The sequence below is a fragment of the Carassius auratus genome, chromosome 40 (genome assembly GCF_003368295.1).
Source record: "Carassius auratus strain Wakin chromosome 40, ASM336829v1, whole genome shotgun sequence".
Taxonomy (NCBI): domain Eukaryota; kingdom Metazoa; phylum Chordata; class Actinopteri; order Cypriniformes; family Cyprinidae; genus Carassius; species Carassius auratus.
In genome coordinates, this window is record NC_039282.1 from 8544138 (window position 1) to 8832495 (window position 288358).

General features: G+C 37.5%; 11 protein-coding genes, 1 long non-coding RNA gene and 2 pseudogenes across 19 annotated transcripts; 6 read left to right on the forward strand and 8 right to left on the reverse strand.

Moving 5' to 3' along the window:
- Positions 1-914: 914 nt before the first annotated feature.
- Positions 915-28193, reverse strand: LOC113058486 (U6 small nuclear RNA (adenine-(43)-N(6))-methyltransferase-like; annotated as a pseudogene).
- LOC113058487 (uncharacterized) lies at positions 17121-21136 on the reverse strand. Its single transcript, XR_003277979.1, has 6 exons — positions 21090-21136; positions 20199-20260; positions 19821-19869; positions 18927-19021; positions 18550-18635; positions 17121-17739 (listed from the first exon to the last, which is right to left on the reverse strand). It is a non-coding gene; the product is annotated as an uncharacterized LOC113058487 (long non-coding RNA).
- Positions 28194-28844: 651 nt separating the features above from the next.
- On the reverse strand, positions 28845-63902 carry LOC113058489 (lissencephaly-1 homolog A-like). 2 transcript variants are annotated; one of them, XM_026226432.1, is made up of 11 exons: positions 63747-63902; positions 55959-56200; positions 46638-46722; positions 44865-44939; positions 44450-44656; positions 41306-41474; positions 38849-38951; positions 35286-35514; positions 33524-33625; positions 33259-33415; positions 28845-31637 (listed from the first exon to the last, which is right to left on the reverse strand). In XM_026226432.1, the coding sequence occupies exons 2-11, from the start codon at positions 55988-55990 to the stop codon at positions 31564-31566; spliced, it is 1233 nt and encodes a 410-aa protein (XP_026082217.1). In that variant the 5' UTR covers positions 55991-56200; positions 63747-63902; the 3' UTR covers positions 28845-31563. The 2 variants fall into 2 exon arrangements, with proteins under 2 accessions (XP_026082217.1, XP_026082219.1); XM_026226434.1 differs by lacking the exon at positions 63747-63902 and adding an exon at positions 63561-63623.
- A 462-nt stretch (positions 63903-64364) lies between these two features.
- LOC113058488 (clustered mitochondria protein homolog) lies at positions 64365-84161 on the reverse strand. 2 transcript variants are annotated; one of them, XM_026226430.1, is made up of 26 exons: positions 83799-84161; positions 78993-79177; positions 78736-78907; positions 77603-77746; positions 77387-77514; positions 77155-77309; positions 76114-76239; positions 75521-75668; positions 75340-75432; positions 74559-75253; positions 73116-73558; positions 72235-72336; positions 72052-72140; positions 71723-71875; positions 71521-71583; positions 70672-70916; positions 70510-70594; positions 70268-70421; positions 70057-70196; positions 69240-69320; positions 69008-69133; positions 68689-68810; positions 68512-68605; positions 68148-68282; positions 67984-68057; positions 64365-67341 (listed from the first exon to the last, which is right to left on the reverse strand). In XM_026226430.1, the coding sequence occupies exons 1-26, from the start codon at positions 83926-83928 to the stop codon at positions 67215-67217; spliced, it is 4209 nt and encodes a 1402-aa protein (XP_026082215.1). In that variant the 5' UTR covers positions 83929-84161; the 3' UTR covers positions 64365-67214. The 2 variants fall into 2 exon arrangements, with proteins under 2 accessions (XP_026082215.1, XP_026082216.1); XM_026226431.1 differs by lacking the exon at positions 83799-84161 and adding an exon at positions 82400-82523.
- A 1441-nt stretch (positions 84162-85602) lies between these two features.
- On the reverse strand, positions 85603-99283 carry LOC113058490 (coiled-coil domain-containing protein 92-like). The gene is made up of 4 exons (XM_026226435.1): positions 98705-99283; positions 96600-96732; positions 95454-95501; positions 85603-89824 (listed from the first exon to the last, which is right to left on the reverse strand). Exons 1-4 carry the CDS (start codon positions 98714-98716, stop codon positions 89139-89141), a joined length of 879 nt encoding a protein of 292 aa, XP_026082220.1. The 5' UTR covers positions 98717-99283; the 3' UTR covers positions 85603-89138.
- A 1301-nt stretch (positions 99284-100584) lies between these two features.
- LOC113058491 (TLC domain-containing protein 2-like) lies at positions 100585-116006 on the reverse strand. Its single transcript, XM_026226436.1, has 4 exons — positions 115430-116006; positions 115031-115113; positions 113344-113426; positions 100585-103203 (listed from the first exon to the last, which is right to left on the reverse strand). The coding sequence occupies exons 1-4, from the start codon at positions 115606-115608 to the stop codon at positions 102814-102816; spliced, it is 735 nt and encodes a 244-aa protein (XP_026082221.1). The 5' UTR covers positions 115609-116006; the 3' UTR covers positions 100585-102813.
- A 1574-nt stretch (positions 116007-117580) lies between these two features.
- LOC113058493 (apoptosis-inducing factor 3-like) lies at positions 117581-120644 on the forward strand (annotated as a pseudogene).
- A 385-nt stretch (positions 120645-121029) lies between these two features.
- pak4 (p21 protein (Cdc42/Rac)-activated kinase 4) lies at positions 121030-136972 on the forward strand. 2 transcript variants are annotated; one of them, XM_026226437.1, is made up of 10 exons: positions 121030-121233; positions 126497-126718; positions 126920-127134; positions 127229-127673; positions 129333-129773; positions 130051-130184; positions 131367-131493; positions 132889-133014; positions 133527-133661; positions 133784-136972. In XM_026226437.1, the coding sequence occupies exons 2-10, from the start codon at positions 126518-126520 to the stop codon at positions 133937-133939; spliced, it is 1980 nt and encodes a 659-aa protein (XP_026082222.1). In that variant the 5' UTR covers positions 121030-121233; positions 126497-126517; the 3' UTR covers positions 133940-136972. The 2 variants fall into 2 exon arrangements, with proteins under 2 accessions (XP_026082222.1, XP_026082224.1); XM_026226439.1 differs by lacking the exon at positions 121030-121233 and adding an exon at positions 125316-126106 and having other exon boundaries at positions 133784-133939.
- Positions 136973-137701: 729 nt separating this feature from the next.
- On the forward strand, positions 137702-142359 carry LOC113058497 (sushi domain-containing protein 6). The gene is made up of 5 exons (XM_026226445.1): positions 137702-137909; positions 139445-139552; positions 139895-140092; positions 140654-140795; positions 141318-142359. The coding sequence occupies exons 2-5, from the start codon at positions 139459-139461 to the stop codon at positions 141643-141645; spliced, it is 762 nt and encodes a 253-aa protein (XP_026082230.1). The 5' UTR covers positions 137702-137909; positions 139445-139458; the 3' UTR covers positions 141646-142359.
- A 1145-nt stretch (positions 142360-143504) lies between these two features.
- On the reverse strand, positions 143505-156078 carry LOC113058496 (hypoxia-inducible factor 1-alpha-like). 3 transcript variants are annotated; one of them, XM_026226443.1, is made up of 15 exons: positions 155870-156078; positions 151426-151616; positions 150847-150995; positions 150022-150106; positions 149784-149896; positions 148879-149066; positions 148071-148177; positions 147707-147854; positions 147291-147511; positions 146531-146667; positions 146352-146447; positions 146126-146256; positions 145225-145336; positions 145004-145121; positions 143505-144913 (listed from the first exon to the last, which is right to left on the reverse strand). In XM_026226443.1, exons 1-15 carry the CDS (start codon positions 155890-155892, stop codon positions 144834-144836), a joined length of 1899 nt encoding a protein of 632 aa, XP_026082228.1. In that variant the 5' UTR covers positions 155893-156078; the 3' UTR covers positions 143505-144833. The 3 variants fall into 3 exon arrangements, with proteins under 3 accessions (XP_026082228.1, XP_026082227.1, XP_026082229.1); XM_026226442.1 differs by having other exon boundaries at positions 150847-150998; XM_026226444.1 differs by lacking the exon at positions 155870-156078 and adding an exon at positions 151786-151936 and having other exon boundaries at positions 150847-150998.
- Positions 156079-158759: 2681 nt separating this feature from the next.
- LOC113058494 (protein NPAT-like) lies at positions 158760-167017 on the forward strand. Of its 2 annotated transcripts, none has more exons than XM_026226440.1 (17): positions 158760-158965; positions 159252-159403; positions 159499-159559; positions 159648-159726; positions 159827-159867; positions 160223-160435; positions 160524-160599; positions 160704-160827; positions 160929-161020; positions 161113-161194; positions 161276-161372; positions 161483-161593; positions 162170-163453; positions 163553-163662; positions 163782-163872; positions 164739-166006; positions 166443-167017. In XM_026226440.1, the coding sequence occupies exons 1-17, from the start codon at positions 158929-158931 to the stop codon at positions 166521-166523; spliced, it is 3999 nt and encodes a 1332-aa protein (XP_026082225.1). In that variant the 5' UTR covers positions 158760-158928; the 3' UTR covers positions 166524-167017. The 2 variants fall into 2 exon arrangements, with proteins under 2 accessions (XP_026082225.1, XP_026082226.1); XM_026226441.1 differs by having other exon boundaries at positions 159252-159370.
- Positions 167018-173758: 6741 nt separating this feature from the next.
- LOC113058498 (serine/threonine-protein kinase TAO1-like) lies at positions 173759-199506 on the reverse strand. The gene is made up of 20 exons (XM_026226447.1): positions 198877-199506; positions 186493-186731; positions 186315-186386; positions 185838-185939; positions 185672-185717; positions 185430-185526; positions 185197-185310; positions 184914-185005; positions 184732-184825; positions 184561-184642; positions 183560-183727; positions 183185-183400; positions 182329-182460; positions 181945-182181; positions 181684-181812; positions 181395-181598; positions 180239-180478; positions 179717-179929; positions 179456-179638; positions 173759-178986 (listed from the first exon to the last, which is right to left on the reverse strand). Exons 2-20 carry the CDS (start codon positions 186622-186624, stop codon positions 178468-178470), a joined length of 3072 nt encoding a protein of 1023 aa, XP_026082232.1. The 5' UTR covers positions 186625-186731; positions 198877-199506; the 3' UTR covers positions 173759-178467.
- Positions 199507-201866: 2360 nt separating this feature from the next.
- Positions 201867-215899, forward strand: LOC113058499 (pre-rRNA-processing protein TSR1 homolog). The gene is made up of 15 exons (XM_026226448.1): positions 201867-202035; positions 202457-202560; positions 202652-202880; positions 203724-203858; positions 207345-207793; positions 208402-208552; positions 208777-208970; positions 210135-210346; positions 213471-213630; positions 213764-213874; positions 214062-214194; positions 214433-214549; positions 214646-214786; positions 214906-214980; positions 215627-215899. Exons 1-15 carry the CDS (start codon positions 201918-201920, stop codon positions 215803-215805), a joined length of 2508 nt encoding a protein of 835 aa, XP_026082233.1. The 5' UTR covers positions 201867-201917; the 3' UTR covers positions 215806-215899.
- Positions 215900-227795: 11896 nt separating this feature from the next.
- On the forward strand, positions 227796-240735 carry LOC113058500 (hypermethylated in cancer 1 protein-like). Of its 2 annotated transcripts, none has more exons than XM_026226450.1 (2): positions 227796-227990; positions 234776-240735. In XM_026226450.1, exon 2 carries the CDS (start codon positions 234793-234795, stop codon positions 236986-236988), a length of 2196 nt encoding a protein of 731 aa, XP_026082235.1. In that variant the 5' UTR covers positions 227796-227990; positions 234776-234792; the 3' UTR covers positions 236989-240735. The 2 variants fall into 2 exon arrangements, with proteins under 2 accessions (XP_026082235.1, XP_026082234.1); XM_026226449.1 differs by lacking the exon at positions 227796-227990 and adding an exon at positions 229679-229876.
- The last annotated feature ends 47623 nt before the right edge of the window (positions 240736-288358 follow it).

Consider the following 288358-nt stretch of genomic DNA (forward strand, 5'->3'; position numbering starts at 1 on the left):
TAAAAGCAGGAAACTATTGCATCTTACGGAAAATTGGGTTTGGGTTAGTTAAATTCAAAATCAAATGTTACTATTAACTGATCCCAGACAGCAATATAGTGTTGGCCCAGAGCCGGCCCACATCTGCCCCGAGTGAAATCCATTCAGGCCAGATCTGGGCCGACACTGCTTGCTGCCTGGGATATAAATAGTTTAACGTGGATTTTCTAACTACATATTACAGATTTCAGTTTGAACAATTTATTCACGCATGTTTAATTTTTAGTAACATTTTTGACCTCATTATGTCAAAACCACATCTTCCGGTGAATCAAATTCAAACATTTTTCAATAATTCATCAACAGATATGTCACTACTTCCATTTTATTGTGACCTTAAGAACATTGTCATAATATTATTATAAAAAGTTTGGACACACCTTCTCATTCAAAGAGTTTTCTTTATTTTCATGACTATGAAAATTGTAGATTCACACTGAAGGCATCAAAACTATGAATTAACACATGTGGAATAATATTTGGAATTATATACATAACAAAAAAGTGTGAAACAACTGAAAATATATCATATTCTAGGTTCTTCAAAGTAGCCACCTTTTGCTTTGATTACTGCTTTGCACACTCTTGGCTTTCTCTTGATGAGCTTCAAGAGGTAGTCACCTGAAATGGTCTTCCAACAGTCTTGAAGGAGTTCCCCGAGAGATACTTAGCACTTGTTGGCCCTTTTGCCTTCTGTCTGCGGTCCAGCTCACCCCTAAACCATCTCGATTGGGTTCAGGTCCGGTGACTGTGGAGGCCAGGTCATCTGGCGTAGCACCCCATCACTCTCCTTCTTGGTCAAATAGCCCTTGATGCCTTCAGTGTGATTCTACAATCTTCATAGTCATGAAAATAAAGAAAACTCTTTAAATGAGAAGGTGTGTCCAAACTTTTGGTCTGTACTGTACATATAACATGGTAAATAAAATTAATTACTGTGCATTTAACCACAGTAACGAAAACACTAACAAAATGTTTTTAAATATTTTATTACAAACTTAATAAAAGCTCTGATCGCAACATCAATCAGTGGTTAATAAAACATCTGCGAATCTGGAGTTTAGGTTAATTTGTAGCTTCACAGCACTGGACAGTGGTAAGTGTTGAATCTGTGTTGAGGTCGGGTGGAAAGCTTAACGCTTGTGTGGTGTTAGGTAGGTTTGGCTACCTGTCGAAAGAGAGAGTTCTTCAAACAAGTGCAGAGCTGGTTCATCAGATCTTTATTCTGCCCTTCCACCCAATGCATCTCCACCACCACATCGTTCTCTTCTTCCTTCACGTTCACCAGGCACTTACTGTCTCTGGGTGATGAGGATCAGCAACAGCCGCATCCTTTGGTTCGGTGGGTGAATTCACTGGGATGTTGGCACCTTTCTCTGGGTCTTGCTGCTCATCACTCTCTCTGCTGCCCTCTGCTGTGGGTTCCTCTGCTGCAGGTGTTGGAGCGTCTGTGTCGGGGACAGATGGAGCAAAGGCATCTGTGCTACAGGTGGAGGTTGGCTGTGCTCTAGGGAGCTCTCGGAGATGTCGTCCCTGTTCTCATCTGTTCTGCTGCGCATGGATCCAGGTGTTCTCCACTGCTGTCAGGAAGAGGCTGAGCTCCGCTTCTCCACAAGGAACACGCTTATGAAGTACCTGAAGATGAGAAGTTTAATGCTGAACATTTGTATCAGCCACTGTCCCTACAGCAAGGTGCTTTGGAACAGATTGTCTGCTAAATAACATTAAAATAACAACAATAATACTAATAATAATAACAATTGTTATTTATATTATTATTAATAATTATTATTATTTTATTATTAATAATAATCATTATTATTTTATTAGCAATAATAATTATTATTATTTTATTACTAATAATAATAATCATTATTTTATTATTATTAATAATAATAATTACTGTGTTATTATTAATAATATAATAATTATTGCATAACTAACAAAATATTTTTATTTTGTTATTTATTATTAATAATAATAATAATAATAATAATAACCTAAAATAATAATAGTAACAATCTGTTATTATCATTAATGATAGTTATATTATCATTATTACTATTAATGTTAATAATAACAATAATAATCTATTCTAATAATAATTTATTTTTATTATTATTATTTATCTATTTATTATTATTATCGTCATATCTTTTTTTTAACACCACTTAATAAAAATAAATGGAAATCAACACTGATGTCTGAAAATATCCATCTTCTCTATTTTCCTCTTTCTGTTTACCTTCAGTTCTGTGAGGATCTTCTCCAGCCAGGCAGACACACTCTCTGTGGGGCTGCTGTTGGTGCAGAAGATGCTGGGTGTCTGAGCCTGGAGCTCTGCCACGGTGGGCTTCAGTACAGTGAAGGTGAGGGGCTTATGGGCTTTCTCCAGCTTAACGCCTCTTACAGGGATGAGACTGAGAGAAATTTAGATGGAAATCAGTTTTTGTTAGTTAACTTTAGAGTGTTTGCATGTCAGTTTACACATTAGAGATAAAAAAAAAAAAAGTGTAATTTTACCTAAAGAATAGATGCAACCTCACATACCAATGTCACGGAGGGACGTCTGTTACAGAACAACGAGGTCAACTTAATTCAGGAATCTTAATGTTTTAGTAAATGTGGCCAATAGATGGCAGCAAAACACAGAGGGAATACATAAAGCTAAATATAAAAAGATCACTCAAAATCTTAACAATTCTTGGTTTATAAATAATACTAAAATAAAGCTGGTTTATATAGTTCTTTGTTGAACTTGTAATTACTCATGATTAATGTTAATGTTGAAAATATTACATAACAAAAATGAAGTGCAGATTTTTTTAAAAAAATTAAGCAAATTGGCTTCCACATTAAAAATAGCTAGGTTCCATTCTCTATGAATATTTCTGCTTCATTTGCCATTTTAATATGTTACCATTACCATAGCATTTTTGTTGCTAAAGAAAAATGCAGTGAATAAGTGTCAACAACAAAACTGCCCATATAAACTGATAATGAGTCTTAGGACCTGAAGATTAATTTATGATGTAATATAATCAATAAATCATGTCCTACTGAGACACAGCAGTCATTTTTGACTCTTTCAGCTCTCCTCGTAGCAGATTCATGAGCATTGCTTCAGTCACATGTCTCTCTGCTCCTCTAACAGAGCATCTGTTGTTAGAGCAGATAAATGGACAGCATGACTCATCACAAGCCATCAGTACTGAAAAACACACCACACCCATCATCTATTCTGCTCTCATTTATCAGACACACGTCTCATATGTATTCCTCCTGTGGGACATCACGGGCGGCTTTCAGACTGACCGACAGTGTCATGGTCTTCGGTGACCGCTAATCATAATATGAGACATGGCACACAGTTAATCTGGCATCCAACACCGGATCTGACTCTATCCAACAACACCCCATTGCTTCTGTCCCATCGGAATTAGCAACACATTTAGCATACAATAAACCACACATCTTTCTTATGTAAGATTAACTACATTAAGCTAATTGGATTTCTTGCCAGATTTTAAGATTTAACATTAAGGCGGTTCCCTATGCAGTCCAGCATCCTTCTACAACACAAGGGGGCGCTATTTCCTGACTATAACTTGTCAAATTCTACCAAGCATGACAAAACCACATCCCAGTAATCTATGAACAAAAGCAGACCAAAAATTGTAATAAATATATTAAAGCACACACTGGCCACAGTAATTCACTCTAATGACTAAATACCGCAATGAATCTAAATATGATCAGACTAGCAGCATCTAGTGTTTTGTCTCTGATGTACTAAGCGTGATATTTTACACATTGTCAAAAAGTGCAAAAAAATGGCTCAGAGCATCCCTACCCGTCTGTGACGAGCACATAATGGATGAAAACAGACGGACACGCGCATCGATCCACATGCTCCCTCTTAATTAATTTCTATCAGTCTTAATCCGAGCAATGCACTTCTTTTATCCTCTCTTCACGGTGAATTATAACCCTTTCCACTCAGTCCATTATTTATCCACCACACATTTGCTCTTAAGCAGGTTGAGTAGATCCTATGTGAAATGGCTTCCGCTCTCAACACCGAGCCTCTTGATGTGTCTGGAGTGGATTCGCTCTTAAACATGCAGAAAACGAAAAAATCATGGGCCTTGGGATTTGAACTGCACCGAGACTGAGCTGAAAGGTCATTAATCAATTATTGAACACAAGCAGATGAGTGCCACAATGATCAGTGGTTATCCACTGACGCTGACAACTTGCCTCATTCTGTCCCACTTTATACTTCCTTTTATTGCTTCTTCCTGCCTGGTGACCTTTGACCTCTCAGCTTCTGCAACCCCCCTTTCAACTGTAAATTCATTGCTTCAACAGCCTCATATCCTAGGCACACTTTCAGCACAGCAGGGTGCTTTTCAAACCCTACCTTTTGTGTCAGAGTCTTCGCTGTACCCCCTATGTCTCGTGCAATACACTTCACGTCTGGATTGAAGATCTAACTGTCAAAAAGACTGATCTGGCTTCTGTGCGCTCTGCTAATGGAGCTCAGCTGGCTTCAGAGAAGAAGAATGGACACAAGAAGTGGAAAAACTGAGATTGCACGAATGGGAGAGAGCGAATAAAGCACAGGACTCTGCAGGTGCCATCCAGATCTAGACTTGTCCGTATTGCTCCAGAGATCTGCTGTATGCTGGCTGATAATGGAGCGGCTCGCAGACAGATATGTAGGCCAATCTTTCTGCTCGAGTGCCTGTGAGGAAAAAGGCACCTGGGACTTGGGGAATTCTCCTGAAAGACCATAACAAATCATTCTGCCGCCCCCTTTTCCATTCCCTTCACCTCTTTTCCCTTCTGAAGTGCGTGACTATGTAGCACAGTCACCCTGTCTGGGCAACTGTTGCTAAGAAGGAGCTGCACTGTGCCTTAGGAAGCAGGTCAAGTGTATCTGATGGAATGGGCTAAAGATGCATTATTAAAAAGAGGGCTGAGTCCAGTGAATATTCAGCAGGTGTTGCTTTCCCACACACAAATGCATCAAACAGACTGGGTGCATGAGGCAAACACTCTCCTCGGACTATAAATGAATGCAGGAAGTACTCATAGCTTACAGGCACAGGTACGTCATCATAGAAACTCCAAGCCAGGGCCCAGCGCATGGTCCGACCTTGACAGAACTCGGTGTGTGTTACTGTGGGTACCTGTGAAAGAACAAAAGATGATGAGGATCTAATTAATGGTGATTCAAACACAATATAGGCAGTGAATCATACTAAAACTGCCAAGAGAAGTCTGGGTTATATGAAAGATATTAGAAATGAAAAAAAAAAATCATATTTTGCACAGAGAAAAAAATCATTTTTAGGACTGCATTGTCACATTTTCATGACAATGAAGCACATTTCCCTCCCAAATTTACATTACTGTAAAGCGAAGCAACTTTACTGTCATTTCTATAATACTATCTGTCCAGACACAATGACTTTTTAATAATGTAAATCTTTATTAGCAATTACGTTTTATTTGCATAATTTATTTACAACAGGCATAATTCAGTACAACAAATACTACCATGATATATATCTACAATTGTTCTTTACAATTAGGATTGCACAATATCAGTTTCATATCAGTTATCTGTTGATGTTATAGATTTTTTTTCAATTTATCAGTATTATGGGTATTGGATATTTAAATGGTCATAATAATTTCACATATTTTTAGATCATATTTTAGATTACATTTGCAGTAATTTAATGCTTACTTATAATTAAAAAAATTAAAAACAACTTTAAAAACCCATTAATTTCAATGCAATTTAAATGTGCAAATATTTAATGAAATATTTTCCAAAATGAACTTACATTTTCATACTGTATAATGTAGTGATGGCTAAATTTACTGGTGATATTTAAAATTGAAAAATAGTAAATTTTAGTAAAAAAGTATAGAATTTTTACCACTCGGGTTTGACCTTTGCAAGCAGAGGACATTTAAACAACAGATAAAGGCAGAGAAAAAGGAGAGGGGAAAGTTAGAGGGCAAACGAGAATGAGAGAAAGAACCTCATTAGCATATTCATTACAGCCACAGTGGCGAGAGGAGGAAGCGACCCCGTCTGCTGGACGCTGGCCAGGAGAACAATGACTCTAATGAGGGGTGACGGGACTCTGACACCTTCAGATGAATCAAACCACACATCAGGCCTGAGCCGAGCAGAGCAGACTGACACCAGACTAATAACCTGTGAGCTGATATCACAGCGTTCTGACTGTACAGAAACAGACGGAGGTGATCGAGAGGGGCTAGAGGGGTGACGCTGGAGCTAATGATGCCTAATGGACTAATGAAATCTACTCCATTAGCGCTCCCTGTCGTGTTATGTTTTTAGGCCATGCTAGTGAAACTCATTAAGATCAATTAACCTGAAGTCTTGAGGAAACGCCCACTCATTTATCTATTAAGATCTGAGAGACAAAACACACAAACACACACACACACACACACACGTGCGCAGTGGTCCAAGCAAAACTCACCCCTTGTTTCTGCAGCTCATCTTTCAGAGGTGCCATGCTACACTTCTTTCCAAGCATGCAACTGTACCACCTGTTAAAAAAAAGAGCAGAAAAAAGAGCTTGTGAAACCACAAGCCTGGTAACCTGATCCATGAGAGCACATCAAATAAACTGCAGGAAGTAGAGCCGTGTGTTGAATATGGGCTCACTGTGGGGGAACGGTCAGTTGGGCTACTCTTTATCTTTTTTAAGATAATGCTCAATGTTTCATTAAAAACCCCACCTTGACAGGGAGCTTTGAAGCTGCACATGAGACAGAAAAAGATGAGGCTTCATCAGCCAGTGCCCACAGAGAGGAAGAGGATAACAAGGTTTATGCATAAATGATTTGTGCTCACCTCTTAATTTTCTCGTTTTTTTTTAGTTTCTAAAATGACAGAATCTTGCTTTTAATCACTGAGGAATATCATAAAGGTCAGGCTGAAGCATGTTCACAACCCATTTTATCTCCAAAATGTGACATATTTATGAGTCAAACAGGAAATTTTATAAATAAATGTAGGGCAAGACTTGTTTTTATTCACAGACTGGTTTGTGTATAGCCTGACGCAAACACTAATTTGTTCATTATGGAGGACAGACAGAACCCATTGTTAATGAGGATTTGAGAGCAGAATGTATTGGTTGAAGGTCAAGTGCACTTTTAAGAGCATTTTGATGTATCCCAATGGTAACATTTCTTTTTCAAATCCATCAATTGCTATTAAACTTGTATTTTAATACTAATTCAGTATTGATGCACTGTAACATTATTATTAACCTTTGTATTATATTACTTCTGATTTTAAACAAAAAAATATTTTAGCAACATTAAAAAATGACTGTATTACATAAAACAGTAGCCAATTCCTAAATAGGTATTTAAATATTAATTTGCTTTTAAAATTACATTATTTATAATCCAAAAACAGCATTTAAAAAAAAATATTATTATGCATGCACTTATTACATTTGAGACTAATTTGAATATTTGCAATAAAAAATTGTCACACTGCAGGATTTAAATGTAAATTTGTGAGTAACATATTAAATGATGCTTAAATTGTATGTTTGGCCTTATGTCATTGCAAAGTTAAAAACAGAGGCAGAGCAAGTTATAACTACATTTGTTCTTCAGAAAATAACCAAATCAATCAAGCACAATTACAATTCTGACTCCATGGTGACTTTAAAGGGGTCATAGGATGTGATTTCAAGTTTTCCTTTCTCTTTGAAGTGTTACAAGATCTGTAAAGTTGGAAAGACTAAGTCTCAAATCCAAAGAGGCTCGTCCACCCCTCCTAAAACGTCTCGTTTAAGTATGCCCCCACATGTGTACGTCACTATGTGGGAAGATTTGCATAACGACACCCAAATGTTCACGCAAAGAAAGAAGGTGTAACCTTTTTATTCTTGTTGTTGTCGCCGACGTCATGTTGTAGAGATGCTGTTTCATTGCAAAAGCAAAATTACTTTGTTTGGGCTTCCAAAAGAGGACACAACTAGAAAACAATGGTTAAGTTGTATTTACAACACTGTTCCAGAACAGTTAAACCCAAATATTCAGATGTGTGCAACACATTTTCCTGGGAGAGTAGGCTACAATGCCGGCTGTTTTGACTAACAGTCTGTAAGTACGTTTACATATGTAAAGGATTTGACACTGATGATTAAAACGTGAGTTTTGAGCAGTGTAGAGTAGTGGTTTTCAACCTGTGGTCTGCGGTGGTATTGCAGGTGGGCTGCTAATTATTTTCTGTTCATTTCCAGTCCATTCATAAGTCTATGTTACATCTTTACTATAGTGATAATTTTGACTTATGTCTGTTCTAGAGACGTTACAACTTTTTGATAAAGCTCTAATTGTTTTTTTGGAAATATGTTTCAAATTAATACTGAATGCATTTATGAATGTAAAAGCATATCGGTGTGTCACAATCGCAAAATTGATCAAAAAAATCGTGATAGGTTTTTTTCTTTTTCATATCGCACAGCCCTAGTTCATTCAATGAATACAGTTGACAAATCTAGTTTCTGAGTACTAAGTTATTAACCCAACAATAGGTATTCCGCCATGATTCCAGTTCGAGGCGATCGTATATGTTCCATACAAAGTGCATTGAATGATTTTTTTTAACCACATAAACATTTCATTACACCAAATATACAAAATAATGTTCTTTTTAGCAACATCATAGGAACCCTTTAACAACTAACAGACAGAGATGATGTGTAGACTCTCTGCTGTAGAGTGACTTTTGTTGGGCGGTGATTTGGGATTATCATAGGGGTTATCAATCTACCATGAGAACGAGGGAGTGTGGGACGAGAGAGGGACTGCATATGGAGCCTAAGGGGCCTGACAATCGTTTAATTTTGTGTAATGAAATATTAAAGAGCCCTAATATCCACACATGTTCTCTGAAGTAGAGCGGAGGAAGGCTGTGTGGCACCCCGGCACACTCGTCTAATAACGGGGTACTCCAGTATCTATCAGGCTTTGGAAAGGGGTGTTTATTCATTCACTTTAGTTATCAGGCCCCAAGGAGGAAGTAGTAACAATTACAATTTCAATAGCACAGATTGTTTGGCAAAATCACAGTTGTATTTAGTATATAAGTGAGACTGGAGGAAGACTGGCAGTAATTACATATCTGAGGGGCTGGAGAGGAAGAAGCATCTCAGAGGGCCAATCAAAATGCCTGGCTGACTCTATGGACACCTGCCGACACACACACACACACACACACACACACTGATTTTACGACAGTCTGCTTGCGTAGTCTGGACCCATGAGAGAGGGAGCTGGTAACACAGCGAGATGGAAGAGTGCCCAGCTTCCCCCACAGACACCAGTCAATTCTCAACACAAGCAGAAGACACATAAAAACACTCAGAGGTTTAAAACTACATCTGATATGACATCCAAACAGTGAAAATTGAAAGATCCCTTTCAACTTTACAACTTGTCGATCAACTTTTCTATGCACACATACACACATGGTCAGGTTCCTCTTGGGGTTCAGCTCATGACATGGTTAATCAGGCCTAATGTTGGTTGCTCTGCCGCTTCACTCCAGCGCTCCACTGACAGTACTGACACGGGGGGGGGTGGGGCTTGCCGTCTGCCCCAGTCACACACACAGCTGCTCCCGTTGAGCGGCCCGGATAATGCCTCAAATAATTATTTACTTAGCCTGTCAATTAATTACACAAACTCTGTATGACAGATCCATCCCAGCATCCATCTGTCCTGCCCCTTTCATCAGCATGGCCTCTTCCCCTCTTTAGCTCTGTCAGTAGAAAACATCTCCTCGGCAGACCTGGACACAAGCGGCTGTTTACTCCCTTATTATTACATTCCTCACAGCTCCTTAGGTGTGGACACTGGTGCCAAACTGATATATCATTCACTTTTTGCCAACTTTGAGAGTTTCGCCATCAACCGATAACCGATACTCAACCGATAACATTCAGCTACATCAAACCATCTACAAATATTCCATGTAATATTATATTAATTATACTATACTATACTGTATTATATTACATTATTAATTAATTGATGTGTGTATGTGTGTATATACCACTCTGCTTTCAAAGTATCGGTTATTGAACAACTAGTTGGTTAGTGGTTGTTAACTAGTGGTTGTTAACTAGTTGCATACAAATTTATGAAAACAGTTTAAATGAACTATACATGAATATGCATAAATAAATTTTGGGTTGGTCCTTAATGCAATTTTGTGTGTGTATGTGAGAGACCTAAGCCTCTTCTTTAGGCGCAGACTGTCATGGATGATCCTTTTGACAAACTCCAGCTCTCCACCCTCAGCCATGATCTCAATAACCCCCCCCCAGTGTTGATGGAACTGGGTGGAGGTCTGCGGGAGTTCCTCAAATTCACCCCCTGACAGAGGAGACAGAAAAGAGGGGAAGAAGCTGAAGAAAGAACGGATAACAACTATTGTCATATGCACAAAGAGAAAGATACTGCTAGAAAACAGCCTGGGGGTTTTACAGCTCTTGTTTGGAGCATCTGTTCAAACACTGGAGGTGAATTCACCTTTGCTTCTAACTGGTTGGCAAAGAAAGGAGGATTGCACATGCAGAAATCATAGACAATGGACTCTTCCTTTAGCGCATCCATCAGCAGAGTCTTCTGTGGCACCTTTACCACAGTAACACACATTTATGCGTTTAAGTAGGTTAAAGTACATATACAATTGTAAAGCTCTATCTCTGCACACACACACACCACCTACCTTTAATGAGCTCTGCCAGGTGGTTTTGCTCAACGTTCTACTTTGCATAACTAAAGCAGATGTCATCCACTTCTGTGGCGAGGAAGAACCAGCCATTCATAGTGGCTCCCAGCAAGGGGTGAATACAGGAAGCACCAGTACCTGCACAAAGCCAAAACCCTTCACTTCACAAGCTTAAATACATATGAAATATGATCTGCCTCCAAGTCTTTACCTAAACACAGGCCTCATGTAGTGACAATACTTCAGATCAACAGTGCGGTTAAAATGAATCATGAATACTTTATGATGTTACTGTGTCAATTTCAGATATTTTGTATCTAAACTGAGCACAGAATTAATGATCAGAGTCTAGTTAACATGGAGAAAAACTGACCTTGTAATATGATTAAATTTAAATGTAAAATGAAAGCTCCAACATATATTTTAGATTTTGGCTATGAAATTAGAAGAATGTGTGTATTTCACAGGGCCATAGAAATATCACTAAACTAAACGAACTGAATACCTGAAATACCTGTTCTAATTACATATCAAATAAATAAAAACAAAACTCACTACAAGTGTGTATGCCATTCCAAAGATTTATGCTATATTTTTGCTATTTTCACAACACATAATATATGTGAGTAAAAAAAATTGTATTTTAATTCTAAATGCAATTGTTAATCAAACATTATTTTATCACCAAATGTTAGAACTCTTGAGTAAGTATTAGTATGATAATAGTGCAAGCAACTGCCTGACAGAGTGACACATGACTATAATGCAGTTAGACTGAGGCAGGACAGCTCTGGCCATCCATTATCCAGTCAGACAGCCTTAAAATGGACTGAGATTTAGCAGAACTGAACAAAGATGATCCCCATAAGGTCTGAATAAAAGAGATTTAGAGCTATTCATCATGTGTGTGACACTAACACCGCTAATCTCATCCTAGAGCTGGCAAAGGTCACGAATCTGAAGTCTAACCCGATCAGAAGAGCCACAACTATATCACACACACAATCGGATGCAACAGCTACAGACGAGCATCTGAAAGTGTATGCATGATCACCAGTGCAGAGGAAACAAACACACAACTTTTCCCAAGACTTTTCTGGTTTTAATATACAAACTGTCAAAAAGAATGAACTTAAAAATCAGAAAAGTCTAGGGGAAAAGTCAGAATCAGGGAACAGAACTAATGGTTTAAAAAAAAAGAACACACACATATGTAAAAAAAAAAAAAAAAAAAAATATATATATATATATATATATATATATATATTATTCTATTGTTCTAATATATACAAACATACAATTATTAAAATATAATACAAATTAAATAAAATATTGAATGAATTCAAACTATATAATATTTACATCTTCGACAATTTTGACCGAACCCTACTGATAAAATCTGTAAACATGGACAGTTGTTTAGGTTCTTAGAGAGAGACAGGACAGAGATTCTGGTTGAGGATGGCCATGATGTGATGGTTTGGAGTGGGATATTTTAATCCAGAGGATCTGGTGGCATGTGACTGCCAGCATTGTGTCTGTGTGTTTGTGTGTGTGTGTGTGTGTGTGAACCAACAAGCAGCCTTGCCAAACCCTGTACCACCAGCATGAGGGAACGCAAATAGCTTTAACAGGATAACACCACTTAGTATGAGCCAGTATACCGATGTCGATGCCCCTCTGCTGGTTGCCCTGCCCCCCCAGTCAGGTCCTCCACCCAGTGGATGTAGTTAAGGCAGAACGGCACGATGGGGATGAGCCGTTCCAGGGGGATCTCGATGGCTAGGCCAAAATCCTCTTTCAGCAGGGTGCATGTGAGAGCCCGAACAGCCTCGGGGTCCTTAAAGTTGAGCCTGTTGGAGGGATGAGGTTTAGTGGGGGGGTAATAGACAGAAAAACATAGAAAGGAATCAGCTAATAGCCATCTTTAAAAACACACCACATACACTCTCCTCAATTCATTAGTGCCCATCATAAAAACATCCATGCCGAAAAACACAATGAAGCAGCAGCTGTCACTGGTATGCATTTGCAAAAATGCTTTAATGGAAAAATGCTTTCATAATCCCCTTCCCTTTTCTCTCAAAATCCTTACTGTAGATCTTAAAGCATTCAGCCACAGTAATGTCACATTTCTGTGGTTCTAAGAGAGAGGAAGGTGAGGCAGGTGTAATCAGGGTTCCTTTGTACGTTCACACCTCTATAGATGTAATTAAACGCTCCATGCTGCAGATCATGTCTGGCACCTCCGAAAGGAAGCAAGATGTGCATTTAAGCCATACGGATAGGATGCTGTGGAACGGAGACATGGTGTGTGAAATGCTATTTTGCAGAGCTTTTAAAAACACCTGCACCCCACCTTAAGCATAAGAGCTTGTCACAAAAGGGCTGTGCAACTTTAAGGACAGAACGTGCTCTTTAAGTAATGGCTGTACTGGGTTGAAAGGATGTTCTACAGCCTAATGATTGTGATATTACATTTGAGGTGTTGATATGTTAAGGAGGGAAAATGCAAGACAATGTGCAAGAAAAAGAAAAAAAAAGAAAAACCAGCAAATCTGTCATGAAAATAACATTTTGTATGATAGTAGGCCAGAGGGAGTCTAGTTATTTATAACAGTCTAGTTATAAAATGGTTAGACCCTGGTCAAGAAGCAGAGCAGAGGAGTGGTTTTCCATATTGTGCAATATGATGCTTCAGACAATAAGATTTTGTGTTTTCTGCTGTAGATTGAGATTCTGTGATATAGCAGTCAGGTCTGAAGTTAAACTAACCTAAAACTACTGACAGGTTAATAGCACTGATGACAACTGTGGCTATAAAATCACCAAGCATTATAATCCTATAAAAGTGTACAATTACAATGCAAAAACATATACAATGGTGCGCATACCAGATTATGAAAATACACAGAATATTTAAAGATTTGAAAAAAATAAGAAAACAATATTTTATAAAAATATTTTTCAAGTATACGCTGCTGTTCAAGAGTCTTTATTTGATTAAAAATACAGTAAAAAGATATTTTGAGATATTATTACAATTAAAAACATTTATTCCTTTCATGGTAAAGCTTAATTTTCAGCAGAAAATGAATCATGGTCCTTCAGAAATCAATCTAATGTGCGGATATAATTATTAATGTTAAAAGCAGTTGTGCTGCCAAATATTTTGTGGAAAGCATTATACAACCTTTTTTTCATGATTTTTTGATCAATAGAAAGTTCACATCACAAATTCTCCACAAATGTGGCTTGTTTGGGGTGAAAAAAAAAGCCACTTCTCAAGAAAGGCCATGAGTCCTCACGATTCTGAGGCATATGAGACTAAAATTGAATTCTTTGGCCTCCAAATGATGTGTTTGGCGGAAATCTAAACCAGCTCACCATCCAAATAATAAAGTACGGAGGTGCTAATATCCCGTTATGGGGGTGTTTCTCTGCAGCAGCGACTGGAACACTTATCAGGATAGAGGGAAAAATGGATTAGGCTAAATATAATCTAGGATCATTTAGGCTACAAATGGGTCAATTAGTATTCATCAGACCTCTTTGGAAATAAGAAAGAACATCAGTGGACAACAACTCAAACAACATAGTCTCTTTTCTTTATTCTAACACAAATAAGAACACAACACGAGAGAAAATATTTCTGCAAAAGCCGTCCATGTGTAAAATCCAACACACCTCTATCTTTATAATTTATTAATACATTAGCCCTAATTAATCCAGTGTTCTAATCCATCCTATTAATTTTGAAAATGTGACCTTGGGAATTAAATATGAATATGGATGTCAATGAAGGATTCCATGGTTACCGCTTAACAGGATTACCTTCGATAATAAAGCACAATTGCCAATGTTGAATAAAACAAATCTCTGTAAAGAATCAGGTACACGTGTGTAAATGATCATGTGTGACTGTGGCTGACTTTGTATGCGTCGGGTCATAATCAGTCTGTAGAGGATGAGGCCGCGAGAGCCGTTACCCTGTCCTTCTATTTTTAGCCTTGAATCTGTCGGCTCACAGGACGAAGACCAAGTGCTGCAGCCCAGCCGTCTCCACAGTAACCGCTTCAGTACATGTGAGCGGCTCACCCGCCCCGCAGAGCAGTGTGTGTGTGTGTGTGTGTGTGTGTGAGAAGACGGTGATGCTGACGTGAGGTGGGTGTGAACTGTATATGGGTAGATTAGAGCAGGGATGAGAAAATCAGAAACTGCAACCCTCTGACTCAAGGACATGAACAGGACCGAACAACTCCAAACTGAGAAAAAAAAGTGCTTTATGCTGCAAAAGGAAGTTTCAGAGTTGCCGTTTGATGTGCAAATTATGTGAAATCTGAATCTTAAAGCAAAAGCACTGCTCTAACCAATCAGACTAACACAACGACACAGCAAGGGTCTACCCATCAGCACCATCAACATCACTGCAAGGTCACCTCTAGAGCTCCGTTTAGCCATTTTTAATCCCCGAACTCAAAACGCTTCCAAACCCAACCACTAGCAAACAAAGCATGGATGCTGAACATGCTCCACAGCTTTTTATTGTGTTCTGTGAGAACAAAAAATGTAGCGGTGCAGTTTTAATAAGATAACAGAGAGCCAAGTAGTCTCGTGAGTACTGATGTTCAACCAACTGTCAGGTTTTCTTTGGTTTTGTCAGCACGTCAAATCTCTAGTCGACCAGGATCTCGTTTCAACTCAACACTGCAGTAAACACGAGCCCGGCGAATAATCTGAGGACCTTCTCCACTGAGATGTGAAATTAGGAGAAGGAGAAGGTTTCAGAAATTTTTAAAGCAGAAACAAACTGAAATTGGGGAAATTACAGTTACATCATTTACAATAAACGGTCATCATTTACTTTTACCCTCATGTCATTCCAAACCTGTATGACTTCCTTTCTTCTGTGGAAAACAGAAGAAGATATTTTGAATAACATTCAAGCTTTGAATTCTATTCTTTACAAGGAAAATGAATGGTGACCAGAGACTGTCCAGCACCCAAAAAAACATAAAAGCACCATAAAAGCATTATAGATGTGTTCCAACTTGTACTTGCACTGTATTCCAAGTTTTATGAAGCAATACAATACATTTGTGTGATGAACAGACTGAAATAAGTTATTTGCAATTTAGCTTAAAGGGATAGTTTATCCAAAACTGGAAACCTGTATACACTTCTTTCTTCTGCAGAACACACAAGATGTTTCAAAGAATGTTGATAACCAAACAGTTTCAGTTCCCATTGGAATTTTTGTCTATACTATGGAAGTCAATGGGAACCAGAATGATTTAGTTGCTAACGTTCTTCAAAATATCTTGTGTTCCAGAGAAGTTATACAGGTTAAGTTTGACAGGGAGGTTATTTTTGTATTATTATTTTTGGGTGAACTAATGATCACAAATTACATATTTGACTGTTCTATGCCTTTAAGACAAGCTGATGGCTAATGCTGTCATGTGTCACAAACTGACACCCCAACTAGGGGAGTGAGGGTTTAAAATCAGGATTAGTCCTGTAGCAAGCAGCAGAGAGGATGAGTGATGTGAGATGCCCCCCACCATGCCCCCGCATCTCATTTGTAAGTGAGCTGAGGCTGAACCCCACAATTATGGCTGACATTTCAGAGAAGGACCCTCACCCAGGAGTCAGGACAGCCCTCCGCTGCATCAATAATGAATCAATTCACTGTCTGCCAGGCTGCAGAGATTACTGCTACTTTTACAGCAGCTGCACACAAATCATTTACAGGCTTCTTTCACTTCCAATTGAAAGATATAGTTTGCACCAAAAATATTCTGTCTTGTTTTATTCGACATCATGTCATTTTAAACCAAAGTATTTAAGTATTAAGTATTCTGAATCCATACTATAGTTTGTATGAGGATGAAAGTGAAGTTTAAGTTGTTAGTCAATTACTTCTTCAATGATGTTGCTATCAAACCAAATATCAGACAAGAAGGACAACACACACTATTTAAGATCTACATTTGAAGTGAAGACTAAAATCAGAATTCAAATTAAAAAGAACTAAAATGTTGGTCTGTTCACTCAAAAAAATAAATCGTTGGTCTAACTTAATATAATTATGACACCTATTTCCACACATTTGAATGGTGTTGTCTCAACTTAATTTAGGCAAATGGAACCCAAGAGCAAAATTCATTTTGAACCAACAAGATCAAATCATTTTCATTTTAATCATATTATCGTATTTATCTATAAACTATTTAATCTTGTTGAGCCAATTAATCTTAATCACTTAATTTAGAAAACCAGAAATATTGTGTCAACTACAATCGTTAAGTTAATTGTACAACTTTATTTACATCAAACAAATGTTTAATTGTTGACATGTCTATCAAAATGTAATTTACTGCACAAATAAAATGTTCTCAAAGTGAATGTCAAAAGTTTCTCTTTATTCTTATTTCAAGGCAAATTTTCAGGTAAAAAAATACAAAAAAATATCATCCAAGATGAACAACATTATATTTCAATGTATATGCACAGCTAATACCTTCTTGAGTCAAGATTTATTCTTTTGAGAATACACATGTAAGGTAACTTACTCCAACATCTTGTTTTTAAGGGCTGGTACCTTTAGTGAAAGTTTTTGTCCATCCAAGATAAAGAACACTTTCTGGATGACCTCAAATGTAGCCTTGAGTTCTTGTGGGTAGCTGAGGTTCAAGGCGTAAGTAAGTCCAAACAGCATGGCCACTGCTATACGTTCTTCAAAGAGCAGAGAACCTCGGTCCCTTCGATCAGGATACCAACGTCCACAGGTTTATCCCCTGGTTGGTGTATATGAATTGGACGATGTAGATCCCCATTACCATCTGCTCTATGGCTTCTTTAGAATTCATCCAGTCGCAATCCTGGGCAAGACAAATAAAATGTGGTAAAATTGGACTACTGTAAAATAAAAATGAATAAGAACAATTAATAAGAACAAATAATCAAACTACAAGCAACATTACAAATAAATACAATAGATCAAAGATTCAAATAAAATAAACAGTGCCTTTCAGTTTTTTTCAGTTATCTAACAGTAGTTTTTTTTTAGTGAAAGGTGAAAGTGACATTCAGCCAAGTATGGTGACCCATACTCAGAATTTGTGCTCTGCATTTAACCCATCCGAAATGCACACACACAGAGCAGTGAACAAACACACACACACACACACACTGTGAGCACACACCCGGAGCAGTGGGCAGTCATTTATGCTGCGGCGCACGGGGAGCAGTTGGGGGTTCGATGCCTTGCTCAAGGGCACCTAAGTCGTGGTATTGAAGGTGGAGAGAGAGCTGTTCATGCATTCCCCCCACCCACAATTCCTGCCGGCCCGAGACTAGAACTCACAACCCTTCGATTGGGAGTCCGACTCTCTAACCATTAGGCCACGACTTCCCCTTAGGTACAGAAAATGGATAATCAAATATAAAACACTGCATATTATCTTTACTGAATAAATTAAAGATTAATCATTAATGAAGTAACATCAGCTATTCAGTCAAGAGCAGTTAGTAATTTCTTTGTCATTTCTTGTGTGATTTAACATTAAAAACACAGGCAGTGAGAATAGTTTTTTTGACGATCCAGTACATACTGTTACACATACAATGTCTTTCTCTTTTAATAAAACTTCACTTAAGACATAACAGACTATGTTTGCTAGGATACTCACCAAGACAGTCATGTTGATATAATTTTTGTACGAATTTGGCCTCTGAAGCACAAGACTTGAAAGAGAACTCAGTATTTGCACGTTTTCTGAAAAAAAAAAAAACATGTGGGCGCTTTGGATGAGCACACTCACAAATCATCTCACAGTTCTCTTTTGCGTCTTGCTCTTGAATGTTTAATTTAGCAAGGCTTAAATGAGTTTTGTTTACACAAAGATAGCAACAGCGTTCATGACTAGACGTTAGAGCAGCATACGGCACTCGCATCGTCATTAGAGGTGGACTGCGGTTCAAGTGCGTGCCGAACCATAAGTAGAGAATGGTACGGTTAGATTTTAATGTAAACATAAAAGTGAAGAAGAGAAAAGCAGTTGCTTACATTGTACTCCTTGAACAGCTGTAGATGGTCCTCCTTTAAGTATACACACAGTGCTTTTTGAGGATGCATTCTCTTTCCATGTCTACGCTGTTGTTCTGTAAAAAAAAAAAAAACACAAAAACATTGATTATTTGACAATATCATATCGATAACCAAGTATAACAGGACATACAATCTATATGAAAGTTCAACTAATAATAAAAATTCTATCATTAATTACTCACCCTCGTGTCATGCTCGAAGACATTCGTTCATCTTTGGATCACAAATAATTTTTTTTTTTTATGAATTCTGAAAGTTTTCTGTCCCTCCATAAACAGCTATGCAACTGAGACTTTGATACTTCAAAAAGTACATAAAGAGATCATAAAACGAATCCATATAAATTGAGCGGTTTAGTCACATTTCTCTGAAGACTCGCTTTATATTATGAACAGATTTAGATTTGCAATTTATTCACATATAAACATTCATCAACTCGCACATCAGTTGTGGTGAACGGAATCATAAGCATGTTTGTTTGTCATGCGAGAACCAATGAGGTTCATTCTCGTTACACAGCACGTCTGAGCTTCTGTTTTTGGGCATCAATCAGGTTCAGTTGACCTTCCGTTGATGTTTGCTGATCAATGTTTTTATGCAAGTAAAAACATAAATTAAATCTGATCATCATACTTTCGAACATCGAACTTATTAAAACATCAAATTCTCAGTTGTGTCGCTGTTCATGAAAGGACAGAAATCTTTCAGAAATCATAAAAAAGATCTTCATTTGTGTTCCAAAGATGAACGAAAGTCTTCCGGATTTGGGACGACATGAGGGTAAGTAATTAATGACATCATTTTCATTTTTGGCTGAACTAACCCTTTAAGAACATCACTAATACAGCTTACCACATGAAAAAGTTTACTAAAACCCATGCTGTTTATTGCTCTTGTAAACCTGTAAAATAAAAATAAAAATATAAAAATCATTTTTACATAAATTTGCAGTGTTCTCATCTTTACCTGAACAGAGAAATCTCCTACAGATTGCTCAGCAGCAGTCGCCTGAATGAAATGGCTAATTTCATAACTGAAACAATATAGTAAAATAACTATCAAATTGTATGAAATCAGAAAATTACATTATCCATTCATATGTTGGTTATGAAAACATTAGGTATTTCCAAGCACACACTAATAAAACACTTTAAACTTTCCTTTATTTTATTACAGTAATAATGAGCCATTTTTTTAAACCCATTTAAGAACATACTTAATACAACTTACCATGTGAAAAAGTGGACTATAACCCAAGTATAGGATACCATTTAATGAGCTCTTGCAAAAACCTGTAAAATAAAACAATGTTTACATAAATGTGCAGTGTACTTGTATTTACCTGTACAGATGTTTCACCTATTACATGCTCAGCAACAGTAAAACTATAATATATACAAACACAAAACAATTCTGAAGAAAACGGGCGATCCTGCTCTACCGACGAAACCGAGGCTGATTTTCCCATGCAATATGCATTATAACTGAAATCAATATAAAATGTAAATGCTGCCCGGAAGGGAAGTTTCGATCATTATATTTCATACAAACAAATATCAAATTGTCTTTAAATCATTCTCATTCAATTACAGCAACTGTAACAATAATACAACGTATTACAACGCGTGCACCCTAATCCTGTGCGATCATAGTCAAACGACACATGCCTAGTACGCATGTGCTCTATACTGTATTCCACGCCGCCTGGCTGCTTGTTGATTAACATCAAGCATATAATTGTATTGATATCATTGTTTGTTAATTCGTTTTTACATTAATTCGCAGTCTTCTCGTCTTTACTTGTACAGAAGCATCACTTAACAGTACGCTCAACAACAGTAGCCCGAGTACGTTAACTGAAACAATCTAGTAAAATAACGCTTGCAACGGGAATTAGAACTAAGCAACTACCGCATTAATGTTAAATTATGTACATACATGCAGGTGTTTATATCGATTTACTATGTTTTTATCGAGTATGAACATGTGACTAATAGAGTAATTCAAATAATCCAATAAGCTGTCAAATATCCGCTTAATGTTGAATTCTGACTGATTTAAATAGTTTTACTCTCTATCAGCACAATGCAGACAAAGAAAATAAAGGATTTTTGAACTTACCAATTCTACAGCATTCCACCATAGACTGGACTCCACCAGACCACCACATAATGGCGCCCGCGATAACTGACGAGGTCACGTGGATTTCTTGTCATCAGCGCATGCGCAAAAGTAGTAGTTTGACTTGAATCATTATTTTTTGTTGTTTCGACACAAATGAATTGAGCTCTTTTAAGGTTGTATGGATTTAGTTCAGACTGATTTAAAATAATTGTGTACATCCCTTAAACTGATTAATTTTATTTGTTTCAAAATGTTCTATTTATTTTTATCGAACAACACCCAGATTTCATTTTTTTGAGTGTTCATTGGACAAAGTTTTCGAATAGCTTCAGAAAAGAGCACCAGTCATATTGACCCATTTATATTTAAATCTATATGAAGAATTTTTAAAAATGGAAAAAAACAAAAAACAAAACACTACTATTGAGAAGTTTGGGGTCAGTAGTATTGATTTAAGGAAAACTGTTTCAAAAGATTTCTATTTCAAATAAATGCTGTTCTTCCAAACTTTCTATTAATCAAGGAATACTCAAAAAATAAATAAAAATAATGACAGAATTTAAATTTTAGGGTTTCACAATGTCCTACTTTATTTTATACTACATTTTTTTTTTTTTTTCATGCTTTCTAGTTTTGTCCAGGTCATCCATGAGCCAGTGATGGACGCCGTCTCTCTGGTTCATGCCTTCTAATCCCATCTCTCTCTGCACCCCAAATCTTTCCTCTCCTTTCATATCTTCCTCCTCCAGTGGCAGCAGAGGGAAAATGATGGGGTAGAGGATTCCTTGTCGTACCCACATCCCTCTCAGTAAGTGTCTCTTCCAGATTAACCCTATCCTCAAAACTGTGGCATGAGAGACTTGGGAAAGAAATGGAAAGAAGCTTATCTTACAGCACGGAAATGTCTGGAATGACGAAAAGTAGAAGCTAATTATAATTCATATATATAAAAGACTTAATATTTCAGCAAATCCCACGTCTTAACTTGCAGGACTTACTGGTGAAGTTTTGGTTAAATACCAGATCAGATAGGTTTTAGACAAATCTCTAACCGTAATGCAGGAAAAAGAGAAAGAGACGGAATATGATACTAATATACCACTATTTCTGCAATTCTGTGCACATTATGCAAACTGACTAAACTTTCATTTAGTTCACCAAAAATACTATATCCAACAATGTAATGTGTTTGATTTTACCTTCAACGTGATGAATCAGTCAGATATAAAATCTCATTAAGTATATATTAAGGATATATTATATTCTACACCATGTTATATTACATGATATATCTACAAAAAGTATATTTCAAGCGAGATATCTTTTTTGTTGTTGTTGTTGTTTTTATTTATAATAACTGAATGACACCTATTTTTTTAAAGTAACTTAAGTAAATTTAGTAATCACAACTTTATAAGGTACAGTATGAAAAACGGATATTAATTTTAATGTCTGCAAAATATTGCATTTACAGTTTATAGTGTTTTTAATGTTTTTAATTAAGATGAACTTTAAGTGAATGTAATCTAAATGTAAAATATGGTGTATAAACACGCACAATTAAATGTCTTTAAAAATATTATCTGGATGCACCTTCTAAATTAAATATGTAAAGTGATGCAATTTTTAAAGGTTTGAACAACGCATTCGATTTCACATTATTTTTAATATTAGTTTCTATTAGTATGCCATATACAGTGCTTTACTGTGCAGAATTGAGTAAGCTAGTACAGCTTTCAGAGCATAATCAGACAGAGAGAGTGAGCAAGAGAGTGTATGTGTGAATGAGAGAAAGAGAGAGATGAGGAGCATGTGGTCTGGGACGGTTTTGAATGGTAAGTGTGCTGTAACGTAAACACCAGCTGCAGATGACAGAAAGATTTACAGTTTATATATATATATATATATATATATATATAAATGCAAATATGTGTCAAAATCACTACTGCTGTAGAATTCATTTAAAATAAAACATTGGTTTCCTCCAGTTGACACTTGAGATCACACAAAAACAGAGCCATAAACAACTCCAGACATCTGTCCTGAACTCGGCTCACCTGACTAAAATATAGTGCAGATGATATCTCCAAATGATTCCTAAAAGACAGAATCCAGTGCAGAAGTCCTGAATGAAACAATTCTTTAGGAATCAATGCCAAGAGATATATGAATGTAAAACAGTACATTTTATTTAAATGTAACTTAGCAAAGGCTCTTCCACAAAAAGAAAAAAGAAAAAAAAAACTGAAGAGGGGGCAGGGTGAGCATTAACTCATTATCATTTAAAGAGACATGCACCGAAACAGGTCGTTTCTGAACAGGGAAAAAGAGTGTTAACATGACCATTCAGGAATTTTACCAAAGTATGTTACAGATATTTTATGAAGACTCATACCAACTTGTGGGAAATGAGCATCCAATGTCCCTTTCAACAGAAAGTCTTTAGTTTTGTGCATTTAAAGTTCTTGAAACTTAATATCAAAATTAGCAATGTACTGACAAAGTATACATTTTTTAAATAATAATGAAAAAAAAATGTCTAAAATAATTTTTATTTAATGTAGGAATCACAACATTATAATGTTATTGTAAAAATAGCTAAATTAGCAATGAATAAACAAAACAAAATCAAATTTAAAATAAAAAAACCATAAATGTTAGTGGTTTTTTAATTATTATTATTATTTTTAGGAATTATATTAACTAAATAATTTTTGTAATTTAACTAAATCATTATTGTAATCAGTCAAATTAGGCACATTTAAATATCCAATATCAGATCATATATAATATCCAGTATAGAATAATAAAACAATAAACTATGATCTGTAACCAAAAATCATTCATATGGCAACAGATTTAAAGAGAGATTCACTCTATATGTGCACTTGCAAAAGGACAAAGCACAGATTTGTAGACCAGAAGAAGAAACAATGCTAACAGTTTGTTGTGGACAGGCTGGCCAGTCCTGCTAATTAAACCACAGAGGCGAACAGCTCCAGGGGTGGTGAATAGAATTTTCAAAACCATCATTAGAAATCAAAGGGTGAGGAAACACGGAACTCTTTTCAAGTCACATCTTCAAAAAGAGGCTCCATGGCCAGACCTGACAGCACACCGGAGAGAAAAGCCAGCAGAAAGATGGGCACACTAACTGAGCCTCTCCAGGTGCACAGACGTCAATACAGTCTGGGGCTGTGAACACATGACTCTATAGCCCAGATCTCTTTTGTTCTTCTGCTTCTCGGAAGCACACATTTCTCTCTCTCTCTCTGTGTCACGCTATAATGACTTCTCCTGCTGAGGAAATGTGACGTGACCAGACAGGACCAGCGCTGTGGGCGAGGGAAAACAGGCCAACTGCAGTTCTCCTTGTGTTATTATATGCAACAATACAAAAAACAATATAACACAACCCAAATAAACCACCACAGAGCCTCATGTCTCATTCAAAGCCAGAAAACGTAAAAGACTTTAAGAAATTATAAAAGTATTACAGAATAAAATCAAGGAGAAATCGCTCTCTAAAGTATATACTGTTTTTAATATATTAGCTTTTTCCATATTTTAGATATTTATTCAATTAAGTTTGTATTGTTTGAAAACATTTTATAAGATATTATGAAAAATAAATTCTATTTAAACTCTTCTGCAGCAATGTGGTGTATGTTACATATAAATGTTAATTTAAACATTAAATATGTTTTTTAGTTAAATTGATAACATACACTACCATTCAAATGTTCAGTGCTCTGCAAGTTTTTTTTGTTGTTGTAAGAAATGAATTTTATTCAGCAAGGACACGTGTAAAGATATTTATAACCTATATATATATATATATATATATAATATATTGTTATTTTGAACTTTGTTCATCCAAGAATCCTGAAAAAAAATGTACCATGGTTTAAAAAAAAAAAAAGTTAATCGAAAATTTAATTGATTTAAACATTGATAATAACAACATGTTTCTTAAGCACCAAATCAGCATATTAGAATGATTTCTGAAGGATCATGTGACATTGAAGACTGGAGAAATGAGGCTGACAATTGACTTCCACAGTATAGAAAAAATACTATGGAAGTCAATGGCTACCATCAAATGCTTCGATACAAACATTCATCAGAATATCTAGTTTTATCAGTTTTATATCATCCACCTTGATCTCCAGATGCAGACATCTCCCCTATTGAGGAAACCCCTATTGGTCAGCCACTATTCAATGTCCTTTCTCAGTTCCACGATGATCAAAAGTCAACGATCAGTCACAATCCTCTAAAACACAGTCACCGTACTCCCACACACACCGCCTGACATATTTCATATTTCTGTGTCCCAATTACAAGCTCCTGCCCTTCAGCCCTCAAACACTTGAGGCTTTCGTCCACTCCAGGATGCTTTTGTTCCCCTTTCCACCTGCCACTCTAGCTCTGTAGTGCACATCCGCAGTGCTTTCCCATAGATATGGGCAGGAAACAGCCCAGTATTGAAAAGGAGCATCCGAGATTCCTGCTTCCTCTCATGCATGCATAATCACAGCAGTCGTTCTTTCAGCTGTCAAAATGAGTCCAAAACAATCTGTAAAATAACGATGGAGGCTGAGTCAGTGGAAACTTTTGTGCATGATACAAACCCCTAGGCTTGGCTAAGACTGTGGAGAGTTTTCAGAGACCTGGGCTGGGGCAAAAACGAAAGAATACCCAAGAGATCTAAAACACTGCCCTCTGGCACCTCAAGCGTTAAACTCCCAGAGGCTGAGATCTTTGCTCCAGTCAAGACTTCACTGAGCTGAACATCGGCTGTTTCTTTAAACTGAAGCCCTGTAGGCACAGTGGCTGATTTGCATGCACTACCTCTGAAACCGTTGGGATGTTTCGATCAGTAGAGAGAGTATCGCACACCTCTTGGCAAGGTCAACAGTAACGGTGCACAACCAAGTGGGACGGACTGGAAATATAGAGACTTGGCAAAAAAACACGCAAGATGTTCAGCCTCAGACATGACTTTAGGGCGTTTGTTCAAGATGATTCCCATTAGACCGAAAACTAATCTTGCAAGTGGGGCTAAAAAAATAGAAAGAAAGATGATAAGGAGGGGGAGGGGGACAGGCAATTTTCCCAGAAAGGAGTGCTGCTTGTCAAGTTCATTTTCTGACAACAGCATGAGCTCCGTCCCTCCCCTGGAGCTCTGGATACACTGCTGTGTATCGACAGGCGCAGCAGGAAGCTCATCCAATCATAGCAGCCGCTTCAATGGGACAGACCTAAAATACTGCGCCAATGTGATTATTGATCCGCAAATAACTCATCTCCCTTTACAAAGCCACAGCGGAAGTCTGCTGACTGACTCCTATAAGACTACATGCAACCTAACAGACATCACATACCAGTTTGTGGGCATTAAATATGATCTAAAATTTATATTAATTAATTTCTTAGTGACAGAATGCCTGTTTGTGGGAGATAAAGTGTGATTTTAAACAAAGATGATGTTTGTAATGTTATTAATATTAACATATTTTCTTCTATGCCGGTTTAAAGTCATAGTAGGAAAAAAAAATAAGTAGGGTGGGAAAATAACACAAAATAACATAAATGTGGTAAACCTTTACTTTTGGCAAATGTGTATGACAAAATATATATATATATATTTCTCTGAAGAAATTAACAGTTTTACTCAGCAATAATGCATTAAACTCAAAAGTGACAGTAAAGACATTTAAATGTTAGAAAATATGTTTTTCTTTTCGAACTTACTATTCCTCAAAGAATCCGGAAAAAAAATGTTTCAAGCTTTCCACAAAAATGTTATGCAGCACAACTGCTTTCAACATTTATAATAATAAGAAATGTTTCTCGAGCAGCAAATTAGCATTTTAGAAGGATTTCTGAAGGAGCATGCCATGTGACACTGAAGGAATAATGCTGAAAATTCAGCTTTGACATCACAGAAATAAATGTAAAATAAATACAAATAAAAGCAGACTTTTTAAATTGTGATAATATTTCACACTATTACTGTTTTTGATCAGATAGTTGCAGTCTCAGTGACTTATTTGTACGAGTGATTGTTTGGTCAGAGATCTGTAAATTATTTTCATGTTGTGCTAAAGGGCAAATATGTGCAAATCACAGACAAAAAAAATAAAATAAAAAATAGCGTCATTTGAAACAGATCAGTCTCTTTTCTCCACAATGATAGAACAGAAAAACACTTTATGTTTTATGTCATAATTCCTCTAGCAAGTCATATGACACTTTAAAAAATGCTAATAAACAAACAAGAGGACTTACGTCACTCTGCCGGTCAGTGTGGTCTGTACGTGCTTCTGGAACTCTGCATATTTAGAGGCCAGATACACAAAGTCTGGAGGTTTATCCTTAGAACGGTTTCGAGGATGCATGGATTTATTCAGCGCCATTCTTTCTGCAACCAGACAGATTGACATAACACTACAAACAGCAATCAAAACAAAGTTAATAAACCCTTTCAAAGGCCCCAAATTAAAATCCTATGATTATTTATTCACCATCACATTGTTCCGAACATGTATAAGCATTTTCAAATAGTGATATTAGGCTCACCATGGAGCAGTCACCATTCACACAACAACACGATGCTATTAAAGTCAGCATAACATAATTAGACAGTAACTTAAGTCATAAGGAATTGGAGTAAATGAAGACAGAAGTTTGATTTTTGGGTGATTTGTTGCTTTAAGTCTTGTTTTCCATGTGAATGAATTAAAGTGCGACACAGACTGTGTATATTTCAAGAGGAAACATACTGTCTGTGTCTAACGTAACAAATGATCTAAAAACAAGTGTTCATGGCTAATTCTCTTGAGGTATGCTAAGAGAGTAAGAAGACAAACAGCTAACCGATTCACCAGACAGCACTCTGTAAACATGCATCTGTAACGAGCATAGACAGTAAAAGAAACGAGTAGCACACGCGACATTCTACCGTTTTGATAGATCGGAAGAATAGAAAATATCGATGAAAGAAAACTTCGGTAGTTTCTTAGTGTTCAGCAATCTCAGCTGTCATTGGCAAATCACGTTGTTTCAACGTTTGCGTTTCCTCCAGGATTCCACTTTAGTCACAATTCTTCGGCACACACATATGGCGTCATGGAATCGGTTTATATATTTAATGTTAGACATTATATATATATATATATAAATGTTATATATATATATATATATAAATAACATTTTTGTATATGTCATTTTTAATAAATTTTTTCCCCCATGGATGGTTTTTATACTGTTGATTATTGTTCTTTTATATTTGCGTATTTATAAATAAAGAAATAAAAATAACTAACACAGCAACGTGTTACAGAAAAACTATTTCCTATTGTACGATTTACGGTCTAATTATAGTAAGGTATTAAAACTTTATATTCCACATACAAATATTACATCCACAAACTAAAATTGCTAATGAGACCTATATTTCACCTCTTGTATTTAGTTTAAAACTACTTAGAACTTTACTGCATTATATTTTTAGATTTTCTCACATTTTTTGTTTTATTTACGTTAGTAATTTTATGTATTTATTTAATGGCCAACCAATTTTTAGATCGTATAATTATCAACATTTGTTTCTAGACTTGAAAATGGAACTATATGTTTGAATAAATGGTAATAGTTCTTCTTTCCTGTTCTGTAACCTATAAGCCAAACTTTGAAGTGCAATATCTGAAGTGCTGAATGTAATAAACTGGAAACCATTGTCACTTCTCGGTTTGATTTTTTTTTCTTTAATTCTGCTGCAAACAATAACATCCAGATATATTGTTAACAATTGGCTGTGAACAGTGATATCATAAAAAGCAAAGAGTCCCATTCAAGCTGTGAAGTCTGAAGCCTCCAATCTATTCACAAAGTAATAGCTGATGATAGACCTGTGGCTGGAGGATGGAGCTACGAACAGGACCCTCTCAAGTCTGTCTGTACATGAACCCATCCAGTGTGTGCAGCAGTGGGATTGCTTGGGACCTGCGAATGGCAAACTGTCTCTCTGGACACATAAAAACAGGACATCATCATTGTCGAAGGTCTTGAGGAAAGCCAATCATAAGGGAGCAGCACTGCTTATGGGGATGATAATAAACTCTGGACAATGTAAATACATGATTAGATAACAAATGATGGAATTCAGCAATGTTTTTGGTTTAGATGTACAGCGTCAGTACTTGTGAATCTATTTCTGTGCTGTTTAACACAGTCCGGTAGAACCAATGTCAATCGTCTCCACGAGCATCAAAATCAAGAAACTTAAAGAGGTATCATTGGTGCTTTTCTTGTGATGGGTAATTCTCCCTTGGCTTGCTCAGTCTGCCACAATCCCATAGCGAAATAAAGTCATCTTCTTCTTACAAGCACACACAGATCAGCCTCTAAAACCACGTACGGAGCGGCCCACATCTAGCATGCCAGCAGACCTATCTGGTAGGATGTCTAGCTTCATTAACCAATCATGGCGCAGCATTTTAAAGTATATATTTTCAAAACATGTCACTTTGACATGGATGGTCAGACATCAAATGCGGCCAATGGTTCCCCACCAGACAGCTCAATACTCAGAACGGTTACATGCAGCAGTGCTACGTGAACAGGTACAGATCTCAGACTAGTCACTATCAGATTTTCAGCAGCAGTAGGTACATCCAGTACACACACACAACAGGAAATCGCTTGATAATAGCATGGTTAAGCAGTGAATTCTTTATTATATAATTGCATTGGAATGAAAAGGCTAATTAAAATTATATCGGTTTATGCATTTTGAAGTCTTACATCATATAAACCTTCAGTCCGATGTGACCAAAGATAGAACAATAGCAGGGATGTGCAATTTAACAGAATTTCATTTGTCTTCGCACAAAGACAAAAGGCATATTTTCTCCTTAAAAGAAATGGAATGGTCCATGTTTAAGGTTTTATCAAATCATTTCCCATTGTGTATTTATTTGTACATTTATTAAGAGCAATAGCAGAGAATGTGCCACTCGCCATACTATAGTAATGGCTTGAGCACCTGTGGTTATTTTAGGGATATTCAGCTATGGTGCAGTTTGAAGATCCCTTTACAATTGGAGTCACCATTAAGGCTCTCCACAGAGAGAACAGGCATATCATTATAGTTTTCTAGCTCCACAACTCGCTGGTTTATTATAAGACTGAGCTTCCTACAGTATTGAGTGTAGATTTAATCATAAGCTCTTCATTCCATTTTTTTTTACCATGGAAATCTCTGCACCCATTCTTTCAGGACAGATTTTTGCACATCCCCCTGATGAGAGGAAACTTTGAGCCCTTGTCATGCTTTGCACCATAGGTCCAAACTGAAGGTTGAAATTTCTGCATCAAATGTCTTTTGTGTACTCAAATCTCAGTGCAACTGCTATAGGGGCAACAAGATCATTAAACAACAAAGGAATAATCAGTATGTCTACATTAGAATGTGACTTTAACAACAAACGTCAAGGGCCAAATCAAGTGCTTCGTAGAGGCAATGGTTATGGTGCTTGTAAGTTTGAAGTGCTCCTAAATGACACTCAACTGACCACTGAGGTCAAAATCAAAAGCTTAACTAAAGCGATCTCTGATACAGGGCAAAAAAGAAAAATAAATACTCTTGCCGCCCACTATTCAGCATGGCTTTTTGGATGCAGGAGTTTCATACAAATTCACTCCTATAATTAAGCACAATTCTCTCTTACAGTGGAAAGTCATGTCTCTGGGATTGTATTTCTCAGTAGGACGTGTCATGACAAGCGTACAAAGATTTATTCCCAAAGTTTTCCATACAAAAACACATGAAACTTTCTTAGATGCAACCATTAAATGTTATCTAAATCCACAAGAAGAGAATGGTAAGTACACTCCAGAAGTGATGTAAAAAAGCTACAGAATAACTCGGATAACAAGCCCCATAGACGATCAGATCAACTCTCCACCTCAGCATTATAGGTTGGTTCTGTAGCCTTTGCCCCTTGAAAGGTCTCCAAGCTAGGCACAAACAGACTAAGACAGTGGAAGAAAACAAAACTAAATAAAATAAAAAAAATAGACAAAATAAATCAGATACTGTCATTAAATTATCAGTTTAGTGCCCTACATTTAACCCAGTCAGCTTCTGCCTTCAGTAGGTCAGGCTGAGTGAAAGATCAGCCCGTGTTAAACCTATGGTACTTCTAGACAACATTATGTAAATTTACAGTATACAGTTTTGGATTCACCATGCAAGAATACTTTTTTTTTTTTTCATTTAATAGCTCGATCTACATCCAGAATAATTTACATAAAAGGACACATTATTGAACTGGAGTTCAGTGGGTGATAACCGTGGTGATCGAGTGCATCCAGAAGAGCAGGAGGAAGCTGAGGGGGAAGTGGAATGGGTCCGGGGGGTGGAGGGGAGCAGGATGTGTTGTGAAGGGTCCTGCGGGTATGATCAGCGACACTCCCACACTTTTACTGTTTGATCTACACTCCCGGTGATGACGTATGGAGCCGACTTGTGGAAATCTGTGGAGAGATTAGAGACATTGTTCTTTAGGAACACAGACTTGAGCTCAACAATTAACAATTATATTGAGATTAGTGATCAACCAATATGCATATTTTTGATGCCGTGTATTGAGGCCATGTCATTCTTAGCACTGTCAAAATAAAGGTCCTGCTTCCACATCCAATGGAAGAGGAGGGAAATATCTTGTTTGAAAATCCCAACTGTCCCAGTTCCATTTGGCGATGCGTATGCCACAGCAATTACACATTTCAACTTTTAAAACAAACATAAAACACTTCAAACAGCAGGATTCACAGGCTCAACCACTGTCAAGAGACCTGAAGCCTCAAACAAACACTCAGTTCTCTACTCAAACCAAAACCATTGTTTCAGATCAATAGTCTGGAGGACGAGTGCTGTGTACTGAAGTGCTTTTAAAAGCAAGTTTGAAGCTTCACGGGAGCCTGCAGGGGAGCTGGTTGAATAACATCAAGTATCTCTAGAGAGCTTCAGTGCCTTGATTCACTGAAAAAATCTGGACTCAGGCAGTTGAAAGACTGGAGGGTTCAGGGTCCTCTCTGAATATGCTGCCAACGGCTGACAGGACTGCCTTTTGTAGAGTAACAAACTCAATCTCAACCTGAGAAATCACTCTTTGGGGAAATGAGGATGCACTGTACACTTCTAAAAGGCATCTTTACCATTCCAACTAGGGCTGGGCGATAGTAAAAATCTGCGATTTTATTTAATTTAATTCGATTTCCGATTTTTTTCAGATTTTCCCCCCTACTTAAGGAAAGCAATACGTACAAACAGCAGACAACTTAAAGCAAATTTTGCTTTTATTTAATCAAAAGTAGGGCTGCTCCGATCACAATCGGCCGATCATTAATGCGCATCTCGTCAGTAAAGCCGGTTTTCTAATCAGCAGTAAATTCCCTCAGATATGCGTGATTTCACATAGAGCAGCTGTTACTACACAAAGCCATTTGTTAACTGAGAAGATGGGCAAATAAACGCTGAAAATGAAGTGGATTTGCGCATCTTCTCAGTAATGGCTCCTTGTATTAACAGCTGCTCGATGTGAAATCACGCACCTGAGGGAATTTACCGCTGATTAGAAAACCGGCTTTACTGATGGATGCGCATTAACGATCGGCCGATCGTGATCGGAGCAGCCCTAATCAAAAGCAAGACAAATGTAACTCCCATTTTCATATTCGGCTGGTGCTGCTGCTTTTGACTGCGATGGGCTTAAGGCAGCGTGGGGTCTCTTGTTCCACGTCTGTCACAGCAAACACATACCAGTTCTAAACAACAGATGATTTTATTCCTTTCTAGGGAACAAACTTCCAACTCTCACCGGTAGCCATGTTGTCGCTTGCCGTTTCGTGTGTGCTATGATGTTGTTGTTTTCGCTTGCCATACTGCCATGTGAAACTAACGCTACGGAAGCTCCAGGGAGCCAAAAATGCACCATTACACAAAAACTCAATTTACTTATTTTTTAAATCTCCTGTAACAAAAAATTTGAATTCATTCAATCGATTTTTCGCCCAGGCCTACTTCCAACTGATAAGCATTTCAAACAACAACAGAAACCAGTGAGAGAAGATGAGTGTTTATACGACCGCTTACCCAGAGAGGTAACAAAATGTTCATGGGCACTCAAGGTCTTCATGCAGCGCTTGTTTTTGTAGTCCCAGATCCTCAAAGTCTTGTCATCGGCACAGCTCACAATGAACTTTCCTCCAGGGTGCACAAGAACCCCACGCACCCAATTATCATGGCCAACCTGAAGGAGAATTTTTTTTGTTTCAGATTTGGACAAAAGCATAAAGCTTCTCAAATAGTCACATCACACACTTCAGAGAATCACAGTCATTTTACAAGACAGACTCACCAGTGTCATAAGGCACATGCCAGTGCTCACATCCCACATCTTGATAGTCTTGTCTCTGGAACCAGACAACAGGAAAGGACCAGGTTTCCCGCTCTTCTTGGTCTGGCAGAGAAAAACCATGAAAAAATATTAAGCACTTGAACCTTCTACATTCTAGTTATATTTACCGGTAATGTCCATTTGAAAGCTGTTTTTGTGTCAGATATTATTAAAGCAGCTTCCACAATGCTGATTTATGACATCAGCAAGTGTGTATAGATAAATATTTACAGTTTTTTCCTAGAAGGAAAATGCAATTGTGTCTGGATAAGTCTTTAACCCACAACAAGGTTACAGAAACGGCTTTATTAAGAATGATGCACTGCAAACAGCATCATTAGAGGTGGCTGAGAGTCTAGCAGAGGCACATATATCAGACATCCAGTCATAACACTTTGAATACCACACCTTAGTACTGAGAGCCATTACACATCTCATGCAGTCAATGAAAAGGCGGATGTAACAGGAGCAGAGGTGTTTGGGGTGATAATGCATTTAGATAGCTCTGGAAAGAATGGATGGTCATTACATTCAAGGCCTTATCCATTATTCTGCCTCCATAAAAGGCCAATTCTGCTTGAGAGGGAGTGCTAACAGACACATTAAAAACAAAATTGCTCTTGCCGAGATGCTGGCGTGCTCAGACAAGTGTGTTCATGCACACTTATACCTTTAGACAGCTGTAATGACATACAATGTTTTGTAATTAACATCCGTGACAGTGTTACTGGTGTCAAGAGATTGCTTTAATTCCACCTGAACAGGTTTGACAAGATCAAAGATGGCCGACTAAATATGTTCACTTTTTAAAATTGAGAAGAAAGTTTCTTCTACATAACAATAGTAATTACTTTGAGGGTTAAAGGCTGTATTCAACATGCTGTGAAGGCTAATGGTTCATCAGATAAAGATGCAATTGGACACAGTTGATCATAAGACCAGCAAAAATATCCAAATGGTACGTTCTTCACCTTAGGCCATCAAGTGCTAATACCACCTATGTCATTTAACAGCCTATTTCAAACCATAGTACATTACAAATTTAGATTAAAAATCAAAGAACAGATTAAAATGTGTTTAAAGGGCACAGCAAAGTAAATGCAAGCTTTTTTAAATGCAAGGTTAAAAGAAGTGGAAAAATGTCTGGTTGACCTGTAATAGCATCTGAGAACTAGTTTCTTAAAGCCTCTGTGTAGACTTCTTTTAGATTTTTAGATTTAACCTGGTTATTTTACTGTATTGAATTCGTGCATATTACATGTTACTATTACTTATTACAAGTGGTGAACGAATTACACATCACAAATACAGAGTAAAAGTACAAACTTAAATATGATTTTAATTTACAATAATTAAATTTAAATTAATATTAAATGTATGCATTTAGCAGGCGCTTTTATCCAAAGCGACTTACAGTGCATTCAGGCTATCAATTTTTACCTATTGTGTGTTCCTGGGGAATCGAACCCCAAACCTTGCGCTTGATAGCACAATGCTCTACCAATTGAGCTATAGGAACACAATCAATACTAAAATTCAGCATTAAGGTACAGTTTTGTGGAGAAAAAAGATCCATTGTATATTGGCAAGAGTGTAACAGGTTCATTGTAAATAATCGGCTTATTTAGAAATCACTGTTTAAGCAGTTTCAGAAAGCATAAAAAAATATTGAACGGCATAAATATTTGCCATTATAAATACTTTTTTCACTCTGTGCTCTCACCTCTGAGCCAGTCGCCTCTAAGATGGTGGGATGGGCACTTTCAGGGGCCCAAGAAATGCACTCCACAACATGCTCATGCTCACGCAGCTCCGCCTTGCATTCTTTTGTGGCCACCACCCAAACGCGCACCGTCTGGTCATTAGAACTACTGGCGATCAGGGTCCCGTCTTGGTTGGGCCGCACCATGCGCACCCACTCTCTGTGGCCGGTGAATGTTTTGACACAGTACCTGTTTAGCAATGCCAATAAAAACAGATTTAACCAGATTTATCATTTTCAAGAATATTTCTATTATAAAATATAGTGCTGTCAATCGATACACTTTTTCTACTAATCAAATCACAAATTTTTTTCTGAAATTAATCTTGATTAATCCCATCTAACATTAAAGGTCCCCTTCTTCGTGATTCCATGTTTTAAACTTTAGTTAGTGTGTAATTTTGTTGTTAGAGTATAAATAATATCTGTAAAATGCTAAAGCTCAAAGTTCAATGCCAAGAGAGATATTTGATTTAACAGAATTCGCCTACAAAAAACGACCCGTTTGGACTACAGCCTTCTAGTTCCTGCAGTAATAACGTCACTAAAACAGTTTTTTTGACTAACCACCGCCCACATGAATTCACAAACAGGGGGCGTGGCCTTGTTGCGCTCCGACGGAGAGGAAGGAAGAGCTGTTTGTGTTTGTCGCCATGTTGTTGAAACGCTGTTTTTTTTCATCTCGGAGTCCAATCATCTTTGTTTGGGCTTCCCAGGAACGCTGAACTTTGAGATTAATGGTTACAATTTATGTTTAACTCGGTTCCCGAAAATTATAATGCACAAATAAAACTATGTGCAGCTCATTTTGCTGAGGACAGCTTGCTGAGGACAACTTTCTCAATCTCAATCAGTTTAATGCTGGATTTGCACAAAGATTGTTCTTGAAAGATGGAGCAGTTCCCTCTTTGTCTGGAGAAGGCGTTGTTTATGGACCACAACCGGTAAGTGTATTTTATTATTTAAGTTGGTGCGTTTAACAGTTTCTGTAACTTATTACACAAAGGGCAACGCTGTTTAGCTTTGTTAACTAGATGTTAGGGCTGTGCAAAAAAACAAATGCGGTTTTCATGTGCATCTCGTCAGTAAAAAATGCTCCTCCTGGGACTATAAATACATCTCCAGCACGTGCGTTCTAGCCCAATCACGTTACCAGGAGGGCAGCCTGCTCTCAGCTGCTGTCGAATCACAGCACAGGAACCGCTGGCACAATCAGAACCCGTTACGTATTTCTGATGGAGGGACTTTATAGAACAAGGAAGTCATCAGCCTGTTTTTAAAACCGTGAAAACAGCAGTATACAGATAGGTGAATTGTGTGAAAAATACTGTTTTTTTTTCACGTGAAACATGAACATGTTATATTGCACATTGTAAACACAATCAAAGCTACAAAAAAGCGCATAAAACGGGACCTTTAAAGTTTTTAAACATAATTTTACATTGCAATAATTTCATATTCAACCTTCAAATTAAGGTAGAAACATAAAAACAGAGTTTATTTAATATTTGTTTAACAGCATCTTTTTCCTTACGACTGAAGGCAAGTATCACGATATCAATACTGCTGATGTCTCTAGGAAGAAGTTTTTTTTCCCCTAATATTTAATCTGTTAAACGGTTCAACGTTACACTATAACAGAGCTATCAATTTTAACATCTATATCACTTTAAGCTTTCACATAAACACATTATAATAAATATTATGTTTACTTGTGCCCTTTAGCAAGTAGGAATTATACAGAAATGTATTAAGTTAATCGAACACTAATTGTAAATTAAATATAGATTAATCCTTAAAGCTACAAAAGTTACTGATTTCAACTTTTTTCTTTTATTCTTTGATTAATAGAAATCACAGCAGCTGTGTTATTAGATTTTTTTCTGCTGTTACTTTAAGAGCTGCTGCTGCTGAACATGATGCGGATGTGGCATTATTTTCCTTTTCTGACCCACTTCAGGTCTTAAAGGGCCCGTTCACACTTCATGCTTTTTCTCTGATCAAATAACTATGAGATTGCTCAAATCACTTCAGGAAGTGGTCTGGGATGCATTCCAAACAAAACTGGACAAATGTAAATGCATCTGGTTATTGAAACCACATATGTAAATTTTACTCCCCCCAAAATGTTAAAATAATAAATGTGTGAGAGCATGTTATATGCTGTATGACATGTTAAGGCCCTGAAAGTACTTCAAACGAAATCGAGAACCAACTGAAATGTCGTCATTTCGAAAATCCGGCCGAAACTAAGTTCATTTTGGCAGTTCGCACCAGCTCACCAAAGCAAACTTTTGGGGGGAGTTGGTTTTGGTTTGGTTTTTCCCTAAACACCTTTGAGCTACCATTGGTCCGTGGCCTGGCAATTATGCAGTCATTGGGTGTTTTCTGGAACCCCACCTTCTTTGACATGCGATTTATCCCCCCGGTTCTTTTCTCATTCTACGGAGGTCAGACAGGAGAGTACATCTCAGCGACTATCTTGTTGGCTGTGTATGGTCTAATCTTGATTGTTTCATGTTTATAACCCCGCCTTCCAGCAGTGCAGGAGGTATCGGAATGTTAGAAAACCGTATACCGTCACTTACGCTTTTCATACTTTTTGTCCTCAAACAAAAAATAACTTTGTTTGCAGTATATCGGGGCCTTTATAGTCAGATAAGACAGTGCTGATGCAACACGAATCTCCACAGGTATTTCTCTTTAAGCTGAAGTGCAAAACTGCAGCAAATGAAACTGAAGTTAAGTTGTAGATGCTCAATACATGATCATCTTCATTAAAAGTAGACATGTAGTCTATTTCTCTATGACACTGCATGCTCGTATTTTATTTTGCACTTTAATATGAAATGATACAGGCTAAAAGCATGCCACCACTGCATTTGTGCGTGCAACTGAAGAGTACAGTATAACGGCTGACAGGACAGGCAAATGAGCTTTTATTGGCATATGGCCTGACAACATTTAATCTCTGTTGCTCTACTGAAGCTCCCTCGTCACCAGTGTCGTTTCTGCACTTGTTTGACTAACGCCTGACACTGAGGTGAAGTAGGAGCGCACATTTGAAAGTCTCCCATTTGATATGGGGAAATAAAGACGGGCTGTGTCTAAATAAATGCAATTATTGGCAAGAAAAAAAAGGAGACAGAAGCAGCAGTTGTGAGTGGGGTGGCCAACCCTAGCTCCACCATGGTGTTTTTGCATTAAATATTTTTAATGTGTTAAACTGAAAAAAATTATTGTGAATGTGAATGCCCTATTTGATTACACCATGAAAAAATGCTGGAGGGGAGAATTTCACTTTGTTACTTGTTCAACATTTACACAGGTGCTTTTCAGCTGAAGAAACTCAACAATACAATAACTGTATTGTTGGACAGTTTTGTTGTAGTAAGCTATGGTTAGGGGTACATTAAAATCCCCAAGATTTGTTTTGCTAGCCCAGGACTTTATCCAATAAGTACATTAAGAAATTTCAAATTAAAAGGATGAATCCTGCATACAGCATTTGCTAAATGACTTACCCAGTGGCCACCTCCCACATTTTAATGGTTTTATCCCTTGAGGCAGAAACTATGTGATCTCCATTGGGCATAATAGCTACAGATGAAACATTATGGTCATGCCCTGAAAAAAAATAAAGAAAAAAAATTAAGGATAAAATATTCCAGACTGTCCTGAAATAGTCATCCAAACAAGAACCAACAATGTCGGAGAAGTATACACTGAATTCATTTTCAGATTCAGCACATAATATACATATTTCTACCACACAAATCATGCACATTAGGATCTGACATTGAGTGGTTAAGCTTTAAAACATATTGAACAATTTAATGGAGAATAAGAAGCAGCTAATTTGCCTTGGGCAGCTTTGTTCTCACAGAGCGCGGCAAAAGAGATGAGCTAATTACATAGAACATTTTTAAGCTCTTGAATAGATGATGAAACTCAGTAGTCTAGAAAATGCAGTCTTAAATATGGGAGGAGAACCACAAAATGTTATCTCGTTTCAAAGAGGATAATTAAACTGCGGTCCAAATCTCCTAATCTTCCGTTAAAGCAGCCGACCCACGAAGCGAGACAGCGAGAGAGAGAGAGAGAGAGAGAGAGAGAGAGAGAGAGAGAGAGCAGAAGGGGGACTTGCAAACAGAAGGAAGGGGGGTCCCTTTGCCACCTCTTCGAATCTGTGCTAGAACGGTCTACTCTAGTCTCAGGGAAATATGCCAGCTTTAGTGATGGGTGTAAATTATGAGCATTTGGCACACGGCCACAACCCTCAGGATTTACACATTTTTTATATGGATTATAAATGACTTGAGGAAAACTCTGAGAACACCTCATTTTTGTCATGACACATGAAAATTGTACTTTCCAGATTTATATACTAATGATAATAGGTGAGCGCCAGCCAACCAATGGGACTGCCATTTGCACATTAGTTTCCCCCACTACCAGAAAAACCAATAGTGTAATTTTGACAGGAAAATACAAGGAATATTGTTTACATGTCAATTCTGCATGGTATGTAAAACTCTCTTGCTCTCGCTCTGCATGTGAGAAACACAGCGCTCTCAGCAAAGCGACGGCAAGTCTTGCACCTTCACACTAGAATTTACGGTACATCAAATACATGTACGCTGCACATCCATTGAGATGAACTGAAAAAATAGCACAGATTGCTTGACTGAGAGTGAAACTCTGAAGCGCTCAGTCAGCATGTATGGCGAGTGCAAATATATCTGTGCTAAACTTAAACTTAGCCTCCAACTCATACACTGGCGAGTAAAATCTAAGAATTTATTAGCCAATGGCTAACGTCAGACATCATTTAGACACCCAGAGTGAAGATTAAGTCACATAAGTGAGTGATTTAATCGCATTGTAGAGGGTTGATCATTACTTTTAACCAACCAACTGAAGCATTCCTGAATCATTGCAAAAGCACATGAGTGTATTTTGATGCATGGTGCAAATGCAGATCACTCAGCTTAAAACCTGTGGTGATATCTGACCCACACTGAAACGGGGGGGTTTCATGACACTTACAGTGTTAACCATCCATCTAACACAGGGGAAGCTATGTTAACATAATACAGAACCTGTAAGACAAAATGCAAGTTCACTTGCGTAATCTCCCATTAGAAATGCCTGACACATTTCCAAAGCTATTAAAATTAGCCAAGCAGCTAGGATTTTAAGCATGGGCACATCCTAAGAAACACATTCTGAGAGCAAGTACAGGATCTCACTTTCATAGAGTGGGGATTTTTTTTATATATATATATAAAATGCTCTAAAAATACATTTTAATTTTAGGAAAAATGTAATACATTATTACAGTGTATTAAATATAAATTTTATAAATTTTAATGAATCTCTATTTCTGGCCTTCTCAGTTGGGTAAAATTCTATAACAGTGAATTGGAGATTGTTTTGAGTTATTAGCTTAAATGGCAAAAGAAAAACACCAAGATGTTGTTTTCACAACTTTCAAAAAGAGGAAGAAAATAGAGAAACCGATAACAGCAGTCAGAAGAGTGAACCATGTCAAATTTACCATCACTCCTACGGCTGATGCATTAGATAAAGCCTTACAGCAGCTATCTTTTTGAAATTTGATTCAAAGGTAACATAATACAAAGTACAGTTTTATAAATGTACAATATATATATATATTTTCATTTAAATATAAAAAAACCTTTAGGATTTAAAACACACAACAGTCTGTGAAAAGGGTCCATGGATTATATTGTATCCATAGATATAAAATATTATAATGATTATAAAAAGAGAAATGAGAAAATGGGTTAAAGGATGCCTTCTAATACAGGAAGAATCTCTCTTATGGATTTTTGGCAGCCGGGCATATTAATGAGCTGCATTCAACACCTGCCTCCTGACACTCGATTCCCCCCTGAGACGCCCCTCCGCTCCTAACAGCTCCTAGAACCAATGACAACATGTGACATCATGCTCACCGTGCATGGTCCTGATACACTCAAAGCCCTGGAAGTCCCAGAGCTTAATGGTCATGTCCGCTGAACAGGAGGCTAGAAGCTTTCCAGTATGGTCAAAGGAAATGTCCTGCACCGAGTCTGTGTGGCCCTTGAGGGTCCGCTCAAAGTCACCCGTTTCATAGTCCCATACCTGGATCAGACACAAAAAAACATAAGTTTTAGCCCAAGTTGAGAATCTTTTCAATAAAAAAAGCAATTAACTTGTTTGGCAGCTTGTTATGATAAGATAAAGCATAAAAGGCAGGTCTGGGCTTGTAGCTGCTATTATATATTCAGTGAAACATCCATCACAAAGCCAGATTTTAAACACCACCTAAGACGTCAGTCTGCCCTCTGGATATAATCTGAACATTTCATTCAGAATATATTTGACATGTTTTCCCTAAAATTCATCATTTTCTTTACCATTAAAGAATTTTTTTGAAACGAGTTGAATGTTATCTGCTTGTTCATCTGGATGCAGCAGTATGATAAACAGCCTCAGGGCTTAATGTGAAGATCGGGTTTCAGCAGTTTCAAGGTGGCAGACACACAGGGATAAGCGCTGTCTGCTGCACAGGGGGCCGGTGAAAGAAGCCCTTCCACCTGCTTATCTGTCTCCAGCTTCCAAAAAGGGAGACAGAACACAAGTCATGTTCTGATAGAAAATATGCACATGAAAAGCCTGATGTGGCACACCTGGGTTAGTCATGCAAGTAAGCTTTAACAATGTAGCTGAGACTGCAATACTATTACCTGGAGTGTATACTACTTATATCTGCCCTTATTGATCTGTAAGTATGTGCCTGATCATCAACTTACCTTTACAACACAAATCAAAACAAATTAAATAAATGGAGAATTGTAGAACCACAACACAATTGCACAATTTGTAAGATATTTGAAGCAATATATCCCAAAACCACTAGGCAAGTGTTACATATTTTGTCCAGCTGATTACTAACAAAATCTCTAATGTTTTCAACTACTTGTAAATCATGAGAAAATTCCCATTCTAAACAGTGACACGGGGCAGTGCAGTCACCTGTCAATGACGTTAGCTACGCCTTTACTGACGTAGAAACCACATGACAACCGTGTCTTGGACAAACGCAGAAGTAGTGTCTAGCGTCCAGAAAACCACTACCTTGCTTCAAGCAGTTCCTTATTTACTTCTTGCACGTATTATGGTGGATTGTGTTACTTATTTATGGAACATAATTACGGTTTACCGTCTGCTGCTGGTTCTGTCTACAAGGACAGCTCCCGTAAACGTAAGCATACGGGCCAACCAAACGACCCAAGAAGAGTTTGGGACAAGAGGAGAGAAAGAGCGAGGATCAATACCGGTGTTGCATTTTCTAGATGGAGAAAGCTTCGCGACAAACTTAAACTAGAAAGAGATGCCGATCTCGCTTGTGTTGTACTCGACAGATGAGTTGTTTTGATTCGTACCTTTACAGAAAACATACTATTATAACGATCAATAAGATTAGTATTATGGAGCATACATGCCAAACGCGGGGCATCACGTCTCTAGACCTGCAAGAGGACGCGTCTGATCCATAGTCTGATTGCGTCTTTGCATTGACTTTGTATGTAATCTACTTGCGCAAATCGTTGAACTCACATTTGCTATATTTGCCCAATTATGGTGTTTGAATGTACACAAGTGTACATATTAGTTTAACAAGTGGAAATCGTTTTCATATCATCTGACTAAACAGTAATCAATTAATTTGATAACTTACTGAAGGCAACAAATCCCATCATTCCACACTCCTTCTTAGCGTCATCAAACTACTTTATTGTTATTGTTTTGGTTGTGTGCCCTCTAGTAGCAGGTCCTACAACCTGTACTTTTAACTGAATAGATAAACAAGCAAAATTTGCCAATAACCAACATGGTCCGCTATATCACGTATCCTTGAAAATCAGTTATTTTTTTTTTTAAACAGTCTGAACCAAGAGTGTATATAAAACCAGGCTTCAAAAGCAAGGGAAAGAAAAAAAAAATAAGAGCATGCTAAAAATCTGCAAAAAACTGCATAAACCGAATGGGCTTATTTTAGACTAGAGTGTTGACACTTCAGACAAATTGTGGAGATGAAAGATTTTCCTTTTTTTTTAGCACACGTCATATGTTCATGCGCATGTATAAAATATCAGTCTGAGAAAAAAAAAACAAAAAAAAACATACTTGTGCATGACACTGAACAGCAAACCATTTGGCTGATTCAACAACAAGGCTAAGCAGAAGGAGAACTGTCTTGTCAAGTGGCTGTCAAACTGCTGATTAACATAAAAAGAAGAAAATGTTTAAGCTAAAAAGAAAGAAAAAAGGTCTACACTGAATTACACTGAACAGAAGTGAGAAAAAAAAAGCATCTGGCTACACAGCTTCAGGCGTCCTGACAATTATAGCTATGAATATGTGGATGGAGAGAATTGTGCAGAATATATTTGGACCAGTTCTAGATGTCTGGTTGAGGGCTGCCCATGTTAAGACTGGGAGGGCTGGGTATTTTAGGGAAGGGGTTAAAAGCATAGAGTACAAAACTAGGGCACAGGAGGAGGGGGCACAGACTCAGGTTGGTGTCCGGAGCTGCCGGCACAACATGAATCACTTGAAAATCTAGGGTTTGGGAAAATAAAAAAAAAACCTCTGTAGACCTGATTCCAAGTAAAATACAACATAAAGGGGGTAACCTTGGATATACTATACCTCTGAATTGTTTGGCTGATCTAAATAATAAAAAAGCTTTCCTCTTGACTTTAAAAACAGCCAAAAACCCCTTAATAGGTTTACCATGGGAATGTCACACTTCTTGTGCAAACTTGTGTATTTTGTGTGCCTCAAGAGCCCCTCTATGATCAAAACAGCAAAAAGAGACAAAAAGCAAAAAGACAGTGGCAGCCTGCAGTCAAATTTACAGCTTATTTAAAGCAAGACACTAATTATATAAGCCAGCGAGGAAGGTCAGCCTAAATTTGATTGTCCATTTTCATACTGTAAATCACAATTTGATCACACTGAGTTAACAGAAACATGAGATCAGTTTTAGAGGGTATGAGATATACACCATGCAGACAAAGTGCTTGATAAGAGAGGAGAGAAGACCTCACCTTTATTGTTGCATCCTCTGAGGCAGAGACTATGACGCTGAAAACAGGATGGAAAATGACTCTGGTGACAGGACTCCTGTGGCCGCTCAGGGCATATCTCTCAGGAGGACGGGGAATCCATTCCTTGGGGTCTCGCTTCTGTCCAATTGGCCCACCAATATTAATCTCCTCTTTTGCCTCATTCAGTTTTGATTCTAATTCCATCACCTAGCATAAGACATCATGCGTATGACACATCATTAACACACATCAAATAAAACGAGTGAAAATGACATTTTTGGATTACAGTTCCAGTCGTTGAAATGCAGCATTTCTAAACCCTAAATTTTGGCATTTCAGACCATGAATAGTCAATGAGACAAGGCTGCCCCAATGGTTTTTAATAGGATTTGCATTAAATATGAAATGCACAAACCTTTTTCTGTAATCTGATGACAGAGGTCCATTTCTTTTCCAAAAGACCTGCATACTTTTTATCCAATTCTTCATTCTGGTGACAGAAGATGACAAAAGCATTACACCTTAACACCCGCAACACACAGCTTAAAAAAAAAAAAAAATCCCCCAAAACATCAAGAATTACATATGCCTAGAAGGCATACACCTATCACCCCGGTGGCAACTGTAAATTCCCTCTAAATCCCTTCACATGGGTTAATCTCCACCAGACAAGAGAGATTACCAAGATTACAATTACATAAACTCCGCACTGTGAAAAATCAACTTTAGGGTGCCTGGCACTAACAACAACTTTTATTTAGTTCTCAAAATGGGAGAAAAATGCTAATTCGCCAATTCAAAAACATTAAGCATCAAAAGCCGATAATAACTACAGTACTACCAATTTTTTTTTTGTTAACATGACAAATATCTTATGTTTTATATGAATAAATAATAATTATAAATACAAATAAATGTATAATAAATTAATACAATATAATAACAATATTACAATAACAGTAATTAAAATGCATTTATTAGAAATATTGAGATTCAGAAGTATTTTCTCTGTCTCTCTCTCTCTCTCATACACACACGCACACACACACACACACACACGCATTGCTTTCAGCCTAATTCCAAGGTATGAAAATCCAACAAGACTACACCCTCGCATTTCCAAACCCTGACGGAAGACCTTTCTATGGTTGTGTTTTTAAATATGCAAGCTCACAGTCTCATCCCGAAAGCAATATGAAGGGTGTGTTTTCTGAAAGAAGTGTATACGTGGTTTTCACTAGACTGGTCTCCAACCATCAAAAATGCAAAAGCTTAACACAGCTCCCAGGTCTACGGTAATGAAAAAAAGGATGTGGCAGACAAAGAGAATAAGAGGAGAGAGGCTCTTCTGGAGTAATATCAGAGATGTCCAGCAGAACAGGTGCTGTCTGTGTGATGAGAAGTGGAGTGAGAGAGGTCATGACATACGTCTCTGAAGGAGAGGGGCATTTAAAGCCTCTACAGAGGATTGATCCACCATCTGCTTGGACCCTCCGGTATGTGTGTTAGCCAATGGCTAAATACCAGTCCCATTAGCCGTGCCAGCCTCTGGACTGCAGTCTGACAGTCCATCAGTTCTCTCCAGCCCTCAAAGCACCAGATTTCAACTACAGTTATGCCTAAAGTCACAAACCTGCCCCCTCTCAGAACATTTTAACAGCAGGAAGGATCAAAGAAGAAATCTCTTCTGCTAAATAAAGCTGTGTTAATATCATTCGGTTTAATTAAAGAGAGCTTTTAGCACTTCACCACCTCTCTGTCCACATATCGGATCAATAATTCATGCTCGCACTTCCCTGTACAAAGGAAATAAACAGTTTATATTCTGTCCAACCAGGACTGTTTTCAAACAAGATCTTCTGCATTTGCAGAGATCTCTCACATTTCCAGACGGCATATTACGGCAAGGGATTTTCTGCTGAATTGGAGTAATTCTCCTAGTCTACCCTGTGATAATGGAGAGACACAATTTAGTTTGTCCCTTTATCAATGTGAACCATCACTGAGACAACAGGGAGTGCCAGGCTTTACATCTGCCACACATCATAATTATCTCTGCACTCCTTAATTCAGCACGTGTGCCGTCAGTCACAACCTCACACAGAGGCGCCAATTAAATGGGGAATACTTCAAATTAAGAAATACTGGTTTGACTGGGGTATAAATGGAGGGGGGTTCCCACACTCACCACGTCTAATTCCGCCTCCTTTTTGAAAACTGAATATGCCTCTTCATATCCGTTGGAACGAAGGTAATCAGCTATCGCTCGGTTTCTGAAAAACAAAGAAAAGCCTAATTAGTTCTCTTGATAACCAGGCTTTATGATTGTGGATTAAGAAAAGAGCTGTTGTAAGAGCTTTTGACAAAACTGAAAGAACATGCGTGTCTTTAACACATATCCAGACACTGGTACACTGGAATTTCACTCTAGTAGACAAAAAACAGCTCCTCGTGGAAAACTGCTTAAGCATACATGGAGACTATTAAAGCCTGACAGACTATAAAAAAAAAAACTGATATGCAAATTTACAAAGCAAATTTCTGTACTGGCCCAAAGAGGTGCCATAAAAAAAAAAAAAAAAAAATAAATAAATAAAGTCCATGGTAATCATTAGTGTACAAGTATTTTAGATATATCTACTAGTAAAGGATGAGAATTTGTAATGCATTATGTACCAATAATAATAATAATAATAATAATAATAATATTAAGTATTAGACAAGTATATGTATTTTAAAGAAAGATAGTAGTAATAATAAGAGTAATAATACACATTAATACTCATTACATTAATAACAATAACACCACCACCACCACCACTCCATGGCTTTACTTCCATGTCAATGACAGAAGCAAAGTCTTGCCATTTAAAAAAAAAAAAAAAGCATGCTAGGGAAAACAAATCTTTTAAAAGCAAAAATAAAATGTGCGCACATTCAAAAAGAACAATTTTACAAATGCTTTCTGCTTAAATAGGAATGTGTCAGTTCTTTGAAAGAAGCCTCCACCTCTGTTTTCAACACATTTCGAGCTGCTGAGGAGTCAGCAAGACTGTGGTGAGCGGAAGATATTCATTGATAGTGAAGACAAAGAAGGCTGTCAGAGACGCCACTCTGCTGTCCAAACTCTTCCTGGCATTGTGATGGCAGAAGGATCCACAGCCGCGAGGAAACAAGGAGCCCAATATGGAAATGCTGTTTCAGCGAGACAGCCGCATTGTTCAAATACACTCTTAAATCAAGATCAAAATCAAGATCGATACAAAGAATTAAAATATCTATAGACCAGACAACAAAGAGTCTAACAGCACACACAGGGAGAGGAAAAACTCTGGGTGTGGCATGGGTAGAGATAAATGATATGATTATATATACAGTGTGTGTTTGGTGGATGGGCCAGTTCACTAAAGAGCAGACAATAAAGTGACCAAGCTCTGGCACCATATCTACTGCAGCCTGTGACAGTGAGGGTGTTCTGTTCAGAGTCAAGGTCAGCATGTGGTTATCTCTCATGTGACAGGCGACAGGAATGAACTACACACTGCTTCATGCTGGAGGGAACATATGTGTGTGACTCTACTCTGCTTTGAGAGGGACATGCTCGACAGATACCTTCCTAAAGATACAGCTCAATAACAACGCTTCTTTGTGAGTCCAACAGAGCGGTTCAGCAAAACAACAATCTGATGATTATGACAATGCATTTCCTGGAAATACACTAAATTAGCATTCTGTGTGCATACTGTATACAGGACTCGGTCACATTTGTTTGACCATGAGAAGCAAAGCCACATTTTGCTATTTCACTGCTGTTAACAATAAACGTAGATGACAACAGTTCAAAATCTTTAAATGCATTCAGTAATAACCAAAAATCAGAGTAATTAATTATTTTTTCTAATAAATCTGTCTTTTGTATTTGTCTATTCAACTGGACATCAATGGGGTCCAATGGAGTTTGGTTCCAAACTTTTTTCAAAATATCTACTTTTGTGATTTACAAAATAAACTACACAGGTTTGGAATGGCATGAGGGGAAGAAATAAAAGGCATCGGGTAATTTTTGGTTGACTATCCTTTTAAATGAAATGCCCAACAACAAATATTGTATGAAAATTTATAATTTAAAATCAGAATTATCACACTCCATCTGGCTGTCATGCATTGAGAGAAGTCTTTGAAAGTTTAAAATGACTTGCTGTTACAACAAGCCTTTTTGCAGAACAGAAACTCATAATTCATAATTTACAGACAAGAATATAACCATGAAATGTAAGTTATGTGCTGCAGAAAAGCTCATTAAACAGCAAATACAATCTGTCAAAAAACAAGCAGCCCACATGAAACTGTGCTTATGAGCTTCTTTGAAGCATTTAATAAAATGCTTGAATAAAACAGCGAGATTACCAACTTCAAAGACAAGTGACCACTACATTTAACTGTAGTCTGTATATGACAATAGTGACTTAAATCTCAGGGCAGAAACCAGAGTTTTTGAATCTACCTTCAGATTATCATCAAGAGGGTGTTCCAGTGATTCATCCTAGGTGATTTGTTGACAAAGACCAAAGATCAGTGTTGGCACAAGCAAGCAGTGTCTCCTAAAAATAACAAATTACCTTCAATGAGTTCCCATTATGAGGTAAAGTGCCATGACATTTAGACCCTCAGATGCATCTGCCCCAATGCTAGTCCTCACACACCTGCACACCCACTGCTGGATGCATCATCCAAAATCCAGCCACAATTACTATTTTTTGCGATACTGCTAGCTGCAGTCACAATCAAAAAAAAAAAGAAAAAGTAAAAATAAACAAATAAAACAAACAAATGAGTGCTCATAGCTTTGGACTGGTTTCCATGGAAACTATGGAGCAGGCAGGAAGTGAAGCAGAACTGAACCTGAGTGGGAAGAGATGCTGAAAACAAGGAACAAAAGAAATGCTTCTTTAAGGAAGAGCTTCCTCAAACTAACCAGAGACGGTCTCAAAATCAGAAGAGCTGCCGCTCTAGACAGCATTTTTGGGCAACATGGGAACATCTGAATGTAAAAACACAGTGAGCGGGAGTCTGATGATACGCTGGAAATATGTATTTGCACCATGAAATCAAACAACCTGGTAACATTTTGTTTATTAAAAGTAGATGTAAACCCATTACTCTGAGAAAAAGAGTCTTCATAATATCTTCATAAAACCTGCCAGGTACATAAGGCCATAAGATTTTCATAATGCAGAAAATGTGGACCGAATTAAGGAATTCTGTCATTAAAATGACATTTACTGTATAACGTAGAATGTCGAGGAATTTGGCAAAATGTAGATGAACCAATCAAAAATAAGCCAGAAACTTTCATTCACAGACTAGTGTGTATAAATAAATATTAAACAGCAAAATGAATGTGATCTTAATATGAAGTTTGCATGCGTCTCATCTACACGTACAATTGACTTCAAGGAAATCCACTTATCCCAACAACTGTATAAAGATTTTCATTAATTTAACAATATCAGCTAGTTTTAATAAGGTAATAGTACGGAAAAATAATTTAGGTTTATTAAAAAAAATGAGATGAAGACCAGCCTTCCTTCAAATAGTTTTTGAACCTAAACAACTGCAGCTCATTTCTCTCTACAATATAAACAAGCCACTGACGGCAGCACATTTCACTGGTTCCTTTACTTCATACTGAGTTAAAATGTGATCAGGGCTGATTTTCATGCCATCATGGCCAGTTTCTTTGATGTTAGGAAGGAAAATACAAATGCTTTGTTGTCAGCTTTTAAAAACTCGGAGTCATTGCAAGATTTCCTCTATGAAACCAATTTCGCTTATGATATAGATGATTTTGTTACAGACCTGAAAAAGTTGACCTGTTTAATCAGGGCCTTGCATTATTTGCATCTACTTGAGTTTCATGTGAATATGATAAAGAAAATGCTGTCTGCTCTGCTTGTGGGCAGACATTAGCAAATATTGATAGTGGGTATGTGTTAAATGTAGACACAGTTTCATCTACACATACTCAAGCATGCATGACACTCGTGGTGTTAACAGCATCTGCAAACTTCACAAGGACACTCAACAAGAACTTCATCTTAAGATGCTCTGAAAGTTCACTTCAAAGACATTTCACCATTTCATTTGACAAAACTACCATCAGTTACACTCTGAAACAAAAGGTCTTTAATACAACCCACCAGAATAAAAGGATTGACAAAAATATATTGTACAATAGAATGTATTTACAATAGAAATAACTATTTCTATTTACAATAGAAATAACGAATACATGGTTATTAAAACATCTTATAATAATAACAATTTTTCACCCATGTTGTAATTTAAACTGCGAATCTTAAATTGTTTTAAACTGAATATTTACTAATTTAAACTGAAAACAATTTAGGAAAAATAATATTGAATCTGAGAAAAATTAAATGGGTTTCATAACATCTAATAGCTAATCAAAAATTAGATTTTTAATTACAGTATGATTCATGACCACATGACTGAATCTGCAGCTGAAGAGCATGTCAAACTAAATCTAAAGCAGGATGGTGGCAGTGTGTGTGCGATATGTGCACAGGAGAGTGGCTGCAGGAGAAGAGGTGAGGAGCATTACCTCATTCTTTCTGGAGGAGACTCATCTCGCTCTAACATCATTTCCGCTAAGTGCTTGCTTCCGGATCCACATCACCACTGCCAGCCAGACAGCATCCCGCACCCCTCCCACCTCGACTCCACAAACCCTGCGCATCTCTTCTCAGTAAACAAACACTGTCTTATCAGACTGTGATGAGCCCCTGTGGGTATATCTTGTCTGAATGCCTCTGGCGTGTGGATTTGCTTTACTTATTATCCAGCTGCCATCATGAATCAGAACATGGCATCACAGGACTGCAGAATGAGTCCCTCTGCATGCTTTTGGAGATGGTAACCTTTGTAAAAACAGAGAAAGGAGTGATATTTCCTGCAGCTAGCCTGTACATAAAAAAACAACACGGTCAATAGAAAGAGGCTTTCATCAAAGCCAGCACTCTCTCTTTGCGGCTCTATCCAGGGATTCTACAGGAAAGCTGATTATTCTCTGACAAAAGGCACCTGAGCAGAGGTTACTGCAGTTCTGCTTAGTAAGCGCACACGATGTGTTCTCTGAGCATCCAAGTGGACTTTACACTAGTTTCCAGTAAGAACCAGTTAGACAAACCTTTTCACTCAATGTCTAAACAGAACAAATGAGTTCTCAAAACTGATGACTCTAAAACTAGTGAACCCATTGAAATAATGCAGGAACCACAGCATATCTAGCACTCTGACCTTATCAGTTCTCAAAAAGCCTCATTATTTCATCCGCACTACAGCACACTGTATAGGTCAAACAACGAATATAATATGAAAGGGAACGTTCTAAATTAAAAAGAGAGCATAAGCACATGCTAAAGCACTCAGAACACCTTGACTGTCTATTCTGAAAAACATTCAATGCTAAACAGTTCGCTACACCCTGAAAAATTTGACACTACAGAAAGAAAGCCACCCAGATAGTTAAGTGAAGCATACAGATCTTATTTTAGTGATATGATGAATGTAGCTTAATTGCAAAAGCTCTGTGTTATGGCAGTTCAGAGATGGCAGACCTTGAGTTCGTGTGTGTAAAGGGCACATGCAATTGGATGTGCGTGTGTGTGCACAGCACGGGAGTGTTGAGCCAGCTGTCTCACGTACACACGCGTAGCCCCTTTGACAGAAGCGTTAATGAGATTTGGGCTGATCCTCAGAGGCCACACCCCTTAAGACGACTAGCAGAGCGTGTTCTTAGACCTAATGCCATGTTTTTGTTTACAGTCATCTAAATAAGGTCCTGAGCCACGGCACAATCTCATGTATACACAAGCACACACACACACACACAACAAGCAGGCAGAAGCAAAGGGATTTCCACTCTTTTGAGGGGAAGTTTTAGATTACACATTCACATTCCCTTGCCGGTATGAAGGAGTGACAGCTGGCACAGTAATCTCTGACTGCATGTGGCACTAATGCATGTAAAGCTTTGCTCAGCTCCTCCTCAGGAACCGCTTAAGCATAAACAACTACACAACCACAAAATTACCATTTAAATGCCACCTAATGATTGAAACTTTGTCAAATTTCTGGCATTTCAATTACCCTATTTCAGCCCTCCACAATAACAGAATAAATCTCAGGCTGAAGTCTAGACTGATTCTTGGGATGCTGAGGTAGCATCCAAGTCAAAGGATTGAGGCCCCTAAAAGCAGCAGAAGGGCCGTCACCTCCTCTATGTGCCAGTGTGCAGATTAAATCCATACTGCTGATGGGATTCCTGCTGACTGGCTGGCGGCAGCTCCATCAGAGCTCACCAGGGGCTGGCAAAGCAGCTACGTTTTAGAATGAGGCAGAGCGGTGGTCTCCAGAGCCCAGGCCTGCACACACCTGCCACACCTACAGCACAACGCTAAACAACAGCTGTCATGATGAAAGGTCCGAAGACATTAACTAGGGCTGCACGTTCTCAAGTTTTTCATTAACCGTTAACCGAGGCCCTTAGCGGTTAATACTCGGTTAACCATAGTGTGCCATAGTAACCATAACCATAGTAATTTCCGGACATTGGCCGAAAAAAAAATGGAATGTCCGACAAAATTTAATCTCTCCGGTCAAATTGTCCTATTAAAACTGCCTAATAATGCCGCCCATTAACACAATCTGAATTTGAGAATAAGCCTAAAATGTATAAGGCAAAAGGTAACAAGCAGACTCCGCGGCCGCCTCGCTAAGGCTATGACTATGATTATGTTTGACACGTACAATATTTGAAAATCGATAATTATTTATTTAAATTACATTTATATCTGAATTTATGTCAACCTATAGACTTTCAAATATCAAAATGTCATGAATTAATATGTATTTTTGTACAAAATGACATATAAACATATTTTCCTATTATACTTTGCCTGGAAACGCTTCCAACAAGGCGTCGGTTCTATTTCTAGCATGCACGCGTCGAGCCGCGCCTGAGCCGCGGGTCTCACGCAGGCAGTCGGCAAGCTCTAACCTGTTAACATGGGAACCGAATTAAAAACAGACAAGCCACGCAGCTGAGATGCTTTCGCCACGCATCCAGTGTGTCCTGACCGGCCTAATGATGCCCGGGTGTTGGCTGTTGAGATTACAACAACGAGGTTGTACTTGAAGTATATCTAAGCACTGTATTGCAATACTTGCATTTTGCCCCGTCACTCGTATTAGCCCGCTTCATATTAGAAAAATGACTTCTTCTTGTGGACATTACAAATGTCTGGGAGCGCTCTGGCGGTCTCTGGTGGTGCAAAAATGTATTACAACTAAATTCAATGCACGCTATTGACGTCACTTCACCGAGCAAAATGTTTCACTCGGTTACACAATTTTTAACGGTTAATCGGTTAACCGGTTAACCATGGACACCCCTAACATTAACAGTTATTAACAGAGCAGAATGATATTTACAAATATGAAATTTCACACACACACACTCATATATTTTTATGTATAAGTAGGTGTTTTTTTAAATTGCTTAAAACCCAGCAAAACTGAATATATTATTTCAATAACAGCAACAGCTCAACCTTTTTTGATAGATTGCAGTGCTAAGGAGATTTTGAAGTTGCGGTCCAAGTGAAGAATGAGCATTATTTAGACATCAGCTATGTGTAGATAATGCATTTTTTAATTAACTTGCAAATACAATAAAATCCCAAAGCCAAAGAAGGTAAGATCAATAACAAGATACAAGCCCTACAATCACATTTAGACAGCCCATAGCAAGCTGAGAGCACATTTTTGAGAGTCAACAGCAATAAGAAATCCCCTATATAGGAAGAAATCCCTGACCTGACCTATGAGCTCACACTAGGTACGTTTACATGGACACTTTTTGCTTCAATCTGAATCAACTCATTCTGATTGCCGAATCGGAACAGTGTTTACATGAACGCTAAATAAAGTGATCAGGTTGATATGCATGTTTATATGTCACAGGCTTCTGATCGGATTTACTCTTTTGATATGCGCACACTGCATGAACATACATAGCTTCCCGCTGTTGTCGAACACTGGTTTAAAAAGCACACTTGCTATTTATCTACTTTGGGTTCTAATAAGACAACAACCAGCACATAAACTGTTGTGCTGTGCTGCTTACTTTATAAACAAAAAAAAAAAATCATCTGTGGATGATAGTCTTAAACAAGGACTGGTGGGACATTGTGCTGCTCCACTTCACAGACACTGAGTGAAAGGGGTGTTTTATAATAACGGGACACTCATTTATGACACTTTATTTACCAGGAAGAACAGCTCGTTCTGTGTAATATGCTGTGTGTTTATTTTTTCACCAAACCCTCGCAGGCTTCAATCTGCCATGCTTTCAGTGCATAAACACAATGTGCTCTTGTATGAGTGACTCTATTATGCCTTTTGTAACTATATATAGCCTTTGTAAGATGTTGTGCAACCTGTGACCAAGATAAACATCACCAGGGATCCTGACACAGTTTTTTTATTTTTATAAATGAAACATTACTCTGTGATGAAGGTTAGTTACATTGGGTTAGTTACATTAACCCCCCCCCCCCCCCCCCCAAAAAAAAAAAAAATTAAATAAATGAAAAATAGCCAGGCAAGTAAATTTTAAAGTACATGAATAAATAAAATACAAAGAGCGGGCCAAGGAGAACAAAACCTCTTTGCATGCCCCAGAAAAGATTTTGAAAGGGTTCAAGTATCATTTCTGTATGACCAGCAGTTGAGCTCTATGCACTGAGAAAAGCCTAAGTAACTCAAACACTACAGATTCCATTCATGTGCTCTGTATGAAATCTGCCAAAGAGGAAAATAAACTGTTGAGGCAGGCAGTCAGCTTGTCACTGCCTCCAATTTTTCTCTATTGTCCTAATGAATCCAGTAGAAATGCATCAAGACGCCCCGTGGTATTCTACCAGTATTCACTAAAACTGCCCAGCATTTGCTTCCAGTCTAGCAGGACTATTCACATTCATGTTAGTGAATCTATTTGGAGTGGGAAGTTCACTTCCTTTCAACAGAACCAACAGTCATTTTTCAAGTAACATTCAACTTTCTAACAGAAAATTCACAAAACAAAGCATTTATAAATCAAGTGCAAGGATTTCATTTAATGCGAACTCAAAAACCTTGCACAGTGGCTACAAACTCTTTCGAGCCCATTGCAATGACATCTATCCTGATGGGACACAAAAGGGTTGTTTTATGTCCAGGCTTTGTCTAGACCTCTTACAGACATTGCCCAGTGATCTTTTCAGCTGTCAAACTCCCTGATAAATCCATACTGTATACTTCACTGCGGTCATAGGTTTACTAAAGTATGAACCCTCTTAAAATAAGATTATCATTATGTCTTTTAAACATACATATACATTCTATTGTTTGCCTTACACAGTGCTGCATGGATTTGTGAACTTACAGCTCCTCACGTTGTCTCTGTGACAGCACCATAGTGACGGGACGGGACGGGGCAGGGATGGGGATCAGGTGTAGCGTGTGCAGCAACTGCTATCTCCTTGGCAGGAGATCAGAGATAGGACACCGGGTCCGGCTTGCCGGGTGGTCAGCAGCTCACCCCAAACACTTCTTCTTAAAGACTGTCTCCAGGAACACCACACATTGACAGCCTGCAGGCATCTACCAGCCAGACAGTCCCTGCATCTGTGGAGGAAAAAAACACATTCGTCATTTTCAATAACAGACCTCCTGGAAACTAAACACAGTGCAGACGAGTAGTGGTCACACAGGCTTAAGACAAGTGTAAATATGCAACTGACCCCGTTCCTCTGAAGGTAGCTTTGGGGGCTAACACACATTTCATCAGGTGCTCCATCTGCTCTATTTCCCCCAGCACACATCTCATTCTAGCCTGTATTAAGTCCTCTCTTTCGGCTGCCATTTGGAGCGCTTTGTTACAGACTCCTGCTGCCCCTGTCGGGAGCTCTGAACACGTGTAAAAGGGACCGGTGACCCAGATTTTAGCATCAACCTACTTCTGTGCTCCAGTGAGATACACAGTTTGACAGCAACAAGCAGAACTCCAAATTTCTCTCTGCTATAAGAAAGATCACTATATAGTCGGGATGGCAAAAGTACTGATACTTTACAAAAATATTATAAAGGCTGGAGAGAGAGAGGACATGCACACACTACAAGCCAGAAGTTCACAACTGCTGGTCATCCCTGCCAACATGGCTGGGTATCGTCCACTACCTGATACATGATGCATATCTCACAGTACGATTAATGTAATGATTTATTAAAGTGTAAAAGTTCATTTTCTTTAAATTAAAAGTATAAACAGATTTTGCAAGGGGTGGGCGATACTCAGACTCGTAGGACTTGTATTTTAGCTAGAAACTAATATGACATGTTAAAAACCCATTCACTTCAGAGGATCCAGTGTGAGCAAGTTAAGTACAGCTGAATTTCTCCCTATCTGTTCAGATGAAGAAACAAATACATCTACATCTTGGATGGAATGAGGGTGAGTACATTTTCAGCAAGTTTTCATTTTTGGGTGAACACGTCCTGCACCTTCCAGTTTAAATGCAGTCAGATGTTATTCAAATGACAGTATCAAAAAGAAAAACAAAAAACAACCACAGAGTTTACTTCATTAATAACTTTGTAAATGTGAAATTTTAATTAAGAATTACTTCAAAAGGTACATGCCGTTATTCTCACTTAATTTAATACTTAGCTTAATATTTATATTTAAATAAATAAAGGTGTTTAAAAAGTATATTAGTTGCTATTACATGTTGTTTGAAATCATTATCAAGTATCAGTAAATTAACTGACACTGATACAAATTACTAAAAATGTTGGTATTGAGATGACCATAGTGGGTTTATGATACAGCATTACTCTACTCGCTGTTAAGGAAATAACATTGTGGAATTAAGAATATCATCCTGGAAAAAAAACTGCCTGACTATTAAACAACTAATCCAGCCTTTAGAATCTGTGCTCTCTGAGACGTGTGAGGGGAAACATTATATACCTCTAATGCTGCGTTCACACTAGGGATGGTATCGTTAAGGTTTTAACGGTATTACTACTCTTACTGATACTGCTTAACGGTCTGGTACTTTAACATTATTCTTATTGGTACTCTGGGTTGTGTTAGGCAAATGAATACTTTGCATTTCTCTGTCAGCACATAATGCACTTTTGAAAGATGCTTTGACGGATTGCTTGTGTTTCCGCCCTTACATGAAAAATGTTGTTGCACTTATGACAACCAGCGTTGTCTGCTTCAACTCTAGTGAAGTATAACCACACTTTGGAACGTTTTACTGTCTGCGGCATCGTCACTCTTTGTATTAAGCAGGAGTTTTCATATTGTTAGGGGCCATTCACAAATCGCGTCTAAAAACGCGTGGAAAACGCTAGGCACGCCGCTTTCTGATTTTTTTTTTGCCCCAAAGCCTTCAGGCACTTGCGCTCCTGAGGAGTCTGCCGTTGTTTAGCAACCATGACCTGTTCTCTCCATGAAGACGTGGAAATTTCAGCAATGGATAAATGGATTTGCAGTAGGGCTGGGCGATATATCTAACGATATGATCATGCGCATCTAATCAGTAAAGCTGCTTCCCTGATCACTGCTAAAATCGCCATCACCTGCTTATAATTGGAGTGGCATTTAATATACAGAGCCGTAGATCGCTGACAAGCTACGCCATATCGCGTTCAATATCGAAGGTGATTCATCCGCGATATTGAACGCGATATGGCGTAGCTTGTCAGCGATCTACGAAAATGTGGAAAAGTCCTGGATGCTCGATAAACATCAGCCATCTTGCAAACAGACAACCGCCTAGCACTTGCCCCTCCCACAAGAAGTGGATTTCGCTCTAGACGTGCGAATGCATTCAAAATGTTAAAGCTGCAAACTAGACGCAGTAGATAAGAATTTGACGCTCTATTCACGTTTGGTGTGAACACAGAATTATAGAGACCTGCATCTTGTTATAGGGGTCTATAGCACTACTCATGAAGAACAAGAGGTAAGCATACCGCATTCCTCAACCGAGCTCTGAACACTCCACATATTTACCCACACATAAATACAACAGGTTCAGCGCTGAGCCACAGGACAAGGAGACTAAAAAACAATGGTTAAGTGAGTTAACATGCTTTCAAAGCAAATATTATTAAGAAGAATCAAAGAACAATCTTTATCAGCAATTGTTTATCTGTAAATTGCCAGATCATGAGCACCACTTGAACTATGAACAACTAGAGAGGATCTGATATGCTGACAGGCCTGTAAGTGTTGGGCGATCTGCTCATTAGTCATATCATCCTATCATCAGCCTGTGAGATCACTGATACACAATATCATGCTAATTCGCTTAATTATTTACAGGGTAAGGCTAAAAGCAGCCTAATGTTAGAATCTCATGTCATAAAATAGTTTAATGACTGAATTTGTATTTAACATGATAATTTAACAAAAACTTTGTAAGTTACTAATTATAATGCTTACATTTCCTCAGTTATTAAAACATTTACATTATCAAAAAGAACATGGCTTCAGTCTATCACAAGTTTATGCACTATAAAAAACACTCCTGTTATAATCAGTGAAGCTATCTACACGGTATGATGATTAAATCTCTTTTAATTAAATTGCATGTACATTTGCACTTTGTTGTTAATGAGGAAAGAATTTGCGAGAGAGCAGAATTCAGTCCGCGAACAACAAAACTCCAGTGTTTCAGCAATGACTCATGACTGAACGCCTCTGATAGGCAATTGTATTCATAAATTCAATGGAACACTGTAAAAACGCAGAAAAAGATATATGATTGAACAAATAGGCCTTATTAATTAGATAGTAATGACGGGGCGCATGACTAAATTAAATTAAATCCCCAAAAAATGCAATTGTCATGCGTATCTTGTCAGGTAAGCAAGGTTCTGCTATCAGTAGTAAATCTCCATCCAAAAGGCAGAGAGCGCTTTTAGGCGGAAACTCCAAATACAACGCACAGAAGAAATCCAGAAATCCATATAGCTGAATAAACTAGATTTAACTGCTTTCATTGATTCAACATCACTAATAAACACAGGACTATGAAAATATATGGTTTATCTGAGTTCTTCTTACTATAATTTTTATTATAAATAAAGTATACAATACTGCAAAGGTCATCTATATAACCTGTTATGACTGCATAGAATACTACGAAATATGGGTACATTATTCTGTGTAGGAAGCCACATCATCTCACAGAAGGATTTATTTAAAACACATAATCGCAGAATAATTTCATAATCGCATTATGAAGAAGGATTTGCGTACCTTGTCAGTGAACTATGTAGTAGTAGCTGTCAGTGTAGTAGGCTAAATGCTGCACGTGATGTAGATTTACTACTAATCACAAAACCGGCTTTACTGACAAGATGCGCGTGACAATAACATTTGATTAATCTTGCAGACCTAATAGTATTATTAGCCTGATAATAATAATCGTCTTGCTATCATCAAAGAAATCAGCCACAGGCGATATCTCTGACTACCATCCATACACGATAATATCGTCTATTGGCACAACCCTACAGGCCTGTAATTACAATGGTTTAGATAATCACTGAAAAATACAGAGAAGCAGAATTTAAATGACCATGTCATGACATCCTCAGTAGTAGGGCTGCAAGATATATCTAAATTATCGAAATATCGCAAATGTAAATATTGCGATATGCATTTTGCAACGGCGTGCGATATCTGAATCATTTTAATATGCTACTTAAATCAAAATGTTGCAAAAGGTCAAAGTTTTAGTTTGCCGCATATAGCAGAGAATTGCTTGATGTTACACAGCATATCTTCAGTTCTGCCACACACGTGCAAATGCCCACCCACCCACACACACACACACACACACACCCACACACACACACACACGAGTTGATTCATCTTTCGCATCTCCTGCGAGTCTATGGTTTGAACAGACACATACACACCATATTAATTTTGACAGGCATTTTTGATCTAGTCTTAATCTTTATCTTGAGACGAAAATTCGTAATAGCCTTAGTCACATTTGAGTCATAGGTTTAGCCTAGTTTTGGTCGACAAAAAGTCATTGCATTTTTGTCAACTTTTAGTCATTACTTTTAGTCATTATTATTTTAGTCAAACTGCAGTTAACTATTTATTTTTATAGCGATTTTATATGTAGTTTTCAAACAAAAATAGTAACTGGATGTGTATCATTATACTGGATCCAGATTTAAAGGCACAGCAGGCTATAAATATGTGCTGCTGAATGTGTCACTAATGTTAACCAAACAAAAAAAAAAAAACAGCTATAACAAAGAATAATTATTTTACAGTTAATTCACACAGTGAACAAAAAGCAGTGTTATTTTACACTTAATTACTACATTTCTGTACCTGAATACTACAGTTTATTTTATCTATGCGTGTAAATTGTGTATTTGTTCTTTATACTGTTTTTGGTACCGTGACAACACTATTGCACAGACCTACTCCGTAGGCTTGCCAATCCCAGCAGCGTTACATGTGATGTGCACTGGACCTCTTTTCCCCTTTAAACTGAATGTTTTAACAGCAAGGGCAGCAGGAGACAATGCCAGGAATGTGAATGATATGCAAAGAGCAAGAAGAGCTCTTTATCCTCCATCTCATTCCTTCTTTGCTTTTGACGGTTTTATTGAAATGGGACCTATAACGACAGTAATGTAGCTCTTTCAGTCTTTGCCATGCAAAACATTAACAGCTGCTGAGGGAATCCAATTCAAGCAGTCCCAATTTACCAGTACCACCATATTTGTTGCTTCAAGTTACAATTTAATATGAGTGTGCTATGGGACTTCAACACTAACTGGAAACTTTGAAAATTAGATTAGGGTCAAAAAAGCGAGTTCAGGCCACAAAGAGCGTAATGAGCTCTTGCAATTATATAGCTTTCGTATATATACCGTTTTGTACCAATCTGAGCTGTAACATATAATCCTGGCCATTTCAGCATGTAAACAGGTTGAATCAAAATCAATGACAAGATGTTATTGATCCACCATCTTGAAATCTACATTTTAACACATCAAACATCAGAGCTTTTAGTTGCCATGGTGAAAGCATTACTGATCCCCATTGGCACTGAAACGCATTATGACCTCTTCTTTGCAGACGCACATCCAGTGAGCAAACCAAACTCGCCACACCACCTCCATCCCAGTCATCACAAACTGCCTGTTGGAACTCCACAAACACACAATTATCCTGCGTTATTCTGCCAAATGTTTGAAGGGCAACCGTCTGTGTGCAGCTGAACCACACAACGGAGACAAAAACAGTCCAGTAGTGATTATCCATTAATGCTATAAAAAGACCAACGCTGAGCACTAACAAGAGCATGTGATTAAGACAAAGAATGAAACAAAGAAATCCAGCATCATCTGCTGTATTCTGGTCTTCACTGTTTGGTTATCAGTATAAAGATAATGAGAGATATTCAACAAAGACCTAGACTATATAACTGAACAGAATGTTGATTCTTTAGTTTTAAGACAGATGGCAAAAGGAAACATCCTTCTTTGTGGAATTGTACAAGCTGGTAAAGACAGTCGGCCAATGTAACTTGAACTAAAAATCACTTTTCTCATTGCCTTGAAGGAATTGCCATGATTACCATCGCACTACATTAGAAAGATTTCTAAAGTGACTGCTGAAAATTCAACTATAACAATACAGGAATAAAGTACATTTTAAAAATATATTCAAATAGAAAGCTGGTATTTTATCCTGCATCATCATCATCTTTACTGTTTTATGATCAAACAAATGCAGACTTTATGAGAATTAAGGGATCTTTACACAGCTGACTGCTCTATGCCTGCTCAAAATGCTGCATTAAAGCCAGACTAAATTATGCCTGCTCAGACACACCTCAGCTCCCAGTGACAAAGTATGCAGTTGTCATTGGTGTGCGAACCCATTTAAGCCACCTCCAAGCAGCATTACACAGTCTGTGTAAAGACATGCCACTTTGGATGCACTTCTGTGCCATCTTTGCAATGTAAATTTGGCATAAGAAACTTTAATGTTACCAGTATTATGCTGTTCAGTGAATCCAATCCACAACATGCTTGCAATCATCAGCAACCATCCATGAAGCCTGTCAAACTAGAGAGGGAGTGTACAGCAAACTTGGCACAATCTCTTAAAACAATAACGATTAGAGAACGTCCAAAGCACACAAGGTTCCACATTTATTCAAAGCATTCACACCTTGATAAGCAACATGCACACGCTTGCCTTTTCAAAATGTTTACATTTGCATGCAAGATGCTGTTAGTTATGCAGTGAGCAGTCATTACATTAATTGCTTGCCTACATCGTTGGGCTGGAAAGAAGCCCACATTTACTGCAATGAAAGTACACATCATGACAGATCGTCACAGAGTCCAAATCTTCAGGTCGTCCCTTATGACATCATGTTTTATATACAAACGAGCTTAATAACTGTCAAAAACCTCTGTTATGTTTCATAACCTTGAACTAAACGAACAAATATGCTGTCCAGGTCGAGCCATCATCGTTTTTTGAGAAACAAAGTTGACTATTTTGAAGCTCGTTTGAATACTAAACAGATAACTAGTTATCGATTTTATCTAACTCCAAATATGTTGTCTAGGTAGAAAGTTCACTAGGTTTTGAAACACAGCCATCATTAACCTTATTCTCAACCGGTATGCAGCCAAAACGACCATAGGAATGATTTAATTTTCTGTATTTACCCAAAAGGAATTGCACACGGCAAGGTCAACCTTAAATATAACATGTACATAAGATTAAATAGAGGTATGTGTTGACACGGGCGTTAGCCAACTGTTGCTAGCTTAACATGACATTCATGAAACGACGTGTTGAGTCGCCGACAACATAAGGTTAACGTTACACCACTAACGAACCGCAAAAACTACAGACAGCAGCTGGATCATCATTTCGTGTATAGATTGATAACGTTCACAGAATACACACCCGTGGTGCTGTTGGCATATTCACGACTAAAGGAGAAAAAAACAAGCTGAAGTATTTCTCCAACGGCCGCGTCCGCCATTTTGAGACACGGAGAAACGGAGGCGCAAAAATTACAGCTACAACACTTCGACCGGCGATTTTTATCTAACACAACCGAAAAAAGAGACATACATGAGCTGTTCTTACCCTACAGATTCAGGACTGAATGTTATTCCTCAGAAGACGCTGGTAAGGAACTAAATTAGTGTTATTTTCGAGTTGAAAAGGGGGGCTGAAGTCTCAGGGTCTGCCTCCTTGCAGCGCCGCATTCGCTTCTACGGCACGTGAACGCGCATGGGCTGACTTCAGCAAGCGGAGGCGCGCACGCCCTTCAATCGCGCACCCTCCTTTCAAATACTGTGGGCGTTTCTTCAATAAATATTCACTTAGTATAATATAACTACAAAAACGGACCGTGAAAAATAATTTCTCAGACGAGGCACATCAATGACTTTAATCTGGGTACAAACACATAGCGTGACCTCTGTTTGTGAGAGTCTCAGCTAGAGTCACAGCGATGCTCATGCCAGGTGCACAAACCAGTTTACATTTTTCAGGCCTGGAGTGTAACTTTTTATTCACCCGAAGCAAAATACTTCTGTCTATTGGTTGTTATAGTCTTCATCAAGTTTATACACATAACTTAAAACTACTGTTCCTCTAAAACTTTAGATAATTAGTACATCTGTTTACTCTTTGAAAACAAAGTGTAAATGTTCTTTTAAGACACAGAATAGACAATATTTTAATTAATGTAATCACATGTTGTTTTCTAGTTTCTTTATTCATTTTAATAAAAAAGGATACTCTGACCAAAAATAATTAGACTGTTTAGAAGAATTTACATTAAGGTACCACTCATTAAAGAAACCAAAACAAGACACACAAATGGCATGACAAATATTTCGTGTCCAAAACCGGATAATCACAAAAAATAAAAATAAAGTAGTAAGAAAGAAAGAAATCTACAGATATACAAAGTGATATGTTTGTTCAACACCAGATGACATTGAGACTAACACTGTATATTGCTGTTTGTATATATTAGAGCAAATGTAACATTGTGCTGCAGACTCAGGGTAAAGGGTGTCTTAATTGTGATATTTAAATTACGAGTGTCTAAATGGGCAAAATTATTTTAAATGTCCAATCGCTTTTCTTTTTCCGTTATTGGTCCAAAAAAAAAGATTTTTTACACAGAAACATTCCCATTGGTGATTAAACTGTAATCTGAAGAATAGTAGGAAGACATTCAAGACACTTCAAATTAAACATTATAATCCAAAAAGAAAAATGAACAAAAATAACTATTTTATTTCTGTCTTTGCGGTCAACAAAACCCAAACCTTTCTAAAAAAAATTAAAAATACTACACATCTAGATTACATCAAATTGGTTTGTCATGCAAGTTATTGAAATATTGAACTGACATGTTCCTTTGCTACATAACATGAACACATCACAGATTTAGTGAACATTATTAATTATGAAAATGACATTATGTGGTAAAATTTTGTTTGTTCACTATGAGATGTGCAACTATGAAAGCTTGAATATCTTCATTCAAGATCATATTTAACATGCTTAACGGCAGATTGGTTGTAATTTTTAATATACCAAAGCCCGGGAGAAACCTAATGTTTAGTGCCTGGCTCAAGGACAAACTAGAGACAGGATTTCTCTCATTAACCCTTCAGTTCAAAGGTCACGCTTACTTGACACTGAACTTGTGATGCATCTGTTATTTAACCACTAAGCTAACACCAGCATATTAGGGATATTCCTAACAAGTTACTATGACTATGACCTGTTGGTAAATACTTAAGAAGATCCTATTGAACTCCATTTTCATTGTTTTGTTTTGATTCAAACCCAGTTCACATTTTCGAACGCAATACATTAAAAATCGACTTTATGTCCATTTTCAATGTGTTAATATATTGACTACAGCACACCCATGTGGCACCTAAGAGTACTGAAGTAGCTATTCAAGGACTTCGGTTCAACATCCAAGCTTTCTCATTGCAAAATCCATCAAGAAATTATTAAGCAGATATGAAAGAAATACAGTTGCCCAATCTTATGACTTATATAAGCATAAATAGGCACAAATCTCACACATAATTACTAAATATAAATATCACTTACCAGTAACATCAATTTTCCCCCACCAATTTTCATAGATAAACCAATTTTTAAAAATGTTTGTTTTTGTATAGGGAAACACAGCCAGGCTAGCAGTTTTGTTGCATCCATGAGCATAATCCAAGGTGCACTTAGTTCCAGCATATTGCTTCGTACAGTTTGAGCACAACATTTGCAGGACACACACAAAGCACGTACACAAGCAAACAAACACATCATCCTTGATCTTTTTTTTTTTGGTAAGTTACAGCAAAGCAGCCCATCTTATTTCTCTTTTGAGGGTCCTATATGAGTCCATACAAAAACCCGGCACTGGAAAGTGCAAAAAATACAGCTAGAGAAGAACAAATCACGAGTCTCACGAGTTCCTGAACCTTGTGCTAAAATATTCTGGAGAAAATACCGATCAGATCTTGAAAACCACAATATTAGTAGCACATTTTCACCATCATCATCCTAACAGGTTGCAAGAGTCCATCTGTTATTGATGATGATGTGTAAAAATATCATCATGATATTGTTCTGTTGGAGCAGCTTTAGAGGAATCCTCTGAATGCGTTTCTGCGCTAGTATGGACAACCATAAAGAGACATACATACATAAACGCACGCAAACACACTTTTAAAGTGAAAAAGAGTTAACAACAGTCGAATTCAAATCAGTATTTCAATCAAAATGAATCAAGTGCATGTCTAACCCCAATGACAAAGCTTTACACAGCGTCCCAATGTATTTCTATAAAACGGACATGGCTTAAATTAACTTTTACATGAAAGATCAAATGGCTTCTCATGTTCTTTCACAAAAAGATTCCTTGTTTTACAGATACCACCGATCTAAAATGATTGGTTGAGAACTCGCATCTGTAAAGTTGCATCATAACGGTTTTGTCTAAAGGCAGCAGCCATTGCGAGCACAGAAAAAAACGTATGGGACACAATACTAACATCAGGTCCTGAGACTAGACCTTTAGATTCTTGTATGTCTATCTCTGTTGAACGGTGAACATCTCTCTTCTGGTGCGCAGTGTAGAAATCACCTGAGTTTCGGACATCGAGCTGTGTTTTTAGGATCTCTCGACACACGTGGGTTGGTTTAGGACGGATTGTGGTTATCTTGGGCTCAGATTAGAAGAAAAGAGATGGGATGATGGATGGATAAGGCTCTGGCATAAAATGTCATGGTCATCCTTGGTCATCTCCAGCCTCGTCTGTGCAAACTCACATTCTATCTGCTTCTTCTGGTAGTCCTCGAGGAGGCGTGTCGTTGAATTGCACATGTAAAACTGCTTTTATTCTCTTTATAGCTACAAACTACACTCTGTACATTTTTCTGTACTGTCCCCTGTTCCTGGTTCTCCCCTCCCTATTATATTCAAAGTGAATTGGTTCGATTAGACAGCTCAGTTCTCAGGTCCACAGGTTCAAACAGATGGCTGCTGCATCGTGTCCTCCTGCATGGATGGAGTTGTTAATCATCCACAGGCAGCTTGTCATCCAGCTCTAACTGAGCAGCCTGCTGTTCCTCCATTTTCCCAGAATTCTGCATCAGCTGCCGTCTCTGCACCTCAGCCTTTAGATTCTCCAGGTCCTTTTGGCTGTGTGAAGAATCAATAGCGTGAATTTAGTTTTTCACAAGCCGAATTAAATCATAATTATTATATATACACATACATACATACATACATACATACATACACACACAAACACCTATTTATATCTATATATAGATCGATATATTAATTATTTCACTCACTCGCATAAAGTTGTCAAATTATAAGAATTACTTAGAAAATATTTGTTAACCAGGCGGAAAAAAAAAGATTTAAAGAAATGTTATATATAAATATTTAAATAAAAAATACCACTGCAATATATTTATTAACAAAGTTGGAAAATGTATATATATATATATATATATATATATATATATATTTTTTTTTTTTTTTTTTTTTAAGTAGCTAATTCTTTAGTATGTATACTTCTATTTATTTAGTAGGCAAGGACAAGTTAATTCACATATCGTGTTTTAGTTACACTGGTGAATATTTTGTGTTTACTAAATTTAAATTATAGTTCAAGTTCTAGTTGAAGTTCAAAGGTTTTCTAATAAAATGACATACCATGCCAATCCTGGTAAAATTAAACATTCAGTTAAAGAACTAACATGACAAAATATTTAACCAAAAGACAAAAACTATGACTTTGGCTAAAACCCAACGGTGTAAACGGTTGCCCACCTGAGGGGAATAAAGATGATGCCATTGATGATATTAAGCTGTTCCAGAACACTGGTCATGCTTGGTGCTGTAAACTACAGACACAAACAACAACGTAAGCCATCAACAAACATCCTGGACGAATCATGTGACAACATTTTCAGGACAGCTGAGGAGTGACTGACCTTGAGAGGCATTATGCTAGCGTTGGATCCGTTCTTGTAGATCTCATTCATGGTTCTCTGTAGAGCCACAGCCTGCTGCGTGAGGTACTTCAGATACTCGGAGCTCTCCTTCGTCTTCTCATGAGCTTCACCAACCTTAAACACAAGCACATTGTGTTTGCATTAACACTTATTATAATACTCTTTATTATAAATTTGCATGGTGTTCAAGTCACATGAATTTTCCACACTGAACCAAAGTGTGAAAGTGATGTCATACATCGCTGCACTACTGACAACAGTAACTTAATGTATCATTTAATATTTTAGCAGGTTCAATCAATACTGAATAGCAAATCCGATACAGAAGAATATTTGGTTGTACCTGGTTCTTGTAGATGGTGTAACCCTCCTTCTCATGCTGCAGGGCAGAGCGGAACTCAGCCTTGCTCTCATATACTCTGGCCACCAGGTGATGACTGCAGAAAAACAGAGGTGAATGTTACTTCTTATTTTGACTGCATATGACACCAATGATTAGTGTGTAGTCAGGCATATGTACCTGAGAGCTACTTTCAGGGATCGTGGCCCATGGTATTTGGAGTTGATGGCCAGGGCGTTTTCCAGGAACCGCAGAGACAGGTCAAACTCCATCACACCATGAAGCACCAGGCCAATATTGCTCTACGTCAGACAGAAAGATCACAGTGACAGATTGGCTTTGCTCCACAAACCTCAACTTTAGTGACTAGAGGAATTCCATTTCCTCTCGTCAGCCTTTCAGGGTTTACATCAACGTGACAGTCAGGAATACTCCGATACATCGTGTTCAGTTCATTGCAAAACTAAGGATGAGAATGGGTTCTGCACCAAAGGCTTACATCGAGCAGAGCCATTTCTGGATGGTCCTCCCCACACACCACGAGCAGGAGGTAGCGAGCGCGGTACAGCAGTTTCAGGGCAGTGGACAGCTGGCCATTAGCAAAGCAGTACAGAGCTAAGTGCATCTGTGGAGAAGATTTACAGTTCAAAGAAGTTCATTTAGTATTTTCATTTGTAGTTTATAGTGGAATATTTACTAAGCAGGCAGCAGAAAATGATGTAGATGCTTACATATTCTTGAATAGTGTTGGGGTGTTCAATACCCAGCACTCTCTCACTCATCAGGACAGCCTTCTGCTGATTGCTCAGAGCCTTGAAAAGAGAGGAAAGAATCTTGTGATGAAATAAACGCAAGTATGGAAATTATACAGTGAGGAGAAAAAAAGATGTTGGCTGATTTTCTTTCGCATGCATTTCAAAATAATTAAATGTAGTTTTAAAGTTTTGTGGTAATATGCTTTACTTTGTTAGCAACTAGTATCAATGATATATTTATTTGATCAAAAAAGTCAAATATACATTAAACAGTAATACTGTAAAATATTGTTGTCATTTAAAACAACAGGTTTCTATTTGAATATATTTTAAGAATGTAATTTATTCCTATGAACTGAATTTTCAGCATCTCCAGTCTTCAGTCTCACATGATCCTTCAGACATTATTCTAATATGCTGATTTGCTACTCAAACATTAATTATTATTAATGTTTGTTGAAAACAGTTGTGCTGCTAAATATTTTTGTGGAAGCAGTTTTTAAAAAATTCTTTGAATACAAAGAAAAGAAAACAGCATTTAGAAAAAGGACATTTGAAAAGGAAATAGTTTGTAACATTATAAATGTCTTTACTATCACTTGTAATCAATCAATTTCTGTGCTGTATAAAAATGTATTAATTTCTTGAAAAAAATAAAATAAAAAAAGCTTACTGGCACAATAGCAAATATTCGTCAAACCAATAATTTAACTAAAGCTTAAGGATCAAAAGGTTTTAAAAATAATTAGAAACAAATTTAGTCATTTGTATTCAAACATTTTTTGGGATGTACCTCAGGATGATCACCCATGATGTAGTTGAGTCGGGCCAGAAGGCGCAGACAGGCACAGATCTCCACATGCATGGCTCCATACACATTGTTGAAGAGGTTCAAGGCCTCGTTGATGAGCTCACAGCCCTCCTTTAGGAAGCCTTTGAACAGAGCACACATCAATCAGCCATCATATGTGAAAATTAATTAATAGGGGTGTGTTTTATTGTACCTTGCTGAACCTTGGCCTGCCCACTCTGGAAGAAATGGAAGGCATCAGAGGCTTTGGGGTTGACGTGTTTAACGATGGGGAAGATGTTCAGGATGTCCTCCTCGGTGAAGGCCGGCTTATGGCGGCTGTCGAAGTTGTACTCCTTTATCAAGATCTGCAGGAGAAGCACAAAAGAAAGCCTTGTCACTACAGACCTTACGAAGCACTTCAGTGACGAGTAGCAGGATCGATAAGAGCACTACCTGAACGCCCGTCTTGATTGATATCTCCCTCAACAGGGTGATCTTCTGCAAGCCGTACTTCTCCACTGCCTGGTCCACACTTTCACTGTGATACATAAAAGCATTAGTCCCTGGACACACCAGGTTAAAGAAATGCAGGAGCTTGTTTGAACTGGTTCTCACCATTGTAGACTGAAGTGATAGTAGCTCTGTGCCTCAGAGGTAATGTTCTTCCACAGCTCACTAGGTGTCAGACTGGCCCATGCTGTGTTGTCCCCTCCACCAGGGACCCGGTTACGTCTCTTACGGCTCTTTCTGCGGGACACCAGCTCATCCGCAGCGAGGTGAGCCACGGCCTCGGGGAAAGAGCTCAAGAGGCAGTTCAGGAAGTGGCTCACGGCAGCGGATAAAGCAGAGAGCTCCACACCCTGCAAATCACAAGCACAAACATTAACATTAGTGTCTCTATTAAAACAATAAACAGCTACTAAAAAATAAAAGTAGAAAGGTATTGCCAATGTTTTCTTTTTGGAAATTTCTATCCACCAATCTAAATAATACCATAATAAATAGATGTGGGAATATGGGAATTTCCATAGTAAGGTACTCTTAGTTTGGGTCAGTAAGAAATAAAATAATTTTTTATTCACCAAGGATGCATTAAATTGACCAAAAGCTATAGTAAACATTTATAATGTAATATAATATATATTTTGAAACAAACCTGAAGACTGAAACAAATCCCTATTTATATATAATTTCATAAGAATTCTGTTTTTTTTTTTTACTATAAATAATAATAGTTAAATTAAAAAATATATATATTTTTAATTGTAACAATAGTACACTATATTACAGTGTTTAATTTTGTTTTTTATTTTTTTTGTTGATTAAATGTAGTCTTGGTGCGCATAAGAAGCTTCTTTCAAAAACAACAAAAACAAATCTTACTGACCCTAAACTTTTGATTGATTGATTGATTGTGTGTATGTACCACTGCATTAATGTCAATGTACCACAGTAGTAACTTACCTGAAGATATGTTTTGAAAATATGTTTTGCACATCTGGTGATCAGCTCGCCGATCCCAATTCTCTACATGTACAAACACAACAAATGAAATGCATAGTCTTCATTATAATGTTAATATATATATATATATATATATATATATATATATATATATATATATATATATATATATATTTTTTTTATAAATGGATTCTTTACTTACATAGATATGTTCAAGTTGTGCTTTTGCAGGCATGTTGTCCACAAACTCCAGCACATTTCCAAGATAACGCACATTAATGCCACGCTGATGAAGGGCTTCTGTCATCGTTGCTCCATCCATAGGCAAAGAGCTGTGATCTAAACAGTCTTTTACCTAAATGTAAATATTTATTGAAAAGTTGGTTCTATTATCATATTTTTGTAGACATCGTTTTATAATAGCGATAAACAACAAAGCAGTGCATTAGAATAATTCTACCACAGCCTCTCAAGATTATTACAGTTTCTAATGGTTAATAAACTTATGTGAGAAGGCAGGTGTTGACTCACAAAAGAGGGGATCTGGCAGGACACTAGGAAGGCTGCAGCATCTTTGAGAAGCTGCTTCTGTTTCTGGATGTCATCAGGGAAGCGTACACCTGTAAGCGACAGATGAGGTCATGTGACTTACACTACCTGAATTGTCAAAAAGGCAAATCACAATCCACATACAAAATATAAAATATATCATACCTGGAGAGAAGATATCTGGGTTGAAGCGGATGTCGAACGAGGTATTGCTGATGGAGCCCACAGCTTTACAGGCATTGAGGACCACCTCTCGACTTTTGGGGTCTGTGAAAATGTTCCACAAAATGTCAAAATGTATCCTAGCGAACAACTATAAAATAACCACCAGTACACCACCATAAAAAGTAGAAAGTATAACAAAAAAAAAAAACACAATAAACTAACAATAAAATATAAAAATGATTAATAATAATGATATGGTGTGTGGCTGAGTCAGGGGTTTGCAAACTTAGTCCAGGCAACAGTTACTACTAATGAAAAAGAAAAAGAATACTTGAAATATTAACAATAACAATTATAATAATTATTCTTATTGGTAACTAGTACAAATAAAAAGAAAAATATGAAAATATTTATTTTAAACAAATATTATTTATATTTTATTTTAATATAATGTTATTGATAAAAAAATAACAATTTGTGCTCCATTTAAACTAAGAGAAAGTAAAAATTATGAAGAGAACATTAAATAATTTCAGATTTTTAACTTTAAAAACCCTGGGTTTAACTATTAATTATTATTAAAACCAACAGTCCCCAACCAGTGGAGCCAGATTATCACAAAGCCAATCTAAGAGAGTCAGGTCTCCTTCAATGAGCCTCAGAGAGAACAGGAGCAAACAGCACAGAGGAGAGATGCACTGAAAGAACAGAGAGAGCAAATGAAAAAGACAACAGCAGGACTTCTAACGGAGTTGATGACAGAACTCAGATGGAGCTAAGATAAGAAAAAGCAAAAAAATGAAAAAAGTATGTGTGCATGTCTTTGTCAGCTCTTGCTCTTGTTTTCTCTCATGCTCTTTTCAGTTGCTCACAGGACGTACCAATACCAGATCCATCTTCTGCTGCTAAGGACTCAGCCAGCTCTTTAGCCTGGGCAAGTCCAGGAATATTTTCATCAGCTTCCGTACCCTCCAAGGGACTATCACACCCTCCATTCTGCCTCTCTGCAGCTGAAGGCTCATGAGTACCATTGGTGTTTGTCGTAGGAACCTCAGATTTCAGATCTACTGGGGCTTCCTGGTTTTCAGGAAGATACTTTTCAGACATAGTGGTTGCCTCCAAGTCATCAGGGGTCAGAGTGGATTCAGAGGATGTTGGAGAGGTTGGCATGACGTCAGGAACCTGCTCAGATGCTTCAAGAGCCTGAGGTTTGCTTTCAGACTCCGCATCTGCAGGACTCGTGTCATGCAAGGCTGCGGTCTTGTCTTTGTTGGCTTTCTGCTGCATTAGCTGGAGTGCTGCCGTCTTCATGAAGAGGAGATATCTGAGGCACAAGACAGAAGGATGACAAACTCGCTTTCAGGACGGACAGAGAAGATTAATATAATTGAAGAGAAGTAATAGTTACTACTAATAATAATTAGTAGTAGTAGTGGACCCACTTTATATTAAGTGGCCTTAACTACTATGTACTTTTTAATTAATAATTTAGTACAATGTACTTATTGTGTACATACATGTTTTTACATTGTACTTATATTTAAAAAAAAAACGACATGTAATTACATCTGTATTTAATTTCTGTAATTACATTTATAATTACACCGTTGACCCATACTTTACACCTTAACCCACCCTTAAACTTACCCATACCTCCAACCCTCTCCCTAACCTTACCCCTATCCCACCTCAATAGCAGCAAAAGTGTTTTACAATAAAATATGAACACTGTACTTATTTTTTTATGTAAGTACATAGTAGTTAAGGCCACCTAATATAAAGTGGGACCTTATTGGAAGTAACTAAAAAACATGTAAATTTTTATATATATATATATATATATATATATATATATATATATATATATATATATATATATATATATATATATATATAAATTGTTTATTATTTACATATACATGTTATGTTAATTTGTGTAATAATTACAAATAATAACAATTATGTTAGAATAATAATTAAAATAAATAAATAAATTGTAATAATAAAATTAATAAAAACAATAACAACCTAAAGCTTGTCTTGATTAACTTTTGTCTAGGTAATATTATTATTATTATTATTATTATTATTTATTAATAAAGAAGTAAACATTTAATTATGTAAATAATTATTTTAAATCAATATTATATATATGTAATAATTACAAAAAATACAAATATTAACAATAATTAAAAGTAATACTAATAGCATTATCAATAACAAGAAGTAACAGTAGAAATATTAATAAGTACAAAAGTAAAATATTTATTTTGATTATATGATATATATCGAATGAGATCGTTTACTAAGTAGCAGGAACTCACCTGTGCTCTACAAAGGCCTCAATAAGCTCCTGACGCAAGCAGGCCAGGCGATGGCGATGCTGGCGGGGGAAACCCAGCTTCTGGCTCTCGGGGGCGAGCTCTTCGCCCTCCACCGGCAGGAAATTGAGGTCAGGCGGGAAGGTGCGCAATAGGTCCAGGATGTAATGGCGGCCATCGTTGCCAATGATACCCTTGCACTCCACAGAGGAGCAAAGCTCTACAGCGGTATCTTTCTCATTGAGCACAGAGTGGCGCTGCACCTTCAGCGGGCGGCTGGTCTTCTCCAGAAGCTCCAGATACTTGGGGTGGGAGACTACGGTCTTCCCGAAGTCAATGGAGCCATAGATGACGCTCTGCTCCTGTTCCCGCTCCAAGATGCCAGGAATGATGGACTGTGCTGTTACACGGTAACCTCTGTAGTCCACCACCACCGTGCCCAGGGTGTAGAGCCCCTCCACGTCCACGGCACTGTATGCCCTCACCCCATTCAGGTCGTTGGTGGGGGCAACGTGGGCAGCAGCGTCTCCGCCCAGCTCCCTGTAGTGGTCACGTACATCAAAACCCAAGCTGAAGAAAATGTTGTTCCAGATGAACATCTGCATGCGCGTCTCTTCTCCAGGGTTGATCGCCATTACATTGCCATCGATCACCGCCATTGCGCCACGCGTCGCCGCACCAGCAAAGTCACTATGAACCTAAGTAACAGAAGTGAGTTTGTGAGCTTCACATTGCTGATCAAATGAAACCGTAATTGTTCTGAAGCCAGTGTTGGTATGTTCACCTTGAATACGGCTCTTTCTCGCAGCAGGCGCTCAGGGAGGTTCTTACGAGACAGTTCTCTGGTTGTCTGGAGCTCCTCGTTCCAGTCTCTAGTCTATCACAGAACACAAAGAAACTTTATTAGCACTATTTAAAAAACTAAGTCCACTGAAAATTGAAGAAAGAATGACTTTAGGACATACTTGGCCAGGTATATGCTCTTCGTAACCCAGACGGGAGGTGTAGGCATCCTCTGCTCTCACACAGTCCATGGCATGATCGATCTGTGGTGCAGTCCAGCTGTACACTTGGAAGGGAGTGGCTATTCTCTCAAATGGATGTCTTTGAACCCTGATACAAGATCCACAATAATTATCAATAAAATAAAAAGATACGACAACAGAATTAAGGCCAGAATAAGTCCGTCACACACAAAAATGTAGGCAGTATTTATTTAAATATTTAACAATACGTATTTAAATTAATAAATTATTTTTTATTTAAATAATCTAACTCTAATTTAAAAGCTAAAAACATTAAATTAAGATTTAAACTGAATGCATATTTATATAAATAAATATAATTATTTATTTTTTCCCCCTCAGCTGTTTTTTTTTTTTTTTGGATGAACATACAGTTCTTGAAACATCCGGAATTACAAAATACATTTAAAACATAAATACTCCCAGTTTCTGCTAAAAGCTAATTCTGTTATTATTATTACAAAAAAGTTGGCATACTGCTGCTCCTAGATATTCTTTTATCTAAATATTTTATCTAATTAATAGTGTATTACCTCTTCTTCTGCAGAGCGGTGAAGTTCTTCTTGAAGGCAGCACTAATCTGGCTCAGTAGCTCTACTAGAGAGTGGCTGAGGAAGCTGGGGCTGGCTGGCTTGGGGTTGAAGGTATAAGTAGTTGACCTGCAATGAGTATTTTCATGTTATGACCAACTGCAGAAACAGCTAATATTACATTTCTGTACTATTTTGAGATTTGCTAAACATTACATTTAAGAGCTTTGTTAAATTATTCCTGTTTTTACAATTTAACTTTAAGTGAGCATTTGACTAGTAGTCTAACAGCAAAGGTTATCCAAGTGCAAAAACAGGGGAAAACAGAAGAAGCAATTAAATACACAATAACAAACGGCAAATATTCAATATTGATTGATGATTAAAAAAAATGCTATTTATCAGTTTACCTGTTCTCATGCAAAAATAGCTTACAATGAAATGCCACACTGACCAGTAAGAGTGAAGTATTCTAGAAAGCATTACAGAGTGCAATAGCGGCAGTCCATTTTTTTCAGCGACCATGGTTTTAAACTATTTTTTCCCAATCATTTTTCAGAAAAAGATTTGTAAAAAGTTCAAGAATTGTAAACCATAAACCAAACCATCCAGCTACAGGATTAATCAACATTATAATTGAAAATCAGTCAAATGGTACACAAGGTATTTGCCATTAAGTGATTTTCAAGAAATGATCAAATAAAATCTACTATAAAAAAAAAAAAAAAACTTGCTTTAAATTTATTGCAAATAACAAGAGCATATAGCTAGTGTAGTTTTGTATGAGGAATTTCACTGTTAAACATGATTATTATAGTATTGCATTGAAACAATGAAGACTACCAGCTTCAACCGTATATTAACAACCTAGCTCAGAATAGGGCAGTCTTCAAAGCTTAATAATTTATAATTAAAAATGAATTCCCTACTGAGCAAACTGAACAGGATTTTTACTTCCAGAAATGGTACGCTCTATCACTGACCACCGAATGCCAGCCTGAGGAATCAGAATGAAGTGCTCTCGAGGGCAGTGCAATCACGTACTGATTGAGGTAGAATCCACGGGTGGAGGCAGTGATGCTGACGTGTCGGTCCTCAACAGTCACAACGTACAGATACATGAGGTCTCCGTGCATCTTCCTGTTGCCAGGCGGTGGGTTCCAGCCACTCATGGTCAAGACCTTCAGGCACTGCATTGGCTGCAGACAGAGGACCAGACGAACGTAAACAAAAGCAAGACATCATTAAAGACCCAAAATCTGTAATCTGCCCTCACCTTCCAGTCTTTGTTCTGTGGCTGAAGTGGAACTAAAGGACGCTCTTTACTGCCTGGCAGAATGTGTTCAGGCGGTGTGCAATCAATCTGCTCAAGTTCAGTGCCTTTCTTTTTGCGTTTTCCAGTATCTGCATGTGTAAGAACAAACAGGTCAATTATACTAGTCATCAACCTGCCAGAAACAACTTTAGACCTCTTTATCTTCCGGTCACAGACCTCCAAGGTCTCCATCTGTGAAGACACTGAGGAACGAGAGGGAGTTGCAGTCCACTCCATTATAAGCGTCTGATGGATCCAGGCTCTTCAGAAGGTCTCTGATGTGACGGACGTGAATGCGAGCTTCACGTACTGTGTAGGGCTCTACAGGAAGAAAACAAAAACATTAAATGCTCAGTACCTTCAACGACGTATACTTGAGATTAGGGATGACCATTTTCGATCGTGGTTTAAATGAACGATAAATTAATCGATTAATCATTAACCGTAATACTGCAAAATGCGTAACTGCAGTGGCATATATTCACCAGCCTGACAAGATGTGCAAATGCTACTCAAAACGCCAGCATCCTCACCCAAATAAAAGGGGTTTTTAGTCTAAATAAAAGGCTGGTAGTAGGTTGTAAAATTAATAGATGTGATTATGATTATTTGATGGTTTCATGGTGCCTGTTGTTGTTTTTTCAAACACAGTCCCAATGTTTGCAATTGACATTATAGCCATTCAAAATAAAACCCAAAATGCACGTGGAGCTGTGCCTCGCGCTCAGTGAACCTCATCTACCGCTGCTCACATGAAACATGTTTATGTGAATATTATGACACAAGTTAGAAAAGCTTTCTTTATAAGAGAAATAATTGGCAAGTAGGCAAATGCTACATCGTGATCATGCTTTTGGGTTCATGCCTTTCGAGCCCATACATTTAGATTAAACAATACGTGGCGTTGTGTTTTCGTTTTGCATGTCACGAATCTCTACAAATTTAATAACATTTATTGTTTCTTTACCTTCTCGCTCTCTTGCCATTCACTTTTAATCCCCGTTTTCTATGAAAGCACGTATTTGCCACTGAATTAAAAAAAAAAAAATAGTAATTGCAACTTTTTATCTCGCAATTCACACCCTTTTTCTCAGAATTGCATGATACAAACTAACAATAGATATAAAGTCAGTATTACGAGATATAAACTTGCAATTGCAAGTTACAAAGTCTGTATTACAAGTTTAAATAAACTTGCAATTCTGAGAAAAATATCAGAACTGCAAGATATTAAACATCTTCTTGACAATTGATCAATTGTCTATTACTCGCTGACATCCCGACTTGAGATGGAAGGTGTTGAATTATACCTTCGACCACTTTGAGAAGGGAGGCTTCCTGCAGGCCTTCAATGGACTTGAGCTCGGCAAAGTTATCGAGCACATTCCCGTCGAGCTGCAAGGAGAAGCAGGTGCGGTGGCAGGTGTCCTCACGGTCCATCAGAACTTGGTGGATCTCTTGCACCATCTCTTGTGGTGACACCTGAGCAGGAACCACAGATTTTGTTATGATATTGTGTGACAAATGTCTCTGTGTAATGCAAAGTTAGTGCAAAATCAAGGCTCACCTGAAGGTCAAAGGGTTCAGTTCCTGGTGCTTGGATCTTCACAGTGAAGCCAGTGTCTTGAATTACAATCACTTCCTGTTCGTTAGCATCCTCTGCGTCGGCACTGCCGTCCTGCTTGGAGTCGGCCTCCTCAGCCTGATCGTGACCTGCTACCCCATTCATCACTGCAGTGTCACCACGGTGCCCTGTGGGTAGAAAAAAAAGTTGTGACAATTAATTTTTTTTTTTTTTTTCTTTTTACAAATAAAGATTAATAAAACAATTTCAAACTGGCCAGAGATCTGAGGTCAGACTCACTTGGTCAGTTAATTACTCACAGCAGTTACTGACTGAGCTCAAGAGTAATTTATGGCTGACTTTAAAAAAAGATTCCTGGATCTGAAATGGTTAATTTGAGTAATTTTGTTGAACCCAAAGCACTGATTAATTGGTCTGTACAGTCAAAATTAAACATTCCAATAAAGTGTTGTTAACTAAACATACAAATTTTCAGTAATTTAAAGCTTAAACAAAATATAAATATTAGATGAACAACTTTAGAAAATTAAAAGACAAAAATTGGCAACTGAAATAACTGTTACTGAATTACCATGACTGAAACAAAAACTAAACAGAAATATTAAAAACACCCAACAAATAAAAAAAAACATAAAACTAAAACAAACTCAAATTAAAACTTAAAATATAAAAATAAAAAAGTTTTAGTAATAATTATACTATAACAGTGTATAATTTATTTTTATATATATATAATTTTAAATCATCATAATAATGAGTAAAAGCCCTCTACTCATATACAGACCTCACTAATCACTTATTCGCTTGTCATTTAGCAGATGCTGCTTAGCCTGAAGGAGTTGCTAAAAGGCAAGTGGATTTTTAGAACTAGGTCAGCTTCTGAAGACCTGTGACACTACACACACTGGACACAATACAGCTCCCAGTGCAATGCCAAGCTGCCATGGAGATCTCCACGACAACAGTTTATGTCCTGGGTCTCGGGGGGGGAATCATTCCCGTCAAGCTCTCCGAATGAATGCTGCTAGACCAGAGCTGGTGCAATATCATCTGACTCAATTATATGAGGAGGTCCCATCTGTCTTACTGATTGAGTCACACACACAGATCTGCTGAGGCTGCATGTTTGGCGACACACTGAATTGAATGCAGGCATGTTTTCAGAGGCCACAGCTGTCTCGGCTGTAACTCTCAGCTTAAATACACTGTTTGCTTTAGACAACTGCAACATGCCCTTGGCTCTCCTCAATGTTCACGGCTGTAGCAACAAGCAGCTGGTCTCACACTACAGACACCGAGGACCACAGGGGAGGCAGACCAAATAGATTTCACAACAGAGGCCCCATACAGAATCACTTAAAAGCATGATTTAAGTATTATACACTTAAGCCTAAGAGTAAATGGCATGTAATGCATAACTTGTCATCGTGTAAAAGGAATGTGGAGGTTGAGCTTCCCTTAGGCTCAGTCAGTTACAGCAGCCATCATTAGTTTAAAGTGAAACTGACTGTGTTTCTTCAGACCTGGCGGCACCATATTCTTATCTTATCTTGCTCTAAATTGAATGTTTAAACAGATCTCCCCCAAATCCAATCACGAGCATAAGGTCAGGTGGTGAATGTCTATTGGTTAAATATGGCAGCGGTTATTTACTGCAGGGGTATTCTGTAAATGGTGCACTCAAGTGTACAAGCATTTTGACCAGAAACAAGAACAAAACAAAAATGTATCTGATACATATAAAACATGAGAAAAACTTCAAATATTGTCAGATTTTGTTGGAAGTCTTATATATATATATATATATATATATATATCCTTCTCTTTTTTGGGAATTTAAACAAAGGTCTTAAATGTGTTGTAATTAACTATTATATAGAGATGCACAATAAATATCGCCCGATATTAAATACACATCGAGTCAGTAATGGCAGTTCTGTAATCAGCGCTAAATCTCTACACGTGCATATTTTTGAATCTGAAGGCTGGAGGATCAGATGAAACCAGTTTACATTAGACTATACTGATATGTGAGTCTCCCTATGACACTAAAGCAGAGCATGTTCTAAGACTTTACTCCAACCTTTATCCTTTAAACCCATTGCAGTCTATACAGCGTGTGAACATGGTGTGAATTTAATACACGAGCATGCATCACACATGGCACTGCAGCAGAAGTTCAGAACAGTTTAGAATAAAAATGCAACCCCAACGATTCATTTGCAACCCTATTCAAGTAAATGATTCAGTGTTCAGGACAGAGTTATATTACACTATTACACACTTAACTAGGCGAACTTACTGTTTTCCCTATGATAAAGTGAATTTTATCAATGATAAAAGGCAAGTGCAAAGTCCCATTCTGAAAACAATAATGCTTCAACACTCTGAAAAACGAAGCAAACTTGACCGTTAAACCTTTAGTCATACACAACAAGAGACACCTGCCAAACTTTAACACAACTGAGATCATGGTGGCCTTAAGCTGTGCAAAAGATAAAAAAGTGTTTTTTACACAGAATCATGCAAAAATACACTGTACAGAATAAAGAGTTGTAAATAAAATAAAGATTACTGTAGTATATTTTACAAGAAAACTATTTCAGTTTCTCTATTATAAAAATGTCACGTTTAATTCAATGTTACTTGCTGTTCCTTTGTTTGTAATGAACTGTTAGTAAATTTACTAGCAATTTCAGAGTAAATATTGTTTCTATACCAAGTGAAAGACAGATAAAAACTAGTAAAATTGAGCTGATTTGATCTCATGCAAACCCAATTATTTTATTATATATAAAAGAAAAAGTACTATTATACTTAACAACAGTACTGCTATAGTTGAGTACTATTCATTTCAGTGCAAAACGTTTTTGAATGAGAGCATCCTCAAAAACATCTGAACATAATGAAAAAAGTGGAACGTGAAGCTGAACAAAGCTTGCAGTTTGGCAATAAAAATTACAATATAATTGCTGTGCAAAGCAAAAACGGTCTAACCACCTTTCTAAATAGCCTAATTAAACATTTATTAGGTATGTAATTTAATCATAATGCAAATGCATACAAATCATGACAAACACACAAAGACATCTATTTTCACAGCTCATGAAGAGATTCCATCAGTAAAAATAAGACATCATCTCGAGCATCAAAATCCAACATATTAAAGGCTGTCAGAGAATGATCCATTCCACATAATGCCAGTCAGTCTCTTCCAAGGTCTCCTTACATGTTACATGAAATGCAGCAGCTCGCGAACTGACAGTGCACAAAAACACCCGGCTATATGCTCTAAAACGGATCTAATGACAGCTTGTAGCTCGAAAATGATTCGCAAATTACAGGATCACTCCTACGTGGTAGACAAATTGTGTAATCCCAGCACTTACCAAATAGATCCCTCTATATTTAACTGGTAGCAATAACCTTCTATCGGCATGCATGCACCGTGACTTTCCATGTGTAGCTACTTCCGCTTTCCGGTTGAGGAGCGCAACACTTTTCCTGAATGAAAACAAGAGCGGTGCCCATTGACAAGCGTGCGTTTAAACAAGCCATTCATTGCTACTAGGATATATTTTTAAAGTAAAATATGTAAACATTTCGATATAATAGGCTCTTTTGGACATTTAAACTATTAAATCTAGAGTCAGCTACAGATCAGAGCCTAGTAAAGGCACGCTCTCCCTCTCTCGCTCAATAGTTCCGTCCTTCCTAAAGGTGACCTTCAGTTCATTGGTGCTCGCGAGCGGTTACAGAACATGTGCGTCAGGATCACACACACAACACTTTACACTGTTGATAATGAAAGTTACCCTGTAAATAAACAAATAAAACGTCCCAGTTGATCGCTAACGTTCACGTTTCAGAGCTTTATGTGCTTGTTAAATCATTTGTCCCAGATCTGCACTTGTTTAATTTGCTAGTTTTTGCATTTATTGCATTGCATTTTATCATTCAAACAAAATATTTAAATTGATTGTAGTATTGTTTCATGTCATTGGAAATTAGGCTACAGTCCTAAATGACTATAAAGGCTGAACTGAGACTCATGCCATTTAAAAAAAAAAACTTTTCATTTTATTTTTGTCACTTCTGTGTGTGTATCCATGCAAAATAATCATGCATGAGTAAACAAACATCTGCTTACATTCACCTTTGCTATAGTTTACCATCATATTACTACACATTAATATTAAAATCACACAAAAACATTTGACAGGATTGCTTCAACCACTACAAGATGATTTAATAATATTTATCCAGTAATAACGAATGACTGAAAAAAAAATCAGAAAGAGGAGCCTAATCACACCAATAACATAGCATGGACCTTTATAAATTAGCATTGTATTTATTTGAATTTTAGCTTGATAACCAGCCTTCTTTTAGAAATTAATCTACCAAGAAATACCATGTGAATGGGTTTATCTACTTTATCTACAGCCAAGCAGCACGACAAGATCCAGATCAAGAAAGTGCATTAGGCAAGACATATAAATGAATGGCCTGTACAAGACTGTAAGCTCGCTGAAGGCAGCAACTTCCCTTTCAGACACATAACTTAATGGTGTTTATGGGTGTTCAGCAGACACCCCTGCAGCACTTTGCATGCTTATGTCCTTTCATCCCTACTTCACTTTGACCTCTATCCATCAAGTCATACAGCAGACCTCAACCCTGATTTACTCTAAACTGCAATGGGCTTTTGTTAAAATACATCAGGATCAGTAAGAGCAGTGACTTCTGCATGCTACAGTGTAAATGATTGTAATAAAGCTCTCTTACCGCAGGCACAGGGATCCTTCGAGGCTGTCTTGCTGGTGTCTTTACTGTTTGCTATCTCGACTTCCCGGGGAAGATCAACGGGGTTGCAGTTCGGAACTGATGCTGGGATGTCATCCGTCTTGCTAACCATGATTCGCTTCCCAGAAAACGTTTTGGTTTCAGAGTTGAGCAACCGTCAGTCCGTTGCTGGGGGCTGTGATAAGGGTCTGTTGAATGGCTTTCTCCGTCAGACGGGATGGTATGGCGGTCTGCTTACATGCAAAGATATTACAAAAACAACTCAACTTGCAAAGGACAGTTCTCAGCCTGGCTGTCACACGTGGGGTTTCTCCTCCTCTTGACCTACTTGCCTTTGTGTTTGTCCCACCCACAACGGCTACGGCAACCCGATAGATCCATTTGGAAAAGCGCGTTTTACTGACTCGGTTTAACCCATAGACAGTAAAAGAAGGTTTAACCTAACATTGGATTTTAATATTTGTTCTTTATTTAACACAGTTTATTTAAAATATGTTACGTGAACCAAATTTGAAATTCTTCGCTGTGCATAAAATGATTTCAATAAATATAGTAAGTCCGACTCACTTCTGAAAGTTCTTTCGAGCATTTATTTTCAAAGATCCGGTTTAAAATGATTCGTAATAATTTTTTACAAAAATTTTTACCAATAATTTTATATTTCAAAACTCACTTTAAAATATTTAATTACAGACCTATATATCCTTCAATTGAGTTTGTGGAAGCGGTAATTGCATTTTTATTTATTTTATTTAAATGTTAACCATATTGGGAATGTTGTTGGATGACAAAAATTAGATTTATTTTGTTAATGTTGATTGTAGGTAAATCATTTTTAAATGTATGTGCATGATGATAAAAGCTCTGTGTTTGTATTATTATTTTTTAACCATTGTCCATCAATTCCAATCTAAGAGTCAAAAGACCTGAAAATTTGGTAGAATAAGAGACTTAAATTTTCTGGAAGATCACTGTAAAGATCCATCTTTGTTCATTTGTACATTTTCTCCCAAATTTGATTGGTAAGCCTTGCTTTATTAATTATTTATTCACAGTTTATTTTGCTTTTCATGTTTAAAAAAAAAAAATCAATGTTGTGATTGTGCCATCTGTTCCTGAAATATGGAATATTATAACTTTGATACTAAGTCATATATAGGAACATATTTCTGCATGTTTATTACAAAATAGTAAAAAAAAAAATTAAAGTATATTTTGGTTTGTTGCAACTATTCAGTAATATTGGAAATATATTGTGTCAAAATTTTTTTATAAAACTGTATTAAAAAAAAAAAAACGTAGGTGTAGAATTTACTTGGAAAATAATTCACTCAGAAATTTCTAGTATATTTTACAAATAAATAGAGAAACAGTAAGTGACACTTTGTTAAACATTTTGAAGTACAAACACTAATAGTCTTTTCTTGTGAAACATCTATAATCTTTGTCTTATTTACAACTTTTTTTTTTTACAGTATATGTGTAAAACTCATGAAATTGAGTCATAAACATACCGGTACAGTATTTCCAGTATGTTCTCTGCTATTTAGTTATAAACTTCCTTTTGAGTAAAGGTTTACATATCAGAGTGATTCAATTATTTCCCACTGAAATATTGTATAGGACACACTTGTATGGTTGAGGAAATCAATAACATCAGCAACAATACATTTTTATTCTCTAAATTCAATGATGTTGACATGTTGACTAACAATGAACAAGGACTGACAGTGATTTAATAAACCACTTTAATCAAATATTATAGAGTGAACATATTATAGATTATTTATTGCGACACATTATTGTTGCACAATTGTCTGTGGGTCGTCAGAGATTTGTATTACTGTGTGTATTTCAAAACTTTGCAAATGTTTGTGAAACAGGACACTGGTATTGGCCGAACATGCACATACAGTGTGTGTTAACATTATTGTAGTTTCCAAATGAAAATTTGTTCAAAGCACTTGTCTCATTTCTCTCCTTTAAAAATAAGACAACAGAATAGTGATTTAAAAACCTCTACCACATAACAGTCAGTTTAAGGGAAGACATGTTATTCCATACTTAAGGAAAAAAAGCCAAATAAAATCAACGTAAGACCCTTATTTTTCTCATGGAATGGGGACCACAAAATAACATCAGAAAGAGAAAGAAAAAACAACTTTGCATGTACTGTATCTACGGATAATTGTTTCAAATTCACCACAATGTTCAAAAATGTATGTTGTAAATATGATTATGTAGAAGTCATCTTGTGAGGCAGTATTGCTTATCTCTTTAACATCACAATTATAAAGCACTTAAGAACAATTAAGCATTTCATAAGCAAAAGTATTCCAAGATGAATCATTAAACTGAAAACAGAAATCTATACATTAACTAGTGGATGTGGTTATATTCTAACTCAACATACCTGCATTCTAAATCCACTGATACAATACAAAAACTGGTTATAGGCCTTTTAAATAGCGGCAGGCATATGCGTATACATTTACAAAATAAGGTTTCAGACCCTGAGTGAAGCAAATATCACTTTGTTAGGGCTGTGTCAAATTAGACACAATTTTCAGATGAAAGGGAAACATTTTATGCATTCAGTAACAATGCCTGCGAGGGCTGCTTTTCATATTTGGATTTTTAACAACATTATATTCAATATTCAAAGCAGAATTATCATTTGATCTAATAAAGCAAGAGAAATACCACATATACAATTGTTAGTATCTTTAAAAAAGTTTGTAAATAGGTGCTGCTACTAAATATTTTACTGTCACGTTATTTTGCAAAATTATGTTTCTTGTCACAGGCTAACAATCAGGAATATTGTCTTTAGCCCTGTGGCACTATGGTATAACCTACTTATTAGGCCCCTTATTAAAGGAATAGTTCACTTAAAAAATGAGAAAAGAAAAATCTAGCATTACTTCACTTGCTCACCAAAGGATCCTCTGCAGTGAATGAGTGAAGGACGTTAATTGATGGGCTGGATTCATGTGGATCACTTGTGGATTATTGTGATGTTTGTTTGGACGCTGATTCTGACGGCACCCATTCGCTGCAGAGAATCCTTTGGTGAGAAAGTGATGCAATGCTACATTTTTCCCAATCCATTCTGATGAAGAAACAAACACATCTTCACCTTGGATTGCCTCAGGTTGAGAACAATATCAGCACAGCAAATTTTCATTTTTGAGAGAACTATTCCTTCAAACGTGTCTGTTAGTTATCAAGAAGGGTAATGTTGCCTGTCACTCCCATCCAATCCATTTCCATGGACTGACCCTGTCTTAGTTACACATCAAAGACCAGATTGAAGTCTTGATTTGTACACACACAACTTCTAATCTTGCATATTATGAATTTACAAGCTTAAGCTTTTGCGATCCAAACACTTAATATGTTTGCGATATGTATCACATTGCTATAAGTCATCAAATCACCAAAGCTCCTGGTATATGCACACACACCTGGCCACACAGAATTATAAAACAAACAGCATTCTGATTCTAATGGCACATATGCAAACATGTTATCTGCAACATCAGACCAAAGCATTACAGCATAAGCATCTTAAAACTAATCCGTCCTTTGGGCATCACTGGCTCATTTAATGATGGCAGAACAATGGAGCGTTAACCCTTGAGCCCACTCTCTTCTAATCAACAAACCCACACACACATAAACACACTATACACCAGATAAAGCACTTAAGCAAATGATTCAGGCTGTGTAGATCTCATCTGACTAAACGAGTATTTAGGTGATAAAATCTCCATCGCATCTGGAGGGCTGAAAGAGTGCACTTGTGGTGACACCAGACAGAGAAATATCTGAGATGAGTTATTCCACAACAAGGGCACACAGCTTTAAAACCAGCTGAACAAAGACTGAACAGAAGTAACAAGTTGACAAGGACACTGACTTCAGCCTGTTCTGCACATCCTGAGTCTGCAGCAAGTAAACAGCAGTGTCGTGCTTTCACACTGACAGCACTTTGGCAGCTCGAAAAGTGATTTCTGGGTTACTAAATTGCTTTTTTCTTTAATAAAGTCTAAAATATTTGAAATGGTTATTGGAAGTGTGTAATTGAGTATTATTACTTTAAATGAAGAGGTGACTGCATTTACATCAAATGGTAATTTGCATGAAACCAAAACACCTTTGAAGTGTTTTGAAGTGTTTGAAGATTTACTGAACATAAACAATGCCAGACATCTTTTATAAATAAAAAACATTACTATGTTGTTTTATAAATGCCTATACTGCTAAATATTGCGTCAATAAATATATTTATCCTGCATTTTATACATGTTTTGTGCTGTGTGATCTGGCATGAACATGTTTTGTATCTAGATCTGAACTACATTGCATTTACACCTTAATTTGAATGTGTGTCTAGTGTGATCAGGGTTCCAATCGCATTTACACACACAAAATGCAAATCAGTTCCCTTTTCTAATGGGATCTTGTTGAAAATGCCTAAAAGCCCGAAATTTGAGGCAAATCGATGCTTGAATAGACAATTTCCATTCTTGAATTTTCAAATACACAATCTCAGAGGTGTGCAGATGTCCAAGAGATATTAAGCAGATTAAGTATACGATAAAGAAAATGAATGAAAATGAATTTCTTTCTTTTTTTCCTTTTTTCTTTTTTTTGTTTGTTTTTGTTTTGGTAAATGCATGTTATATAGAGTGAATTTTTCCACTTCATTTTGTCCACTTAAATCCCATCTATCCAAAAATATTTGAGTGCAACACCCACAATTTATAATCCAATCAGCAACCGATAACTAGAACCAAGTCCCGCCCTAAATTCTTTTCTATTTCAATAACCCGTTACACTAGGTTAGCTTATCTGTCCCCTATCTATACCTGTCTCTTGTAGAGTGAAATGTATTTTGACTAGAAATTATATCAGCGACAACAGATATTATAGTATAAAAAGAACAGCAGTTAATGTATGAGAAGCACAAATGTCAGTGTGAATGCTGTAACCTGTTAATATAGCCAGATACAGGACGCATAAAACAGGCCTTATGAAGCACTTCATGTTCGTGTACTGAGGCCGTCAGGGTCATTTTTGATTACAAAAATGCTTTACAGCAACATAAACATGAGTAAATTTGGGTTCAACAAGAACGTAAGCAAAAATCTCTCCTCGGTCTAATGATCACTGCATGTGCAAACTGTAAAAAAAAGCAGACCGTATTGCAAATATAAACATTTCTATACATAATGCAAAGGTTCTCCCAAGGGGCTCAAGGTGCAATTCAGGTTGAAATATCATAAAAACAAGCAGGTTGAACGGTAAAAGAAACGCTCATTCAGAGTTGTTCTCTGTGGTGGATGCAGTGGTCGCAGTGGCTTTAGCTACTGTTGTTGCCAGTCTGCTTACAGAAGCTCCCTGGTCTAGCTCCTCTGACTCCTCCCCCTCCGCCTCCTGCAGGGCATGTCTGTGTGGTGGGCGGAGCCGGGATCTGTGTCTGTAGGGGTAGAAGAAGAGGGCGGGGTCAGGCATGGCCATAGGCTCCTCGGGGCCCATCACCCTCTCGCGGGGCACGCACTCCCTGGCGCGTTCAGTGTGGAAGTTTGAGGAAGGCCGGCTTGAGCTCCGCCGTTTAGGTTTGATGGTGGTCGGGCTACTGGCACTGGCCTGAGGCGAAGGGTGGATGGGAGGCTTGTCCACACCAGACTGGGCCGGCCTCCTGTGCTGCCTCTGCTGATGGAGTTTCTGCTTGGCTGAATGCAGCTGGAAGGACAGGTACGCAGCCACCTCTGTCTGCTTCTGCAGCTCGGTGTTAAGCACAGTGGTCCTGTGGCTGCGGTTTTTTAATTCCTCCAGGAAACGGCGCTCCTTTTCCTTCAGACTGGCGCGGAGAGAACCCACTATGACAGACTTCTGACTCAGCTCCCATCGCAGATCACTCTGGATCTCCTGCTGCTCCTGCAGATGCTCCTCCACCTCCCGACAACGGGCTTCCAACTGCTTCTGTTCCTCCTTCACCTCTGGAAGACATATAGAACAGAATGTGATTCAGTGCGAAACAGTGAGGCAATGAACCACAAACATGGTCTGCTTAAGCACTGTTTATTATACAACTTTCAGAAGGTTGATTTTTACAACCTTCTGAAATGATAGACATGACATGATTGTTTCACGTTCGTCTTGAACAACTTAGAAGCCCCAAGGAAATTTATCAACATCAACAGACAATCTTGAAGACATCTTTAATAAAAGTGTATTATATTGTATCAATAATATATTGTATAAAATATATCACATTGCATATATATATATATATATATATATATATATATATATATATATATATATATATATATATATATATAAATAAATTTAAATAATATTCAAATATCAACATTCTTGTGATCTGTAAATCTTAAATTGAGAAATCAATGTTTTATCCACATTATTGAGTTATCCACATTATCGATTAATCTACAATGTGAAAATGTGCTCTAACTTTAATAACATTGTTGAACTGTAAATCGCTTGCAAAAAAATATATATATTTTTAAAAACTCTTACATTTTTGACCCTGTTTATAGCAACTACAGCTCAAGAAGACACACACTCCGGTCACATACCAGGTCCAATCAGTTACAAGAAGAGTTTTAAACGGAAGAGGTACAATATACCAAGTTATACCCTTGACGTTGCGAGTTGGCTGCCTGCACAAAGAAAAATTCCTACTGCTTCTGGAGGAGTCCACCATGGCGACCATCCCTGGGCGTCCTTGACTGGTACAACACCAGCCAAAAACATCCTAGAGCAGTGGAGACGTTCTGCAATGGGGGCCAACATGCTTTCCTACCTGTTTCCCATGACTTCTTCAGTCACCCTTGATTGTCCTTGTGAACACCACGTCCACTGAGAGTCCGGTATAAAGACAATCCGTGGATATCCCTACCTGTAATGTCCCATTCGCAGATGTCTTCTGCCTGAAGAAAACCTCCAAGTTACCACCCCATCGACCATAGGACTGGGCCATCAACCTGGAACCGGGTAAGTCAGTTCCCCCTTGGATGTCCCCTATACCCTATCCATACCTGAACAGAAGGCTATGGAGGGGTACATAGACGAGGCTTCCACTTCTCCTGCTGCTTCCAGTTTCTACTTCGTGGCAAAAAGGACGGATACTTGCATCCTTACATTGACTACCAGGCACTCAACAAGATCACCATAAAGTTCCAATATCATCTTCCCCCCCAGCTGCTTTGGAGCAACTTTGGGTAGCCTCCGTTTACACCAAGTTGGACCTCCGAAGCACTTACAATCTCATTTGGAAACCTCACCCCTGTGCCTCAGATCATCAAGGATCCCATCAAAGAAATTCTGGACTCCCAACGCTGTGGTGGCCGTTTGGAACATCTGGTTGACTTGGAGAATTATGGCCTAGAGGAAAGATGCTTGGTACCTCGAGATGACATTCTAGAGCCACCTCTTCTCACAGAATTCCATCAATTCCATCCATTCCAGATGTAGTCCAGCTCCTAGAAAATGTGGTAGCCCACCACGACATCAGGGTCCTCGGTCTGCTGGAGCGTACCATGTAGAGGGAAATAATGTCACAGATCAACCAGACTCTCTCACCTCCACTTTCCAGAGCTCCCAATCACCCAAATATTAACCACCTGCACCTGTCAACAATTACAAGGTCATCAGCACACTATTTAAGCAAAGACCTCAGCCTCAGTCAGCGCCTGGCCTTGAACTAGGAAATACTCACTTACCTGGTCTCTGTGCTTACCTGTGAAGATTCCTGGTACTCCTCCATCTGTTCTCAAAGATATCTCCAGTAACTATTTACCTGTAGGTACCAATGTTGAGGTGTGTGCTTGTCCGTCTCTATTGTCTCCATCTGTAAGACAAAGCAGGACTGTTCTATTCATCAATACTCTGCTCATTCGGTTTATGTTTACTATACTCCCCTGTTTTCTCCTGATCTCACCCTGTGTCCAAATAAAGTTGTTTCTGGATTCATATACCCTCTGTTCAGTGTATATTTCCTACCAGTGTAGTGAGTTCAAGCCTTAAGTAGGGGAATCAAACCCACCCTATAATTCACATGTAGACTTTAGCCCATGTTTTACATGCAGCATAAACATAAACCAGAAAAAAGTGAAGACTCAGAAGTCTCATGTATACTCTCCCTTGTGATTTGAAACAGGCATGAATAATATGGAAAAGCCCTCAATCTAAAATCAGATTTAGCTGTAAAACCAAATTCCTAACTAATCTGCGATCCAAAAGGTAAGTGGATGTGTGAGAGGAAAGTAGACAAAAGTCTCTTCTGTGCCCAAGGATTACAGGACTCACTGACCAAATCCAAACCAACTAATCTCAACTCTGGTCTGGCTACTGGCATGGTGTGCCATCTGTTCAGGGACAAGACCTCCCTAAGCATACTTGACTACTGCGCCCTCAAATCATAAAGCAAATGTAAAGTAAATAATTGTATTCTCTTTAGAGAGTCATTTTGGAAAAAGGTTTCTGCTAAATTAATAAATGTAAACCTGCATTATTAACAAATCTTAAGTCACTCTCATATAACTGTAAATTCCATGTATCTGACACTATATACCGTAAATTATGAGTGTGAAAATGTCATATAATTAGTTTGAAGCATGGAAGAGCAGCCGGTGTTTAACATGTAATTTAACTATAATTAAACAAATGAAGGATAAAAAAGGTATTTTCCAGTTGAAAGCGTCTTTGCCCTCACATTAATGTAAAGTCTTTCAGATAAAATGACAGGTTAAGTAGACCAAAAATATGTTATAGGAATCAGTGTCAGATATTGTACACCTGATCCACATGAACCTGATGACCTTTTGCTGTGAACTCAACATCTTTCCCTATTTTTTATTTTTTTTGTCTCGCTTGTGTTTTTGCTTTTTTTTGCAGTATACTAGCACATCTGTTTGTCCAGACTGTCCTGATTTCACAGCCAGCCTATCAGTCCAACTCCACGCATCCAGACTGAGATGAACTCATTATGGGACTACAGAAAATGCTGTGTTATCCGATCCCTAAATCTGATCTCTCCACTTTTCTTTATTGAGTTAACTTTTTGCTGCCTCTGAACCTTTTAATAGAATGTGTAATGAAACTGAGACATCGAAAACAATCAGTTGACAAAGGAATTTGGGCAGATAAGAAGTGATAGACATAAAAAAAGAGAAGTATTAAAGGGTTAGTTCAGCCAAAAATCTAAATGATGTCATTAATGACTCACCCTCATGTCGTTCCAAACCAGTAAGACCTCTGTTTATCTTTGGAACACAGTTTAAGATATTTTAGATTTAGTCCGAGAGCTTTCTGTCCCTTCATTGAAACTGTGTGCTCAGTATACTTTCCATGTCCAGGAAGGTAAGAAAAACATCATCAAAGTAGTCCATGTGACATCAGAGGGTCAGTAAGAATGTCTGATCAGGGTGATAGCTGCCATGGACATTGATGGGGGCTAATCCCCCCAATAATTAGAAATCACTAAACCATTTTCTCAAATATTGCCTAATCGAGAGAGAAAGCGAGAGAGAGAGAGAGAGAGAGAGAGAGAGAAATGGAAGTTGCATGTATTCGCGTCTGTGCGTTTATCTTTTTAGAGGGATTTACTTAAAAACAGCGATTGTATCCTCTCGTCGCTGGAAAATATGATGTAGCGATTCAGTATTTAAACTGTATTTAATAAAAGTTGTGGGGCAGCGATGACAAGTTTTTTTCTCCTGGATGTGTAAGCTGCGCGATTACCTATGTGTGTGTGGGTGTGTGTGTCATTAAGCAGCTCATTAATACAGAATGATATTTAAAGGCAGTCTAATTCACACCAGTATGTGTGTATTGTAAGAGCTAGACGAAGAATGATGATGTGTGACGTCATGGTAGTAGTGTCCCAATCCTTAGGGGAATATTTTCTCCCCTACCCCTTGACCGTCTGTTTCAAGGGACAAGGGGAAGGGGAAGGGGTAGGCGGAGGGGTAGGGGAAGGGGATATAAAGCGTGCATGAAATAGAATCGGGATTGGGCCTAAATCTCCCACTAGAGGAGTCTCTGGAACAATGCAGAGACATAATTCATTCTGTTACATGATTTTAAAATAAACATTGCAGAATTCTCGGAACTTAATCATCATGAAATTAAATACTGGGGTATAATTTATACATAATTTTGTGTGCTATCTGGGTCACGGTATCTGAGAGGACCATGCATGGTCGTTCAAAGCACGTTCAGTACGAGCGCTACACACAGGGCTTTGATATATGGGATAAATATATAAATATTACATAGAAATATATAAAATTATAATTTTTCCTACTTCTCCAGATACAGGCAGGCCAGGTTCCAGAATCAAAACACTAAGGGGGCTTCTGAAATAAGTGAAGGCACTCTATTCTTAATGTACATCTCTTCTGACATATTTTTGCCCTGTCCATTGAGTGTATGGTATAATCACTAAACAGTGTCCCTCATTTTAGTTAATCGCTATCTCCAAAAGTTACGTAATAATCAACGAAGCTCTACACTGTTCAGAGAATTTGTTATTTAAATAGTTTTTAGTTTGTTATAATGAGAGACTCCCGAGCGTGCATCACTGATCAAAACTGTAGCTAGTCTTTTGAGCGGTGAACTGATTCTAACGCAAATGCCTCAGCTTAGCCATTGTGTTCAAGAAATAAACAGAAATGTCAGTGATTGCTCAATGCTACAAAACACGCTGAAAATAGAAACCTTTGAAGCTCTCCAAAGTTTAAACACAAATACACACTGGAGCGTCTGTAAAATATGTTTTGCCAGTATATCCTATTTTTACAGCTTCAACTGTGGTGCTCTTGCTTTCATTTAGTTCACCCTAACACTCCCGTAGAACTGGCCCTGGATACATTTAAATGCAACGGAATATGTAATAATGTAATGTTTTTATGTGTTAACAATTATCAAGATCACAAAAATATCTAAGCCAAAGGTTTCCATAAATCAATAGAAATATTTTCTTTCTTTCCTATTCTCAGTTTTCTTGTGCTATTGCTCTCTGTCTCCTTGCCCAACTTTGTCTCAGCAAAAAAACAAGCTGTAATTGGACACCCCCACTGGGAACATGCAGCAAGAGTAGACGAAAACGCAGGCAGGATCAATTTGTGGGAGGATGAGGCTGCATCAGGCCGGAGGAGAGAGGGATGACCTGCAGAACGGAGAGCAGTCGTCTCCTGCTTGTACATTGTGTGGCATTTTAATGTACGATAGGTTTGCATTTTGGATCAATTATTATCACATTAATAAGACATGGTCATTGAAAACACTATATTTGCATTGGATCTAATCACTAGAATTTAGCTCATTATATGGAATATATGTAACAACAAAAGAAGTGTCTAGTGGATAATTTAATTTATTATTAGTTTGCCAAAGTCTTTCAAACATGATCTAGTAGCAAACATCAATATCTACCTGCACCTAACCTTAATACTAGATGCTGTTGTATTAAGCAGACCTACAGCTATTGTTCTTGTTGCTGTGTACTGAACTGAACACCTGTACTAAAAATACAAAAACTTCTTTCACAAACACATGAAAATAAAACAAGATTTTTTTTTGGACTGCACCAGAGCTCACCTGCTTCCCTCCGACCTGGGGGCTTCATGTTGAGTTCCTGTGTAAGTTCTGAAAGCAACACACAGATACACTGTTATTTCTGAGCCTTTTTTTTTTTTTTTTTTTTTTTTTTTTTTTTTTTTTACAATTTAAAAACAATACATTCCAGAATCATTATAGATCATGTCATAAGTTCTAAATTAGAATTGATTTGATTTGGGTTAGCATTTATATGATTCATTTAATTGTTTAGCACATAAAATGTCCCACCCTACATTTTATATTTCATTTGGACATGGGTCAGATTACGGAGATAAATGCAGTAAAAAGTAAAATAAAGCCAATTCATTTCAATTATACAATATCATTTGCCCTACCATTCTAAAGTTTTTAAGATTTTTTTTTAATTTAGCAATTATGCATTTCAATTGATCAAAACCGACTGTAAACATACTGATAAGGTTGCTAAAATGTTCTTTCAACTAAATGCTTTTCTCTTTAATTTTCTATTCATCACAGAATCCCCAATCCCTCTCCCCAAAAATCACATTAATCAATTACATTTGAAAATATTAAAATAGATGTTTTACAAAATAAAGCTCATTTAAATTGTAATACAGTACCATTTTTACCATAGTTTTAACAATATAAATGTTGAGTATGATTTTAAACACATTTAAAAATCTTACTGACTCCAGATTTTTTAATGGATTTAATGGATGCATGTCAAAGGATTGCAAAAGAAAAACTGATTTCCTGAGAAACTGAGAAAGCTTTAAACTAGCATGATTGGTTGCTCTACAGGGCAAAAGAGCAAAGAGATGAATATGCAGTGTGCTGGTCTTTCTGCGCTAGCTGGCTCAGCACATTTCCAGCGATGTTCAGGTGGAAAGGCCATGTCCTATATTACTGAGAGTGAAAACACAACCCTGCACTGACAGGAAGATATTGACCCATGGTTCTTTCTGTGGAGCCTGTGCAACTAAACAAAGCAACGTAACCCTGCTCTCCTCTGCACTGGATCTGTGCATCTAGGGCATGGCAACACAATTAATTTGCATGCTAACCTTATATTTGGAATGACATTCAATTAGATGTGATTTATGATAATACAACTACTCAAAATCAAATGCAGGTGGCTGTACTGTGAATGGTCATGAGACAAACCTGTACAGCGTTTCTGGAGGGACAGGATCTCCAGATGTAGTCCATGCAGCAGAGACAGCTGCTCCTGTCTAAGGAACACAATGCTCCTCTCCACACTCTCCACCTGCTGCTCCAGCGAGACCCCCTGTGAGCCCTTCACCACACGAAACACAGGAATATTTACAGTAGATTTGTTAGTTGTCTAGGTATTGATTAGCTCCACCCCTTTGTTATCTTGTTAATCTGTGTGTATATGAAGAGTTCAGATGCAAAAGCCTCTAAATGCCATCTGAAATTTTCATCTGAAATTAGGATTTTTATCAGGCTCCTATATTTATGTTCAGTTATTTCACTTTAATAGCCTGGAAAAGGACCTGCACATTGCCATTAAAGTAAAATGACTCAACCTAAACATAGGAGCTTGATAAAAATCCTAATTTAAGATGCAAATTTCAGTTGGCATTTAGAGGCTTTTGCATCTGAACTCTTCATATATACCCTGGTGTTAGCCGTAGTCTTTGCTATGTTGTAGCGTGTTTTCCTTTGCCTTGTTCTCCCTGTGTTCTCTTTCCATTTTTATGCCCTGGATAGGTTACCTCTTGTTTTATTAAACCTCACCCTGCTAGCATTGGGATCCTGCCTTTCCTCTTCCATGCATCAACCTGCTACAGTTTCAGTCAAGTAAAGGTATGAATAAAACAATTAATTAAAGGCTTAATGTTATATTTACCTCAAGACAGTTGACCAATGTTCATAGATTGTTTAAAAAAAAAACACTAGAAAGGAGCTTATTTGCTTAACCTGTTCATTATTCATGAATGCCATCGGTCATGTCGACAAGTTCTTATGAAAAAATACCTTGTGTGAATGATGATAATAATATTGTGATATTTTCTGAGATGGTTATCATATAGTGAAAATATTATACTGTTATAACCACTGCTCTATACATATCATATTTTCACTGTATGAAAACCATCTCAGAAATATCACAATTTCACAGTTTCACGGTATATGGTATCATACAATGTAATTTGATATTGATAAATTTGTAAATATTTCAGGTGCACGTCAGATTTTCTAGGTAAAAATCCATTAGTGGAAAAAAAATTCTGTAAACTATGGGACATTTGGTACATAAATATAATATTACTATTACAATTATGAAAATAATACCTAAAACGTATTACATTCATTTTATACTTATCATCTTTACTAATTATATATAGGCTACTATGTTCACACTCAAATAAAAATACTGTACAGCATACAGTACAAACATTTACATTGCACACAAGGTTAACAAAATGGCAATAAAAGTGGCAAAATGTGACTGAAATTGAAACCGTGATGCAAAGATTCTGCTTTTATTGATGTATTTGTTTGTTTGTTTTGTTTTATTTTACAGTATCTAATAATATATTCCAATAACCCTATTATATTATTCTAGGCACATTTCGATAATACAAAAAGTCACATAAACTGTGGGTTGATGCTAATTTCATTTTATAGGTAACAGTATGACTCAATAGAGAATTTATTTTAATAAATTCTTTAAAATTTAATAATTTTACATCAAAGATAAAAGACAAATGCACTTTAATAAAAAATATATTTTAGAAAAACATTTTTTTTTTTGCATAGTTATATTGACAATTCATTGTTTTGACAGTGACATTGATGCATTCATAATAAATAATATTTTCCACTTAATAAAACCAGTTTTTTTGGTTATTAAACACATTTTAGGTATTTTAGGTCTTTACTATATATATATATATATATATATATATATATATATATATATATATATACTTGCAAATTATATACATTTTATCATTTTCACAATATTCTTTCAAAAAAATTAATGGATAATTTTATTATTTGGTTTTCAACATGATCTTAAGGGATAAAATGTTAAACGAAACTTCTAAACGTTATTGTGCTTACTATAAACACCCACAGATGTGAAACAGAAGTGAAATAGACACGTTGTGTAATATACTACTGCATCACAGTGTAAAACATTTAAATGTAGCTAAGTAAGCTCCTGATTAGTCGCTCTTTCCCATATAACATGGCCATAAAAGCCTTTGATAACACTGCGCATATTGTCCAACACTCACCGTATTTTCCATTCTCGTGGCTTATATTATTGGTATCCAACAGATGATATAAGGTTATAATGAAGAGAATGAACGTGCTCCTTCACTTCCACATCTCTGCCCTTCAAAGAACCGACCCATGAACATATAGGATGACGACATCTTTAAAAAAGATCAATACGCATCTCAAAGGGAGACTTAAAGACGGATCTGCCCCAGAATACCGGGAGAGGTTTTGCGAGAAAGACGAGATTCAATCCTCCGTTCTCTTGGCCAACGTACAGTTGTTGTATCACGCAATGTCACGATCGATTAGTGATCCCGACGTTTAGCAGGCACAAGAGTGCTCGTGCGTCCTGCGTCTGCTGAATGGCATCATCCTCATCATCGCGATGACAGCCGGCAGGAAGCGGCTCCTTTAGTACCAGAGCAATGATGCGACTGCTGAAGAAACATCGATGCTCCGAGGAACTCTCCACTGCACATCCCATTTATAGATCCCATCTCAAACGTGCATCTCAATCGCAGATTCAGCTAAGGTGCCTCATGAATTACAAATAAACCGAGCTGAAGTACAGCTGAATTATAGAACGTTTAGTTCCAGTCCTCGAATTTGATTGGCCGAGCGGCGTTCCAAGAATATTTAATTAGCATATGGACCGTTCTCTGTTTGTATAACTCGAACCAAAAGTATAGGCTATATGTTTTGACTTTATTTATTTTAAGTTGATTTTTTATTTTATTTTTAGATTGTTGTTATGTATTGTATGCATTTTTCTAGCCTTGTACTGTACGTGAGCAATGCGGAGTGAAAGCGAGTATATCTGGAGCAAGGAGTGTTTGATGGTTTGTCTCTTGCCAGAATATCTGGAGTCTCATTTAACTATTTACTATTCCCCTATATAGCAGATGTAGTTAAATCCACTACATGTGAAAGGAGTCATAATCAGGGGCGTTGCACAAGGTCCAGGGCCCTATGCAGTCCTGATGGGATTTTCTGGACCATGACAGTGTATTTTACTTTTTTTTTTTACTTTTGTAAGCCTCCCGGTTTTCATACAAAATATATTAAATTGTGCTCTGAAGACCAACAAAGCTTTTATGGTTTTGGAACGTCATGGAGGTAAGAGATTAATGACAAAATTGTCATTTTTGGGTGGAGTATCCCTTTAAGTCAGGTACTGCCCCAGTGACAACTTTTGTTCCTTTATTTCTGAGAGTGTAGCTAGGAACACAAAGTCATAGGTAGCTTAATGTTATTGGTGATGACAAAATAAAATATTTACATATTATCATTGTTGGACAGAAACGTAAACCGGCCGAAAAGCACTACCATTTTCAGGAAATGTAAAAACACTTAGAAAAACGAACATAAAAATAATAAACACCGCATCAAGAGTTGGTATTGGGTTTGTGTATAATCAGACACTAAATGTGCCTTTATAATATTAACATTTTATGAAAATCAAGCTCAGGTGGAGTAACGAGGTGTTTGACCAGTGAGTGATGGCAAAATTTGTTTTGGTTGTCCTTTGAACGGCCCTTTTTGTAAAAATAACAAACAGACTTAAAGATGACCAATAGCATTAATTTAAAATAATAATAATAATAATGAAATATAATAGAGATAGACATTTTTATAATTTTCAAAGGCACACCTGAAAACCTGTCAGGGCACAATGGTCAGGAAACACTGCTTTAGAGCAAACCTAAATATAGACTAAATTGTACCCCAATTATTGTCTAAAGCATATTATGCGATCTGAAAAAATAAGAATAAACCGTAAAAAACAAAAGTGTAGCTAAGTTGTTTAATGTTATATAAATCATAAAGTATTATCAAATTCTGTTATTCAATATAAAGTATTTTCCCAACTTCTCAAAACAATAACCTCAAATAATGTTAATAACATTTTATTTCACAATATAAAGGTCATATACAAATTACTTTGATATTAATTACAAAACAATTAATCCAAACAAAAATAAAAATGCTATAGACATTTTAGATACAACTGTTTAAAACTTAAAATGATTAGGGTAGTTAAAACAGCAAGGGTAAAAAAAAAAATAAAGTGAGCGAATGGAAAATACCATTTTCCTTTAATTTTGCTCTCCTTGATGTTGGCACATATCTTTTTCCAGCTGTGATTTTTTTATTTTGGCTTTGGAAAACACTGCAACACTATGCTCAAAAACAAAAATCAGATCCACAATCCAACACTTGCTTATCTTTCACCAAACATAGTACAGAATTGCACTCTCAAGTGAAGAACAACCGCATCTTTAAAAAGTCACATTGGTTTTCTCTCAAAAACAAAAATGTATACCCCATATACACTGAGATACCAGTTACCTCACTAAGGAAGCAAATATACAAGCACAGTCTCAATATGAAGCTGCCAACACACCTCAAAAGTTTTGCCATTTCAGTGCACATTTATTTTTCTATTTTTCACTTGCTTGCTAAAAGTTATTTTAATTTCAATGTGAGTAGCTTTTTTTCCCCTTAGTTATTTATCCCTCCTTCAAACTTTAAAAATAAGGCAGGAGTACACCAGATTAAAATGCAATTAAACATCATGAATAAAAAATAGTTTTGTGGCACAAGTCGGTGATGCTACATGTGGTTTCAGAGTGTAAACTTTCCCGCCAGACAGACAAGCCACTAATGCCCAATCAAATTAGAATTAGAATTCAGTCTACAATCTCAATGGCACGGAGTACATAAAGCAGCTAAACAAATAAATGCATTGACTTTAGTACACCTGACCAGGACCTTTCTTTGCCACCAACGAAATCACAACATATTTTTTTCCATCATTCATTTAGTTCTTAAAAGCTACCTTTTTTTTTTGCAATTTGCTTCCAACCATTACAATCAATGACACGAAGTAGTACAAATAAATTACAAAAATTCAAAATTAAACAAAAATAAACAAATTACAAACTTTTATTAAAAAAAAAAAAAAGGTTCATCGTATTTAAATCAAAATTAGTTCTGCTATAATCATCGCCTCTTTTATTAAATAATAGCATAATCGAACATGAGGTCACTGTTGTGTACGTGTGTAGTGCCACCTATAGGCATGATTTGTGCAACGACGATCCTGTCAGATCTCAAACCTCACATGTATTGTTCAGTAATAATGACATGTAACGAGCATGAGTGTTTCAATCCTGATAGCTGTTGTCAAGACTCCAGCATCAAGATACTGATTCTCCACTTAAAGGGTAACAGATCAACTGAGAATAGTGGCATTCATCCACAAGGTAAAACTACAGTCATGTTTAGCAAATCATACCCCAACCTTGTAGAATACAGTACTTCCTGTTCATGGTCACTTCATTAGATATTTCTAGTCAGTACAGAGAATTTAAACTAAAAACAAGCTGTAATGGAATTCCATCAGTTCACCCAAAAATTAAATACCAGTCATCAAATCTATGATACGGCTTCAAAAGACTTCATCTATATAAATTGGGCAACTGTAACATGACTTTTATGATGATGTTAGAACTTGACAGCCCGTGTCGTAATACACTTTCGTTAATTTGTATGAAATAGAGCAGCAAGAACAAAATGTCTCCAGTTGTGTTCCACAGAAGAGCTTTTTCCTTTGCATGAACTGTCCATTTATAAACCGTACAGAATTAGGATGATACTGCTACAAGCTCATGAGGTAGCAGCTGTAGGTGTTAAGAGGCTAGAAAACAGCTTTAGCTTAGCTTTTAATAAATAAACCAAGCTCTCAATCTCAGCATAAGCATATGATTAGATTAAAAGAAGCAGATCAAGTTCATTTGAACTTATTACATTATAACATAAGTATTGAGTCACTGGATATATCATGCATGTGTATTTAAGCATCAAGTTGCATGTATAAACATATGTCATCCATTATTTTAGACATCTGTAAACCTGACCACAGCCATCATAAAAATCTTAACACAGCTTGAGGTCTACGTGAGATTAAGTAAAGTTGACTAGAACTTCGGTCTAGTTGACAATCAGGTGTTGCAGAAATGAAGTCAGTGGGTTGGAAAGGACATTTTCCCAAAGTGTGGGAATGGTGACGATGAGAGCAGATTTGGTTGGAGCTGAGACTAGAGCGAGAGGAGTCAGCTTCCTACATTTCTTTTTCCTTCTCTTTGCTCACCTCCTTCTCACGGCTAGACTTCATGAAGTCACTTCTCATCAGACGGTAAAACAGCACAATGTTCATGGCAGTCATGATGGCCAGACCCACGCTGCCGATGGTGTAGCTGACCAAGGGGATGAGGTCACGATTCAGCACCAGCCAGCGGGTCATCCAGGCCAGGGTGTTGATACGAAACACTACGTAGGTGCCCAGGTTTATCATGCTGTTGACTCGGTAAAATGTACTTTTGGCCAAGCTGGCCATGCGGAGCACTTGCCTCAGGTGCAGAAAGATCGAATTGATCTCCACCAGCAGAGCCACCACTGCAAAACCCACATACCTATAGGTCAACACCGAGATCCCGAAACAGGTGATCACCTGCAAACAAAAGAAATTAAGATGCTTTATTAACAGCAATGCACTAAACATTTGTCATGGAAAAAATGTTCAATTAGTCCATTCCAAAAAAAAAATGTAACATTCAAAATCTAAATATGATTATGTTTAGAACATTTTAAACATTTGATATTTTTTCATTTAAAACTTTTTTTTTTTTTTTTTTATATTCCATTTGTTTCCAGAATTTTTGGTTGCATTTCCACAGCTGCCCATGAATTTTAAGTTCACTACATATATTACATTATGTATCCAACTTATTACAAACATTACCTTCAGAAACAATTATTCATCGTAACATGATTTTTTAAAAGCATTTTTAAAGATGTTGTTTGACATGTTCATTCATCTGTAGGAAGTCGTTAGGTTTAAATGGGCCAATTAAATCATACACAGACTAATGTGCTTAATTCCGGCAGCGACTCTTTCGTCTTCTCAACACTGATCTGCTGGGAGGCAAAAAGAAAACAAATGAGCTTGTGTTCTGGATCATCTGACTACAGGCTGAGGACAGGAATACAAAGACTCCGTTGATTAATCCTAATCGCAACATGACAACAACCAAAGCCATCACCATGAATGACACGAATCCAGATGGAGATCTACAGTTCACACAAACCCTAGTCACGGCTTTGGTCAAGATTACTACCAACAGAGCAATCGCGATTGCGACCTTGATTCTGGAAGTATTTTTCCCTTGAATTGTCTCTATAAGCATTAATAATAATTCTTATAAAGAGTCCTAAACCAAACCAACAAGCTCGGAGAACTACCAGAAAAAAAAGAAAAAAGTTGATTTAAAAGCACATAAGTATGTAAACATTGTGACTGACTATGTGACATATTTGAAAAAGATAAATTAAAAATATAAAAATATTTACATTGGTAAAAAAGTAACTTATGAAAAGTTTTGATTTTTATTTATTTATCAATTTTCATCCAAAAGAAAAATGTAAAACGTTTTTCTACTCTTCCACTAGGTGGCAGTCTATGCCAAACATTTCAAAAACATTGTGAAAAATGTGCATAGATTAATCTGAACTATTAAGTAATCAAAAGCTCCTACTTACACTTATTAATGCAAAACTAATATTGAGCATTTAGATTTCAAATTCATTAAGACATTTTCCTCTTGGTATCTCATTCTCATGAATCCCTAACCAAAAGGCAGTCAAAGATAAATAAAAATCAAAAGCATTTACCAACCATGAGAAACTTACAGTAAGAGCTATTAACTACTAACTACTGTAATTTATACAGTTTTATTAAAGTGTACAATGTACATCATTATCAAAGTGTACATGTACAATGGCAGAACCATTAACTCCTTTGGTAACAGGACATGATTCACTGTCTGCAATGCAACCCTGTTCACATGACAGCCGGCTGGTCCTTGTGGTGAGGAATGTCACAGCAGGAACGCCAGTGGCTCTCTCAGTAGGCAAGTAATGTATAATGGCTTTTAATAGCTTAAAATCCAAACATCTCTTTATAGCAATGTGTGGCATGTATGCGCCATTCATAAAGCAAAGCATGACAGAAGCTGACCATCCATTCAGCTATGTGGACCGTAAACACATCAGAGTTTGCTTTACAGTGTCTAAAAGTGGTCTGCAGTCAGATCACAGACTAGGAATGGTTACAAATGAAAACTGTTGGTTTAGCAGGACTGTTAGCTCGGTGAACAGGATTTATGTCTGTAAATCATATAAAGACGCATGATTACCACATAAGATTTGTGTCCTCTGTCTCATGACTGAGAGGATGTTGACCTTTGGCTAACACTTTGTCTTTGCCTTGGTGAGGTCAACATCTCCACTTACACAACTGTATAAAGCTTTGAACATCACAAACAAACCCGTTATCTTTAGGAGACCCTATCTCTCCTTAAGGGGACAAGAACACCGTAAGGAAGTGATCAAAGCCTGATGAGAATAAGTGGATGAATAGATTTCATTTTACTAAATGAAAGTGAAATGCAAACAAGACCGGTCATCTACACTAAATGAGGTCAACAGGTGCTACACAAGTCAAAGACATCAGAATCAAACGCACAATATTGTACCATTTGTAATATTTGAATGGCAACTGTAATAAAGAGATAAAATGCTCTTCAACTTCCTTCTCGGCCTTGAAAAGAAAATAATCATTGACAGAAAAAGAGCAAAGTCTTCATGTCATATACATCACATAACATGATGCTTTAAGTGAACAGTTGTGTCCCTGCAGCTCCTGGTTGAACATAGCGCTCGCAACGGCACAGTTAGGGTCCATTCTCAGGGAACACACATACTGATTAAATGCATATTTTATTGTAAATGTATAGTACACTTCTATCCAGTAAGGAGGTTTTAAATTGACATTAAAGATTTATAATGCTACAAAAGTTGAAAGCTGCAGTGGGTAACTTTTGACGCTCTAGCGGTTAATAAACAGAACTGCTTGCGTCTTGCGGAAGAACATCGTAGCCGGAACTACTTCGCTCTGTTTATGTCTTTGAAGAATCACAAAGGTACTGGGTTACTCCGCCACGGTATCCCCGAAGCAATCTAAAATAGTCCGAATATAAACACTTATTATAGGTGCACCCTAGTGATTCAGGACAAGCCAAAAACACAGTTTGGAAAATGGATTCATGGTGTACTCGCTTATTATATACATTTTTCTACATTTTGAACACAAACAAAGTTACGGACCGCAGCTCTGATTGGTTGTTTTTTACCGGGAGTGGTCCGTAACTGCAAATGGCAATATGACCACTGGGAGGAGCCAGAGGAGCTTGATTTTTTTCACAGATTATCGGTCTCATATTCTACTGTCAGGACATAATGACAGGTTTAATAAATATGTAAAAAATATTTTTTTTTACAAAAGTTCCCTACAGCACCTTTAAATAAATGCTGTCCATTTAAAATTTATATTCTTTAAAGCAGCCTTTAATAAGTGATATTATAACAGTAGTGCATATAATGGCTTTGTACCTTTACAAGACGCTTAAATGAATATGATAAGAAAATGATCACAAAAGTAGCACAAGATACTTTTACATTTGAAATCAGACTAAACATCTTATAAAGCTGCTTTCAAATCTATACAAAGAAAAAACAATCCACTTCAACGTACTGCTGCAGACACCAACAGAACAATCAACGTGAATATGAATTAGCCAGATTATTCTCGTAATCCATCTGCAGTCACGCGAAATAATCTTATTCACTCACACACACAAAGCCCAATAAAGTTGGCAATCCAAAACGTAGGAGCAATAAAAAAAGCACATGCTGTTCACATCTGAATTTTTTCAACACTATTATGCATAAAAAGTCCTCCTGATGCAATAATAACAACAATCACACAAAAAAAAAAAACAACATGGGAGACATACAAATGGTATTTGGCATGGGGCCAAAAAGGCTCCTCCTGAGGAACTGAATGGGGGGGGGGGGGGGTGAAACAGCAGTACCAGTCTCAAACCAGTTAACCTGGTTACAGGTGAAACTCATTCAGAACGGTTTTCCAGCAGGCCTATTTGATCAGCATGTGAGAAATACTGAAGCTCAGTGAGAAATAGAGAGCAGATGCCAATGGCTTCAGACCAAATGAGGTGATGAAAGAAGAACGGACAAGTGCACTAACAGAGAGGACGCATGCTTTGTTGAAGATAAACATGAACACACACAATTTTTTTTCTCATTTTTACGATGATTTAAGAATAAAAACACCATAAAGTGTACCATCCAAATTGTGCACAATTTACATTACTTATAAAAGACTGTGTTGAAAGAATTTAATTCAGCAAGAATGCATTAAACTGATTGAAAGTAATAGTAAACACATTTATAATATTAACCTAAACCTAATAATTTCCAAAATAATGACTAACCGAACTCAAATTTGTTTGTTCCTCACACAAAGTGATCATATAAATGGTGAGAAAACGTAGAATTGTGTATTTAAGTGTTTATTTTTTTATATAAACAAATACAGTGCAGCGGGTCTGTAAGGCAGATCCTCCAGATTCCAATCCCAGTGTAAGAACAGACACAAACACAGAAAGCAGAGCCACCCATGTAAAGGCATCTGAGAGCGAGGAGGGGCCAGAGGGTGTGTGAGAGAGTGAAACTGGGCTGGGACATGAAGCTGAAGGTGGAGTGGGTATGTGGAAATATAGTCATATGAAATAAAGGTTGAGAGACGTGAACTCAACGGGTGTGGCACAGTTTAACAGATAAAAGATGGATGAATATGTGAGTGTGTGTTTATGAGTCCAGCATTATCATGAATCATTGATGATTTTTAAGATGGGTGAGATGAGGGTTGAGCTGGGACAGTCTTGAACATTCACAGTATTTTCGCAATGAATTTTTCATCGATTAAGCAACATCATGAATATTACAACGATTATAATTTCCTTTTTATTTACCCATTAAGTTTCCCAAAAAAAGGTTGTCGTTAGACTAGTTTGACAATTCTGCTTGGTCCTGTAACTATGAGAGCATTAATTGAAACAATCTTTTCAGATGAACTCTGATTCAGCTGCATCTGAATTTTGTTTTTGTTTTTCCTCCCCGACAAACTGACAAAAAAATTAGCAACACTTCTACACTACTTACTGGAAATAGGTCTATTTAATCTCCACAATCTAAGACGCCAAGTAAAAGCACTAATCTTTTGTGGCCGGATGAAAATGGGTCAATAAATTTATTTAATTAAGTTCTAAAAATAGATACTGTAAATGCAAATGGATAATTGGAATGGAAATAAAGACTATAAAGTGTAGGAGATACTGACATTCTTATACCCATCCCTCTTGTAAATGATAATGATGAGCTTTGTTGAGATGTTTACTCAGTCATAGTCAGGACAAAGTCCACAACCTCACCCTGACATGACATGACCCTGAGGAAGGCAGGATTGGGTCAGTAAAACCCCATAAAACCCTGGTCAAACAATAACAGGACCCAAAAAAATAGACACACAACTGTTTACATTTTTGGGAATGGTATGGGATTTTCTTTTAAAAGGTAAAAAAAAAAAAAAAAACTAGATCGAAAGTTAAGTAAAAAAAGAAATATTGTGAAATATGATTGCAATGCAAAATATTTTTTACTTACACAACCCTCTTCATTGCAAGTAAATCACATATTTGACTAAATCTACATTCTGGCGACTAAATGATGTCTACTATTAGAAAATGGCTAATAAATTCTCAGGTTTTACTCGCCAGTGTGGAGTTGGAGGCTATATAGGCCTATAAGTTTAGCACAGATATATTTTCACTCGCGAACACTCGCACACTGGCTGAGGGCCTCAGAGTTTCACTCTCCGTCAAGCGAACTGTGATTTTTCTCAGTTCATCTCAATGGATGCACAGCGCAACTGTGTTTAATGTAGCCTACCATAAACATTAGTGTGAAGGCGCACATCGCAGTCTCTTTCTTTCTCTCACACACACACACACACACACACACACAGAGAAAGAGAGAGAGAGTGAGTGAACTGACTCGCTACATTTAAACAATATTCTTTGTTGTTTTTTCCTGTCAAATTAATGGCAATCCTATGGAATTCTTCAGCTTTTAAGAACAGCCATGTTTTCATGTAGTGGGTGGAGTTAATGCACAAACCTTCAGAAAATCATTCTAATATGCCGCTTTGGAAACATTTATTACTATCAGTGTTGAAAACAGCTGTACTGCTTAATTTTTTTTTTTGAAAACCGCACAATTCGTTCCGCACAAAATCACGCAAAATCTCCATGGTGGAACGGACTCTGGGTCTATCTGTGTCCTGGATCGGTGAAGGGCACTCTCCAGACACCCGATGATGGCTTTTTTCCAGTCTCCAGTAATTCACCTTGATCCAGAACTGAGACTTTAGGGTCTTTTCATCGTATGGGCAGGAGAAAGACGAGACGACAGAAACTTTCCGTAAAAGTAAGAAAATCAAGGCTCGGTTGTGTACTTCACAGCAGAGTCCATTTTAGGTCTGGTAATCTGTCACCTATGTTGCGAGGAAAACATAAGACGAAGAGCAACGTTCCAACACAAAGTTTAACGAGAGTAATCCAAATAACAGGCACACAGGCAGGGCAACATACTCTTAACATAACAGTGACTGGACAATGAGTGACTGAAAAGGAACAACTTAAAAGATTTTATTCATGTTTTGAGTGGTCCACTTTGGCCTAAATGTCTGCCATTCTTTTTATTTTATATTTAGCTACCTTATAAAGCTTTGTTTTTAAAATAGGAAAATTTGTTTGACTTGTACTGCTCACACAACTTGCAATATAGTAAACCTATCACGACAAAGAATATTCTTGATATATTTTTGCAATATTGCCGACCCCAAATTTATCATTTGAGAGCCATGCATAGCATCATGCATACACACATGGACAACACAGTTTCCATGGCAACCAGACATGTACTATGGCAGTGCTCCAGATCCACTTTGAGGTACTCAGACTCAAGGTATTGAAACGCTCTGAATCAAACAAGAACGTGTGCCTTCAGCCCTAAATCTCAGTAAGGTATACTCCGAACCTGCCACAGCCAAGTGTTTCTAGGTCGGCAGAATTCTTTTCTTTGCTATGATCACTCACATCATGGTGAAATTCACCTAAATCTTCATCATCTACAGTGGAAAAATAAAACAAATCAGATGAAGCTACTTCATACTTCAAGGAAGTTCCATTCAAAAAAATAAACAGGAAGTTCTCAGAATATAAATGGCATGTCTATTTTTTTGGCTGCTGGGGAGACTGAGATCTTATTTACAAGAGAGTTGTTTTCGCCCAGACAGCATGATGTTCTGGAAGATTTGTTGAAGTAAGCACAAATACAGGTCTCTCATGATGTGGGAAGTCTTCATCAGAGAGAGACGGAGAGGCTTTTAGGTCTACAGGTTATAGAGGAAATTTCAAAGGGGTTTGCATTCAACGGGATGTCGTCTATAAGAGTCCTGGAGCATTAAAATGTGGACCAGATGCCTCTGCTTCTGTCTGGAAAATGCTGAATGCATGCTGCAAGAAGAGGAGGGATCCAGCAGCTACAAACACACTACAGGGCTCTGGAGCCAAAAGTGGTTCCCTCGCTCGTACACATTCTTTCCCTTTCATTCCTCCGCTGCCTCTTATTCTCTCCACTTCCCTTCCAACAGAACAGAGCTAGCTATTAACCTCTGACCTACTGTAAATGTATGCACTCTCCATTATCATTTGCTCTGTAACTGAAGCCACTAATGTTGATGAGCAAGCAATTGATTAATAATTTTTTTTAACAATTGTTACAATAAGATTTTACAAGAAATATTTGACAATGAAATTAGTCATTTGTAAAACATCTGCCAGGTAAAGGCATAAGGGCAAAAAATAAAAAATAATAATAATAATAGAAAATAAAACCGAATCAGATAATCAGATTAATTTCAGGTTCATTCTTAGATGTTTACCATATACATCCAAACGTTTTATGGTTTTAGACATCAAAGATGTCTGTCCGAATGCTTTTGGTTGTAATGTTGGTGCTTTAAAAGTCTTAAAACATCAGAAAAGCAAAACTAGTTTGTTGAAACTTCTCTACTATGTAGTTGCAATTATAACTGAATCACCATCCAATAAGCTACATAAAAGTGTAGAGGGACTTCTTACTACAATGGACTTGTTTTCCACTTATGTTACTGACAACTTTATCCAGAGTACAGCTTTTTGAACAAGTCAGGGAAAGCCACAGGTTTTACACAGCAGAGCTGGATTATCAGGTTCAACAGAAAATGCAGAGGGCTGTAATTGAGTTTCCTGGCATGGAACCACTCAACTGCATCACTTTAGCGATGGAGTCAAATCTGTCAGTGAGCAAATACAATCACCTCAGGCTTCTGTGTATAGGTGAACAAACAATCACCCTTGCCAGACACTTGCCAAACCATCAGACTATTCCATTGTTTTGTATTTTTCCACTGATTGCATATCTGCATGCATGGTATGAATGACCACTAATAATGAATGAGACTTGAAAGCTTTAATTAGCAAACTCAATTCTTCTAAACGAATGGGGGATGAGAGACATTTGCTTTCTGAAGCACCATTTCTGAGAGACCAGTTTAAAAGAGGGCTGTGGTTGTCCAAATGCCAAAAATGTTATTGGGTCAGTGTGATGTTTTCCACAGAACCACCTCTGGAAACTCCAGCATTCGCAAAAGTGACAGCCAAGCAGTACTACCCACAAACCATTTTTAAGTTGTCACTTCTTACTATTCTGACATTGGAGAACACAAGTGTTTTTCCACTTCAACTGAATGACTTTTTTTCCGTACACGGACTTCCTCTTCACCTCAAATCAGACTTGATTTTATGTACTCTACCTTTCAAAAGTTTGAGATCAGTAAGGCTTTTTTTATTTTATTTTTTGCCAAGTGTTTTTTTATTTTAAACTGTATATTCAGCAAGATTTTTTTTGAAAGAAATATTTTTATTCAGCAAGATACCTTACTTCATTGATCAAAAGCGACAGTAAAGACATTACAAATATATTAAGCAGCACAACTGTTTTACAATGCTAACAGTAAATGTCTCTTGAGCATCAAATCAACGAATTAAAAAGATTTCTGAAGGACATGTGACACTGAAGACTGGAGTAATGCCAGCTGAAAACCCCGTTTTCACAATTCACAAGTTATTTTGTATTGTAATATTATACAACAGAACTGTTTTTGCTGTATTTTTTATCAAATAAAGATACCATGGAGAGCATATGAGCCTTCTTTCAAAACCATCTTACAGATTTATGAAGTTTTCTAATGGCAGTGTGTATAACTAATTCATTAAATTTGAAGGTAAAACTACACATAGTCTGGATAGGGTGGGGCAAGACGCCCACACTGATCTTGATCACATGATCTAAAGCTCCAATGATCTTTTAATTCCTAAAAAGAAGGCTTTCAACAGACTCCAATTGCCTTTGCAAATATTTCACCTGTAGACATTTTGATTCATGGAAAATAAAACATCATAATGGCATTTTTGGTGTGGCAAGACAGACGTTCAGTCCAACCTGATCCAGCAACAAAAAAGGTCTTTGTTGACAGACTGCATTCCATTCAAACTAAGCACATCTAAAACAACGCTTCTCTTATGATTACAGTTTGGCTCATGATGAACAGAGGGGAAGGATGAAACAGGGTGGAGATGAGGGCGTCTGACAGTTTCTCAAAGTACCATTAATAATCTGACAGCATGTTCCCTTCAGCCACTTCACTGAATGAGATCTCAAGAAAAGAGGGAACAACAGCAACAACAGAACCACAGAATGAAGCTGGCTACTTTACCAAGTGGTGACGCCACAGAACCCCAAAAGAACCAAAGCTCAGAAAACCCACTGGACTCAATGCAAGTGTTTGGACAGAGTCCTTCCTCATCCTTTGCAACACAGCAGGATACACTGGCTGTGATAATTCATGCAAATGACTTCAAAAGGCCTCGCTATAGACTTGTTTGTATTCTGTATCTAATCTATTGAGACTCAGAACCTCTGTCGACTTTATCACCTCACCTTTTTCCAAAAATATATATCGAACCACAAACAAGGCAAAGACAAGGTGGTCAGACAGGTTGGCTATTTGAGCACACTGAAGAGGTGCCGAATCAGGTCTGGGTAGTTTTATTAGATGGATGAGTAATACAGAAACCTCTTCTGGAATGAAGTTACTGTTTACCATTAGATCTACCTTCACAACTAGTCAGTGGCTTTCTTTCCATTGTTATCATTTGTTGTCGTTATTTTATGACGTTATCTTTATGAAAATTAAGCACTATTATCATACAAATTCTCATATCTGTAAGGCAAAAAGCAATGATATATTAATTTAGTTATAAAGGTACTTAGAAATGAAGGTAGTATTTGTTGAACCGTTTGCTTATGATTAAAAATACAAATGAGAATTTGGAGGAAAATTGGTCAATTGTGGAAAAGTGCTTAATTGTCAAGAAAATCTTAATGGTCCTAAAAACAGGCTTTAAATTAGGGCGAATTTCCTGATTTATCCATACAACAGTGAAGCGGATGAGTTTCTTTAAAAATAAATCAGAATTTGTATGTACCATGCTTTGCGTCTACTCACCACAACATGGTGGAAAAGGAGCTCCCATGAATGACTGATCTTCTGGTTGATAACCATATCAAAGAAGTCATATATAAAGTAACCTGAAGCACAGAAATGCATATTAACACTATATTTGTCAAACAATGGACATGAATCATTCAACAGGTTTTTCAAGAAACAGATCCCATGACTACAATTGTGTTGGTAACCAAGATATTTCCAGAGGGCTATTTATATCCACCTCCAAATATGAGGGTCTCCATGGAGACTGCATTTTAGAGCAGATCAACAGCAAATGAAGCTCAATATAGGAGACCTCATTAATGTAAATGTACTGATTAGCATTTTCATTATACACACCCATTTCCCAATTCTATTTGTTTAGCTCACATTACACTGATAGCAGTTTTTATTTTCTAAAACAAGCCTTGACATAGATAGATATTTTACTGAAAAAATAAAATGCTCATTAAGATTTTTTTTTCCCTGTAAGATGAATGCATGAATTCGGTCCTTCATTTTTGTCTATTGAAGCACATTGGAAACAAGTTTACTTCAGACTTTTAAGCAAGAACTTGAAAAGCCACAATTTTAAGAGTTGCTGAGTTACAGACTGGCGGATGTACATGTCAAACCCATGAGCCTTGCAGTGAAGTTTTTATGGACATATATTATGCAGAGATAACATTTTCTGTAAAAAAAAATGCTATAAATTGCAAAAGTATAACAATTTAAAGTAAAGGCCCATTCACAAAGAGACATGTGACTTGGGGGTAGCACACGTGCATGTGACAGATCATAAAGCAAACCATTCATTCTGCTGCTACAGTTAATATTTCTGCCAAATGCACGTGGGTTTCCTCAAAGTATTCAAAATATCTCTGGCATTTTGAATGGGAATTATCTACTTTTTGGTTGAAATAAACATTGCAATCAACTGTGCAACATTTAAGAGCAATGTTAAATGAAAGCACAATACACAAATACAGCTAATAATCCAAGAGGAACAACATGCAGTCAGTTTCTATGATGCTGGATGTTTGCAGTAAGTTTCATGTCACAGTCTTATTGCTGCAATGCTAGGAAAATATATATATTTGCATTAAAGGAATGCATTTTTATATATATATATTTATTCTATTATTTATTCATAGTAGGATCCTTTACCTAAAACTGCAAGTAAATCTGACATTATGATGTTTTCTATTACTTTTTGGAACTGACTGGTAGTAGGTCTCAATGATCTGACTTTATACACCTCAGATCTTTTTTTTAGTGAAAAAGAGCATTAGTTGTTGATCATTTTGTGAATGTTAGTTCTGAGGTGCACGAGCTCAGATCAATAAGGCCTGTAATTAATCAGTTTCAAAACGAAACACACAACTTGTTATTGAAAAGAAAAAGTTGATAAAAAGATTGAATGCACTATTTGGGAATAATAATACATAACGAGAAATTTATAAGGTTTTTTTTTTTTTTTGCGGGAACAACAAGAGTAATAAGGCGGGGATGGAAATTAGCCAAAAGCACAAAAATAAAATATAAAAATCTATCAGTAAAGTCACCTGTCAAGTCTAACCCATTAACATCAAATGACTGAGTAGGACTGTGTACACCTGACAGGGAGGAGTGCTTGGCAACACATGGGCATCCCGCTTTATGAATAGCATCATAACACGCTTTTATAATAAAGCTTTATACTCACCGATTGATACAGATACCAAGGCGTGAGAGAAAACGGAGTGTGTTTCTATCAAATCCTCAGCCATCTGGGGATGCATGCAAAAACTACAAAAGCAGACGTTTTATAATCAGGGAATGGCGTTTAAATTGAAAATGCACCACATGTGTGAAAAATGCTGGGTGTTTAGCACAAACCACAAACGTTCATATCTTCAATTTGCATGAACCCCTGGGGTAAACGTGTGTTGTCTACGTGCATCTTATCAATTACTATGTGTCTGTTAAACTACATCCGTTAAACATGAAGCTGAGAAGATCCTACAGTCTGATAAAATTCTCAAGCACCTGATAAAGGCATCAAACAGACGGTGCATACAGGAACGTATTCCCTATACAGATGTGGGGGAATTCTGACACTCACCAAAGCACAGACCACACTCCAGTTAGGAGGCTGTGTACGAAAGAGGTGGAGATGTTTTTCCATTTCCAAACGTTCCTCTGCGCTGTCTCGGGGATGGGAAGTTTGCCGATTCCATAGTTTACTAATTTGAAAAAGCCTACCGAGGATCCAGTGGTCAAAATCACTGAATTCAACTCCATATTTTAAGCGCGCGCTTCTGTCTCGTTGTCACTACCCGAATCTGTCGCGCGTGTCTAGAGCTACCAGTTACGCGTTTTATCTGTTATTTAATCAAAAAATACATCCCGGTTGTTTGTATTTATTTCATTTTCCCTTTCAGTAATCCAAACATATAAGACTGGGTCGTCTCCGTAGGTAGAGTCCTTGTATATTTCAAAATTGCTCGATTATTCTATCTTTGTTAATTAAACAAAAAAAAAAACTGCTTTTTGTCTCAGTGCTCAGTTTTCTCGGTCCGACGTAAAGCTAAAGAGACAGTGATGGTGGCTCAATCACGAGTGGCAACAAATAAATATTAGCTAATGTGTGTGTTACAAAATCCTGACGCTTGAGTAACTTTTTCGCTTTTTCAATGACCAAACAAGAGAATCCCCGCCCACTCATCGAGAGGCGCGGTTGTAAAAGTTGAACTATGGGAGATGTAGTATCAGTCAGGGATTTCGTAACTTGCATTTTAAGACAGAAAGAAAGAAAGAAAGAAAGAAAGAAAGAAAGAAAGAAAGAAAGAAAGAAAGAAAGAAAGAAAGAAAGAAAGAAAGAAAGAAAGAAAGAATTTTATTTTTGATGTGCCATTGAGCTTCTCCAGCGTCTTCATTATTCCATTAGTCTAAAATAAAATTATTCTACTTACCAGTATTTTACATGACTTTTAATTGTTATTTACAACATAATAATAATAATAATAATAATAATAATAATAATAATAATAATAATAATAATAATTAACACCAGTAGGGTTCCGCTAAAATGTTATGTTTATTTATTGTTCTTCATCTAGAAAATAATTGCAGAAGATATCGGGTTTGCAGCTCGTTCGTGTTACTCAACGAGTAAATATTTAATTAAATAAAAAATGTAAATAATGTTTAAAAATTTATTTTCCACCAAAAAAAAATATGTGATGGACATTGAACTTCTGAATTCGTATGTGATGCATATGTGTTCACAATCACATTTGGAACAGTGGATAAATTACTCAACTGAAAAGTGTTTTAATGGAGTTTAATCTCACGAACGACACCTGGACCCTTTAGGCGTCGAGCGACATCTCGTGGTTTTCTTTATGTAAACTATGTTGTAGCCGTTGCACAATATCTCACTCACACAGCCTATTAAAATATCACAATTTGAATACAGATTCAATGAGTTAAAAGGATTGTTTACCCCCAAATTAAAAGGATTTAATCATGTATTTACTACTCTATAAACTTGTATGATTTTATTTCTTCTGTAGAGCATAAAAGACGATATTTCAAGAAACGTCTCAATGTTATTTGGCTGTTTATTTATTTTTGTCACTTCAATGGAAGTCAATAATCAAAACTATTTTGTTACCAACCTTCTTAAAAATATCTGATTTTGTGTTCTGTATGATTTGGAATGACATGAATGTTAAAAAAACAAAAAAGTATAAAACACATTTTACGGCAACTACACGAAAGTGTACCCCTGTCTTATAGGTGTCAAACATAATGACAGTCTTGCTCAAGCATTGCCCATGGCGGGTTCTATGATTGCAAAAGGCATGTTGAGGTGAGTTGAGTTTCACTTCATCTGCATATTATTCAGGCTAGTTGCCAAGGCTACATGAAAACAACAAACTCCTTAGACCTGTTTAAAATAGCAATGGAAAATAAATAAAAGCAGTTTACATAAATTGTATAAGCAGATTATATAAATAGTAAAAGTAATGTACATATTTATACATAATTAACGAATAATTACATAGGCCTATAGCTTATAGAAATAATATTTTATGCTATATCTTTTAGGGACCACAACATGTTAGGGAGGCTAAGCGCAGGGAAGGCTGCTCCAATATATCTCAGTTCTCCCATTCAGGCAAAGTCTCACTGAGAAGGCGACTACAGCTGAGAAGTATTTCCTTCCTTTTTTTTGGGGGGGGGGGGGGGGGTACGATACCTCCCTGAAATGACTTTTTGCAAGTTGGGATGTCTGCTATTATGAATTTTGAATTTGATCTTAGGCTGGTGTGATGTGTGATGACATCATGGAGATGGTGTGGTAGAGTCAGATTTGCAGGATGGACAGTGATTTTTGTTTTGATGAGCAACTGCCTCTGGATAAAGCTGGTATCCATGGATCACTGGGGAAACAAAACCAGATCATATAATTTCAATAGCTCTGCATTATCTTATTGGATTGATAAACAAGTGTACATTAGTTCCATGTTTTTGTTAATGAAGCTGTTCTGCTGTAGATCCCTCTAGTCCAGTCAATGAATACTGAAACTGAAAAGGCATGGAACTGCATGGAATTGAAGCGTGGACTTAAAAAAGAGATGTGTTTCTTTTATTTCTTTCATTTAATTTCTTGGGACAATTCCTGGGATCACATGCATTGTATTTGTGCACTCTAACAATAATTTGTCCCTCAAAGGTAAAGTCTGCTAACACAGAGGCTAAAACCCTGACTTTCAAGGACGGCACTAGCCAACACTATGACCAGCTCCTGATTTCTACAGGTGGCAGGGATCATAGTTTGTTTTTAGATAAATGTCTCACAATATGTAGTGATAGATATGCTGACTTTTATCTGGATGCAGTGTCCCATGTTGAATTCTGTACTTTTGATTTTAGAGCCAGACCTCTGGAATGTCCTTGTGCTGAAAATGTGAAATTGCTAGAGAGTAAGGACGCCACAGAAATGCCACTATCAATTGCAAGTAATTCACCTTCTGTTAGAGATGCTTGAAGAGAAGAATGTGAAGTTCTGTACAAGTAACAGTATGGCTGAAATCTGGGGAGAAAATGGAAAGGTGCATAACTAAACAATCATAGAGCTAATGTTAGTGCATCAAACATCAAACACAATTGTTTTGGTTAAGGAAGTTGTTCTGAAAAATTATGAAGTCCTTCCAGCAGATATTGTAATTTTGGGCATTGGGATGTACAACAGTTTCCACATAGCAACTTTGTTGTTTTCACTGAAACAAAGACATTCATTTCTAACAGTTACAAATTCCTTTCTAAGGTGTCATTCCAAACTCTGAATTCCTTAAAGACACATCTGTGGAAAATTGATTCACGCAGTGCTGTTATTGTTGAAACGGTAACAGCCTTCATATCACATAGAGCAGACACTTTAATTATAAAATATACCAGTTTTTATATGACACCTGTGTTTTGCAGTCCATGAAAACCAACATTTCTGATGTCTTTGCTGCTGGAGATGGTGTCTTTTTCATTTCTTTTGGTTGGACATAAGAGAATCAATACTAGACAATGGGAATTGGCGCAAGCTTACAGTACCACATGATATAATAATAAGAGTCTGAATGTTAATAAATACAAAAAGTTTGGGATCAGAAAGGTTTTTTTTTTAAAAAAAAAGAAGTACTCTCAATATATTATATATAATATATATATATTTATCAAGCAAAAACACATTTAATTGATCAGGATATTTATATTGTTTCCAAATAATTCTGCTGTTCTTTCTATTCATCAAGATTCCTGTAGTGAACAGTAGTGTGTGTGGTCCCCCACAGGAAGAATCTCAGGCTTAAGCATGCTAAATCAACAGGTTGAGATAAATACTGTGCCATACTTCTGGACCATGCTGTTGGGAATACGTATCCGATATACAGGTGATCGTTCCAAGATAGATCTCCCTTCTCTGAGTAAATATAATATTTTAATAAAAACATTTTAACTCTTCATTTACTTTAATTCTGCAAGGCTATGGAGAAGGATACACTGAAATTGTCTTCAAAGGAAGCACAGAGGAAATACTTTTTTGGGGGCATTTTATATCAAGTAAGCTAAAAGTTTATGAAGAAGCCTTAAAAGTACATCAAAAGGTTAATATCTTGATATTGGGATCCATCTTATTTCAACGCTGTTTGTATCATAATCCAGAGATGAAGAGGTTGCTGCAGCTGCCAGCTTGAACTTTGACCCTGCTGTTGCAAGGGGCACAGTGAGTATCCATAAGTTACAATACCTCAACTCATTGTATCTATAAGGTGGAACTAAAAATTGAAAAGCCATTATTGAATTTATTTGCATGCATTTCAAAAGTGAAGCCCTTCGTAGGACATAATATTGGAATTTATTCTGCTTTCACAGATTTGATGACCTCAGCTGGTTGCAGCTTCCATGAAAGTGCTTTGGCACACTTACTTCCATGACTTCATTGATTACAGATTGTCCATCTGTCATTGACCTATAGCTGACCTATAGCTTAAAGACAGACTGGTTCTGTGCGTTGTCTTCCAAATAAGATTTTTCCACATAAATGTTATTTTTATCCTGGAAGGAATAAACAGTTATCATGCATTTGTTGTTAGAAACAGCTGAAGCACTTGGATGTCATCAGTGACTAAATAATGTGTGATAAGCATTTGTGCCAGCAGAAAATAATTTCTTCTTCAATGCCTATATATATAGAGATGTGGCCAAGATTTTATGTACACTTTGCAGTATCTGCAAAATGATAATTATTTGATCAAAATAAGAGTAAAACCAAAATATATTTTATTTAGTACTGACCTGAATACGATATTTCATATAAAATATGTTTACATAAGAAAATAATAGTTGAATAATAGAAGACCCAGTTCAAAACTGATTCTTAATGTGTTGTTACTTGGATGATCCACAGCTGTTTTTGTTTTTTTGTAACAGTTCTTCAGAAAAGTCCTTAGGGTCCCACAAATTATTATTATATTTTTTTTCTGTTTTCCAGCATCTGTTGCATATAAGAACCTTTTCCAACAATGTCTGTATGATTTTGAGATGCACATTTTCACCCTGAGGACAATTGAGGTACTCACATGCAACTATTACAAAAAGTTCAAATGCTCACTGATGCTCCAGAAGTAAATGCTGACATAAATACTTAAAACACACACACACACAAACTGTAATGCACATTAAGCAAATAATCCTAAGTAGATCATTTGTTTCTTTGACAATTGTATTTGATGATTCACTGCAACATCAAAATGGACAGATAATAAATATTTTCAGAAAAGCTGTGGACAACACAAGGATTTACATCTACTGAGGTGTCACAGTTGTTTTCTTAAACACACAAGTAATAATGATGATGCAAATAATAATGTCAGTTTAATTTATCATATTTAAAAAGTGTATTACTCTTATTCTACACTTTTTGTAATTTAAAATATTTTAATTTCTTATTAATTTCATAAATAATACATGTGGTCAATTATACCAAAGTTAAAATTTAAATAATTACTCAAGCATACAAATCAGGGTAAAACATCAGTGCATTATGTTATTATGCTTATGTTATTTATATAAAGATTTGCTACTTATTGTGACATGATTACAGTGCTGTGTAATATATTGCGTACTGAATAATACATGATGTACAGTTCACTGTGAGGACGGCAGTCTGGAGGCAGTGTTCTGCTCAGCGGTCAGTTCCCCGGATGAAGGTTGAGCGTGAATATGGCGCAGAGAGCACGAGCAGCGCGCCCGTGAGGGTTTCTGTCTGATACGCGCATATTTAGCCCGCTTAAGCTAACTTTACACTCAAGAAACTTCACCGACCCTATGAAGTTTATTTCTCAGCGGACATACATCTCACTACAGGTAAGACGTCTTTAAAGCGATTTGTATTACAAACATGAGTTGTTTGTATGCCAGCGCTGGTTGTTTTTGTGTCAGCCTGTAGTTTCGGTGAGTTTGTTCGTCGTGCTAATTTAGCTAATTCTTCACAGCTAGCTGAGAAGCTTAGGCTACTCACTGTCAAAACATACATTTTTTGTCATCGAAGTTAGTAACTAGAAAGTCACTCCGTTTTTAATGTCATTTAAGTTTTTATGTGTTTTCATGTTTAGAAGGCAATGATTGACCGTAGTTCGCAATATTAATGTAACGTTACCATAATCCCAGCCTCTTTTTTCCACTCGAGGTGCTCCTGAATTGTTATCTGGAAAGGTAGAAATTATCTATTATATCAGAGTTAGAATGTGCCTAAAACTACTTAAAAGTTTGGCAGAAATGTTCATGCGTTACTGGTGGAGTTAATAGAGCAGCAAGTCACATAAAACACCAAAGAAGTGACTCAAATGAATAAGAGTCGCTGTTCAGTTCGAGCTTGTTGATTCTTCCAAATGTGGGAGCGATTTTTAAGGGAACTGATAAGAAGTTGTGATGCTGATGCTGATACTGTCTATACAGTAAACAAGCTATTTTTTTGTTTGTTTTATCGTTACATAAAATCAGCCAACGTTTTCTCTCTGTGCTTTAGTCGTGTAATGTTGAGTATCAATAGCTCTGAGTCGGCAGTGCATGGTTGCACCTGTAGTATCGATTCTGACTGTTGAGTGTTTGTATGGTATGATGATTCATAGTTTACATCATCTAACAGAGTAGCTTCCTCTTCTAAGTGATGTAAAACCATTGTTTAATCAGTCATCAACATTTTCAGGCTAGGTCATCTTGTTTGACCTCAACTAAAGCATGACAATCTATGAAAATATGTGTCATGTTTGATAAATAAGGTTTTATGGCTTATGTGGTATGATATTGTGAGAATAGGAAGCTCATACTCAAGGAGGGGGGAAAAACTAATCTTTTTTTATTTTTAATTTTTTTTAAGAGGCCAAAAATGATAAAAAATGTGCAATCTGTTGTAGTTGCTGATATACAAATGTTCAACAAATAAGATGACATTCCTATGGCTTGTTGTGAGACCTTTCATTGAGATTTTTGTAACTTTAATAAAATGCATGGACATATCAGTTGTCACTTTATATCCTCCAATAATTTGTCTCAGTGAAATGATGTTTAAATGTTTAGCTTTATGATCAGAATTCTGTAGTTTTTATTGTGTGGGCAAAACATATAATACAGTGATGATTGAGAGATGATAAACTTATTTGTCATATTTGATACTCACATTTTAACGTGTTTTTGTGCAAGATGATGTATGGATTGAATAGTCAAGTAAACCATAGTTGCTCCCGTCCAGTAAGTGGTCATCTTGAAATATATATATATATATATATATATATATATATAATGTTGTACTTTATAAATATCATTAAAGATTACATCGCAAAACTGATAAACTATTAGACAATAGAGGGCAAGTAGTAGATTGCGTACAACAGGTTTTTAAGCAAAAGTTTTGATCATGCTGATAATTTAGAGGCCTAGTATTGTCAATAAAGCTTAATAGGATTAATTGTGCTCTTTTATGACTAATGGTTGAAACGAACTTCTAGTATATGTCACTTTTAGTTTATCCATGATTGTGTGTGCAGCATGAAATATTGGAATGCTGCCTTTATCTTTGAGTCGATGAACTACTATAAAGAGTGATAAGACATCCTCACAAGTTACTCAGTTGGTGATGGGGTAGCCATTTAATATCTCTTGGACCTTTCTCCTACCTTTCCTCATTGGTTGTAGTTTCACTTTCTTTATCCCTGAACTTTCAGCAGCTGTGGGTTTGTCAGGTTATGTGTGCTTCGAGGAGGTGTGATGGGGGATTCAGACAGGGGTGCTGTCTGTACCGGGCACTCCAAACATTCCTTAAATATTTCAGTGCTGGACATGGTCCCTCATAATGTGCAGTCTTCCATGCTCCTGCTTAAGCCAAGCGTTTGACTTTGTCTTTCAAAGGCAGTGTTTAAATATGTGACTGTTAATTCAGTTTACAAGCAAATGTGGTATTAAATGTTGTGTTATACTTATTTGGTATATTTGCGGTTTTAAACTTCATTTTGCAGATTGTGTTGCTTCTGAATAAGAATTACACTGAATCTGATTTTTTTTTTTTATGAAAAGCATCTGTATGAGTTTTTGTAGGCTCTGTTTTCTTCTGAGTTCTGTTATGAATTTCAGGTCTGTTCCATGAAAATTGCTGAACAACTAGCATACTGTAACTGAGTTTAGACTGTCGGTTATTGTTGAAGCCTCAATGTACGTTGTTCAGTGGTGCATTACCTAATTGTTCGTCAGCTGCCTGCAAAGTGATGCCACTGTTAAACTTGCCTGCGTTTGGTGTGTCCCTTTACTGAACACTATACTGTTGTCTTTGGTGAGGTTATGTGTAATCCGTTCCATCAGAAAGCCCTCTATCAAACTTGGACCTGCAGTCAAGTGCACATAAAGACTTTGTGTATGTAGCTCTTGCAAAGCATTGTGGGATGTTATCACATTGGAGTTCGGCTGCTGCTTTTATTGTTGCACAATGAGTGTATAACAAATAATGGTTGTTGGCCAAAAAGAAAAGTAATGTTGTTTTTGCTGCATTATGCATGCGTTAACTAGAATATTCGAAAGAAGACTCTGTGTGTTGTTTCTGATGAATGGGCTGAAGAATAAAAATATCCATGTCTATTCAAAGTGAGAAATATTATTCTTTCTATTATTACCTTCTCTGAGACCACTATTGTGTGGTTGCAAAATTTGATTTTGTTCAGAAATGAGACAAACCTTAGTTTTATTGGGTAAACTTTGTTGGAAAGAAGCTAAATTGCATACATTTTCTCTTCTTGTTTAAATCACAGCATTTAAGTGGACAGAAACGGCAGGCTCTGTAAACATTGGGTTGGTCTGATAAGAAGACCTCTAATGACAGAGTTACTAGTTCCAAGGTCAAGCTTTATTTGCAGTGCTCTCTACTGGGCTTGTAAAAACAAACTGCATGCCTGTTTCTGCTAAGCTAGCTTTATTCTACAAGTACAAACTAAAAAAAAAAAAATCAATCTGCTTGAATTGTTGCCCAAAGTCTTTAGGCTGTTTTGAGAGGTCAGTATTTCTGCTTATTAAAAGTCAATCCACAGAGACTGTCTTCCTGGCCAGTGCCCATCTCAGCAGTGCTGACCACAGAGATGTCTTTCTCACGGTTCACCAGTGCATAATGGCATGTGGCTGGAATGCCAGACTCAACCAGGAAGTGTTTGACTTTTTGAGTTCAATTGCTTTACACTTCTTAATGTCATACACAAAGCCTGATTGATTAGTTTTTTTTTTTAGCAGTCTATTGTGAACATTTCAAACCTCTTGTGGGCTGATGCCACCGATGGTTATAGAACAGGAAGTGTTCGTGTGAAGGTGATTCATTTACACTGATTGTATGAGAAGACTTACAAATAAGGAATTGCATTTGTCTTTGTGTATGTGTATAAAGCAGATGCATAGCTGTATATCTCTCCTAGAGTGCCTGTTTCTGTCACTATTGCTTCATCTTCACCTGTTCCAAATGAACAAAACTCACAGGTGCAAGCTAACCGCCTAAGTTTTACTCCTACTGTCTACCATGCAAAATTAAGCTGTGCTTGAAATGACTTCCTTCTACCTTATTGAGTGTCTCGCATTTATATTTTTATATTATGCTCAGCATATTGCCAAATATATTTCAGAAGAAAGTTAAAAGAAAGTTAAATTAAATGGATAGAGGGGAAATCATTTTATCATTTTGGTGTCATTATACTGAGGACTGGAGTAATGGCTTTTGAAAATGAAGTTTTGCCATCACAAGAATAAATTACATTTTAAAACGTATTTAAAATAAACAGAAAATGTTTATTTAAAATTGTAAAAACTATTTCGCAATACTAATGTTGGTGTTATTATATATATATTTTTTTGTAGTTCTCTGACTAATGGTTTTTAAAACATTTGTCAGAACGAGGAATTTCCATTTTGTGATACCACCCATGCAACAACAAAACTGAAAATTTATGCATGTTACAAAGTGAGGTTATTACTAATAATAACTCAATATGGTGCAAAGTATTCAGTCAGTCATTTATTATTCAAACATCAGTGTCTGAATTTTCTCGCTTATTTTTTGTTCACTCCTCCCTATCAGCTTTCAGTTACTGATCTGTCATCGTTCAGTCATTGAAACACAGTAAGTTGCTACTGCATAAGTAAGCAATGTCATATTTGACATCACTCCTTTGTGGTAATACTTGTCAAATGTGAGTTATGACCGCTCATCACTGTGTTGTAAGTATTTCCTTTGCACTGCTTGTGCAGTCTTTTTTTCACCTAGTTAATGTATGTCTGCTTCCGGAAACTAGTTTGAATATTTTCCAGTTCTGCAACTTTTGTTTGAGTACTTCACTCGCTCTGAATGTTTTCATTACCCTCAGTGTTTCAGCCCTTCATGAAACATTCACACCATTTCTAAGACTCCTGAAGCTGAAGCTTTGACCTTGTGCCCAAGTTAACATCTTTACAAAAGTTCAGGTTACACTTCAAATGCTTCCAAACTTTTGAAAAATGGCTCTTGCTGTTTCATAGTCCCAAGAAGCAGCTGAGTTTTCCCAGACTCAACCTGTCAAGTGTGGGAGGGGGTTTCGGCCCACTCATTTCAGAGTCCAGTATTTGGCTTCTGGGAGTGTCTCTGATACCCATGGAGGGAATGGGCTGGGCAAAAGCAGAGAAAAGGGGAAGAATGGAAAACTGGACAGCTTTTTGTACTGCACAAAGAGACGGAAAGGTGACATTTAAAATCCAGCAGCTGCCTTTATCTGTCTTCCATGTTTTGTGAATGAACAATGTGTTAATTGGGATCTCAAGTTTTCAGTCAACAATAAGAATTGGATGTACATTTTATAATGGTGTTTCCTTGTCTGGGCTTGTGAGGTGTGAAACCATTATTTAAATCAATGTTAATGTTAACTTAAAATGTCATGAGTTACTCATACTCTGATTTGTCAGATTTTTAGTACCCATTTCTTTCGATGTACACTACAATTATACTATACATTTTTTAAAATGTATGATGTTTGTACAATGTAAAATGCAATTTATTCCAGTGGTGGCAAAGCTGCATTTTCAGCAGCCATTACTCCAGTCAGTAATAATATTTGTCTTTTCCTGTTTCCAGGTCTGATGCTTTGCTGCAGCCATGTTCACCAAGAAGAAAAAGCAACGGATTCAGATCTCGGCCCCCTCCAACTTTGAGCATCGTGTCCACACTGATTTTGATGAGCAGGAGCAGAAGTTTGTGGGGCTTCCACGCCAGTGGCAGAGCCTCATTGAGGACACAGCCAGAAGGCCCAAACCTTTCATCGACGCCACGGTCATCACTACTGTAGAGCCACGCAAGGTCAGAGGGAGGGAGTCGGCATGTGTGTTTGGTCTAGGTCTTTAGTTTTTGTATTTTACTTTTGGTGAGTTAAAGCAGCAACTTTTAGGTTTAATGTGAGAAATTCTTGCTGATGTTTACAAGTAGGTTTGGTAATTGAAAAGTGGTTCCATTTATTAAAAAACAAAAAACAATAACTCATTACCTATTTGCATTGCCCAGGCAATTGTACGGGGTCGTAAGATCGGTGACGATGGCTCTCTCACATGGCTTTTGGATGAGTTTGAGACCATGTCGGTGATCCGCTCAAACTCGCTGCGCAGAGACAGTCCACCAACGCAACCACGCCGAGACTCTGGATCATTGGGAGGGGGCTATGAGAACGGAGAACACTCCCAATATAGACACCCTGATCGATATGGAGACAGCAAAGAGAGGTGCACAGACGACATCTCTTACTCCATCTAAATTTTTGGTTTTCCAAAGACTTCAATGGCAATATTGACAGTGAGACTTTTTTTCTGTATGTAGGGAGAAACCACGTCAGGAGCACCCAGGTGCTGATCCCAGACAGTCTCAGCGCCCAGCCCGGTCATCCAGAGAGGACAGCCGACCTCACCAGCAGCCTCGTGGACAGGAGCCCAACAGACACAAAGAGCCTGACTGGTCAGGAGGGCCAGCCGCACCGCCCCAGCACAGAGAACACGAACGAGACCGAGACCGAGAGCCACGTGAATATCGTAATCAGGTGGTGAGGCGAGAGGGGGCCAACGATAAGAGGCCCAAATCTAGCTATACCGGGAGGGACAGCAGCCCACAATCACCCCGTGAGAAGAGACCACTATCTGGGCCAAATATTCGCACCCCTAACCTACCTGTTACAGAGGGAGTGATAAAGACTGCACAGCAGACCAGCCGACCTTTCAACACATACCCACGATCCGAAAGTGACGCAGGGAGGAGCCCCAGTGGTCAGGTACACAGAAAATCAAATGAAATGATCTACATTGTTTCTAAAACCTAAGTTTCTTTCTTTTTTTTATCTGTATAGTAGGGTTGGGCTGCAAAGTGTTGTGCATTTCATTATATAATAATTGTATTTTTATATAATAAAAGGTAATTTATATTATAAACAAATGTTTATAAAATTTGTATAAAAATTACACTATATATTCATTACATATGATGTATTACATTTTTTTTTTTTTTTTTAAGGGGACATTCTGCCAATCTCATGTTTATCTCGAGTACCTATAGAGTAGTATTGCATCTTCCATATCTCAGAGTCTTTTAGAATTTTTTTTTAAAAGACAGTCAAGCTAAAAAAAGAGTTAAAGAGTCAAGCTTTTGCATAGCTATCGACTGCAAGCTCTGACATTGATATAGATTAAAACGGGAACAAAAACTTAAATTATATTTAATTTGTTTAAAAACATTCTTCACCAAAATGCCAGGAAGAAACAAACACTTGCACAACTCCGTTTCTGTCCCTGGAAAAAACAAACTTCATGTACTGTTCCCTTAACGTGGAGTTCTTTGGTAAAATGTACAAGGCTCTTTCCTCACAACTAAAAACACACTTCTTTAGTGACATTATGTTTGTTCGACTTGACGCAGTGCTGTGCAGGCTGATCAGTAGTGTTGAGTGTAAAGTGTTAAGTAAGTGTTGCTGTAATTATATTGAATGCAGTGTCTTTAACCCTCTGGACCCCAGCGCCTTCACTTTCAGTTTTTCCTGATTCACAAATCAATCAAATCTAAAAAGGGCCTACTTTTATTTGTGTACACAATAACAAAACATTGTGCTTTTGCAAAAAAAAAGAAAAAGAAAAAACGGTACACTTTCTGCCATCTAGGTCTCCGTGAGCAATAATTTTTAAATGAAGGTTTATAGGGATTTTAAGATGTAGCCTAATTAGCGATTTGAACAATTAAGTTACTTATTGAGTAAATCCTTTTAACCTTAGCTGAAACTTCTTCATCTTCATGGAGAACATGGCTCATGATTGCTTAGCAATGCCATGCACCACTGGAGCGCATCAAGGTGAAAGCATGTGAACAGCCTTTAAATCGATTGCGGATGGTTTCATCATCTCGGGTGGATAAAGTATAAAACGTTAAAAGTAATGAAAAACAATGCATTACCAAAAATACTTGGGTGGCTGGCACAGGGTAGGTCTATATTTGGGAAGTGCTAGATCAGTTTGCGCAGTGCTGCTTTAGCTCGAGTATACCTATTGTTGATTTTGTGGTCTGAAAACAAAATGAAAAATCCTTTGTAAACAAGTCCTGTGCAGCGCTGCCGACAACTTCCTAAACCTGAATAAAGCAATTGATGGGTGTTCTCTTGCTCTCACTCTTTTGGGAGAAGTGCCCATACAAGGAATTCCACCCTTTATGATGTCATACAGAGCCATACTAAAAAAAAACTTACGAACCCTGAAGGTGTGTTTTTGGCACAGAAATACTCTGTCATAGGTCATTTTAAACTTTGACCTTGTTTAGCATTAGAATCATACAATTTAACAGTTTAAAAAAAGTAAGAATGCTTGAAATGGCAAATTTATATAGTATAAATATATATAATATTTTATGTTTTATCTTTTCAAAATATATTCTTACGTTTGTTATGCAGGATTTAAAACCAGGAAAATCTCATGAGCCTCCCCACCACAATGGCCCATCTACTGGGGCTGTCCGGGGTGGAAACAGCAGCAGTAAAAGTGGTTCTCAGGGGCAGCACAGAGCAGAGCCCCAGCATCACGCCTCCCACCCAGCCTTAGGCCCTGAGCCCCCTCACAGCCAGCAGATGCCCCCAGTACCAAAACCGTCAGCCCCAGCTGCACCCCCACAGCAGAGGGAGCCGCAGCGGGTCTCCCACGAGCAGTTCCGTGCTGCCCTGCAGATGGTGGTTGACCCTGGGGACCCACGCACATTTCTGGACAACTACATCAAGATCGGTGAAGGTTCCACCGGCATTGTTTGTATTGCTACAGTGAAGACCACGGGCAAGCTGGTGGCTGTAAAGAAGATGGATCTGCGAAAACAGCAGCGACGAGAATTGCTGTTTAACGAGGTGGGTGCTATCCACAGGAGATTACAGTATTATGATTGGTTGTTCAGAAAGTTGTTTCTGTGTGACATGTAGCACATGGGAGCTTAAAGCTGAATTTCCAATCAGCGACAGGAAAGCAAAAATGCTTCTTCAGTGAAACCCTGTTTATAGATGCATAAAGGAATTGTGTGACAATTATAACTGCTGGTTGATTTTCTCCCACAAAATCTTTCCTTATCCACTTAATGAGATTTTTATTAAAAGAAACATTTTGCTGGCTTTGTTTCTTGTTTCTAAGGTGGTGATCATGCGGGACTATCACCATGAGAACGTGGTGGAGATGTACAACAGTTACTTAGTAGGGGATGAACTCTGGGTTGTCATGGAGTTCCTTGAGGGTGGAGCTTTGACTGACATAGTCACACATACCAGGCAAGTATTCCTTAGAAGTCACTAATTGTTTTTTTCAGTTGCTTTCAGTTTTGTTCTTAATCATATGTACTTTCAGATTCTCTTGAAAATAAATAATTGTATTTAGTTTTTGCTTATTTTTATTTTTTTATCTGCACATTTCTTGTATTCCCTTTTTTACTCACTCAAACACACACACACACACACACACACACACACATTTTGTGAAAAGTGGGGACATCCCATAGGCATAATGGTTTTTATACTGAACAAACTGTATATTATATGGCCCTACCCCTAAACCTAACTCTCACAGGAAACTTTGTGCATTTTTACTTTCTCAAAAAAACTAATTCTGTATGATTTATAAGTGTTTTGAAAAAATGGGGACATGTATTATGTCCTCGTAAGTCACCCTCTCCTTGTAATACCTGTGTCATACCCATGTCATTATACAGAGTTGTGTCCTGATATGTCACAGAAACAAGAGCACACACTTTCTTTTTTTTCAGCACACCTAACAAGTCACTTACATGAAAATATGATCAACCTTAAGCACCACTCTTCTCTAGGAATTAGTGCTGTCAAAATGAACACTTTAACGCAGGCGATTAATCTTTTCGGTTTAGCGCATTAAAAATATTTAAAAACGACAATACCGAGATCTATCAGAAATCGGACAAAAAATACAGAGATATTTTTTTTTTTTTTGTCCATATCGCCCGGCCCTAACTCTGCACCCACAAATGCAGTGGTGCCCACCACTAAACTACGATAAACTACGAGCATACATTGTCATAGATGTTGTCATGTAAGTAATAAAGTTACCAGAAAGGTGATTAAAGCTGGCTTAAAATTGTGCATGTCAGTATTTCTTATAAGTTACATTTAAAAGGGTCCTATTATGCTTTTAATTTTTTCAACTTTAGTTAGTCTGTAATGTTACTATTTAAGCATAATATAAGATCTGCAATACGATCTACAAAGTTACAAAGCCAAAGACAACTTCAAAAGGAGATATGAAATAAATGTGTTTAAAGCCCATTCACATGTTACGGAGCAGTAGTGCAGTGCCACTAGGTGGCAGAATATGACAGAAATTCAGTTTGGTATGTCATTTCGTCTGTATGATCATTTTATCAGCCTATAAAGATTTCATTCAAGGTTTAACATTTCCTTTATTTTATTTGTCTTTTTTTTCAGGATGAATGAAGAACAGATTGCCACCGTTTGTCTGTCTGTTCTGAAAGCTCTCTCAGTCCTTCACTCCCAAGGAGTCATTCACAGAGACATTAAGAGTGATTCTATTCTTCTCACCCATGATGGCAGGGTAAGTCCCTCTCTGCTCTTAAAGGAAAACAATTATGTCAGATGATAACAGGATCTTTGGTCGTACTGTATGCAGAGCTGACGCTTTACAAGTCATGTTTTGACTTGTGTAATGAGCTCAGAAACTGCCTTACTCGCTGCCAGAGTGTTGGTGTTTAAGCAGGTTTTTGTCAGACCTGTTCTTTTGTGTTCTCAGACCTGCATGTTCACTCGTGTGAGAAGATCTAAATGTGTCATCAAGTCAGCAGTGTACTAAAGCAGAATTAAATCGACCATGTGCTGAAATCTAAACAACATAATAATTTACTTGAGTACTTGACTTAAGAAACCTCAAAACTTGTAAACCCTGGTTTAAGAAAAAAGAAATCCTTGTTTGTGATGCATATTAGTGTTTTTTATTTTTTTTTGGGTAGCCACATGCTTCACTATGCATTTACAGAAATATAACTATGCAACTTCCTGCCATGATACAATTTTTTTATTTTTTTTTATGATGCTGAAACAGTCAGTGGTTTGTTAGATGGGGTCTGTACTTCATTATGTGGTTGATATAGGGAGGAAGTTCTTTCAGCCAGCCTCAGCTGTTTCTCGGCAGGGGCTGATTGTCTGTGTCTGTGTTTGTGTGTGTGACCTTACATGTTTAATTTCCGCTTGCAATTTTTCTGACACTACTTCTCATACAGTATCCCAGAGGCACATCATTTCTTGCATAGTTAGTCAAAATATTACACAAGCTTTCACTGGAAATTTGACAAGCTTCTTTGAAGCTAATTAAGCGATTATTTGTGATTTTCAAACAGGCTTTTTTTTCACTTTAGCATGTTGTTTTGCATTATAATTTCATGCAACTGTGAATGTTTAAATTAAAATATTAACCAGCAGTGATTATTCAAACATTTATTAATATCATGTTTTAATATTTCTATCTGGTTTAAGGATGTCAAATATACTGGTTCTTTGATTTCAAAATTCTAGTGAAATAAAAATAAAAAGTTCTCAGTTAAATTATGATCTGATCACTACTTCCAAAGTGTTGCATGTGCACTTGTGCATGCGATCTGCGGAGAGCACTTGCAATAGCAATGATCTTGCTGTGCATGGGAATTATTATGTGCTTTTCTCAATTAAAATGCTATCATAGTGAATTATTAATGGTTTGGCTTAAAATGCATCTTAACAGACCTGTCATTGTCTCATTTGTTGTTTATATTAATCTAACCAGTGTGGAAAAACACCAGCAGTTTATTATTTCACTTAAGTGGAATAATGGCCTGTGGATGCATAATAATCCAATCCCACCCTATGAAAAAAGAAGGCTACATAAAAGTCCTCATTTGTTTGGCAACTTGTATAACTTTTCTCTTTCTTTTTGTGTTCTCTCTGTTGTCATTTGCAGGTGAAGCTGTCCGACTTTGGCTTTTGTGCCCAGGTCTCTAAAGAGGTGCAGCGCAGGAAGTCTCTTGTAGGAACACCCTATTGGATGGCCCCTGAGCTCATCTCAAGACTCCCATATGGACCAGAGGCAAGTCACATCCCCCTCTGTTACATATGTTGCATCAGAGTCCTACACACTTGCTAATATTTGATGTAATTGTGGAGTATTATTTTCATTGTCATATGGCTCAGAGAATCGATAAGCATGGCCAGAATGTGGCAACAATAGCCAAGACTATTACTTGACTCCGTTTGATAATTCTGATTACTTTCAAACAGTCCTGTGCTTATTTGTTTATTCTCTGTAATCTGTAGACAGTAAAAATGGTTTCATTTACAATGTGTCTATTCACACGTTTCTGTTAAGCTTATGAAGACTGAAATTTGTTTGAGGCTACTTAATTTAGTAGATTTAATGCGGGTGCTGTCTCAATGTTAATCGGCTTGGGAACGGAATAGTATTAGTTCTGCTGTTAAATAAAGAGTTGGGTGTTCTGTTAAGTACTGGGGGTTGGGGTTTACCAAGCAGGACCCATGCAGGAGTCTGTTGCATTACTGCTGACATCACTGCAACTCACACAATTAAAACTGTTTTTACAGGTGGATATATGGTCACTTGGCATTATGGTCATTGAAATGGTGGATGGAGAGCCGCCATACTTCAACGAGCCTCCGCTCAAGGCCATGAAGATGATCCGAGATAATTTGCCACCTAAGCTCAAAAACCTCCACAAAGTAAACGCGTGTCCTCTTGCTTAACCATCTGGGAAAATGCATGTTAATGTTTAAACCAGTGTGTACTGACCAGATTAAGCATGTTTGACACCGCCGCTTACAATGTTGTTCTGTATCCATAGGTTTCGCCACTTCTCAAGGGATTCTTGGACCGCATGCTTGTGCGAGATCCTCCCCAGAGGGCCACAGCTCAAGAGCTGCTAAAGCATCCCTTCCTGAGTAAAGCGGGCCCTCCCTCTTGCATTGTTCCCCTCATGAGACAGAACCGCATGAGATGAGAAGAGAAATCTGGGTGGGATCTGTCAGACCCCTTGAGTTCAAAGCGAAGACCCAGATGCAAAGATGCTCTGTTTTAAACATCTGAAATGATTGAACAGGTCAAGACTTCTCGGAGAAAAGACCAATGATGCTACAGACATTAGGAGTTTTTTTTTCTCCCCCAGATATTTTTACCACTGTTTTATTACACTATGAAATGCACCATATTTGGTGACATGAAAAAGACATGATTAGATCCTTCACAGGTTTCCCTTTCCGACTAATTCAGAAACACGAGAACATGTGTTCTCTCAGTGGTTTTATGCTTGATCTCGAAGACTTTGCTTTTGGGTGAACCAAACTGAGGAGGTTTAGACATTATAAAAATGAACCACTTGGAGACTCTAATCCTTTCCAAACAAGGTTTTTTTTTTCTACACTTCTTCTTTTGCACCATTACCACACTACTCAGTCCATTTTTAACAGGAAAACAACTACTGAAGAAAACCTTTTAAAAAAGAAAATATGAAACTTTAGGCTCCTGTTACAACACTAAGCAATGGTAAACACTGGAGGTGGGTTTTTTCAGACCATTTTTAATTTAGATTTAATGAACAGAGTTATATTGGTTTTGTTTTTATATTCCGTTTTGAGTGACGGTGTGATGTTTAAAACACTGTTCTGAGATTGAGCTGCACTCCAATATGAAACTTTCTCCTTTGATGCATTGTTCCACTTTATGTAATCAAGGGGGAAGGGTTGGGTGTAAGGTGTTTTTTTTTTTTTTTTCTCTCTCTCTTCCAAAACTTTCACCTTAGCACCGCACCACATTAGCTGAGGAGGTTAAGTTGTTTTCAGTGTAGGGCAGAGGGTTCCTTTCATGTGTCGCCCAAATCCTCCAGCTAAGTAGCATACATCTTTGAAGTATTGTGGCCTTTCTCTGAAGGATTCATTGTGGATGGTCTTGCTGGAGAGATGTTGAACTAAACAAATGTATAGCTGAGCTTTACATATGCTCTATTTTATGATAGCTCGTTCAAAGGAAGTGGACCATGTTTAGATCCCCACACACTGAAATGTAGGCCAGAATGCATCTGCACTCGTGTAATTGGTCATTTCCACTACTGCGTTTTGTTATAAGAGCACCACGACGTTCAAGGATTAAGAGAGGAGTAGTGGAACAACCAAAGGCTGATTGAGATTGTGAAGGTTTATAATACTAATTAGTCCAAGTACACTACATCACATCATGCAAAAAGACTTGTTTATCTTTATACGAAAATTCTGTCATATATTCACCCTGTATAACCTTTATTCAAGATGACATCTTATGCATGTAGGGTTGACACGGTATGAGGGTGAGTTTTTTTGGGTGAACTATCCTGTATCTTCAAAGAGTCACAAAGATCCAGGACCAGAGTGGATGGGTGCAATGAAGAAGAAAAAAAAAAAAGTCTGTTTAAAAATTATTCCGATTTGTTGTAGTGACTTATGAATACTAGCTAATCATTTATGAGAGTCAAGTGAATGCATGTTTGTGAGAAGATCGAGGTCGCATTTACATTCTGTCATTCACAAATTGAGGAAGAATTGTAGAGATTAATCCTAGACTGATGTGGTAGCTTATGTATTTATCTGGAGTTTTTTTCTAAAAAAAATGATTTTGCAGAGGGCCTAAACTGTAACACTGCAAACATAACTCTAATTGTAGATGGGAAGGTTTGAGAAAATTAATGACAGTCGTTGACAAACATAAATAATTTAAAAACACTACTAGAATGTTAGTTTGTTTTTTCCACCAGTAAAAGATTGAATGGCATTTCTTTACATACTGGAGTTGCGTTATTTTTTTCAGGAGGTGAAGCATAATGAAACCATGACAATCAGGCATTGGAACAAAGAATGTAAATGCATTAAAATGTATATTCCGAGATGAATAATTAATGAAATTGAGAGAATAGTGTTTATATGCTCACATTTCTCTGTGAAATATTGTAGGCATTGTAGATAGGTGTTTAAGATCCTCGGTGCACTGAAGCAACAGGTTAGCAATCCTACTAACAAAGAAAAACCACCTTAATGCAGAACTGAAAGTGAAGACATTCTGTTTAGGCAATAGATGTTCCACAGTCTGCTACTTGATTTGTGACCAGCCACACTTCTTCTTTTTTTTGATACATCTGCAAATGTTTAATGACTTGACTGTTTAGGAAGAGGATACCTCCTATGACCACAAGCCTTATTTAATTGTGAATGGATATTGCTGTACAGTGAGAAAAATGGCATAATGCATGGACTTTCTCAAAAGATTGATCTAGTGAACATGTTGAAGAGCTTTCAGAAATGTCTTTTCTTTATTTTCTGAATTACATTACCAGGGCTGATCAGAAAATGATCCCTAATGTGGTAAGGTAATGAACCTTTTTTTTTTTTCTCTCGATTATGTTCCTCGATTCTCACGATCAGTACTGCAAATGCTCTCTGGAAGGGTACATTGTATTATATAATTTGGCTTTCATTTGTTTTCTCACCGAGTCTCATTGTTAGACTGTCACTGCATTAAAACTAACGGATCGCTCATATTCTGCTGTTGACTTATTTTAAGCCAGATAGGTTTCTAAATAATCTTGCACTGTACTTTTTTTTTAATTTGTCATCATAATTTTCTTTTTCCATCATGTAGATAGTTAAAGAGACTTGTTTTAAAGGTGGAGTAGAAGCATGAATGTTGTGCTCACTGCTGGCATCCTGACATCATCCTAATGTTCCCCCATGTCTGACACTCGTTTTGGGAATAACCCTCTTCAGCATCTATTAGAGACTGCTACTGACAAGCCTGTGTTTTTTTTTTTTTTTTTTTTTTGTGAAGTGTAAAATGGTTCATACTTGTTCATACTGGTTCTGTTGTTTTCTTCTTTTATTTCAAAGTATTGTCATTTTGGTGGACAGCTGATGTCAGAGTTCCCTCTATAATATGTGAATTTTTACTGGTGGTAAAATTGACACTTTTTTTTTTTTTTTTTCTTCTTTCAAAATACAGTTTTTAAACATCATCTGTCGGCTCCTTCATTTCACTCTTTAAGCCAGATGTGGTAGTATGGTTTTACTCTTGAGATAAACAGAAGGATGATGAACGGAACGTTTTCATATTGACACAGGATGTGTCATAATTATGGTTGACGTGAAGTTTCTTGATATGTGATAAGATCGTGTGAACTGGGAAAGTACTTCCAGTGAACTCCGATGCATTTTATTAAATTATAAATAATGTTTTATAATTTAAAAACTATAAGCAGAAGCTGCTTGTTCATATTTTATTAAATTAGAAATATATTGTAATTAACAAATAAAACATACAGAATAGATCGAAAAAGAGAAAAGGTTGAACACCCCAGCTGTACAACATTAGATGTTTAAATGCGCCCCATGATGCCCAAAAATGCAGTCTAGTAAGGCTGCTCCTAAGCTTTTGAGAGACAGCCACCATCACTGCATATTTTCGCTCACAGGCGATGCATCCACCTTGGGTTTTATCACTTCTGTTTAGTTTCTGTTTTTTGCCTCTTCCTCAGATTTTAAGGCAAATGGGGAAGCGAGTGCGCTTTAGGTGCGGTCGTAAAAAAATATTTGTATAAATAATAATACCACAGTACTGCTCTTCCACGAATTGCTTTCAGTTTCCAGAACATATGATAACCAATGTGGGCGGTCCGTTCACATCACTGTGGGCGGGGCTATCGAGAACACGCAGGCCGGCGACCAATCAGAGCTCGAGCTGCACATTATAACTCAGCTGTGTGGCGAGTCATGTGACAGCTGCTCTGGAATAGACGCACTTGTTGAATCAGGTCCTATTTACCCGGGGGTAACAGCTTGTGTGCAAAGTCGTCTGAAATCTTTGACGGCTCCCTCGTGACTGAAAACACACTAAAGAACGCACTGGACTTGATCGATTTTATAACCTCACATCACCGCGAGCTGCATTGCCAGGTGAGTTTCGTTTTGGATCAGACTTTGAAATACAATAGGATGCAACAATAGAGCTTTTGTGCACCTGTCTTCCGTTTCTCAAACCTACAGTAAGCGTATGAATAGTGTTATTGAATTATTGAGAGCAGAAGACTCAAAGATCAGTTCTCTTTTATCGGATGTGTCAGTGATGTTTCATATCCATCATAACCATAACTAGCTGTTTAAATGCCAGAAAAATGCGTTTTAATATAGCACAGCAATTTCACATTTCAACTCCATTCTTTGCTTTACTCTACTGTCACTATTGTGTACACTTTTCCAAAATGTAAAAAAAGATTATTGCAGTGTTTTAAAATAAAATACCATTTCAGTTTTTCTACTTCAATATTTAATGTTTAATTAAATGTGTTATTTGTGTCAAATTTACTAGCAACTTCTAAGTGAAAATAGTTTTTCAGCAATTTGTGACTGTTTGCAGATAGCAAAAATAATTTTGTCATTTTGTGTGGTGAAAATCGTGTAAAGATTATATTTTTGCGACTGATAATGATTTTTTAATGTGTTCCATAACCAATAAGCCATATACAGAGGCTTTTTAATTTTTCAACAACAGAATAAGCTAAATAAATAAATTCATAATAAATTATATTGAGATTGTACGAACTACATTCTAAACAATAACATTCATGCCATTTATTTTTTTCAGCAAATCCAAATTTAGCTTTTTTTTTTTTTTTGAATTTAATTTATTTAGTTACTTTGCATTTATTGATCGCTCCAATACTGATGATCTGAGAATCGATCAAACTGATAATTGGTCTAGTTTGTGGTACATAGGTCATGACAATAGATCATAATACACATACACTATATTCTCCTTATGAACAGAATATTACGTAATGTACATTATAACTTGCAGTATGCAGTTCACATAATTCTTGTGCAAAATAAGTCTCACATCAGTGTTCCTCAGTTTAATGATGTATTTAGTAAAGAAGGTTGCCACCCACGTTGTGGTCTGTTTTGTGCCAAGCTTACGTGTAAAAATGTCAGGCTGCCAAGAAGGGACAACCCTGCACGTTACACAGATGACTATACCACTGCAGAAATCAAAGCAAGTGTGCAGCGTTTGTGCTCCTGGAGATATTTTGTGTTCAACTTGCTCAACTTTGAGGCAAAACTGCCAGTCATTTTTAGACCACTATCGACTGACACCCTGACATTTAACACCACCTTTGGTATGGGAAATTACACTCTGGGTTGTGTTATTCTACGGTCACAGGCTGGGTGTGGTGTGTGTGCCAGCTGTAGCAAAGACAGCTGTAAATGCATCCCTTCTTTTTTTGTGCAACCACACCAACATGTGGTCAATGGTGTAAACACCCTGTTAGTCACACATGTAATGCACTTAAAAATGCATCTCTGAATGATGCTTGGAATGCATTAGATGCAAGACTCAGACCTGTGCATCTGTTCAGTAATGGAAACTGCTGATATGTGAATAGCTACAGGTTCCTGAGCTCTGTCTTTGTGTTTGTGTGTTGTGTCAGCAGGACCAAGTGTTTTGATGTCTGCACAGCGATTGTCTCTCTGGCCATGTGTGCGTACTGCGCTGAGCTGCGGGGTTCTCTTGCTGGCTGCTCTGCCAGACATTACCACAGGTACGAAGATTTCCTTTCAGCAGCCCACATCTTCCTCTTCCAGATAACCAGCCACTAGCTTCCTCTGAAAGCTGATAGTAAAGATTGTCATATGAACAGTTTTGCAATAATCAGTTATGAAACTTTGTACGCCAATCAGTCTCGTTCAAAAATAACACTTTTTACGGTGAGCATGTTTTTAATTTCTGAATTTAAATTCATTTTAGTTCTTTTTTGGGGGTCAGAATGTCAGTGTGATGCAACTTTCTTCATCATAGTGAAGGAAAAAAATACAATGAGTACATGTAGGGGAAAACTTTTACCTTATCAGGGTCATTTCTAATTTATCTTTCTTAATTCAAGGCAAGAATTGCTCCCACCCGATTGTAGAAGAACATGGAGGCTTCCGCTGTGAGCACTCTCCCTGTCGCGGTTTCCCTCACAAGACCATCATTCACTTTTTCTGCGAGCCTGGCTACGTTCTCCCCAAAGGCCACCATAGGTCACAGTGTGAGAATGGAAAATGGCATCGCAAAGCGCCCGTCTGCGTGCACCATCCAGGTAAGAAAAACAAAGAAATGTTAATGCACTTGACACATCCACTGCAATTTAGCCATTTACCATCATTTGAAGCAAGAGACGTATGCAGACTTTCATCTTGCATCAGTTGTCCATTAGTTCTGTATTCTGAATGAAGAAAATATGCTGAAGGAAGGCATAACAAAAGAAGAACCATTAATAAATGACCTAAATAAGCCCCAGACGCCCGGTAGTGAAGTAAACTGCTAAACTAAGGAGGGGAAAAACCATGATTCTCCATTCAGCACCCTTGCTTCCTTGTCTGAGCTGAAATGTGTCACGAGAGGAAACCAACAGCTTGAGCAGGAAGTCAGCAAAGACACCAAACTAACCAGTGTGAAGGTTTTTTCTTTCTTTCTGTGATGCACATAAAACCTTCGGAAACATTTGCATCATAGAATCCAAATCAAAGGATGTTATCCTCACCCAACCACTTCCAGAAACTTACCTTGATTTGTACGTCCGTTTGTTTTCAAGCTCTTTGGCGGATGTCTTAAAATGGTTTGTGTGTGAGTTTTGTTCTTTTTTTTTTGTCTTTAACAGAGGGTAAACCCGAACAATCAGAAAAAAAAGTAAACTCTGTCCAAAGTGTGGCCACGACTGCTATTGGAGTGTCCATATTCCTTCTCACCACAACGGCCTGTTTGGTCATCAAATCCCGTCTATTATCCTGTCGAACGCAATGGTATGTTGTTCCACTATTTATTGTTATCATCCAAAAAAAGAAAAGAAATGCACATTATAATTGTGAGATATAAACTTATAATTGCAAGAAAATTATTAATGGGTAATTTATAACAAATTACCTTTTTTTTTGTTTTGTTTTTTTTTTGTTTTTTTTTGCAGTTATAAAGGCATATCTCACAATTAATATATTTTTTTTTTTATAAATTATATTTTTATATCTGCCAATACTGCCTTTTTTCTCTCTGAATTAATGAGATCTAAACTCAGAATTGCAAAAAGTAAAAGATTTGTGGCAGAAATAATCTTCCAAAGAAGTCTGGAGTATTGGCTACTAAATTTGGAAATATATTTAAATAGAAAAATCAATTGCAATAATGTTTTCATTATTATTTATTAAAGAAATGCAGCCTCGATGACCACAAGTGAATTCTTTCAAAAACCTACTTCTTACAAAACCAGCCCCAAGTGTTTGAACCATAATGCATATCAACATCATTAACCCTTGTGTCTTTTTCATCAGGCATTCTTCAGATCAGTTGGACCTTGTTGTGGATGGCTTACCCGTATCTCTTCCCACATACGAGGAGGCAATCTACGACAGTTGGGGCCAGCGACTCCCGTCGTTCTGTGGACCCGCTCAGCTCCTGCTGACCCAGGACGCATCCGAACACCGTCCGCTGACTTCACTCATTCACCCCGATTCCAATCGCTGCATTGACACAGCCAATCAAAGCACAGATACTCCACCGCCTCCTTACGAAGAGGTCCAATCACGATCCAGAGACACTGAGAACGACCGGGACGAACAGGCTTTGCAAAGCGTACTTTCTGTTGATAAAAACAACTAATTACTGGACTTTGAACTCACCTTTAGCCTTTTGGTTATTCGTGTCCTTGCACAGGAGTCCTTGTGACTTTTCCTTCTGCCTTTGCTTCTGGATTCATCCTTTCCTTGGCTTAAAATATCAGTGTAAAACTGGTGTAGATGTTTCGCAATGACCTTATTGGTCAGATATGTTTGGTTTTCCTAGGTAACGTGCTGCAATATTGATTATGTTAAATGTTTTCAATGACCAGCTGGTGATGTGGTTCCCCTCCGTGAGGGGAAACGAGGTCTTTAAAGGGGACCTTTGTGAATGATGAATGATGTTTATTTAATGATACAGCCATTTCTGTAAGACTGAGGTGCTGTGGAGTTACATTTTTCAGGGTTATGGCTCAAGATAATGAAGTTTCTCAGAGAATTTAGATTGATTGAATGTAAGGAGCAGATTGAGATTGTGCCTGTTGACTGATGGATGTAGTATATGATTTTATTTGAATTCCTTCTTATTGTTAAATATTGCATTAACATATAGAACAGGGGAACAGACTTGAAGTGTGCTCGCTGAACGGACATTGAATGTTTTGTATTTGTTTTTATTGTTGTTTGGCATTTTATGATATGTAACATTTACATCCTGTACATAATTCTGCAGAATTAGTGTGTGTAAAAGTAATAATAATACACTTTTAAAACTTTATGAACTGGATGTTTGCTATTAAAAATGTTTTGAAATCTTTCTAGGGTTTGTGAGTGGTGTTTCACACACACACACACATATATATATTAAGATATGGTTAATACTGAAACTTGGTAAAACTATTATTTTGAGTGGTTTAAGTGTAATGGCGTGGGTAATAATGCAGTGTCAAGCTTGTTAACAGTAGTGTTTTCTCTGGTTTGAGCAGACAGATCAATAGTGGATTAAAAGTCATGACCCATAGGATATCATGGGGATTTTATTATATAGAAACAGAAAGTAACAGCATGCTTACGCATTTACATTTGACCTACATAGAGCCTCTGTGACTAAACTTGAGATCATGTAAATGCTAAACTGGTTTCCTGATTCTACACTAACAGATGGCAAATCTTCAAATTAGTTAAATAAACTAACTACTAGCTAGTTCAGTTATTACAATATGGAGCAACCTGAGGTAAAAACGTATTCTCGCCCACTTCACAACTTTTGTACGCTGATAAGATTTTTTTTGTTTTACCTTGTTGCGAGTCGCGACTGATAGCAGGCCTTGTCTCCATCTTGAGGTCAAACACTGTACTGCACGCACGTGCGAGGAAAACACCGAGTGTTTTTGTGTTTATTAATCTTCATTAGAGACTGTTGGAATGTAATCTACTCTTTACTACAGAAGTAAAATAACACCGCTATCTTAAACGTATTGTACACGTGGTTTATACCAGTTTTGCAGAGGAAAAGTACTGAATGGAAAGCATTTGATGATTATTGATGTCCATTAATTTAGTTCATAAAAGTTCATATTAGACAGTTGTCTGTGGTGACTGATGCAAAACATTGCACTATGCTTTTTAATGAATGTAAAAAAAAAATTGTAATGTTTTAGACCGGTATATGTGTCTAGTGCGTTAGCTTTTGTTTAAAAAGGACTTAAAGATAGCCTACTTTTAAATGAAAAAAGGGAGAGAGAGAAAAAGAGAGATCCTACATTCCCCCAGGTGCCGAGTTTCATATTTTAGTTTGGAGCAGTTACATACAAACAATAATCTATTTAGACAGACATTGTTCAAATAATATTTTGTACGAAAAAGCTTTTAAAGCAAAATACTTTTTTTTTTTATGAGGAAATGTGATTTTGGGTGTTTTTAAGTCTGTATGTTTAAGGAAAAGCACACAACACTTATGCATTGCATTTACAATGGTTTATTTCTTTACCAGTCAATACAAGGTATAAGTACATTGGAAATAAATGATGCAAAAATACACAGTAATATACACAAAAAGTCAAAGATATCTGAAGAACGTGTTATCCATATGAGAAAGGCATGTGTCTTATTGGACACTATTTGAATAAGGCCCCTTGAGTCGTGTCTGTACTAGCTACAGAAATCAAGGGAATACATCTGATTCACAGTCAACTGAAAAAAAGCAAAAAAAGCAAAAGCACCACACTTTATCCTGTATGCCACAATTACAAAACTGCCTCTGCTGCATAAAAGGTGGTCTAGAAACAGACGAACAACAAAACTAAAAGCGATCGCTTACTGCAAACGCTTTCATCCAACTGATTAGCACATTTGTCATGTTAGCATCACATTTTAGGATTCAAAAAGACATCGGACAAGGTTTTCAGTCAATACGACTGCAGCGTCAACACCATAGCCTCTTTGAAAACCATTACAGATCATTCAACATTGGAAGTGACAAGGACAGAAAACAGTAATATTTGTGATTCAACACCAAAGACACAAGTATAGATTGACTTACAAGTAATTGCAAAAGTATATAAAATGCTTTATAAAAAGACGATCACCAATAGATTATTTGTTGCGTTTGTCAGCTATGGCCTCAGTGAATAAGCTATGAACTCAAAAGCATGATCGCATCCACTCAAAGTCAGCCCTTTTCCGCTCTAACCCCCGATTCTAGACAGAACCGCTGTAAGAAATCCTCACATCAAGCTTCTTTCAGATAAACTTAGTTAAATGAATTTATGTTTGAAGTTGAGATTACAGGTTTAGATTAAGGCTACAAGTGGTAGAACATGTTAACACCATTTCTAACATATCCTGACCAGTTTCTCTTCCGATTTCAAACACGCTTTGGCCACATTTGTGCTTTGGACAACCTCGGACTGAACGGCAAAAAAACAAGGGGACATCATAGCACCATTATTATTTTTTATTTTATTTTTTTGAAATGTCGTAATATACTGAATGACAAATCTGCTGAGAACTCATTACCAAAATCACTATATTATACTAATTCTACTAGCTAAAGTCCATATTGACTACTCTTGATTTTAATATTTGGGCAAAAACAAATTAAAAAAAGAGATTTATATAATGGACAGAGTGTTTAAGCCAATTGTATTGTGCGTAAAAGGACACTCTCTGAAATACATGTTATGTTGATACATGTGGAGCTTGAGAAAGGGTTTTCGTAGCCCTCTTTAATGGCGGTCAGGATGCTTTGATAATTGTCATGTAATTGCTGATGACTCGTCCACATTGTATTCAAGTAAGGGAGGGCAATGCTGCAGCAACAGGCCTCATTAAGTCAGGCGGGCGTGACAGGAAGCTGTCCCTCATGAGAGCTGTTAATGATAAAATTAAAGTTCATTTATAAAAGCTCACTCATTAACTTTTATTCAACAGGACAGGATTGTTAAAAATAGGTAGTGTACCTGCTGTATCACACAACGCCTGCGCTCCTCCCAGCAACGGGTCCCTGTCGGTCAAGAGCTGACTTCGCTTTTGAGGTGGCGCTTCAAATTCTTCCGAACCATCATCAGACAAGGTTTTCTAAAAAGATTAGAAATATCTCACATATCGTCTATACAGAGTTTTGTGTGTGAATACATTTTAAAAAGCGGGGGTCCAAAAATAAACTATAATTTGTCCTTACCAGTAATGTGTGGCTGAGCAGAAGCTGTTCCTCTATGGAGCCGCTCTTCGGTTTCTTCTCCCATTTGGCAGCCAGGATGGGAATGTCATCTTCCTCCTCATCTTCCAAACATCTGTTGTGGAGAAAAGACATTAAATATGATACATTTTTCTTTTATGCCAAAAATCATTAGGATATTAAGTAAAAGATCATGTTCAATGAAGATACTTTGTAAATTTCCTACTGTAAATGTATTAACTCAATTTTTGATAAGTAATATGCATCGCTAAGAACTTCATTTGGACGGCTTTAAAGGCGATTTTCTCAATATTTCGTTTTTTTCTTTTTGCACCCTCAGATTCCAGATTTTCAAATAGTTGTATCTCGGACAAATATTGTCTGACTGTCTACACCATACATCAATGGAATGCTTATTTATTCAGTTTTCAGATTATGTATATTTATTATGCAAGACTGACACTTAAGACATAAGATAAGATTTAGATTTAAAAAAAAATTGTGTTCATCTGAACTGGCTATTTATTAAAAAAATTGTGAAAATGTATCATGGTTTATATGATAAAAAGTTACTTAAGCAGCAAATCAGCATATTAGAAATATTTCTGAAGGATCATGTGACACTGAAGACTGGAGTAATTACTTAAAAATGTAGCTTTGTCATCGCGGGAATAAATTACATTTCAAAATAGATTCAAATAGAAAACAGGTATTTTAGAGTGTAATAAATCTTTACAATATTACTGTATTTTTCATTAAATAAAGAGACATAAGAGACTTCCTGTAAAACATTACAAATATCTTACCAGTCCCAAACTTCGGAACGATAGTGCATGTTACCGTATTTTAAACATTCAAGCCATTTTGAAGAAACTAAATATGCTGAAATCATCATGACTCTTACCGTTTCCTTGAAGTGTTGGTCAGCATATCTAAAGGTGCAGCCATATCACTCGAGGGCAGGAAGGTCAACTGGAAGTCATCGTCCATGGAGATATATGGAGCTAACATGTCCAAATCAAGCTCATCTATATCCTGTCAGAGAATGAAAGTGTTAAACACCTATGACTTACCTTCTGGATTGTTTTAGACATGTTTGAAAGAGATCTAAAAACCAGTTTGAGAACTACCTCTGACTGTTCTTTCAGAGTTATGCTTTCCTCGGGTTTGAGGGCGAAGAACTTCTCCACCCCTTCCATCTCCATGGGCATCTCTTCAGCGGGGCTCTGAAACAGACCCTTAAACGTCAGATAAACCATTCAAACCATCAAAAATCCCCAGACAAACAAACAAAAACTCTCATACACACCGCAGCGGGTGGAGAATTAGTGGGCCTGTCGAATATTGGCGAAAGGAGCTGGCGGAGTTCAGGGGTACAGAGGTCCTGAGGGCTTTCTGGGAGAGTGTTGGGACTAGGTGGAGAGCAGAAGGACAACTCCACACACTCTGTGAATAATATAAAGGACTATTAGGATGACATACTTTGTGCAAGAATACACAACCAAATCAATTTTAGAGGACCATTAGAGGTGCTGTAGGGAACTTTTGTAAAAAAAATATTTTTTACATATTTATTAAACCTGTCATTATGTCCTGACAGTAGAATATGAGACAGATAATCTGTGAAAAAAAATCAAGCTCCTCTGGCTCCTCCCAGTGGTCCTATTGCCATTTGCAGAAACTCCATCGCTCCCGGTAAGAAACAACCAATCAGAGCTGCGGTCCGTAACTTTGTTTGGGTTCAAAATGTAGAAAAATTTATATAATAAGCAAGTACACCATGAATCCATTTTCCAAACCGTGTTTTTTGCTTGTCCTGAATCACTAGGGTGCACCTATAATAAGTGTTTATATTCGGACTATTTTAGATTGCTTCGTGGATACCGCGGCGGAGTAACCCAGTACCTTTGTGATTCTTCATAGACATAAACAGAGAGAAGTAGTTCCGGCTACAATGTACTTCCGCAAGACGCAAGCAGTTCTGTTTATTAACCGCTAGAGCGTCAAAAGTTCCCTACCGCAGCTTTAACAAACATTCTCATTCTGTAGAAAAGCATGATCGTGAGCACCTTTTAGAGAAATGATCGTGTCTCCAGAGTGAGGTGCCAGCTGCAGTAACTCTTCTGGGTTGTCCTTCATCTGGAGGAAGAGCGCTGCAGTGTCGCTCTCCACCTCCATGTCTGAGTCCTTCTCCTCCTCTTCCTCCAGCACGCTCAGCTTCTCAGCTCTGGGCTTTGGCTTCTCACAGGTCTGCTCCAGTGAGAACACAACATCCGCCTCTTCCACACCACTGCCAGAGAAACATCATCCACACCAGGGTTATTTTTGTTTACTGAAATTGAAACCATTTTTTGTGTAGTATAGTTACAAAAAGTTCCAAAACTACTAAAACAAAATGCCATTCAAAATATTATTATAAACTATAATAGTATATGGAATTATCCTAAAATACTAGAATCAGATAGACCATGTCTGAATGAGGTACCTGAGGATAAAGTTGAGGCAGACCACAGCCTCGGGTTGAGAGGTCTTGCTGTTGTAGAGGACAGTGGCTTGAGTCTCAGTCCAGACAAATCCTCCATTCTTAGCCAGGAAGCGGTAATGGCTGGTGCACACCTGGCCCTTGGAGAACACTGCAAGCAAGGAAAAGATGAGGAAGAGTTTAGCAGTTGGTCTTTTCTTTATTCTATAAAGAAAACTTAAGAACACAACATTATATTTGACATTGTCACAGAATTGTAGAAAATGAAGTTGATAATCGGGTGGGGTTACAGTTAAGACTAACTGTATTGTGAAAAAACTAGGTTTGATTATGTCACAGAAATTAATGAAAACAAACTTGAACTTACAGATGTGTAAACTCCTGGTCACATGATCAAAATCAAGGGCGTGATAAAACTCATAGGCAGACCGGCCAATCAGATCATCGGGTTGGTATCCAACAAGCTCAGTGACTCTGTAAACACAAGGCAGTCAATCAGTATATCAAGTCTCATAATTTGATTACATATTTAAATACAATACCAGTTTCCTTTGAATATTTTATCTGAACCAGTTTTATATATTGCTACTCTTGCATCACTTCGGTCGATTGATTGACACAGCGATGTCACATGAATCTGCAATTTGTCAATGCTAACAAATGACCATGGTATAAGCTGGCTAATGCATGGCTAGCCATGCATTAAACCATTTTAATTTGCATCATGTCAGATGACTCTTGTCCTGAAAGCTGAAGGTTCAACAGCAGTGAAGGAACCACTATATTTATTTCATATGAATTTGCATCCTTTAAAAAAGCTGTTTATGGAAATCTCCAGTATAAAGTGTGATTGGTGCATTTAATCCCAAAACTGAGATACTATAAATATATAGTGCCCTAAGTGGAAGCTGAGGGAAAAACACTGGAAACCTGAGTCACATGCTTTCTCACAACATGAATAAAATCTTCAGTTGTCACAAAAACATTTTAACATGCTCATTTAGGTTTGCAGATAGAGGGAGTAATGTTTGATTCATTTTTAAATGTGTGGGTAGTGCATTGCTACACAGAGAAACTCAGCTGCTATCAGACACTAACTTTTACAAAACATATGTGCTGTGTACTTCCGAGAGATTATGCATGAGAATATATTATTGCATTTAAATGCATCTTACCGTCCGTCACATTGTGTGAAAGTCAGGTCCATGTTATGGCGTGTGAGGAAAGTGCTGCTGTCTAGTGGGAATTCAACGCTGGAGGGGTGAGGAATGGGTTCGCACAGCAAAGTCAGGAAGCTGCCAGCAGGGGGCGAGTTCTCATCATCGCCACTGAACGTCTGCATGTGTCCTGTGCAATGAAGGACCTGGGAGAACAAATAGAAAAATATATATATATTTAATGGAATTTTAATCATAAAATGACCAACTTATAATATAAATATAATAAATATTTTAGAAAAATCTCACAGAACCCAAACAGTAGTGTACATATATTCGGAGACGGTTTCTAATCTAATCAAAGTTTCATACTGACTGTTTGTACATTTCTCAACAAAACACAGATGACCAAGATGAAAACACAACACTGTGGAACATGACGTGCAAAACAAGCGGTCAAGCTAAAAACGGGCCTCCTGTCTTGGCACGGTTTTGTGGTTGGATCACTGCCTTCAGTATATTTGTGTCCTGTTTTATGCACTCATGGGACTTGACCCCATAGCTACACAAAGAGCTGGACTGATGTGAAGCGGTAATGCTGATACAGTCCTGCATACCCCATAGAGCAATCTACACCCACTTAAGATGAGCTAACAGGTGTTGCGTGTGAAAATAGCTAAAGGAAGTTCAACACCAGTACTGATTAAACCTGGTCACGTAATTACATTTTTCTAAAAACAACAACAACAACAACAACAACAACTAAAAAGCAGTGCACGCTGACAATGACACTTCTGTGAGTTTAAATGCAGCTTGGATTGTTTATGCCCACTTTCTTTCTATAGTTTCCTGTCTAAAACACATTTAATAGTCTATACATAAAATAATAAGCAATTTTTACATAATATTAATAGCATGTGTACCTTCCAGTTTGCGGACTTGATATTAACTGTTCTTCCTGTGTGGGTGAGTGTGCTCTTAATCCGAAGGAAAAAATTATGTTCGGTCAACTTCTCTGTCTTTTTCTTTGAAACACCTGAGGATGAGGAAAAAAAACAAGAGAGAGATTCTCCTTGTCAGTCCACACAGAATATGAGACTTCAAGTACCTCAATACAGTAGGTAGGCAGCTACAATTGAGTGAAAAGAAATCTTTTATTACCAGGTCTTGTGGTGAGAATGTCTCGCAATTCTTCTTGGTCACAGGGATGAACAAATTCATACACGCTCTGTCCAAGCAGCTCCAGCTGTACAACACCACATCAGAAAAAAAAAAAGACAACTTCAAAACAATATCATGACACTAAAGATAGTATTAAACAAAAAATCTTTATTTAGTACATTCATTTATACAAAATTATGTCTTACATGTTACCAACTTTTCTGCATTATTTTTTTTAAATGTAGTATATCCTTTAAAACACTGTTTTGAACATGCATTGGACTGTCTCATATGAATGAAATCACTAGAACATTCTTCAGCATTTATGAACTCTGTACATGCAATTCAAAGAGTGAATGGGTCATGTGTATGAGATTTCATGCCTTTTCCATCAAATCGCCCACTATCATCCTTTTTATGCTTTTACTGTAACAATTGTGTTTTTAGTTGCCTAAATTATTACATAGATCAATAAGATAGATAGATAGATAGATAGATCCCCAGTTTCTTATATGTTGGATTTTTATATTTATTTATTATTACATTACTCAAATACTCATGACATTGTAACGCTCTCTTTTCAGATTATAGCACAACACCACATTAGACTGAATGTTTCCCTTCAGAAACAGATCTATTTTAAGGGTCTTAGTCACACATGTAATATGAACCCCGTGCCTCACACCACAGCGGAGGAATCCAAAGTGACACTATTCCCGGGCCACATGCTGTTAAACTGCAGCCAACTCGTATAAAAATCCTCAACTTTGTGAAATTCACACGGTGCTGGTTTCAAGTAATACTTCAATATGGGGCAAAACTTACCTGTGTCATGCCGATGTATTTGCTGACACTCTCTGAGAGGAAGACCAAGTCCCCCTCCTCAGTCATCACCAGAATAAACCCTGCCAGTGCCTGCTGATAAAAGGCATCAGTGGGATTCTCAGTTTCTTCAGTCTGTGTTTTGGTTGGCCCTGCTGGATGTGACAAATTAAATATTAACATTAGTAAATAATATCCAAATACGTTTTTGTACATACTCCTATAGAAGATGTACACACTACCATTCAAAAGTTTGGGGTCAGTAAGATTTTTTCCCTAAAACAGTTCAAAACTTAAATTAATTCAGCAAGCATGCATTAAACTGATCAATAATGGTAGTGCGTGTTTGTGCATAAATATTTTTTGAATTTCAGTGGTTTCATGCATCTGGGAGCCAGTAATTGCCTGCACAAACATACTGTGGTCAGCACAAACCAGGTTTATTCTAGTTGAATGTTAACCCAAGTTTAATGCAGTCTGGCCGGAATTTTCTCTTCTCTTGTGCAATATTGCAAAAGATGGATTTGCTCCAAAATACTGCAAACATCCCTCAACCTACGGCTTGATTTTAGCAGAACCCACCTGATTGGATCAAACGGTTCATGCGCAGATAGCTGAGTGTCACCCTCATGATGGCAGCTTTGTCCAGGTGGGAGGCGATACGTCGTGGAAGGGGTAGTGAGTGGGCCAGTTCGTAAAACACCTCAGTCTCCTGGCTCCTCCTACTGCGCGCTGCGTCCCGTGAACGCACCTTCCGCTGCTCCAAGCTGGGCCTAAGCAAGAAGATCAAACTTATTTAAAATGACCAAACTCAGAATAGAGAAAAAAAAAAAGTTTTTGCAATGTCCTTTTTTAAATTTGTAGTTTACACTGTTTTTCTTCATACAAAGACACAAACAACAAAAATAATAATAATAACATTCTGGTCTCTCCATCTCTTACATCTTGCTCTCTGTTTCTCCTCAATAAAACTGTCCCAGCTGTAATTGGTGTGTTCTGGTGCTCTGTGTATCCTAGTCTTGCCAGAGAGTGGGCCTCAGATAAACTTTTCCCTCACTCTGTGCTTTTCACTGACGCTCCCCTCCTCCACTGGCCTTAAATATGTAGACAAGCCTGTCCCATGGCCCTCCCCCATGCTTCCTATCCACAGAGTCCCTCCCAGCTCTCAGTCTCTGACCTCCTTTGTGCTTTGAACAGGACTGAACTCTGCCGACACTGACATTCCAAAATGACCCATCAAACAGTGGCCAAAAAAACTCTCAGCATATACTTTTTTTTGGCATAGTCCAACATTTCCTTTAGATATACAGTGCTGGATTAACATTTCTCCTGTCAGAACATATTTAGCTCTCCTATCGAGATTAATAGTGTTATTGTATTTCATGGAGCAGTAAACAGGACAGATATGCTGCACAGCGTGTCTGCACAAGTTGGGCTCCAGCCACACGTTTTCACTTGGCACGTAGTCTGTGGTCAGTCAAGTAAGGTTCTGTACACTTTGTCAAAGAAAAACATTCCCATCCCAAATCAAGCTTGCATGACATGTAGTGTACTAAAAAACAAAAATCACACAGGATTAAGTATGTATAAGGACACAGCCAGAATAAACATAAACAGTCACGTATCGCCGGCCTGGATCAAAACCTCTATTTGTAAGCATGTGACTAGTTTAACAACGGGGCATAAAACTAACAATATGAAGATATTGATGCTAGTTCGTGAAAATGGAGCATTGAAGAACAGATCCAGTAATTTGGTCAGTCATAATAACGCCATTTCTCAGAAATATTACGCTAACTTCAAACATAAAACTAATTAGTGAACATTCAAATGAAGGGTAAAGTCCTAAAAGAGAACAATCAAATGGAAATCTGCCAAAGCTAACATGGTTTTAGACATCTATAACACACTTTACAAGCTGTTAATATTTTACAGGTCTTTATTTTAAACACAAAACAGGATTCAGATGATGATCCTTGTACGATCAGTCAATGCATGTTTTAGGTCAGAACAAAAAAACTAAATGTCTGAGACAAGCGGAAGCAAAACCCAGAATCCAATTTCAAAATGTATTTGAAATAGAAATCTTTTGTAACACTGCAGATGTTTTTGCTGTCATTTTTGACCAATTTAGTGCATACATGCTGAATAATAATAAATGATAAAAAAAAAAGTATGTTTGTTTTGTTTACAAAACTGATTCCAAAGTTTTCACTGATAGTGTAACAATGTAAACATGACATCTTAATGACTTTGAAAGCAATGCACGCAGTCTCGTGCCAAAGCTGCTGTAAATCAATGCAGGAACACTGTGTCCTTCAGCTACGTCACAACAGTCCAACCCAACCCTTGTGCTGTTTGTATGGTTAGGGATTTACTGTGAGTGTTATTATGCATTCTGCTAAAATGTCAACACCCAATATCAGCGTAGGTGGAACTAGAAGTGCAGTACAACCCATCCCAGCCTGTTCAAAAGAACTCCTCTGAACCTCATGGGATAAAGATGGCATGAGAAGCTTAGTGGAGAGGAATGTTCGTGTCAAATGTTATACTGATTGATATGAAGCTGTATGACTTGTTATAGAGACTGATGCACGGTGTAAATGTCACCTTATGAATTCACTAAATATTTTACAACACTTAAACTTTCCTTTAAAAGTAAAATCTTACTCATCCTTGCAAAGCAACAATAATGTGTCCATACCATGTCCCCATATGTGAAACAGTCTTTGCTTTCTCACATCTGACCCTGGACCACAAAACCATTTAAAACATTTTTAGATGTATTCATAATCAGAAAGCTGAACAAATAAGCATTCCATTGATGTATGGTGTATGTTTGGATCGGACAATATTTGGCAGAGATACAACTATTTAAAAATCTGGAATCTGAGGGTGCAAAAAATAAAAAAATAAATACAAATAATGAGAAAAAACGCTTTTAAAGCCGTCCAAATGAAGTTCTTAGCAATGCATATTACCAATAAAAAATTAAGTTAATATATTTACCGTAGGAAATTTACTAAATATCTTCATGGAACATTATCTTTACTTAATATCCTCATGCTTTTTGGCATAAAAAAAATAATCTATTAATGTTGACCGATATAATGTTTTTTTGTCAATTGTTAAAAATATACCTCAGCGACTTATGGTTTTGTGGTCCAGGGTCACATATTGGTTGTTTCAGGAACACAATGTTCTCTTTGCAGACTTGTGGTTGATATGCAGTATGCCCATATGTGAAACCGTCTTTTCTTTTTCATATTGGTTGTTTCAGGAACACAACGTTCTGTTTGCAGACTTGAGGGTGGATATGCACTAAATTTGCATCACATTTACTTTTTCGTCAACTGTCAACCCTTTGGTTTTAATCAAGCATGTCAGACGAATGCTATGGGCTGTTTGTTTTCTATAGGACAGATTATTTGACTCTTGTGTGCTTCTGAAGCACTGGGACTCCTTCCAACTGCTCTAAAGCTGAGGCACATGCAGTTCCTTTGAGTGAGCAGAGCAGCGAGAGTGTGCGAGAGGTTTGGCTAAGTTCATTTGCACGGTGGTGGGAGGGGGAGACAATGGGAGCTCTGCCAAGAGTAAGCTTGAACACAGGCAGTAGTCGCTGCTATATCAAGACAGCAGAGAACAAAATGTTCTCTGGCCTATTTACTTCATTCTGAAAGTGTGTACTTCATTTCCTTCAGATGTGTGGGTTGATACAAAATACTTTTAGGAAGCTGCCATGTCTTGTGGTGTGTGGTGCATTACTCATAATTTAAAAAGCATTTTGATCATTCTTTTAGAAATAGTATAAATGTAGCTTTCATGAAATGAACCGGTCATTACGTTTAACATTTAAACTAAACAGTTGTTAATGCAACAATTATTGTGCACATGTAAAAACATGTTGTTTTTGTAATTAATTGGTGAACACATTAAGTACATGGTGTCCAGCAATTGATGCAAATACAAAGTAGTTATAGAATATTTTTACTTTCAAAAATGCTTTTGCCTCTCCGTAGGGCCAGTATTATTTTATTTTTTTAAGAAAAAAAGAAAATAAATGACCAGTTACATGTTGTAAGACACACAATTTTCTTCAAAATAGTCAACCAAAAATGTGTTAATTAAATAGTATGAAATACTATATATATATATAGTACAACAGATGAAATATTCTTTCAAAACAAAGAAACAAAGTTAGTTTATTATTCTGCAATGTCAAAAACTTAAGGAACTTCATGATTTGTGTAAAAAGAGGAACAACATAAGTTGTTTTGGCAAAAGACAAACCTTGCATTTTATGCCAATCCGATGAAATAAGCTTTTTCAGGAATTATTTAACTAGTATCATTTATAGGGTCTCAATAATATCCTATATTCACCCTTTGTGTGTACTTACTTCTGTAAAAGTACCTTTTATCATATCTCAGCCCACTAAATATGAAAGTGTCCATTAGATATCGTCATGAAACAATAATATTGCTCATGACAGATTATACAAGATTAGTCTTTTAGAACAAAGGAGCCATTACAGGACTCTTATCATTCTTCTGACTGTGTAAACTGAACCTAAGAGCACTGTCTTCGCTGCTTCGCAAAGCTGTTTTATTGACCATGTGCTCCTTGAGACCACTCGGAGGTTTTTTGTTTTCTGAAGACGTTACTGAAGCTCAGCTGGCACAAAATCATCACTCCTAATAGTTCAGTGTCTATGGTTAATTGTTTTAAATTGTGTATTTGGTAGCTATGTACGATAAAACCGATAGCCTATTGTCTTCACAAAAAATTTAATATAAAATCTAAAACAATCACTCCGAACAAAAAAACTAAAAACCCTCTCAATAGCTCATTTCATGATCAAAATGAAAAAGAAAACAAGGAACCATTACTATAATCGACTGCACGCTCATAAGGCCATACGCCTACATACATCGTCTGAAAGATTTGGTTTCCTTTTTTATAGCTTATTATTAATCCCACACATTTTAACTCAAATAAAAATGCTCCAGGAAAACAATTGCCTTACCTTTTCATCGCTGAGTTCACCATCGCTCGAATTAAATCAGTGAAATCCGAGTTTTGAGTTTTGTATGTGTAACGCTTGAGTAGACCTCAAACGCAACCGTCGTCTGAACTGTAGCTTGTTTATCTCTCTGACTCTCGGTTCTAAAGGGGCTCGACTGGATAATCTTTGTAGAGGGCTGAGTGTCAAAATAAAAGTCACGACGGGCATCGTCAATCATTATAAACCAAAATAATAATCTCTGCTGTGTCTGAATCCAGCATTGGTTAAACACACATAATATACTTTGGTTTTTAAACACATATTCGGTGCAGAATTTTTTTTTTTTTTTAAATGCAATAAAACCTATGCCATAAAACCTATCTACTATCTATCTATCTACACACACACACACACACACACACACATATATATATATATATATATATATATATATATATATATATATATATATATATATATATTAGTGCTGTCAATCGATTAAAAAAAATTAACTAATTAATCGCACAATTTTTTAAAATTAATCGCGATTAATCGCGATTAATCGCAATTAAAAGACTGAAACTTTTTGGATATGTAAATGTGAAATGTAAAAAATTAATGTAAACTCAAGACAAATAAACTATTTAAATGCAAAATATGATTGTTTATTGGAATTTTTGTTTAACTTGTAACACAGATTTTCTCATGTAAACAACATACCTGCAATAAACCATCAATATCCTCCAAATTAACTGTTGGCTTGAAAGCCATATTTATTACAGAAATAAAAACACAGGCATGTAAGTACCATTTGAATTTCAAAACAATCAATGCCAATAAAAAACAAAAATGATTTCCATGTTGAATTCTAAGTGGAATGCAAAAAAATTCCAAAGTATAGTCATTGCCAGTGCTTTAAGTGGGCCAGTACGCACCAGTACTCAGTACCGCCACTTCCAAATATAGCTCTTGAGCATACTGCCACCTCTCCGTGCGCCCAGAACGTGCTTGTAGCATACCGGTACGCTCATTTGGACATCTGTTTTAATAGAGGTTTTAATCTTTTACCTGCACTGCCGATTTTCAGAGCGCCCTTCACAATGCAAGCTTCCTAATTCATCCCACCGAGAGCAGAAACTACATTACCCATTCACCCTTAAATTATACAAGTGAATAGCGCATGTGTCGCTTTTCCCACTGTTAAGTGTCAACAACTCAACGTGGCCGGAGAAGGTGTGTGAAACTCGTTGTGAGTTATACTAAAGCAAAATCTTGAGTATTTATTGTCTGATAAACATTAAAAACTGTCTGCGGAGGTTGAGTCGTCCTGCAGCCCCCGCTGGCTGTTCATTGGCTGCAGCATCTTTTTTCTAAGTTCTAAACAAATACCGTAGACGGCAAGGCACAAATTTAGATATTCATTTATCTAATTAATCTATAGCCTATGCACAAAGACATCTTTTTGTCCCCTTTTTGTTTTAAAGCGTGATGAAGAGAGAGAGCGCAAGTTGCTGCAGCTGAGGAGGACAGTGATGCGGGCGTACAGGAGTGATTGACAGTTCGCGGCACTGTGTACAAAAAATACTCCGCTACACAATTATTTCGTTATTTTCGTTTAAGCTTATTAACGTTTTTTTTTAAACAATGACATTTGAGTTCATGATTTTAATGTTGCTGTTTCTTGTGGCAGACTAAATGAAGAGTAATGTTTCTTGTGGCAGACTGAAGAGTAATCCGGCAGAGTTTTATACTGAAACTTTCCGTCTAAAAGTCCTTCCTTGGTCTTATCCAAGGGGCAAGGAACTCGACCGGAAGTTGAAGTCGGGTGGGGGCTGCCATCTTTTAGCAGAACTTCACTTGCGTTAGCATTCCCATTGACTCCCATTCATTTTGGCGTCACTTTGACAGCGAATAACTTTACATCTGAGGCGTTTAAAGACTCTGTTTGTCCATTATTTATTTCTAAAGATACACGACAATGTATAAAGGGCTCCATTACCTTCTATGTTACATTATGGCCCCGTATAAACAGTTTTTGTAAAAAATAGGCTAACGATTGCGTCATAACCACTCGTCTCTCTGTCGCATTACCGTACAGACAGGAGGAGAAGCTCGCAGGCAATTAACTTAACATGGCGTACTGGCGTTACATTTTAAAATACTATACAAAATATTTAATCAGAATACTTACTCCTGCTCACTCACAACAAAGAACTCCCCGCTCAAGCTCGGCGTCTCTGCAAGATTAACGATGGCAGTTTGCACGCACAGCCACTTAGAAGATTTACATCTGGCAGACAGGTTGCTGACGTCGTCAAGCTTCGTTTGAGTCTGCGCGTCAGAAACGGAAGTGCTAAAAAACGCTAAAACTGGGCTTCATTTGTCTCAATTGAGTTCCAATGGGGTCGCTGTGTCCATTTCTTTTACTGTCTATGGTCTTATCCATATTTCTTTGCACGTTGAACACACAAGGCCACAACTGGAAATAAAAAAAAACTGCAACCGCGTTAATTGCGTTATTTTTTTTTAACGCGTTAAATATTTCAAATTAATCGAATGCGTTAACGCGCTAATTTTGACAGCACTAATATATATATATATATATATATATATATATATATATATATATATATATATATAGATAGATAGATAGATAGATAGACGGGCAGACAGAAAGATACATAGATTTAGATTATATATATACATACGTATATATATATATATATATATATATATATATATATATATATATATATATATATATATATATATATATATATATATATATATAAATATATTCTCTCTTTCTCTAAAAACGAACCGTCAGTTCAATAATAACAACAATAAAAAAAAAAGAATAAAAAAATAAACTACATTTCCCTTTGTTTCCTCGAGAATACTACACAAACAATATCCGGGTCAGAGGAGGCGAATTTCCGCGCCTTTTCGTAGTAGGAATGGATGAGATGGTTAAACAACCAGCAATATTTACACCGTATGATCACATTATGGACTAAATTAAACTTTAATAAACTTGTTTCGGATGCGGACGATTTGGTGACACAAGATAACGTCTAAATATGTTGCTCCCGTCTGATGTCGCCAGACTTGTGCTGGGTAAGGTCTCTCTTGTTCTGTCTCTTTCTAGGAGAAGCTAGCGAGCTAATACTCGCTTCCTAATCACAGTATTTCTGGTTATGTGGTTTGTCTCCAGAACTTCAGGGTAGTTGTAATTATTTAGACCATTACGAAACTGAAAATGTCTGAAAATCGTTTCGTTGTGAACTCAGGCAGTGCGAGGCTGTGATGTGTCAAACTGCTGAGATGATCGATAACAGAATTGGCTGATTTACGTTATTCTCCTGTTCTCAAATGAAGATATTTAAATGTGAATAACCTTTAGGCTACCTGCAGCAAGAAGGGCTCACTGCCACAAGCCGAGCCTTCATCTATGAGAGTCCAAACCTGAAGGAGTATGCGGAGCACAGCTCAGGGGACGGGCTCATCCCTGCCTGTGTGTTTGTATGTGTCGAGTTCATGATTGATAACACGGTGGTAAACATCAATACATTACTGGAGTGTGTTAAGAAGATATGTTTACTAAATTCCAATTTTTTTGGTTATTATTGTTGGTTATTCTTCTTTTCCAGTCTCTTTTTGGAAAAAACCTGATCACGATTTTAAATGAATACGTTGCTATTAAAGCAAAAGGTGAGAGCCCTTAAAAGTCAATAAAATGTTGTGAGATACACCGTGAATCTGTTTCCGCTTTAACAGGTTTCTTTCGTTTTTTCTGCAGAAACAAGTCAAGAAACTCAAATCCCAGCTGTGATGACATCATTATGGAAAAAGCTTGACTTCACACTGAACCAAATCAAGTGAATGAGTATTTGTTTTCATTGTCACAATAAACTTTTTTTCTTTTTAAATGTTAAAAAGTTAAATGTCCTTTTTAAAATATTCCTGTATTGTCCACAGGTCTCTGCAGAATTCTCCTGCAGTGCAACTGAATCAGCGACGTGAGTTCTGATTTGAATTATTGAAATTAACCAAATGTAACAGATATATAGCAAAGATATAATGTATATGACATGAAATGTACATGCACAATTTACCATGGCTGCATTTATTTGATAAAAAAAAAGAAATATACAATTTAAAATGAACTTTTGTCTTTTTTATTGTGATTGCAATGCTAGATTTATTATTATTATTTTTTTTTTTTGTATCATTAGAACTGTCACTGTCACTTTTGATACATTTTAATGCATCCTTGCTGAATAAAATTACTAATTTATTTAAAAAACAAAACATACAGAACCCAAAATATTTGAACAGTTGTCTAATTCATTTATTTTTTTTCTGTCTTTTAAGTTCGCACTATGAATAGCATTCAAAATATGAGACGTCAGCAGAGACCCTTGTTGGCATCACAGTCTCCCATGACTGGGCACCCGCCCCTGACTCCAGCACTCCAGTGTGTCCCCAGCCCTTTCTCCACCCCTCAAGGCATGCTGGGACATTCCACCCCAGTGTCTTACACTTCCCAGCATACCAGACCTTCCAATCTCTGCCTTAGTCAGCCAGGTGAGTCCTGAAAAACATGTTTAAATCACACATTTGATTGAGATTTGTAAGTACACTCTTTAAATTTTGCCATCTTACATCTTTATAGAAGAGTCACCATTGCAGATACTGGTCCCTGATAATAGACTGAATCCAGGTCCTTTGTCTCCAGCCCGCAGGAAATGGTAGGCTGAAAGTGGTGATAACACCAGAAGTATGTTATGGCTTCGCTCTTTCTGCCTTTTCCAGATCAATCTATTTTAAAGCGAACCTCTGTTTTCTGCTGCAGTGATTCGCCGAGGCGGAGAGGAGGTGGTCAGTTGTGTGTCAGCGGGACCAACAGGGCCACCGTAGTGTCCAGCACACTCGTTGTGGAGTCTCAAAATGAAGAAACTGTGACCGAGAACTTATCCGTGAGACTGATTCATTCATGTTTAATTTTTAATGTTTAAGGAGTTTCTATTTACTTTTGCGTAATTGAAGATCATGTGTTTATTTGTATTTTTTTTAACAGCAAATAGTTATAGAAAATGCCAGAGAAAGAATTCTCAATGATAGATCCTTGCAAGAAAAACTTGCTGAAAACATCAACAAAATCTTGGCAAGGTAAATGCTAAAAGATGGGCAAGAAACAACATCAAATAACACAAAAGTAACATTGAGATCTTACTAAACACGTTGTTCTATGACTTTAACAGTGATAATAGTCCCCAGACATCAAAAGCTGCCTGCAGTGCTGTGGAACAAGAGCAGTCGATTGATGAAATCCTGGGCCTACAGGTGTCCGAATGCACATCTTTTACTATTTCTTTTAATGTTGACAGCCATACCAGGCCTTAACCTACAAAAAAAATGTTCTAGGGGGAAATTCATATGACGGATGATGCAATCCAAGACATATTGGCACAGACAGAGTCAGACCCAGCATTTCAGGCACTCTTTGACCTCTTCGACTGTGGTAGGTTTGAGCAATTGATTAATCAGAAAAACTAATTCTGTTATAAAAGTGATTTTTTTTGTTTTGTTATTAAAATATGTCTCACTGATAACCTTTCATCTCATTTGAAGGGAAAGGTAAAACGGCTGAATGCAGTGAGCAGGCTGATGGGAGCTTCAGTACTAGTACTAGTGCACAAGAGAGTGATGAGACTGGGCATGTGGACAGTGCCTCTCAAACAGGTAGGATGGATCGGCTTGATGTCATAAAGCAGCACAGGGACTTTCCTGTGTATACATTTTATTATATGTACTATGGTTAAAAATGTTGGTTTTTAAAGAACTTTCCTATGATCTGCATAGCTGCATTAATTTGATAAAAAAAACAATAATACTGTGAAATACTTTTACAATTTAAAATAGCCTATATTCTATTATAATATATTTTAAAATGTATTAAAAATGTATACAAATATTTGTTAGAAATTATTATTTCCCTCAGAAATCATTGTAATATGTGGATTTGATGCTCAAGAAACATTTCTTATTATTCTCAATGTTGAAAACAATGTTTATACTGTTGACTGTGTTTTACATTTGTTTCAAAATTCTTTGATGAATAGAATGTTCAAAAGAACAGTTTTCATTTGAAATAGAAAACTTTTGTAACATTTTAAATGTCTTCACTGCCACTCTTGATCAGTTTATTTCATCCTTGCATTTTATAACAGATATGATCTTTTAAAAGCCTTATTAACCCCAAACTTTTTAGGGCAGAGACAATATATCAACTTGTATGATTTTATTCATTATTTTAAGCCACCGGACAGGAGGATTCCACATCAGGAGGAGAAAGTGGTGCACCAAATATAAGCACCCAGTCTGAGTCCATAAGCATAAAGAAATCTTCCAGCCTTTGTAATGCAACAAAGTCTGCTTCCACAGCTCCACAGGCACGTATTGTAACTAAACAAACTGGACGAGGATCCACAACCTCCAAAAGAGGATTAGTCAGGACTAGAGTTTCATCCAGTAATAAACAATCCAGAGGTGCCGCTTCAACTTCTCTAAGGTTGAACGATAAAGCGGATTCACGTCCACCTGACCAAACTGTATCAAGCTCTTCATTGACAGAGGAAGGAGCTGGCATGGAGATAGATGAACCAGAAAATGAAATCTCTGAGAGCGTACATATTCAGCTAGTTCCTCTGGAGAGCTTGCATGCAAACGAAACATTAAGTGAAAATAAAAGTAGTCAAGCTCCCATTTCGACATCGCAAACTACACACACTACTGAAACCTCAAATAATGCATCTGTGAATGAACCAGGACAGAATGAGGACACGGGAACCTCTTTATCCATTCAAAGTGAGGCTGTGCCCTCACTTTGCTTACCTCAACCTGACACATCCGCCAAAACGGCTTCTCCGCCCCCTTCAAACAAGACGCCTTTAACTCCTTCCTTCATTCAAACTCAGTCCAACACTGTCAGAAGCAATCTCCCTGCATCAGGTGCTTCATCTACTGCCACTACGCCCAGCATTTCTGATACTCCGGCCAGGGAGCCTGATCCCAATAAGATTGTGTCTCTGAAAATCATCATCAGTGATGAGCAGGACGAGGTCTCGGCTGATGCGGCACTGAACCAGGCAGTTTCCAGCATCACCAGTGACCACATCCCCACCATCTTCCTGTCTTCCCCTGCTAAATCACCTGCCAAGACTGTGCCTGCAACCTCTGCAGTCATAACAGCAGAGGAAACTGCTCAGGCCGTGAGCTGCTTACAGGGGACGGAGGGTGTGGGATCATTCAGAACACCTACAAGGAGTGCACAGAGTAGCGGACAGCCTGCGCTGGGACGTCCAGCAGGTCAGGAAACCGGCTTCATTCAGCTGTTGCAAGCTCATCCTACCTTTGGGTCTTCAAGCAGCTATTTTGTTGTAACCGAACCGGGTGCTACTGAGCAGCGGTCAAATGTTGTGCTGTTTCCAAGTAATGTGCCTCAAGGGACCGTGTCTTCAATACCGCATGTGGTAACGACTCCACCTCGCCAGAGGACTGTGGTGTCCATGGGAGCAAATGTCTCTCAGACCTATTCACCAGGTGATTATATAAGACACTTTATACTTATATTTGGTTTATATATATCTATGTTTGCAGACTTAAGGGCTTCGTGTTTGAAATTCCAATCATTTTTTTTAGGTTCCACAATCATTATATCCTCCCCAGTTCAACCCATGTTACAAAATGTGATGCTTCCAGTGTCTGTGATGGGGCAGAATACTGGAAAACTCACAGTCCTTCCCAATCAGGTTAGTAACTTTGAAGCATATAGGTTTTGTCGAAGTATTTCGACAGATTAATACTTTCATTCAATATATGATTACTACTCCTTTTATTTTTTTTTTCTTCTTTTTTTTTTCCTGCACAGATGTTGACTTTGCCATGTTCAGCAACTGTAAGGCAGCCTGCAAAAGTTATTTCTCGACAGAAATTGGCACCCAAGGAAAACACTGACATGGGTAAAACATTTTTCATTTACATGTTTTTTTAATTTATTTAATTTATGTAATTATATCTTTATTATATAAATTATTCTGCAACACAGATGTTTTCACAATTGATAAGTTTACATTTATGTAATTATATCTTTATTATATAAATTATTATATATTAATTTATTATAAATTATTATATGTATATATATACAATTAAATTACATTTATGCATTTAGCAGATGCTTTTATCCAAAGCGACAGTGCATTCAGGTTATACATTTTTACCTATCATGTGTTCCCGGGGAATCGAACCCCCAACCTTGCGCTTGATAACGCAATGCTTTACCAATTGAGATACAGAAACACTTTATTTATTTATTGTATTATAATTACCCTTTTATATAAATTTGGGGTTAGTCGTGGCCTAATGATTATATAGTCAGACTTTTAATCCAATTGCGAGTTTGAGTCTCTGCACCGGCAGAGATTGTTGGTGGGGGAAGTGAATGACCAGCGCTCTCTTCCACCTTCAATTCCATAACTGAGGTTCCCTTGAGCAAGGCACTGAACCCCCAACTAGCTGCAGCAAAAAGGGCTGCCCACTGCTCTGTGTGTGTGTGTGTGTGTGTTTGTGTTCACTTCTCACTGCTGAATGTGTGTGTACTTAGATGGGTTAAATGCAGAGCTCAAATTCTGAGAATGGGACAACATACTTGGCTTCACATGACTTTCACTTTTCAAAATGTCATTTAAGTTTGAACTAGACTCCTAAATTAGCATTAGATTAGATTCCTTTAGCATGATTTGAAATTAATTAACAGGTTAAAGGTTTTTGTAATGCATGTTTGTGGATTATATATCCCTATAATGATTTGTTTACTGATTTTCAGGCAAAACTAGCACGTCTGGTTCTGGTAAAGTGCTTCCCCAGGCCTCTGAGCAACAAAAGAGCATAAGTGCAACAAGCCCTAGCCATCGGCGGATACTTTGCTTTGACGTCACACCTGAAACCACTGCAGCAGGCCAGAATTCTTTACAGACAAGCACACTTACATCCTCTGCTGTCACTTCCTCCTCTGCTCAGCAGCTTCAGAAAGAAAACACACAGACTGAACCGAAACAGCCTTTAGTTTCTGACACTTGCAAGAGAAGAATAGAAACAGTTAGGTTGCCAGAAATAAATCCCAAACCGGTTATAAAGGACTCTGAAAAAGTCACCATATTTCACCAACAAAAAGAAGCCCCAAAAAGCAAAGTGAATGAAAAGGGACTAGATCTAATAGTTGTATCAAGTACCAATTCTTCCAACAAAGCTGCCATTGAGCCAGAGGCTCTCATTAGACCAGAATCACTGAAAAAATTACAAGCATCACAGAAAGAAGATGGCGGCGTTGTTTCAAAATCACCGGCTCCAGGGCCAAAGCAGAAACCAGCAGGCAACACAAAGGAAGACTCACAAGAAGCCCCTGAAAAGGAGTTTAAACCAGCAGAAAGGTCCTCAGAAAAGACTTCCTTACAGAACTCTCCAGGCGTCACTGCAAATAAAGAAAATGAGCTGGATGGCTGTCAGCGTGAGACATCCGCACGCCCCGCTGAAGATCTAGCACCTTCTACAGCTAAATCTACAGTTCCCGTATCAAGCAGTTCCAGTAAAACTTTATGCAAGACGAGCCCTCTAACTAAACAGGCTGTTGAGATGCTGCAGGACATACAAGGCCAGGCTCCTGTGGCCACTCCACCAAAGAGACAGGTGGCCGGATGTCCAGACCTCCCGCTCCCGAGAACACCTGGACCAGGACGTGCACAGGACGAGCTGACGGATGGATCGAGAACCCCGTCCCGACAGAGGCTCAGGAGGGAGGGTGAAAGCACGCCGAGGCTTCTCCCCATTCCCGCCACCCCCGACATCCCCTCCTGCAGTCCTGCCAGCGAAGCAGGGAGTGAGAACAGCATCAACATGGCCGCCCACACTCTCATGATCCTGTCACGTGCCGCCAGGACGGGAGGTCCTCTGAAAGACAGTCTGCGTCAAGAGGAGGCCAGTGATGGGAAATCTGCCACTCCGAAAGGAAAGAAACGAAAACAAATTGAACCGAGCCCTCCTGCAAAGAAAGAGCTACTGCTTTCCAGCTCCTCGAGCAATAAAAAGAAATCAAAGGTGAGCTGAGATTTTATTGGTTATTTTAACAGTAAAGATCTACCACACCTTAACCTAGTGACCTATTTCTAAATAAATACAGGTATGTGTCTGTATTTATATATTCCGTACATAATAAATATACACAGTGCACACACACACACACACACACACACACACACATATATATAAAAATGCTTAAATCTGAATCAAGTCACTTGTGCAAGTGGCTTAATGCAATTGCCACAAAAAAAGAAGCTTATTTATTCCACTTATACCTATACCTATAGCATTAATTAAGTATGTGTTCTGGGTAGATAACTGTAGGCAGTAGACAGCAGGTCAGCTCACGGTAGCCAATTAGAGAAGTCTGACTCATTTTTCCCTGTTTGTGTACCTCAGCATGCGTCATCTGATATGTTGACATTGTTCGGCTGAATTCCTTTTGATTTTTCAGAAACAGAAGAAGCTGCTGGACTCCTTTCCTGAAGACTTGGATGTAGATAAATTCCTGTCATCCCTGCACTATGATGAGTAATGACGCTGGGGACGAGCCGTGCCGCTTGCCACCATTTCAGGGACATAACAAGCCATGTGTGATACTGCGAGCGTTAAAACAGATCGGTTCTGAATAGCTGCTTTTTGTTTTACGTCCAGAATGTGAGATATTGTACATACACACCATATAAGCCTAATAATCATATTTGTACAGTAAAGATGTTCTTATACAGGCCTAGTTTAAGCACTCTTCAAAACAAACAAGAAAATAATTTAAGACTAAACCGTCATTTTTGACTACATATGTGAAAGAGTCATAGTTATTTAGCTCATTGTCATTTTTATGGGCGTCTTCCATTAACTGCACCATGTGACTACATTTCTGTGGACATTTTCAAGAGAAATTATTTCATTTGTACAGCCTCTAGGTGGTATTCTTCCTTTACAGTATGGATATAAGTTAAACGTTGTTGTTTTCTGTCCTTTAGATGGTTTATTATATGATGTATTTTAATAAATCAATATTTGATTGAATCTTTTTTTAAACGATTCTGTGTTACTGTCCAACTATGGCATATTTATTTGGAATAGACCGGCAGCATCTGACAGTGAAGACTGAAATTCAGCTTTGGCATCACAGGAATAAATTACATTTACAAAATCCAAAAGTTATTTTAAATTGTAATATTATTTCCCCATATTACTGTATTTGTAATCAAATAAATAAACAAATGATCTTATATACTGTTACTCAACATGTTTTGGTGAAGCAATTGAATGCACTTCTGTATGATATGTATTGTGGGTTGTGAGGTAAAATGGGGATGAAATCAGGGTAAGCAAGGTCCTGTAAGCCCTGGAGGCCACAATAAATCATTTTCTTAGCAGTTTAACATCTTCTGTACTCATATAAGCTTATTATTTGATAGCTAATCCAAACTATAGGTCAACAAGCCAGATCAGATCATAAATCAGAGATGCCAATCACGCCGTGTCTTAGTGCTTTTACATAAGTTGTTCCATTTGCCCTTTTTTCTCATGACTTTCAGGTTAGCACTGCATTCATGTATTTTTCTCAATGTAGTTCAGTTTTAGTATAAGTTGAAATGTAAATAAAAAATGAAATGGCAACATAATACTTTAGACAACCATGAACTGAAAGTGAAGTGGAAATTAGAATTGTTTTGCTAATAATCTCACATACGCTTAAATATAAAGATAATTTTTTTTATTTTCTTTGGGGAACCAAGTGCTTTTAGTTTTTTCTTGAAAATTTCTTGGAAAACTTGAAATCTTTATTTTGAACTGTACGTTATCCAGTAGACTACAGTTTATTAATAATGTTCAAAATGATTTTGAAAGCATGTTTTTGTATGTGCATTTCACTTTTAAAGCATTATAATGCAAGCACAAATATGAAAAACATTTCCTTCCTGTATTTCTCGTGAACAGTTCTTCTCATTTTTCAACTCTTAGCAGCCAAAATCAAGCATTGGTGTTCATAATGTGTAACAAAGTTCTTTTCAGATGTCTGAAGATAAGTGCCTTTGATCTGCAAAACAGATGAATGCGTCCTATTGTATTACTAAATACATTATGCCATCCGAGAGTTTTAATAAGTTATGCAAAGTTAGATATTTTATATTATCACACTTCAATATTATGCTATTATGAAAATCAATTTCCATGAGGAAAAGAAAAATTAAAAGGTAATTTTGGGAAATGAAGTCATTGTTGTATGAAATACTTGTAAATGTGATAGATAGATAAAGTTACTGATACATTTACATAGTCACAATTAAAAGATACAAAGGCACAAATGTCAGATATAAAGTCATAATTATAAGAAACTGTAAAATATAAAATCATAATTATAAAGTTGCAATTATGAGAAAAACTCAACTGAGATCTAGTTGCAACTATGAAAAATAAAGTTTCTTGCAATTATGTACAAAAATCACAGACAAAAGATGAGTTTAAATACTCAAGCTCCTGTTCTGTTCTCTCCTTTTTGCTTTCAAATGGATTGTAAGTGGCAGCTAAACACTATATGTGATTAACTCACTTGACTCTGAAGAAGAAAATAGCTTCTACAGTAGTTACAGCATCAAAAGTCAGTTCGGGATTACATGTGTCATTGAATGACACAGGGGTTGCTGGGATAGCTCCAGCTGAATCTCAGAGATGGATAGGGCCTTTTGTCCCTTGGCCTTGACAGAAGAAAAAAAACAGACATGTGATCTCTCATATAAATGAGCAAAATGAACAGTGCCTCTGTTCCTACAATATACAATTTCACAGTTATAGACTGTGAAACATGATTTGTTTCACCAAAGAGTGTGTTGATGTTCATGATATGTTCTCTGGAGAACAGATTGTGTGTTTTTCTATTCTTGTATGTTGGCTACATCACCGACTCTGGGTTTTGTGAGTGTTACAAACCAAGTGCATGGCCAAACTCATGTGCAGCCACCACATAAAGTACAGGTTACACCCTGAAGTAAAAAAAGAAAACAAGTTCACAAGTTCTTTTTAGTACCAAGTGTAGTCCTATATTATTATATTTAGCTTATAGCTCACTTAAAATGTCTCTGTGGCATCTCTTAGTTATTTTCTGCCATGCTTTCACAATACATAGCCGAAAGCCAATAATCCACAGATTGCATTGCATTTTTTTTTTGCTTTCTAATGACTTCATTACACAACTCCCAACCGCTCAAAATTGCAAAAGACAACCCTGGTTATCATTGAGGCAATCATGTGGTTAATTCTGTTGAACAGTAATTGCATTGTTTTAGGATTCGCTTTTAGAACCAATTTTAGAACCGCTAGGAGATATAATATATAGAGCGGTGAGGAGGACATTCGATGAAGTCTGTTCACTGTGAGTGGTCTTGATCTGAGAATCAATGTTATTACCAAATTATGTAACCAAAACAGGATCTGAATTAATGTCTTTATTTGCTTTTCCACTATTTTGGTTTGGATCTTACCAATACAATTAGTATGCTACACACTCCTGGATGAAAAAGCATTTGCTCAACTTTCTCCCCATAATTAATAAACTATAATTTAAACTATTCCCAGAGTGCCAGTGGGACCTGGGACTAGAGAGCTCTGTACCGCCATCTTTGTGTCAAGTCATGTGACACATAAACCATTGGCCTTCTCACCAACAGACTTAGACATAGAGTAAGAATCGCATCCAAACTTATCACAAAAGTCTTCCGACCCAGTTAAAGACATAGTTCATCCAAAAACACCCTTATGTCATTGCAAAACTGTAGGACTTTCTTCTGTGGAATAAGATATTTTTAGAAATGTCTCTTTGGAATGGAAGTCAATGGTCACTAAAACTGACTAGATTCCAACATTCTTCGAAAAACGCCTATTTTTGTGAGTAAATAATGACAGCATTTTAAAAACCTAACATCACAAAAAGTCCCATCTAAGCAGGAAAATAATGCTGTATTGTGACCAAAACATTCCGCATTCAACCAAAGTCATCTTTACATATGTTTATTTATTTATTTATTTTTTTAAAATGTCAAACTAGTCCTCTTGCTGAAAATACGTCTTTCTGCCTTCCCTTTTGAACGCAATACCCACATAGCAAAGTCTAATGAACAACTGACAGAAAGAATCAAGTCCCTGCCCAACATTGTCTCTTTTCTGGTAATCTGTTACACTTACACGTCTTCCATTTAATTTCCATTTCGCAACTATTATTTACAATAATAGACAACACAACACTCAAAATACACAATGTGTTAAAGTCCAAACTTAATGGTAGAAATCTGAAATAAAATGATTAACCTTTATCACTGAATTGTCACGAAATTATAGTACCAGAGAGAAATGGTCTTTTTGAAATATTGTGGACAAAAGTTATCCTTAGTTTCATAAAAAGGGCCAATTACTTCATGAGTGCCACCAGATTGTCCAGATATTCCAACAGAGTTTATAAGATTTCTAGTGTTCCCCAGTTTTGTCCATTAGTCAGAGTTCTCTTCATTGCTGAAGTTAGACCGCAGTGCACATTCCTGTCTCCTGCTCTGGCTGCTCTTCCTCTTCCTCCGGCCAACCCTAAGAATCCTCCACAGGATGATGTCTGGAGCACACACGACGCCTCTCATAAGTCTACATCTTTGGGAAAGGTATATGGTTCAGTTTTGCGCTCTCTGTATTGTTAAGTTCATCTGGTTTGACGTCATCTTTCAGTTCCACTTCTTCCAGGGATTGTTTGACGACCATCATGCTCTTCCTGGTTCTCCCTCCGGTCCTCTGTACCTCAGTGAGACTGAGAGTCTCCATGCAGCGGTTTTAAAGAGACTTACAGCTGAAGGAAAATGTCAGCATAGAAGGATATCGTTAGCACTTATATTTACAAATCATTCTTGCCTGATAATATTGGTCAGTGTAATGCAGTTTCTTCCCCTTTAATCTCTCCACTTTGGACATCTCTTTACTGGTGTTCACTGGTTTGTCCACAGGTGATGGTTTGGTCAAATATAGATTGTACTTTTCTCTTTGGCTTGTACTAGCTTGACTAATATTAGAGGAAATGGAAAGCAGCCAATCACAAACCCTAAATGTGATGTGAGACATCTCTAGTGAGAAAGATAACAGTAATGAGATATTGGTCTGAATTGGTGCTTTTTACATGCATGAAAATAACTGGTAACATTTTACAGATAGGCTCAATTTGTTATTGATAATTAATGCATTAGGTGTTCTTAACTAATGCATATACATACAACAATGCTAATTTTGACATACATTACAATTCAAAGGTTAAGGGTCAGCGATTTATTCAAAGTAATTAATTGTATGCATAAATTACAGTTTCCACAAAAAAATTATGTTTTCAAAATTGATAAGAAATGTTTCTTGAGCACCAAATTAGCATTTTAGATTGATCTCTGAATTATCATGTGACACTGAAAACTGGAGTAATGACTCCTGAAGATTCAGCTCTATATATATATATATATAGAATTATAAAATAAATATAAAAAGGAAAAAAAAATTCAAATAGAAAATATAACATTTCATAATTTTATTTTCAAATAAATGCAGCTTTGGTAAGCACAAGACTACTTTCATAATTTTATTTTTTACATTAATGCTTTATTAAACCCCAAACTTTTGAACAGTAGTTATACTAATAGTATTTTTTTTTAAGTTTAAATTTGTATACAATTGCAAAAGTGTATAAACAATAAACTATAGCACTAGATTAACAAATTCAATTAAATGTCTATTGTTACTAAATTCTAATGGTTTAATGTTAGCTAACTGAACTTTAAAATGTTCCTTATAAATCTGATCCTAAATGTAATTTATATTTATTTGACATCAGTCAGCCAATTAAATCAATCCATGTGAAAGGTTGCCTTCTCTTTCCACAACCTCTGTGAACAGACAGTCATCCAGAGACTGATTTAAAGACCTGTGTTACATGAGCTGCTGTTGTGAATGCTGAGAGTGTGACTCACTCTGTGTTGGCTGAGCCAGGGCTGAGGTGTGAGGATGTAATGAGACAGACATGACTGAACTTCTGCTGAGACACACAGGTGATACAGAAACACCAGCGCTCCATTCTGTCACAAACAACACGTGCAGAGCGTATCAAATTATCTTCAGATACAGGTTTAGCTATATATATATACTGTGATTTTGCTTTACTTGAGGTTTTGTAGCCAGAGCAGAGGGGGGCAGTAAAGATACTCTCCACTCTCTGTTTCAACAAGCCGGTAACGACCACTGAGAAAAACAATAAGTTATTAAGTTATAATTTAAATGAATAAATCACACATATTTAAGTAGCGTTGGAAATTCTTATTGGGTTACACTCGGTTCCGTTAACAGTTTGCGCACTGTGCATTCTTCTGCCGATGCGGACGAAATGTGCTAAATTTAAAACTTAACATCAGAATCAGAATGAGCTTTATTGCCCGGTTTGTATGTATTTACACATACAATTTACAATTGTATGTGCAGGTATATTACAATACAGTTTTGTATGTACTGGTAAATTATGTGCAAATTTGAAGTGTAGACTCATTGTGTGTGTTAGATAAATAAGTCTGTGTGTGTATAAATAGTGTTGTGTGTTCCACAGTTATTGTCAAGTGTTCATTAGATGGATTGCCTGGGGGAAGCAACTGTTCCTCTGTCTGGATGTTTTGGTGCTCGGAGCTCTGTAGCGTCGACCAGATGGCAACAGTTCAAAGAGAGAGTGTGCTGGATGTGAAGGGGCCAGAGTGATTTTACTAGCACTTTTGCTCACTCTGGATGAGTACAGTTCTTGAAGAGAAAAGAGGGTTGTATCAATGATTCTCCTGAAGGGGTTTCTCCTACGGGGAAGTCGTGGCCTAGTGGTTAAGAGAATTTGACTCCTAACCCTAAGGTTGTGGGTTCGAGTCTTGGGCCGGTAATACCATGACTGAGGTGCCCTTGAACAAGGCACCGAACCCCCAACTGCTCCTAAGGCTCCGCAACATAAATGGTCACTGATCTGGATGTGTGTTCATGGTGTGTGTGCACTTTGGATGGGTTAAATGTAGAGCAAGAATTCTGAGTATGGGTCATCATACTTGCTCCAGAACATGTTGCAGAACATGATGCCATCCCATGTTAGTCTCCTTGACATAATCTGCCAAATTTACATCTAGGAAGTGTTATATTTGAGAAAAATGTTCTTGAAAATGTTTATTATAAAAAAAAAATAATAAAAAAAAAAATGCTAAATTTCCCCGTAAAATGAGAACTTGAAATTTAAGTGCTTTTCCTTGTGGACAACCAATTTACATGTATTTTTTATAATAATTTCTGATAAAGAGCTTAATAATGCATTAATAAAATGCTTTACAATGTATCTCCCAAAAAGGTTTAGAATTTAGAACAGTTTGGTAACTGTAGAAAGCTTCAAACTCAGTTTTTTTGTCTTCTGCTGTGAAGTGCTACACAAACCTGTAGTCAACATTTTATAAGAACTACATTTAAAAAGATGAGCAGTTATAATACATACATAACAATAATAATAATAAAATAAATGATTGTTTGGGTTACAAAAACCCCCTCCTTTAACAAGATTAAAATGCATTGATGCATTGACCGCAAAAAGCAGACATCAAATTGTCAATATAAGATTCAATATTATGAATAAATCTTCGATTTAAAATTAGATCTATAATCCCAGCTGATATAAATAGCTTGTATGCAACCTTCCAGCTGCTGGTAATTATAATTCTATAAATAAAAAGTCAGACGTGATGTACTAAATTCGCTTTTATTACAGCGGATCCTCTGACCAGTGTTCCTCCATCAACACAACAGTAATTACAGAACAGAAAAAAATAGCTCATTCATCTCTAGACTTTTGTTTTTCTCTGATTCATGAATACTTTAATACAGTTCCAAGCCATTTATTCAGTATTTTTAAACTTTTTGTATAATCTTTTTAGACATTTAATAACATGATACACGATCTATACATTTTGATACAGGTTACATATGAGTTATAGTGGTGATGCTGAGCCAGAGGACAATGGGTGCGTGTGAAACAGCACACTATCATACTACTTTTCAAAAAGAATTCAGTATGCAGTATGTTAGTATGCCATTTTGACCACAGCAAATGAATACTGATGCTCTTTACAAGAAATGTAGCCCTTCCCCGTAGACCAATCCCTCTCTATCGCTCCCCGTTTCATTTCTTCGTAGTGTTGGCGATAGGAGTGGCCGGGTTCATCAGAACTAAAATAACCATCACTCTTTCATAGCCTGTCAACAGGAGAGGAGACAATGCAGTAGTGACCGTGCTTGGCAGCTGTGGGATGGCACAGTGTTTGACCAGAGGTTGAACCTCCATTATTTAGAAAATAAGTTTGCATTTCGATCTAGTATTTCTCATATATCAGTATTACTTGCATATCCCCTAAATTCAGTCAGTAGGACAAAGTTTATAACTAGGATAAAATAAAAATCGGTGACAGGTGCGACACACAATTACGAGTAATGCCAACCAAATTAAAACAGCCCTCACCCAATATAAAAAACAAACAAACAAAACTGATCAGTTGTTGGTTACAATATTTCAAAATGACCTATGGGAGGATTCAAAATAGAAACATTTGCCTCTTTTCTGTGCCTTTTATAGCTCTTATTCTGCACTTTCGTATGAATGAAGGGAACAGAATAAAGACTGTGAGAAAACAGAGGACCTGAAACATTCCTGTGAACCACAGACAGATTTTCTAATACAAATGGAAACACAAAGTGTGCAGAGGTGACGTGTAAACACACACTACTCCCTGAAGTTCAACCCGAGGCTCCTTGTACACAGGCCAGAAACCCCTTTAAAAGCGCAAGGTACATAGTTTACAATTCTTAATAGATTTCTTTTAAAACCTGTCAATACACGGAGAATCTTGATGGGGGGTGGGGGGGCGTGTGCCGCCATCAAATTAGTTCTATGCAATTTAAATCAATATTTTAAACCAAATATACAATATGAATACTCTCCCCAGACAATGACTCTAGAGTTTACACGTTATACTCGCTTCTTTCACATTAGAGCCGCATTCATTTGGTAATAAAGGTCACACAAGATCTTTTGGGATTTTTTTTAGGAAAGGTCCGGCTCGGAGAGTTTTGTTTTCACCAATGATTGCACAATGGAGACAGAATGGGGGAGGGTAACTTTGTACTCCATCAGAAGTGTTAAAACATGAGTAAAAATTTCACAAGAATGAGTCAGTCAGCGTGACTCCTGCAGTCAAAGTGGTGGAAAGCAAACCAACTAGATAAACTCGCTTGGGAAAACAAAGAGTTAGCTTGTAAAATTCCCCCAAGAAAGTGCATTCAGGCATCCGTGCGTTGGAACTCTGGATCCAGGAGGAGTTTGGCGTGGAGTGATGGCATGTAAAGCAGTGGGGGAGAGTGAGGGCAGGCAGGGGCATCGGCAGCACAGCTCATATCCTCACAATACTGGGCACTGACACCTGCCATACGGGCGGCACAGAGGACAGAAAGAGAGAAGGGGAAAAGAGCCCTGCATGTTTAAGAGGAAGTTCTACTTATGGACTAGGTCATCTCAGTCACTTATAACAGCCAACAATTGAAGGAGAAAATACCTTAGTTGGCGGTTAAATCTTTGGGGCAGCTATTGGTTTAATAAAATACATGACACTACCAGTCAAACATGGACACACCTGACTGAATGTTAGTGTGCTAACGAGGATGCACCTCATGAACTTGGCTGAGAGCATTTGGCTGTTAACTTTCCCAAAGTTCATGTCATATTAAAGAGATGAGATTGATTTAAGCTAAAAAAATGGTAAAGCTGGTAAGTTTGATTCATGTCTGAATCTTTTAGATTGAATGGATTAAAACTCAATATCAGTCAGCCATCACACACACACACACACACACACACACACACACACACACACACACACCTACCTGCTTGGCATTTATCCTATGTTTTTGTAAACAAATGTAGGTAAATATTAATTACTTCTATGGATTTTTATGTAATATTTCCTTTAATACATGTAGTGAAAAGCTGTGTGGGAAAATGCCATTGTTTTTTAGCTTGATATATATATATATATATAATACATATAGCATTCCGAATCTACTTGGCATAAGCTGTTAGTTTGAAATAAGGCTACACTCTTCTAACACACTACTATTCAGTTGAGGTCAGCAATATTTTTAAAGAAATACAAATTTTACTGCAAGGACACATCAAATTGATTAAAAGTGACAGTAAAGAAATTTAGAGTGTTATACACTATAAGTTTCATTTGAATTTTCCTAATCAACAAATAATCCTGAATTATTTTTAGCATGATTTTCACAAAAACACAAACCAGCACAACCGTGTTCATCATTGATGATAATCAAATCAGCATTCAGAATTATTTCTGAAGGATCATGTGACACTGATGACTTGAGTAATGGTTGCTTAAAATCAGCTTTGCCATCACAGGAATGAATTGTTTTAAAATATATTCAAATAGAAAACAATGATTGTAAATTATAAGAGCATAAGAAACTTTTTTTATCTTATTAAAAAAAAATCTTTCTGACCCCTCTCTTTTAAATGGTAGTGTATATATACTTGATGTACTATTATTTAAAGTATGGAAAATAGTTATCAAAAATAATCAGTAGATGTTTCCAAACGTTTGACTGGTAATGAAATAAGCATGAAACCGTGAACAGACCGTTTGCTATTTAGTGTGGAGGTCATGAGACCAAATCAGTGTCACATAAGAAAGCCTGCTGTCATGACCTACAGGAAGTACGTCGTTCAAGCTCCTAACAATTCATTACATTCCCAGAGTGTCAAAAACACGACACAAACCTGATGGAGGACAGAGTACATTCAGCCAGTTTCTGCATTCATTTCATTGGATAAATCATTACAGTACTTTCCTAAAACCACTGACGAGTTCATATCTACCACTTCCTTAAAATGACCTCGAGAATCTTTTAAAAGAGTAACAGAAAACATACTGGACATCCGCCATCACACACTACAGTTTACGGCTCCATTAGTCATTTCCATAGTTGTAAATATATCTCTCAAAACACAACACACTACATAAAAGTGCTTCTGCTTGGCAGCTATTCAAAGGCACCTCAAAAGTATATTAACATAAGACTTTACATTACATAGTGGGATAATATAAGCTCATCTTTATGTGTACAACCAAATATATTCACACCAACACTCACTTTTCGTAAAATGGACCCATATTGTCACTTAATTAGCTTGGGGAACATGATTAAACTCTAAATTTCTGAGTGTTTTAAAAAACATTCATCTTGGCATGTCTCTACTCCGTAATAAACCATTAACACATTCAAGGCACTGAACATATCTGATATCTTTAAGCTGGCATTGCACACCTAAAACATCACATACAATAAATAATCAAGAAAGCACCACATCTAAATGTGTCTGGACACCTGATCCAGGTGAAAGCTGGCTGACCTAATAAAATGAAGGGTGTATCAAAAGGCTAAGAAAACTGAAGACAGGTTGTCTGGCCATAATTAGGTTGCTGCTTAATGCAAGTAAAGACTAAATAAAAAGTATGCTGGAGATATGAACAGATTTGTGGTTGCTTGCACTGTTTACAACTCTGCAAAAACACACTGCTTGGGCAAGACAGCCCCATTGACCTTTACGCACCAAGTAAACAAGTAAGAAAAAAGTCTGTAAGATAAAGTTTTGGACCTAATGAAATGTGTTTTTATTCACAATCATTTCTGTAAAAACACAGTACTTACAAGTACTCTGCAAATGAATTGTCCAACTTATAAATCTGACAACTAAAACACTTTCACTTCGAATCGACAGATTGGCCAGCTCTCAGACATCACATATACCGCACACACTCAATCCATCTCAATTTCTTTATTTTATCAAAACCCAAATAGTTTTTCCTAAGAGCATGACAGCAGGCTGACAGCTTAGATAGTTTCCTTAAACGATCATTACCGATTTCTATGCATTTCTTAAGAATTATGGCCAACATCTCCTTTTAACATCCTTTTGGCTTATGAATCCCCACGTTAAGTGGAATAAAGCTAAATGAATAAACATCTATTTTTATATATATATATCTTTCTCTATAACATTTAGCATTAAATGAATCTCATCGAGTGAGCTTTAAATCAGACTAGTGTTTTTGACTCTAGCTCTGCATGACTTTCAAACAAGCTTAATGCAAAGTTAGAATATCTTTTGACCTGAGTGATATTTACTATCGTTTACAAGCATATCTGCATGTGGGAAAATGAAATGAGAAAGCGAAGGAAAAGAAAAGAAAAGAGGGACTGAGGGAGACGGGTAGATGAGTGCAGTTAGCTCTGCTCTCTGTGCCAGTCTTTAGTGTGGACCAGTGCGTTCCCCTACCCTGTGTGTGTTTGTGTGTGCAGGGTTGGCACAAACGCACTGGTGTCTATGTATAGGACAGGTGCGAACCGTTGGATATTTGAGATGTGATGCTGGTGCTCCTACTCATGCCCTGCTCCGTGCGCCCTGCTGAGGTGGTCCTCCTAAGTGCCTGAGGGCTGTTCCGCATCCCCACGCTGCTTTTTGGCATGGCCCCTTGGGGGCCTGAGGAGGAGTGGGTCCACGGTGGAAGCCCACCTCCTGGGATGGCTTGGCCCCAGCCCTGCTGGCCCTGTGCTCCTCCCTGACTGGAGTGGTAGTGGTGGCTGGCTCCTGAACCAGTGCTGCCGCCCCACTGTTTCCCCTGAGAGCCATCCGAGTGATGCTGATGGGGGATCCAACTGCCCGGGGCCCCAGGGAAGCTGTGGCTGAGGCCCTCAGGAGAGATGTTAGCCAACACCATGTTGCTAAATCCTAAGCGCATGCTCTCAGAGTCGAAGGCCTCAATTTCTCTGGCCTGGCGCTCCAGTAGGCTACGGATCCGCTCTGTGCGCTCGTTCTGTAAGGTCAACATCTCCTCTTCGATCTGTGGGACACAACAAAGGACACGCAGTCAAGTTTAATTATTTATACGGTTTTAAAAAATGCTTAATGAACAGTGGCCCCGAAAAACATTTGGACACTTACTAAATATTAAAGGTTTTGAAAGATAACACTATCAATTTACAGTTTAACATACGTGTATTGTATGTGTAACATATATAACTGTTTTAAAAGTAAAAAAAAAAAAAAAAAAGTAAAATAGCTGCGCTGTCTGTTTATATAAATCATCACTTGAGTCTTTTGTTTATGCTAATTTTATTTCATTTAATATCTATATTTTTTATTTTAATTCTTATTATTGTTTTTATCCTACTCATGACCACAAATGGCAATACGAAATCTGACATTTATAAAAGCATAATTGAACAAAGGTTTTTGGTTATTCATTTAAAGTAATTTATACATAAAAAAGAAAAAAAACAAAGATGTAAGTGACTGTGTGTTTAAGTGACCTTAGTCTCAAGTAGGGCTCTCCGGAGGGACACTCTCTGCTCCAGTTCCTTTCTCTCTCGCTCCTGCTGGGCGTCTGTCTGCATCTTGATCTTACTCTGATATGCATTCAGCAACTCCAGCTCCTGCTGCAGCTGCATGCGCAGCACCTGACACTCCGCCTCCTGCGCCTCGTCTAGACGCAACTGAGAGATCATCTATATTAGTTGATCAGGAATTGATGGGAAACCGTTTTAACGTATCGTTTTCAGTCTGGTACTCACAGCCTGTGTGGAGAGCATGTTGTTGATGGTGTGGTCGTACTGTTCAGCGAGGATGGCTAGTTTCCTGGTCTGCTCTTCCTTCAGTCGTTTCAGCATGGTCTTGTGTTCAGGTTTTGGGATGCTTTCCAACAGTTGGTTTCGCAGGGCTTTGTACTGCCGGGTCTGGGTTTTACATGCATCCTGGAACTGTTTCTTTATCTGGAGCTCTTTGGACTGTAAGAGACAAAACAAAATAAACATCAGTAAACTAAACTATTAAGGAAAAAATGAAGTAATTAGCAAAACATTTGTCACGTATGCAAGTGATTTACATTATTGTATAGGGTTGTTATTTCTAGCTCTGTTCAAAGCCAAAAACTGGAAACTAAAAACGTCCTAATTTAGATTTGTGAGTTTGTGTACATGCTAACCTCTCTCATGAGATCTTGCTCCACGTTGTGACATGCAATGAGAATATGCAGTTTGAATCTGCAAGGACTTGCAACCTACAACCTTGAAACTGGAAAACTAGAGTGACATTACCTTGAGGCTCTTGGGCTGCTGTCGGACCTCCATGACGTGTTTGCGTCTGAGCTCCCTCTCCCTGCGCTTGTTGTATTCCAGCTGGTTGGTCAGCTCTGTCTGGTGCTGCAGGCGGATCTGCTCTGCACGCATCTTCTGAATGTTGCCCAGGTGTCTGAACTCCAGCTCCTGCATAGACTCATGGTGTCGAAGCAGCATGGCGTGCTCTAGATCTTTCTGTGTTTGACGCTTATTCAGCTCCTGAGAACAGAAAAATGTCAGACTAAATAACTCTCTAAGCCAGCGGGTCTCAATTCCACTCCTCGCGCCCCCCTGCTCTGCAAATTTTGTATGTCTCCCTTATTGGTTAAGATGTTTGTTCTATTTGAACGCAAGTGCCCTGTGAAGTGGACATCACAGGATATTCCACCATGATTCCAGTTCGAAGCGAACTTATATGTTCCATTCAAAGTGCATGAAAGTGTGCGAGACGTGAATTTAAATTGTATTTATTTACAGAGGTATATGATGTCACACTTATCTGTGTGAAGATGTTGCGCAGTGCAAATCCGTGAATTAATGTTCCAAAGCGACGTAAATTTCAACAGATTTCCCCTGCTCAGGGAGTAGGGAGCAATGAACACTGTGTAGAGATCATGTCAATGGCTTCCGCATGTTTTTAAAGACCGAGAAATTAAAAATGAGCTCCATTATTTTGACAAAAAAACAAAAACAAATTTACAAGTAGCTTGTCAGTTCTGCGTGGTATGTAAGACTCTCTCACTCTCTGCTAAGCAATGGCGAGTTGGGCACCTGAACACTAGAGTTTATGGTACACTTCCATTGAGATGGAATTGAAATAGTGAGTTTTACAGATGGAGTGGGAAACTCTCAAGAGCTCAGTCAGTGTTCAAGACCAGTTAAGGTGAGTAAAATTATTTATGGTGACCTTATACTTTAACTCAGACACTGGCGAATTAAATCTAATAATTTATTAGCTAATGATCAACATTACTGAATCGCCTAGGATGAACATTTATTCACATATGCAAGTGATTTACACGATTGTATAGGGTTGTTCTTTCTGGCTCTGTTTAAAGCCAAACGCTGGAAACTGAAAAAGTCCTAATTTAGATTTGTGAGTGTGTGTACATGCAAGCTCTCTCTGTCTGCTAACCTCTCTCATGAGATCTTGCTCCACGTTGTGACGTGCGATGAGAATTCGCCGTTTGAACCTACGGCACTCAAGCTCCAGATACTGCCGCTGACGGCGGAGTAGGTTGGCCTCCTCCTCTGCCTGGAAGTGCTGGATATTCTCCTTCTGCTTGGACAGCCACTCCTGCTTCTCCTTCTTTGGTGTGGACTGGTTCTCATTAAGCTCCTGCAATGAAAAAGTGCAACAAATGGGAATGTGTAACGGAATATAATGAAGATGAGTGTGAGGCTGTACAGAGTGGCTTCCTGACCTCTTTGAGCTGTTCCTTGCGCAGCTTGTACTCGCGTTTCTGAGACTCCAGGAAGCTGTTGAGCTCCTTCTTCTGCTGGCTCTGAATGTGCTGCAGGAATTTCTTTTCATCGTTGGTAAAAGTCTTAGCCTGGAAAGCAGAATGATCCATCATAAACAGATGATTCTGACTTTTCAATGATCTTTCACATGAATTATTAATGATGTTTCATTATATCTTCAACTCTTTTATGATTGGTTTTGTATGATAATGTTACAGTACATCTTTCTCCATGGTGCATTGGTGCTTCTTGATGAGTTTGTCCATCTCGCCAGCAAAGCTGCTCCTCTGGTTCTCCAGCTCTTTGTCTAGCTTGAGTCTGTGCTCGTCCATCTCGCCCTTCAGCTTGTTCTCAAGGGCCAGAAGGTGTTTCTGGTGCTGTCTGCGCATTCGTTTGTAGCCAGACATCTGCTCGCGCACCTCAGAGTCCTGCTCATGTTCTTGAATCTGACGCGTCACCTAGGACACACAAAGAAACCAGCTTTTATCAAGAAACCAGCTTTTATCCCTCAAGTGCTGTACAAAACAGTGAACTATTGAACTTGAAGAGATCAGAGAGCAAACAGACTCCCTGACTCTCTTCCTGGGTGGTAATCTGGCTCTCACCAGGGAGGCTGTGCGGATGGTGGCAAAGTGTTCTCGATTCCGGTACTGACGCCGCGGTGTCTGTGCTGGGGGAGACTGGGGCTCTGTGGGCTGTTTCTGAGCCTCAGTTTCTTCCTGGTATCTCTCTTCCTCCTTCAGACAAATTAAGCATGTTCACAGAATTTAAGTATACATAATATACACATTAAGCATGTTAATTCCATAAAACAAAACAAATAGGTCACGCATGATATGTTAAATGTGGACATTCAAAGGGCAGTTATAAAGACATCAACTCTCAAAAGTACAGCTTTAGTGCCTGTATTAACTTCAGGCATTTTAGTACAAATAAAACCTTACAAATTGAACCTTAACTATCAATATGCAGTGTCATGTAGCCTTTGACTTAAATGCAAAAGGTCTGGTCCGTGATGCAGTTTATTCTGCTAAAAACTGCCCACTTATGCTGTTATTTCCAACCTTTAGACAGGAAGAGACTCTCTGATTGACATGTAAAGCAACCAACCAGAAATTGTTTTATTTCTACTTGCTTTTTAGTGGCACGTAAATCTGCAATATATATCATAAATACAGACCAGTGTGAAAAGAGTATTTAAATAATCACGTGAAAAAACACACATCCAAAAATTTGTAGTACAGTTTTTTTTACAGACATAAGTCAAAAGGCCAGCCAATCAGATTAGAGCTTTGTGGTTTGGGGTTTTTTGTGCAATATGCACCAGGAGGTCAGTGAACAGCATCATAATGAGACTGATCAACAGTGACATACATAATACATGCCATTTGCATACAATACAAAGCAAGTCACTTTGGTAGAGAAAAAATGTGAATGTAAATATAGTGAACGTGCACAAACCGGTTTGACGTGAATCATGGAGATGTTGGGTATAATGGTTTGGTCTTTCTCCATCAGGTCCACCTCGCTCTTGTTATCATCGGTGGCGTCTGTGGCGTCAGGCAGGCTGTTAACCGAGCTGCTCTGTGAGCTCGCACTGATGGACATGCTAGGGATGGACTGGTTACTGCCCACACTGTTCACTGTGCCAGTGCGGCCAGCAATGTGCTCCACTTCCTACAACACATTACATGAATGGAAACACGTGTTAAGGCCATGCGTTTCTATAAACCAGGACAAAACATAACTTCCTCCCTTGGCAGGAAGACTGTAAAACACATTTGGCAGAGCACCAAGGGTCTAACAAGGTCGAGATATGGTATTACAATAACTGACCTCCTCGTCATCTGGGACCTCTACCGCAGGGCCATTCTGGGCCTCCTGAAAGAGGAGCTTTTTCATCTTGCGGTACTGCAGGTTGTCCAGCTCTCTCACAGCATCTTTGGTGCGCTGGATCAGGTCAATAAGCACCGACTCCGGCCGCTCACGCTGGACAAACGCATGCTGCACACAGAAAGAGAAGGATATGATGACCAATATAAAAGGATCACATGGCTTTAAAAGAAACAGAGTGAGAATTTTTATTTTAAATATTATCAGCTTTACCTAAACAAGCAGATTCACATTATTATTACAGTACTCAACAATCAGGATGTGATGCACTGACAATTGTTGTTGTAAAAATTTTATTTAGCAGTCTAGTCCAGATGTACACTACCTTTCAAAGGTATAGGTTAAGTTTGTCTAAAGAAATTATTAATTTTATTCAGAAAGTACGCATTAAATTAACCAAAAGCGACAATAAATGGTCTGACTGTTCATTTGAACTTTCTATTCGCCAAAGAATCCTAAAAAATTTATCATGGTTTCGCAGCAAAGTTGTTTTCAACATTTACAATGAGACGTAATTTCAGGTATTTACACACACAAAATAATACAACAAATAGAACTTAAAACGATTTTTTAAGAAGAAAACATTACAATTTTTGTTGTTTTATTATTGTTATATTAATATGTTTTATTTTTTTTATATTAATCTGAACTACTACCTAAAACAGGCAGGCAAAAAAATGTTTTGTTGTTAGGCTTAGCATTTCAAAGTCTCTTGTGCCACATATGCGAAAAAAAACATAAAACCAACAAACAAACACAAAAAAAAAACATCAGAAAGCCAGAGCTTTCAGAATAACAGCTAAAGGCATCAAAGTGTGGTGCTTACAGAAAAAAAAATCACATTGAATTCTTACAGTGTCCCTAAGCATTGCAGAAGAATCTTCAAAAGAGAACAAACGGAACTCCATCCATCTGTTTGAACAAGTGAACTTTCTTTAACTTACTTTCAGCAGTTCTTCAGAGTTGGGTCTATCTTGGGGCAACTTCTGTAAGCAGGAGTCCACGAAGTTTCTGAAGTAGTCCGTCCTGGGAAAGGGAAAAGCGAGAGGATTTCAAACAATACAGCTAAAGAGTTGAGAAAGGTTAATGAACATGAGAGAAAAGCCTTCACTCACCATTCACTGGACTGCAGGGTTGGACTCTCATTCTGCGCGATGTGGTATAAGGCACTCATTGCATTCATGTTGAAGAGCGGAGGTTTCCTTTCAGCTATAGGAGAAAAAAAAGACCATCAGAAAAACAGACTTGGCACCTGATCACAAAAAATTAAGTTTATGTGTGTCCTATTTCATCTCACCTAGTTCAATACAGGTTATTCCTAGAGACCAGATGTCAACCTTTCCCTCATACTGACCCTCATCCATGGCCAGGATCACCTCTGGGGCCATCCTGAGATAGAAGAAACACCAAGATTTCGGTGTTATGTAATTTTAACATTTAAAATCTGATTAACTCGACCAATACTCAGGCTCTCCTGGCATGACCTGCAGACTTGCCTATGAATAAGTCATTTATATAGTCTGAGAAGGCCTATGAAGTTTACAACCACTGAAAGTATTGAAGTTTAACAGGGAACTCACCAATAAGGAGTCCCCACAAATGAATTAGCAGGTGCGGCGATTGAAGCAGAACCGAAATCTGCCAACTTCACCTGTCCAGGCTCTGTGAGCAGGATGTTCCCGGCCTTGATATCCCTGTCAAACAGCCAGGAAAGAGGGTAAACTTGCACAAATGAACCACACATTGCCCCTGCTTTATATGGCTGAAATAGTCAACATTCAAAGGAAACTCAAACACTAACATGAGAACTCACCTGTGAATCATGTTGTGGGAGTGAAGATACGCCAGCCCCTGCAAAGCACCATGAGTAATCGCTGCTATTTCCATCTCTTGTAAAGGCTTTTTGTGTACTGTGGGTAAAACAAATTGGTTTCTAGATGTCTCTCTGAAGATAAACAAATACTTTTCTGTTTGTAACTGGATGCTGTATATGGAGTCCACATATCTCTGTGGGTAATCAGTGCATTAAGCAAGCATCAAAACATCCAAACTTACCCTCGAGGAGATCCGAGGCAGACCCCAGACAGTACTCCATAACCAGCTAGAGAGACAGACACGTTTCAGCAAGAAGTCCACTCATATAGAAAATATACATCACATCCTAGATTGTTCTGATAAAGGTACGTGATCTGACAGCTGCTAGCAGGGTTAGGTTTCTTACCCATGCTGTGTGCTCTCGCAGGTAGCATCCTTTATACTCTATGCTGTTTGGGTGCTTTATCCTCTGAAGGAATTTCACCTCCTTTATTATATCCTGCCATTTCTGAAAAAAAAAAAACAATGCACGTGAAACGCATAACTATGCAATGCACTTAAAAACAGTTCAATAAAGCCACAGAAATGTGCTGGTGGAATCTGTGTTTGACAATTTGCACAATGTCAGTAGATCACCTGTAGAACTTTCTACTCCCATCAGCACTTTTATGGGATCAAATTTGCCCTATTTAATAAATCTGGCCCTAAACCTTTAATACATTTATTGGTGAACAGAAAAATACATTATGTATTCAAGCACTGATTAAATAATGAATTATGAAATACATGCATAGGTTACAGTCTAGAGGGAGAAACAATCATTTATAATCTCCCTTAACTTAAACAGAAAGATCAACATAAGTAAATTAGCATTTATTTTCACCTCATTGGACTGTTTTCCACTATATGACATTTTCTTGATGGCCACCACCTCTGAGGTCCGCACATCCCGTGCCTGTAATAATACATAAATTCATTGTTTAGTAGAATGATTATGACTTCATTGTTTCTTCACGACCTAAAATACATCTCCAGAGCTTCAAATATGCAAAAGCACTCACAAAGTATACAGCGCCGAAGCTGCCATGACCGATCTCTCTCAGGTCTGAGAAGAGTTTTTCAGGGTCATCTTTAAAAAAGAGATCTGCGATATCGGGGTCCTTCAGACTCCCTGCACGAGCAGCGTTGGGCATGCTGGGAGGGGGCGGGGCCGCAACCACCAGTCACTATCTGGGTCTGCGACACAACAGCCCCCAATGATGGCTCATCTGCAAGACTGCGGCCTCATATGGACCAAAACCTGACAGAGAGAAAGAATCATTAGTATTGCATTGGAAGAAAATAGAAATTCAATCAGAAAATTTGGTTACTTTGTTTTTTTTTTTTTTTTTTCAAGTAGAGTTTGATTAACACATTTTCAATGGAGACTTGAGACGTCGTACTCCATTCCATTGAATATGTACACATCCACACTCCTGTGCTATGAATTATCTGAACAGAAAGGAGGAATCATAAAAGTTCTGTTCACAAGACAACTCTATGAGAAACCACATGCTTAAACTGCTGTTTGCAGCAAAATAGCCCAGGCTGATGCATCGGGTTTGCACATTACAGCAGCTGTGGTCAGTGAGTTCCTCTTTTGAGCTTCAGAGTGTGGGAGAGAGGATGAGTGTGTGTGTGTGTGTGTGTGTGTGCAGGAGACAACCAGGAGCTGCAGTCATAACATCAATGGCTCTCCCATTCTTACAAACACAGAGAGAGTCAAACTCTCTGCTTCCTCCTCCAGCCTGCTGCTCTGTTAAAATTGATTCCTAAAGCAACTGTATTACATTTCTTCAGTCAAGAGCAGTGAGTGATTTTTATCTTAGTGTTTTGTTGTTTTATTAACATTAAAATATTAGTTCACCCAAAAATACAAATCCTGTCAAATGTGTTTTTATATTTATACCACCATTTACTCACTCAAAAGTGATTTTAAACCTGAATGAGTTTCTTTCTTCTTCTGAACATAAATGCTATTTTGAGAAACGTGGAAAACCAAACAGTTGCTGGTCCACAGTGACTTCCATAGAATTTTTTGCTACTATCAAATTCAATGTGGACCAGCAACTGTTTGGTTACCCACATTCTTCAAAGAATCTTCTTTTGTGTTCAGCACAAGAAAGATAACAAAAAAATCACGAACAATTTAAAAAATACCTATCAAACCACAAACTTTTGATTGGTAGTGTACACACACACACACACACACACACACACACACACACGGTATTGGGAAAAACCTGACTAACAGAGTACCGATTTTGTATAAAAGCCTAGAAGTAAATCACAATTTAAAAATGGAAATCAATATCTCTGTTAAAGAGGATTATGATGTATATAAAAGAGGCAGAAACATCCAACTCCATGTGACGCAGGTGGGGTGGTTTATTGGTGGGAGGCTGTTGTTAATAAGCGTCACAGCAGTCAAGCACACTCTGGCCAAACTCAGGAGAGGGATTGCTTCCAGCACTCGCTCCCATCTGAAGCCCAGCAACAACTAGCACATCAGTTTCCATGGCAACAGCATCTCTGAGCCAATGGCCAAGAGGCTGCAAACTATCCTCTCTGAACACACTCTCGAACGATGTTTATCTGCTTACGTGCATGACTGACTAACTTACAGAGCAATATAATGAGACATCATGACACCTGGTCCACAGCCGAACTGAATCATTCCAGATAGACACACCTTGTAAAGAATTTCTTCAGCTCCACTGCATCAGTTACTAACATCCGTCACTATTCCAAATGCAAACCCTGGGATTTTGCATAACTATGTCACCTTGTCCATGGTTAGCCAGACTTCAGGACTGACACACAGGGCAGAGATAACAGCTAAAATCTACACTTAAAACGGATATGCCATCGTCATCATAAAACACTGTCATTATATCCGTTGGTTTTAGACTAGGAGTGGTCGACTCGTACATAAGGTTGGACTGGGATGCACAACATGGACATCACATACTAATAAGTCAGAACTTAAAGGGATTGATCACCATCAATTACTTACCATCATGTTGTTTTAAATTTTGTTGAGCACAAAAAACTTATTCTGAATGGTATGTTTGCATACAGTGGAAATCAATCGGGTCCAAAATCCAAGTCAAACCACTTTTATTTATATAGCGCATTACACGATACAAATTGTTTCAAAGCAACTTCACAGTAATAAACAGGTTTTGACACAAATTGCATGATTTGATTCTCATTCAGAAGCTTTTGATTCGATTAGATTACCAATTCAATAGCGATTATTTTGGATATACAGTGCCCTCCATAAGTATTGACAAAATTGCTTTCTCTGCTGTGGAGTCAAGACATTTGCAAATATAATTAAAAGATGAATATGCGACAAAACTACAGAATGTCACATTTTATTATTAGGTCTTTTGACATGTTTTGCCAAATAAAATGGACAGCACTTTTGGAGTTCATCACACATTTTAATGTGCGCATAAGTATTGGAGCGGTTGAGTTTAAGGCAGATGTAAAAGATGAAAATATTTAGTTGCAGATCCCTTGCATGCAATTAGAGCAGTGAGTCTGCAACCCATAGACATTACCAGACTCTTGATCTTATGCGTTGAAATGTTTTTCTCCAGCCTTTAATGCAGCCAATTCCAACGGTTGCTTGTTTTGGGGAGTTTCTGTCTTTAGTCTCTTCTTCAGCTGGTGAAGTTAACGTTCAAATCGGATTTTAAATCTGGAGATTGATTTGGACAATCTAAGACTTTACATTTCTTTGCCCTGATAAAGTCCCTGACTGAACTGGCAGAGTGTTGTGGGTCATTGTCCTGATCCAATATGAAGTGCTTTCTAATGAGTTTGGTGGCATTTTCTTGAATATTGGTAGCCAATATGATTTTTTACCCTTCCAAATTAATTCTGCTACAGTCATCATTAAAAATAAGAAGTCCTGTTCTAGAGACAGCCATGCATGCCCATGCCGTGAAACCACCTCCTCCAAGTTTTACAGATGAGGTTGTTTGCTTTTTTTGCACACTTTTGCTTTCCGATCACTTAGATAAAGGTTAATCTTGGTCTCATCGGTCCATCGACTCAGTTCCAAAACTCTACTGGCTCACATTTGTGAAGAATCTTGCCTTTCTATTTTTGGTGCTGATCAGAGGTTTGCATCTTGCGGTGTAGCTTCTGTAATTCTGTGTCAATTTCTCCTGCGGACTGTAGATTGACAGAGCATCACCCCAGCTTTCCGGAAGTTGTTGGTGATTTTACAGACATGTATTTTAGGGTTAATTTTCACAGCTTTTATGATTTGTCTGTCATCGACTACTGTTGTTTTTCTCAGACGATCAGGTCGTCGTTGGCTGCTGATGTCGCCAGTAGTTTCCAAACTCTTGATTTCTTCATGCCCTTTGTTTTTCCTAAAGTTCTAATTGACTTCCTTTTAATATCCAAATTGCTTGCCTGTGAGGCAACTGTTCCAATACTTCTGCTCACATCAGATAGGAAGATGAAACTCTAAAAGTGCTGATCTTCTTAGTGGGTAAAACATCTTTGTATTGAAACACCCAATAATAAAATCTGACATTCTGTAGTTTTGTCCCATATTCATCTTTTAATCATATTTACAGATTTCTTGACTCCACAGCAAACAGAATTTTTTTTCTTTACTGTTCCTTTATGGTGCATATATTTAGCAAAATACCCCTCTCTATAGCTTATTTTTCTATCTGACTAATGAGTTTATGGTCACCGAATATGTTTGTTTCTGAGGTAAATGTGACATTACGTTATGTGACATTGTTTACAAGCTGTTATACTGACGTCTTCGTGCAGCTGAAACACTGATTGAGCGATTACATGAGACAGGATACAGATTGTAAAGTTGTACTCTTTCTTTTAACATTACCTTCGTATCTTTGGTCATGACTCATGTTAGCTGATATTATTATGGAGGAGATGATTAACGTTAGTTCACGTGCACGTATTTTTTACCCTGCCCTAGTTTGCATGTGTCTATGAGTGCTTGTGCGGCTGTGACATGCATGTAGACGGATCGACTGAAAATCGGAAATCCAATGGTCAACGATCAAGGCCGATCCCTGGCTGATCAATCGATGCATCTCTAGTTTAAATATCTGAAAGTATACTCTTAACATCAGTCAGTCAAGCATTATAATAATCAAGTATTATTTAATAATAGAACTTTAGTAAATTACAATAAACTTGATAACCATGTTTGAATGCATATTAGTCATTTTAAATGAACATTACTGGACTGGGGGTGGTGCTTTTTGGTCATTCAGTATTTATGTTAAAAAAAATTGTTTTTTTACAAAAATACTGATAAGATAATGATACGAATTCTACTAATAAGAACTATAAAATGCACTAAGGATTACTAAGGATTAATGAGCTGCTGGATTCATGAATATCAATCAGGCTTTGTGCGTTCGCTCTAATTGATTTGATTTCAAAACAGGGACTGAGATTGCAGCCAATTAGATTGCTGTTTGTGCATTAGCTCTGCCCACTACCGGAAACCCAGCAGTTCTTAAAATCTGAAAAATTCCAAGGGAACGTCCTTAATTTTTCAGTTCAAGTTCTGTTCTCATCTGATAGTGTTAGTGCAGTCAAATCAAAATCATTAGTGAATATTAAGTGTCTTGTAAACCACATTGAGATATTATCATTAACATAAAAACACTGAAACTTTTTCCCTCTTTGTTTTTTTTTATTAAATATCTTCAAGTCATCATGATGGTTTGGAAATTATGAAGGTGAGTACATTTCAATGATGGGTTGGAGTTGTCCTGTAAGTTAATGGATGATAACACTAAATTTAACTTTAACAACTCTTATTAATACCGATGTTATGCAACGGTTATGCAAGCTGCCTTTCATTCCCACTGTGTGCTTTATTAGTAAACACCATCAAACTTTAGCCACATAGGAATGGCCTCATTTTAAAATAGTGCTTTGTTTGTTGCTGGAGCTGGTTGGGTTTGGGCCACTGCTCCCCCCCCTCAGTGTTGCTCAGATGATCGGCTGCACAGACACAATGCTGAGAGCTCAGGGCTGATGTCTCGGTCACAAGACCAGCCTCCCACCACACCAGCTGCCTCACAATCTCTGCCCACACACACCAATCAAGCCACTCGAACCACACCATCACGTTCACCTTTTCACACGCATAAGCACTATAGATGCAGACACACTAACTTTATCTAGAAAACGCTTACAGTGGGCCAAATCATGCACTATTTAGGATGTCAGGGATTTTGAAAGGTTGTTTGAATTTGAATTCAAAGGGGTCACCGGATGCCCATTTTACACAAGTTGATATGATTCTTTAGGGTCTTAATGAAAAGCCTATAACCCCCTTCCTCAAATCTTACCCTGGAGGTCCAATGCACTGCAGAGTTTAGCTCCAACCCTGATTAAAGTCACCTGTCTGCCATTTTCGAATGATCCCAAAGACATGGATTGACACTGATTAGCATGCTCAGGTGTGTTTGATTAGGGTTAGCGCTAAACTCTGCAGGAAAGTGGATCTCGAGGTCCAGATTTGAGGATCCCTGGCCTATAACATGCTTTGTTTAAAATTTCTCAATGGTAGTGTAGAGCAGACTGTAAACTTCAGTCACAAAACTTGCTAACTAGTAGGGCTGGGCGATATGGAGCAAAAAATATATCTCAATATATTTAGCTATATCTCGATATACGATATATATCTCGATATCTTTACAGGAAAAATAACCCCCAAAAAACTACTGCAAAAACAAATATGGCAAATATTACATGCTAAGGGGCCTATGAAACATTTTATTTTTTTCTTCACCATATTTTTTTATTGTTACCTAATTCTGTGTTTTAGCATGTGCAATTATTTAAATGCATAAAAACAACTTAATTAGTTAAAAACAATTCTTAAAATAGCCTTATGTGAAATGTTTTTTTCACTTCAGAAATTCTGTGTATTTAAATTTTTCTGATTATCAAATGAAGGCATAAAACATTCATTTAATTTATCTTTTAATTATTTAAAATTAAGCAAACTTTATTTTTTGGTAAACAAAGGGGATTTACTATTAAAAATAAAACATGGGAGAAATGTTGTGTGATTATTCCTTATAAAATTATGTTCGTTTCATTTTAATAGTAGTAGTAGTGGGCTATCTACATTCTGCTGTACAATAGTAATAGATTTCTGTCAAATACTTTTATTTTGACGGGTTTACCTTTACAGTTCTGTGTATGTGATACCACAGTCTATGATGTGATATGAGCTAGTCTTACTCAAATCAAACGGTCAGATGCTCATGAAGTGACTCTCAGTGCTCAGTGCAGTGTTCACGTCTTTATTTAGAGAGAGGAAAGACAATGAAATCAGCGCGAGCGTTATGCAAGCTTCCGTGTTTAATGAATGAAGACGCGCTTCTGCTCCATTCGTTGACACAGACACGCAGAACATGCAGGATTCATATTTAAATAGACTTTTCCGGGTTAATATTTGCAGATATTAGTCCATTTCGTGATTTGATGTAAGTGCATGACCGACTTTTGATTAATTCATTTAAAATTTGACCAATTCCGTGACATTCCGCGTTAAACTGTAAATTCCATTTTTATGACTGGATTCCGCGATTCCGTCCGCGTTTCATTGGGCCCTACAGTAGACATCTGCCTGCCATTCGCCCTACGCCTTAAAACTGAAGTATCACCATATAATGGAGCCAGTTGTCTTTTTTTTTTTTTTGACTAGTTCTCTACACGCGAGGTGAGAGGGGACAATAGCAAGGAGGCGGGGGGCAAGCACAGCACAGGGAAGGCAAACAAGCAAAGTGGCGGAATCAGAATATAAACAATATATCGATATATACGATATGTCAAAATCCATATCGTGTTTAAAAAATATATATATTTTAGATATATTATAAATATCGAGATATCGCCCACCCCTACTAACTAGCATATATAAGGAAAGGCAATTTGCAGAGATTCATTAAAAAAAAAAACTGTACTTACTTCTTCTGTAGATGAAGCTGAATTCCGAATGATTTGCGCAAACTTAAACACATTTATGCAGATCGGGGGAATCGGGGAAAGTGGATTTTAAAAAAGGGATTTAAAATAAAAACTGTGTGTACACACATTTATGTTCAAACAACAACAAAAGTGCATTTTGCATCCGATGACCACTTTAAATATATTTGTTTATATTACCCAAAAAAACGTATGTATTTTGTAAAGTGTAATAGTAATGTAAATAGCCCTCCATCACTTTAAGGAAATAATTAAAATGTTTATGATCACATGAGCCTGGGTGGCACATCCTTGGGATTCATTTTGAAAACTGAGATCCTTTATTTGAGATGATAACTTTGATTTTAAGCCATTTAAACTAGCGCTGTGCAAAAAAATCGAATGCAATTTTCATGCACATCTCATCAGTAAAGACGCTCCTGTAATTAGAAGTATATCTCAAGCACGTGCGTTCAGATCATGGTTGCCAGGTTTTCACAACAAATCCTGCCCAGTTGTTTCTCGAAACTAGTCCAAAACTAGCCAAAATGCGTTTCCAGGAGGTTCCCCGATAAAAAAATTGCTTTCCGGGGTTAAAATGTAACTTGGTTGGCAAGGCATGGTTGCCTTGGTAAAATTCACATTTTAGGGGATAAATATCACGTTATTGGTATTGTCGCTTCAGTGTTGCCAAGTCTGAGGTAGTTTTTCATGTCCGCGGTTCGAAGCAACCTCAATACCAATAACGTGATATTTAGCCCCTAAAATGCGAATTTTTTACAAGACAACCATGCCATCCTGATCTGAACACACGTGCTGGAGATAATACTTCAAATTAAAGGAGCGTCCTTACTGATGATATGTGCATGAAAATCGCATTCGATTTTTTGCACAACCCTAATTTAAACAACTTTATATATTTACATATATTTTGTTTTAAATATTGAAATTGAAATTCAAAATGGAATGAAAAAGTATTAATTTAAAATAATATTTATAAATATAAATATAAAAATATATAAATTTTTGCGTAATATTTTGTAGAAAACATAATGCATTTTTTCAGGATACTTAGATGAAAATAATTGATTTTAAATAGAAATATTTTGTAACAATTAAAAATCTTACTGACCCAAAACTTTTGAATGTTAGTGTACATATATAAATTCTTTTTATATGTAAATGTTCTTTTAAATTAATGCTTTAACTTAGGGCCGTTACATAGCCAACGCGAGAAACGCGAGCAAGCGACGTGCTCCCTTTCATAGTCTAAACAGTGGACGCAAGCGTCACGGGCGATGCGTGTATGTAATACACCGCTCACGCAACAGGGGGTATTAGAGCCGGGTGATATTAGGAGAGTCGGGTCGCGTGATATTCAGATCACAATGGCAACTGAAGAGGAGTGTATTCTGTTGCTGATTTTACATCGGCGGCAACAAAGGCAACGCAGAGATATAAATGTGGATGAATAAAAATAAGTTCACATAATTTTTTCCTCTTCGCCCACCATTGTATTCAAACCTTCTTCTTCTGTAAACACAATATACTTGAATTAGTGTACAATACTTGCAATGTCGCCCCCACTGACAACGCATAGTGTTGCGTGCATCGGCGCGTCGCATATCAAAAACTAGGACGACACATTTGGCTACGCACCGACGCATAATGGCGGCTGAAGCGTAACGATGTGTAGCCTCAGGGACGCGTATGCGTACAGATGCGTTGAATATGAAACGGCCCTTAGTGCTGCAACGACGCATCGATGTCATCGATTACGTCGACTACAAAAATATGCCGACGTGCGTGAAATGCGTTGACGCGTCACACTGTTTACATCTCGTGTAATGGCATACAGATCTCTGGAAACCATGCTAAACCACAGCAGAACCCTGATTACATTTTATGGTTTGTGATGCTAAAGAACATTTCATGACGTCTCAGACAACTGTAAATTTGTGTCTACTGTGGTTTAATTATAAACGCTATCGTAAACTCATATTAACCATAGTAAAATTAATTTCTTTGCCTCTTTATTTTTATATACTGTAAAAACTTCAACCACATTGATTGAAAATGAATAAATGTTGAAATATGATATTAGAAGTTGTACTTATTTTTTTTTGTAAAGTTATCCAAAGGATTCATTAGCTAATCATAAAAAGAACATTAGATTAATTATTTATTGCAATAAACATAATCGTTAGAGTAGTCGACTAATCGGAAAAATAATAGTTAGATTAGTCGACAGAAAAAAATATCATTAGTTGCAGCTCTACTTTAATTCTAGTTTAATTCTACCTAAATTCAAATTCAATGACATGGAATTTTAAAAAGCAGGAAAGCAAAGCAATCATGCTAACTGCCAGATGCTTATCATGAGACACAGACTGTTAGGGCAGGACTTTGAAAGACAGAAAGGGATGACACCCCATAATGCCATCCAACAGACACACACAGAAAGAATGTGGCGGGACAGGACGACACAACAGCAGGGCAGGAACTGCCTACATGATGTGGCTTTCTTTCTCCCAATTTCTCTATTTCCTGTTCACTCAGCTCATGTGCTAATGGCACTTCAAATCTCCCATCAACCATTTCAGTGCTAATCAGCTCATATAGTCAACATCAACATTCTAAATGCCTTCACTCATTTCCTTCAGACTTTATCCAATTTTCCCACGAACTGACAAGTTCAAACAAATCTACTAAAGTCAAAGCAAAGCTGAGCCACACAAATGGAGAAATGCTGAGTTGCTATTCAGGAATGTGCGAAAAAGCTGAAAAACAGAACTGTAACTGCCACCGGAAACATGTAAGACTCAAGGAAATAGCTATATCTGTCCAAAAACCCGCTTGTTTATGTATAATACTATCAAATCATTAACCTTTCAGTGACGTTTTCACACTGTAGGTATTCCTATTACTGTCCTAAACCAAATAACTCTGTCTACAAACACTGTCCAGTTACAAATGACCTGAAAGAATTCGTCAGGATATCAAACAACTTACCCCTCTCCTTAAACAAGCATCAAAACATCCTTTAAATTCAGATTAGGAGGAATGTCTAGGAAACTCCTCCATTGGAGAAGGGAGTTCCCTTCATTTGCCAGACAAATAGCAGCGCAACTCTGACCCAGTCCTTCCCAGGGTAGAGCTTTAGAGATGCTGTCCCGCTTTGTATTTATAAACGCTGAGTATGACCTTGCCAGTGATTAGGCCCTGCGTCCTAGCTGCACCTGTGGAGATCACTTCATTTGAAAACAGTACCATGGGCATTATTTAACAGACCATTCGAGCGGTTAAATATCTGGTATTATTGTTTTTTTGCAAGCGATACAAATATTTTACAGTTTTACATATGAATAGACTCCTTTGCAAAATAGTTTTTTTTTAAATGTAATATATATATATATATATATATATATATATATATATATATATATAGTTTTGGCTTTTGGATAACCTCTTGATGCCTGTTTATAATTATTGTTTCTTCTATAACTTTAGCTTCTATAACAATAAGGCAAAAAAAAAAAAAAAAAGGATGTCTTTATGATATACTTCCATGGAACAGGCCAAGTGATAATGTTGAACACATGACAAAACAATTAATCAGAATCCAGTATTCAACTGCTGCAAGTACTATGACTAACAATTACAGTTAGATAACATTTAATAATAATAATAATAATAATAATAATATTATAAACAAAAATATTTCTTTGTGGATCATCAATAATAAAATGTAAAAAAAGTTATAAATGCATTTAAATATTACAACTAACAACTTCAGCTATATTAATATAAAACTCAATACATTATTATATATGTCTGATTATAGCCTAATATTTCATTATTTAAATAAAAACAAATATATTCCATTGTGACAAATATATATATGTGTGTGTGTGTGTGTTTTGTGATGTTTCAGTAAAATATTGTTAGTGCATTTATAAATCAAAACTTCTGGGACAGCAATAATAACAATAACAACAATGACAACAACACATCAAAATAAATATATTAATAAAAGCAAATATTATGACTAACAATTTCAGCTATATTAATGCAAAATCTGATTTCCTTGTATGTGTGTATATATATATTTATTCCTTTGAAACATTATGTGTTTTGTGTATGTGCAGTCCAAACAATGGCTACTGTCTGAATGACTGGGAAGGCAATAATAAAAATAAATAAACTACTTAATTAAAAAAAAAACTAATTAAAATTGAAATAATAATCAAGGAGGACAAAAATTCAAAGCTGGTCAGCAAAACTATGTAGATCTGACTGTGCGAGAACAGCTACAGATTTAGGAAATTTCATTCAGTTATAATCCTGCCAGAGAGAGGGATGCATGGAACGCATCAAAACTGATAGACCAAACTTGTGTTAGTCACTCGATGACATCAATGATAATCAGAGGTCTGATATCAGATGGATGTGGGAGTGGAGACCCCGAGGGCTCAGTGGAATGGATGTTGAGCAGAGGGAGGACAGAGGCCCAGATTTAAGAGGCAGCAATGAGGTCAGAGAAAGACAATCACGGTGGAGAAAGCAGGCAGTGTCTCTTAACAACAGAGGCACTATTCAGTCTCTAGTTCTCATACCACCAGTTTGCATGTTTATGAGCAATGCAAAGCCATAAACAAATGCAGCAGAGCTTCACTGCATTACAATCAGAGCAGCCATTTCCACTGTGACAGGGCAAAGTCAGCATACGGACATCAATCTACAGGTAGGACAGCAGGAAATACTATACAACACCAGTAGAGGCAATAAAGCAATGATAATGTTTATGAATCATCAGCTCTATAACAATAAAGGCAGCATCCCATTGACAGATAACCATTATTGAAATGTCTAAATGTAAACAGCAGGTCCATCCATCAAGATCATTCAGTCTGTACATCTCAACTGTACAAATACATCTAATTAAACTGCTGTTTACACAGATACAAAGGCAAAGTCTACAAAGCCTGGATGATCAACAGCACTTTAAAGGAACAGCATGTTCGTTCTTAAGTATTTCATATCAAAATGAATCAACACATCTTAATATATATGGCATAGTTAAACGTAAAGGACAATATACAAAAAGTGACATCCATATTACACACAGATCACACACCCCAGAGTTAAAATCCCAGCATACACATGTGCATTTCTATATGCTGAATTTGAAGAGGATCTGTTAACAGTTTCATCACCTGCAGTCAAACTCATGACTTGGGTGGAAACTAATAAACTTAGATCAACACAACAGTTGCGTTTTATGTTAATTAACTGGAATGGACTACAATAAACAAGAAAATGTTTACTTAAGTTATTCTGTTGTGTTAGAAGCAAAAAGTGTTTATTTTGACATTAACTTAAGTTAGCAGAAGAGCTAACAGCTCACTTACCCTTCCAACAGGCCAGGATGAGCAGCCAGCCCGAGAAAACTCCTCCGACCACAACAACAACAAACCAAGTGGACAGAAAACACGCCTGCCGACCACAAATCAGTCCCGACAAACTTATCGATCGCTGTCAAGCATGAATGTCAGTTGGAGAAACTACTCAAGCCCGGTGCTGGTTAACGGTGGCCCAGCAGCTCTTCACTCTCCCGGGCTACTGCTGCGGTTAAAGATGGCGTCCGAGACAGATCCACTCCCTCACGGCTTAAAAACAGAGATAAACACGCTCCGTTTACACACCGACGGCGAGACCCCACCTCAGCCTCGGTCCGAAATGCTCAAGACTGTTGTTGTTTTTTTAACACCAGTGTGTTTGTGCTGTGAGATGAGGATCATGGTGTGGCGGTGGCTGTGATTTTCCCTCTCTGCCCTCCTCTAGTGATGTCCGATTCGCCGAGGAATCATTATTTTGAACCGAATCGTCCTAATGATTCACTCGAGCCGATTCGTAAAAGCGAGAATCCAACCAGGATACGAAATATTATACTAAAGTTTCATTTTTTATTTATTCCCTAAAAGCTGTCTTAAACACAAGATGTTGGGTCTTTTAGTAGTAAAGTTTTTAAATATTTTTAAATACAGTAGCCTACGTTTTAATATTTGTTTTACTATGGCAATGCTACGTCGCTCGATATTTTAAACAAACATGCATTATGTAATCAATACGAAACTAAAAATACTGATAAAAAGTGTAATTTTACCAAAATGTAGTTTACCACGAAATCGTTATGGCGACTAAGTTTTTTTTTTTTTTTTTTTTGCCGGTTCATGAAGCGAAGCGATTCGCACAAATGAATTGGACCATCGCTGCCCTCCTCCTCTCGTCCGGGTTCCTGGAACGAGTTCCGCCCTCCAAATGTGGGAAACTCCCACCGGCCCCAAGAGACAGAGCATTAACCCCCCTATAATAAACATCTATTTAAATAAATATGTACTTTATCGGTATTTCATACTTTGTTTACTGGGGCTACCTGAAACTACAAGGAAAGCCATAAGCTCTGTCATGGATACACATTATTTATTTTTTAAAGAAATATTAAGATATCCCAATCTAATCCATTGCCATTTTAATTGCAGCAGTTCTGTAGAGGTAAACACAGATGAAATCAGAGGAAAATGTAATGAAACGTGCTGCAGTGCAGCAAAGCAATTTCAGCATTATGATTGTTGGAATTTCTTGAGTAATACATTTTTTTAAAGTGCATTGCATTAAGTTATCAGTAACATATGTTAGAATCTTGGAAATATGTTTTGGAGATTTACCAGTTATGATGATTATGAGGCTCTTTATGCTAAACTGACGCTGTAAAGAACTAACATCATATGATGCTGCTGCTACTGATGTCTCCACAAAAAATGTAAATGTTCCTGATGATTTTTTTTTCTGTGTGATTGAAGTATGAAGTTTGAAAACCCACCAGCACTCACACAGATGGACTTGAAGATAACTAGGACAAACAGAGCAGAAGTCATAAAAATCAAATGAAAAGGATTACAGCTTGCCTCTTTTGTAAGCATGATCTCAGGCTTATACACTATACATTTCACCACAGTTTGAACCTAAAAAGGTACAGAGCTGTAGGTTTTCTTGGTATTGCTTAATATTGGTAATCATCATTGTTATGGATCACTAAGAGGTTAAAGCTGATCCCTGGGCAAAATTATTACAGTGATGTCAACAAGCCTGCAAGCAACCAATTGGTGAACGGAGCAGAGAACTAGAGCTCTGGGTTGGTTCTGAATCAGCCATGTCTGCCAGCCAATGAGAACGCAGATATGCTGTCACTGTATCCAGGCGAATAGAGGGTTATGAGACTTATGGAGGCTTTTTTATGAATGGGATTTAAAGAGCCATGCTTTATCCTGTTGATGTCATTATAGAGACACTGGTGTGTTATTGTAATTTAAAAATAAAACAGCAAAGAAATTATAGAGCCTAAATGATCAATTTGACAACCCACTTACACTCTGCATGAACTCTCTGTGTTTGTCATATGTTTAGAGAAAATATATTTTCTTTGTGAGCTGGGAATGATTTATGATTTCCTCGATGTAAATGAATCTGTTTTTGAAATGGCTATGACTATGAATGGAGGACACATAATTCGTTTTTCTTGTTTCATGGTATTTATACAAAATAATACAACTGAAGAGTGTCATTCAGGAACCATGCTGAAATGAAATTCCTCAAGAAAAAAAACAAGCTGTCCTAAATAGATGGTAATGAGAAATTAATGTGCGCTTTATACCTCCCAGGATTTCCTGAGAAAAAGGGATGTACAGCTCACAGGGAAGGTTTTTTTTTTTTTTTTTTTTTTTTTTTTTTACAGGGTTTTGTGCCTTTTATTTTTAGGGTAATGGAATGAGAATAAAGAAGGGATCAGGATGCTGGATTCAAACCAGCATGTTTATGAACTTGTGCACTGCCCACTGCACCACAGCTCTGACAGCTTACAGATAGATCTAATGCTGTAAATAACATGGGCATCTAAGTTTGTTCATTAAGAAATAAAGAAGCTAGACATATCCTGTTAAAAATATTTCAAAGATTTCATACTAATAAAAAAGTATACATTTAAATTCTACCATAATGCAAACAATTGATGTTAAATACTTTACAAGCACTTTACAAATCATATATTAACAAACAAAACAGTAACGTCCCCCCCCCCCATTATTATTGCACTGTTATAAAAATGACTTCATAATGCTAAAAATCGTATTAGTCCTAAAAATAGGCTTCATTTCCTTTTTTGGGATTAAAAATAATAACAGACATGAGATTCACTAGAGATTTTGGTGAATTGTATAAAGAAAGATTAACCTCCCTGCGTCTCTTGTATTTATGGGGGGGGGGGGGGGGTGATGCGGCTGATCAACAGTAGGTGGCACGCGCGCACTTTATTATTCAGTGGCGATTCTGCAGAAGGAAAGTCAGGCGCGTGGATATGGCGTCATTAAAGTTTACATGTGCGGCATGACAGAAAATGGCTGCAGGAGACGAGCAGCAGCAGGCGCACAGACCTGGAGCTTATAAGCAGAAAAACAAACTGCACAAGCATGGAAAACACCGAACTAAAGGCGAGATCGGACGGGAGAACAAAGGTATGTCTGATGAGTTTGTTAATAAATAACGTTACACACGAGCGATCCGTCAAGTGGGCAGTGCCTGTCTGACTGAACACGTGTTTAAAGACCCGAGAAGTGATCAGTGAGACTTGATATTCAAGTTTTACTATGCATGCAGTGCATCCTTTACCCCCTGCTGAAAAAAAATGCAGCTTTTGCCAGCCTAAGATGCTTGATGGTCTTAACTACATTAATCTGGTCTCTCAGTCTGAGCAGCTCAGAAGTGCCAAAGCATTTAAAAAAAACCCAGCAAACCATCTTAGTTTGGTTTAATTTTTTTTTCTCCTACGAGGGGCTCATATAGACTCTATTCATGCTTAGAAAATCATATGATGTGCTGACCAATTCTGTGCCATAATCAGTGCAACAAGGTAAACATGACTCCTAATAAATTAAGGTAGGGTTGCTGTCATGGCTCTCAGCAAGAGACAGCGAAGAGAGATGAGGAAAATGGACCGCAGGAACAAAGCCAACCAGCTGCGGCGCAACAAAAAAGACTTGGTAAAGTATACTTTAAAGTCTTTTACAAGGTTTACAGACTGGTCATTAGCTGACTTACTCATCATATTTTGGGTGTTGATGACGATGGCAGGTGCTGACAGAGAAAAGGAAGCTGGGCAGCAGGGATGGACCCCCTCATCTGGTTGTAGTCGTAGCCCTTCACGGAGGAGTGGATGCTGGAGCCGTCACAAAAATACTGAGGGGTGAAGGAGCTGGTGGTGTCGTGCATGAAGATCAAGGAGTCACTGGGGCAAAGGACAGTTTTGGTCTTGTTCTCCCCCGCTTTAAACAGAGATTCATTTTCTACAGGCCAGACACAGGTAGATAAATGCCAATGATGCACGGTGGAATTTCTTACATCTGACACTATACTGCTTTTACTTCAGTTTTCAGTGCCACGTGATCCTACAGAAATTCTTCTAATATGCTTATTGGGTGCCAAAGAAACATTTCTTATTCTTATCAATGTAGAAAACACTTGTGCTGCACGGGATTCTTTGATGAATAGGAAATTAAAAAAGATCAGCATTTATTTGAAATGGGAATCTTTATAACGTTATAAAAGTCCTTACTGACACTTTTGATCAATTTAATGAAAATTATTATTGCCCTCCAACTTTTGAACAGTAGAAATATGGACTTTTTGTGAAATGATTTGCCTGAAAATGTGCTTGTGTTTAGGGATATAGTGCATCCCTAAACACAAGCACATTTTCAGGCAAATCATTTTTATATATATATATATATATATATATATATATATATATATATATATAAGAAATATAGATGCACTATTTGGTACTAATAGTATCAGCTGATACTAGAGATTTTTTTTTATTATTATTTCATTTGATGGTTTCAGTAGATATTGTTCAGTGCTCTCCTAATTGTGCATTCTTGTTTCCCATATATTTAAATTTAGATCACATTTGTTGTTGTCTTGTCATAGCTTAATAACACTGTTTGATGTAGTCTTTAGCAAATCTAAAGATACATTTAGTTTTAAATCGTTGCTTTAATTTAGGCAAATTAGTATAGATATCTGTATCTATCTATATCTATATGTTATATTTTTCTTTATCTTTCAAGTGTGGCTTATGAAGGTACATACTTTTTGGGGCTATGATTAAAGGCTTTAAAAATCTTGTTTTGACTCCTTCCAGCTGACTTGCATTCACTCCTGGATGTGGCAAAGATTGCAGACAGTTTTGTGTTTGTCTTGGAGTCCACTGAAGGTTGGGACAGCTATGGAGACTACTGCTTGTCCTGTCTCTTTACCCAGGGCTTGCCAAGTCATGGTAAGATCATTTCTAGAGTTTAGCAGTCATTACGCACAGATGTTTAAAGGGGGGGTAAAATGCTATTTCATGCATACTGAGTTTTTTACACTGTTAAAGAGTTGGATTCCCATGCTAAACATGGACAAAGTTTCAAAAATTAAGTTGTACGTTTGAAGGAGTATTTTTGTTCCAAAAAAACCTCTTCCGGTTTGTCACAAGTTTCGGAAAGTTTTTTTCGAGTATGGCTCTGTGTGACGTTAGATGGAGCGGAATTTCCTTATATGGGTCCTAAGGGCGCGTCTGCTGGAAGAGCGCGCGCTCCCCATTGTTGGACAGTAACGGAGTAGCTTTACTTCGTTACTGTACTTAAGTACATTTTTCAAGTATCTGTACTTTACTGGAGTAGTTTTATTTTGAGCAACTTTCACTTTTACTTCACTACATTCCAAAGCATAAAATCGTACTTTTTACTTCACTACATTTCATAAAACATATCGTTACTCCCTATATCACGTGCTCCGACACGCAGAAGCGGTGTCTGATTCATCATGAACGAACTGAGTCTTTTCAAAAGAAACTTTTAAATCGGATCGCGAATCACACCAAACGATTCGTTTAGGAATTAGAATGATCCGATTGCAGCTGTTCTGGAGTCGACCACTCACTGATTCAAATGAACCGTTTAGTGCGAGACGAGTCCCCAGAAGTAAGAACCGGGAGATCTTGTGAGCGCGCGTGCGTGTGATGTTGCTAAAAGTAAGTTATGTCGAAATTTTGGATTAATTATTGTAACTGAAAATCATATTTAGGTCAAAACTGTCAGTTGTTTGAGAACTAAATCCGTTGTAAAGAGAGATCTATTTAAGCCCACTGAAATGTTCGAGTGCAGACGATGCAGACACATCAATTTTAGGTAAAACAACAACAACAACAACAACAACAACAAAAAAACCTTAAAATAACACAGATTAAATACAATAACTCATGCATGTTCAAATTCACCGCTGCCATAATGTTAACAGTTTAATTAAAATGTCCTTTGTGACGTCTGTTTTTATATTGTTTATGGACAGTAACGTTATACATATGTATATTGTTTGGATTAACTAGACGAGTAGACAGACATGAATGTTCATCGTACTGAAAATAAGTAAATATTGTTAGCTGATGCTAGCTGTCTAGCTAACAAGCTTGTTGGTGCTAAGTTGATGTAATTTTTATAAATGTCCAAATATTTTTATTCAGCCACACACACACACACACACACACACACACGCACACACATATATATATATATATATAGGTAGATAGATAGATAGATAGATAGATTACATTTGGTTAGAAAAGAAAGTATGTGATGTTCAGAACATGGTAACTACAGTAATTATCAGTGGGAAGAGATGCACCCCGTTTGGCCAGGGGTGTTTTTAAACCACAGACAAGATTTGAGAAGGAAAAAATCATTATGAATTTTTTTTTATTTATTTTTTTCCTTAAAATGTTCTTCCTAACTTCAGGCCTTATTATCATGTCATATATACAGTACAGACCAAAAGTTTGGACAGACCTTCTCATTCAAAGAGTTTTCTTTATTTTCATGACTATGAAAATTGTAGATTCACACTGAAGGCATCAAAACTATGAATTAACACATGTGGAATTATATATGGAATTATATACATAACAGAAAAGTGTGAAACAACTGAAAATATGTCATATTCTTGGTTCTTCAAAGTAGCCACCTTTAGCTTTGATTACTGCTTTGCACACTCTTGTCATTCTCTTGATGAGCTTCAAGAGGTAGTCACCTGAAATGGTCTTCCAACAGTCTTGAAGGAGTTCCCCGAGAGATGCTTAGCACTTGTTGGTCCTTTTGCCTTCAGTCTGCGGTCCAGCTCACTCCTAAACCATCTCGATTGGGTTCAGGTCCGGTGACTGTGGAGGCCAGGTCATCTGGCGCAGCACCCCATCACTCTCCTTCTTGCTCAAATAGCCCTTGATGCCTTCAGTCTGACTCTACAATCTTCATAGTCATGAAAGTAAAGAAAACTCTTTGTATGACTTTTCCAAACTTTTGGTCTGTACTGTAACTTTGATGTTCTGTAAAACAACTGACTTTAAAATACTTTTTTCTTACTGGTGAAAATCAGATGGTCATCTCTGTTTTCTCTCAGGTAAATCACAGTGTAAGCTTCACAGTGAACATTACTCTCATCAGCGTAGTCCATATCAACAACAAAAAGATATTTTGACTCCATATAGTGGTTATTTTGGAAAAAATCCCAGGTATTTTGAGCAGTAGGGTTATAAAAAAATGTGCTAGTATAAAATTAAATTAAGTAGCCTATGTAAAATTGCAAACATCTATCTTGCAGTACTTTTTTACTTAAGTACATAAAAAATTTAGTACTTTTGTACTTTCACTTGAGTAAAATTGAAAAAGGAGTACTTTTACTTTTACTGGAGTAATATTTTACCATATGTATCTGTACTTTTACTCAAGTACTTGATTTGTGTACTTCGTCCACCACTGGCGCTCCCGTATAGCAGAGCAGAGACATTCACTGATCAGAGCGAGAGACCGAATTGTCACAAAAGAAGTGTGTTTTTGGTTGCCAGGGCAAGACAACCCTGCACAGATTACCAAAAAAAAACAGCATTAAGGGACCAGTGGATGGAGTTTATTTTTAAAGAGCATCAACGGAGTTGTGCAAGTGTTTGTGTTTGTTCCCCTGCATTTCGAAGATGCTTGTTTTACAAACAAGGCCCAGTTTGACGACGGATTTGCATATCGTTTATTTGTTAAGGATAATGCAGTCCCAACGAAAAAGGGTCACGATCGTGTGTTGGAACCGCAGGCGGTGAGTAAAACTGCTTCAAATATCTCTGTGTTGTTAACTTAGCTATCAGCGCGTAAGCACATCAAGTAAACAATATGCGATGTTGTCATCAAACTGCACTTTCCACATGTACAGCTTAAAAAAAAAAAAAAGAAAAAAAATACGACATAAAGTGGAACTTAGTCATTTTACAAAACCGCTAAGCAAATGTATACAGTTTCAAGACATACCACAGACGTCCTGCTGTAGTCGCTGCTGCTGCTCTTGTTAAATTTCAGCCTCTGGATCTGATTCTGGATCGTAAATATACGCTGAATCTGACTGTTAGACATGGTTTGTTTTGGATGTTTTTTTCCTCACGGTAATGTCACAGCTTCCAAACGCTCTCAACGCAAAAGCATACTGGCGCTAGTGATTCTTTAGCTCCGCCCACACGTCACGCCTCCAGCCACTCGTGTTTTTCCGGGAAAAATCGGTACAGACTATCTTTCTCTTATGAATATAATAAAACTAAAGACTTTTTGGAGTTATGAAGGATGCAGTACTACTCTATAGGTACTCAAGATTAACAGGATATTGAGCGAAAACGAGCATTTCACCCCCCTTTAATAGAATGTCACAATCGACCAACTAGAATCAATTCTTCTTTCTCTTTGCACGGCAGCACTGGTGTGTCAGGGAGTGGCTGATCTAGCGGTGAAGAAACGCACTGAGTCTCGGAGAGCGCTCTCCCGTTTGGTAGAGTCTCATTTCCCAGAACCGCGTCTCTTCCCTGTGGACGGCGAGCAGGATGCCATGTTATTGCTGAGGCACCTGTCAGCACAGAAACAGAGACGGCTGGGCTTCCGCTCTCGTCGCTCACACCTGCTGGCTCAGAGAGCCACATATCTACCGAACACCAGCCAGGATGGGAAAGGGGGCTTAGCCACAGGGTTAGGGACCCTCAGTGTGTCAGGATATATTCGAGGCTGTCCTCTGCAAGTCAACAGGCTGGTGCATATCACAGGTCATGGAGACTTTCAGCTCAGCCAGATCGATGCTCCTGCAGATCCTCTACCCGTAGTGACAGCAGCTCCTCGCCCGGTGAAGCCAGGACGAGATGTAGAGATGACGGTTAGAGGCTATGTTTGTTTCGTTTGAGAGATATAAAAATGTATTACCTTTTGATTCCAAGGCCACAACAATATTTGAAGCCCACTGCCTCCTTATAATGAAGGATTAATGATGCCCTTAATATTACTAGTCCCCTTAATTATTGGGTTAACAATTAATTAGAAGTGTTAATTGTTACTGGTGTGAAGAACTAATAATCATTATGTTAAAAAGTGATTTGTTCACAATTTCTACGTGAACACGGCCCGATGAGATATTTTAGATTAATTATAAAAATGCCTATGGTATTTACATGAATGTTTCAGGTCTATAAATCACACTTTTATAATTAATTTAAATTTGATATATATGTTTGAGAAACACTGAATAAAATCCTACAGTGGAAACTCGTTGCTCTAAGATCCTGTTCCATGCGACTCTTAAAAATCAAAGTTCCGGATGCCTGTGATTTTTGTGCCGTCATGTAACATTTTCACTTTTTATTGTGACTGACTACCTACTTGATGCTGAAGACATCTTTTGTTGTATCTATTTGATTTATCGTATGATTTTAAATGGTTTGTTTAAGATTATGATGTTATATATTTTTCCTTGCACGTGTTCTATAGGATGGTGGTGATGGAAATGTGAAAGGGGATGTTCGGGTGTTGATGAAAGCAGACCCTGAGAAGAGGGAGAGCCTGCAGGCGGAAGCAGATGTGGACCCCATGGATGGGGAGCAGACGTGGCCCACAGAAGCAGAGCTGGAGGAGGCAGAAGGTACTACCCTGTTCACACCAGGTTTATTATTGTTAATTAAAACTATTGAAAACACTTTGTTAATTGAACAAAAATATAAATATCGGGTGATCAACTTTAAATGAAATTATAAATATTGTCTTTGTAACTAACTGAAATAAGTTTGTTGAAACTCTAAGATTCTCTTGATGGACATTACTGATATTTAGCTTACTGTTGATGTGATCTATTCATTTATTATTTAGAGGCCAGAAAGAACAGGAGAGTGATGAAGGTACCAAAGGGGACCTCTGACTACCAGGCCTCATGGATCATCGATGATGCTGAGCAGGAGGAGGATGATAATGACAGTGACAGCTGGGATGATGATGATGATGATGATGATGATGATGAAGATGGAATGATGGAAGATGAAATGGATGGTGATAATGAATCTCAGGTGAGTTTTTGTTATTTTGACACAGGCCAGTCACGTGTTTTTGATGAAGCATTTCCTTAAGAAAAGCATTTCCTCTGCCATTACCATATACCTGGAAACGGGAAGCTATTAATGGTGGTCAGCAAAAATAAATCACACTGCAACTGTAAACAAGCATGTTTGTGTATATGAGGGATGTGATTTTATTTTTTTTATACTAAAACTGATTTTCAGATTTTTTTTTTGTCCTGATATGCATGACTCAAATTAGTGCATAAATTGTAGGTGAATTTTTTTTATTTTGTTATTATTATTATGTAGTCATGGGATTGGGGAGGAGGGATGGCATGTTTTCATTGTTTTTTTGTTTTTTTTCAGCTGGTCACATTTCTGATTGTTGGTATCTTTTTATTATATGAACAATTACACCACCTCCTTGAGAAGAAAGCAGGTTTTATGGATGTTTGTATGAATTGACCAATCAGGAGCGAGCTTGGCAAAAGTGGGTTAAACCCAAGTGCATCTAACTGCCCGATAATGATTGAAGGTCTAAATAAAATCAGAAGGATGACATGGAGGGGTGGGCTGGGCACGGCGCGGGTGGAACAGTGCATACGTGACTGCGCTCTGGTGGAGAGGCACTGTTTGTTTTCTCAATGTCTGCTGCTTGGCCTTAGTGCCAGGCATCTCCACGCAACAATAGTGTTTGGAGAGGGAGTCTCGAGAGAAGCCTTCTGTCTTCCTGCTCTTTGGACAGAACTTCCTGTCGAGACTCGCAGAGGGGGGCGGTCATTTATTTATACCAGCTGAGCTTGAAAGAACAAGGGGAAGCTCGAGATGTGTGGAAGCTCTGGTCCATTTATTTTCTTTAATCATAATTAGCATGCGTTTGAAGTCCTGAGGCGCACCAAAGGAGACTTTTCTATGCAAGATGTTAACAATAGGGAAGTGGTACTACAGATGATTACAGCGATTATTTTTATTACTGCACCTGCGATTGTTCTACAGGTTGACCCCACAGGGGGGTTGATGCACCCGAGCGGTATGTCTTGTCCTTTTCCCCATCTCAGTCACTCGGCTGTCTGTTTAGTGGACTTCAAAGAAATGGCATGTTTTGTTTGGGTTTGCTAGACTCTGGATGTATGTCTAGAGTAATGTTTTTACATGCTTTTCTTTCTCTCTAAGGACGCTGGGTCTGAATGCGCTTCTGAAGGAGATGATGACGAAGAAGAGGAGGAGATCAGTTCCACCGGACACACCGGAGCCGAGCAGAATTATGATGAAGGCATGGATGAGGCCGAGGAAGGAGAGGGGCTGAGGAGATACAGAGAGGCACGTGCTAATGAGATGTTCCCTGATGAAGTCGACACTCCGCTAGACGTCCCAGCCAAGACACGGTAAGATCCAGGACCGTTCCAGCCATGTACCTTTTTGAAAATTTTAAAGGAAAGTAGGGCTGTGCTATTAATCGAAATCGTAATAAAATCACGATTTGAGCGTGCGCAATTTCGAAATCGCTTTATAGCACAATTTTCCATGGCCCCGACCTCCCACAGTATGCTATCCGAACCAATCGGAATGCAGCGCACTGAAGTGGAGCGTGAGAACAGAACAGACTGGGCATATGCCCAGAGATGTATAGTAACGAAGTAGAACTACTTCACTACTGTACTTAAGTACTAAAAGGCGGTATCTGTACTTTACTAGAGTATAATAACTTCCACTTTTACTTCGGTACATATTTTCGATGAGTTTAATACTTTTACTCCGTTATTTTTGTTATGTGCTGCATCGTTTCACGTTACCCACATTACCACTGCCAGAACTGTAGATGGCAGGTTTGATGAAGCTGGCACGTCATTGAGCAAATCAAGCGATTAAGAAGACTGCGCGTGCTGACTGAACTGCTGTGAAGAGAGAGATGAACACGTGAGCCGAGCCAGATAATGACTCTTTCACGAGTCAAGAACCAGTTGCATCGGTTTCCGGATCACCAGTAGTTCTTCTGACAGTTCGATTCAATAAACCGGTTGAAGAAAACAGTTCACCGGTTCGTAATGACGTCATTGGCGATGATTGCAAGCCTTCGGTTTACCTGGGCTCATAACATTACCACAGAATCAGTTCAGAATCAATCACCAAAAGAATCAGTTCAGTTCAGCGCTCTGTGTGTCGGTCTGCTTCACGCTGAATCTCATGCAGTATCATCAGCTCCTCGGTTCTCGAATCGGACACAAATTAGTAAACGGTTCTTGACTCGTGAACGAGTCAGTCTTTTGTTCATTATCTGGCTCGGTGTTCATCTTCAGTTCTCTCTTCACATCAGTTCAGTCAGTGTACTGTTTGAGTAAATGAATTACTCCGGGATATTGGCTTGTTTGAACTCAGAGGGAGTGTCAGCCACATTAAAAAGGTTAACAGCTTAAGTCACTTGTGGATTAATGCGTATTGGAGACGTGAACCGTTTAAAACGATTCAGTTCGATTTGGTGAACTGTTTCAAAAAGATCCGGTTACATCTAATGATTCGTTCACAAACCGGATATCACAAACTGCTTTGTTTTGAACTGTCTAACAACAGATACGGAAGAGAAGACAATGCTGAATAAAGTCGTCGTTTTTGCTATTTTATATATTTAACTGACCCTCTGATGTCACATGGACTACTTTGATGATGTTTTTCTTAACTTTCTGGACATGGACAGTATACCGTACACACAGCTTCAATCGAGGGACTGAGAGCTCTCAGACTAAATCTAAATTTTTTTAAACTGTGTTCCAAAAATAAACGGAGGTCTTACATGTTTGAAACAACATGAGGGTAAGTTATTAATGACAGAATTTTGCAAATTGGGCGAAATAACCCTTTAATCTGTTTTTTGTTTACAAAAAGTTACAGTCAAAGGAATTGTGATTGTCCTTTAGCCTAATCATTTGAAATAGTAAAAACAATATTTTCAAACTTTTGACTACTTTCTTTAATAACTATATAACACAATACTTGTACTTTTGCTTTCAGTACTTGAGTAGTAAATTTTAAAATGGACTACTTGCAATACTTAAGTACAAAAAATGTTGAATACTTTAGTACTTCTACTTAAGTGTGGTGCTTAAAGAGCACTTCAACTTCTACTCAAGTCACTTTTTTGATAGAGCACTTGTACTTTTACTCAAGTATGGGTATCTAGTTCTTTATACATCTCTGCATATGCCTAACTCCAGGTTCACACACACTGTGTGTGATGCATATTTTTTTCGAGCCCATGTTAACGAATCAAAACGTTCACATTGCATGCGGTAAATGATGTGAACAGAAAAGATTAGAAATAGAAAGGTGCGAAAAGATTTAAAATCTAGCATAGAGAGAGTTGTGAGTGCACAAGACACAGTTTGAGCGAGAGGAGACATGTTTTAAATGCGTGCACTCTCTCCGGGCGAGAGCAGTGTGTATCTGAGCACGCGTGTCTGGTTTTGTAACAGAGCAAAGGAAATCTGGATTAGAGCGGAGAGATTTGCGCTTGCGCATTATTTTAATGTTCTTTCACGTTACAATAATGTGCTCTCTGTTGCTTCTGAACCACGTAAACATACTGTATACGCACACAAAATTGATCCAAAAAAATCGTGATAGGTTTTTTCGGCCATATCGCACAGTCATAAAGGAAAGTTCAGACAAAATTTTTATTTTATTTGTCGAGCTCAAAAAATTGTTATAAATGAGATTTACCATATAGTGGAAGTCCATAATGTCATTTAGAGGTGAGTAGATATGAAAATTTGCCATTACCAATAAAAAAAAAAAATATATATATATATATTTTCACGTTTTGGCCCGTATTGAAATTCAGTACTATTTGTGAATAAATGAAAAAATAAATATTTAATTAATATATCACAATATTTTAATGTTTACTACGAAATAAATTTCTTCTGTTATTAAATATAAAAAAAAATAGTGTTTTTGAAGATAAAATGAGTATTAGATGATGTTAAAGGTGATCTTAATGTTACAAATAGTTTAAATAAGTGCACATGATCAAATATTGAGTATCGGTTGATGTGATGAATAATAAAAAATAAAAATGACTCCCAACTATATTGTTTATCCCTAAATATGGCACTACATTTCCATTCAAAGGTTTGGGGTCAGTTTTTCATGTTTTTTTTTTTTCGCCTACCGAAGCTACATTTGTTTGATCAAAAATATTAAACCGTAATATTGTTAAGTATTAATGCAATTGAATATAACTTTTTTTCTTGAATTTCAAGCAGTCATTACTCCATTCTTCAGTGTCAAAATGATCCTTAAGAAATAATTCTAATATGCTGATTTGATGCACATGAAACATTTCTTATCAGTCTTGTGCTGCAAACCTTTTGTAACATTATAAGTGTCTTTACTGTCACTTTTGATCAATTTAAAGTATCCTTGCTAAATATCAATTTCTTAAAAAAAACCAAATTGAACTATTAGCATACGCAAGGTTCCTACTCTTCTCATTACTCTGTTGTGTGTGTCCAGGTTCCAGAAGTTCAGAGGTCTGAAGAGTTTCCGCTCCTCCCCGTGGGACCACCTGGAGAATCTGCCTCCCGATTACTCGCGCATCTATCAGTTCCAGAACTTTGAGCGCATGCGTCGCCGAATACAAGCAGATGCCGCTAACGAGGAGGAGGGAGCAATGGTTTGTTTGGGGGTTGGGGGGGGGGGGGGGGTGAAAAGAGTGTTGGTTAGAAAGTTCTCACAAATGTAACAGACATTTAGGCTTTGTCCCAGAAACGTTGGTGTTTGACTGTATACACCTTTTATTCCTGCAGGTAGGCTGGTATGTGACGCTTCATATTTTGGACGTTCCTCCCTCAGTAATGGAGAGCTTCCAAACCGGCAAACCATTAGTTCTGGTGTCGCTGCTACCACATGAACAGAAGGTACTTACAGCTTTGAGGATTCTTGAAGATTAATTTTTATAACTGATTAGTAATAATTATTATAATGTTAAAATTTCCCAAAGGGTTAAATTTACTAGCAATGTTTCAGTTTTGAAGTACTCAGTTTAAATGCATTCTTTCACTAGTGATTGTATTCAGGATTGAGATAACTGTCTGTTTTCTGCAGATGTCAGTGATGCATATGTTGGTGCGGCAGCACCCGAGCAACACAGAACCAGTTAAATCTAAAGAAGACCTGGTGTTTCAGTGCGGTTTCAGACGCTTCAGAGCTTCAGCCATCTTTTCACAGCACACTTCTGGTAATAACTGCCTATAGAGATCATCACATTCTTCATATTTAAAGGTCTTTCTTTATAGGATTGTCAAGTCCAGGGCTATGGTTGATTTGTGTCTGAACGTGTGTCATGTTTCAGGCTCAGAGTAACAAGATTTTTATTTTTTGGTGAACTGTCCTTTTATCCTCTGTTCACATGATGTATCTGACAGTTTTAAGTCCCAATAAAAGCCTTTAGTGATATTAAATCTTTTTGTTTCCAGCTGATAAACACAAGATGGAGCGGTTTCTGCGTTCTGATGCTCCTACAGTGATGTCTGTCTATGCCCCCATTACCTTCCCTACCACCGGCGTTCTGGTCTTCAAACAGAGAGATAACGGTGGGGAGAATCATACAATAGATTTTAAATCAAAAAGAGAACTGCCTTCACCAGTACAGCATGTGGTTCATATTTTTCTTTTTATCTTTACCACAGGTATGCAGGACCTGGTGGCTACAGGTACTCTTTTGAGCTGTGATCCTCGGCGTGTGGTGTTGAAGAGAATTGTGTTGAGCGGACACCCTTTTAAAATCAATCGGCGCTCTGCTGTGGTCCGTTACATGTTCTTTAACAGAGGTGAGAAGGAAGGCCTTAGTCTCTTCCTGTTTACCTTTAGGGGTGTGTGTGTGTGTGTGTGTGTGTGTGTATAGAATGCTAACAATGATTGAGTCTAACACAAAGAATTTCTCTTGCAGATGATATTCTGTGGTTTAAGCCAGTAGAACTACGTACAAAATGGGGACGAAGAGGACACATCAAGGAAGCATTAGGTAAAAACTAAATATTAATTATTGAGGGAAACATTTAATGAACTTAACATTTACTAGTGTTTTTAAAAGTAAGAGAACTCAAAGATTTTAATCCATATTTAACATTCATTATTGTTATTATTAATGATTTGTTATTAGTAATCCACAATAATGAAATACTATTAAAATAATTAAGTTAAATAATAAATTATCATTTGTCTTCTTTTTTTTTTTTGTTGCAAATAATTACAAAATTAAAGTTAATTATTATTTGTAATAATAGTAGTAGTAGTAATATTAGTAGTAGTAATTTTTATTATTCATTATAAAATAATTCTCATCAGAAATAAAATAAAAATCTGAAATATATTGATTTGTTTTCAAATACATTTATCTTGCCATAAAAATAGCCATACATGCTGATATGGCAATAAAAGTAAAAAACATGAATTGTTCATAAATACTATTTTTTAGTTTAAACCTTGATTGGGCAGAAACTACACAGACTTTTATTAGGACTTTGAATAATTGTAACAGAATGTACTGTCTGGTCTAGTTTTAAATTATGGGAGAAAAAGGAAAAAGTACATTCTTTAAAAATGTGGAATGTTCGGTACCACGGTCTCAAAGTAGGTTATGACTCACTACTGTCTGTGTGCTTTCGCAGGTACTCACGGCCACATGAAGTGTGTATTTGACAGTCAGATGCGCTCTCAGGACACAGTGCTGATGAACCTGTATAAGAGGGTGTATCCGCACTGGACCTATGACCCTTATGTCCCCGCCCCTCTGCCCTGGGTCAAGAGAGAGCCACCACCGGCCCTCTGTGACATTGACATGGAGTAGAAGCAGGAAGTTACGAACTGAAAGCAATGGAAGCATAAGATACTCAGATACTGATTCTCTGTATTTTAATTGACAATTAAATGTCTATATATAATTTCTGTGCTTGTTTTAGTGTTCTTAAAGCATTTTCCATAAAAAGGTCCCAAAGTGGCCACTAGATGGCAAACAAGTATAAGGGTTACCACAGAGTAAGCGTTTTAACATCAAGTGTTAAATGCCTTTTTGAGGCAATTTGACAAGTCTGGGATGTTTTAAACTAAAGATTACAAACTTAATGGCATTGCTTGCTAGCTTCAGGTTGACAACCTGTGAAATAGTTTCTCAAACAGAAAATGTTTGTTGTTAGTCGCTAAACAAAATGCAGTGTTGTGGAGTAGCACAGGAAAAAAAAAAGTGTGGACAGCTAAATTTCAGCCTAAACCCAAAGTGAGAGCATTTTGTGATTTTTATGAGGGAGGCAGTGATGAAAACCCACATCTTAACTTGTCATTGCAATCATTTATTTTTCATCATTTAGCTCCGAACCAAACCTTATGCTGGAATGTTACTCCCTCAAGTATATCCACAACAACTGCGCCTCATACTGTCCTCTGGCTTCCATTGTTCAGAATCGCTGGCACCGGTGAGGGATGATTGTCGCTGGTGAGCGAATGCATAGTGACTATAATTTACACTGCAATGCTGCCATATGCAGATGACCGTGAGGTTCTATGGGTCTTTATGAAACAGATGAAGCGTGTATGTGTGCTGTCTGCATGTTATTCTCCTTCATTCCTACAGACTCTTCCACCACTCCCTCTCCCTGGTGGTTCCCTGACCTGAAGCCCCCTTTTCACCACCATCTACACTCTCTCACACAGGGAGTGTGACCCTCCGTTGTTTTCTTGCCGGATCCCCAAATGTTTTACAGTTCTCTCTCTCTCTCTCTCTGCTCCCTCCCCTCACTCTTTTGCTCTTCTGAGAAACAATGATTTATGAATTGTAATATTTATCATAAAACAGTGCTCTTGCATGCTTGCAGTTACATGATTCATCTCCAGGCTCCACACCGCAGACGCATGCCAATATGTCTGGGAAAAGAGAAGGTGAAGCTTTGGGCTCAAAAAACACAATGCGATCCAAGAAACGGGGTATCAAAAGTTCAATATGTACATTTTTATCCTGCGCTGTGAATTTGATTATGGTGGAAAAACTCAAATAATTATAAAACAATCTCACTAGGGGTAATACTTATTGCCTAGGGGTGCACTAGAAGCTCTGGACGGTTAAGTTGAGGCACTCCATTTATTTTCTCGTTCATTTTTTAAGCCATAGTGCACCGGGGGCATTGAGCGGGGATGTTAAACACATCTTGTTTAAAGCTGAATGGGGTGTGGTATGCCTGGCCAAATGTTCATGATCTAGAGAGGAAATCTAATCCTCCCACGCTGGAGATTGTCCTTAAAGGAATATTCTGCGTTCCAAACAAAGTTAAGCTCAATCGACAGCATTTGTGGCATAACGTTGTCTAACACAAAAAAATGAATTTAGACTCCTCATTACAAAAGCAAAAATCTGGGTCACAGTGTAAGTGTATGGGATGTAAAAATTTGAAAGGAGTTTTAATTATTTTTTCATGGCAAATTTTTTATAAAAAATTGAATTCGTTTAAATTTAAGTTCGATTAATAAATTGGCCCCACTATCTCACTATTTGATTTAATGCAAAAAAAGTGCAGCTTATAATTTTATGAAGATTAATTCTATTAGAACATGAGCTATAAAGCTGTTCTCATAATTTTCAAGGTTGTTATATGTTAAGACGGCAATTCCTGTATTTAAATACACCAAAAATTCACCCTCGGCCACAAATGCTGTCGAATGAGCTTCACGTTATATTGACCCCAGAATATTCCTTTCAAAATATGCGAGGAATGCAACGGTCAAGTTTTTCCTCCACTCGATCCCTTCCGCAGAAACGTCTGCTTGGGATTAACGTGGAAATGTTGAATTGAATCTCGGTTGATCGAAAGCTAAATGTTGTGACCGTGAGGGACAAACTACACGGAGGTATATTGGACAGCGCTCACATGAGCATGTGATTGGTTTTTACCACAGTCAGAAGGAGTTAACGCTGGTGGCTTGGGGCCGCTTGGACCAGGAATGTCCTGTGGTTCCCAGCTCCTTGCCACCACACTCAGCTGGATCCCGCTGAAGAAATAATGGGTGAAAGGTTTTTCCACTGGAAGAAGAGAGAGAATGAAAAAATAGAGGGAGATGGATTGCAGATAGAAGGAAGAGATAAGATGAGAGAACCACTGAGTGTTTAAATTGAATGTAAAACAGAGAGTATAATTTAAGTGCCTCTGAGTTGGGAAAACAAGAATAAGCAAATCTGTTTTAGAGTAGGAGGTGGGGGAGGGGGATGGGGATGGAGGGGAGTGAGAAGGAGATGGAGAGCAAGAGTGGCTGGCGTTTATGGATAGCAGATGTGGCGCTGTGGGATTTTGGCAGAGGCCAGTGGTGCCTGAGTCCTGCACTGGCTGGGTGGCACCAGGGTGAGAGCGAGGTCAGCTCACCGCAGCACACAGCCCATAAAACATCGCAAGAGAGACGCACACACAGAGAGGGATGGCGATATGGCCCAGAACATTGACAAACACTTACAGAGCACATAGAGAACCCTTCAAATCTACTGAAGCAACCGGTTCAGATAACTCATCTGCTAGCTGAATGTTTAAAGACAGCAATGAAAAATATAGAAAACAATGAAATCATGGTTTAATAAGGGCTTAAATGAAATGGAAATGGAAATTATTTTATTTGAAACGGGGACAATGCACAAATAAACATTAAACTTGTTAAACAAGAAAATATGTCTTGGGCCAGGTTATAGCAACAATTGATTATTTCCACTTGTAGTCCCTGGGCAGGTATGACAATCATATTTACATGCCATTTCTTTGTCAAACTGTACTGCAAAAATAATTGCGGAATCCCCAATCTGGAGGTACATCCTTTAATATAATTAAGGTGTCTAGTTTGAATACACTCTGGTATCATGCGACATACTATAAAAAGGCATTTAATTGGCCTAGGCAACTTTTTATAGGTACGCAGTTCAGTGCCTGATTAGAAATGTCAGAAATGGGCTTTATGACCTGTTTATTTTTTATCACAAAAATATGTTCTTTCTTCTTTTGAATATCACATTACCAAAGCTAAAATGTATAAATGAAACCTTTCCCTTAGTGTTTTCAGTTAGCAAGCTAACAGCTTACCTTAGCACTTTAAAGTGATAAACTTAACAGCTTACCCTGCTAGCTTAGCATTAGCAAAGCTATTTAGAAATGTTAGACCGGGTTGCCAACTCTCACGCATCTGGCTCACCTGGGCTGCATTTATTTGATCAAAAATACAGTAAAATTGTGAAATACAGTCACTGGACACTTTATTAGGTGCACCTTGCTAGAACCGGGTTTGCCCTTTTGCCTTCAGAACTGCCTTAATTGTTCGTGGCATAGATTTAACAAGGTGTAGGAAACATTCCTCAGAGATTTTGGTCCATATTGACATGATAGCATCAAAAAGTTTCTGCAGATTTGTCGGCTGCACATCATGGGTGAATCTCCTGTTCCACCAAAGCTGCTGTGAATGCCATTTGAGTAAAGTGAACTCATTGTCATGAAACCAGTCCAAGATGATTTGAAATTTGTGACATGGTGCATTATCCTGCTGGAAGTAGCCATCACACCATGGGTACACTGTAGTCATGAAGGGATGGACATGGTCAGGAACAATACTCAGGTAGGCTGTAGCATTTAAAAGATGCTCAGTTGGTACTAAGGGGCCCAATTTAAGTGTGCCAAGGAAATATTCCCCACACCATTACATTACCACCATCAGCCTGAACAATTGAGACAAGGCAGGATGGATCCAGGCTTTCATGTTCTTTAGGTCAAATTCTAACCATACAATCTGAATTTCGCAGCAGAATTTGAGACTCATCAGACCAGGCAACGTTTTATCCAATCTTCTATTGTCAAATTTTGTTAATTGTGAATTGTAGCCTCCGTTTTCTGTTCTTAGCTGATAGGAGCAGCACTCCTATCAGCTGCAACACACACAACCATCTTTTGAAAATCCCAGTATTTGAACTTTAACAAGTTGTCTTCATCACATCTAGATGCCTAAATGCATTGAGTTGCTGCCATGTGATTGGCTGATTAGCAGTTGGGGGTTCGATGCCTTGCTCAAGGGCACCTAAGTCGTGGTAATGAAGGTGGAGAGAGCACTGTACATGCACTCCCCCCACCCCCACAATTCCTGCTGGCCCGAGACTCGAACTCACAACCCTTCAATTGCAAGTCCGACTCTCTAACCATTAGGCCACGTCTTCCCCATACCTACCTAATATGTGTACCTAATAAAGTGGCTGGTGAGTGAATTATTACAATTCAAAATAACACTTTTGTATTAATGCTTTTTAAAGTGTAATTTATTCATGAGATGGCAATTTCAGCATTATACATGTATTTATAATTAATGCCACCTAGCTGAATTATTAATTATTAGTATTACTTTTACAAAATAATAATAAAAACAAAAACTTTTGAATGGTATAGTGTATACTATTCCAAATTCAGCCAGTTTTAAAAGCCACTGATTTTCCTGCGATAGAAAATCAACCCCACTTCATCTCTGATAGGAGAAAGTAAAACAACTAAATGTTCAAAATATACAGAAATGTTAGATCAGTTTCCTGCTAGTAAATCTGAGCAGAAATAAGAGAAGCGCTACTTTTACACTGTTTTCTTCTGTTATTTTTTTATGAGGCGCCCTTTTCTCACCACATCTAGTTGTCTCGACCGTGACATCTCAAAATCCCCCAGTAAAATCAAACATCCTGTCATTTTCTGTACACTCGCTCTCCCTTTATCTCTCTCAGTCTCTCTGGCTGTCTTGTTCCCCCTTCCTCTCCCCTTACCCTGGTCCTGACTCCCTGGTTCCTGGGGCCTGGCCAAGGCGTGTGTCCCTGAAGGAGCCAGTGAGGAGATGGAGAGAGGGAGCAGAGCAGGGGCTGAGAGACAGGCTCCAAAACCACAGCTGCGGCAGCCCTGCCTCGCCTTCCTCTCTCTTGTCCTCTCTCTCACTCCACTTGAGTTTGCGAGGAGCTGGCCTGGCACCCACCCCAGCTCTGCCATTAATCAGAGGAGAGGGGTAGTGTGTGTTTGTGCTGATAGAGAACTGGCTGGAACGGGGGTGGTATGGAGACCAGGACCTCCTAACAAAGCCGCAGAGTTCACCCAGCGAGCGAACAGGGGAGGGAGTCTGACAGACAACACGCCTGGTGCGCAGATCGTGATTCTTTGACGTGAGAGAGAGATGAAGATGAGATAGATGCGGAGAAGGTGGATGTGTTTAGGTGAGGCGTGAGGGCGTGCGAGGGAATAGGTTAGCGGAAATGGACCTGGGGTCCACTGAGGAGGAAGAGAGAAGATCCAAGATTCTGTCTATCATTGCATATAAACATGGAAAATCTCATGGTTCAGTGGAAACAGCTGTAGAATGTGCACTTTTGTCTCATTAAGGCAACTCAGTGAAAAGAGTTGGCCACAGTGCATTATGCTTATGGTTAATGCATATCCCAGATACCACTGCCCAAGGTCCCGGTGCATTATTGTACCACACAAATCAAAGCTGCTATACAGGATGAAATTAAATACAGTACTTGTCAAATGTTTGGACGCACCTGACTGAATTTATGTTCCTCGTGAAACTTTTAGTCTTAAGGCTTGTGCTTAAAAATTTGTATAAATAAATATCAATTATGCCTTTGCACTCATTTCTTTGATAAACTAAAATTGTAATTATTATTATTGTAAATATATGCGTTGGAATGGATTGTGCAGGAAAGCAGCCAACAAGTGCTCAGCATACATGGAAGCTAGCATCCCATGATGCACCTCATGAAGCTGGTTAAGAGAAAGAATGGAATGTGCAGATTCCAGGGAGTCTTTTATTCTGGAATCTAAAGACTACGGAAAAATTCTATTTTGTGTAAATTGTGTAAAATAAAAACTAATTGTGTAAAAAGTACTATCAATAATAATAATAAATATTATTCAATTAAGATAAAATTAATAATAATAAGTATTAATAAAATAAAATAATTTTTTTAAATATATGTGTTTAATAATAATGATGATAATAATAATAGGAATATATATTATTATTTATAATAGTAGTATATAATTGTTTTTCCAGATGATACATTTTTCTACACAATAAGTTGAATTTTATGCATGAAAATATACAGATGCCTCCATATTTTAGGAAGAGTGGCTGCTTTGAAGAAGTAAGAGAGTTTAGATTTTTTGCTAGTTAACCTCTCTCAAAGACCCGACCCTGTTGCTACATCCAACAAGCCATGGCGCGCTCACGCCACATATCATGTTTTCATGCATTGCAAAATACATTGCGGAGCAAAGAGAAAACTGACAACGCTCCGACAGATAAGACAGAACAGGCTACTTTTGGTATGAAGTCTCAGCTTTCAAATTTAGTAATTTTTTAAAGAAATTCAAACAATAAATAGCATTTTGGGACACTTTGTGTGGAAAAGCAGCTATAGTTCAAAATAAAAAAATCTGCAGGTGTGTCTGAACTTTGGATTTGATAGCTATTCATGTTGAAACTACCTTCTAACCTATGGTTCTCTCCAACAGGATGTTGGAAAGTACTGGAGGCAGATTCGCCCCAACTAAGAGTGCAGCATTAGGAACGGATTTACAAAGGCTATATATATAATGCCTTTTTGATTAGACATGATAGGTTCCCTAGTTGTTGTACTAGACTGATTGTACCTCCGAGTACATTTTGCACATATTAGATTGGACAATGTGAAAATGTGACTGGTAAATGAGGGCAGACGTTCTCTATTACAGCATGGGGACAGGTCCCGAAAGGAAAACGGTTCACAGAAAGTCCACAAGCCCACCTCCCCCATTCTTTCCCTGATTATCCAGGTGGGAGTGAAATATAAAAAACCGCACAAAGCACTTCCAACCTGCTCTCCCCCCTCACCCTCACCGGGCCTCCCTACATGCCTGTCTGCTGACATCACCGCGCGGAGACCTGGCAGTCCGACCGCTCTCCTCTGCTCTATCCTTCCCTTCAGCTCGGCTTCCTGCCCCCATGATGTCACACACCATATGGTTTTCAGCGAGAATCAAGCCGGAAAAGAGATTTAGTTGGAAGAGAGGAGAGAAAAGGAGGAGGTTCGGCATAGGGCGTGTGCAGAAAACAAAAGGCTGCTCTTCCCCTGTATTTGTGTGCGTGGAGTGGCTCTGAGGGGCTAATGAGGAGAGTTTAGAGACTAGAGACCCATGTGCTCCACAGATGGGGATGATAGTTTTGCTCAAACACCAAGACGACCAGTGACCACTGGAGCCAACATGTTGTTTGCATCCCTCAGGCCGGGGTGGCACAGTGACCCTGGTACCACTGACACATAGATCACTGAGTCAGGTTTAGCCCAAAGTAATCACCTTATTTTTAACATAAGAATGGACACGTCTATTTGTAACTCTTTGTTATTTGTAACTTATCTGTAACGTGCAAGGCCTCCGGTGTTATTTACAAAAAGTTCATTATGATGCTTGATGTTCCAAACTGGTATTTTAGTTCATTATTATAGTCATTAATACTACATTTACAGTAATAATAAACTGTAATTTACATATTGCGGGTAATCAATCAGAAAAGTCACACATTCAAAATAAATCAATAAATCAAATAGCTTGCTTCTGCATTGAAAAAAAATTATACAAAGAATTTTAAATAAATAAAAATACAAATAAGGTGGATCTGCCCAGGTACATCAAGATGGAAAAAAATAAACTGAAGAAAAAAAAAAAACTAAGACGCCAACAACAATAGATGCCATGTGAACAAGAGTGTGTCTGAAGGAATCAAGTGAAACACTCAACTCTAATTCTATTGTCATGTGAGTACCAGTGTCAGTTTACTGTACTTTACTGTCATTATTCTAGTTATTAACCTATTGTGGCTAATCATTTGAAAGTATCGCACATTAAAAAATGTGATATTGCAGTTGAATTGCTTTATGACCATTTACAAATCCTCTTCCGTGGCCTCATGGGATAGTTAAGTGTCCACTGGATGTGGCGAATCTCGCTGAAAATATTAGGCTATATCCATGGACTTTTTGCCTACTGTTTTATGAATTCAGACATACTACTCTATTCACATACTGTTTTTGTGTACTATATAGAAGAGAAGTATGCAATTTTGGATGCAGCTCATACTTTGAAAGGCTGTGCATTAGGCTGTATGCATCCGTTAAGCATATGCATTAAAACTGAAGTACTGTATACTGGGCTTTACTCTCAAACGTGTGTTGCTGTACAAAAGTGTGTGCTGGAAAGTTAGAATGACATCTGGTAACAATAGAGACATGCTCAATGAAGGTATTTTAAGGAAGTCACACCATCGGCCCTCGCAGACTCTAAAAAGAGCAGTTGATTTGTACGAGTGGTGCACACGCCTTTCCCTCCAACGCAAGCTTTTGAATCACAACATGCCCAGTTCAAACCCACACTCATTTTATACCAATCAATCACGACATCTTCTCATTTAGCTTTCATCTCCTGAAAACGGCAACTCTGCCAGTGGAGGATGCATCCGCGTGTTGGCCAGGAGGCTCATAAAAGGCAGAGGATGCAAATGACCTGTCTCTGTGTGCCTATACACTAAAACTGTCTCGCAGCATCTCATTAGAGTGAATTAGGAGAGGGTGTGCGTAAATGTTGGGCCAGGCGCTCAATTTCTGGTTATCTTGCATGTGGTAAATTGACTGGTTGTACCCACAAAGATAGAAACAGTGCTCATCACGCTGCCATAGAAAGAATGCTCGGGTTGGGTGTCTGGCCAAGGGTGCGAGGCAACAAACAGCTCAGCCACTAAAACTAAATAGCTGTTCCCAGGGTACGTTATTCTGACTCAAGGATGCGTTATGAAGCCAGTGCCACAGGGTTTTTGACAATCAGGGGTCTCAAACTCAGAGAAACCTAAAAATAAGCCACCACAAATGTAAAATTGTAATGTGTAAAATACATTATTTCAGCTTTCATATTTTATACTAGTGGAACATTGTTATGTATAACAGTATTTGCTACAAATTTTATATATATATATATATATATATATATATATATATATATATATATATATATATATATATGATTGTCGTGATTGATTGAAAATTAATTTTACAAAATTAAGTTTTACTTAATTTACTTACTTTAAATTAAATTAATTCAAAATTTAGTTTTACTTACTTTTTAAAATAACTTTTATTCATTTACACATTTTTTAATATAATTCATAATGTTAAATGATTATTTATTTATAAATGTATTGATTTACATTCACATTTTTATTGAGTATTATTCTGTAGTATTAATATATTTTATATGAAATATTTTGTTAAATTGTTATAATTATACGATCAATCATTATACATTTTTGTTATTACCAATAATTATTTATGAATGTATTTGTTTATATTTATTTATTTATTTATTCATTTATAGTTATTAATTTATTTTCTAGTTCATACATATTATTATTTGTGTATTCATTTTTTTATTGTTATAATTATATATTATTGTTTATTTTCTACAAATTACTTTATTTGTTTACATACTTTATTAAATTGTTTGTTTATTAATCAATCATTCTTATTATTTATATAATTATGTATAAATGCTTTATTTAATTTCTATATAATGATTTATAATTTTAGAAATGTTTATTTATTTATTTTAACTTCATATTATGATTGATCTATTCAAGATGATTTATTGTTATTTGTTACATCTCACAGTGATGCTGTGACAATGTTGCCTTTAGGCTTCGCAGGAGGTAATCTAACTGTAGGCCTTATGCTTGAAAACAAGAACGTTATAATAACATGAGTGGAATGCTAATTGTCATTCCTTATGCATACTTAAACTCAATGATTCAGTCCCAAGTCAGTCTCAAAGAGCCACTTACAGACCAGTATCACTCATGCACACGGCCAATAAAGTTTAACACGCAGCACATAAACATCCCACTTGTTAAAACAAAATTTGTTCAGCTCTCTTGCAGTCTTTCCAACTCTTGCATACACACCTGTCACACTTTTTCACACAGTCACATATTTCGGACATACACATGTGCAAATACAAATAAACCAAAGTAGGTGTGTTATGTAAGAGGTGCTGGCTGAATGTTAAGTGTCAGTGGTTGTGTAAGTGCGCTCTGCGATCCAGTGGCAGACCTGGTTAACGTTTTTAGCACAGCTTTCATTCACTTAATCACTGTAAACACCAGGCATTCACCTGTTGTTGGCTCATTAGGAATTCAGATCAGCTTCTAATAGAGGTTACGGTTCGTCTTCACTTCCTGAGATCTTTCAATTCACATCCTTTTGCAAATTTGTTTCTAAATTTTTCACTTTAACATACATCCAAATCAGAATTCACATTTTGCTTGTCCACACACTGGGCCTCATTCATGAAACACAAGTAGAGCGAATTTGTTTGTAAATCATTCAGAAAGTCTTGCTAATGTCAACTGAATGAGACAATTTAGCCAAATTACTTTGGTGTCACATTAGTCAAGGTCAGAGAGTAACAGGGGTCAAATTTTGGCAATTAACAACTTAGCTATTTCGAGCCAATAATACCTATTGTTTCTCTTTAACATATGGGCAGAGAATTTTATACCAACATTAAAAGTGAACTGAAAAACATCCAGGTGCTGTTTGCACCCTAATCTGTCCTTTGTCTAGCTCTGGCTATCTCTGGTTTTTGAGGTTATCACAAGTTCATCATGAGAAACTGGAAGTGAAAGACAATACGTTCTCCTCAGTAAAGCCAGACTGATATGACTTTGACCATTAAAATTAAAAAGCAGCATCTTGAACAGAACTGCAGTCATTTCAGGAGAGAGACAGGAAAACAGATGTCAGTCAGCTGTTAGAGTAATTCAAAGACCTGAGGGGCAGACTGTGACACTAAAACACTTCTGCCAGGTGAATGCCCGATGAAGAGCCACTTTCATCTCAGCAATCCACAACAAACGGGAAGCCACAAAGTGATAGCAAAAATAATGACAAAACATGACACCATGGGAATATCTGTCTGAAATCCATTAGTCAGACCGACAGTGTGTAGTTGCCATGTTTCTCATAAGAAATAGAAAGCACTTAATGACTGGTTAATAAGCTCTGACTGTTTACACTGTGTGCAGCAAGATTATGCATTAATAAAGGCCTTCTAAAACATAAAATACTCTGTCTGATAAGAAAAGTCCCAAAGAATTTTGAAACAAAATATTCCCATAAAAAAATAAAAAAATAAATAATAAGATAAAAAAAAAGAAAAGAATAGGAGACATAACAAAATCAAATTCTGATGCATAGCAAAATAATAATAATAATAAAAATAAATGAATAAAAAGGTGGGAAAAAAACAAAAATACTTATTGATGATAAAACCAACAGCAATGTGGAGTGGAGAAATCAAGGAGTAAGAAAGGGCTACAGAACTCAGTGCTTTATTGTGCCGACGTTTTAAAATTTAAAATTTAAAAGAAAAAAGAAAATGAAGAAGTTATTGGAGATTAATACATTAAACAAGCAACCTGGACAAGTTAATTTCACATTAGTTCTGTTTCGTTCCTAATATTTAATTTCAAATACTTAATTTCTTACATTTTAAATTCTACCACGATTAGTTACACCCATCTAACAAAAACAAAAGCTTAATGTTAGGTCAGAAATTATGCCACTTAATTTCCATTTTAAAATGAATGTATTCCGCTGTCTCGTGCGCTCTGCCGTCGGCACTGTAATGTGCGCCATCAGGTGTCGCTGCACGCGCAGCCTGCGCAGCTTCTGGAGACGAACGCCAATCAGAGTCCATCCAGGATCTCAAGCGTCTGGTCCAGTCTAACACGAGGAGAGAGAGAGAGCAGGGGACAGGGGTAAAAGACAAGGGACAGCGTGGAAGAATCTGGGAACACCGGGAATAGTTGACCATTTAAAGTGGAATTTAGACGATTGGGGCTCCGTGGACATTGGAATCCCGTAAGGGGGAGATCAAGATTGGCAGGAGCATCAGACATGAATCCGAGGTGAGATTGTGTTAATGCATGTAGCGCGTGAGTTACCTGCTGCGTGTTCAGGTGTGCGCAGTGAGAGCCTGCCAACATACTTACCTGATAGTTTATCATAATTGGCGCTCGTGCTGAAGGCATGTCTGGACAGCTTGAGATGGGACTTATTGCACTTTTTAGTCGAATATTTAATACCACTTATTATGCATCTAAATATAAACAAACTTCTTAAAATGTTTTCATCCTGAACTTTGATATCAAACAAGACAAAACAAAATACTTGTCAACTTGTTACCAACCAGAATAACTCTTACATATTTAATTTCGTCTGTGAATAGCTGTTAAAAACAAAACCGATCCATAGCCAAAACACTCTTAAAAATAAAGGTTATTTAGTAGTTCCTAAGTTCAGCAATGAACCCCCACCTTATAAGAAAACGCTAGTTCTTGTATTAAATATTGTTCTTTGCAGATTAAAAAAGTTATTTATTTGACATTATAGGATTCTTTAGGTCAGTGTATTGGTTTCTGTTTTTGAAAGCAAAAAAAAAAAAAAATAAATAAATAAATAAAAATAATAATAAGATCTAATTCAAACTTTCATTAATAGTTTACATTAAACTGCGGTCGCTGCAATAAGCCATGACAAACTGACGATTTTAATGTATAGAATAATCTTACTTAAGCCTTAATTTTCAAAATAAACAATCAACTTGATTAAGGAAGATAACACATAGGCCTACATTTTACTGAAACTTACAAAAATTTCAATGGTGTATTCATGCCATATAACTAGTGTTGTGTAATGCAGACTATGCATCATTTCTGCACCTTTTCTGTCTAAAAACATAAGGATAAATGTTAGTGTAAAAGTAAGCAATTGCGTCATTATTTTCAATCTTTTAATTTGAAAACAGCTGTATGGAAAACATTACAATTATAATGTTAAGTTTGCAGCTAATTGTATGATATTAGATCATTGCTTACATCTAAGTTTCTGTTCAAAAATAAATAAATAAATAATAATAATAATAATAATAATAATAATAATAATAATAATAATAAGGTACTGAGATATATCCTGTTATTTTTATTTACTTAAAGGTTCTTCCAAGAATATTAAATTAAAAATATTGTAGTTTTTGTTGTGCAACTAACTGTATTAAATTAATTACATTTTAAATAAGATCAGTTTTATGCAAAAGGTAACCAGTAGCCTATTTGATTGTAAGCATTCACAGGTACAGACAGGGATGTGGAGATCCAATATTTATTTTCCATTACATTATAATGAATTATATACAGAAGTTATTGTCACCATCATCTGCATTAAAGATGTCAGCACTCAAAAACAGCTACTCCTTAACGTACACTATGTTGTGATATACAATAAAACGCCTGTCTCTTTAAGACTAAGCGTCGATGTGTTGAGAAGTTCAAGTTGGGGTCACTGTAAGTTCTTGCCCTCGATTTTACCTTTTAGTTTTACTGTAGACTGACATCAGCCGAGGCGCTAAAACACTCGCGCAGCCCAAAAGCCCATGATCATCTCCAGCCGCGTTATTACGTCCATGCAGAAATAGTCAAGGATATTACAAAACATACAAAAAACGAGGAAAACGTATGCAGGAGTACACGCGTATTTTTATTGGAGGAGTGAGCGAGTGAGTAAGCGAGAGAGATAGAGGGAGGAGAGAGAGAGCGAGAGCAAGAGGGAGGGTGAGCAACACGAAATTCATTGCAATTAATAATAAAAAAGAGTTGGCAGTCGTGCTCGGAAAACTGGCATGGTTTTTGGGAGGCTGGCAGTTCAAAGTTGAAACGTCAGAAATGACTCCAAAAGACTGCTGAGATGATCATTGAGGGAGACTTAGATCGGATGGCAGAAGAGATCGGGCATCCAGGTAACGTTCAATGCTCTTAACATTTAAGTAGCCTATAGCCTCTTTATCAACACTTTATTGATCTAAATAGACATAATAATAATCCGAACTGTTGAATCTTATTTAATTTTTTTGGGGGGGATCATTTGCGGTTGGAAAAGTTTTAAAAACGGAGACCCGATTGTTTGCCTCTCTCTCTCTCTCTCTCTCTCTCTCTCCCTCTCTCTCTTTTGCACATTTAAGTATTATATAGCAGCTACTGTATCAACACTATTATTTTCAAAATGCAAATAGGCTACATGATGCAGAAATTAAGTAAAAAAAAAATAGAAACAGTAAAGTTTTGTGTGTGTGTGTGTGTTTGAAAAAGGGACTTCATTATAAATAGTCAATTTTGTAATCGCATTATGAGTCCAAGAGTGTTGCAGTACACAGTGATCTGGTGATTGTGTGATTTCGTATGGCGGTGTGGTCATCAGTGACGGGGCTCTCAGTCTTAATTCAGAATTCAAGGGAGTCTTTTTCACATGCTACTGAGTTGACTCTAAAGAGAATGATACGATTTTAAAGAAAGATATGTTGTGTGTTGCATGCAAATGCAGTCTGAACGTAAATGAACAATTATAGTGTTTATACTCTGTTTAAACATCTCCACACGTTTACAAGACGAGCTCTAAATAATGTAAGTTCTTCATAGAAAACTAAAGGATTTAATGGACGGACATAATTACACAGTTTGTGCTTTATAAAGCGTCAAACATACATTTTTATAAGACCACAAATATGTAAAATTAAGAAGTAATTTATGGGATTATATTTATTGTATAGCCTATTATAGGCCTAATTGCTATTTTTCGTTTTCGCTTTGATTTAGAATTTTAATTAAAAGTGTTCAATGCTCATATAGCGACACTGTGTGAATCGTTTGCTTAGAAATAAATTATTATCAACTGTAGGTTATCTTTCTTTACTATATTCTATCCAAAATATTATTGTGGTAGACTACAGAACATAAAACAGATATAGCTAGATGTTGTGATATGTGGCTAGAATATTTTTCTGTCTCATCTCTGACCATGGAGGCCACATATAGGCTAGGGGATGGTGAGCTGTCCTCCTAGTGGTATTAATGAATGAATATTCAGAGCTGCGTCTGCTGAGGAGCGCGCGAGAGAATATGAGCGCAGAGCGCAATAAGACGAGCTGTGAGGAGGAGAATGAGGAGGCTGTAGCGCATGATATGCGCTTAACTCTTACCTTCAAATTATATGCAAAATGATCGATAAACCTCAGGTGTTTTGCCGTTTGAGTTTAAAACACTTAATTTGCGCAGGTTTTACCTTCATTCACAAAACAATCACGTCTTGGGAAATAGTAAAACTTGAAAACTAAGTTGCAGGGAGTACTTTTAACGCACGTTTAAAATTACATCAATTAAAAACGAATTTAAAACATTTTTATTTTAGTTTGATTTCTCGCACACATGTCAGTGACTGAATGAAAACTTTATTCTGCAATTAAACAAGGTCAACTTTTATTAAATTATACACATAGCCTAATATAACTTGTCTATATAGTCTATGTTTTCCCCTTTTTGTGTCATTCTTCATCCTCAAAAATAAAACTAAATTTAGCCAATTTAAAAGACATGCTTTGTGACTGATTGACTGTTTGTTCCTTTATTCTACATTAGACTCAGTTTAAAGGGAGGACGCTTTTGCGGTAAAAAGATGACAGACGCGGCCAGAGAGAGAGAGAGAGAGAGAGAGGGAGGAAGTCTTAATATGAGCAGACCCCTGCCTCACCACTAAACAAGCAAAATGACAACAGAGACAAAACACAGGGCTAATGAATACCAAAGGACCTAAAATATGACCCATGCACTGTCTTTAATCAATTCCTGGTTACCAAATATAGCAAATAGACCAAGCTGTCGCATGCGCCAAACAATTGACATTTTATTGAGTATTGATAGCTTTTATCGTTTAATTCCTATGAGTTCTCACTATTAACGGTATGTAGTTTATTCAGACAAATATATTTTTTTAGATTAGTTAAATAATGTGACTTTCAGTGTTTTTAAAGGTTGAATCAAAACTCATATCTATATTTCATGATGAGATGTCTATAATAGCCTACTTCAAGAACTAATTAACTAAATGTTTCGGTCATTACATGAGCTCAACTTCGCTCGCATTCTCGGATTCTCTTAAAGACGAATAATGTAAATCCACAGGATGACAGGCTTGAGAGGATGTGAAGTACAAACAGCCGTTTCAAAACATTTAGACTACGTCTGTCATCACTTGCTTTAAATCTGAACGCGTTGAACCTCTGACAGCTTAAAGGAATGATTTTTCTCCCTGCATTTTGACAAAATCAGTTGTTGTCTGACTAGAGTGATTTTCTTTCTTTTCCTTTCCTTATAAAAAATTCAGGGGAAGGCTCAACCACAGATATTAGTTTCCATTCCGTCCTGTATGCTTATATTCTTTACATTTTCCTTCTATTTTATCATTTTTGTGCTTCTTGAAAGCAGCACATTTGACAGTACGGCACGAATCGCTATAAATCATGCGCATACATTATGTGCTGCTTTCTCAATGGAAAAACCACGAGCCAAAAATGGTTAAAAAAACCTTAAAATACACCTGTCAGTGATGAGACGTGTCCGTGGGCAGCAGGGGAGGAGATTAGAGTTACAAAACTTCAGTAGCCTACTTTTAAGACAGGCTGAAGACTGATGCGGACTGAGAGGAAATGTTGCGGGTGGTGTTTGTTTGGTTGAGATGCGCCATTGCTAAGGTAACAGGAAATTAATAACATGCCAACTGTTTGATTCTGTGCGTTAGTGAAAGTGTAACCTCTTTATATAATTACAAATGATTCAACTATATAATCGTTAAAAATCTATAAATCACGCTCGTTTGGAAATAAAAAGGAAAACACGTATTGTGAATTAGGAAATTGTAATGAATAACCTGTAACTCAAAACTGTTCAGGCTGACATAAAGGGGAAGGTACAGGTGCACTGCAGACCATAAATGACCAGCTGCAGGCAATATTTCCACAAAAGGCAAATGTTCCAAAACCATTTAAAACCATCACTTCTGATTTTAGGCTTCACCTGGATCTGTGCTGATATATATAGGCCTATATATATATTTTTTTTTTCTAAACAAATGTGTAGGCCTAAATGTTTTTAGCACCGGGCTAAATTAATAGTTTCGACACAAAAATGTACACAGATAATTGTTTTCTAAATATATGTATACAGTAATTATTTTTTTCTTCAGTTCTGTCCATGTATGGTTTCTTTGCCTCAACCACTGTGTCTAGTTCTTCTAGTGAAGAAGCCAGAATGACAAGCACGTCTTCATGCTTGTGTACAGTGAGTTTATATTAAAGTGAGTCAGAGACGCAGCTTTTTATTTACATCACATTTTACTGTAGTAATTTTAATACACAACCAGGGTAGGCATTATGGGGGGTTCGGAAGATCTGACATTTTAATTTTAATTTAATTTAATAATAAAAATGAACACACACACACACACACAGACACACACACACAAATTCTTGAATGTTGTTTTAATGTCTTAAATTCCAGTGGATGAATCTAACCAGAACAAGACCAGACTAACTATAAAGTTACAGGCAGAAATGTATTTAAAAAGTCAAACCCCTGAAAGTCACTGAATAATTCACATTGTGTAAAACAAAGTTTTTTTTTTTTTTTTTTGGCAGCTGTGTGGTTAAGTATTATTCATGTTAGGAGCTGTGGTTGGGAAGAGTTGCATTGTTGGATTTAAGGGCTAATTAAATGGAAGCTTAAGACTACAAACTACAGTATTCATCTAAGAGGATTATTTTATACAATGAAATAAACAATGAGAACAGGAACTGATGTTGGGATGACTCTATTTATTTAGCTTCTTGTTTCCCATCAGCAAAACCATCCCCTGTGGGACTAACTATCCATTTTATGTCATATACAGACCATCCTCATGTAGCAGGGTTTAAATAATATTTTCTGGTAAATTTGTAACGTTTGTTATGTTTGCATGACAGGAACCATTGCATTCATCTTGGAATTTAAACTTGGCATTGTTAGTGGAATGTTTATTTAGTAATTTGTAGGCATCCTCTGACAAGTGATCTTTTGAAAATGGTTTCATTTGTAACTCACACTTCGATACAGCAGAGTGTCCTGTCATGAATTTGCAGCATTTTTTTTGTCCCCACTAGTTTATGCCCGCTGTTCATCACATGTGCAAAACCTTCATTCTGACTTTGTTTAAAACTCCACACTCCACACTCCACCTCTGGAATTCTTTATCAGGAAGAGAGCAATATGAAAACATGTTTATACTGGCATTTTCCTTTTTTTCTTCTTTTTCTTCTTTTATTCATTTTTTTTTCTTAACTGCACTTCATTGCAAGTTTTAAACGTTGGTTTGTATCTTGATAATAACAAAACTATCACAGTCCCACTCAGTCAGCTATAGCTCACTTTTATGGAGTCCTTAGGATACTTGGTGTATTTAAGGAGAAGCTGAATTGTTTGCCCTCAATCCCCTACATGGAGTATTAAAAAATACCAAAGATTAAATGAAGAATTATATTAAGGATCAAGTAAATGCACACAAGCTTAAGTGCTCCTTTTTATGTCAAGTGCTGCCAGTCAAGTTTTACAAGACAGTCCAACACAAACAGATGTGTCAGTAACGAGTGTTATCTCAGAAGACAGCTATTTAAAAAAATGGTAAGATGCCATTTATAAGGCCATTTATACCACAGTACTCAAATAAGTATGCAAAATCCAGCTGGTTTTAATCAACTTCTAAATGTGATCATTTACATTTGTCTGCAACAACTTTCTGGCTTCTGCTTAATTTTTCCATGTCTCTTCTGTTTCAGGTATTGGTCTGAAGTCGATGCTGGATGCCATGGAAGTCCAAAGTCATACTAAGCACCTCCTCTTGCAGTTGAACACACAACGGACCAAAGGCTTCTTGTGTGATGTTATCATCGTGGTGCAGAATGCATTGTTCCGTGCTCACAAGAACATCCTGGCAGCCAGTAGCCTCTACCTTAAGTCTCTTGTTGTTCATGACAACCTCATCAATCTGGACCATGAAATGGTCAGTCCAGGTGTGTTTAGAGTCATTCTTGACTATATCTACACAGGACGCTTAAGTGAAGGTGACCCCACCTCTCCAACTGAGCCAAATATAGGAGCAGTGCTGGCGGCTGCAAGTTATCTGCAGCTGCTGGATCTGGTGACTCTATGCAAGAAGAAGCTGAAAAGAAATGGGAAGTACCATTTACGTCCCAACCCTGGGTTTTTTCCTTACAAGATAAACTCCAGTGGCATGGGAGGAGGAAGGATTCGAATATCTACCCCTGTCATCCATTCCTGCTACCCTGGAGGAGTAGTTAGCACCCCTCGACCTACACCATTAGAGGACCTGGCCCCCCTCTCACTGGCCCCTCATGCTGGAGAACTTTATGCACCAGCTCCCACCCAGGGCCCGCCACCTTACCCCCCAGCTAAGACATCCCTGTCGCCTCAGTCAGGCCTGCACCCGAATGAAAGGAGCTGCTCATCCGTCTATGGCCTAGACCTGTCCAAGAAAAGTCCAAGTTCCCAGTCCCAGCTTCCTTCTGGTCAAGCCCAGTCAATCCACCCAGAAGAGGAGGCAGAGGGGGAGCTAGATCAAAGAACTAGCCCCCTGCTTAATCACAACGATGGCACCAGAAAAATGGAGACAGCTCAAAATTTGGGGTCTCTCACCCCACACCCTTTCCCTCTACCCAACCATCCTCTTGCACCCCATCCTCCCCACCTTCACCATTCTCAGGGCCAAGAAATGTACCCTTGCCCTCCCAGCCCAGAACCCATGGAGGACTCCAGAGAACAAGGCCGAGATGGATCCAACATCTATCGCTGGGTGAAGAATGAACCTTCAAACCCAGAGGATGAAGATGAAGAAGATGAAGAGGATGAGAGTGGAGGAATCGGTGAGCAGGATAAAGAGAGACACCAGAACATGAATCACCAAAAGAACAGAGAGGAAAAGCTGAACATGAATGAGCGGGGCTATGACAGAGGGACCTGCGATGATGGAGAGGATGAGAATGGGACTGGAAGCGAAGAGACAGGGAGCAGTGAGGGTCGTCCATCTCCCCCTGCTCCTGGTGGAAGATATCATTTGCCATACGAGCCAGAAAGTTTCGGAGATAACTTGTATGTGTGCATCCCCTGTGACAAAGGCTTTCCCAGCTCAGAGCAGCTCAATGCACATGTGGAAACTCATACAGAGGAGGAGCTTAACAATGGAAGTGAGCTGGACAACAACAGCAACACCAAACTTACCAATGCCCATGGACCTAGAAGCTTGAATAGCTCTAGTGGCCTTCACAGTCCTTTCCTAGATAGCAAGACGCAAAACCTCCATTCCATTGGCTTTGGGGAGATAATAAGACCATATCGCTGTTCATCCTGTGACAAGTCTTACAAAGATCCTGCCACCCTGAGGCAACATGAGAAAACCCACTGGCTTACACGCCCATACCCCTGTAGCATCTGTGGCAAGAAGTTCACCCAACGTGGTACCATGACACGCCACATGCGGAGCCATTTGGGCCTAAAACCTTTTGCCTGTGATGCCTGCGGCATGCGCTTTACGCGACAGTACCGTCTGACAGAACACATGCGCATCCACTCTGGAGAGAAGCCTTATGAGTGCCAGGTGTGCGGTGGCAAATTTGCTCAGCAACGCAACCTCATCAGTCACATGAAGATGCACAACAGTGGAACAGGTGGCGGAGGAGTAACTCCTGATGGCAATCTTAAGATAGACTTCTCTGAGGGGATTTATCCCCTGAGCAAGTACACAGCTGAGCATCTGGGTCTGAAGCAGGAGAAAACCTCAGACCTTCTTACAGCCTCTCAGCACCTGCTGGTTGACGCTAAAGTCATGGAGAGCCTCTACCCACTGTCAAAGCTGGCTGTGGAACACCTCGGCTTTAGCCACAACAAGATGGACGTCCTGAACCAGCCACTGCCACCCACTTCCCAGCAGCTCTCGGCAGAGTCCCGCACCATTGACTGCTACTCTCCCAGCTAGAGGGGGGAACCACTAACTATACTTTCCAAAGAGACATCACTGTATACCATTCACAGTATTCAACTCTCACCTCATCTTCATTTGAACCTGCACCTCAAAGAGTGGAGGCCAGAAAGTGTTGGCCATAAAAATGCACACAAACGGTTTAATTCTGAACGTGCCTTTCTTTGCAGATTTTGCAGTATGTGCATTTCTTATAATTACTTTCCTACAAGGAGGAAACTGCTTTATTTATAATCTGTTTTGACCGTTGGACACTCAGAAAATGCAGTATTTATATAAAAACAACTTATTTTTTGTTCAATCACCGAGCCAAACAACCAGTTGAAAACCAAAAAGAGATTGTTTTTATTTATTTTTCTTTACATTAATTTTTTTTTTATATTGTTGGAAAAGCCAAAGAGAAAATGTCAAATGTTACAGAAGATCGTTGCAATCGTACCCTAAACCTGTGTTATAAGTATTATTGGTGTATATAGAATGAAAAAGCACATATGAACAATAATCAGGGCTTCTGTCCAGAATGGAAAGGGAAATCTGGATGAAAGAAAAAGCCAAATCTTTGGGATTTTATTATAATTGGAGGACTTTTTATAGACTATTTTTTGGAGTACTGGATCACCTGTATCTGATTTTCCAACTTTGTGAATGGCCCAGTTTTTTTCCATACTAAAGGGAGGAACTAACTGAAGAGAGTGTTTGTTCCAGGACTTAGGTAAAGTGATCTAAGCTTTTCTCTGCATTGATGTAGTTATTCCCTTTAGTACCATTTATATTTTTTTTGTTACCTTCAGGTGTATGGTCTCCAGCTATTTAGTGTCTTTGTTCCCTTTCCTGTCCTCCAATGCCAAGTGCCTTTAGCTTATTGAAAAAGTAGCAAGTACTGCCCTGTGATCTCACAACTGGAATATCTTTGTGCATATTCCGATCATGTCCATGTGTTACGGTCCATCTGGTGCAACAGAATAGGCATGGGTGGTGCCTTTGAAAATGCAGTAATATTTACAGCAGAGTCTATATGCTTCAACTGCATCGCAGTCAACCCCTTTGAACGCTTCTCTGCATAAATAGTTGTATAATAGTTCCAGTGAAGGCACTTTTTATTGCATATGAACCAAACAGTGACATTGTCACAACAAGTGATTGTTTCGGCAACACCTTCAAGATCTTTGCTCATGTGAAATGTTTGAGAGAGCCTCATCAACCCTATTAGAGTGCAGTTCATTTCAGGCTAATATGACAGCTTTAACCCCACGGTGCCTCACACACACTTACAGCCGCTAATGTGACAACCATCTGAACATGAGGAGCAGGGCTCTCTCTCTCTGATACTGTGAGCACAGATAGCAGCAGCTGGTCCACTTAGGGCAAGCCCTGTGAAATCTCCAATTTGAGAAGACTATCCACACTTGTCTGTCCCACTAATGTTAGATTTTATGCCAGTTGACCAGGCCCTGTGATCTGAAAGTACACCCTAATCCCCCAGCTACCCCTCTAATGTACCATAAGCTGCACTTACAACAATCAATCCTTCAAGTAACATAAAACACAGTTGCCTGTTAGGGTGGCGTTGCCTCTAAATAAATTGTTTTACAGTAAATGTAAATGTTCTGATGAGATACGGCAGCCCGCTGTTTTTATTCCAAAGACCATGCTGACATTTTGTCTTTTTCTCTGCCAGACCTTGTGAAACAGTTAACCACTAGTTAATTGCAACCTCAGTTGGTGAATGTGAAAACTTAAACCGTGAATGCACTGTGAAAGAACAAGTGAATCTTACAGCTGAACATGTAATTTGGGACAGCTTTCCTGGGCTTTACTCTGTCACATGTTAACTATTCAAAGTGTTTATTTTCTGTTTTCTTTTGTATTTTTTGGTCAAACTGAACTCTCTTAATCAAAGCAAAAAGACATTGGTGCTTACCTCAGGACTAAGCCAATCATAATGTGGGTTACACAATGCTTTAATAATAGTTTAATACAAAATCACAAAAATTATCTCTCTGTATCATACATTAAAATTCAAGCACACTTTCTGAAGGGATCGTATTGTTTTTAAAACTGTGGTTATTTCAGAATGTTAAAAATGCATTTTTTTCCCTGAAATGATTATTTGATTGTTTTTATTTTTGTTGTGTGTTCTTAGCCTATGCAACTGTATGCTATTTTTACATTACAGAAAATACTGTAGTTACACAATGAAATGGGAAATGACTTTATTATCATGAAAGGCAAATTTGTAAATTAAAAATTATTTCTTGATAAAAAAATCAGCATGTTTTCTCAGTACACTTGAAGGTACTTGAAGTTTTACAGCATAGTTTGAAACTCACGCATGAACTAAAAGAAATGCCAGACAGCAAGTCCGATTACTGTTAACTTTATGCTGTATAAAAAATGTTGTGTGTTTATCAATAATTTGCCGCAATGATAAACACTTGGCCGAGTTGGTAAGGAGGTAAGCATAGTTTCTGAAGTTGATTGACCCATTTGTTCTGGGCCGGCCAGCAGAAACTTTAGCTGACCTATTTGCCGGGAGGCAGGATTAGACTCCCAGTGAGGTTTTGTATACATGTACTATTAAACCACACGCATGAGACCAGTTTGTTTGGGGCGAGACAGATGCTGAAATTTCCCAACACTCTTAAGTGGACAGCCGAGATCCAGAAATTCCTCTCAACTTAATTTTGCAAAACACATGAAAACAGTCTGGGCACAGCGGTTTGTTTGTATTCAAATGAAACCCAGAGCGTAAACGGAATACAAATCTTCTGACTCGAGGCATAGAACAATATTACAACTATCATAACAATTAAAAATCTGACCGCAGACATATTAATATGGTGTGACAGCCTGTTTGAAGTGGATTTCAGTGGTGGGAAAATAAATCTCACACTCCCCTTCTCCATCATTCATTAGCTCGCTCTCATTGAAAATCTATCGCTCTCTCTTTCCTGCTATCCCACTTTGGTTCCAAAAGCATAGAGAAAATAAAATGAAATATTAAGTGGCTCTGCATTCTGACGGCTCTGGTAACATAGAGGTGTGTGAGTAAGGGGCCAGGTGAGATGTTTGCTTGTGTTTTTGTATGTTTCAGCTGAAACACAGTGGCTCTGTTAATGGAGCAGTTACTAAGGAGTAAAGTTGAGCCGGGGAAGTGAACTTTTGACTCTGTAGTAGCAGTGAGCAGGATGTTTGGTGTGGTTCTGCTCAAAAGCAGATAGGCAGATGATGAGAGAGGGACAGAGAAAGCTACTGAGGGTGAGAGAGAACAGAGCAGGTTTGTCGGGTGGACTGCAGCCATTATGGAAAAGTAGACTGGAAACCTCCATCAATGATTTTTGCTCCTCAAAGATGTTTCTTAAAGGAATATTCTGGGTTAAAAAAAAGTTTTTGACTTGTCAATACTTTTCTTTCAAATACAAAGCAAAAAAAAAAAAAAAAGAAGAGTAAATGGGGCAAATCTGTACATTTTTAAATTACTCACTGTTTCCAAAGTAAAGCCACAAGATTTAAACAATATGCATGTTAAAATTATTTTAAAATGAAATCTGAAATTTGAAAAATCAATTACTAAACGTATCTGTATTAAGCTATGTTTGAACTTTGTGGTTATTTTACAACTTTGTGTTGCTTAACAAAATGATTTCAGCTTCACAACTCAAATAGTACACAAGTTTTACCACACAGTGTTCACTGTGAAAATGTTTTTTTCTTTGTAAATAAAAAATATTGGAGTATGTTTTACAAGAGATTTCTTTCTTTCAGTCTTTCCACTTCAAATTTTTCACTTTTAGTTCAATGATACTTGCCATTTCTTTGTAATTATTTGTGATATATATATATATATATATATATATATATATATATATATATATATATATATATATATCCATATACCTGCATATATTTTCAATTGGTAAATGCTGCCAATTAAGCTCAACATATATTGACATGTACTGAACCCAGAATAACCTTTTAACAATCTTCTTTAAAATTGGATGGAGGTGGTCATTAAGCCACTGGTCACCATTTTTGACCTGGGCCCTGCAAAGAAAACAACAAAACTTGAGATATGTAAAAAAAAATGTGGAACAATACACTCTTGAGTCTGACCATGCTTCATAAATGTGTCCAAGGGAAATATTCCTCTCAGTTTCAGGAAAGCCCACTCAGTCAGAGTGTTAAACAAAGCTATAGAAGGGACCGATATACTCTTAGAACATTTAGAACACGATCTAACGTATTTATTAATCAAAAACAGAATGAAGAATTTCTGTTGTGGATTCACAAGAGGTCTGATTAAATTCAGGAAGGACGTTGGTAGCATAAATGTCAGTTCTGCATATCCTCTCTCAGAGATAATCTCCACAGGTTCTTAGAAATGCTTATCGATAAACTAGCGTCACTCACTTCCTTCATACAGCTGGAGCTCTGAACATTTTGCAACTTTTACCCTAATTTTTCTCTCCCAGATTGAACATAATTTGTTCATCTTGACTCATTTTCAGCAATCTGCAATGAGTCATCTGGGGGCATGTGGAATGATTGTGGAATGTCTTGACCCACAATGCATCTGTCCGTCTCATTGTTTGATAGGGAGTGAGGGCGTTTTGATATGATTTCACATTCATCTGTTTCACATCGCCATTTTTGTGGCTTGATGTTTGAATCATGACTTCAGTCACTATCCTTTCTCAGTTCTCTTCTGATTCGTGCCACTCCTTCCTTCTTCCCACTCAATCTCCTCCCTTCATTCACTACACTCTTTCCCAATCTCAGCTCTTATAGCATGACCCACAATGCTCAGCTCTTGCCCACACCTCTGATGAAGTGGCGTCCAGCTGTTTTCATGCTGAAGAAGACAGATGTCTATGTGAATAACTACTCTCTTTTTCTTCATGCCCCATTCGAGTTCCAGAGTGAGCTTAAAAGCCTGTGCTCATATCCTCCGCAGGGTAACAAGGGCTTTATAAACATTATCTGACAAAATAACTATAAATATATACCAAAGGCACATATAAAAGAGGAACTTTGTGATTAAAGAAAGCTGACCTTATAAAAGGGAACTTTACATACTCATACAAGACTTGCCAGTAAGGCCAAAATGTCAAGGATTGAACAATTTCAGATTGGTCCCATAGATATTCATGCCTTCTACTGAATCTGAGGGGGAATCTCAATATGGCACATTAAAACAGAAAGAAAGAAGGAAAGGTTCTGTTATTATATTGATAGTTCAACTTACAACCATATATCGTTCAATGACATGATCTGATGATTGTCTGGATCTATTATAGTTATCAAAAAATACAATAGAAAGGTATTTTTATACATACAGTAACCTCAGTGCTTTTTTTTTATTCTTTTGAATTCTGTAATTCATTTGAGTGAAAAAATTAATTATTTTCTATGAACTAACATCCATCGTTTTGGAATTTCTATCTGGAGACTATAGTCTAAAAAATAAAAATTCAATAATAATAATTATATTATTGTACAATAATTATACATTAATAAGGGGTTCTGTAATAATAATAATAATAATGCAATAATTTTCTGTTTTTTATAGCACCTTTAAAAGTTGTATTTTTCAAAATGTGCTTTGCTACAATAAATCAAAATGTAAACAAATTCAATGATAAGAACATGAATAAGAACAGAATAAGAAATTACTGTGAATTTGGGTTTTATTTTGTTATGCATATTTAAGCAGAAGCTAAAAGAATGCGTTCAAATGTATTTAAGGTGTAAGGAAAATATTTTAGTACTTTTTACTTGATAGAGACACCTTTATAATGTTAGATTTGTAAAATCTAGTATATAATACTAGATGTAAAATAAGTAAATTGTAAATAATCTCAGACATGATTATTTGTCATGGACCCATTTACGTTAAGAACTCATTGGGGCTGAAATGCTTCTTTATGTTGGTTCTTACATAGATTTTTCATAAGTGCACAAAGCATGCAGGAATAACTTTTATGACATATCATTTTCTATCAGCATGTGGGACTGATTTTAGAAACAACTTCATCTTCTTATGTTCCTGACCTCGCAATGGATCACTAAACAGCAAGCAGAGAAACATATCTGAGAGCATCAAGTTTAAGTTGTTTTCTCGGAGTGGCACTGGCGCTGGATCAGATTGCGACACTTATACTCCAGCTATCAGTATTCTTTCACAAGGCCCTTAAATGATCACCTCATCTCAGTGTGACAGGAACAGCCTGTCTTTGTGCTGGCAGTGAGCTTCAGCAGCTACCAGCGTTTCCTTCTGCATGTTTAGATTGGAGCGCAGCTAAAACTCTGGAGGCAGAGACCCGAACCAGTGAGAGTCCAGGCCACACAGTCTTGAGCTCTGTTTGCATTTATCATCCTCGAGAAGGTATGCAAAAAAATTCTGTAGAGCGCAACCAAACATGTAAACAAAAGAGAACGTCAGTAAAGCACCTGCCTGATAGGACCGTGCCGCTGTAATCATGCTTGACCACACACGCTTGCAGCTGGATGGCAGTCAGCCCTGTCCCTCTCTCTGCTCCAGATTAGGTCAGATTTAATTAGGCTGCCCTGCTCCTTTTGGAGTGTCGCTTTGAGTTTAAAAAGCCATTACTAAAACCCAGCCAGTGTTACTGACGAGATGGAGCAAGAAAAAAACCATCCAGAAGAAGCTTGTTACTCTTAAGCTGCAGTATGTGGTATGATGAGGACTATAAAAGTGGGGTGAAGTCGTGGTAAAGAACATAAAAAAGGGCCAGTACATTAACCAGACACCAACCAAACACTTAAAACAATTGTAGGTATTTAAAAGTACAAAAAACAGTGTGAACAGTGTAAAAGAAGACTCAACCACCCAGCTCACTGTGAATGTTCCCATTACTCTCCAGCCAAGTCATACACCAGCAGGTCTGCTTTGATATCACTGATCACCATTACTTCTTATTCTGAACTTGTTTCAAATATAACACAATTTAATATGTCACTTTCAAGTGCTTTCTTGCTAGATTTACATAAAAAAAAAAATAAAAAAAACATTTGAGCAGTTCATTTTTACATTTTGTTGTCGATAGTTTTCCTTCGTCCTTTTTTCTTTAATGGAAATGCTTTTACTGAAATGAATGTATTTATTGCATGTCAAATGTTTTATAAGATTTTTATATAAAATTCATTTGTGGGATATAAAAATGTTGTTCTTTAATTTCAAAATTGTAATGAATGACTTTGATTAGGCTTTTAATTGTTTTAAAAGCCATTGTGAAAAGGTCATTTTTCTTCATTTAATATCTGAATCAACTTGGCAATAAAAGAACTCACTGAAAGTTCATGATGTTTTTTATGATCTATCTATCTATCAGTCTGTCTCTATATAACCTTAAAATGAGTAATATGGATTTCTTTGAATTTCAGTCCATATTTAATGTAGTTTCTATGCAAAATACTAGTTCAAATGAATATACTTTATTATAATGCAGACATATATATATATATATATATATATATATATATATATATATATATATATATATATATATCGTGTATTTATAATTTACATTATTATCAGAAACTGTATTATTTCTGTTAATGGAGATGTGGGTCATCAGGCTGTGTTTGTATTGGCGGTGATTGGCTTGAATTGAATGTGAAGAAGAGTCAGATACTCCAATCTGGACTAGAGTGCAGCTAACCAGCTGAGTTCAGTCCAGAAGAAAGACGAGAGAAATTCTGAATGAATCTCATAACTTACAAAGATCCACATTCTTCGTATCATTTACTCTGTCAGCTGGAGTCAATGCAGAAATCCTCCCAGAACACATCTGAAAACACCTTGAAACCAACAACTCCTTAATACTACAGACAAACACTTGATCATCTCTCGGTTAACATTTTGACAGCGCTGGAGAACATATTTCTTGGAAATATCAGCAACGTAATCACATCCAGGACTCTGCCACGTGTGGCTTATTGAGATGTGGAGGGGTGGTGGTAATAACACAGTCCAATTTATAGATCTGTAATGAAGTCACAAAAAGTTTATAAAAACAAGTAAGGGCAGACAGGAGGAGCGGTTCCAGGAGTTTCAGCAGAATAAATGTAACTCTTCAGAACTGAGATCTGAGACGCCATCTGTTAAAGGTTTGCAGCCAAGACCCTGAACTTTAAGGGCTTCAACGTGTTAAGGCAAATTACAATGAGCTCTGATTTGTACTCTTTACACTGATGAATTCAATCTGCATACTTAAGAGAGTTAGTCACCTTTGAAAGAACCATTTATGCGACTGGCAAAACATATATTTACATTAAACACAGATGTTTTCTGATTTAAAAAAAGCAGTTTTGATAACCCTTGCGTACCACGTGTTGCCTTCGTACGAGAGGAACGGATATCATTTCCTTCTTTATTAGGGCTGTTAATTTTTTACATTTAATTATTGAGTAATTACTGAAATACAATATTATTTTTTATTTAATTCAGTTAATTTAATACAATCAATTATAAAAATCCAACAAACAATATGTTGACTTCTGAGGCCATTTTCTTTCTATTTATAATCTAATGTCTTTTTAAAAGAAAAACTCATCATTTTAGAAATATATGAATTCAATTTGATATATATATACATTCATATCTTTATGAAAGAAAATTATCATGATTTTAGAAATTGTAATTTAATTTAATTTAATTTAATTTAATTTAATTTAATTTAATTTAATTTAATTTAATTTAATTTAAGAAACCCAACAAAAAATATATTGACTTCTAAGGCTACTTTTTTCTACTTCAAAGGCTACATATTTTTATAATGTAATGTATTAAAGAAATAAAATTATTATAATTTGGGAGTGTTTGAATAATAACCAGAGCATAGTCAAGGCATACATATATATTTAATTATATTGTATATAGGAATTATATTATAAAAAAAATATATCTGTATCTAATATAATGTACGTGAATATAATTTTATAATATAATTTTTATTACACACATGCATAATTAAATTTATATAAAATAAAATGTTTTAATAATTTTTAATTACAAACATTAAACATTCATTAATTTAATTAAAATATGGGTAATTTTTATATTACTTTATTATTATTTTTTTAAGAGGATCTTGCTGGTGATTGCATTCTGTTTCCCCACATTCTTTCTCATATATTCAACAAGGATAATGTTTTTGCTAACAGAGCCACCCTGAAGGGCTGCGGATCAGAGTGCCCAGGCTGGATTCTCTGGCATATCGCCCTTGCCTCCTGCCACTGGGTGTCATCGCAACTCAAATGCCAGAGTTCTGAAGTATCTGGTGTCATGTAATGAGTGGTGCCCCGTGCCCATGTCAGATAATGTCATAGGGCACAGAGTTCTGCCATGTTTGCATCACACAAACAGTCTGAACTTAGCAGTGCGTACAACACACAGTAAACAAACCCTTATAGCAGCATATTAACATGTCTGTAAAAAAGGCAATTGCATGACCTTTATATTCATACTGACAACAAATATTTGTGTCTATTTTATTGTTAGATAATTTTTTTTCAGGAAGACATAGAGACACACATCTGCAGGTTTCACTGGAGGAACTATCCTTGGACTAGTATGGCGTTTGAGGGTAAAGGGCGTATTGTGCTGATAGAATCACATCTCACACAGCAAGACCCTGGGCTGAATAAACTCTACCAACACAGCATGCTCCACAAAACAGCCCAAAGATGCTTGCACACAGAAACAGGGTGTGTGCATTGCACTTTCCACAAACACGCTCTCAAACACTCCTTCAGAAAAATTGGACTGTAAACCATACATGATATTACTATTATTACTATTTTTTTAGCAACCATGTTCTAGTAAATATTAAATAACTTTTAAGATTTTAAAAACAATTTATAAAAAAAAAAAAAGAAAAAGAAAAGTTTGTAGCTACTGATAAACCTTATTTGGCAGAAAGGAAACATTAGTTTGGTAATAATTTATTTTTCTTAACTTGGTAACAGGTTTGAATGGTTGACATCACATCAAAACACAGCAATATACAAATGCAAATTGAGAAAAATCTCAGGCAAACTTGATATGCATTGTTCCAGCTCCAAGTTGCCGGTCTCCTCTTTTTCCCAATTCTCTTTAAGTTTTCACAGTGTGCTTTTCCTCCCCGGGAGCTGGAAAATTCATCTCTCCGTGTTTTCATTTGAAGAAAACCTCACACTCTCTGATTGTAATGTATTAGCGGTGCTTCTCACCGCTGTCTCTCTCTTAGCCAAGCCGTCATGCACACAGCAGCCTGTGCCATAAAGAGGAAGACAGAGGGGTTTGAGGATGAAAAGAATGAGTTGGTAACTGAGAAAAGAGGAGTTGAGTGTGGTAATGAAAAAGATGCAGTATGGTTGCAAAAATGGTTTGCTAATGTTGCACCACGGTGTGCACTACCACATTTGTGCATGTAACCACAGTAACTAACTTACAGCAGTGGTTGATTGCATAAGTTGCAAATGGAAATGTTATTGTATAGTATTATAGTACACTGATTTTTTTCTTTATTGATGTAGAAACAATTTTTACTCAGAAATTGATAGTAAATTTCACAATTTGCAAAGAAACCGCATTCACCGATTCACATTACATTAAAAATAGAATTTTTAATTCGAAAGAATGAAATAGTATTTCCTTTATTGTATTTACAACTTATTCTTTATATATATATATATATATATATATATATATATATATATATATATATATATATATATATATATCTAACATTAATAGAAGTTAGTTCAAAGTTATCTGGTCTCAAAATTTAAGCACAAAACATTACTTATTCATCAATCATGTATCCTTTTTCCCTAAATGTTTTAGTTAGTGTTATAATATATATATAAATATATATATATATTTAAAATGTTTATCAAAACATTTAACAGTGTTAAACACAGTGTTAACAGTTGTTCCTGTGGCTCAAGTAGAGCATTGTGTTAGCAGCGCAAGGTTGTGGGTTTGATTCCCAGGGAACACATGTTAGCTAAAAATGTTAGCCTGAATGCACTGTAAGTTGCTAGCGTCTGCTAAATGCATAAATAATAACACTAACATTCCCATATATATATATATATATATGTTTTTTATAATTATGACATGACCGCAGCAGTCAAACATGTCAGTCTAATGGTACTTTACAAAGAAGAACAATGGAAAAGCAGCAAATGTTCTTCGTTAACAGCTCCTTTTTTTTTTTTTAACTACCTAAAAGCTGTTGGCTTGGTTGTGAAGTCATTTCTGGCATCTTAAGCAGTCATGCAAAGCAGAGGGATTCCCGTTCTGTAGAACTCGCCGGTTGCTACATACCATTTAAAATTATGCATGCAACTTTTATGACCAAATGCAAATTTAGAGCGAACATTGGATATTTGAATTCTCCCAACGTAGGACCATTTTGAACATTTATGTATAATGGTGACAAGTTCAAAGAAATATTGCCTTAAATTATTATACATTTACATAGATTTGAACCTAAAAATCTTGACGTTAATGTAAACAATGGACATGTTTTGAATAAACTACTCAAACACACTTTGTAAGGTGTAAAAAAAACATAAACAAGGTTTGTAGCTACACAGTAAACAACCACATGTGCCACACAAAGCAACATATGCAATCAATGTGTGTGTGTGTGTGTGTGTGTGTGTGTTTTAAAGAGTAAAGGGTGGGAGTGTGAATGTGTGAGTTGTGTAAACTTCCAGCGCCACTTCCGGTCTTATGACTGACACACATCTGTGGGTACCTACCCATACAGAACCACCCATCCTGTGAAATTACCAGAGGAGTTGTGTCAAAACAACTGAGAGATTGTGTTTTTGAACACTTACTGCATTATCATGCGCAAACACACTGTTACCTGTTTTCTTTTTCCACACAGAATGTTCACACAGAGTTGCACACAGATACTTAAGAAGAACGAGAGAGAAGAGTGTATAAGTAATGCTGCAGCACTGAGATGCACACGAATAATGAGGTCGGAGTTGCAAAGCAGATTGTACATGTCCAGACTGTGCTGTATTGAGGGGCCTGAGGCCAGTAAACCTATGGGAGCCCCTGCTTGACTGTACAGAGAATACACACACACACACCTTTACTAGGCCACATTCAGATCTCTACTTTCACATTACTCATGCTTGGAGTGGAATGAGTGAGCCTGTATAAGAATGTATAATCCTTTTACTATAAAGAATATATGTGAAAGTGCTGATGCATACGAGTGTATTGAGGAGAAGTAGGACTTTGGTACTGTTAGATCAGCCAGGATCGGGTCAGAGACGGTCAGTGAAGTGCAGTGATCTCAGAGTGTGTGAAGTTAGTGCGGGGCTATCATCTCCTCTATCACTTTCTCTACCCCTATCTGTGCTGGAAAGGTGTTGGTGTATCTGCAAAGAAATGTGCGAAAGCTCTCGACTCGGGTGTTATTCTTTAGGCAACATAGTCACACATTTTTAAGAAACGCGCCCATCCGTTCGCCACATTACAAGGGCACGGAACAAGGTAGAATGTGGACGTGGGTGTTAGAGGGCCCTTTGAAAGAGGAAGAAAGTACATTTTAAGATGTACCTTATCATGACCTTGTAGAATAAATTTGGTTTAATGTGTAATGATAAGATAATTTTCACTTATTAGGAGAATTTTTTTTTGTTACTTGCACAAAAAGTTAGCTGGCAGTCATTTAGCTTAGAACATAAAGTGATTAAAGTGATTATACTAAATTATTCCCAAAAATCCTAATGACTGTAAAAAGGCAGCACAATTATTGTAATATAAACATTTTACATTTCATTCAAAATGTCAATAATAAAAGAAAAGTAGATATTTTTTAAGTTAAGAAACAACATAATTTTTTTTTAAGTGTCCCAGTGGACTGAAAAGAAGAAGAATCACACATGAACGATCATACTGATCTCTATTTGTGAGATTGTGAAATTTATGTTATCTCACAAAGATCCGAGAAAGTCGGGTGCGGTGCTGAAATATCTCATGGAGGAGTGTGATTTTCGATAACAGCATATTTGAGCTGTACATTTCTTTTATATTAGTAATTTGGGGACATGTTGACTTCAGAACATCGGTCAGCAGAACCGATGTTAAAATGATGACAGACTTCAAGAACATGTGTCTCTGTGAACGTGTATCAAAAAGGAGGAGAGGGAGTGTGTGTTTGGTGGAAACGGAGATTAGAGCTTTCATTAGTAATACTAACTGTCCTGTGTTTGGGTGAACGGAGAGCGATGAGCTTCACTATGGATTCAGTCTCAGCTGATAATGTAGAGGATGACTCTACAGACTTTTAAATGAAATGAAATGTTGCTCTGTTTTAGACTATCCTAGATTGTTTCAAATGTGTCTCAAATCTGTTGAGTGATCGATACACATTCACTTTCTCTCTTTCTTCTTTGAAACCAAAGGAAGATTCCTTCCTCTACAGGGACCATGTGAATGACCATGTGCCAGCTGTGGCTTGATCATTTCTTTCTCTTTCATTCTCAAAAATGTTTTTCTCTCACTTCTCCGTTCTCAATATCACGTCAGTCTTTTGATTCATGCAACTCGGGAAAAACAGCACAAAGTAATTCTAGATTCATAGCTTCGAAGCCTGTTATGGGACATGACTCTCTCTCATTAAAACTGAATGTCTGGCTCATTAACAGTGTCTGTGTTACAGAGTAAAGCTGAGAGATGGATAGAAAGCACAGAAAGCAGACACAGACAGTGCCAGTCAAAGTGAGAGACAATTCATAATTCAGTAAGGATGGGAAACCATGTGAACTGTCATGAGAACTTTTGTTTGTGCAAAATAAATACACGTGGGGTGAGGAAAGCTTATGGTTACATTGTTAAAATATCTTTAAAATGGAAAAGCCATTGCAACAACATAGTGAGGTCTAACTGTTAGACTAAAGTGCTTCTGTTGCTTAGACAAAAAGTGAAAGATGGCACTAGCAATCATTAGTTTCCCAGAAAACATACTGATAAAACGGATGTAATGCATATTTAATATACATACTGTACTATGTATACTTTGTTAAATATAAACATATATGTAACAACATGCAATATTAACATATATTAAACATATATACATTTTTATAAATATACATATGTAAAGCAATGAAATAACACTAAAAATAGAATTAGAAAAAAAGTTGACATCCCTCACTTTGTAAAACATGTCTACAATGGCCATGGCTGTTCCAAATGTATAACCACAATGCTTGTTTTCGTGGAGTGTTATTGTTAGCAATTTGCAGTAGTAACCAAAAGTAGGCCTCAGACTCTGTTGATGGAGTCAAATCTAAAATATTAAAGTCCTACAATCCTAGACTGTTCTCTATTATATCTACATGTGTCTGTGTGTGTGTGTTTGTGTTTGTCCGCTCATCTCTCTGCCCCAGATTACTGGCAGCGGCCCCAATGTCTGTGCTAAAAGTCACGTCGCGAAGAGAGAGAGAGATGTGGAGAGAAACAGGGGGAGCTTGAAACAGGGGGCGTGAGAGGGCACGGGGTGCAAGACACAGGAAGTGGAGAAAGATGAAGAGACCAGAGACAATGAGATGTACAAGGGTGCTGAGGCAGAGGAAGGGAGAGAAGGAAACGCAAGCAGAGAAGAGAGAAGAACAGAGAAGAGAAGGAGAGGGAGAGGAGGAACGTGGGAAGAGCAGGAGGGTCCAGGGCGTGTGTGTGTGTGTGTGCGTCTGGCACTCGCAGGCGGAGAGACAGCTTGGGTCAGGCTGGCCGGACGTGTGTGTTTGTGTTTGGCTGAAGAGGGATGTGAATCCAAGAAAGCCCTCTTTGGCTAAAGCAGAGAGTTGGAACGCAGCCATCGATAAGATAGACACGAATGCACACATTATACGGTCAAGAACGTCTCCCTCAGAAACAAACAGTTGCTCGTAAAGTATCAGAGTGACCGGCTAACATCGTGGTGTGGGGTACAAACACGACGCTGGAATGATAACAGCTGACAGATGCAGGAAAGTCAAAATGCTCAAGGTTACAGCAGAATCCCAAAACAGGATGAGCCCTGCTTAAGTTTAGCCCGCTATCTAGGGAGCTCTTGAGCAGCGATGCCCTCTGTGTGGCACCAGGAAGTAAGCAGACGCGTATCCTGAAGTACTGATGTGAGTGACTCAGCCGTGACCTATTTATAAAAATCATTTAGACGGAACAACGTAAACATGTTCTGCAGGATGACGGTGGCACATTTCTACATTCTGAGAGTCACTTCCTGTCCCCATATTCCAGTGCACAGTGTCCTCATGACCACAGGCGCGCTACGGTCCCCCCTTCTGTACTGCACTCTAGAGAGGGCAGGGGACACAGAGGTGCTGCATTACATGGGGAAGGTGCTGCTCCACATTGTTTCCAGTCTGAAAGGCTGGACTGTCACACCCAGGGTGAGGAGGAGCACTAAGAGACTAAAATTAGAAAGAAAATACCAAACATTCTTATGAGGACTTGTGTTTGTTCCTGTGATTATGGATACACGAATGCTCCAATATGCTATTATGCAATATCACCATTCAAAAATTTGAGGTGACTATGATTTTTAAAAATCAAATTTTTATACAGTAAGGATGTTGTATAAAAGGTACTAAATTGGCAAAAAGGACTGTAGAGCTGTAATCATAAAGGACCGTGTTGAGAATGATTTCTGAAGGATCATGGGAGACTGAAGACTGAAGTGATGGCTGCTGAAAATTCTGATTTGCCTCACAGGAATAAATTACATTTTAAATTGTAATTAGGGTTATTATTGTTTTCTAAAACTTATATCATAAAGAAACTTTAAAATAAAATACATTTTAACTAAAAATTATATATACATATATATATATATATATATATATATATTTCAGAATTTTTCTTTTCATTTTGTTTAAACTGAAATACCAAAATAAATAAAACTACTAAATAAAAAATATGTTTATATATAAATAAATAAAATATGAACCATAATATTAACAAAACCTATAACAGTATATTATTAATATTAAAATAACACTGATTGTAATTATATTTCACATTATTACTGTTTTTACTGTATTTCTGATAAAAGAAAAGTTAAATAAAAACTGCACTGTAGCTCAATTCGAAAAGTTTGGAGTTTGGAGTCTCAGTTCTGGCAACAATAAGAGCCTGTCCAATCTGGCAGTTCAAGGGTTAAGTCCCCCTGCACTGGGCCAGAATGTCTTGGCCATTTCCTGTGGGCTGCCCAACCCTGACCTGCTGGCCCAGGCCCGGCTGCACTCACACGTAGACAGTTGACCCATGCATCCTGTCAGACAGTGACACCCCCGCGACTCCTCACAAACTTACATAAAAACATGTGCATTAAGTGTCTCCATGAGTTTTCCTGAAATAGAATGCTCCCTGCATGAGATAACGTGATTCATCTAATCTAAGGGTATATGGGCAGTATTACACTAATAGCGTCACACACACCAGCTCAGCAAGAAGTCCTTTACCTCTCCTTGGCCACATATGAGTGTCTATACTATTCTAGACAGGCGGAGTAGACGCACTTGTTCCTGTACATCCATGGCCATCTGTGTGCGAGCCCAAACGGAAGATGTCAGGAAGCTAGGCCAGAGGCCAGAGGCCAGAACAATGAAGGTGCACCATTCTATTTTACTGTACAGGACTGACTGTTACAATTTTCCTCTCGCAAGAATGTACATGTGTGTGTGGTGGTCTGGTTTGTCCATCAAGCTCGTGCCGCTGTGTCCCTGGGTTTCCCGGTGGCATGGTGTGCATCGTACGTGTCGAGGGTTGCATCTCGCATGTTGCGTGTGGCGGGATCTGGCGCATTTCCAGTCTTAGCTTGTACTCTGATGTCATGCTCTTTGGGGGGCTCGAGCAGACTGCCGTGGGGGGCGGACACTAAATGTAACGCAACCCAACTCATTACAGTAGGATTAGACTGTAAAAGTCCCAGTTCATGGAGAACCTCTCTCTTTCATTAAAGATGTTTAGCGTGCATACGACTGAGTTCCAGATGGATCACATGTAGTGGAGCTGGTTTATATCTATCTATCTATCTATCTATCTATCTATCTATCTATCTATCTATCTATCTATCTATCTATCTATCTATCTATCTATCTATCTATCTATCTATCTATCTATCTATCTATCTATCTATCTATCTATCTATCTATCATCCATGCGTCCATTCGTCTGTCTGTCAGAATTTTATAGTTAAAAATTAGTTATCCAATTAATTTTAATTCATTTTAATCCTCCTTCAGTTTTTTCACTGCAATTCCAGATCTTGTTTCCCACCTGAACTCAAATTTAGGAAGTGAACTTAGGAAATGATCAGTTCAGGTCTAACTTAATGCACAGCCCTGATGTACACATTAACATAATTACTGTATCTCCCCTAAATTTCAATTCATTGCTATGAATTAAGGCCTTCAGTGCATTAAGTGCAGGGCAGCGTGTTTAAGTCTCTGATTCCACTGGCGTGTTTACTGGCTTCACATATTAACACTCCTGTTAAAGCAGCAAGGGGTAGCCTTTGGCTCACAACCATAACAGAAGCGATATTTTCATCTGATGTGCCACATTTTTTATTTCAAGATTGGTTTAAACATGACCTAATTTACTGTCCCCAAATGATGGCTGATCAAATCTCAGTCCTGTTCTGCAAAAACAGAGGTCATTTCCAAGTATTCCTCAAAAAAAGCACAAACATTTCACAAACACCTCTTTTACCCCAGCATTTGGACTGTACTTGTTGGTTCACTCTTTTTTTTGTGCTAATAAATCCCTGCACATTTCTCGTCTGCAACCCATATGAGTCGTTCGTTTAAACGTTTACTGTAGCAGGCTGGTCCCTTTGATGAACCAGTCCAGATAATATGTTGCAATTACCAGGCCAGGACCAACCTGTGTGAATAAAACATGTCAAGTGTAAATCTAGCTCCGTGTTCTAGATGACACCCGGCCCTGGAGTCACCCTGTGTGTAATTAGAACCAAATGCTGGGGTGTGTGAGTGGATGCATGAGTGTTTGCACTCGCCCTCTCCTCTCCATCTCTAATCAAAAAGCCCCTCCAGGATGCAGTGAGAGCTCAGAGGCCGTTCATAAATCAGGACCGCCTGGAAGGACCTGCACAGGCAAGCAGTAACAACTATATGGATACGACTATGCCAAGTCTATGTTCTCTGGGATGTTCCACTCCACTGAGATCATGAGTTCAGACTTGATTGCGTTGACTTTTCGAAGAAGGCACAGTCTGGTGTCATTGATCCTCTCATTTGGAACCATCCAGAGATGAATTGGAAGCCATCATGACACCTTTCCATTCCTTGTCCACCTTTCACTTAAAAGACCCTGGGAACAAATTCAGACTTCCCCTTGACATCTCTCCATCTTCCTCTCTTTCTATTGCTGTCTTGGTTCTCTTTTTGCTCCATTCTCTCTGGAGTCCTTTTCTGTTTCAGGCCCTCATCCCCTGTTGGACGTTGCCTCTCCTTCTCTCCCACATCTGGACAGACAGCTGGGGCTGGCCGGGTTTCAGCACTATAGGGGTGGGGGTGGTCATTCGGAACAAGAGGGTGGGGGAAGCTATCCATTGCAAAGCCCAGGGCACTGTAAAAAAAAAAATAAAGGACTTCACATATACACACATGCAGTGTACAGCCAAAAGAGTAAGAAGTAAAAAAAATAAGTTAAACCAAATCTCTTCTGTCCCTCTCGATCTATCTATCAATGTGTCTCCCTACACATCATTAAAGTGCATTAAAGAGGGCCTAAATGAAGAAAGGAAAGGAGAGAAGAAAAACTGAGTGAGAAAAAAGGATACCTGGAAGAGGTTGGTGAGTATAATGATGATTTCAATGTCTTATTTATATATCTGTTTGTCTATCCCTCCATTGATTCCTATCCATCCATCCATCCATCCATCCATCCATCCATCCATCCATAAATCCATCCATCCATCCATCCATCCATCCATCCATCCATCCATCCATCCATCCATCCATCCATCCATCCATCCATCCATCCATCTATCCATAAATCCATCCATCCATCCATCCATCCAGGTATAAGCATTTCTTTGAATTTCATGTTTATTTTTTATTTTTATTGGCCCCATTCAAATAAACGAATGAAAAAAATGTCATTGCATTTCTACATGTTGTTTGCTACCTAAAATTAAATTCAGGAATTCAGTTAGAATCTGAAAGGCATTCTCATTCAGTTCTGACTGGCGCACAAGCCTGATTTCCACATCTTAAATACATTAATCTTTTTAACCCAAGCATTTACTTAAGAATCCAGAAAAGGGGAAGACAGGCACAGCATTAGGAAGAAAAATAATAACAGAGTAGACTGGAATAACATACTTCACAGTCTCACGGTCATTGTTTTACATACTAAGAGGTGAGCTTTATCACCCCTCCGACTTTATGTGTGCTGCATTAATGATGCATGCCCTCTTCTTTGCAGAGGAGCTGTTATTTTGATATAGATGTTTGCCTTGACGTCACAAGCTGTGCGGCCGACAGTTCTAAGTGAGTCCAAGTCATTGTGTGGGAAAGTGCAGGATGTGTGCACTGGCTATAAGTTGCACCTCCCTGTTGTGCCAGGATGACTGTAAAGAGGTCTTTTGTTTTAATTAATGCTCTGTGGTCCACTTTCTCCATTCTGACGAAAGGTTGTGACCTCTGCCAGAGTTCACACAGGGACAACCCAGACAGACCTCATCTTGGCTAGCAGACATGAAGCGGGTGGGGAGCCTGCATGAATATGGAAAAGATTTCTCTCAAAGTTTTGCATTTTCCAACTCATTTTGTGGAACGCAGAGACAACTAGACACTGGGAAGGGAGATTGTAGAATAGGCCCAGGAAGTCAGAAAGGGAAGTGAGCCAGTCATAGTGAGTGGAAGCATTAATCATCGTATATTCAATCATTGAATACATGCAACCAGAGTTTTCTGAATGTGCATGCTCTGTACATTCAGCATGTATTACATTTTTTGCACTAAATAAGAAACTTCCCTGGCCTGTTGTTTCACACTTGAATAAGAAACAGATGAGCCAGAACAACAGTAAAGTCCTGGAAATGGCAACAACGATAGACATCTATGCTGACAAGCACTTACTGAATTGATTTAAGATTCTAGCTATAGGAATACAGACATTTTTAATGATCATCAGTTATTTTGATTTTGGCAATGTTAACAAAATGTACATCACTTTTCTGCCAGGTTAATTAAACAAATGCATCGTATACTTACAGTACATGATTAATCAGACATATAGGCCTACATTAATGTTAGGAAATTAGACTAAAATTAATGTTGACATGACATGACAAACATGAAACAAATTTAAAGGATATTTTCATCAAAAGACTGTATTGCTAAATTGCTGTTACGTGACCTCATTACACTGGAGATGAAGGGTACCTAATTATCATCTTTAAAAGGTTATTTTGCCTCTTTAAAGGAAATTTTGTGTAAAAATGTCTTAAGTCAAGTCATGTATTTGTATAGCACTTTAACAATACACATAATTTCAAAGCAAATTTAAATTGCAAACTGAAAATGCAAGGTCAAGTGCAATGCTTTATGGGATACATCATTCTGTTTAATGTCCGCTTTTGCAGTTTACACTGCAAACGTAGTAGGTCATTCCCTGCAAACAAATCTTCTGCATTCTTTTGTCAAGTATACACACTACATAGTCTTGCTATTGTGCACCAATAGCAAGACTAGTATGCTAGCATGTTATTCGGAACATAGCATATGTTTCTGTGGAACCCGGGGGGAGAGTTAGAGTGGGTGTGTGCGTGTTTATGTAAGGAGAGGCAGAGAGTGTGCTGTTGGCAGGGCTTGGGAAGGTGAACCCAGGCTTCTCTCTGTACAGGAAGCCCTTGATTAGTGCTAACGAGAATTGCAGGCCGTATTAATGCAACCACACACCTCTCCTTACCTCTTGCCATCTGCAGCACCACCACTCTCTGCCAGACACTATAAACCCACGCATACAGTCACACAGTGCAGACTACACACACACACACACACACACACACACACAGATCGCACATTCCCACTGTCCATCCCGCAATAAACAGACAACAATCGACAACACGCTCAGGTAAAACTCAGATATTCAAGTGCATACAATCCATAAGTTTCAGAACAAAAGCTTCGGTGTCAATCCCACAAACCCCATTGCATTATGGTCCATATGCGGTGTTGACCCCTATAGATGAGGTGCTGAACACCATTTGCATGGAGAATATCCGGATGGGGATCAAAGTATGTGAGAAGATGTGGATGAAGAAACGTTCTGTGACACACACACACACACACACATTATTAACTATTCCTGCAGATGGTAGAGTGGGGTGTTCTCACACACTTAGACATGGACCTTCACATATTCTCCTCACACTCCCACCCACACATCAACATGTGTTTCACATTCAGATTCAGGCCATGTGGAAATCTCTAGCCACCTCTCTCTGCTTCACACACACACACATACACACCTATACACAAATTTTAATAAAGGATGGTGTGTCAACTTAAAAGAGATTTTTTTAACTGGATAATCACTACTGTACTCTACCACAAACATCTGTATGGGCACAGGCTGAAATGATAGTAACGAGTGAAAAACAGACGTACATAAAAGTACCGAAAAGACTAGGACAGGTGAGATTGAGGTGAATCAGTCTAATTTTACAGCCGTTTAATTGCTTTATCATAGTATCGTTTAATTGATAGTACAGTGAATATAGACTGCACTAATATTTATTATTTTATTTAATGAAATATAAATGTATTGATATTTTTATTTTAGTTTTCCAATAATATCTAAAAGATGAACACAAAGGATGCACAGATTTTAAAATGCTGGTCAAAACAATAAATGACCAGTATAATAACATAATTTACCAGTATTAAAATTCTATAATATTTTGTCTAAATAAATGACTATGTACACACTTCCTTAATTCATGTTTCACAATTCATTGATCAGCGTCATTCCAAAGAACAGTAATGTAATACTTAGTAATATAATATTTTACTCCGCCTGAAGTGACTCATCTTTGATTGACAAGTCCTATTTTCCTCATATAAAGACCACTTCCACAATCCAGTTAATTCTGACTAATAAAATCAAGTCCAGCCATATTTTTTCTACATTGAATATCTTGTTTCACTCAGATATATGGCATTTCAGAGGTAAATCGGATTGGGAAAGCTGTTTCCTGTTGACTTTAGGGCCTGATGGTGGAGCTGACTTTGTAACGGATGTAGCTATTTGGTCCTTGTCATGCTGTCTAACATCAACCATAATCTTCTTCCAAAGGTTTTCAGTTCGGCATCAGCTGACAAACTCCCCACATCTTGAACAGTTTGGGCATACATTTCTCTATCATTGACAGACTCTACGTGCAAATGTGCTAATGTTATGGGAAATAGAGAGTGTAAACGTATGTGTATGTATCTTTCTATGTGTGGTCGGTGCAAACATGTGTCTGCTTGAGAATGAGGTCACATGTCTGAGTAAATGAGCATGTGTTTCCCTGTGCGTGCTGTATTTAATGCATGACAGGCAGTGAGAAATATAGTGTGTGTGTGTGTGTGTGTGTGGCAGTATGAGTGGACAGTGGGCAGACAGCAGTGTGTGTGTGTGTGTGTGTGTGAGCCCCTGAGGGAGGCAGACTGAAAGAATGAGCTGAGAGTAATCTGACAGGAGATGAGATGAGGAAAAAACATGGCATGGACAGCATTATATCTCTAATTATATAAGAAGAGAAAAATGGAGTGAGTGGAGAGTGAGAGTGTGTCTCACTCTGGTTTATCCAGATGGAAAGCTCTGCAACCCAGACAGCGCTCTGATGTCACCCCCTGTTTTCCTGGCCTGCCCAATAACTCCTGCACTTCCTGTCCCCAGTGCAGTGATGTCACACGACAGCTGGGGATGTCACGTCCACTTGCCCGGCCACCCCAGCACCCTCTCTCTCTCTCTCTCTCTCTCTCTCTCTCTCTCACTCTTTCTTCCATTCCTCAATCAGTTTAATTCTTCTGAGACAAGAGACTGTTACAGAAGCACGTACCACAAACACACACATGCACGCATACTCTAGGGTTGACCTTCATCCGGAATTGAATTAAGAATGGCAATCTGACTACTGAATTTTACAATTTCTGAATTTGAGTAGTTAAGTAACAAACAGGATACAGAACTGTAATTTGAACTTTGATGCAAGGAAATTGAATTAATTAATGGAATGAAATTCCAAGTAAGGACTTTCAAATAATTATTAAATAAACATTAATAAATTTTTTTTGAATGAAATGCCCACACATATGAAACACCACACAACATGATATTAATGAATAAAAAATAATTTAATTGAAATTACAGAGAATTTAATTGAAATAGAAATTCAAACATTTATTTACATAATAGAAATATAATATCATAATTAATTTAACGGACCATAGAACAAGAGAGATTATTTCCCAGAGTGCTTTCATTTACCTTTAATGCTTCAATGCCTCCAATTCAGATCTTATTTAAATTAAATTCAAATACAATTTGTGATTTGAAAAAGGTAACTTTTTTAAATTCTGAACTGATAACAATCCTAACATGCACGCACACACACACACACACACACTTTTACGTTTTCAGATAAACATAATTTTCGTATTTTCCCTCATAGGGACCACTGGTTGGTACCTGCAATGTCAAAAATTTAAATGTAGGTTAAATCTGTAGACACACACACACACACGCACGCACACGCACACACACACACACACACACACACACACACACACAAACACACACACACACACACACACACACACACACACACACACACACACATACACACACACACACACACACACATACACACACACACACACACACACACGCACACACACACACACACACACACACACACACACACACACACACATGTTTGTTTTTGTGCAAAGTGGGGACATCCCATAGGCGTAATGGTTTTTATAATGTAGAAACTGTATATTCTATCGCCCTTCACCAACCCTACCCCTAAACCTAACCCTCACAGGAAACTTTGTGCATTTTTACTTTCTCAAAAAAAAAAAAAAAACTCATTCTGCATGATAATGGGTTATGTCCTCATAAGTCACCCTCATAAGTCACCCTCTCCTTGTAATACCTGTGTCATACCCATGTAATTATACAGAGTTGTGTCCTGATATGTCACAAAAACATGCCCCCACACACACACACACACACACACATACACCTAGAGGAAAAAGAAAAAGACATACTTGAACACTTATGAAAACTCTCAAATACTGTGCATGCATGCATGCTAAACTGCATAAAAACATGCACATACATGCATAAAATATAACGTAACATATTTACTGAGGTTTAACAGTATACAGTTAAAAGCCAAACAAATGACCAGAATTATCAGTCGATGAGGGCGTTTCTCTCATGTTCAGTTATTCTGTGTATGGTGGCCTGATTAAACATCTGTGATGGACTTGAGCACACAATAGCTGCAGTGTCTGTCCTTACTGTACATACTGTCTCAGTCACACAATATGAGGCTCTTTTTAATGGCTTTCAAATGCTCCTTCAGTTCTACCAGAGAGCATGACTGAGCCTGTCTCTCTCTGAGTTTGATCAGAAGTGGCATGTTTGCTTTGCTCATTAGAGCTAAATGACAGTGAGCTCCTCACTGCTGGGACTGAGACAAGTCTATGAGTTTTGGACTGAGATAGAGATTGGGCTGGCACTGAGACAAAAGTGAGACTGGCATTGAGATCGAAATGAGACCGGCACAGAAAGATGAGACTAGCATCGAGACAGAGATGAGACTGTAGCACAGAAAGATGAAAAACGTACCAAAAGAAACCGAACAGAAATAGAGATGAAACTGAGAAAGAGATGAGACTGGGAGTGAGACAATGAGAAGAATGACACTTGATGGAAGCTGAGGGAGAACCAATAACCCCTGTATGTTACCTCACTGTCAAAGTCTCTAACATTCATCTAAATCCTCATGTCTCCAAATTCCATCACTGCATTAATGGCTTACAGCTCTTTTATTTATAAACAAATCACCTGCAACCAGAGTATGTACAAACCATGGACCACACTCCTGTTCCTGTCCCGCCTTCCTCACCTCATAATTGTTCAGCAGACTGTGACAAAATAACGAGGAGAGACTCATTAGAAACAGCTGTCTCCTGATCTGATGTTAAACATCAATATGATTTCCAGCTCCTCGCTCAACTCTCACACTCCCACAACCCCATTCATTCACCATCATCTCTTAGCCACACATAATTCACTCCAAAAACCATTCATTCTCCTGCTGAAAGAATGAGAGAGGTGGGAGGAGAGAGCTCTGAGGACAAAAGGGGTGTGTTTGTCCATGTGTGTGTATTCAAAACGGAATGAAGGAAAGAACATGCAAAGGTGAAGGGGTGTGGGGTTGGTGCCCTCCACCTACATGGACTGTACACGCAGGACAACAGGACGTCCCTCGTGGAAAATGAATACCCTGATCTCCTTCTCCTCACTCTTCCCCAGCCCTGACCCCACCCTGTCCCCTGCTGACCACTGCCCTTACCCAAACACACACTCAATGACACTTTCTCTCTCTCTCTCGCACACAAACGGTGTACAAACACATGCTGATGGCAAGGCAAGGCAAGGTAGGTTTATTTATATAGCACATTTCGAACACAACTCAAAGTGCTTTACATAAAAGAAAGTCAAATAATTATAATAAAATAGTAAAATACTCACAAAAATAAAACAAGGAATTTAAAAACTTTGAAAATGATTTAAATATACATAACATTTGCATAAATTACAGTGCAATTCATAAAATACAATACAATCAGGTTGGACATAGCACAGTGCTCATTCAATAAATGTACAGCTAAACAGATGCATTTTGACTCTTTTAAAAGTGGCTAGTGCACATCTGATCTCTTCAGGAAGCTGATTCCAACTACGGGCGGAATAGTAACTAAAAGCAGACTTCCCTTGTTTTGTGTGAACTTGGTATTTCTAACTGACTCGATCCTAATGATCTGAGTGTTCTTTTAGGTTTATATTCAGTGAACATATCTGCAATGCATTTTGGTCCTAGGTCATTGAGTGATTTATAAATGAGTAAAAGTACTTTCAAATCAATCCTAAATTTAACTGGAAGCCAGTGTAAGGACCCGAGGACTGGTGTGATATGCTCAGATTTTCTGGTTCTAGTCAGAATCCTGGCAGCAGCGTTCTGGATGAGCTGCAGCTGTCTAATGGTCATCTTTGGAAGGACGGTGAGGAGACCATTACACTAGTCCACCCTGCTGTTTATAAAGGCATGAACAAGTTTCTCTAAGTCAAGACTGGGAAAAAAACATCTAGTTTTTTAGATGATAGTATGCTGATTTAGTTACTGCTTTGACATGAATACTGAAACTGATTTTTAGTTGTTAGACCCCTAGAGTCAAGGTATGCATTCACCTTGAGAACTTTCTTTCCAAATCCAATGACTTCAGTTTTTTCCTTGTTTAACTGAAGAAAATTCTGACACATTCAACTGTTAATTTCATCAATGCATTGGCAGAGGGGGTCAATGGGGCTGTAGTTATTTAGAGATTAGGTAAATCTGGATATCATCAGCATAGCTGTGATAGGCAATTTGGTTCTTTCTCATTATTTGACTTAGCGGGAGCATATACAGGCTAAACAAGAGCGGAGCAAGAAGGGGTTTAACAAGTGCAGTTTCCAGCGAGTTTGGAAAAGTCCCAGAAAGAAGTGAAGCGTTCACCACTTCTAAGAGACCTGCTTCTAAACAGTTTAGCACACTTTTGAAAAAAAGATTTGGGAAGTGTGTCAAGAAAGCAGGTTAACCGTTTTAAGTTCTTCCAAAATTTTGCTATCAATTGCTTCGAAAATAGACATAGTATTTTCTTTTTGATATTGTGGTCGAATCTGTCTGACGTCTGCATAACTTGAAGATGTGCCAATCGCCTTCCTGATATTAATGATCTTCTCAGAAAAGAAGGAAGCAAACTCATTGCATTTGCTGTCGGAGAGCATTTCACTGGAAATCTGACATAAGGGGGTTTGTCAGTCTCTCAACAGTACCAAAAAGAGTGCCAGTGTTGTTTAAGATTTGCCATTTATAATATGCTTGATTTATGCTTCTAGTGCTTTTTTTTCAAATCCTGTCCTCTGTATAAATCCCTTTAAAAACCTGAGAGCTGTGGACCTCCAAAAACCACTGTTAATGAGATAGGAGAAGCCAGAGATGACTAAGCTTGTGTGTTTATGCACAGCTTCTGGCCTTCTATACGGCTCTGTCAGTGTTCTTCTATTCTGCCAGTAGATTACCACACTGATGATCAACACGGGTGAAACTAAACAATAGCTGGCTGACCGTCATGTTTCTCCTGTTTTATGTGTTGCGGTTGTAACCGTAAACCCCTCTGATCTCATAAAGATACCCAACACCCCAATCACTGGCAGAGTGCCGGACCTGTGTGCCACACCACTAAAGCTCTAAAGCAGCTGTGAGGGTCAGGGCTAACAGAGAGAGATGTGTTATCAGCTGCTAAGAGTCCTGCTGCCCTAGCTGTGCTGGGACTGACTGTGGATTGGATCGAATCAGTGCTCTGAAATATACACAATTGGTGCAGTGGAGTCTGGAAAACAAAGAACCTATTTACAGCTGAGATCTGTGTGAGGAAGAGCATGTGACTTATGTAACACCTGTTTTCAGCAGACATGAAATATATAGATGATCATGCTGTATTCAGTCTAATTTAAAGAGTTTTTCCATGTGATTTTGACTGTGAGGTGAGACCAGCTCTAGGGTTGAGATAAAGATGAGACTAAGATGGAAATGGGACTGAAAAAGAAATAAGACCAAGACAGTTGAGAGTTAAGACTGGCACTGAGATAAAGATGATACAGTCAGAAATGAGACTGATTAGAATATAGAAAATAGAAAAATAGACCAGTATTATCATCTAGAAAAAATAAATAATGTAAATAAGCAAGAAAATAAAATGAGAACTAAATGAAAGTATTTCTGTTAATGGAAGTTTTTTTTTTATCATTAAAAATGACTGAAAAAAAAATTAATTTTTAGTTTTTGATATATAGTATATACATTTTTACATACCTGCTTTAAATCTATTCGACATCCCTAAATTACTAAAACTAAAAGAAAAGAAAACATGAAACTACAAACTAAAACTAGCAATAATAGTGAAAAATTGTAATAAACCGAAATGATGCATAAAAACCAGTGTAAAATTAACTAAATTTAAATAAGTTTATCGTGTACAACAGCAAATATTTTCATTCATCTTTCTTTATGGTATAAATAGGAATTTCTGTAGTGTAAACACTGAGGCCCTGTCCCAAATCGGACAGGTCTTCCTCTGATTCCACACTTTTGCGATGTAATGCCGCTTTTATTGTCGGGTAGAAGTCTGCTGCGGAGCTCGCCCTAGTGTGGACTCGGCAGAAGTGCGCATCAAGGGGGGTGCTCGCGAGGTGACTCATGGAGGTCAGAGGAAGATGTCAGGTTCTTATTGAATTACGCTCTGAGCAGGCAGGGAGAGTGCGGGGCTGTCAGATGGGACAGAGAGCTTTCTGTGCCATGCTCTCCAGACAGGAAACTGCCAGTCTTTTTTAGATTAAGGCTGCTTCCTCTCTCTGCTCTCACCTCTCCACGACCCACAGACCTTGTGACCTTCACTCTGAAGAAGAATGGCACGGGTCCAGCGGGCATAAAAAACCCACTGACACACACTGACACTAAAAACAGTTACATTCTTGCCTTTCGGAGTGATCCCTAAATCTGATTCAAAAACTGTATGGGCACTGCTCTGGAATGCATCGCTAAAGCATTGAACAGACAGAGAGAGGGAAAGAGATTGTGAATTAAACTGTCAATACTCTATCCATATACAGAGAACTCCCCAGATTCCTGCTCACTAGTTCTCTCCCAAACAAATAGTGGCAGTAATTTTAGTTTTATGAGCAGTAATGTGAAGCACCTGTAACCACACTGAAGCCAGATCAGTACTGCAGGAGGCTGTCTGTGAGCTGAACCCCACATCGCACTACACACACACACACACACACATAAACATGCACATACATATACAAACACAAAGACAAACAACAACAAACACAGATATACACTTTTGGCTGTACAGTAGGAAAACAAAGCAGTATAATCACTGTTTGCTAGCGTTCTGCCATACCTAGAGAAAGAGTTTAGTCATATGTGAGTTGTATGACTTGAATCTCTCTTCAACATTATATTTAAGCTCATTTTGACAATTCTTTTGCTCATTTACAACATCAGAGTTTTTCTTCTTCTGCAATTAATATTAGGCCATTTAAGTTATTGAAGTAATTTAAAATATTTTAATTTAATTTAATTTTTGTTTACATTCATTACATCTTTCTTAGTTTAAAATGTTATTTCAGTTGACAATAATATTCAGTAAAATAACTAATATAATAACAAAAAAAATTACAATTAATAAAAAATATTTTTTTGCAATATCTCAATAATAATAATAATAATAATAATAATAATAATAACTTAAATATTAAAAAACACTTTTTTTCCATTACTGATATTTTTAATTGATATTAATATTAACTGATTATTTGCAATATTGTTTTATGTTACCAATTTAATTAGAATTTTTTTGTCATGTAATAAAGCAGACTGCAATGCATTTCAAATGTTGTATTAAATTAAACAATTATATGATAATAATGAAATTATTATTGCAATTATTTCTACTATTAATACTATTGGTAGTAGTAGTATTAACTACAACAACAACAACATAATAATAATAATAATAGACAATACTTTTAATGATATAAAATATTTTGCATTGTAGTATTTATTTTATATATATATATGTTATATATAATATAATATAATATAATATAATATAATATAATATAATATAATATAATATAATATAATATAATATAATATAATAATATATAATAATATATAATAATATATATATATATATATATATATATATATATATATATATAATACAATATATATATATATAATACTAAATATATTTGTTAATATTAATTTAAATGATTTCAGTCATTGTCATTTATTACTTGGACAACTGTTTTTTTTTTATTTTTTTTTTTTTATCTAAACTAGGCCTGTTAGACCTTATTTCACAAAAGTCTTATTTTACTGGAAAACAGGTGGTAAACTGAATGTTGCTGTATTGTTTGCACAGTCATCTTGCGATTAGGATGTTAAAACGGCATTGTGCATAAATAAATGCCACTATCGGTGAGTGCAGTTCATTCTTAGTAAATTCCCCCCAGAGTGAGTAAAAGCAGAATAATAAACAGCTGGTGTGTGGGGACATGACCTTACCTCATGACTTACTGTTGAGAGCACTGGGAGAGCCATGCTGCCGGTCACAAGGGAGTAGGAGTGAGAGGAACTCGAGAAGACACACCCATCACTGCCTCCACCTCAGTACAAACAAGCCCTCGTCTTACCCTCCTCAGAACCTCCTATCAACTCCATCTGTTATTAGATAGAAACTGCACATCAGCAAAATGTCCAATAAGATAACTACGGAGAACCAGGAAGTTATGGACGATAACCATCTCCATATGAGTCCAGCGTTTCTACGCAGACTCGTGTGCACATTTGCAGCATTTCCTGTGATAACCTGCGTTTGATTTAACCTGCGTTGATGCATTTCTGAGATCCTGCAACGAAACTAGCTGAGGTGGTGAAAGGCCAAAAACACAGCCACAATAATTATTTACAGAGCCTGGCTTGGCTATTTCTTTCTGTAAAGCTGTTGGCCTATGTGTTATTTCCTGTGCATTTTTTTTTTAATTTGTTACAACAGGTAACAGCAATCGAAATATTTAACAATCCTGCTTTAATGCACTTACAGAAGAGTAAATAAAGCATGTGAAATATCACATTCTTTGTTTAACGAAACGTCTATCACTGGTGTTAAACTGAGGGTTGGTTTCCTTTTATCTTGCGGTGTGGGTGGACTGCTGTCCTATATCAAGGCCACATGTAATGCCCAGCACTCTGCCTACAATAAAAACAGTGGTTTATTTGGCATAGTGAGAGCTCTTTTAGATTGGGTTTCAGGGTCATGAGCCTTCCATTACCCATAGGGTTAACTGGGTGTTAGGTTAGTACCAGTAAGCCTGTTTAACGCCACCTTGTTCTCTCACACAAATGATCATATGAAAACACAGGCATACACATTTGTTTTTTCTGTCATAGTAGGACCTTTATTTTTATTAACTTTACCAAATGATTTTATGATGGACTAATGATATTTGTAGCCACAACACTCAAACGTACTGTAACCTCACAGAAAACGTTCTTCATTGAAATTTTGTATGCCATTTGTATGTTTTTTATTTGCAAGTCGGTTCTATACTAATTGTTGTAAAATAGCTGAAAAAAATATTTAAAACAGTATTTATTCATTTATTTATTTTATTTGATGGTACTACATTTAGTAGAATATTATTAAGGAACCAGAACCTAAAATGTATGCATATGCATATACTATACATAAAGAATATACAGTACACATCAAAAGTTTGGGGTCCGTTAGATTTTATTTTTGCTTTTGAAAGAAGTCTCTAATGCTCATCCAGGCTGCATTTATTTGATCAAAAATAATATTATCAACAGAAATAATAATGACAGTAATACTGTGAAATTTAAATACAATTTTAAATCATTGTTTTCTACTTTCATACATTTAAAACGTATTCCTGTGATGGCAAAACTACATTTTCAGCAGCCATTACTCCAGTCTTCAGTGTCACATTAATCCATCCGAAATCATTCAAATACACTGATTTAGTGCTAAAAAAAGACTAATAAGATTTCTGATTATTATCAATTATATAAACAGTTGTGCTGCTTAACATTTCTGTGGAAACATGATACATTTTTTTTCAGTATTCTTAGTTGGATAGAAAGTTCAAAAGAACACCATATTTGAAATAGAAACATTTTGTTGTATTATATGTATTTACTGTCAATTTTGATCAATTTAATGCAATCCTTGCTGAACAGAAGTATTAGTAGGCAAAACATGTCCCATCAAAATGTTACTAGCACACCTTTCCTCAACAAGCTGCACAATTTGAGTTATCATTTGAAGTATCCTCAAGGTCCTTAAATACAAGTTACTGCACTTAACACGATAAACCTCATGTGGAAATATTTACTGCTTCTGACCACAAAAAAAATTTGCTATAAAAAAAAATGACATGAGGTTTTCACATTTTTAAACTTAATTTACAAAAATGATGAACCACCAGAGCTACCAAGTGTAATCATGGCTTCATTTTTTATTTACAAAACATTACATTGTCTCGTTGGATGACCCGAATTCATTTCATGCAAAGCTCTTTCGGTTGCACTTTATTTTACAGTACGTTTACTTACATGTACTTATAATGTACTTACAGTGTATTTATCTAAGAAAGTTTTGGTAATGCAAGGTAACTACATGGGGAAGGGTTAGGTTTAGGGGTAGGTTCAGGGTTAGTACATAGTTATTGCATAGTTATTGTAATTACTATAATAATTACATAGTATGTACATGAGGAACAGGACTGTAAAATAAAGTGCTACCGCTCTTTCTCACAGTTCAGATCTATTATTCTCCAAGTAATTGCCGTTAATTACTCAACCGACTTGTGAGTGCACAAATAAAGCATGCCTGTCGATTGACTTGCCATCATAATCATCATAAAAAGCCACTGACCACAGTTATGCATGTTATACATTATAACCCAAAAACAGACTGAGACCATTAAAGCTAAAGGAGCGAGATGAGACAAACACTGTCAGAGAAGCTATTCACTACTAGAACACATTCGTGTGGGAACCGCAAGATCCGTTGAGGCAGAAACTAAAATGACAGTAGGAGAGGGGAGAGGCACTAAAGAAAATTACTTTTCACACATTCGTGCATGGTGGAAATCTAGAGTAATAACTAAAAAGGGGTCATAAAGTCATACAAGGAGGTGGTGCTCTAATATAGCAGCCAGTTAACCCAGACTTCCTCCGATCAGTTGATTTTGAGTCATCTGCCTCTCACCCGAAAGGATTCTTTCATCTGCATGTCCCACCTGGGCCAGGCCCTGGGGTAAATGTGTGGATATATGTGTCTCTCTCTCCAGGTCTCATAAAAAAAAGCTCCTATCTGATCCATCTCCAGAGAAGAACAAGTTTAGTCAGCTGAGCGAATGCTTGGGGCAGCAGACTACCTTTGAAATACAAATGAGCAGGTATATTTTCAGAAACACAAGCATTCATTCACTGGGTTGAAAGTGAGAGGAAGACATTCCACTGACATAATAAAAGGAAGAAAAACAAATTAGTCATTTTAGTGGAAATGCCGATAAATTGCCCCAGTAATTACTATAACATGTTTTGCTCCAATAACATTTCAGATGGATCCCGGGGCTCCTGTAAAGCGATCGGTGTGGGAGGCACATGAATGCAAATGTGTACAGTAGCTGATAAACTCTGAAAGTGAGACCTTGCATGCACCTGTTTGCTGTTCAAAAACACTTAAATCACTTTAAATGGATCTTGATGCTGCTTTGAGGTGCACTGATATGATCTAGATGGGGGGGGGGGGGGGGAAGCCAAAGGCTGGAGGGTGTGGGGATGTCCCTACTTTACCCCTTTCTCTCTATTCACTAAGCCAGAGTTGTTTAATCAGAGACTGTTGCTGACAATAATGCATGCCCACCCATGTAGCAGCACAGAGTCACACACATGCACTGCCAGCCTGGCTGCGGATCACTGTTAGCTATGGTCTGATTTATTAGGACCTCCTTTGGATTTACAGTGATTCTTCTTTATGACTAAACAATGGGTGGGGGGTCGTGGAGCCAGGCGGAGAAGACTGTCAGCTCACCCACGGCAAATGACACACTCGCTGCCAACAGGCACAACTCATCCTTGCGCTGTGCGCTGTGTTTGTCTCCCTTACATACAAACAGATGTACGTATATCTGTGACTGGCACTATTAGCACCATAGCCATGCTCGAATAAAAGTGCTAAATGTCATTGTTTTAGATAACAAATCAAAGCCTTTTTTGCCTTTACTTTATTATTATTATTTTTTTTTTTTGAAAATCTAAGGTTGTCATGGCTTTAATGTGCAGTTGCTAAGGTGTCCTGAGTGGTTTTTAGTGTGTTGCTATGTGTATGCCAAGGCATTCTTAGTGGTTTTTGAATGTAAGTGTTGCTTAGCAGCTTCTAGGGTGTTCTGAGTGGTTGCAAATCAGCTGCTTACAGTCAAAAGAGCAAACTCTCACTGATATTCTGGTGTCTATATCAGCCACAACCTTAAAACCACCTGCCTAATATCATGCAGGTCCCCCTTGTCCTCCTGCCCAAACAGGCAGGGACTCAACAAGACCTCTGAATGTGTCCTGCGGTTTCTGGCACCAAGACCTTAGCAGCAGATCCTTTAAGTCCTTGAACTCCTTGCACTCTTTGTCATATTCCTTAAACCATTCCTGAACAATTTTTGCAGAGTGCACAGGGTGCATTATCTTGCTGAAAGAGGCCACTGCCATCTGGGAACACCATTGTCATGAAAGGGTGTACGTGGTCTGCAACAATCTTTAGGTAGGTGGTACGTGTCAAAGGAAAGCTACATAAATGCCAGTACCCAAGGTTTCCCAACAGAACAATGTCCAGATCATACCCCAGGTATGCACACCCACCCAGAAACCATGATTCATCAGACCAGGCAACCTTCTGCCATTGCTCCATGGTCTAGTTCCAATGCTCACATGCCCATTGAGAGGGGTACTGCAGCCCCAAATGCAGCAAACTACGATGATAGAATGATGTATCTATTGTATTTCTATCACTGACAGGCACAGCATTAAGTTTTTCACCATCGAATCTTGAAAAAGTGTTGAAAAAAAGAAACCTCGTATGGGAGGCTAGCCTCCCTTCTGGTGCAGTATATCAACCAATCATCAGAGACGTAAATTACGTGCTGTTAGTTTGAACGTCTTGCGCTGCGCTGATAATGTACCAAGTACTTATGATGAGTAGAGATACCGAATATTTGATCGCCAACAGATTTACCCAAGCTGTCATTCAAACAGTACATGAAAATAAAAAAAAGGGACGCCTTAAAACAACACACCTACACTGGATATAGGCTACAATAGTCAGTTTAATTAAATAGCACAACAGGCAGCTCTCTTTTAACACAGACTTTTAAAAAAGGCATGGATGTTTGCTTCAAGTGATAGGCCAGGTAAGTGAAATTATATTATTTTGTTGTATATGTCATTTTCTTTACGTTTTCTGACTAAAAGCAACCAAAACGCCATTTTAAGTGGTTAAGCAAATAATAATAATAATAAAAACAATAATAATTGGCACTGCCACTGCCTTGCACCACTTTTGGTAGGTACCAGAAACACTCCACAAGACTTGCGGTTTTGGCGATGCTCTCACCCAGCCTTCTAGCCAGAACGATTTGACCCTTGTCAAAGTCACTCAGATCTTTTCTAGTTGCTATCATGTTGTGCTGCACCTGATTATGATGTGGTGTAATTGTGGTAAGTGTACGTATGCCAGAGCTGTGGTGCAGTAGTTTCCACAGGTCATCCAGTTTTCAGTCTTGCCCGCAACATGACTCTTTCACTTTCATTTCCTGTCTCTCCCTGCTGTGTCTATCCAGAATGTCTTAAAAAAAGAAGATAATCACAACACAAATGGATCTTATGTCCTAAATGATGATGTACTACACGAAAGTGCGTGTGCTGAGAGGAGAAAAGGACCAGAGCAGTGATACCAGAGAGCCCTGTTCGCTGGGGACGTACAGATGGAAATAGATCCTTGGCCAGCCACTTTATGACTTTTTCTTATGCCCCTTCAGCAGAGAGAGAAAAAAGGTCTCTCCCTCTTCTCTCTTTCACCCCTTTTCAGATTCACATAAAGTCTTAGATATTTGATGATTTATGGGAGAGGAAGAGAACGAAAAGGAGAAAAGGGAGGGGGCGCAGTGGCAAGGGGGTTCAAACATGATGCAAACCATTTGGAGGAGAGAGAGGAGGCTGCCAGCACAGCCTGCTCTGTTTAAACTGGGGAGGAAGTGACCGTATATACAGCATGCCAGCAACCTCGCTCTCCCCTTGAACGCACACACACTATCAGTGCTGAGTTCAGTCGCTGGCCATTGGCTGCGGAGTGTGCTTGTTATTGTTATATTGTGTTTCTTTACATCACCGCTGAGGCCACCACTGCCATTATTATTGTTGTTCTTATTATTACAATCTATGAGACTTGGGGGCAAACACGAGGGCAAGGATAAAGGAACACAAGGAGATGAGGGAGACGAAGAAGTAGTAGAAAAAAAATACAAGACGGAGCACAAGGGAGGATAAGAGGTCAGCGTTTTCCCTCAACACCCGTCCATAATCTTATAGAGCTCTGAGACGAAGACCTTCACACGACCACGCTACGACGGGAAGGATGAGAGACGGGAAGAAAAAGGATGGGCAGATTAAATAAACACTTTTTTACCATTATACTAAACAACATTAAGACTGGTAAAAGGTGTTCAGAAGGCACTATTAGTGCAGAGAATGAATTGTTCTTATTCCTTCATTTATTTCACATTGTAACAATAGTTACTTATGCACATTCAACTGCTTTTCGTCTGTTCGCACCATTCCTGCCTTACTTGTTTTCCTATCAACACAAAACATGAAAAAAAGAACAAAACTATTTTTATTCATTTATTTATTTTCATACTATTTTCATATATTTTTATTTTAATTTCAGGGGAATTTGGCTCGCAAGGATATCTTGGTTCAAATCATGTGAATTGTCTAAACAAACCAATACATATGTATATATATATATATAGAGAGAGAGAGAGAGAAAGAGAGAGAGAGAGAGCGAGAGAGCGAGAGAGCGAGAGAGACAGAATATTATACTAATTTAATATTTATACATAATTAACCTACATTGTATAATTATTATTTATTTATTTATTAATATTTAATTTTTCCACTTGGCTTCAGACCACAAATCTTGTCATTTTGAAGATTTTTGTCACTATATCTAAACATCACACTAAATGTGCTAAATTGTTGTGGCTAAAAAGTAAATACTCATGCTTCAACATACTGGGACCCGTTTTACTAAGGAGGTTCAACCAACTCTGAGTTTAAACTTGAACTCTGAGTTGACTTACCCTGAGATGGGAAACTCTGAGTTTTCGGTTACAGAACAACTGAAAAGTTGGTTTAATCAACTCTAAATTTACTGACTCTGAGTTAAGCGCGTGCACCACAACTATCACTGTTATAATATCACAGGTGAAAACTGGCAGAATGTTAGACTAATGAACTAATAGCTAATCATTTTATGGTATCTCATGGGCAAAAAAATAAAAAATAAAATAATAATATTAATAATCATATTTTAAGTGCATTTTTCTTATTTTACAAATGATCTGCCAATGGAGTAAGAAAAATAGATCCTATTTACAGTAGGCTAAGTGCAAGTAGCTCTAGATACTATTTACAGAAACAATGTTCAGTGAAAATCGTGATATATTCTATTTACCATGTAAAAGTAGCAGTTCTTTGCAACAGGCTAAGTGTAAATAATAATTAGATGCTAGTTATACTTTATACTGACAGATACATACTAGGCCCATTTGTACCTTAGTATTGTTATACATTAACGGGATTCAATAATAACAGATTGTAAATGATTATATTTATTACAATTATAAATAGTTGGATCATTATTAAACACTCGCTAGGCACTCTACTTCCACTTTTAGAACGTTTTTTTCATTTTTGTTGAAAATAAATTCTAATGTGACATGTGATGGGGAAAAGTAAGAAAAACGAGCTCGGCAAAAGCCAGACTCTAACCCAATCAATCGCGTTACAAGCTAGTTTTCCATGTCCGAAACATTACTGCCTACACCACTGAAGCCGTTATTCACATGTGTATTATTTAACCTTATGTGTCGATGGAGGGCGGAGCTACAGTAGATTTGCTCTTAGTAATAGACACTCAGAATAACCTTGTTTCCATTTGCATTAAGATTATTTTTATTACCACACTGGCAAATAATTTGACTTAAGTAAAATGCACTTAATTTAGATCCCCCAGGAAACAAGACTAAGTATCTTATATCATTTTCTTATCTTTATTTTATAATTTTTTTTATATTTGAACTGAAGAAAAAGAAGAAAAAAAAAGGTTAGTAAGAAGAGCATTTTTCCAGCGTGCATCAATGAAGTATTTAAAAAGGGAGAGGAGAGTGAAGAAAACCTGCTCCTGACCAGGTTAGGTTAATAGAGTAAGTTACCATGGTAACTGACTATGAGTATAAGTAAGCTCTCTTTCAGAAACTGGTTTGACTTACCCTGCTTTCTCAGGTTTGACAAACCTCCCATTCTGAAACAGAAAACCTAGAGTTTCCCTCATTTCAGGGTTAACATACTCAGAGTTTTCACTTAACCTCCTTTGTGAAACAGGCCCCTGGGCTCTTACAAGAGATGCAAGTTCAAATCTGACCTAGCCTTGATCCTGATCCCATTCCCTCACTCTCTCACTCTCTCTCTCTCTCTCTCTCTCTCTCTCTCTCTCTCTCTCCCAATTTCCTGTTCTTTCTCAGTAAAAAGGGGCAAAAAGACCAGAAAGAAATGTATTGGATTGCTTGCATTAGATATTCACACAGACCTCAATACAGCAGCATAACAAACTAAACAAATTATTTAAAATTATATATTCCCAGGTTGTGTGTTGCTAAGCAGTGTAGAGTATTCTGAATGGCTGCTAAGCAGTTGTTTATATTAAAAACAGCAAACTTTCAAGTCTGTATGATGTTCCGATGCCTTCCGATCACTTTTTTTTCATTACCCATCAAATAAAAATTAAACCTGATTTGATTACTGCATAAAGCAGGGATATCCAGACTTTTTTTGTCAGCTGAACCCATCTGACTGAAAATATTTTCTTGAAATATCTTTTGAGATTTTTAAGTTAATATATTTTTATAATTGAACAACACATTTGCATGTTCATTGATTGTTTTTGTTTTAATTTTTTATTTATTTATTTATTGCTTTTTTATGACATAATTAGCTTTTCATCAGTGCACAAACCCCAGCTTGGGAAATGCTGATATAAAGTAATAGCACAACTCTCCACAAAAAGATGAATAATTTGAGGAATCCTTCAGATTTGGTTACAATAGGCATCAGAGTTTAATACTTGAAGTTTAAATCCAGACGAGCCTTAGCAAGCATAATTAATAATAACAAAGCATTTAAAAATCTGCTGAATAAATTGTTGCCACTTCTGAATACCTCAAAAGATGACTTTATGAAGGGTGTTAAGCATCGCAGAACATCGGCAGGTGAACCAACCCTTGGGCTCCTTCTGTGGAAATCCAGAAACAGGCAAAAATCCATTCACAATCAATGTTCAGGTGCTGATAGAAGGCTCTGGCAGTGGGTCTTGTATGATATGGTGAGACTGGAGTTGGTATGCTTCACCCATCATACCCCTGAACGCCGACTCCTTTGCAGAGTCAGCTGGTTTCACTCCACAGCTGGTGGGAATGGGGAGGGTCTGCGAGCAAAGACACACAGGGCACTTTTCTGGGAGAAAGAGCCTGGCAGAGAAGCATGTAAAGTACCGGAAAACAGCTCAAGAATGTTTTATGATATGCAGAGAGTCCCGACATGCTGCCTGGATGTTGGGCAGGATTAGATTACAGAGAGGACGTGTGATTGATGGACCGCTCTCCTAGCGAGCTGGCACTCACAACTGGGTTAGCCAACCACTCGCACTGCCACATGTACAGAAACTCACTGCCAGACGCACACACACAGACTCCCAGGTCATATCTTCCCACCCACACACACTCTTACCCTCCTGCTTCCAAGGTTTCTGGCAAAGGGAGTCACACGCACACGGTAAAGTGAAGCAGAGGCTCATCTGATTTCACAGAAGCAGCATTCAGACGAGGCCAGGGTGGCACTGGGGATCAGTCATTTGTTTGTGAGTCTAGCTGGACTGGTCTGGTATAGCCTATGTTTTTAATAACTGGTTGTGCTTTGTAGGTGAATCGGACGACATTAGTTACACTTTACATATTTGATTCAATAAAAAAATATATTTGTTTGCAAATCAAGCTACTTCTGTCAACCTGTATGCTTTTGATTCATTAAAAATAATGTGCTCATAAGAGTCATTATTCATGAATCAAACTTGTAGAAAAGCAATTGGAGGTGTCCAGGGTGGCACTGGGGATCAGTTACTACACAGCAGGATTCATCCTGATCCTGATTAACCAAGCTAACATACACACGCGCTCTCTGAAAAACTCATATTTCCAATTTGGAAGTGAGCATCTGGCATGAACGTACAAAAATTACACATTCACTTGAACAAATATGAACATCCACGTACTGTAGCTATATGTGTGTGCGAAAGAGTGGAGTATCGACAGACATCTGCACGAGAGCATCTGTTGGAGTGCGCGTGCATCACCGCCTGCATGTGCGTGTGTGAAAACGGCTGTGCGGGATGGATCTCGTGCATGCACGTGTGTGTGTGTTTGTGTGTGGCTGGGCTTCAAGATTGTGTCGAGGGAACGTGTGTAATGGATGTGCCCGAGCGCGAGGGCCCGAAAGATATATCACAGGCAGAGGGAGAGCAGAGAAAGTGCATCGGCTAGGGAAGGGTGGGGGGTGGGGGATAGATTGGTGAAGCGAAAAAAAAGAGGTTGTTGAGTTGGGTTGGGGGTGTTGGGTGTGTGTGTGTGTGGGGTGGGGGGTTCTGGTTTCTCCTGGGTCCTGCTATGTTTCCCATTATGTAAGCCATGGTCACCGGCAGCATGCCAGCAGGCAAAATAAAAGAGTCTCTCTGGCTTGGCACGACTCATATTTTCCTATCCTCGGCGTGGGGTCAGAGAGGGGTCAGGCAGCTGGATGGGGCACTGGGGGGATTGTGGGGTCTGGGCTGGCCTCCAAAACCCAAAAGACCCAGGGTTCAAGTACCAGCTGAAAGCAATCAGGGGGAAATCTGGGAGTGCCACAGCTGCTCCGCGCGGTGCTGTTCTGTGGATCAACTCTCTCTCTTGTCTTTCCTTTTTCTTTTTCTTTCTCTCCATTTATCACTCTCAATTGTTTTCCCCCTTGTCTTGCTCTCCCTCAGCCGACACAAAAGGCAAAAACAGCATACTTTTAACATGAAGCCAGCCATGAGCATTTGCAAGAGTTTGTGCTTGTGTCTATTATGTTTGAGGGGGATGTGCGCTTGCTGTCAGACACCGTAATAGCGTTAAAGCCTTCTAATGGCTTTCTGAAAGACTGCAGAAAACATCCACTACTGTGAATTTCATTACTGAAGTGTGTGTCTGGTTGCTTGTAATGAGCTAACCTCATCTACATTGAAATCAGGTGTCACTTTGAGAATATAAATGTTTGATATTGAATGCAAAATTAGAGTTCGTAGGTATCAATATGCAAACATCTCAAGTCAAGTCGAGTCACCTATAGCGCTTTAAACAAAATACATTGCGTCAAAGCAACTGAACAACAATGTCTTGCCATTCGTTTATCATGTTCAATACACACTGCAAACTCTCATTCACAACTCGGGTGAAATGATTACTTTCACCATGGTGCTGAAGACAGATTCAGAGGGAGTGTCTCAGGAGTGTTTTTCGTTGTGTCTCTCATTTGTAGTATTGATGCGATGTAAAGGAGCGTTAACACTGACAGGTATTTGCAGTGACAATGCAAGTTAAACTCATTCATTTTTAACAACAGTTGGTGTTCGGAACACCTTACTAACAGCCAAAACTACAGTGATTTGGCAAGACTTCAGCAATAACTTCCCTGTCAGTGTGAAAGCACCTTTTTAGAAGGGGGTCATGAGCCCTCTACTTAGTCTAACTAAGCATTTACCCAGACGTGACCTCTCTGCTGGCCAACTGGGGTCAATTACACGCGCACCCTCTCACAAACACCTCTCACTAATCATTAACTCACACTTTCAGTGTTAAGGGGTTGACAGTGACCGATGTGTAAACCTTGGAGTTGCTGTGACCTCTAAAAGAGCGCAGCGCCGTTAATCCCACTGTAGGACAGGAGAGCTGTGATCCGACACGGAAAGTGACCACAGCAGCGCTGAGTGGAGTGAAAGTTGAGTGGGCCATGACAGAATTCACATGTAATGAATCCCAAAGCGTACCCACGTTGTAATTTAGCGGAGACAGATGCAAGTTCTAGCAAGTGGCCAGGCAGACAGCATCGCCCCACATACATGAAGAGAGAAACCACTGTTATCAAGAATTATGAGCAATATTCAATTTTAATACTAACAATATAGTTTGGTGGAATAACAATACACCACAATTCACATACCACACACACACGTTTCAGCATGACAGGATTGTACACATACAATAGTGCACAATCCACACCACTGTATATACTGTACAAACTAAATTAAACTAGAAATCATGCAGAAAAACATGGGGAAAAAATCTCATAAACAATTCACAGTTATTTAGTCATATTTATTTAGATGAATAAAATTCATGAAAACCAATCAGATATACATGTCACAGAAGGTAGAAACTAATGTCAAAGTGACGTTTTCGATAGATTTAGGGCCAGTTTAAATGAGTTCCATGTCTTGTTGCATTGTTTATTTGAATTAATTAATTAATCACGAAACCCTTGAATGATTCAACGTTCAAGATTCAATATCAGAACACTGATTTATTATTATTATTATTATTTTTTGTATAAACTTACAAGTCAGTAGACTAGTTTAATAATCCGTCTAAAGTAAGACTGTATAATCAGATAGGTTTTGGTTAACCTGATCACATGTGTTTGTAGGGTGTTTATTTAAGATATGTCCTTGCATTTAAACAGCTGGATGGAGCACAATGGAATAAAAAAAGAATGCAGAGGTTCTGACATGTGTTTTCAAGTTTTTACTGTAGGCTGTATTAAAAATGTAATGCTTTTGGTGTGAGATGCAATGCAATAGCCAATGATTAAAAGTGAAAAGAAATTGTATTTATAATATATAAGCATTCCTTTAAACTGGTCATATGATGCTGCTAAAAAGAACATTATTTGGTGTGATGAAATGTGTCTATGCAGTTTAAGGTAAAAAAACACATTATTTTCCACATACTGTACATTATTGTTTCTCCTCTATGCCCCGCCTTCTGAAACACATTCATTTTTACAAGACTATCTAAGGCCAGCTATCTAAGGTTTTGTGATTGGCTTAATACCTTAAGCGTGTGATGGAAAAGTTATGCACCTTAACATATTGTTATTCCCTGTCCGGTCGGAGTGACGAGACATAAACACGTTTAGCGCATAAAACCCATTAAAAACATAATATAAATATGATTTCTAGTCCTGTCCTCTTTTGGACGGTCAAACAAAGTAGTTTTGCTTTCACAGTGAAACACACAGTGTCTATACAACATGGCAGCAGCGGCAACAACAATACCACAACGAGAATGAAACGTAAACATTATTCTTTTGCGTGAACATCTGGGCGGTGTTAAGGAAATCTTCCCTTAGTGATGTGGAGATGTGGGGGTGTGTTAGAACGAGCCGTTTTAGGGGTGTGTGGACGAGTCTTAACTTTTATAAAGAATATCTCTTTAGATTTGAGACTTTAGTTTTTGCAACTTTACAGATCTTCTTTATGCACCAAGAGCTTGTAACACTCCAAAGAGAAAGGAAAAATTGAAATCGCATCATATGACCCCTTTAAATGTATCAAGAGTAACAGTAAATTACATTGTTACGATCTATTTAATTACATTGTAGAAACCCATTTCTAACAAAATGTGGTTCTTTATGAGTTGTTCTATTCATCAAATAATCATAAAAAGAAAAATCACAGTTTCCACAAAAACATATGAACTGTTTTCAATGCTGACAATAAGAAGATTATTTCTTAAGCGCTAGAAATGTTTTTGAAGGATTATGTGACACTGAAGACTGGAGTGCTGAAAATTCAGCTTTGCCACCATAAGAATAAATTACATTTTAAAATATAATAAAATAGAACACATCTATTTTTTACATTTATTCATTTAGCTGACGCTTTTATCCAAAGTGACTTACAATTGCTATATATGTCAGAGGTTGCATGCCTCTGGAGCAACTAGGGGTTAAGTGTCTTCCTCAGGGACACATTGGTGTCACACAGTGAGTTCGAACCCGGGTCTCTCACACCAAAGGCATGTGTCTTATCCACTGCGCCAACACCACCCCATTTTACAATTTTTAATTGTAAAAACATTTCACAATATTACTGTTTGACTGTATTAACTGACTAGGTTGAGGGGAAAGAATGGTGTGTGTGAGAGGAAGATGGGAACAAGACAGTAAAAGATAGCAGAGGCGATATGATAGTTATCAAGCGGATGAGAGCGTGGGGTAGAAAAAACAAAGGAAGTCATACAGACAGAGCCAGTGAGAATCAGACACAAATGGCTGAGGTGACACACACACACTGTCTGTATTCCCAGTATCTCAGCATGTGTGTGTGCCTGTGTGAATGTGTCAGGCTGGCAACAATGCAGGCAAGGCTGAAGCAGGAAGTGTGTTGGGGATAAGGCAGCCATGTGGCAGGATGTTATGGATTTCTAATTAGAGCAATTCATCTGTCAGCGATGCTAAGCTTTCAATGCAGCTTTCACTGGCAGCCCTAGCAGACCCTCCTCAACACTCCTGCACTGACCACACGCTCCACAGCTGTTGTTACACCTATCACAGCCTATGACTAATACACTCAATCAGTGTGCAAATTACACAACGTCTTTCAGGGGGGTCCACTTTCTGCTGCAATTTTGGGGTGCAATCTGTTGAGGTTCATCTCATGCAACCAAAGTTGTCTTTGGCACCCTTTACACAGCTAGCAAAAAGTCAACTATCTTTGAGACTTTTTAAAGAAAACATTAAGGGGTGAATTAGCTAAACACCTGTGCCACTTTCATGCAAAAAGTATCTTATTAACTTGCCACTTTGAGTCCAATTTAAACATCTAACTGCGCTGAAATTAAAGGGAGAAAATGAACATTTTGTCATCATTTACTCACCCTGATGTTATTCCAAACCTCTAAGCTTTTCTTTGAACACAAATTAAAATATTCTAATGAATGTTTGTAACCAAACCTTAATTTCCATAGTATGATAAAAAAATACTATGGAAGTCAATGACTACCAGCACTCTGTATAACTTGTAATGTAACTTTAGTGGATAATTGAAACCTTTTAACTTTAATGCAATACCTTTCAAAAGTTTGGGGTCAGTAATATTTTTCAATGAATATTTTTTAAAAATTAATTAAAAAGATCTATGGAACAAGGCTACATTAAGTTGATCAAAAGTGACAGTAAGGACATGTACAATGTCATAAAATATTTCTGTCAAATAAATGTTGTTCTTTTTAACTTTTTATACATCAAGAAATCCTGAAAAACGTATCATGGTTTCCACACACACACACACACACACACAAAATACTAATTAAGCGGGTGAGACCCCACCACACCCCTCAATAATTTATTTCCTTCACTGTGATCATTTCATATGCACATGTGTTCATAATGGACTGGAGCGTCTGCGTGTAAGACATTGTGTTTCTCATGTTCTAGCTCACTTTGGTTGAGTTAAACAGACTCTGACAGGTATTGTTCCTCACACACACATTGTTTTCATATTCATCCAATGCTTGAACGGTATTTTAATCAAACACCGTGTTGTTGGAACTCAAAGCAGTGAATGTGTTTGCTGTAATCATTCACTTATCGATCAATGTCACGTACTGATTTCATTACGTCTCTCGCTCTCTCTTTCTGGAGTTGACCGAGGAGCTTCAATTACTGAACACTCTCTTTTTCTGCCAAACAGCATGCCAAGCTATTGTATTACAACCTAGTAAACTGCATCATTTTGATATATAGAAGCAGACAATCAAATCAAACAAAGAACTGATCTGGGATGTGTGTGTGTGATTGTGTACAAAGATACATTTATGCTTGGATGTGTGTATTTCTTTGAGTGTGTATATAGGGTTTATGTAGCCAAAAAACAACATAACAAAACACTTGAATTAATGAAATAAAATAAAAAATGTATATATATATATATATATATATATATATATATATATATATATATATATATATATATATATATATATATATATATATATATAGCTTGGCATTAAATAAATATAATATTTAAAAAATCCTATTCATATTAGTTTTTTTACTGTTGTTGTTTTTTTAAGAAATTTTGACAAATTTTGTAGGTGAATGGGAAAACAATTTTCCTCAAAAGTTAGCTATATCTGACAAAAACTCCCCTTTGAGACGTACAGGAACTTGCTTCAAGGAAAAATGATTCATACTGTACATTTGTATTTTTTTTTAAAAAGGGAGAAGGGTTAAGATTTGGTTTAATCTGTGGTCTAAAAGTAAATCGTACAGATTTTGCTTGTGCTGTTCAACAAAAACAAACCACCAACACTATAGCTAGTAAATTTCTTCTGATTAAACTTGATTGATCTAAAATCATTTGTCAAACTCGTTTTCTCTGAATCTGAGTGTAGCTGACCTAAACTGATGTGTCACAAACGAGTTTCTAATCTAAGAGACCCAAGCTAACTCAGTTTTGATTTATGTGTATTAACACATCTTTCTTTTGTAGGACTGTACATTCACTTTTAAATTACAAGCTGAACGCGTGAGTATGTGCAACAACAGTCTGCTGAAGTCAGAGTTCGGAGAATCTCAGGAACCCTCCATTCAGATAAATAGAGGGATGCGATATGTAATGGAAAAGAGTGGAATGTCTGCATGTGAAATACTCTGCCTCTTTCTGTCTCTTTCTTCTCAGTCATCTTCTCCGATGCATTCCAGCCCGGAGCAGAGCAAAAGCGCGGTACAAGGAGAAGAAGAGAGGGAGGCTGTGCGAGGCCGGGAACACAGAGCAGCGGCCGGAGGGATGTTTAGATAGGTGCAGGCTGCCACTAGGAAGTCCAGGCTCCAATGTAAACATGCAGCCACACAGCCCAGCATTCACGACTGTGGGAGAAACTTGCCCCCAGCCGCCTGAAAGAGAGAGAGAGGGATAGAGGGAGGATGGGTACACGGCCACTTTCAAATCCTTGAGGAGTATATACACAGCTGACTAGCCGCTCTGTAGCAATTTCCTCCCTCCCTCTCTCTCTCTCTCTCTCTCTCTCTCTCCTCTCTCTCCTCTCTCGCTCTCCATAGGCTGGGCTCTAGAGGCCAGAAGTAATAAGCATATCTAGATGTGATCTCACTAACAAACAGACACACTTCTGCACACACACTCTCACTCGCTCCCACACATACACACACACACAAAACACACCCTCCCACACGGGTCACAATCTCTTCAAACATGTCATTTCGATGAGAGTTAGGAAGGGGAACGCAGCTGTAATTCCAGTTAATTTACACAATCACTACATAAGTGCATCAGAGGGGCAGCAACACGCAGTGATGCTTTAAAAGAGAAAGGAACTTCACGATATACAGATGGGAACAAAACTAAACAACTCCAGATTTATCAAGAAAAATTACAGTCCTATTCGGAAGAAAAATGCTTAAACCAGATACAGCCAGCCAAATTTAGCAGATCTTTCTAGTAACCAGTACATTTTTGCATTTCACAGGAATACATTTTTTTTTTCAAGAGAGAAAAAAAATTAATTTATAAAATAATATAAATATGCAAAATAGTTCTAAATCTGAAATAGAAATTGTATACATAAATAAATTATTGATGGGGAATGAGCCACAACAACATTTATAACCTGTCTATTTGAGTCAGATCAGTCTAAGAGACCCGATTTCACTAATTTGTCAGTTATTTGTAGATATGTGTATGGATCAGTCCATGAGGAATAGCATCTGTAACATAACATACAGTGACCCCAAAAAGTAGTTGAATTTATTTTGAGACAGACAGACAGCACAGGTGCACTTTTCAAGCAAAACATTTCACAAAAAGGCTTTAAAGGATAAGACAAAAGATAAACTTCAAATGAAGACAAAGTGTTTGCATACTTTCTGGTTTTCAAACTTAGAGGAATATTTCCATATTTAATGTTTCTGCCAGGACACCTGGGTGAACCTGAGGGCCAAGCTGGATAAAAATACTAGCAACAATTGTATTTATTTAAATGTCACTTTTTTACTTAATGCATTGGCATTAATAGATTTTAAGCGTGGCTTAAAGTTCATCTAAAAATTAAAACGGCAGTCATTTTGCTCACCCAGTGTTGACACAGTGAAAGCCAATAGAGTCCAAAACAACACTGGATCCGCTGACTTTTGTTTTATGGACAAATAACAAATTTTCACATTTTCAAAATATCTTCTTTTGTGTTCTGCAGAAAAAAGAAAGTAATACAGATTTGGAAAGACATAAGTAATTAGAATTTTTGGATGAAGTCTTCCTTTAAGTGTCCAAATATATTTTAGGATCAGTGGATGGTGGCAACCATCGTTTCTAGTACTATAGGTCTGTAATCGCTAAATGTTTATGAAGGTAAAGTATAGCAGATTATCGTGCAGTTATATCACGGAGAGTACTGACGTGATGTATGTCTCTGGCTGTGATGGGTTCTGTAGAGCAGGCCTGCAGACACTCAGGCAGTGTGTCTTCTAGACAAGTTTGCGCAGACACCTCTAATTCGGGTAAAGATGGAAAAAGACCAGCCAATGCATGTTTAGTCTGTTCAGCAGTGATAAGTCCCATAAGCAGCAAAAGAGCAGGACTGTCATCGCGCATTTCTTTTACACGGCACTTAGAAAGACACAGAGAGATTTTTTTGTTGCCCTGTCTTGCTAGTCTTTAGTGAAAAGCACTATTAAGACTATAAACAGTGATGTGGCAAATTCAGCATCCCTTTCCTAAGTTTATCTCTGTTATTTTATATTATATTTTATATAAAAAAGATGTATTTCAGAATTTAGAATTGTATTTAAATAAACAGAAAAACATAGAAAAATACAATATATATATATATATATATATATATATATATACAAATACAACATTAATAAAAAATTATATAAAAATTGTGTATAATGTTATGCAATTGTATTTTATCTAAAAATGTTTATATATTTTATGTAAAATTCTATTCTATTCTGTTTCCTTATCCCATATAACAATGTTGATTTAGCTTAAAAATGGGAAAATTAGTTTTTTAATAAAAAATATATTATTCAAGAAAATATTTATATGATTTTATATCTAAGAAAAATATATTCACATCAAATATATTAAATAATATATTTAATAATAAATATATTTATAGAAAATATAATTAAATTAAATAGTTGGAAGTTTTTAATTGTGGAGCTATGTATATGTGTAAACAAAGTAACGGAACGGGACGTTGATACTTTTTTGACCAGAACAGTCACTGCCTTCATACCCTGTTCACCCTGAGGCTTTTGGAGGCCTGAGGCCTGAGGTGCTGGTCAGATCCATAATGCAGCCCTGATTCTGTCATATAAAGCAATTAAAAAAAACAAACAAAAAAAACAACAGAATACGAACGAGAGTGAGAAAGACTCATTATTAGACCCTGCCATTCCTGTTGCCCTACACACAATGCAATAAAACCTAGATGACACACTGGCCATATGGAGAAGGAATGGACCCACCCGAGCACATGGGCACACAAGCAGGCCTTGACACATCTCTGCCAGTAAACACACACACATCCAGCTCTTGCTGGAACAGCACCATGATACAGCTGCAAAGCCCGTGAGCAGCACCAACACCAACAGCGGGACACATGCAAACAAACTGTGATAAACAAAAGATTGCAGTTTTATTGTCATCAACCAGAGATCCTCAACATTATTGGTTCACATGAAGTGTAAACATGACACAGAAGCGATAAGCGAATGCCCCAAATACCATTTTTGTTACTACCATACACATACTTGCGCGCATAAAATGTCAATTTCAAAACGCGGACATGGGCTGAATATGAGAGCCAGCACATCTACAACGTCTCAGCTTTGTGTGGCGATCGGTTATACGTATTTCCCCAGAAAAACTCATTGAGGTTGAGTTTACATGCACACCAAGAGGTTCTTCCTTTGACACACTTTCTCTATGTTGTAGTTTTGCAAAAATGGCCTGGGGTTTCAATGTATGTGAATGTAGGAGCAGTTCAGTTCCCGTACTTGAGCTCTGATCAGACAGTCACACCTTAAAAAAAAAAAGAAATCTATATTTCACATTCATTTAAGTGTGGCTTTAGAGGACTGTCAGCCGTAGCTGACACATGCTGATTAATAATGCCTCACTAAAAGCAGACCGCTTCCAGGAACATTTTTTGGAGATTCCAAATCAAGGTTAGAGATTTTGGTCCCACTTTATATTAGGTGGCCTTAACTACTATGTACTTACATAAAAAAATAAGTATACTGTACTTATTGTGTTCATATTGTATTGTAAAACACTTTTGCTGCTATTGAGGTGGGATAGGGGTAAGGTTAGGGAGAGGGTTGGAGGTATGGGTAAGTTTAAGGGTGGGTAAAGGTGTAAAGTATGGGTCAACAGTGTAATTATAAATTTAATTACAGAAATTAAATACAGATGTAATTACATGTTTTTTTATATATAAGTACAATGTAAAAACATGTATGTACACATAAATACATTGTACCAAATTATTAATTAAAATGTAAGTACATAGTAGTTAAGGCCACTTAATATAAAGTGGGTCCGAGATTTTAGCCTGTAAGAATGGTTTCTACAGATTTGATGGCTGGAATGCTTAACTTACTTTTTTGATCCAATCAGTTAGCTTTTTTATGTTTCGATCATAGCTGAAGCTTTTATCATGGTACACGCTATTATCACAATACTGAAAAAAAGAAAAAAGATAAAAAAAAATGTTGTCATTCCATAACAGCTTTAATAACATTTAAACAATTTTTTTTTAAACACAATAGATTTTATATATATATAAAAAAAGACTTTCATAACATGTTATTAAAAGTTGGAAATAATTAGTTTTCCCCCTCATTTTTCTTTCATTCACTTGTGCCATTTTCTCTTCTTTTTCAATTTTACTTTTCCTAAATTGTGACTTGATGAATGAAATGTAAATGTTTTACAAAACTTTAAG

Excerpts from the sequence above, each read along its gene's own strand:
- pak4 (XM_026226437.1), top strand. The coding sequence starts at position 126,518 with ATGTTCACCAAGAAGAAAAAGCAACGGATTCAGATCTCGGCCCCCTCC. Across the intron at positions 130,185-131,366 it reads GACATAGTCACACATACCAG|GATGAATGAAGAACAGATTG; the intron begins GCAAGTATTCCT and ends CTTTTTTTTCAG. Across the intron at positions 133,662-133,783 it reads AGCTCAAAAACCTCCACAAA|GTTTCGCCACTTCTCAAGGG; the intron begins GTAAACGCGTGT and ends CTGTATCCATAG.
- LOC113058494 (XM_026226440.1), top strand. The coding sequence starts at position 158,929 with ATGTTGCTCCCGTCTGATGTCGCCAGACTTGTGCTGG. Across the intron at positions 161,594-162,169 it reads GGACAGTGCCTCTCAAACAG|CCACCGGACAGGAGGATTCC; the intron begins GTAGGATGGATC and ends CATTATTTTAAG. Across the intron at positions 163,454-163,552 it reads CTCTCAGACCTATTCACCAG|GTTCCACAATCATTATATCC; the intron begins GTGATTATATAA and ends CATTTTTTTTAG.
- LOC113058496 (XM_026226442.1), bottom strand. The coding sequence starts at position 155,892 with ATGGTGAACTCAGCGATGAAAAG. Across the intron at positions 149,067-149,783 it reads TCAAGTCCGCAAACTGGAAG|GTCCTTCATTGCACAGGACA; the intron begins GTACACATGCTA and ends TTGTTCTCCCAG. Across the intron at positions 144,914-145,003 it reads GGCGTTGTGTGATACAGCAG|CTCTCATGAGGGACAGCTTC; the intron begins GTACACTACCTA and ends TATCATTAACAG.
- LOC113058499 (XM_026226448.1), top strand. The coding sequence starts at position 201,918 with ATGGCTGCAGGAGACGAGCAGCAGCAGGCGCACAGACCTGGAGCTTAT. Across the intron at positions 213,631-213,763 it reads ACGAGGAGGAGGGAGCAATG|GTAGGCTGGTATGTGACGCT; the intron begins GTTTGTTTGGGG and ends TTATTCCTGCAG. Across the intron at positions 213,875-214,061 it reads TGCTACCACATGAACAGAAG|ATGTCAGTGATGCATATGTT; the intron begins GTACTTACAGCT and ends TGTTTTCTGCAG.
- LOC113058500 (XM_026226449.1), top strand. The coding sequence starts at position 229,825 with ATGATCATTGAGGGAGACTTAGATCGGATGGCAGAAGAGATCGGGCAT. Across the intron at positions 229,877-234,775 it reads AGAAGAGATCGGGCATCCAG|GTATTGGTCTGAAGTCGATG; the intron begins GTAACGTTCAAT and ends CTTCTGTTTCAG.
- LOC113058497 (XM_026226445.1), top strand. The coding sequence starts at position 139,459 with ATGTCTGCACAGCGATTGTCTCTCTGGCCATGTGTGCGTACTGCGCTG. Across the intron at positions 139,553-139,894 it reads TCTGCCAGACATTACCACAG|GCAAGAATTGCTCCCACCCG; the intron begins GTACGAAGATTT and ends TCTTAATTCAAG. Across the intron at positions 140,796-141,317 it reads TTATCCTGTCGAACGCAATG|GCATTCTTCAGATCAGTTGG; the intron begins GTATGTTGTTCC and ends CTTTTTCATCAG.
- LOC113058498 (XM_026226447.1), bottom strand. The coding sequence starts at position 186,624 with ATGCCCAACGCTGCTCGTGCAGGGAGTCTGAAGGACCCCGATATCGCA. Across the intron at positions 185,006-185,196 it reads TTTGTGGGGACTCCTTATTG|GATGGCCCCAGAGGTGATCC; the intron begins GTGAGTTCCCTG and ends CTTCTATCTCAG. Across the intron at positions 184,643-184,731 it reads ACCCTGCAGTCCAGTGAATG|GACGGACTACTTCAGAAACT; the intron begins GTGAGTGAAGGC and ends TCCCTTTCCCAG.
- LOC113058488 (XM_026226430.1), bottom strand. The coding sequence starts at position 83,928 with ATGGTTAGCAAGACGGATGACATCCCAGCATCAGTTCCGAACTGCAAC. Across the intron at positions 77,515-77,602 it reads CACAGATGGAGACCTTGGAG|ATACTGGAAAACGCAAAAAG; the intron begins GTCTGTGACCGG and ends TTACACATGCAG. Across the intron at positions 67,342-67,983 it reads ATCATCTTTATTCCCCTCAG|CCAAAAGGACCTGGAGAATC; the intron begins GTGGGCAACCGT and ends TTCTTCACACAG.
- LOC113058491 (XM_026226436.1), bottom strand. The coding sequence starts at position 115,608 with ATGGAGTTGAATTCAGTGATTTTGACCACTGGATCCTCGGTAGGCTTT. Across the intron at positions 115,114-115,429 it reads GGAGTGTGGTCTGTGCTTTG|TTTTTGCATGCATCCCCAGA; the intron begins GTGAGTGTCAGA and ends CTGCTTTTGTAG. Across the intron at positions 113,427-115,030 it reads CTTGGTATCTGTATCAATCG|GTTACTTTATATATGACTTC; the intron begins GTGAGTATAAAG and ends TCTGTGCTTCAG.
- LOC113058490 (XM_026226435.1), bottom strand. Across the intron at positions 95,502-96,599 it reads CCTCCAGAAACGCTGTACAG|AACTTACACAGGAACTCAAC; the intron begins GTTTGTCTCATG and ends TGTTGCTTTCAG. Across the intron at positions 89,825-95,453 it reads CCCAGGTCGGAGGGAAGCAG|AGGTGAAGGAGGAACAGAAG; the intron begins GTGAGCTCTGGT and ends TATGTCTTCCAG.
- LOC113058489 (XM_026226432.1), bottom strand. The coding sequence starts at position 55,990 with ATGGTGCTGTCACAGAGACAACGTGAGGAGCT. Across the intron at positions 44,940-46,637 it reads AGGAGGCGGAATTAGACGTG|AATGAAGAATTGGATAAAAA; the intron begins GTGAGTGTGGGA and ends TTCTGTCACCAG. Across the intron at positions 35,515-38,848 it reads ATGTGGGAGGTGGCCACTGG|GTACTGTGTCAAAACATTCA; the intron begins GTAAGTCATTTA and ends ATTGCTAAACAG.